This window comes from Tachypleus tridentatus, chromosome 11 (genome assembly GCF_004210375.1).
Source record: "Tachypleus tridentatus isolate NWPU-2018 chromosome 11, ASM421037v1, whole genome shotgun sequence".
NCBI lineage: Eukaryota > Metazoa > Arthropoda > Merostomata > Xiphosura > Limulidae > Tachypleus > Tachypleus tridentatus.
In genome coordinates, this window is record NC_134835.1 from 73,718,974 (window position 1) to 73,963,994 (window position 245,021).

A 245,021-nucleotide genomic window follows, 5' to 3' on the forward strand; every position below is an offset into this window, starting at 1 on the left:
GGGTTATTCCTAAATTTACATATTAAGTTAGAAATGCAAAATAATCTTAATAATATTAAAAATAACGTAATAACTAAAAATGTTATATATATATTAAACATTTTAACCAATTCTGTTAATAAAACATAAAAGAAGAAAAGAATGTAAAACACAAAATAAATATTAAAAAAACAATTTGCTTCATGTTTTGAATGTGATATACTTCTTTACCACACAAAGTTCTCTTAACAGTTAGTTCCACCCTGTTTACTAATGAGCTATCCATAAAGAGATTACTTCAAAATTTCCATACAGGTTCCACCATACACTATAATGTGCATCCTCGTAATCTTTATGTTATGATTTGGTTGCCTCAGAACATTTCAGAATATTTGCACCACAAGTAAGTCTAGGTGCACCTAACAGTAGCTTTACTTGTAAATGTCGTAACAAGTAACAAAAAACACGTTATTTTTACATTATTGTTTAGATTATTTTACCTTGTTGGTTATCATGTATTCCACATGGATTTATATATTTATGTATTTATAGTGGCTGTTTGCTGTTAAAAGGAAGAAACGTAGCAGTTATTTTACACTGAAACATGTAATCAACTATTATTATCCCAAAAAATTTAAAAAGTTCTTTTATCAGTTGGTATGTCTAAATGGAAAAGCTTTTGTAAGTACATTAGATCTAATGCGTTACAGAACGTGTCAAGATTTGAATATTAAAGTGACGACTACCATTAACATCTGTCAAGATTCTGCAATATCCTGTTTAAAGTCCTCTCAGTTTCCACCAAAAGAACAAGTCCTTAGCTTGTTTGGTCCGGCAAGGTCAGGTGGTTAGAACGCTTGACTCACAATCTGAAAGCTGCGAGTTCGAATCCCTGTCTCATAAAACATGCTCGCCCTTTCAGTCACAGGGGCATTATAAAGTAACGATCAATTTCACTAGTTATTAGTAAAAGAATACCCCAACAGTTGGCGGTGGATGGTGATGATTAGTTGCCTTCCCTCTGTCTTTCACAACTAAATTAGGGACGGCTAGCCCAGATAGCTTCGTATAGCTTTTGCACGAAACTAAAAAAACAAACAAACAAACAAAAAACTAAACCTTTCTATAGATTTGCAAATCTGAATAATAATAGTTAGATTCAAAATTAAATTTGAAATACTAATAAAGTTGTTGAAAATTAGCTACTCAAATTAAATACCTTATCTTCCAATTAAAAAAATGCAAGTTACTTGACTGAGGAGGAGTATAGTGTTCTGTAGACAAGTAGATAGAGCTAACAAGCGCTAAACCCCCTTTTCATGTATTATCACACGAAAATCTCCTTATCTTTACTATTAGTAACTTGATTTTCAATGCCAACTGATACACACACACACACACACACACAAAAAATCTTAATTTGTAAAGTAATGACACTATGTATTTTTTCTGTATCTTTGTAGTAATGCTCCAACACTTGCACGCTTTCTAATGTGGTGAAAATGGCGAAAAACCCAATATGGTTGATGTGGTTGAATCCACAAACCTTTTCGGAATATGTGCGTATAAACGCACCACTTTTTCACACCAACCACGCCACCGGTTTATTTACGTAGTACAATTATTGAAATACCATATAAAATTAAGCAACATAAACAAGAAGGAAAACAAAATAGATTTTCTGCGAAATAGATCCTTTCTGAATATAAATATAAATGCTTAGTAGTTAATACATGGATTTTTCGAGAGAAACGGAGCCAGATTTTTACGAAGAAAAACATACGTTGAATCAAACAAAAATTGTGCAAAAAATGGATAAAAACTAAAACGAAATAAATTTCTTATTGTAGATTTATAAATTTTTTATTTCATGGTATATCAGAAAATAAGAGCTTATTTCCAAGGGTGTGTGTCTATGTTTTATAAAAGCAAAGCCCCATTGGGCTATCTGTTGTATCTACCAAGGGGAATCGAACCCCTGATTTTAGCGTTGTAAATCCGAAGACTAACCGCCGTCCCAGCGAGGGACATTCTCAAGGACATCACTATTTAAATGAAATCGAACTCTACCTTATAGTGATTAAATGTACATTGTTCTTGGCACTGTTCGTATGTGTATATATAACCTGTTAATTTTTATCGGAATATTTTCTGAACTAATATTTAATAAAAGTTTGTTTTTTATCTGATGTATTATCATATCTTTTGTAATCTAAAAATGTTTATCAAATTTGCCGAAAATACTATTAAAGTGAAGTATTGGCGGTGTGTGGTGAAGGGGGGGGGCAAATGAAAAATTGTGAAAATTTTCTGAGAGAGTCAAATACGATACCTGTTACCCCAGTAAACATCTTAATTATATTCTCTGATGGCCATCGCACGATCGCCCGCACCTTGAGTCACAAAATGTACGACATTATACCATCAACTTTTAATAAAACGTGTATGATGTATCCACACTAATATTCTCCAAAACAAAATATATATATGAAATGTTAAGATTTTAAATTTCCTTTTAATATAAGTTTCAATAATATTTGTTTCGAACGAAATAAAGAAACTTCGACTCTAACTGTCGATTTTAGCTTACTGTTAGAATTTTTATTCAGATTGTGGAAATAAATTTCACGTCCACGCAAAGACAACTTATCATTAGACAATACAAAGACGGAAAATAAGTAGGGTTTCAACAATTTCCAAATTCAAGCATATATTATCAAACGTTTCGTTAAGTTATTCCTCTTGCTTTAAGAATGGACGGGCAATGACCCCAGTTTTCGACGCCTACGTATAGAAATACATGATTGTATGGCTCTTTAATACGAAAAAAGACTTTTACAAAAAATATAAATAGCATAAAATAAATCACAAAACACCCTTAAAATTCACTAGACTGCAGGATTTTGGGTTGAGATTTTAATTTCATCGTGAGGGTAATACGCTCCCACACTTCCCTCACCTTAACAAAAACTCCATACCTTTTGCGCGTCCAATGTGTAAGAGCGACCACTTTTTATTTTCTTCTTCTTTCAACTCTGTTAAACCCTTGTTAAATTAGTTTAGTCCTGAAAATTATCTTGGTAACATTTTATATATGTGTGAGCTATACTAAAAATCGTAGTGTTATCAAAATCACATGGTTTGTTTGTTTGTTTGTTTGTTTGTTTTGAATTTCGCACAAAGCTACTCCAGGGCTATCTGTGCTAGCCGTCCCTATTTTAGCAGTGTACGACTAGAGGGGAGGCAGCTAGTCATCATCACTCACTGCCAACTCTTGGGCTACTCTTTTATCAATTAATAGTGGGATTAACCGTCACTATATAACGCCCCTACGACTGAAAGAGCGAGCATGTTTGGTGTGACGGGGATACAAACCCCTGATCCTCGGATTACGAGCCGAGTGCCTTAACCACCTGGCTATGTCGGGCCAACTGTTATTTGAAAGTAAAACATAACAATTAAGTCAGACTTCAACGGAATTACGCTATATAGGTACATTCAACGAGAAATATTCTGTCGTTTTTAATAACTTTATAAGTGGCTGAGCGTAACCCAGTGATTAGTGTACTGGACTGTGATTCCGAGGTTCTATGAAATGCACCATGTTTGTTACTACTTGGGAAAAAAAAAGTGTTCCGTAGTTTGTGGCATTTTGCGTTATAAATGAGACTGTCAAGTGCCACAGTTTGATTGGAGCAGCCATGAGTTGCGATTGATGATGTTGACTAACTGCTTTCCCTTCTCGTCTCAACCATTTCAAAATTAGCAACTTTGCATTAGATTTCACAAACAACTTGTTAAGTTCAGGGTTCTACAAATTGTAACTGTGAAAAGATACTTCGGGTTGTTATTTTACAGCTGAAAGCCAATAGCTAATACACAAAAAGTTCTCTCCCTACCTCAGCGGTATACAAATAATGACAGAATTCAGAGCTCGATTTCCGCGTTGATGACATCAAAGAGAGCCCGGCATGGCCAGGTGAGTTAAAGCGTTCGACTCGTAATCTGAGGGTCGCGGGTTCGAATCCCCGTCGCACCAAACATGCTCGCCTTTTCAGTCATGGGGGCGTTATAAGGTTTCGGTCAATCCCACTATTCGTTGGTAAAAGAGTAGCCTAAGCGTTGGCGGTGATAACTAGCTGCCTTACCTCTAGTCTTAAACTGCAAAATTAGTGACGGCTACCAGATAACCCTTGTGTAGCTTTGCACGAAATTCAAAAAAAGAAAAAAAAAACACTGAAGAGAGCTGCGAGTGTGCAGCTTTGCGAAAACAAATAATAAAACAACAAAAGCTAAAAGTTCTAGAGTGTCTTGGATTTACAAATAAACAGTCGTTTCTGAATGCATAACCTCATCTTTTGAACAAGCTATAGCGATATAAAACTCCCAAGGAAGAGAAAAATTAGGTCAATGTTTCGACCTTCACCAAAACATTCCTCTTGAACCTCTGCCATCCATAATTATTCTCAGCTATATCATTTAGAGGACAAACAAATGACCTTCTATACTTTATCAATGCTGAAAATCTGCTCATTTTTTACTGCTTTTTTTTCTGATATTGGGGCCTTAAAAAGCTATAATTCACCAAATGTGGCAGGATGAGTGCAGTTTACATTCCTATATTCAAGAACTGCTGTGATATTTATTACGAAGCACAAGGCTACTCAATAAACTAGGGGTGCTGTGCACACCGCGGGTATCGAAACCCAATTTTTAGCGTTGTAAATCTTCATATCTGGTGGCGAGGAATGCTGTAACAAACAAGTAAGTTATTTCGTTTCAGGACTGAAGTCTACTAGTGAAAGAATGAGTAGGGCATCCAACCACATGATTTGTGCCTTTATATGTTACACTAAATACCACAGGCATGCGCACTAAAAACTTGAAAAAGTTAATCACACCCTTATTCTTTAAAACCTAGCGCTGTTATTATATATATATACACAGGATCTAAGTATCAAAATGAATTTTCTCAACCAGTCATAGGCGATAAAATCGGGGGCCACGTGACTCCCAATTTCAACCCGTTAGTAAACTGCCCCTTTGAATGTGGAAGAAAGAATTGTATATAACTATCATGGAAAGTCATCGTTTCTATAAAAACTTAATTGTCACGGTTAACAATACAAATAAAGTTCTCCCTAAATTCAACTATGTACCGCTGTCTATGAAGTAGGTTAATTTAGCCCCTTCCGTGTCAGTTTTTTTTCATAGCCTACATGCTGTTTGTTTGTTAGTTAAGCGAAAAACTACACAAAGGGCTGTCTTTTGCACACCACAGATATCGAAACCCGATTTCTAGCGGTTTAAGTCCACAGGCATGCCGCTGTGTCACTGAGGGAATTTATATACTAATAAAACAAAAATGCTTTTATGATATTATTATATTCCCATGCAAAATATACTCGATAAGTAAATGTTACATACCTGAATTTATAAGCAATATATATTATTTATTAAATCACTACATTTTTTACTTCTAATTTTGTCCGAATGAAAACTGAAAATTTTCCCAAATGGCCATACGTATTGAAAGCTAGAGGGGCTGTCCTCCGCTTCATACACCTATGACTTTTGTAAAGAATATGAATATTTTCCTCATGTGTTTACGATACATAATTCATAATAAATCCGATAGAGATCTACATAAAGGTATTTCTAGTGTTATCTAGCGATCACTGATTGTAATGCATCATAACATGCGAATTTATGCGAATAAATAATTAAAAATTATGCGAGAAATAGTTTACCCGTATTAAGTTAGGCAAATATTTTAAGAACATGGAAGGAACACGCGTTATCTCAGACAAATCGCAGAAAAGGTTAAAAGCATTATATGTCGCAAAAATAAATTATTCTTTTTTGATGCAACAACCTAGCGAAAAGTCTTAATAAATATCAACAAGTTTAGTTGTTTAGTACCCAGCAGACCAACTGACGTAGTTCTTTAGCGCGTGTTTCCTCAGTGGTCTGTTGGCATAATGAACCAGATATCCAAGTAAATATATATTTGAATAAAAACAAATATTCAACACAGATTCTGATAAATAAAGGAAAATGTATGAAAAATAAATCATATTCGGAACATCGAAAAAATGTAAGTAAAAGAACAAAGAAGTGAGCTTTCTTATAATATGGTTAAAACCGAAAAGTTCTTGTAACGTGTATGGTAAATAAGAAACTGAGAATTAGAACCGACCAGTTTACATCTAGAAACATATTTATAAGGTACATTTTAAACGTGTAGCAGCTTTCCAGGCATGGTAGCAACCAAGGCCAGACATTTTGTGGTTTGATATTAATTAGGAAAAGAAACGTATGGCCTGGTATGATAAACAGAAATAATACGTTTTATGACCTGGTCAAAACTAGTTCACAGGCATTTAGATGAGCAGATTTTTTATTACAAGTTTGGCAACATGTTCATACGTATTGATGTTGCGCAAATAAAGCTGTGGAAAGATGCGTCATTCAATATTTATCTAACTAAAGCTCTTTATAATATATATATGATCTTGGTGTTTATAACCTATCTGTCTATAGATAAAAACGAACTGTGGGCATTTTTCGGAATAGTAAGCATGGTGCCTCAGACAAGTGAGACTATGTGGTACCATTTGACGAGATACAAGGTCTGGAAAGGAGCTGGTTCTTTAAGGTTAATGCCTTTTGAGGCTGCGACGTGTTTATAAAAACCAAACACACTGGTATAATCATGCATTGAAAACTCTCTTTTTTATCTTGTTTTTTTTATCTTTTCAGATGTTATCAGGATTGAAAGTGCTTTCAATCACCTTAATTTTGATTATATTTCAAATATGTTCAGAATTGTTTTTACGTTTTTAAGAATCTAAATGACCCACAGATTGAAGGGATTGAAAAATATCCTGATCTGAAAACAAAGCACTGCCACACTATAATGATGTGTGATACATTTCTGAGTTGCTCCCCCAAAGCACAGTGGATGTCTGTGGACTCATACTGCTAGAAATCGGGTTTCGATATCCGTAGTGGGCAGAGCGCAAAGAGCCCTTTATGTATCTTTGTGGTTAATAAACTTTTGAGTCACTAGCCACAATTACGGTGACACTAGGAATGACTTTTGAGTTATTTCCCTTATAAAAATGTCAGTGTTCTGATATTTTTTTCCAGGTGTAACTTTGGGAACTTTTTATACATTTTTTTTCCAAATGTTATAAAACACAACAGTATTTATATTAAACAATAAATGTATTGGATATTATACTTTTATTTTTATGCTAAAGGTTTGTGTTAAAAATTGCCATTTGATATTTCCGTAGAAAACAATAAAGTTCGAACTTTAAATTTAAATTGCACCACACACACACACAGCTATGTAATGAAACAACGACCCTCTTAGTGTTAAAATTATTATTTTTCTATACTCATCTTTACATAATATGTAATTTATCATACTCTTCTGTCACCCTTTCATTTTGGTATTATGTGTAACAAAGATGAAAATCGTGTTGAAGAAACCAAGGTGGTATTTTAACAAAATCACGTAACATTACACACATTATCTGCACCTTAGAACAGTAATAACACTGTCACTTGGTGTTTTTATTGTCTGAGCAGCAGCCAAGGTCAATCACACACACCAGGGCGGCGGGAAAGCGTTTTTGAAAGCTTCCTCAGGCATGCCACTTTCCTTCATACATAATAGATATGTAATTAACACAACTCATACATGGGTTTCACGTGCACATCCTGATCCTTCCTCACTATGTAGAATAGTACGTATGCAGTTAAGTTATTAAAAAAAGGGTGGTCATACAGCCATCGTTTATTAAAAAAAAAGTTAGAGTAGGTTTAGCGCAGTCTCTTGGTTTTATCCATTAGGTGCTGTATTAGCGACTGATGTACCAATGTAAACTCGCATATTGAAATATAACATTTATAGAAACACCTACATATTCACCGTACGATGTCCCAGAAAATCCGTTTCATTTTGTTGCAAACAACAAAGTACCTTGTGAGTTTAGCATAACTGTCTTTTCTATGTAGTGTTTTACGGATGATAAACTTAACATTTCTGTTGGACAACAAGAGGTATGTAGATCGAAAACCAACGTTATGTCAAACAGATTAAACTCAAATGTAAACATTTCTCCTCCTACTAAGATTATAAGTCGTTTCAGTTTTCAGTCCTTTTGTATACGTCCCGAGAAGAAACAGTGAAAACATTAAACACACTCAGTTTTTATGCATCACAGTGTAAATTTGATATGTGAGGTTGTCATTATATATGGCTTTTAAATATTACTTAAGAGACTCGTCTAAGAATAACAAATCACGCGTTTTCTTAACCGAACCAGTCACCGGATAGACACAGGAATCGAGATTTTGAAGACCTGCTTTGCGAAAGAATATATATATATAGAGAGAGGGTATATAGGAAAACACTGAAATATCATACCTCTCTTTCTTTTAATAATTTCCTTTACCAGATTTGTGTCCCCAGGTAGCATAGCGATATGTCTGTAGATTCAGACCACTAAAAGCCGAGTTTCGATACCCGTGGCGGGCATAACACAGATAGCCTATTATGTAGCTTTGTGCTTAATTCTAAACAAGCACAATTTACCGAATTTGTGACTTTTGAGAGCGCTCAAGACAACTAAGTACGTTTTTATTTAACTTTTAACCAATTTTGTTTGTCTATAATTTTGACAAATCTTGCAATAAATAGACTTTAGATGCTTTACGTTAAAAAGTGTTATTGTTTTCTAAGCTTTTTTCTAAGCAGCTACAATTATTACGGTCGAAAATGTCCCTATCTCCATACAGTTACAGATATATTGTTTTAAAAATATCTTAATCTTTACCTAAGTTGAAAAATAAATATTTGTTTCAACAAATCATTATGTATATTTTGTTTATTTTATTAATTTCTCTCAAAGTTAATCGAGGACGACCTGCTCCAGGTGTTTCTAATTTAGATGTGACAAACCAGAGGGAAGGCAGCTAATTAACATCATTCACTCCCAAATATTAGGCTATTCTAAACGAATAATGGGATTGACCATCGCATTATAAACCCCTTCATGTCTGAAATGATGAACATATTCGGGAACGGGTTTCGAATCAGTGACTTGCAGCTAATTACCATGCCATGCCAGAACTCCAGCACACATGTTATGAAATATGCATCGAAATACATTCCACACGTTGGTTTCACGACATGCAAGAACTTTCAAGATATGTTTCAAGTAGGTTGACTTCATGAATAGTTTACGTAAAAATACTAATATAATAAGGTGATATGGTATAAAAATATTAAGTTCGTAATGCAGAAACATTGATATATCTTTAGGTATTAGCAGTTAACCACGTTTTTTGTTTGTTCAAAGCTACAAAACAGGTTGTCTGTGTTAGAGGAGGGATAACAATATTCAATTAACACAACAGATGGCGTTGGATACTGTTAATTAACCGCTTTCCTCTGGTTTATCAGTTCAAAAATGCGTAGATAGATCTTTGTGTAACTTTACGCAAAGATTTTGAAATAATCAAACATAACTTCAAACATGTCTAAAGCGCCATCTCGTAGCACTTTAGTAAAACAAGTTTTTAAATGTTTTTTGTGCTACGTCCATTTCGCCAGTATGCACTTTTATTCTTTAATTTTCAGTAACGTTTTAGTGTTAATCTACAGGATAATTCAATAGAGGAGAAGATATAGATGAGGGAAAATCAGTGGTAATTATGAACATTTTGCACACAGGGATTGTAAAACATGGTAATGGGCATGGTTTAGTTATTAGTGTGCACAGACTGCGAATCCGAGGGTTCATGGTTAGCGTTCCATTGTGGTAAAAACGCGCTCTGTGCTATGTGGTCGTGAGTGTGCTATAACTCTGAAGTGCTCATTCGACTGGTACTTAACTCCGGTTTATGCGAATTACAATGGTGACACATTTCTCCTGGAGGTAATGTCAGTCCAGAGTTACTGTTGACTGATGTCCAGTTTACACCTGGATAGGCTGAAGTAAATATGGAGTAAGATCCCTTGCTTAATTTAGTACATAAGTAAGAGCACGCTTCGAACACCTAATCTCTTGATTACAAATCCAAAGCACTAACTACTAGATCACACTGTCCGCGGGAAGATGCACTAAAGAAGTAGCAGTCAATTACGAATAATTCACGAGATGATAGTGAGTTCTGTTAATTCATGTCCTCTTTCTGCCCTATCAATTCAGAATTACGGACGGCTGTGCATAGAGAACCCCTGAAACAAGGTTTTGCAAAATTTCTGACACAAATATAGTCTTGTATCAAAGTGAGTTATAGCTATTTATTTTCTGACTACCATTTCTCTGGTACGATTATAGAAACGCCAGTTTAGTATCGCACCACAGATAACACGCTATTTTGTCAAAAACTATGAACTGGATGTTAATAATTTCTATGTCGGGATCTCATCTGCTCTATGGACTGGAAAGGTTTTCAAATATCTAAACGTAGTTCTTGCGGAAGAACACTTCGAAATATAGTTTATTGTGAAATAACCCACTATACTTTGTTAAAATAAGTACTCATTACATCATTTATTTTCGTACCTTTTTATTTTAATATGGTAGATTACCTTATTCAAGAATCATAAATATTAGGTAATTCAGCTGTATAACATGTAGACCATAGTTAAATATGCTAAGTATCACGTAATAAATTAATAATGTGACAGTAACACACATCTAATTAAAAATTAAGATGAAATATAACTCACTACACACAGAAAGAGTGTCATAAAAAAGCTAAAATCAATTTTGATTCAACTGTGTATGTTCACATTAGCTCAACTTATTCTGCTACAATGAACAGCCTCACCAATCCTAAGAAATAATACTTCAACTAAAAACGTTGCACGAGAGCAGCCCACACTTTTATTCAGGGTAGCCAATAATTCAATTTTCTTTGTTTTAACGGTTTGAGTATGAATATGAATATTCATAATATATATATATAGCATCAAAATGTGTCTGTCTGTTTGTTCGTGATCTAACTACTCCGAGGTCACTAAACTAATTTTAACCAAACTTTGTGGGATGACAGTTTGGAATAAGAGACATGTTAATGGAAGCTAACAACCCTTTCTACCCTCTTATTCATGTTAACGAGTAGTTATTATTTTTAACGAACGTTAACTACATTCATAGAGGGCGCCACGCCCTTATACATAAATGTTATAAAATTTTCTTTTACACAGCATATACAGTGCGTGTAGTGAGGGAGGACAGCACACAAACGTCTGCTGTATTTTGGAGAGTGCACTAGCCGTCTTTATGGAAAAATGCAATGAAGAAAAATAGCCGCCACTATTGCAATAACACATAAACTCAACTGAAGTTTCTACTTCAAAAATAAACAATAAGACAGATATAAAGAGCCGTTTCTCGAGCAACACTTCCTTCTGACTTTGACCCATAAAACATTCCTGCAGCCTATGACCGTCAATTAACTAATCGCGTGAAACACTGTGGAAGGACATTAAAAAGCTGGATGTTGAAAGGCGATACACTTTTGGTGAGATAATAATGAATATTTTAACGAGAACTTCCAAATGCATTGTGTAAAAGTTAGGTTTTTGTGATATTTATCATAAGATCCACCTAAACACTTTTAAAGTTCATAACCTGGACAGAGGACGGGTGCATCATCTTGTTATATATATATATACATTTAATTAAATCAGCGCCTCACAACAAGCGTGCCTTAACTTTATTACATAATGACGTTTAAATGCCGCAGAGACTATGAAAATAAAACAAAAATGCATCAATAAGTTCACAAGTATTTTAGTGTACTAAACCTTTAGCAGTCATAAATAATGATAATCGACAAATCACAAAGACAATTTATTTCTTTGATCCTGTGTTTTCAACGTATTCATCATGCTGAAAGTCAGTCTTCATCGTCTGCGTAGTTTGCAAAACTTGTAAACATTATTAATCTTGACAAGTCACGAGCTTATCTTCTTCTGAAAACTACAACTTATTTAAAGAAATGGACTGAGGTTTCCAGAATGAGCATAATGGTTCTACTCGTTTTTTTTTTGTTGTTGTTTTTTTAGCTATAAAGATGGGTTTAGTTTAACACTCCTACGAAAAGACGTTTCTAGTCCTGATTTCTCCAAGCCCGTTCCCCTGGCTGTGGTTTCGCTAAATAGTAGATAGGGACAGTGGGAATCTCGTTAATCCATTCATTAATGGATTTAAATGGCAATTTCATTTAAATACAAAATTATTAGCCTAATATTAATAACTTTTCAAGTTGCTCTGGGGCCTATTAGGCCCCACGTTTCGTAGGAGTGTTAAACAAAGTCAAAGCCGAAACGACCATTTTTTTATTATTATGTTTTATTAGTCTGTAATAATTGGTAGGAACAATGAACCTTAAGAAACAGCATCTGCTTCCATCTTTATTGTTTAAGTTTAGATTACAATTGCAAATTGTTAGACGTTTTCGTTTCATTTATCCTAAAACCTTAGTACAGATTTTATGTTAAGTTTAATATGTAAGTGTTATATATAGATAAAAAACTTTCGTCCGTCAAACAGGAAATACCCAGTTATATTACAGGTTGTTTAAAAAAACATATTCGTCACAACTTTTTATGTAGAATACTGAGATTTCTTGTACACGACAAATATAATTTAAAAATGGGATTCCAATATATATATATTCCCCAGATTGACAAGTTCTTTCTGTAATTTATTTTCATCATCATACTTTTCCAGTTGTTTAAACACCCAATCAAACATTTACTGCTCATTCGTCATTCCACCTTTTCTACGATAAAAAATGTCACTTGAAAAACCGATAACACTTTTATTTCATAAATTCATAAAATCAAACAAGTAAGCCGAAGTACGCCACTCAACAAGACGTACTACCTGGTCCAAATTATTTTTTTTTTCTATTTATAATATTCAATGTAATGTATTTTTGTTAGGATTTAGATTCGTTTCTAAACAATCATCACGTTGTTTTGTATTTTTTAAAAACTGCGGTGGACAAAGCGCAGATTGCCTATTGTGTAGTTTTGCGCTAAACTAATCATTTTACAAACAGATTTGCTTGTGCTACATACGTACACAAACTTCAGATACGCCTTTTGATAAACTTCTCATAAATTTATACACTGTGTTTATTTTAATGAAAGGGACAGAAAACTTAATTTTAATCATTTGTTAATCGGTCTGTTGTTTCAATTTCATGAATACTGAAAATATATTTTTAACGAAATGTCATTACGAGAAGCATCAGAGGAACTGTAGTTAATTTATAAAGTTAGGCCTATTGTTATTCCATTAAACAATGTAAGTATCGAACTTGTAGTTAAAAAGAAATAATAAAACACTATCATTTTCATTAAGTAGATTGAACATTACATTGATTTCCACCGAAAATTCCAAATAAACTTGATTAAACACCAAGATGAAGACACATGGTCAAGATGGTATAAAATATTTTCTGGAAATGATGAAACAGTGGAAAGGTAGTAAAAAAGTCCAAGAGAAAAGAAAAAGGTCAAAAAAGTAACAAATTCACAAAAAATATACATAAAATCGAAATAAGGTTGTTGTTGTTTTTTTTTAACATGAGACACTGAGAGCGCCCCGGAAATTACAAGAACCAAACATGTTATTTACAAAAATTATGAGAGAAAGAATGTCATCAAAGACCAGATAGAGGAAGCTACAGGAAATATAGAGAAAGAAGAGCGTAAATGACAAGGGGTGGAACCTTCTAAAAACTCAATTTGCAAATCAAACCAGACATATCACTCAGAAATTTCAACCTCAAACATCTTTAACTGTGTCATATGGAATACAAAAACCCATCTAGTATACACCTGTTACCACTACTGTTTTGGTAACTCTGGACTGCAGCACCTTCCTGGGTTACCTCAACTAAACTACTACTTCGTCAAGTCACGGAAATTAGTACGTCAGTTGAACAACATCGCTGGATTGAGGAGCCAAAGTATTGTGATGGAAAATAGCATTGAAGGTACAATTGGCACAGTCTAAATTAATTTACAAGGTAAATGGATAGATTATTAAAAATAAGATGCTAATATGGATGTACCTTTAAAATGCCCATTTTTAATCATATTAAGCAGCCTATTATCAGGCGAAGTTGATACTTCAAAGTCATTTGATCTGATAATCTCGTAACTCCTACTTTTAGTTGTTTATGTGCAACATTAATTGCACATTATGTGAGATTCAGAAAGTGAGCCAATTTTAACTTTTCGTCAGATGTGATAGCTAGTGGAAAGGTTAAAACATATTTTGTGATAAATTCAGCCTCATCAAGACCTACCGATAATTACGTAAGCCTTTCCACATTTTCAACAAATTCTTCTAAGTCTAGACATTCCTCCTTACTCTGCTCACAAACTTCACTTTTAGAAATTTCTTTTCGGCGTGTCATTTCAAATTTATTTGATAAAATGGATAATAATGCCCAGTAGTTGTTACAGTACTCTGCTGAAAGACTGCTTAAAATTGTCCAAGCAGGTTCCTTAATTATTTGTCCTCCGCTGTGAAAGAAGTCTTTGGATTTACAACGCTAAAGTCAGGGGTTCGATTCCCGTAGGTGGACACAGCAGTTAGCCTGATGTGGCTTTGCTATAAGAAAAAACACACACCCTTAATTATTTTTTAAAATTCAAATAGCTTAACAATTTTTTTTTTTTTGCTTTCACATTCTAAAGGCCTTTCAAAATATCAACAAATACTTCAAATATAAACTGGGCCATGCTAATTCCTCAATGTCCACTGGTATCTTGGTCTATTAAAACTGCCAAGTATATCTCATTTTTAATGTTTAAAGCTTCTGATGTCATCACTATTTTAGCAAATACTCCATCTGTTGCAACTGAAATGAGGAATACACTACGTAAAGAGGAAGCCTTGCAAGATGTTGATCAACACTGGTTCTACAATTACAATTATTCGACCCAATTTAGTAATGAGAAGTGTAAACTTGTCTCCAAAATAGATTGCAAATCATTGCAAATTATCACAAAAATCCAGCAAGAGCAAACTAAAAATTTACCATAACTGTTGCAATATTTTCTATACAAACAAATGGTCAAGAAGACTGTTGAAACAGCTTCTTTCTAGTCGACTCTATGTCCTCAATGTTTCGTTGTAGATAGCATTTACTTTACCCACAGGGATAATGTTGTAGTTTCATACTTTGTGTAAAAATAGGCAATTGACAACAAAGCATTTCACTGGCCAAGTGGACAGTATTTAAACGTTACTGTCTTTATATGTTGTTCGAGAATGACCAGTCACGTGGTAAGTCCTATAACTTGTTAAAACCAAGGATACTTTATCATGAAGTGCCAGTTTCAGTCAGAATGGAGCTACATCTAGTCCTATTTGATCCGAAAGTGAAATTGATCAACACAAAAACATCTGTTAATGTTACAACTGCCTTTAAAGAATTGGGATATCTACTGAATCAAATTTACGGCTCAGAAAATGATCAGAACTGAGAGTTCGGCCACATAAACAGAAGATCTACAATGACTGCATGGTGAGGCCTACTCTGCAATGACAACAAATTATCAACAAGATAGAATCGTAGGTAAATAAGCTCGCCAAGAAACATCCTCACCTAGGTAGAAGCAGTTTCTATCGTAACCCAATATGAAGTAATAACTTCAAGCTGGTTATTAAACATGTAAAAACCCACAATGAAATCTGTAGTGGCTATACCACAAATTGCTTGACCTATTCAAATACCTCCAGCATGTCAAGTTAGACCTGTCTTAAGGGTTAATATGGTACACATAACACCCTGACATTGCTATGCAACCACAGTTTTCTTATCAACTAGCAGGGCTATCAAATTTTGCTCTTGGTACATGCCACACTAATGTCAATGTCATTGCCTGAACTGGTGTGGGTGGCACTGGTCGATATTCTACCTATTCTTCGCTGAGCAGCAATGATTTAGTGCCAAATTTTGCAGTGCTAGAGTTCTACCAAATTTGTAAGATGTCTAACATAACAATCAGATTAAAGATCTCATATTCAAAACCTAATTTGCATTCCTGCGGATCCATATTTTATATGTAACACCAAGTATTTGATACTACTTCAATTAATACATTGTGTATGCATATATTACCTATAAAAACATTAAACCACAATTCTTTTAAATTAAACAGTAAGACAAAAATAACTTAATGTTTTGCTATTAAGCTTTGTGACAATTTACTAAATGATCACACAAAGATGACATCGTCACATGCCTACGTTCTTCTAGTTATAGTTTTTAGGATGTGTTTAAAAGAGAAATCTGAACAGCATTCTCAAACGTACAAAAGATGGCACAGTCATGAATGTGCTATTTTCAAATTACAAGAAAAACATAGGTAGTTTTTTTATGCAGGGTGTTAGTGAAGACAAAAATCAACAACAAAGTAATTTTAAGATACGTGTTATTTATTTACTATATTTTTAGCTGTAATAAAATACTAACAGCTTTAACTTTTATAATGCTTTGATCCTGTCCTGCCAAAACAACTGGCATAAAAAATAAATCTTCATTGTATAATATGTAAATAATAAAACTTTTAAAACGTGTATTTATGTGTCTTAATAACCTACAATGTACAACAAAAACTTTTCATCATCTTGACACTAACACTTGTCCTCGCGCTATATATAGTAGCTGCACAGCAGCTCTTGAGGTAAAGTAGCAATGTGTGTGAGAGGCGGTTTCAGGTATCTATCAGTGGATTCAAGAGATCACTAACAACCAGAGTGGTTTCTGGTACTGAAATTTTGGAGTGAACTGAATAATCTTTTGTACACAGCTCGGTCCATTTTTAAAAGCTCCACAACGTTGACGCCACACATACTATAACTTTAAATGCACTTTTAGCATTTAGTTAACAAAATAAGTATGATATACAAAAAAAAACACATACTTTTTAACAAAATATTTGCACTTCAGATTTGTCTGTCAGTTGAAAATTTCCAAAGCCTTTATTCTGTAAAATTGAGTGGATTTTCATGCTAAGTATGAAAATACTTTTTAATCTTACGATTTTCGTATTTAACTTGCATAACCACAATACTCTCCTAAATAAACAACAAAAGACTTTTGACAAAACTATATATTTTATCTACCTTAGCACTAACTGTAGCTAAGTATACAAATGTTGAAAATTACAAAAACAACAATGCATTTTTTTTCTTATCTGAATGCATCATTTGTTGTCACATCTTCAATTACTGGTATTTTCACTTTCAATCGTTAACCTTTTCACATACATCTTCTTTTAACTTTATGGTTTTATTATCTGGCTTACACCACCTAAACAGTTTACTAATCTGTGAGAGGCAATACATAACTATGCAAGCACACTAGCAGATTCTTGTATGCTAGCCCTCGCGGTGAATTCTTGTACTTGGTGAGAGGACCTACTAAAGATGGTTCTGTACCTCTGGGATTTGAACATCTACCCACGTGGCGACATGTGAAGAGGAGGAGAGGATCTTGGTAGCTAAGTGGTGTCTGGGGCACTGAATCCCACCTCTTAGGCCTTGTATTCCTGTAGACGGGTGTACCCTCCAGGGTTAAACAGCTTGTCCTGTTGGGCGTTCTCAATAGGTGTTGTATCAGATGTTGGTGTTTGGACATAGCGCTCACAAAGCCGTGGCATTGCTACAGTTTCCATGTATGCCCCCTCATAGGACTTATGGTGAGTAAGGTCAGTAGGCGCTGAATATTTCTCCTTATAATAAGAATTCCTGAAATCCTAATAAAATAAAAACAGCTCAAACTTAAGCGACCATGTATAGAATACTCTGAACAGCAATCCCCACCATATTTTGCACCTGTACCTCGCATTCTCATAATGCCTTCTCAATCAAACAAACCTTTCTAGCAAACGACTTCCCCTTTATTCAGAAGGGATTAGAGGGGCTTTCTGGTTCTCCAATGTCGGCTAAGAAGCTACGCTCTGAGGAAATGCTGGTGGAAACACCTACACCAACACACAACCATAGAGGATATACTTATTGAAGTTACTCCCCATGCTACTTTGGATTCCTCACATAGAGTGACTGTTGAGAGGGAGATCCTTGCTAGTTTATCCAACTACAGTGTTTCTGCTGTGTGCCGTATCTCCACTTGTAAGGATGGAATTATGATGCCTAACAATGCTCTTATTATGACGTTTCCATAATCACGTCCTCCTATTTTGGCAAAGTAGGTCATCTGAGCTTTAGGGTACAGCCTTGTATTCCTAACCCTCTTTGTTGTTTCCAGTAGCAGTGTTTTGGACATTCAACGAAATTTTGTCGTGGTTATTAGATATGTACTTGTTGTAGTGGCAAAGACCATGACGCCTGTGAGTGTCAACTGGACCCACAGTGCGTCAACTCTAGTGACTCCCACCCATTTGACTTTCGTTCTTATTTGAAGTGTGTTAAGAGAAAGGTACAGCATTTAAAAACCGTCAATAACATTTCTTATCAAAAGTTCAAAAATTGTTGTTCCCAACACCATCTAGGACACTTGCTGCTGCACTACATTCCCCAACTACAGTGGGTGTGCAGACAACGTTTTCTGTACCTCCATCAGTCTTTCGACCTCATTGGATAACTGAGTTGACAAGTCAACGTTTACACCACTCCTTTCTCTGTACCCACCATAACTTCAAGTAACTGCCTTTCAGCAGTTCACTTTATATTGGAATGGCATGTGTTATGGAGAACTATATGAAGTGGTACAGCAAGTTGACCAGTACACGCCCAACCTGTCTATGCCTCTCAACACACTTTGAGACTGTAGCCATTTGTGCTTCCTTAGATTGTGCCATCACTGTTTTTTCTCTCTACCTACCTCCTGGAGAGACAATCAATCAGACCTTGATGCTCTCATAGAACAGTTGCTGCCTCTCTTTGTAATACTAGGATACATTAATGGACACAATCCACTTGGAATGACGCTGATATTAATGGGGTAATTTCATGGAGCATATGCTCTCAGATTACGACCTTAATACTTTCAGTACTGGTCTCCTTTACTTATTTTTATGCATCTAAACAGTCTTTTACTGTTATTGATCGATCATTTTACCTATTCCCCTTCAGTTTCTCATTTTTCTTGAAGATTTTACAATGATCCACGAGGCAGTGATTATTTTCCTATAGGTTCAAAGGAGACTGGCTGTGGTCAATGCCACTCGACTCAAGTAGACCAGGCACTCTTACTGTCTTTCACTTCTGTCTTGGAAATCGATTCTGCTGTCGTTATTCTATTACCTATTAATGATTGCGTGAATGTAGTAACTGAATGAATTGTTCAAGCAGCTGCTCATTCTATATTTAAAACCTCGACATGTTTCCCATGGTATCTTCGTCCATGATGGTCTCTAGCCTGCCATAAAGCATGGAAGGCTCAAGAACGGGTCTGTGATACTTTTTGCAGGTATTTTACTATTCCAAATGCATTGCTTTCCAACGGGTATGTGCCCATGCTCAGCAAATCAGACATCAAAGCCATAATGAATCTTGAATTAAGTTCACAATAAGCATTCCTTCTATCTCCAGTTCCAACATCATATCAGGCAAGATTCGAAAGGTCAATAGAAGGCATGCTGTCCATCTCATATATTGTTCTTCAATGGCCTGGAAGCTTCTGATGACAGGGCCTTGCCAATACTCTCGACGAAAACTTGTCTTTTGTTTCTTCCTCTGTTTTATTGGCCATCAAGTCTCATGGAGAGCAACTGCCTCTTTCTTTTTGGGGCAGATCGTCTCTATGACTATAATAGCCCCTTTACACAGGTAGAACTCTAGCTTGCTCTTCATTGGTCTGGAAGCATACTGGTCAAACACAACAATATTCACTATGAGATGTTCTATGACTACAAGCACCTCTTTAGAAAATTACTTTAATTATTGTCCAACTGCTTTGACTAACTATCTCTGTAAGCTCTTGAAGAGGATGGTTAAGGTTCATCTTGTTGCATTCCTTGAATCAAACAACCTCCTCTTGTCTACTCATAGTAGGTTCTATCAACAGAATTCCACCGTGAATCACCTGATTCGACTTGAAACGTCAATCAGGGAACCCTTCCGCAAGACTAAACATCTTGTTTCTGTCTTCGTCAATCTTGAGAAAGTTTATGACACTACACAGATGTAAGGCATTTTGTGAACCTCCATTCATATGGGTTGCAAAGTCATTTACCCATTTTTACTCGTATTTTTTTCAATCAACAACGATTTCAAGTCCCCATGAATTCGACTCTTAACCGTTCTTTCACACAGGAACTTGGATCACCTCAGAACTGTATCTTGAGTGTCACATGTCACACTTTTCAGTATCAAAATCAATGCTATCGCAACTTCCTCCAACTGCTGCAAACTAAATTTATGTTCACCACTCCACATCTCTTGTCGGTCGTCGAGTATGAAGTTTATGGAGGAGCAGATTCAGACTGCCCTCAATAACTTGTTGAAGTGGACCACAGCAAAGAGTTTTAACTTTTCTACACAATGGTCACAGTTTTAACTCATCATTCTATTTTATTAGGGTCTGAATTACCAATTTATGGCCTTTTTGACATTTAAGTCACAATAGTCTATGTTTTGCTACCGTACCGTCATTATGACAGTCAGAAGTGACATCATTTTAGACATGTTTTTCTATGGGTTTATCCCTGACATTGGACAATGTCATTGGTGATAGTAACACTGTCCAACTTAACTGTGTTTTAAATTTTTATGGGTCACTGGCCTTTTAAATTTTATTTAGGTTTTTACCTGCTTTGGAGCTTTATTTGCTTTTTAACTTTTACCTTTTATAATATTTTGCTTTTTTTATTTTTACCACTTATTTGACACAACAGCCAACCTCGTTGCTTTAACTAAAACGCCAAACAACCAGCCAATCTTGTAAATCAATATACTGCATGGCGCGAAATATGTACACTCAAATGTATAGCTAAATAGGCATACTTTTTGTTTTTCTAATTGAATTTCCCAAGCAAAAATTGGTGTGCTTTTGAAATAAGTATTTTAGTACATGAAACATGTAATAGTCATTAGAATAGAATGTCCCAAATTACTATCATTTAACTGGCAATCTAGGCTATAAATAGGGTAAAATATTGTTATTATTAATACTATGAACAAATTTCCTTACACAGATGTCAATCAATTCCTCTCGATTAACATCAATTGTAGTCAGAAATTCAAAGAATGATCGCAAATGCAAAATAAAAAGTCAATTGCCTATATTTATGTATATCAAATAATAACACGTAATTTTGAAAAGTGTAGGAAGATAAAAATAAATAGACAAAACTTCTGTCATGGGTTGAGTAAAATTGATGTCTCAGCAAATGGAGAAGTTACAACACTCACTGTATTTTCGACTTTGTTTGTATTTATTATTGTTGGACAGTGTGGAAGCTGTACCACTGAAATTATACAAACTAAAACAGAGAGAATGGAGAGTCAATTCGTATCACATTATTGGTGAATATTAATAATATCCTTTTCAAATTATAACCTAAACAATACAAAAATCTCACTTGTAACCTGATGCCAAGTTTATTGGCATACACTGAAAATAAAGCTTTTAAGTAAATTTTGAAAGTAATTGCAAAATGTCATTATGTGTAGTCCACTACGACTTAGCTCTAATTTTAGATGCTGGAATGGTGCTCCAATAGCTAAGCAGCAAAGATGGCAGGGTTGTCAGTTCTGGTTGATAGCTCAGCAGATTCCAAACAATCGACAGTACCCTTAGTTTGACAAGCAGCAGGTTATTGGTACCATCAACTTGTTCAGCAGGTCCAGGACAACCAGCAACAAGTGATAGATGTTGTACACAAAAGTTCCAGAAAAATAATGAAGTATAATTAAGACTTAGTCATTGGCTTGAGAAAGCACAGTGAACTACTTGCACCACAGAGTTGAGCAGTCAGCTTAGCTCTTTCAAGACAGTGGACCTTGATGCATGCTTGCAAGAATCCAAGAGCAAGAAACTGAGTTCCTGATAAGGAATCTGTCCATTACAAATGTGATCTTTACTGACTATATGTTAAGGCCTACCCTGAAATAACAACAGGTGAATAAGAAAGCATAGTATTGAACACATTCGCTGAGAAGCATCCCAGTAAACCAAGAAACAACACTTGGGTTTGAGAGGCATCCTCAACTTTATAAAGACAGTTTGCATCATAAACCAGCATAAAGTAGTAACAAGCCCTTCCAAGTCAGATTACTACACTGATGAGTGGATACTGACCTCATTTTGGCATGTAGTGATATACTACACATTAGAAGAAATGTAGTTCTATGTTTAGGAAATATCAGTTTGGAAAGTAGTAAATTTTCAAAGAGAGAAAAATAACATAGAAACTCCCACAATACCTCAGAAAAAGAAATACATTTTACCTTAGATTTTATGAAAAACAGTTCTACTTCTCGTTTCATACCAAAAGTATTGCAGAATTTATTTCAATTGGATTAAATTCAAATATTCTTGAATAGATGAAATTATAGGTGGTAAATGCACTTCACAGACAGTACCGTAGATATCATTAGAAAAATACGCTTCGAGTACTGAGTGGTTTATTTGGTTATGGTAGAATATTTTCAGTCATCTAGACTGAAATATTTTTAATAAGCTCTCATTTTTACTGAGCTTTTTAACATTGTTTTCTTACAACATACAATATTAAAATATGAAACTACAGACTATAAATGTACTAGAAAAAGGTGGAAAGTAGTAATACAAGTAGGGCAAAAGCATTATAATAATGACAAACGAGTACACAATGTGTAAATAAATGAAGGTTCCTAAGAAAAAACAATGGAAACACTGATGAAAGCTAATTATCAAAAACAAGAACCTATCACCTGAACCTAGTCGCTAAATAACTAATGACGAGTTGTAACATCGACCCAATTCCTTCCTAGTAGCACCAGGTGCTGTCTATGTGACGAGATGAAAGAAAAAAAAAACGAAGATGGGTTGGATAATTTAACATGTGTTCTATATGTGAAACAGAGCCATTGGTCGTAAATGAATGGAGACCTTTGAAAACACAGAACTAAACAGTCAGAATACATATTCTTCGGGGAAGTGCATTATTATACGCAAATTCCATACAAATTACATTAAACTATGTACTAAACTGAGCTTTTGACCAATTAAAATTGAATTACCTTGCATTAAAATTTAGATCAAGTATTTAAGGTCAAGTAGCAAGCCCAATACTGGACATCAGTAGGGTGGAATAAAAATGAAAAAGGCAAGAGGGCTACCAAAAATTGTCATTGGCACTAGGAGATGGAGTAAAAATGAAGAGTCAGCAAAACGTGAAAGGAAAGGTAATGAAAAAAGATATATTGGCAATTTATACAGTTTGAGTTTTGGCCTGGGAGAACAGCAATAAATGCAAACTTCATTTTTCAACAGCAGTAGCAAAAGTACCTAGAAAGAAACAAGAATTTACATCATGTGTTTAGAAATTTGGAAAAAGCATATGACAGTGTGACACGATAATTAATAAAGTGGTGACTATGAAAGAATGGGAGTATCAAAATAGCTAAACATACAAGCATACAAATTTGAAGTAAGCATTGGGATGTCCCATCAGTCAGCTACAGAGGAGGAAATGAGAGAGCTGTAAAGGACAGAATCCAAGCAAATTGAAAGAAATGAAAGGAAGTAGCCAAAGTTATCTGAAATAAAAGGTTTCAAAGTGTACTGAAAACAAAAGGGTATAATAAAACCTGTGATTAAGCCACTGCTCCTCTAAGTATCCAGTACCTAGGTCCTGAAAAATGGAGATGAAGAGTTTTCGATTAGAACAGAAATGTGATTGCTGAAATGGCTGTCGTGAATGTTACGAAATGAGAAGGGAAACTAAGGAAATGGAAGGAATATAAGGTATAAAATAAAACAAGATAAGCAAGGCTGAGGGGCTTCAGTTACGTGAAGAGAAGAAAAACAAGCAATGAGGAGAGCATTAAAGGTACAACTAGCCAGCAAGAGAGGAGAGGGGATGTTACTAGCGTATGAAGGATTGGATTAAAAAAAAAAAGATGAATAATAAAAAAATGCAGGAGATCTGGCAACAAAAATACATATACATTAAAGGGTAACACATATGAAGGATATCAACCACTGTTAAAAAGTTAAAGAAAAAGAAGCTTTTAAAGTTATGTTTTAGCCACAATCAGTCTCTCTTCTCTCTCTGACAAACCAGTGGTGATCCCACATTCTTGACAAAGCCATGAAGGTAGCTTGTACTTACAGAATGTCTACGGCTTTCACAACAGCAAGAGATCTGATAATGTCGACAGACCTATGAATCCTGGGATTGGACTGACATTCTCCAAGCCCATGCATGAAGATGTCTTGCTTGTTATTGCACTCAAACCTGGGCAGCTCATCATGCCTGTTATCAGATTAGCACTATGATAGCTTTGGATTGGAGAGCTCTAATTAGCAGAGGAGGATCCATTTGTTGATAAATCTAATGATGTCCCAGTTTCAAAGAGTATTGCATCAGCAGAAATCACCTCATCAATATCAGATAAGCCCAATAAATATTCTGATGCCACCAAAAATGCCAGTTATGGACAAGAAAAAAAGAGGGATTACCAATCAAATCTTCCATTGGAAAATGTGCTATTGCCAGTACTACATAGTGATAATTCCAGATGTACTCTCACCATTGACTAAAAAACTATATTCCTAAGCTCAAAAAAACCTTTTTGGGGCTTGAATTCTATCAAGAGACAATCATGTCTCAGAAAGACAGGAACAGGAATAAGACAAGTACTTATGCAATACTTATCATAATAAAGTATCACCTACAACAGAGGTTTCTTCTACAATTGTTATTGCCACTATCATGATGGCAGTGCAGAAAAGCCATGGTTCTTCATTACCAGCACAATCAACTTGCCAAGTATCTAAGGTCAACAAAGTAGCCTCCACATTGTCAACAGCAAGGAGTTTGAAGGAAAATCCAAGAAATGATTCTATGCAACAGCAATTTCCAAAATACACTAAACTAGCAGTCCCATAATCTGCGAAAAGTGAACTGTCTAAGCTGCCAAAGGTAAATTAGAAACCAGTCAATGCAACAGCAATTTACAGTGATCAGTGTGTGATTATGTATGTAAAATAAGAGACTTAACATTCATTTTCAGTTTAACATGCTTTGTTTAGCTTTATTTTGTTGATATGCCTTTGCTCTGCCATGGACATAATTTGGTGTGAAAGCGAAGAGTTTAGTTTTAGTTTATTTAACCCAGCATCTCCAATTTTGAAATTGGTTGGTTTGGTGTTTTATGGTGCAAAGCAACCAGGATATTGTGCAAAACATCTGGTAAAAAGTTAAAATGAAAGTAAAATTAGTAACATTCATAAAAAGAAATTAAGGTAAAACAAAACAAGGTTCAATTTTTGAATTAAAACCATAAATAGCATTAAACCCAATTTTTACATCTAGTTTACAGTGGTAAGAGAAAAACTACAGTAATGCAAGTTGTAAAGGACTTTCTTTTACATAATGGTAATTATCATAACTAGCCAGGAAGACTAACAGGTAAGTTCAAAAACCACCGTTAGTCACCTGAAGTTGGCCTTTCCAGTCCTGGTTTCAAGTTATTTAAAGTTACGGTCATTTTCTAATTTCAAATAGAACTAGATGTACTTTGATTCTTAAAAGGGAATCACATTAAAAAAGTCTAATATATAAATTAAAACTTCAAAAGCATTAAAAAGATTAATGGCCTTTATAAAACTAAAAAAAATTCTAAGGTTGACAGTGTCACCATCACCAATAACGCTGTCTAACGTTACGGAAAACCTTGGGACCGAATATGGTGAAAATAGCACCGTTGTTGAGTCATAACGATGGTAAGACAGTAAAATGTGGCTGACTGTGACCTGAGTTTTATGCAAAAACACATTAGTGCATCAGTCCCAAATAAAAGAAAACAATGAGTTAAAAAACTGTGACCAATGCATAGTCTAGTTAGAACAACTTCATCTTTCCAATCCTTATGAAAGCAAGACGGCCAAAGTCCAATATAGGGTTTTATTTGGAAAAGCTTATTTTCATGTTGCTCACTCGACTGTCAACTTGCACGAAGCTCAGCCTTTAATACAGAACCATAAACCATGTATGGAACAAGCACAGCAGTGATAGTGCCAGAGCAGATAGATTTAGCTGCGGTGTCGGCGAGCTCATTCCCATGAATACTAACGAGGCCTGGTATCCAGAAAAACTAGATAGAAGTAGATGTTAAAGAGAAATGGGCCACTAGATTTTGAATATCAGCGAGAACAGGAAGTGAATTAACGTGAAGTGACTCCAGGGCCAGTATAAAACTAAGCGAGTCAGTATAAATAGTGCAATTTGTGGACTGCTTAGCTTCTATGTGATTCAGAGCAAGAAAAATGGGGTATAGCTCAGCAGTGAACACAGAAGATGCAGAGGGGATTCTTCACACAACTATCGAACCATAACAAGCCATGGCAGAACCCACACAGTCACCCGATTTTGAACCATCTGTATAAATAGGAATGGAAGGATGATTCGATAGATGTTCAGCAAATAACAGACAGCAATTCCAATCGAAAATGTCTACTTTTCTCAGATGATTTAAAGAGGGGTCACATTTAGGGACTGTAAGAAGCCATGGTGGGATGGGCTGACCAGTTGATACAGCAATGTTATCTAAGGATAGACCCAATTTATCCAACTGCACCTAAATACGAAGGCCAAAAGGAGCAATGGCAGATCGTCTGTTCTGAAAAAGTATGGCCCACCGAGAAAGGAAAACACAACCCAGGTAGGATGCTTTGGTAAGGAATAAAGTTTTGAAGCATATAGTAAAGACAGATGCAAACAACGGAGGTGCAAAGGCAGTTCGTGACACTGTGTATTAGCTCTGAACTGGGGTCCAGCATTTTTAAGGCCGAGATCCTGCAAGAGCCATAGACCAGCAATCGATAGTCTCATTTCGATTGAACAAGAGCACCATATATCTTTAGCACAGAACATCGATCTGATCCCCAAGTAATGGAAGAGAGGACACAAAGGATGTGCAGTACTCTTGTACATTTGACCTGTAGCTGCTTGATGTGTGGTATAAAGATCAGCTTATGATCAAAGATAAGCCCCAAGAACTTTGTCTCAGGGACCACAGGCAGCACAACTTCACCAATACGGAGTTCAGGATCAGGGTGAATACCCTGTTGGTGGCAAAAGTGAATGCAAATGGTTTTAAAGAGAGATAAGTTAAAGCTGTTTGCTGTGGTCCACTTCAGTAAATGATTAAGGGCAGTCTACAGCTGCTGCTCAATATACCTCATGTTCGATGACTGACATGAGATGTAAACGTCATCGACATAGAGCTCGTTTGCAACAGAAAGAGGGAGTTGTTCAGTGATGGCATTAGTCTTTATAGTGAAAAATGTGACACTCAAAATAGAGCCCTGAGAGACTCCAAATTCCTGTAGAAAAGAAAGGGAAAGTGTCGAACCCACACGAACTTGGAATCACATGTCCTTTAAAAAAATGAATAAAAATCGGCAAATGGCCACGTAACCCATATATATGGAGGTCTCACAAAATGCCATACCACCATGTCGTATCATAAGCCTTCTCAATGTCAAATAATACAATATATTGTCATTTGAGAAAGGCTTCTCTGATTGACGTTTCAAGTTGAATCGGGTGGTCCATGGTGGAGCGCTGTCATCAGAACCCACACTGGGTGGGCAAGAGGACATTGTTTGATTCGATGAACCAAATAAGACGAGCATTAACCGCCCCTCTCTAAAGTCTTACAGAGACAGCTCGTCAAATCAATTGGACGGTAGTTTGAAAAAATCTTGGGATCTTCCTAGGCTTAGATAAAAGTAGGACAAGACTCTGGTGCCAGATATCAGGTAAAACATTCTCCTGTCAGATCTGGTTAAAAACAAGAAGAATAGCAAGATGAACAAGAGATAGACAGAGCAGCATTTAATCGTGTACATGATCAGATCCAACCAATGTACTGCCAGACCAATGAAGGGCCATTTTGATTTCCACCACTGTAAAGGAACGATTATAGTCATAGAGAAAATCAGTTCTAAAGGAAAGGTGATCACTCTGCCCGAGTCTTGATGGTTAAGAAGGTGGAGGAAGAAGTAGAAGTGCTAGATACCTGAAAAAACTTTCAACTAGAGTATCGGCGATGCTCTGGGTACCAGTTACTTCCTGGCCATCAGATAGCAAGATCAAATGGGGACAGAATTATATTGCCCACTGACCTTTCGAATCTTGTCCCATATGACTTTGGAACTGGTGGTAAAAGATATGCTGGTTGTGAACTTAATCCAAGAGTCCTTCAGGCTTTGACGTCTTACCGACTGAGCATATGCAGAGGCCTGCTGAAAAGCGATGCAGTGTAAGAATGTGGGATACCTACAAAAAGTATCCCAAGCCCGTTTCTGAACCTTCCGTACCATGTGGCAGGCACAATTCCACTACAGACGAGGAGGTTTTAGGAATACATTGAGCAGATGTCTGTATAATACAGTAAGTTACTGCTGCCACACAGTCGTCTATTAATGACTTAGAGATGATGGCAAAATCAAGTTCTGCAAGAGCAGTGAAAGAGGGCCAGTTTGTTTGATCCAGCTTCCACAGGAGCACACTGGTCGTGTGGCATCAACCACGGCCAGTCTCTCTCAAAATTATAGGGAAATCACTGCCTCTTCGATTATTGTCAGCCCTCCATGAAAAGTGGGAGAACAGTAAAGAGGAGCAAACTGAGAGATCAATAGCAGTAAAGGACAGACTAGGTGCATGAAAATAAGTACAAGAACCACTATTGAAAAGAGAAAAGCTGTGATCAGAGAGCATACACTCTACAAATCACCAAGGATTAAAAAGTGAGATGGCAACTGTTCGATGAAAGCATCAAAGTCTGACTGACAATAGGTCTATTCAGGAGACTGAGAGAGAGAATAAACAGTGATGGTACAACCCTAGGAAACACGGATGGCTACGTCCTCCAAGGGTGTTTCGAGTGGCAAAGACAGGGTGGGCACATACAGATCAATCAACAGTGCCACCCCTCCATGCACTCGTCCATCACACAGCCTGTCATTTCTGTACAAAGAAAACCGCGGTAAGATGACTGTATCGGCAGATTTTAGAAATGTTTCCTGTAAGGAATGACATACAGGATGGTAGAAAGCAATCACATTAGAACGTAAACATCGACAGTTCCATTGTATCAAGGTGTCCATTTTTATTTATGAGTAGAAATACTGGGTGAAGAGCCATTCTGTTTTTGACCACCTCTTTGTTCTTTATTTTTTTATTCAAGGAAGGTCTGTCGACCTACATGGATCCTGCTCTGATTTGATTGGACAGGTCTCAAGACTTTTCATTTGGTCTGAGAACAATTCTTTAGGAGACAGAGAGATCCATCTACAATCCCACTATAGTAGTGGAACGAAGTGCAGCAGCAACTTTCGAGCTTCACGGTAAGTAATGCTTTGAATCATTTACAAATCCTGCACCTCTTTTTCTTCCAACCATTTAGGGCAAGAACGAAAGTGTGACGAGTGAGAGCCATTGCAATTGATGCAATGAGGGTCCATTTCACACTCGTAGGCATCATGGTCCTTGCCACCACAACGAGCACACGTCAAGACGTTTTCGAGTGACCGAACCGCTGACACTGGAAACATCGGAGGGTTTGGAATGTATGGCTGAACCTTGCAATCAAGATACCCTGCTTTAATGGTAACAGATGGACTTGGTGACGTGAATGTTAAAATGAGGACATTGGTTGGCATCATAATTCCAACTTTGCGACTGGAGATAAACCTCACTGTAGAAACTCCTTGGGTGGAGAAACCAGCAAAAATCTCTTACTCGGGGATGTTCTTCAAATGCCTCTCAACAATGACTCCTTGTGATGAATTAAACATAGCATGAGGTGTAACATCAATAGGTATATCCCCAACCGCCTTTGAACGCAAGAGGGGTTCTCTGTGTTGAGATGTGGATGTTTCCACCAATATGTCACGAGATCAAAGCTTCTTTACTGATTTTTTGGAGAGCCAGCAAGTCCCTTTAGTCTCTTCTGAATAAAAAATGGGAGACATCAGCCCTAAAGGTTTGTTTGAAATAGAATGTAATATAAGAAGATGAGGTACAGGTGTTACAGATGTTGAAGATTGCTGCTCAGGATCTTCAAGACGTGGTCGTTTCCCTATGGACTGTTTTCTCACTAGTTAAGTTTTATTTGGAGGATCCATAATAAAAAAGGTAATATTTCGGTGCCCACTGACCCACCCACCATGGTACCCAACGAGGGGACGCATTACAATGCCAAACAAGAACACTACAGCAACACCAGGGTTTCGTGAACACCATACCCAAACACCAGCATCCAATACAATGTTTACAACACCTTTTGAGAACATCCAACACTGGTACTTGGTTGAACCTAGCCCAAGTGGACCAGCCGACTGAACCAACGGGGCCACCCCAAGGCCGCCCGTCTACAGGAATTCAAGGCCAAAGTGGTGTGTTAGGGTTGTACCCCTCAACTATCAGGATCCTCTCCTCCCTTTCACGGATCACCACGTACGACAAACACGTGGGTGGGTGAGTGGGTGGATGTTTTGATCCCAGAGGAGGTAACCTGAAAGAACAGAACCTTTTTAGAAGGTCCCCTCACCAAGTACAGGAATCCACACAGAGGGGATTTCTAATACTACAATTTTTATTCAGGCACGTTGTTAATAATTTTTCTTCTTATTGGCCTTTCTGTCAAAATTAGCAGCAAAATATTTGAGAAGCTTTATTTGGCAACAAAATCGATTAAAATTTATTAACTAAAATACAAAACAATGGGTGACATCACTTGCTATCAGTACCATATACCATGAAGACATGGGTGGATTTTAAATGAATTGCTATTTCGTGTTTTATTAATTGTGCAACTGATTATAATTCACAGGAAGTAAGGTTACAATCATGTCACAAGCGGCAGTACCTTCCAATTTGTGGTTTGTTCAAATGTAAATACGTGTATACGTGTGGATCCAGATAAGACATAAGAGAAGTGGAAATAGCTCGTCTCGGAGTTGTCATCATATACGCAACCTAATAGTTTTGTAGCAAGCCCTTCTGTTCCACACGTAAACTTAATAAACAGAAATTCTAAGGCAAAGTCAACGAACTTCAGTAACAATAAAAGCATCATATTGTAAATAAACGTATTACCCTCCCAAAATATTCATACTTATTTGATTACGGAAATTTGGAAATATTTTAAGTTTGAGAATTATGATAGTGTCCAGCACCCGCTTTCTCAAATATTTACACAAGATTATAACGGCGCAAAGAAATATTAAAACGTTAAATTTTATGTATTTCAATAAATGCAAACAAACAATAAAAAATGTACGTGGAATAATACGTCACGATTCATTTGAACCTAAGGCACAGGAGTTTTGGAAGTAGCCATTATTAATCACTACGGACCTTAAAAAAGAAATCGATCCATAATGCTCAGTTTCACCTGTCATAAAAATAACCTATGAGGTATAAACAAACACTAGCGTAAGAACATATTTTGATCTGAATGAGGCAGTGAGACTAAGAGGCCGAGTGTTAAATAAGCAAGCGTGATTGTGCAGACAAGTATATTTTAGGAGGGACATCATCTCCCCACTAAGAGCGAGACCGGGGGTTTACTCTTTCTAAACAAAACTTAAAATCGATAACTAGCTACTACCGCAATTATTAAAAAGTAGAATCAAGTGCTAACGCAAATAATTCACGCTTTCAACCTTTTGCTATATTAACTTCTAGCCCGGAATAAGTTTACGCGTTTGTGAAGTCAGGTAGAAACGCTTTGCTATAGTTTTAGTCATCAGGTTCGCTGTAGGGATTCATACCGAATCAAATGTTAAAAACTGCACAGAGATCTAATCAAAATGAAATACAGGTGCGCATATTATACGATCATCTGTTTCGGGTCCGTACTGCTTTCTCAAAAACAAACTTAAAGAACGACGTATAAGAACGGAGAGGATCAGTCTTCCCCGGAAGGGAAACACTAGATTTCCGAAAGAAGTGGAGGAAATCAAATTCTTGGCCCAGAATACAAGTTTAATGACATATAGGACTAGTTGTTGCCATTATATATGTATATATGAGCTGTTCGTTTTAATGTGTATATACAATGTACGTTTACGCAATGAAAAAAAAATCTATACAATATAAATAATTTAAACTATTTTGTGCTCCACAACACAGATTGATACTGTGACACTACTTTCAATGTGTTTTTGTTGATATAGTAACATTTTAATTAATCTTACCTTTTCCACCTTCTGTTTTTAACCATTAGTAGGAAATGTTATATTAGCTATTATTTATATTGTCCTGTCATTAAAGCTCTGTTGATTCTCCTGTAATTTAATAATACTGTGTGTTAATACCAGAATAAAATGAAATCAGTATTTTGATAAGGTAATGACATTTAAATACTCTGATATTTATTAAAACTGTTAACGCACTTAAAAATCAACTTTTTTTTGTTTTGTCTTAAGCTTACGACGCTAAAACTATGGTTTCGATAATTAGGTTGGACAGAGCATGAATAGTCCATTGTTTAGCTTCGCGTTTAACAACAAACAACATTTGTTATTTTTAAAAGTACGTTTTATATGCTAAGTACTTTTTCGTTAACTGATAAAAGTCGAACATAACCTTACAGTAACGCGAACAGTAAAACTGGGCAACTCTAAAGGTTACGATTAAGGAAACGAAACGACACTACAGAATGACAAAACAGACAGAATGTATACGCTTGAACAAAGTGCCATTTTCAGAATGAAGTATACACTATCCAGAAAAATTTCCAACCTCCATCGAAAACTTGAGATCAGCCCAACTCTTTTGAAGTTATTTTGATCAAGCTCAGTTATGCAAGTTCTTCAGCGTCAATAACTGAACAACGTTACATTACATACAAATCATGCGTACACCAGATACCCGAAAAGTAATTTTAAAACAAGTTTTAAGATTACTTAAATTAATAAGGCACAAATGAAAATAAAAAGAGAATATATGTTTAATACAGTGGTATCAGGACCAGTGCTACATTATCGAAAGAAAATGTATTCTCCCTCTTAAAAAAATTCCAAGAGGAGCCTTAACGCTAATATCAAAGAACTCCCACCGGGAAGGTTGTTCATTTTTTAAAAGTGACATTCAAGAGGCCCCACATTCACCACTTGACTTCTCTTTCGAAACTTAAGATCCTAAAACTGGCCCTGAATGGTATAAAAGAACCAGCTAAAGAAACTGCTTCTGTGCCTGTGACAAACCATCGAAGCCATAGCGTGTTTAATTAATTCGTGTTACTAGAGCAATGGAGAAAGATAAAAATGCATATACTAACTAGACGACAGTTGTTCGCTACCAAATATCCAAACATAAACGTTATCGGTTCGGCAAGGGAAATGGCGAAAGCGCGTGCATCACATTGTTTGGTTGATAGGTTGACTTTTTGTTTTTTTTCCTGTTTAATTATATTACTGAAAATACTCACAGCAATTCCTTGATTTTTAATACTGTATCAACTAATATGTTACAAAAGACAGAAAAGCTGTGCAATTGATGTATTACGAGACAAAAACACGACATAATTTTGGAATATTGAACCTTCTGACTTGTGAGCTTCCAACAAATCGAACTGACTCTAACTTCCACAACGTTAAATCAATACGTTATAGCCTTGATTAATACTGGTTAATAAGTCTATATGCACTGATTCAATTAACAGTTCAAATTTAAACAAGAATTATAACCGACTTGTTTGGCTGTGCTGCCCCTAATGGGAGTAGCTTAATAAAATCTCAAAAACGCCACAAAACAAAGCACCGGAAGGAAAATTTTTGTTATCAAACAGATTACGGTACCACAGGAAATAATTTAATCCACCCCTCCCTGGAATCTTTCTTTTCTATCTTATTTGCTCCTACAAATGCTACTTTAACTTTATGCACTCTTACAAAAATAAAGCATACATTTATATACAACACATAATTGGCGATAAAAAAATTCTTAAAGTGTATTAAAATTCCTATTTTATTTGTGTAAAATAGAATCACAAAAATAAACACACGCACACGTTTAGTATATATATACAATAAACTTTATGAATGTATACATATTTTAGTTTTGGACCTGAAGCCAAATGTGGCTCACATAAGACATTCAGTTGTATTTTATTAACAAACTGTCAGCATGATAAATAACGGTTATATTCCAGGTTACTAAACTTTGTAAATAACTGTTTTGCATACTTACTTCTTACACAGTGAATATTCTTTAAGTTAAAGGCGTCAAGATACGAGTTACTAACCCTTAATAAAACTACACTGACGAATGTGTCCACCAAACCTAACACAGTCCGTGTATCACACACACCCCGACAAAGATGTTTGATACAGGCGTTTCTGCAATACCAGCAAGTTATGCAAGATCTATATCAATAGAGGTATAAAGAGAATCAAAAATTATAAAATACGAAAATTATTCTCCTAACATTGAAACTGGTTCTCAGCTTATGCAACTACATACTTTTTGATAATATTAAAAATTTATAAATTATGATGTTCTAAAAACACGCAAGTCCTAGAAGTCTTGATAAAAATGAAATAGAAACCCTATAATCCGGGTACTTTCGAAAAGTGCTTTTTCTTCTGAAGAAGGAAGGTCCACCTTTATAAAGCGCTTGAGTTATGAATTTCTATTTAATTTTTATCAAAATTTTATAACTAAAACTTAATTCATCCTAACATATCCTAATAATTTTCTTATTATTGTAATATATCAAATACTAGAGAAAGTACTAGAAAATGACACGTTTCCAAGGTATTAAGTATTGCTATAAATTGGAGCGTTGATCATTCCCTTCCACTATTTTGAACCACAGCATACAGCCCAGCATTATCCGCGTATTACTCATTAGTATCGATTAACAAACTATTAGTCTCAACTCGATCTTTAGGGATCCACCTGGGATTCTCCACCAAATTTCATCGTAATATGGTTTAACCAATTCCTCACAAATTACGGCACAGAAAGAGGTGGTCAATTTCATTTATATTTACTGTAACTTTTAAATTTGTAGTCCTGCGTTGCTATTTGTATTTTTACACCACTTATTTGTTTTCATTATTTTTCTTTTTTAGAATCTCAACGGTCAGATGAACACTGTATTTATAGGTCAACAATTCGTTGTGACCCGCGAATGTGAGGTAAGCTTTAGTCTTCAGGGTTCTTTTACTCGTAATTTATGCTTCAGTGAGCTCTGGCCTTGGCGATTCTCTAAACCTTGTCATGATATATGTATGATTTATTAATCTAGTTTGCGGCATCATAAAATATAAAAATAATAAGGTTAAACTGGTCGTGAGTTGTACAAATAAAAATACTAACTGTGAATATTAATTCACCGAAATTGTGATCGAGATAAGTAACAATGAGATTTAAAAAAAAATAAAAGTGGCAGTTAAAAAAAAAACTGATTTAACCTTTAAACATCAAAGCAGAATTTTCGGTCTATCCCACTTTATTAAGACAGATTACAAATTACTGGCAGCACTAAGAGAACACGGGAATCAAAATAAACGATACACGAATACGAAATATGGACAACCTAGTATCTAACCCATGGAGATCTGCTATACACGGGAAGACTTCAAATGAATAATGTGATTAAAAAAAAGTTATAATAAATATGGAGAAATACAAATCGGAGAGGAGGCAGGTTAATACTTTAGAGAGAAACCAAACGAAATAAGTAGCACTTCAAAGTAAGTAATAGGAACAACAACTTTGGAATGATATTCATTTGACCAAAATACTTTTAGGCACTATGTAATTATTATTAAACGCTAATAAATTTTTGTGTGAATAACTTGTTTCTCATTCTCGACTTTTCTTAACGAGGAACTAACCACATTTCCATTGGTTTGAACAGTTTCGTGCACCATATTCTATAACCAACAAGTCATCACAATTACTTTTTTATATAAAAATGCAAGATGACTTAGTTCAATATTCACTTTAAAACTTTTTGTGCCGTTACCGATACAAATTAATTAAAAATTGGTTTTCATTCTACGCTTTAAAATATATTAACATCTTTCATTTTTATTTACAAATTATCTAGCCTCAGCCATTCTTGTTTAACACAACAGCTTGGACTGTTTTACTATTCATCACCCACAAAAAACATGCAACTTGCTTATATTTGTAAGAACATATTTAATTCATACACGGAATACGTGTCGTTAAAATCTCCGTGAGATGACGTACGTGCATACGTAACAGCGAATATAACGTCACAACATTTCTGCAAGCCAAAAATAAAACTTCTAATGCACGAGTACAAAAATTATGAACACGATATTCATTACTGCGGATTTTTCTCGCTATCTAGCAGATACAGAAGGTGAATAGTTATACTACGTTAGTTTTACCGTTAAGGGGCTTTCTTCCCTCTACAAGAAAATAATCTTCCTCACTTTATATAAAACACAGATTATGAATAAAAGTGGTTGGAAGAAAGGTTTTGAAACAACAGCAAGAAAGGTTTACAATTTAAGTTTTACAGTGCTGCATCTTTTCCCACAGCATTCCTCTACAGATGGTTTCTCGCTCGCATTTCAACAATAGACCCGTCGAGGTAAAAAACAGCAAAAAACATGTTTTTTTTAATTCTTCAGAAACGATCAGCGAACAGTAGTTAAAACTAATGACGTCAAAAACGTCTACATTTGAGATAATTAAGTATAATAGGAATATTGTGTTGAAATCCAGCCTAGTATATTAAAAAAAGGTGTGAATAAAATGTTGAGATGTTAAACTTAACATAAAACTTAAAGCAGTTTTTTGTTATCGGTTTAACTGCATGCTTCTAGCTTTCGAATGCTACTACAAAAGTATGTTATAATGATTTCTGGAACCTCACCAGCTTCAGCCGTATTCTATCTGAAGGTTTCGAACCCTGACAAATGGCTTTGCAGGATAATCTCCATTGCAAAAGAATCAATGGTAAGGATCTCATTTCAAAATATTACTACTCTTTCCAGGTCCAATTTCAAGAGTCAGAAAGTAAAGAAATCCAAATACGCTGCGTTTGGCGACTTGACCGTATTTGCGTATGAAAGTGTCAATACCCATTCCATTATTCAGCTGCTTGATGTATGTGACGGCCGAACCAATATAGATCAAAAAAGTATTTGTGTCATTTTACCAGCCAAACATCATTTTTGATTATGTTGCATACTGATGCCTGAAGAATACGGGCCGTTATTGACACTGGTCTTTGTTTCAATGAAGTGTCACTTGTTAAAAAACGCCGCACTTTGTTTACGGCGGAGATACGACTTTTGCATCTCTTTGTGAATTGTCCAGGTACCCAAGTTGATCCACAATGCTTACCTTTCCGATGCCATTAAGTTTTAAATACACCCATCTTGGGAATTATAAATCCACAATCTAGACACATACTTTTCACCAGTTGTAAGAATATTTTAATAAGACTTGCTATACGCCTTTCCCAAAAACGATCACTTTTCGATTGTACACCACCACCACCGTAACACCATACAATGTTCAAATTTAGTTTTTATACACCCCTTTTCACCGTGATCATATATTGGTTGTGACTGCTACAGGACTTGCTAACTTCCACATTAAAATCGTTTTATATAAAGTACTTAAATCTCTATGCTACCGTAATTACATCAAGAAGTGTAACACGCTGCAATTCTGAACACTATCAAGAAAAGATGCTCAACTTTTATACACGTCTTCCAAGTAATTGTATAACTTTTCTCTCAGATAAACATGAAATATTTGCAAAGGCATCCTTTTTGTTTTTTGGTTCAAACCCCAATAACGAATTTTTGGTTTTAGTCAAGACTCGTATTTAAATGGATTTTAACTTCCAAACACTGATAAATTAAACGTTTAATGTTCTCCGACAGCCAGTACATTAATAATAAGTGGTATTCTATTGAAATAGTAACTCCCAGAATCCGCGGCTAACATTTTTTTTCTCGCACCTATCATGTTAATTTGACCGGTTGAATATCTAATTTAGTCTTTTACTTTTAAATGGTTTGTTTTGAATTTCGCGCAAAGATATATGAGAGCTATCTGCAACAGCCCTCACTAATTTAGCAGTGTAAGACAAAAGGAAAGGCAACTACTGATCACCATCCACCGCCAACTCTCAGGCTACTCTTTTTTGGTTTGGTTTTGAATTTCGCGTAAAGCTACACGTGGGCTATCTGCACTAACTCTCCCTAATTTACTTGTAGCAAGACTACAGAGAAGGCAGCTAGTCATCACCACCCACCGCAAACTCTTTGACTACTATTTTACCAATAAGTGCATTGAACATCACATAAACACACACTCACGTCTGAAAGGGCGAGCAGGTTTTGTGGATCGGGGATTCGAACCCGCGACTTTCAGATCGCAAGTCGAGTGTAACCACTTTAAGCGATCTGTTGTTTGAATTTCGCACAAAGCTACTCGAGGGCTATCTGTGCCAGCCGTCCCTAATTTAGCAGTGTAAGACTAGAGGGAAGGCAGCTAGTCATCACCACCCACCGCCAACTCTTGGGCTACTCTTTTACCAACGAATAGTGGAATTGACCATCACATTATAACGCCCCCACGGCTGAAAGGGCGAGCATGTTTGGCGCGACGGGGATGCGAACCCGCGACCCTCAGATTACGAGTCGCATACCTTAACCCACTTGGCCATGCCGGGCCTTAAGCGATCTGATTGGCAATCTTATCAACTAAAGGTAAAGCTGGTATAATTACCGTTTCACCGTATTTTGTAAGTAGTTTATATATATATATAAAATACTTGTAGCAAGAATTAAATGTTTACATTCAAAAAATAGTTAGAAGTAAAAATCAGTGAAGGAATAACTTTACATATTTTTTAAACTCTTGAAATAACAAATACCACCCGTCAGTGTTACAAAAATTCAATCCGGTATGTTCAGAAGTGAACCAAATTTTATTTGGTTTTGATTTTATTATCTAACAAAACAACAAAGAAAGAAGTACTGAGACTGGTTACATATATTCTCAAAACGTACTTAACAAATTAATGTTTAGTAGAAACCAGGAAAGTTATCATACTATTATTATGTGCGCACATATATATTAACCGCATGGAAAATATTCTTTACCCATTAATTTTTTTCAGTAATCGTTTGCTTAAAACTTTCTAGACATTGTATACTTTTATCGATTAACATTTCAAATCAGTTTGACCCGATCTTTCACATGAAACATTTTACAAATATTTCTTGTTAAAACTGTAGTCTGTTTTCTAGTTATTTAACATTTAATTGCATATTAAATCTTAAGACGAAGTGCGCTTTATGTAAACTTTAATTTAGTATTAGCAAAATGTGTTCATGCACGCGCGTTGTACGTAATTGTGCCAATATTTTAACCCTTAAATAAACATTCTTTTTTCTTTTTGTAATCAAACACAAAGCTACACAATGGACTATCTGTGCTCTGCTCACTACGAGTATCGAAACCTGGATTATAGCAGCTGTGCCACTGGGAAGCGTAAACATTCGTAGCTATAACAGTCTTATTCAATGTATAGACACGTCGGTAACAAATGTTTAGCACTAGTGATGCATTTAAATGTTTTTTATCGTGTGCAATATTTATGTGGCATCTGGTTCTTTCAAGATTTGAACCCAAACACACCTCAAAAGTGTAAGACCTACTTACTACTAAAATAAACTATTTCTGATATTGGGATGAAAGGAGTGAATAAATAAAAGTTTGATCTGTAACGTACGAGTTCAGGATAACAATTATTAAAATTTGACATGAATTATCGTCGCTCTTAAAAACAAACAGCGGATCGGTTAAGATACGAGTTTCTGGTCACAAATGCAGATCCATAACGTGCCCAAAGGCGTTTTAATATACACAGTCATCATAACAGTATAATAATAATTTCCAAACTTTCAATAGTACCACATTAGTTGCCGGTAGCGTGACGTTGCGAACGTAAATTGCAGCTTTTATTCTCTTTCGTTGTGTGATTGCGTAACCTGTTAGTTTGTCGAGAGATAACAGGGGTGGGGGGGAACAAAAAACTTGATTACTAGGGGCACAAAAAATGGCAGTTCACTCCCACCATAGTCATCCTGCCAAATGTTCAACACAATAATTTTCCCACGCAGTTTGCTGCTAATAATGACTTACAATGTGTAAAAACTGCATCGCCAAGGGGCACTATCTTGTTAATTTTTGTAGACCATGTATCTTTGTAGCAAAGAAATATGTCACAATTACCCTTTGAAGCTGTTCTTGTGTGAATAAAAACACGGGCTGTGTTTAGGTTTAAAAGTTCATATGATCTTGATCACTAAATTATACACGACACACATTTGATTTTACTATAATTTCATAACTGCTACATCTGGAAATGTCGGGTATATTTACCACATACTTTTGTTTTCAATGTAATTTCATCAGTTAATATAAAATTGTTCTGGTTTTGATAATTCACTGATTAACGTATCATTGAACAATAAATCTACAAACAAGAGTAAACAATACCGATAACACAATCTCAGTAACATGTGCCGTGTAACACACAAAATATCCACTAATGCATAACAGATTACTTGATAGTAATTTCAAAATATCACTGTTTATACTGATAACGTTCCTATCAGCATGTAAAAAAATCAAAAAATCAGAATGAACCAGTCTTTAATACTCTCAACACACACAACATTTTACAAAAGAAGGCGTGGAAACCAAACCATACAAAAACTAGCAAACAAATATACTGCGTGAACCAAAACGTTTCTCTGCCAAAGAGCACGGTTCTACAACCTATAGCAGTTCTCCCTTTGGTGTTATTCATATGACGTCATGACAGATTTCAAATTCAAGTCAGGATTTCACGTGACAACCTTTGCCTACACTGAATACACACACACACACACACAGATAAATATATATATAATACACACATTCTGTTCCACACAGTCGTCTATTTGTATAGTATGGTTCATATAATTTAAGCGATGACATCAAATTGCTGTTAAAACATTGCCGTTTAGTAAACCCCTTTACTCAAGTACATCACTTGCCAATCGCTGCACAAAATCATACAAAATAGCTGCGGTCCAATAGCAATATATTTAAATTATGTAAGCGACAATAATACTCGAAACAAACTATAGACGTTAGTGTCAATGACACATGTCGTTTATACAGGCCTGGAATATCCACCACAGCACTAAATATGTAATACTTTTAAGATGCAGCAACAGAATGTCGAAGCAGAGTTCATGGACACGTACAGCTGTGCGCAGGTGTTAACACGAAAATAAAAGGGACAAATGCACTGTTACCGCATAAACTCACAAGGAAATAAATTACTAATAATGAAATTTAATTTCAAACAATTTTAATAACACGAAAATATTCAGATATTTGTCAGTTTTTTATTGTATGTACCATGTTTTATTAGGCATCTAACTTTTCTACTGTCATAGTACTTTACAATTCACATAGCCCCCCAGTGGCTCAGCGGTATGTCTGCGGACTTACAACGCTAAAAACCGGGTTTCGATACCCGTGGTGGGCAAAGCACAGATAGCTCAAAAACAACTACAATTCACATCAGTGAATGAAACATGCATGTATAGTCATTTTCACAAGATTCACTTTGCAGTAATACTGCACTTTCTAACGTATGTGATAGATTAGACACCAATGTAAGTCATTAATTCTTTTTTTTTAAAATGTCAAATAAAACTATGTAAAAAATATAACCCCACCAAATACTTTTCGAATACACCTTAAATATTTTTCATTTAATTTGAAAAATATTTAGTGGGATTATATTTTTTACATAGTTTTATTTGACTTTTTAAATTAATTAATACTATTTTATAAAAGAAGATACAAGTGTTCGTTGTTTAAAACGTATAAATCAACATAGCGAATTTCTCTAAAATGCTTCATGTAAAGACAATTTAAACCAGATTGTTTTACTCTTTTTTTTTTTTTTACAAACTGAATTCACTATGTTGATTTATACGTTTTAAACAGTGAACATATGTATCTTCTTTTATCAAACAGTATTGCTGTTTGCACATAACCCTACTTTGGCTTTTATCTTGTCTATATAAAAGGAATTAGCCTAAATATACCATTACTTGCATATATCAATATACAAAATAATTAAGTTACGAAAAATTCATAAACTTTGAAGCAAATTTGAGTTTACTGGATTTAAGGTTTCATACGATATACAATTAAAATATAATTGTTTTCAGAATTTATTGGCATCATTTTACTATACATCACCATGCCTCTGTAGCAGAAATATGAATATAAACATTGATGCTAGATATAACCACATCAGCTACACCAATATGTTCATATTTCTGTAAAGGTTGATAAAGGAGTATTATTCAAATATTTATTACTAACAATGTTCACGTTATTGTACTTTTAACATTATGGACGATTATTACGTTTTGATATCCCTTATTAAACAAGATAATAAATTTTCCGTTTCAGCACAGTGTAGAATTTTTACTGAAAAATTGTTCTTACCTGAATTTCAAATATTTCCAAAAGTACCTTACAGTAACATCTTCCAATTACGCAAGTATCTTGCCAATTATTCCAAAATTAAAGGTTTTATATTAATGTTTAAATTAAAATTAGGGTTGCATACACTGCCTTTTTTAGCGTAAGCTCGTTTATATTGACAATATTCGGTGGGAGTGGTTTTAAGCACTAGGCCTACCTATCTGAAGTGCAATGTTATAATAAATACTGACTTACAAAAAACTAGAACAATACTAACCACTATAATTTGTTATAAAGTAATTTAAAAGAACAAAAGAAGAACATAAAACTAAAATAAAATCACCTTTCATGTCACTCACACACACAACCTCCCAGCTGACCGGATCCTGGATTGCAAGCTCAAGAATGGCGCATGCTCAGTAAGCTGTTTGATCGTATTAAAATATTAAGATTTTTGACTAAAGTTTAAGTATTCATGAATAATTTCAAACAAGTTACGAGTGTAAAAAGCTGACATTCTTTTTCAGAATGTCTAACTAAAATAGAAAGAAACAGGTTGGTACACTGGAAAAGTTAATATCTATATCAAAAAAATAGCTGGCTTTTGCCGCCATCTCGTGACTAGCAATGTTATTAATAATTATCCCACACACTTAATGCAGTTACAATCCAGACAAAAATAAAATGAGCTTTCATTAAAAATTCATCTGATAATATTTATTTTTTCATCCTCTAGAATCGTGCTGTCTACACACAAGTTGTTCATAGCAAGTTATGGAAAAAATATTTTAAGAATAATTGCTCACAAACAACGAATACATATTAAAGCGTTAGTTAAATATGAATATGCCAATAAATTAAGTTCAACAAACGTTATTTTACAAACTTCAAATTGTAGATGACGCACCAGAGACATAAATGTATGATGGTTCATGTTAACAGTTTTCTGTATTAATACCACATAAAACTTTCTGTTGAACAGAAACACAAATTAAGGATTAACTTACCTAAATTACAAAAATAATTTTTGTTATCACATCTGTCCCACACATGAATTTATTCACTTCTTATAGAATTATACAGGTTTAACTAAAGATACTTCAATTTTTTTTAAAACAAATAACAAAATTCACGAAACTGTTTTTCAGCTTCAAACTTCAGCAATCTAATAAAAGAACATTAATTTTGTTTCTTTACATTAATCACAGAATGGCAAAGTAAAAGACTAATCTAAATTTTTCATTAGAACAATTTAACATTTAATCTTAACACTTCATTTTGCTTGTTTCAGATTATTAACACAAAGCTCTATAATGGCTATCTTCTCTAGCCATTGCTAATGTTGAACTGGTGCACTACAGAAATGAAGTTAGTCAACAGCACCCACCACAAACTCTTAGTCTAATTCAATATTGGAATTTTAATTGTTACACTTACAAAATACCCTCAGCTCCAAAGTGTGCAATGCATTTTGAAGGAATAGGACTTAACCCTTTATATAAATTACACTTGCATTACTAGTTATTCAGCCTGTTTCACACAGTAGTGTTACAATAACAACATATATCATTAAAGGTATAAAAAAGTAAAAAAAATATAAATACCTGGTAAAAAATTTGCATAAAGAAATGTAGTGAAAACACTCAGTGCTGAAAATTCAATATTAAGCAATTCAATCTAGTTTCTTATTACAAAGGCATGAATGTTTTCTAAAGAAAAAAATAACTAATGCCTGTTTCACAGTTTATTGTCTAGTAAGTCAGAAAAGGACTTTTCCTTTGTTTTCAGTATTAAACAATTTTTACTAACTTATCATGAAGAAGCACACTGTAAGTATCCTAATAAAAATGTTATTGTCCTTTCTTCTAAAGCAATCAAAAGTACTTCTGAAATAAAAAAACATCAGTCAGAAGCTAAAATGGTAAATACATGTTCAGTTACCAGGACTTGTAAGTCTCTGATTGTATGATTCTGAAAATTAAATAATTGATTAATTAGAAAAATAAAAACTTACTAATATCTTAATTTCTCTTTTTACTTACAAGTTAGAACAATTTTGTATGAGGCACTTTTGACAAAGGAGTTTACAGCCACAATTTCTGCAAAGCAACTACAGTTTTACTTTCACGAACTTAATAACACAGTCCAGTTTATTTTTTTAATATTATCACATGAATCAGATCTTAGATAGTCAATTCACTTCTCTTTCACAAGCAAATTACCAAGCATGAGATTCATTAAGAATCACCCCGTTGGATAATATTTCACTCAAGTTTGAAACTCCCCTAGAATCTGGTAATTGCAACTAATTATTCACCAGATGACTCTGAAATTAAAATTAAATCCTATTAGAAATAATTATGTTAATAAGACCTTAAAGATCATAATAAATTATTTTTTCTAATAATATAAATTTCTTTTACAGTTATTAAAATTGAAGCTAATAAATGAGACATTTACAAATTACATAATCACAAGCAAAAAATAAAAATTATGATCACAGTGTTACATTTTAATTTTGCATTTTATTTCAATAACACTTTCAAGAATATTTTAAATTTTCTTGAAAAGAGGTAATAGAAGTCCTATGATAAACTGGTAAACATTTTTGGTCCTAGTTGTGCATAAAAGTAGGCTTTAAGTATGGATCATTCAAAAGTTCTTTAAAAAATGATTAATTATGTACATTGTCCTTATAACTTGTAGTTGTATGCCCATATTTCTTACAGAGTTAAAAATTTAACTACCCTAATAAAAATATGTTTTTTCACTATGATTAAACATGTAAAAACTAAATGTAAAAAATGCTATGTACTTGTTAATGTTTGCCTTTACAGCTGAAAGAGAATATTTTAAAACTTGTTTGTAAAAACAAAAAAGCTATAAAGAAATTAAATTGATTTTTATAAATAACATTTAACTATAAATGTCAAAGATAAAGGTGCGTACTAGTAGTCTTGTCATACTTTTTCCATAAATACGTATTACTCTTGTTTGTTTGTAAACACAAGGCTGCACAGTGGGCTGGGCTATCTGCACCTTTGTCAACCATGAGGAATTAAACCCTATATTTTACCATTGCAAATCTGAATCTTATCACTGAACCCATCAGTGAATGTATTAAGTACTAAACCTATATGCTTGAAAATGTACTGTTTTATTTAAAACAGGACTGCTAAAATTCATTATGTATAAATTACAGTCATACACATCATGTTCTTAGGTATTTTGGAAACTAGCCATATGAATTACCATCAAGGTTTAATTTACTAAATCAACTCAAATGTTTCAACCAGTAAAATACAAATAAATTAATAATTATTGGTATAGTATTATCTGTTGTAAAATTATATCACTAGAAATAAAACCAATATCAGCAATAGTAAATCACTAAAATCACAAAATTAAACAGTTAAATTACTGATTACTGAAAATAACACATTTACCATCACAACAGGATATTAGAAAACAGAAGGGTAACAAAAATTGGGCCTTTAACACATCACAGCAAAGATATTTATCACGAGAGCATGGTGCCAGAAACTGGAGATTTACCAACAAGGAGTCAGAAATAGGATATTCACTCTTACAAGCAACTACCATAATGCTAAAAAGAGAATATTTACAATCAGTCACTGAGCACCAGAAACAGGACACTAGAAGTGGGAAGAAAGGAGGGGATTTACCACAATGAAAGTTGGACATATGAAAGAAAAACAGCAGTCAAACTATCACAAGTTTTTTATTGGGAACAAAATTTTCATCTGTAACAAAGTACAATGAAACATTATTACAGTATATTTAGAATAACATTTTACTAACGTATCAGTTAGTAAATTATAGAAATGTAACAAAAGTAGATATTCTACTTAAGAGTGCATCTAAATCATGAGATTTTGAATTTCAATTGCATGTATGATAAACATATGGTTGTACATATATAAAATACTAAAGTTGTATATTGACCTTTGCAACTAATTTCATGTTATATATCTGTTGAGACTATATTCATAACTGCCATGGCTTCATAGCTCCAAAGAAGCATATAATTTTTTATAATCCTGCAAGACCTAGAAATGTGAAAGTTATTATAAAAATACAGAAATGCTTTGTAAAGTATCATAAATTCAAAACTATTTAAATGAAGATTTGGTATAAAAAAGAAATAAATTATATAAAACTGTATAGCATTACTCAAAGCAACTAGACATTTTTATCATTATCATAATACTTAAAACCAACCAAAATACCCTTAGTGAATAAAAATTTAAAGGAATATATAATTCAATAATGTTCATTACATTTAAAGGTGTTTGAAATAACTAATTCTATAACTGTCATCAGAAGATTTACACTAAAAGTTATTACATTACACAAAAAAATTAAAACCATATGATTCATTTCTAAAGCTAGCAACCAATTTTTAAAATCTAACAAAAACTAAGAATCAATTACTTTATTGCAACAAGAAAAAAAGTGATATACTAGAAACTATTTGGTGGTATCTTAGACAGCTCAGATAATTAAAAAAAATTAAATTCCCATTAAACAAAGGACAGAAGACAAAATACATAGTGGAAAATTAATATGAACAGAGCTTTATGTCTGTCAATACTTCTACTATTAATGAACTAAAAGAATAGTTCAAAACAGGCAGCCCTATACACATAAAAAAAAAATTGCTGTTCACGAGTAGTTAACTAGAATTTGTACTCAAAGGGTAAATAAAAATCTCCATGATGGCCCAGTTTTTAAAAGTGGTCATGCAAACTTTTTGGTCACTGCCTTAAAGAGCAGAGCACATTGTTACATCAAGTATGGAAATAAATGAAACAGCAAGAAACACCACAAACAAAAAGCAGTCAATCAGTAATCAAACAATTTAATAAAAATATATTCATGTATTCTGAATTTACATTTAAATAACAACTGAAACACATCAAAATCAGCATACTACCAGCTACCTCACACTAGATAAGTATAATAGCTTAAAATAAACCCTAAACTAAATCAACTCCACATTAAATCAAGAGAAGATACTTGCACAAAGCAAAAACTTGGAAAACTACAACAAAGCACTACCTAATCCTTTTAATCAACAGATCAGGTCAACCATTGAACTACACTAAACTACAACTTATGAGAAAAGGCCTCAACACTCCCATCATCTGCAAAAGTACCCTGCCTAGAATTAAAGGCCAGTCTAGAAGATTTGTCCAGAGGACAAGTGATTCACTAGACAAAAGAACAGCAACCAACAACAAGAAATCCAAACCTTCAATTGCCAGGCTTTTGTGATAAGTGATTATAACAAAATGAGATTTCCCAATGTTCCCAAAAACTATCTTAAACAACCTTTTCAAAGATATCTCTAACAAGACCATTAAAATGGTCAACCAAACATGCAAACTGAAGACTAATCTCTAAGCAATGAAATAAAATGCATCTACAATTAGGAAAAGACATTAAGATTACAATTTTAAAAGCTTACAAAGGCAACACACTACCATACTCATGGACAGGACAGAATACATCAACAAAATGGATAACATCCTTTCAGACAATAAGAAATTTAAACCCATCCCAAACAACCCAACAAAAACACATTAAAACAAATAAACAAAACCCTGTCATAAATTACTGTCATTTAATTACTGGAGATTTACATTTTTACCTAAAGAAAACTGATTCACACACACCACAATTTCATGGAATTTCCAACCCACATAAATAGCACTGCCCTATATGAACTATACTCTCCACTTATTACTAACTCAACAACAATCTTGGTAAACACACAGCCTTTGCCATTACACCTTACATAGCTCCTGCAGGTTCCTTTTTGTAAATAAGTCTAAACCCTAAAATTCTAATGGTTAGATTTGATGTGTCATTTTTCACTGAGCTTCCCATCAAAGAAGCTTGTAATACTAAACCTTACCTCTACCTTAACCCCAATCATCTAATTCACATCTCTATTACTCTTTTTGTTTTTCTTAGAATTCACAACAACAAAAGCCAATGGCATTTTCAATGACAAAAACATTATTCAAATAGATGGTTTAAACATGGGCAATCCTGTTTCACCTCTTCTTATCAAAACATAAGTCATATAATCCACACTATATCCTCCCTTACACTGGTAGAGATATTTCAATGATGCAGTTGCTGGTTTCACTTTTACCAAACACATTTTTTAAAACACACTCCATTTAACCTAAAAAGCCCTATAGACACAGCTTCAAGACTTTGCTCAACTGACTACACAGATGAAAAAAATCAACTCCTTAAAGCTTTCTTTCATTAACACTAACAAATTTCCACTAAACTACCAGAATAAAAACCTCAAACTCAACTCACAAAATTGACACCAATACATCAAACAACAGCACAATATTAAGCTGCAGTTTACCATTTATTCACAAGTTCAACAATTATCAATACTTGAAAAAAAAAACTAAAATAGTTATTGAATAAAAATTGCACTGCATCACACAATACCAACATCATTTATAAAATACTGTGCAATAACTGTCCAGAATTTTACATCAGAGAAACCAGAAGAAAACTGAAAATTAGATTCACTGAACATAATAAAAAAAACTATTTTCACTGCCATTACAACTCAAATAACTAAAGTATCTCTATACAAAACAATATAATTTTAAACAAAGAACCAACATCAATAAGTGCAGAATATAGGAAACTATCTTAATTTAATAAAACAGTCCAACCTGAAACAAACACTACAAGATACAAAGATACCTATACTAGGCTGTGAAGCATATCCAATCATGTGATCTCTGTTCCATATTGTGTGTGTGTTTATATACATATATATTCATTTATCTCAGTAAACTACTTATAACCTGAGGAAGACAATCTTGTAATTTATAATGTTTTCTTCATTATCCAATCACACCATCTTCAAACTTATAAGAGCAGCAAGTATTTACCACTAACATACAGGTAAAAATTGTATATTCTTATCCTTGGGAGCCTTGCTTATAAACATGTGACACACAAGAGTCATATACCTTAAATACAGCCATTGCTAAGACTTAAAAATGATCATTTTAAAGCATTTTTGTTACTATCAAATTTAATTATTTAGGGAGTGAAACTTGGGACAGCTAATTTTGGAAGGAACCTGTTAATATAAACTTTGAAAAGAGAACTTAGTAACATTAGTCCAAGTTTTCTATTTAACTTGTCCACAAACAATTTTTATTTTTGATTGAATAATAAAATTAATAAATTAAAAAAAAACACTAAAAACATTAAGAAAAATGTATTAAAAAATGGTTTTGTAAAAATGCATAATTAATAATTCAATAATTATTAACAAAAAAGCTTTTAGCTCATCTAGTTAACTAACATCAGTTAATAAGTATATTTCTCTCTATCTATCTGGACAGTTAATATGTTAAATTGTGATTTATTTTGTTCCAAAATTAACTCCAAAGATAAATAATTTAATTACCTCAAATAAACCTATACTTTCATGGTTAAATAACAATTTCCTGTCTAGTACCTTAAATTTAATTATTTTCGTTTCTTAAAATTAACAGCATTAAATATCTTTGGTTGTATATAACAAATATTTTTGTGCATTGATTCCTTCTTAATAACAATGTAGAACTTGGTGATTAACTTAACTAAATCAATATAATAAAGAATTTATAAGCATAGATTACATCAATTTGTCATGTATATTTTTAAATTAATCTGTATTGTGATATAGTCAATTAATGTTATAAAAGTAATCAACTAAAATCAGTTTCTATTTATTACTGTTTTCAATTTTTCCAACAACCAAATAATCAAAATATTGCCATTTTGATTTGTGGTTTCTATTTTCAATCAATTCAAGTTGTTCAGTATACTTGGTATTAGTCCTCATGAAAATAATTAACTGATCAGAAGTAGTGTTTCTGATTATTCCAACTATCCAAGTCTCCTCAAAATAATCAATTAGTTGAATGTAAGTGACTAATGAAACAGATAATTAATTTTAAAATTCCACTAACTATCCAGCTTCACTACTGCAATTATATATTCTAGATCCTTTAATCAACTGGGATAAACAATTGTTTAAAATTGTACATAACATTTGTTCTTTAAAAGTTTGCTTTTGTTATTGAGCACAAAGCTACACAATAGGATATCTGTGCTATGCCCACCTCAGTTATTAATTTTAGTATTATAAGACCTCAGACTACCTATTGAGCCACTTGATGGATCTTTAGAAATAATACTAATCTAAATATATTAATGAACATTTCACAGGAAGATTATACAATAAAATATTTCCTCAAAAAGTTAATTTCTATCCTTATATTTTTTATAAAGGTATTCTATACTGAAAAATTAAACACAGTTTTGATTTTCCCTAAATCAAAATTCTATAAGGAATAATTCATTGCACACATAAAAAATGAAGAATTCTTAACATTTGAAAACTTAATTTTTTTCAAATAATCAATTTTGATAAATATAAATTTTAATGTGTTCACCAAATTTTTAACATGCCCCAATGAGTGCATTAATGAAGATGATATTATGAAAAATGCCATAATTTATTCTCAAGAGGTTTTTCCACTTAAAGATGCATTTGATACTCAAGCAAAGTAAAGAAACTGTCCCCACTAATGTAAAGAAAACAAAACATTGCATTTTTATAATAATTAAATATATTTGGTAAAACCACAAAATTAAAGAAACTTTTTAGCTTTATCCTGAGTGGTTGTTTTTATAATAAGGATTGTTTGATGCTAGCAAAATAAGTATATGGCTCCTATCAACTTTGCTTTCAAAAATTGTTAGTTTTTATTTCTCAAATAACATAAAACTGCCTGTAAACTCTGCTTGGTGTAAAAGATGCATCTAAAACTGTCAGATGTAAAAATAAATAAAACTGTGTCCTCTGATACTCAAATGTGCAATAATCCAAAACAAAATTACAGTTTAACAGCATGTTTTAGTTCTGATTTTGAATCACATTTTAATGAAAACATTTTATTAATCAAATTGATGCAATGTAAAAGGTACTAAACAGGGAAGTTAGCCTGAATGTAGAATGTTTAGTGGGGGGAGATTCTAACTTGAGATCTAAAACCAACACATAATATGCAAAGCATGCTAATTCTATGAATGTGTGGAACATGTGACTATTTCAAGCCAAACAATGATAATGTTTCATGAGAATAATGCTGACTGTGTAACAAATGTTAAATATTACATACAGCTGCACTGTAAGTACATGAGCATAATTATTTTACATCACAAAAATAGGGGTTTAACCAAACTCTCCCTGCATAAGTGCATGGAAATAAGTATTTACACAGCCCACACCAAATATAAGAATACATATTAGAACCTAAACTTAGATCTTTTTTAATATTATCAACCTACTTTTCCCTTGACCTTTCCTCAAGCAACATACATTTATGAAGTAAAAATCATGCAAACAGTCTGCAATGAGCATTCAAAATAAAATGTTAAGAGGTAGTTTGTATGGTATATAATAAAGGGAAAAAAACTGCTTAAAGTTTTTCATCATATTGTAGCTTCAAGAAGTATAAATCTAAATAACTTATACCACTCACTATTTAAATATATGAATATTTGCAACAGATATATTTTACACTCATTACTTTGAATAGACAATAAAAAATTATTTTCACTTCTATACTCCACATTCATTTTATTTTAAAAAACACATGCATACATTCTAAGATAAATTACTGTTTAGCATTGTACTTCTAATATTAAAAGAGCTGAAACTTAATGTTACATCATGAACAAACACTTGTACATATAAATAGTATTGGTCCAATTACAGAATGTTGTGGAACACCATACTTTAACATTATCTCATCATTAAAATTATTTATTTTTAACATTTGTATTATTTTTAGTAAGTGGGTTTTAAACCATTTTAATATAATAATTCTTATGGCTTAAGTTTTTATCTATAGTCCTGAATGTGATACTTTATCAAAAGTCTTCTTTAAATTCAAGAAAACAATACTTTTTGATAATTATCTAAAACAACATTTAACAAGGTGTCACAAAAAGAAGCTTGTTAATAACAATTACCCCTATAGGTATGGGAATAAGTTAGCTAACTGGATAGAAGAGTGGAAGAAAAAACAGCAGAGGGTTGTTACAAATGGAGTTCAGTCAAACTGGATTAATGTCACATCACAGCTCAGTTTCAGGATCATTGCTCTTTTTGATTTAGAACAATAACAATTAGGAAGAAATATTCAATCAGTTACTTCCATTTGCAATTGATATTAAGGTCTTCTAGCTGTGAAGAGAATGCTGCTGCTTTATAAAAGGCTTTAAATCATTTAGTGAGTTGGGAAAATAAATGGCAACTGGGTTTTAGCTATAACACAATTGAGTCTTTGTTTCAGTTTGATAACTCTTTTCAAAGTCATTCTCCATTAAGTTCTATCACTATTTAAATTCTCATATTATAAGCCTCTGACTTTATCATAAAGAATTTTCTTTATTTACTCACAAAATCTGAAATTTGTCTTTTTAAAATTTTTGCTTTGTATAATAACTATTTTCGCATAAATATTAAATGTTGACGTAAATAAATTTTACCTTTAAATTTTGAACCAATGTCAGTACTATTTATGATTTTTTATTATATGCTTCCCAACAGTTTTCTTTCCACTTTATATTTAAATCTGCTATTATGGATTTTATTATATATATGTTACTTTTACTGTTCTTTATAAAAATTTTATTAACTATTTTACACCCTCATGTACATTTTATGGTGTTCCAGTTATTTTCAAGTTTTGACTCTTCAAATACTAACTTCACTCAGAAACCTTCTATTTAATTTGTTTCAACCTTTTATCAATTCTAAAGTTTTGTATCACAATTACCTTTTAACTTCTTTACTTTACGAATAAGCACATGTATACAGTATTTAAAACATATCTGTCCTGTTTGATACATACTTAGCTGTTCTTTTAATAAATGTCACTACAGTTTTGCATGTAACCAAACTCTCTTTTCAAGATATGTTGCTACTTCAGAAGGTTTTACAATTCTATTGAGGTCTCTTCTTCTTGAAACAGAAAAGCCAACTGTCTTTTTCTAGTATTAATCAGCCACTCCTCTTAAAACCTGCTCTTCAAAAATTATCATATTTAAGGTATAACTTGCCCAACATACCTTCAAGATGTACCTTAAAAATCATAACTCAGTTCCCTTTTCTATACTTAGTGATATTGTCCAACATTCTGATGCATACATAAGATTTAGTAAAACATAATCCAACACTCTGAACTTCATCCCCATAGAAATTTTACTATTTGTCAGTATATTTTTATCATCAGGTAGAATCTTCTTTAACTGCATATCTGTTTTCATCCCCTTTAGCATTTATTTGCAACTGTCATCCTACTATCACCACCACCTCCTAGCTTACACTTCTATTTTGCTTTCCCACATTATATCATATATATACATACAGATCAATTTTTACCAAATTCAACATAATAGAAATGTATGTTTCACATTTATCATCAGAACATACAATGCAATCTAAATTCAGAAGCTTTCATCATTTAACAATTACCTTATGGACTAAAAAAAAACAAATCTATAAGATACTGTTGTAGGATTTTCTTTTGTTGTTGTTGAACATTATCTGTTCAACTAATTCAGGTTCAGTCCATATGACAAAAACATAATTTTCTCCTTGCATGTTTCTACAAGCTTGAATGCTTGTACACTGCTGTAAATTATTGTAGGCCTATGTTACAAAAGAAATTAACTAATATAAAGCAAATCAATTTATTTTTAAACTGTAACTTGACAAGTGTGACAGAAAATACATTTAATTACTTCATAAAAACACAATAATTGATTCAGCTCTATTTTAAAAAATAACTTTAACTACACCTCTGAAAATTTGTTTAATTACTTTCTAACTAATCTAACAATGCCGCATTGAACATCATATTTGTAATCAACCGACTTTCCAGATATTTCAAGAATTCACTTGATCCTCACAATATGGATCCTGTGTCTAACATCTAAATTAAAACAAATTACATTATAAATGAAGCAGGTCCAAAATTCACTAGGTAAATGCTTCATTTTTGCACTAAGATTACAATATATGTAAATTCTGCAAAAGAACAACAGCCCCTTCAATCTCTAACTTCAATTTCACTGATATTCACTTTGTTTTTTTTAATTTGTATCTAATATATTTCCTTTTTACACTTTATTTTATATGTATTTGACAAGCCTCACTTGGATTATTTCATCTCTATATGCAAATACTCTTTACATAAGCTAATAATTAGCTAGAAATAACAGCATGCCTAACAGTGTTTACAATAGTTTTAACTTTTGTCTAAACAGTTTAAATAATTCTTGGCAAAATATACTTGGAACTGACCTATCAACACCAATAATAAAGTATGATTTCACTTTTGGTTTAATGATAAAAGCAGTACATCCTATTATTATTTCAAAGCAATTATTTACCTATATGAGGCAGAAGATTAAGGAAATTACTGAACTAACATACTAGCCAAAACATTCCAATCTCATCAATTACACAATCTTTTCTTATGCAAGAGATAAATATTTCAACCTTATTTTAATTTTTCATGCTCTCCTAATCCACCCAGATAGAAAACAGGTGTTTTGTTGGTTGCAATCAGTGTCACTAGATATCCCTGGCATTAATCCAAATGAAGCATTCAAACTAGCTATGTTATATATGTGATTGTCTCAACCATTAGGTCCAAATATATCCTTTGGTGATCAACAAAACAAAACTGCCAGAAAAGATACACAATATTTTGAAGCTTCCACAGTTCATCATATAACTAGAAAAATTATACCCTGGAACAAGACAGCTTCAAATTTTTTTCTACACAGCTATCACTGACTACCAGATTGGTCTCAGAAAAATATAAAAAGATGCACAGATCCAAGGACTACATACACATGCTCAAAAGTAGATCTTGAGCAATCTTCAATGTAAAACCCAAAGGTTCTAAATAACAATGATGAAAGCTGCAAAAATGTATTTGATGTCAATGTCTTCCACAGAAATGAGAAGCCTCACTTCTGACGTTTCAAAAGGTAACATATCTCTAAGGGGTAATGCAAGTCAACTGGACATCTATGATTGTTATTGAAATGGTACAATTAGGAGTACATTTCTTGGCAGATAGTGCAGTATGTTCTTGTATAACTACCATAAATGATCTTGTATACTTTATTCTTTTTTTCTCAAAATCACATCTTTCTCAATTGCTGTGCATAATCAATGATGTTTGTATGCATAATTATGGTTCTCGCACTTTGAAAGTCATCTCTCAAATTATTAATTTATAATATGCACTATCATAGAGTTCATAGTAGCTTTGATTTACTAACATATAAATGATATAATAAATTGGTTTTTGTCTATTGTAAAGTTACACATTTTGAATCACATTGTAAGATACACCCTCCATGAGAATTCCTGTCACTATGTTGAAGGTCCATGTACACCAAGTCCATATCCTTTCCATCTTTCACAGAAGTGGCATTCTCCAAAAACAACAATAAAAATGTAACAGAACAGATTAGTAAGGAAAGACTTTCTATGGATGACAGAAAAGTTGTGAACATGGTGCAGTTACATTTCAAAAGTATTGATATAATGTCATGCACAAAATTAACTAAAACAATTGTGGGGGTTGGGAAAAAACTAAAATTGGACTGTTATTAATGGAGTTCAACCAAATTGAACCTCAGAGGTCAGGCATGGCTCTCTGCTTCTTCTTTTTTACATTAATGACACTGATTGGGGCATAATTAGTTAAGTGTCAAAGAATATATAAAAACACAACTGAATGTTTCCCACTTTGTAAAAATGTCAGCTAACAAAACAAAATTAAAACTTTGTTAAAAGACATTGCAAAGCACCTTTATCAAACTTCCAAACTTTTCTTACCACTGATGTAGGGCTAATTGGCCTATAATTTTATATATAATTTTTATCATTATTCTTAAAAAAGAGGAGGGGCATAAAGCAATTTTCAACCTCTAATTCCTGTCCACTACTCAAGAGCTTACAAAACATATTAGCAAACAGCTCACATATCCATTTCTCAGTCTACGTGTGACAAAACTCTTGGGGGAATATTTTCTGTAATTTTGTTAATTATGAGTATCAAAACAAAGAAAAAAAATGACATCTGTTTTTTTTTTTTATCTTTGATTCCACTACAAAGAGTATGCTATCTCACCAGAATATTTCACCATACCAACAAGCTTGTGACAGGACACAAGACATTATACCTGAAGCCAGGACAGTCCTAATCAAATTAAGATAGGTGGCAACTGCAATTAATATTTAATGTGTGAAGATAACATGAAACAATGTAATAGTTGTAGCTTCAGTTGTATTCTAGAAAAACATCTTCACAAAACCTGCATTTCAAAAATGGCTTAATAAGGTAAAGTATTAATTTAAAAGCATTTGCATGCAAGTTTGGCTAATGTTACATTGGAAAGACAAAAAACTATGAAATTTCATTTCCTAAAAAGAAAATGATGAAATTGTTTTATAACTTCAACTTTCAGCCTTCAGATCCAGTGTTAATACAGATAACCAATGTAAAGGTAAAATGCACTGAATGAGATTTTTGTTGTGTAACAGATTATGTTTTTATGCCTACCTCTTAACAGATTCAAAAATACCATAATAACTTCCACAGAATGAAGATTTTAATTTCAATTAGTGCATCATTTCAACCTATAAAATCAGGTCATCATTTGGTCAAAGTTTCATTCAATAAAGTAGTTTGAACAGCCATAAACATTACAGGTTTGTAGGTAATATTAAATTGGAATTTTAATAAAGTGAGATGGTTAGAATATTAATAAATTAGAATTCTTGGCTAATGATTTAGCACTGGCTTTGATAATCATCAACAGTGCTTTGGTTATTTTGTTTCTGTTGATATCTGATTCTCTCTGCATGTTTAACTATTTTCAGCAATACATTTGGTTTGTTTGCAATGTTAAAAAAGCATGTGATGTCCTTCAACTTATTTCTTAAGTCCTGATATTCATCTCTCTCCTAGTTTCTCCAATATACAAATGTTTACAAGAATTGTATATGATTTTTGAAATGACTTCAATATTTTCATTCTCAGTGAGGTAACAACTGGTAATAAATTTTGCTTCTGATTCCTGGCCTTTGTGTTATTAAGGTATTTATGTTAATGTCATGTCTTTAGAAGTAATTTCTATAATCCAATTAGGTTTTCAATGATGTATTTGTTATGAGAAACTACAATAGTGATATATTGAAGATTTCATCATTTCTATTTTTTGGATATGTTGATTCTTATTTTAACCTCTTCCAGACAGATGGGTTTTTCTAATGAATATTTCAGAAATTCATTATAGTTAATTTAAATTATTTGAACAGCACATATTGAAAAATTATACTGGTATGATATACTTCAACGTTCTTATGGGGTATGTAGATTTTCAAACAAGTTATAGTTCGGAGTTTGTTGCCTTTCTATTGGTTTTAGTTTCAAATCCTGATTGCTTTCTCATGATGTATATATTTAAAAGGTTTATGGAGAAGGTTTTATTTTCATTTGTAAAATTAACATTAGGATGTATGCCATTAATGACGTTTGAGAGGCTCTTTCTTTCTCAATCAGAGTTGAAACTGTAAAAAAAAAATCAACAAATCTCAACCAACAAAAGGGTTTGAAGATCCCTATGTTTAAAACCTGTTGATCCATTTGAATTATAAAAAAAAGTGTTTGCTAAGATACTTGGTATTAAGGAGTTTACCACTGGTGTACTATATTCAGTTTCTGAGCTCAGGGGTTATGGTGCCTTCTTTTTAAACTGTTTCCAGAAGTTTATTCATGTTTTTCATATAAACAATTGAATTTTTCATCCATTTTAAAGTATTTGTTGGGATCAATTTTTATAACATAAATGAAGCCAAACACTGCTGAAAACATTGTCAAAATCATATGAAAAGAACAAAAATTAACAGAAGAAAATAAGCTAAACCACTGCTGATAGTCAAAATCAACTCTAAATAAATATCCAGGAGTCCTTCTTTCATCTACACTGATATTTTACCCACTTCGTTTAACTAAAAATCCAATTTAACACTACATGCCAACCTTGATTTCACCTTCATAAATTTAATATTTACCAAAACTCACACTACTTTACTGATTAAAACTTTCACATGATAGTGACTTGATATTATGGGTTAAAATATTGTAATAAGATCAGAATTAAAATTTCCTACTGTTATTGAATTTTTAAATTAATTGATTAATAGGTTCCTCACTAAATATCACTTGATAAAACTGAAACAGCAAAATATTGTGAATTAAAACTTTATTATTATTAGTTATACTTATTATAACTTTAAAAGCACATTACATTAATTAAAAAATATTACAAAAAGTACCCTCTGACAATTTTAATAGCCTTAATCATGTCCTTCCAAGTCCTTCTCCTTTTGAAATTTCATGCAAGAGATTTTTTACCTATCACCAAATAATAATTGTTAATTTTGAAGAAAGTTTCCCTATGCATGTTTAACTGTATTGTACAAGGACATTGGATCATAAAATTCTGGAAGTCAATTTCAGAACAGATTCCTGAATTTGGAAAAAAATTTACAATGTAATATAAAAATACTTAAATTTAAAAGCCATAGTAAAAAGTAAATAAACTTTATTATATTTATTTTCCCAATACTGGATTATCCAGGAAGTAAAATAAATATAATTCACAACCATGAGAAACATTGTTGTTCACTAAGTATCAATAGCATTAGAATGTTATAAAATACTTCCTTGCACTTCATTTCATTACTTTTAAGTTGTGGTTATGATATAGGTCAAATTTTGGGTGGGTGTAGTTCCTCCCCTTTCTCATACCTTGAAATTGGATTACCTTAGTTTTTGTTAATATAAAATAAAACTTTAAAGCGTTATAGAGCCTAAATTTTGATTGTCTTCTGCTCTTTGAATCCCAACCCTATTTTTTAGTGACACTAGAACTACTAGTAGTGTTCACAGAACTTCAATTAGAAAACAAATACCAGTGCCCCTATATCAGTAAAAATAGTATTAGTACTAGTAATAGTAAAACTAGTTCAGTAGTTAACACTCAGAATCAGATACCGATGTTTACCATTATCACACAGACAATAGGACATTCCCCTATCTCCGAATCCGATTTAAATTTTAATTTCAAGTTTTATCGTTAACATTCTCAAAACTTCTAGTCTTATACCTTTTATCCTAAAATTTCAATATAAATTATATTCGAAAATTATAATACTAGTAATACTAATACTAATATAGTATTTATTATATATTATTTTTATTGTATTTAATATAATATTTTATATTATATTATATATATTTTTATTATATATAATACATCGTTTTAACTTTTTTTTAAATTTAATTCGTGCCTGTGTTTTTAGTATTACTTTATTTGTTGAAATTAAGTGTTATAACTTCGTATGCTGTTAATAGTAATAGTACATCAGACCTACCTAATTCAAAATAAAACAAACATTAGAAATAGTAAGAGCGACCTTTCGTAATCTTTTTAATGTTACCTTAAATCTTGAACTATGTTGGACGTAAATCTATTGAACTAAAAATTAATATCTAATCTCCCCGACTCGTAACTTCTTTACGAAACTAAACCAGTACCATACGTCTAAATTATGGCAACAGTAAACAATATTTTTGAGTGCGGGGTTAAAACTTTCTCCTTCGCTTTTTAAGATAAAGCTTTCAATTAAATTTTAATGCTTGATTTTTATACGTTTTATCACAATAATTTATAGCGAAATATATTGTTACTTTTTTGCGTGAAATTTAAAAAAGACAGCAAAAACTTTGTTCGAACTTTAATATAAAGTAAATCCACCATAATTCAATGACGTCATAGTGCGAATAACGAAAATTATTCCACGGAATCTACTTTCTCGTACCAGCAGTAAGCGCCCAACATGCTCGCCCTCCCAGCCGTGGGGGCGTTATAAATTACAGTCAATTCCACTATTTCTTGGTAAAAGAGTAGCCCAAGAGTTAGCGGTGGGTGGTGATGACTAGCTGCCTTCCCGCTAAATTAGGGACGGCTAGCGCATACAGCCCTCGTGTAGCTTTACATGAAATTGAAAACAAATAAGATGTCCTCTGTTTCATTTTCTTTATTTTAAGCTAATTCATTTCATTTCATTTTACATATGTCCAGTTTTAATTTTATTTCATCTTATTTAGTTACTCCCTGTTTCATAAAAATTCTTTTGTCTCTAAGCAAGAGAACGCAAATGCTGAGGAAATAATTCATTGAAACTAAAGTTGCTTTATATATTCTAATTGGGTAGTTAAGCTCATACATTGAGACTTAAGCTTATGAAGATGTGAGAATGACAGTTGAAAACAATCAGATTTTACCTTAACTTGCTTTACTAATTGCCTCAAACTTGCGTTATATGCCACAGTGATCTTGTACTTGCTTAGCCAAGCAGTGGCGTAGCTAGGGGAGAGGGGCAATGGTGTACATCTGTCCCTGGCGCAGCATCGGGGGTTGGGGCGCAAATTGATGTTACATAATTAGCAATTATGGCTTACATTTTTTCACGAGGGGCGCGAAAACTGACTTTGTCCCCGGGCGCTGAAAACCCCAGCTACGAAACTGCAGCCAAGTTTCTGTACTCTCTTCTCTGAGATTGGAATTTTACCTAATTGAAAAGGTGGTGAAGAGGTTTATACAAGTTTGTGAGAACTAGAAGCTAATCGCCTCTGGGAAATACAAACAGGAATTGTCTTTGACATATGTAATTTTGAGGAACCACACTAGGTTTTCATTTGACTTGGCCTAGTCCTTTTTCATAATTTTGAGCTTCAACCTTTTGATTAATCTAGGCTATTCTATTCACTGAATTAAACTAAGCCTTAAAAAAAGTGTTGAATACAATTTTTCTGGTTTTCTCGCTTGAGGAAAACAAGATGGAATCCTCAGGAGCTGAGATACATGAAATTCGTTTGGAGCAAGATTACAGTAAATTTATCTAGGAGACCTTTTTCTTTGTATATGCTATATTTTTGTGTGCTAGAAATATCACACGTGAGGCAAGTATATAACCAATTCGGTTTTATTACACGTCAGGATCTCTATCAGTCTACTCTCAAACTGAAATTATATTAGGTATGATTAGAGTAAATTAATCTATGAAGACTTAGGTGTAGTTAAATGCGTCAAAAGAAACAGTTTGACCTTCTGAGTCCCCAACTTTAATTAGATCTCAAATTGCTCAAAAGACGATAAAGCTATATGCTAAAAGATTGTACTTGAAATCCCTGAGTCATCCTATGAGCCACTATGCCGCGGCTAAAATGACGTGCTTTACTTTCTCGTACAAACACCCACCAATCAACTGATTCCTAACTATATAGATGATACCAGTTTCGGCAAAGATTAACAATTGTTTACTCATCTATAATAAATATTTTATTTCTGCTTAATCCAGGTGTTTGTGTATTGGCTTTCCTGTCCATGTTCGATTCTTTTATGCAGATTTCGTGATTTTTTTTTTTAATTCGTGGAATGTATTTACTTTTGTTAGTAATCAACTGACCAACCATATACTGCTGCATACCATATATTCCCGACATCAGCAGAAAAATAACCAACATTTGGCAAAAACTAGTAACAAAATATGACATTCCAGTTAATACCAAATTTATTCAAAAACCAGGCACAAAACTAAGGTTTATACTGTATAAAAACTACACTGACAAACACCACACCAACATTATTTCTAAAATACAGGGCCTGGCATGGCCAAGCGCGTAAGGCGTGCGACTCGTAATCCAAGGGTCGCGGATTCGCGCCCGCGTCGCGCTAAACATGCTCGCCCTCCCAGCCGTGGGGGCGTATAATGTTACGGTCAATCCCACTATTCGTTGGTAAAAGAGTAGCCCAAGAGTTGGCGGTGGGTGGTGATGACTAGCTGCCTTCCCTCTAGTCTTACACTGCTAAATTAGGGACGGCTAGCACAGATAGCCCTCGAGTAGCTTTGTGCGAAATTCCAAAAACAAACAAACAAACATTCTAAAATACAATGTGATAACTGCCACGACTTCTATATTGGAGAAACAAGTGGAAAAATGGAAACTGGATTCAAAGAACGCAAAAAGTCACTTTCACACGTTTTCGAACACTGCAAATCAAACAAACACAATATAACCATATAAAACACCCAAATATTACATAAAGAAATAAGCATTAACAAACGCAAAATTAAAAAAGCCTTACTTATACAACAACTCAAGCCCAAAATAAACCAATACAAAAGAACACCTTTATACTTATATTAATAAATATAATCAAACATCTAAGCACGCCCTCTACATTCCTACACTCAGTTACACAAAACCCTTCGAACATGTGGTCAGCTATTGGTCAATTATCTCTTTCTTTCTTTGTGAACCTGACGATGACTGAAGAAGTCGAAACGTTGTTCGCTCTTTTTTAGAGTTTTCTCTATCTATACCAGCCGTTTTTACATATATATATTTTCCCTACAAGTGAGTTTTCTCGTAATCACGGAAAAGTAATCATCAAATATTCAGCAGTCTCTAATAACTGTTTGAAATATAGTGTTACTTCGGTTCTCGAACTTAATCCGTTCCAGAAGGTTGTTCAAAAACCGAATCAATTTTTCCCATAAGAAATACTGTAAATTAAATTAATGTGTTACAAACCTCCAAAAATTATGCATTATGAAGCATTTTAAGTAAAAATACTGCTTATTTATACCTGTATAATAATACTTACATACATAAAGTCAACCACAAAGACTATAAACACAATAAAAAAACAATAAATGAAAATTTAACTGCACTTTACCTGTGCTGTGGAGAGCTGATGGCGTAAGTAAAAGGTAGTGAGGAACGAGGAGAGTAGGAGGGTTATTATTGTTTGGAAGGGGAGTCACCTTCCATAAAAACGTCAGGTAACTCTCCTTTTGGGGTTCTTTCTTTTTCTGTATCTACAACCTACTTAAGAGTCACTGGACCTCTATCTCACTAAAAACTTGTCTAATGAGGTTTGTTTCTGCCTGATACCCTCCCCATGTCTCACCACATTATGTATGCCATTTCTCTTCCTAAATTTTTCAAACCACCCCCTACTTGCCTTAAAGGCATCACTTGTATCAGAACTCATTCCAGGCGTGTTTTCCAGGAGGTCAGCATGCAACTGCTTTGATTTCTCACAAGTGGTGATCTTAGAAATACTATCACCAGCTAACTGTTTTTCATTTACCCAAATCAACAACAGTTTTTCTGCCTCTTCCATTCTATTGTTTGTGATCTTTGTTTCGTAAGCACTGTCACTCCTTTTGCAACATCAGCTCCTTTGATGTCCTCTTTATTTTTCAGTATGGTGCAGACTGTAGATTTCGCCATACCAAACTGTGTAGCAAGGTCAGACACGCGAACACCACTCTCATAATTCGATATGAAATCTTTTTTCACCTCTATTGTGGCTCGAACAACTTTTCTTTTTGGGTTGCTGCTTTCATTATCTTTCTTTGACCCCATGGTGGCCTATTTAATTAGAATATTTATAAAAACAACAACCAAAAAAGAAAAACGAGAACGTTCTCAGCAGATTTTAGCGGGGGTATGGACTGAGCAGCAGGAGCGGGTAAAATGTTTTGAGCAAGTTTGGCGTGGCCCGAAAATGGTCGAAGGGTCGTTCGGGTCATCAGTCGGGTTATTTCGGAGGTTCGAGTCACGACAGCTTGGTTCGGGAACCGAGTTTATGTTCGACAACAGAGACATTTTTTTCTCCAACAATATGTTCGAAAACCGAATCTAGAAGGGAGTCGTTCGAGAACCGAGGTACCACTGTATAGACAATTTGAGAATTTTTGTATTTTGCACAATTTTTCTCCAAGGACAAAAAAAAAGGCACAATTTGGGTTTTCGTGAACTATTTATACGTATGCCAACTAACTTACATAAAATTAGTATAAAGATATTTTTTTGCAGGTCCTAAACAGTGATATAGATAATTTTATATTTTTCATTGTTTTTCACGATTTCTTTAGTTTTAAAATTGGCCATGTTGGGATTATTGGCCGAGACATGTTGTTAAAGTCAAGATTAACTCAAGGTATTCGGGATCTAATTGATACAATATTAAAGGGCAGCAAGGGACCTTTTGATTCACCAAGACTATCCTATCCACTAAATTAAATTAGGTCTGAAAAAAACAAAAACTGAAAGCCAGCTCTTATAATTCAAATATTTATTGAGCTTACCCTTAAAGTACTACTTCCGCATATCCGAAAGCGTCCAGTTTCAGAAGCCAGTTACCCACTTAGAAAAAATTAAGCAGTCATAAATGAAGATTCTTCTCTTCCAAAATCGATGTTTGTAGCCTAATCATACTGTTCTCACCATTAAATATGAAAAATAAATTAAAGATGATGCATCAACACTACCAATCTCATAATAATCATAAACATCTTTAAAAAATTATAAAAACCCTATATTCCCAGCGATTTAGAAATGTGGACCATTCTTTTTCATGAGCAAACTAAAAAAGAAAGAGCTATCTTTCGAAAGCTCTCAGGTTAAGGGGTTCTAGTCATCTTGTATAAAGACTCGAACCTATGTGTTTTTCTGATATCACGAAAACATCTTAATAAGGTCCCCTCGTAATAAGGCTAAAATTCATCGTGCCTAGGAACTTATCTTTAAAGAATATTCCCAAGTTTTCACAAAACATTTTTTTCCAGAAAATTAAATTAAATTTGCCTTTTCACATAAAAGCAATTTGAGAAGATTTGTTATATCTTCATTCCAAAATAAAATATGTGACAAATGGATTTCTGCTCTTTATACATGTTCTTAGCGTCAATGATAATGTTTCCTATTATAAATACCTTGTTATTAATTATTATTTTTCTTTACAAAAAACAAACAAACCTGAACAACAACTTTATGGAAAAGTTTATTATTTAAAGCGAAATTTTACGGTGTTTTTTAAACATTTACTTTGGCATTCAGCTGTTACTTAAGTGATAATGATACGTAAGGGCGTTTTGATAAAGTTTAATGACAAAATACTTATATTTCACTGTATTATGAAAGAGTAACATTTGATAAGTATATTAAACAGACATACTCGAGCTTTCACAAAAGGCTGCATAGTGTTTCGTTTATTAGTTTGCATATTTATATACGCATCACATATGTTTAGGACTGACAGTTTTAACTTATAAACGGTAGTCTTTACGTCACCGTGAGGTCATATGACTGTTAATTTATAAGTTACAGTTGTTGAGAAGTTTTAACTTTCAAGTGATAAGTGATTTGTTTCAGTAGTAACAAAGAAAGTAAGTGAAGATGAATAATTTTCAGGTTTGAGTTTAAAAGTACAGGGTTTTTAAAGTATTTTGTAATTAAAATCTTATCACGATGCTATGATTAAAATTTAAAGTAGTAGTGTATAGTATGACAGTTGCGTTTGTTGCTGACAGAGCTATATTCTACTTCTACTAATCTAGTACTAATAAAATATTAGTTTTAGTAGTAGATAGGATAGTTGGAAAGACTAGATAATAAGTTATGTTTAGTATCTGTAAACTTCACATCATAAGAAGTATTAATATTATTATTATTATTAATATTTTTTAGGTTATGTGTGTGTGTATATATATATATATATATATATATATATATATATAATAGTATTAAATTGTGATAACTAACTTCTCACCATCTTCCTGTTAAACTGAAAACTTTGTTATTTCTATTAAGCTTAGTATTTGTTCATATTTTGTAAACTGTTGATAAAGAAATATTAAATTGTTACTGAAGTAACAAAATGTACAGTTTGTATACTTTAGTTGCATCATTATAGGATAGGAATAAGATACATTTTCAAATGATAAAGATTCAGTCTTGAAATTGAAAACGTTGTAATAATTTGTAAGTAATGTGGTTCGTAGGTTTGCCTCATTGAGAGATTTATAGCAAATTCGTTTTCTGAAAGTGAATTTATAGCTTGTACAACTACAAGTAAAGATAATGGCAGCAGAAATTAAACCTGTTGGAGGAGCTGTAAATGTGACAACTTCTCACAAACCTGAACTTCTGAACAAGCTAGAGGGGCATCAAGATACTGTGAACATGGCAGCAATTATCCCAGGTGAAGATGGAGTTATCAGTATCAGTGATGACAGGTAAGAAATTTTATTTCAGACCTATTTTAGTTTTTAAATCAAGGAATAAGTTTGGTTAATGATTTTTTTTTTTTTTGAAGATGTATAAAATTATGTGGTTGTTAAATGATTGAGCAAAGAAATATTTAACAAAAAAAAGGAAAACAATATTTAGTGAAACATAGTTTCTAAATATACCTATTCCATCATTTTTTTAATCTGTGGATCAAATTATTCTAATGAATCTAGCCATGAAAAACTGTTTTAAAAGCAGTCTAAGGTCTACTGTAGGCTATTGATTAGAGTACAGTAGGATCATTCCATGTCAAATCATCCAGGGGGCTATAGGTATCCCCCACAGAATACTTTGAAAAAATTCACGTGCTCATCTACCTATATAATGAAACATTGCCAAAGATTAGATCACTATCTCTAATAGTTTCTGATTTACAGCCCTGCAAAATTTAATTAATTTTTTGATATTTTTGGCAAATTCATTTTTGGGCAATTTTGGCTGCTTAAAGTTGCAAGAGTAATGGTGGTAGAAGGCTGAAATTTGCTACACTGACTGAATTAATCTTGCAGAATTCAAAAATGGTCTCAAACAGAAGTTTCTCTCTCTTAGGATTTTCAGTGAGGCTATAAAATAACCTGAAAACTCAAAATTGTAAAAAAACATTGGTTTATTTAGTAAGCCATGGCTCTAAGAATTAATATGATACAAAGCTGAATTTTGTTTTCTAATTTTCTATAACATATCAGTTGATAAATCAGCAATTGTTGTAATTAAAAGTCTATTAGATCTCCTGTAAAAAAAATGTAGTTGCATGCAGTGTTTTATGACTTAGCTAAAAATAGCCCAACTTCAGGCCACAGTTTGACCATGTCGCCAATTGTTCAGCCTTTTCAGATTTTTACCATATATTCTTACATCTCTGAATATGATCTACAAAAAAATCAGGATGGTGTGCAACCTACTTTTTGAGTTATAATATTTTAAAGTATCCTCGGACCATACGTTTTTTACTGGAAAAAAAAACTTCAATTCAGGTGTGTTACTGTGTGCAAATATATCCATACAATTTTGAAAAATACCTGTCAGAATTTTATGAATCCCACTGAAATATTCTAACCTGCCTTTCACAATGTTAAATAATGAAGTTGTAAGAAACAAGAAAGAATTAATTCATTTCCGAACAAGTTTATTGGCATAACTAGTCAGATCACATGGCAATGCAAATATATTGTGTATGCATTACAGTTATGCAGGTATGGCTGAGTTTAAGATTCATAATATAATAAATACAAAGGTAAATCACACACAAAAAGCACAGTGCTACAACAGGGGATAACTGAGAAAGATTATAGTCACACCAAACTGCAATAATCGTGACAATGAAATGTTTCAAAAACTGCTTTGGCAATAAACTAGCCTTAACAACATCAAATAAACATTGCTTTGTTCAGACAGCTTGAATAAATTTCTGAAATTCGAGTTTGATTATGTTGAGATCACTTTGACTTAGAACATAGTGGCGAGCACTACTGCCTTGCATGGTAGGTGCACTTATCAGACAAAGAATACGTTGAAAAGGAATCCAGCTTTCATTTTTACGTGACCTTGCAGGCCATGAGAACAGTTCGTTTCTTGACTTCTTCATAAATGACACCAACACATCAGAATGTTCATCTGATCTATCTTTTGTTTTCCACACACCATTCATGATTGTATATGCATGCCACATATTTCCCTGGCTGATAATTGTCATTGCTATCATTAGACCCTATTTAAGCTTCTGCAGCATTACTTTCACTGCTACTACCAACAGTTACAACTGTGTACATATCATCATCTGATAGCCTTCTCATATACAATTTGTTGGTAGAGTTGGGAATAAAGCTATAATGGCCTAATACCTGTCACAGTTTTGCATTTTTCATGGTGCTCAAGTAGATCAAACTTAACACAATTCTGCAGGACTGATTCCTGATTGACAAGAAAGAACTGAATGTCCTGAATGTGGTCCTTTGCCCAATGGTACATATCAGAGACACTTAAAATTTGATAATTTATTATTTTACACAACCTTGAATTTTTTGAAGATAATGTTCAGAGATCTAAGAATATATGGTAAAGGCTGATTAGAATATTTCAATGGGATTCATAAATTATTTCGCAATTGTATGGATATATTTGCACACAGTGACACACCTGAATTGAAGTTGTTTTTTTTTCAAGTAAACAACGTATGGTCTGAGGACACTTTAAGTATGATCTACAAAAGAAATTGGGATGGTGTACAACCTACTTTTGTGTTCTAATACTTAAGAGATGTAAGAATATATGGTAAAAGTCTGGAAAGGTTGAATAACTGGTGACACTGTCAAACTGTGGCCTGAAGTAGGGCTATTTTTAGCCAAATCATAAGTTGCATGTAACTACATTTTTTTTACAGGAGATCTAATAGACTTTTAATTACAACAATTGCTGACTTATCAACTGATATGTTAGGAAATTAGAAAACAAAATTCAGCTTTGTATCATATTAAGTCTTAGAGCTATGGCTTATTAAATAAAGCCATGTTTTTTTACAATTTTGGGTTTTCAGGTGATTTTACAGCCTCACTATGAAAATCCTAAGAGAGATAAATTTTGTTTAAGACCATTTTTGAATTCTGTGAGATTAATTCAGTCAGTGTAGCAAATTTCATATTTCTACCACCATTACTCTTGCAGTTTAAAGCAGCCAAAGTTGCCCAAAAATGCATTTGCCACAAATAATAAAAAAAAACAAACCTAAATTTTACAGGGCTGTAAATCAGAAGCTATTAGAGATATTGATCTAACCTTTGGCAGTTTTTCATTATATGGGTAGATGAGCACATGAATTTTGCAAGTTATTCTGATGGGGTCACCTGGAAAATATTCCAAAATCTGAGTGATTTGACATGGAATGACCCTGTAATGTGTAGTTTTTGGTTTTTTACTAGACAATTCTTGCATATGAGATGTTTTACAGCAAGATAGTGTGAATGGAATGCTTATAACAGAGGAAATAAGTTAATGTGATATTTGTAGTAAAATATAAAAAAAATATTCTGTCTGGGGGTGTGACATTGTGCAAAGAAGCAATAAGGTAGATGTTTGAACTTAGAAGGGTCAAAAATATATCTGCCAAGGTATACATTATTACAGTTATCACTTGTCTTTGTGGTCTTAATTTCTACATTGAGGTATGCATTTTTACTACATTGTATAATGAATAATGCGAGATTTACTATTCAGACATTTTTGCCATAGTGGGAGAATGTGTGAGATATGCCATTTCGAGGTATTGATAAATTAAATTTGTGATAATTTTTATTATTTTAACAATTTTAAGTATAAATGCTCATTTCATTCTTTTAGTTTGAGTCTATGCTATAGTAAGATATTTCAAAGTTATAAACTATATTTTCTGTTACAGTTATTACATATTTCTATTTATAAATACCAGTATTTTTTTGCAATGATTTGTTTACTTTTTAAGATAAACAATTTTTGGACTGACTGTTGATTGCCATATGATAGTTTTATGGTATGTCCTTTGGATAGTACATTTGAAGAATTTTTGAATTTGTGATCCCTTTTGAAGGAATTGGTTAACACTCCTACGAAAAGACGTTTCTTGTCCTGATTTCTCCAAGCCCGTTCCCCTGGCTGTGGTTTCGCTAGATAGTAGATAGGGACAGTGGGAATCTCGTTAATCCATTCATTAATGGATTTAAATGGCAATTTCATTTAAATACAAAATTATTAGCCTAATATTAATAACCTTTCAAGTTGCTCTGGGGCCTATTAGGCCCCACTTTTCATAGGAGTGTTAAATCTTTTGTGGTTTTATGTTGTTTATTGCACTCCACAGCCTTATCTTATTGTATTTTTTCATAAATATTTCATGAGCAGTTAGCAGTCCCAATTTTACGTAGTGCATTATGTATTCCCTTTCAATTGCTATTGTTTGCAGACAAATGGCAAATGTTTTTGGACAAATAGTCAAATAAATTATCTTTCATAACAACATTCCTACTGGATGCTAACTACTGTAATGACCTTACCAGTTTTCTTACAAACAAATATCATATGGCTACATCTTTACATTCATAGGGCTCAAGCATATTTCATATGATTGGTTCATTTTGGATATTCAAATAAATGGAGGCTCTACAAATACATTTGGGATGAGGGTTCTAATGGAATGACCATTCAGTGTGTATATTTTTATAATAGTATGTGTATTGAATATTTGTGACTTCATGATATTTCTGTATTTCCTGTGCTGTATGTGTGTATGTATGTATACATGTACATACATACGGTATTGGAAATAATTACAAAAATGGCAAATAACATGTAAATATTAAGAAACTGTACCTCATGTGTGTAGTTTATGAAACATAATTGTTCCAAAGTACAGTCAGTATTAGCATATATCATGTTTGGTTGTTATCCAACCAAGTAGGACGGTACAACACCAGCATAATGCTTAAAAAAAAAAGTACAGGCAGCTCTATTGTTGGTAATAGTGTGATGAATACATCATGGTTTCTGGGACAGAAATGTCACATTCTCAAGATTTAAAATTCAAATTTGTGGCTAGTGAAAATTTAAGGCAAAATTTCACGATTTTTTTTACAAGTTGTACACAAACTCTGAAGAGGTTTGTGAAACTTTCTATAAGTGGTACAGGTTGTATGAGGTAGGTAGATCAAACTCTCCAAGTGGTATTGAATAACTCTGGATATACTCTTTATTTCTTGTGTGACAATCTTTTAGAGATCTTATAGGTGATTTACATATAAATACATTATCTTCAGAGCAACAAAACACAGGTTAGCACAAAGCAACTTCACTGGTTGTATAAATGCTCAGAAATCTTTGCTCAGGAGAGAGAATCAAACCAAAAAGTTGAAATAGACATCAGTTTTCAAACAGCTGGAGGTGAGTACTATATACAAACGAACCTGTATTCAAATTCTTTCTCAACAATAAATGATAGTTTAAGTGGCATGAAACGGAACGATATCATTCAATTTTCAACATCTACAGTAAAGTATGCTAAGGGGGCCAGTATAAATGTTGGTTTTTCTCAAACAAAAAATTAAATTGTGTTTTGGTTAATTTGAGACAAGTACATGTTTGTTCAGTCTTTTGCAGAAATAATGTACAAACATAATTTTCATATTCCTGGAATATTGCTTAATAGTATTACATTTGGCATTAATGAATAAAACTTTTGGATACTGAGATATTGTCCAAATAACAAAATTATTCTTCAGCCAAATGTAAAGTAACATTGAAATTGAATCCATTTCTGTTATTGATGCATATAGTAACATATGATGAAAACAAGACACCAGTAGATTTATTAGTATAATTTGTGAAAGTATATTTGAGTGAAAATCTTTTAAGAGTGTAGTATCGAAAATAGCAACTGTAGAGAAATTAAGATATATTTTTCTGATTTATCATTCCTGCTTGTTCAAACATGTATACTATAAGTTTGCAAACTACATTAAACACAATGCAAGCAAATTGTATTTATTTTTTTTGTACAAGCTATTTTAAATCTTTTTGCTTAATTTTTTTTGAATATGTAAAATATGCTTTTTATGTATGTTAATAAATGTCTTGGTCTCTGGGTCTTTTGGCTTATGGGTTTTTCCTTCCAAAAGATATCCAGTATTGGTTGTTACGATATAATAGTGCCACTGTTTCATGCTTTCCATATGAAATGTATGTATGCCAGTGTGTCAATGTGTTGTTATATGCACAGTATGTATTGTGTGCTTGAGATAATTATATGTACATTATATATGTTGTGTGTCTGATATTGTTATTTATACATTTGTTTGGACTGAAAACTGTTTATAAAAGTAATTTTGATGTTTTTTTAGGACTGTGAGGATTTGGTTGAAAAGAGATACAGGACAATATTGGCCAAGCATATGTCATGGTATGCCATGTGAGTACTCTTGTTTCAGTTGTCAAATGGGCCACCTAATCAGTTTTTTTCAAACAAATTTAGAGAGAAAACTGTTTGGAGGTGGGGTGGGTATTGATGCAAGAGAAGACATTAGTATTGGAGGTAATGTAGAGTCAAAAACAGTCTCATCTGCTTTCAGGTGTAAACAGAAATTGTTATTAAGGTTCCTTTTAACTGTCCATTTGGCAACCAGCCAATTGATTCAAAATGTCTTTTGAAACTGGAGCTGTCCAACCCACTTAGAAATGTACAAACTTTTTAAAATGCAGTGGTGGATGATTGAAAAAGATCTTTGTGGAAGTGGATTTTAAATCTTTCACCATCCACTTTAATGATCTAATTTTCACTTATGTTTAAAATTACACAGATTATACTTTTTTTCTTTTATTTGACATTTTTGTGTAAAATCATTTAATTAGGGCTGAAGAAATTGGATGTACGAACACGATACAATGAAAGGGGAAATTATTTTTAATAATTAAGGACCATTTTCTGTAAATGGAAACATTAAATGTGATGTATTACTAAACGTATTTTTAATCTTATATTGTACACATCTTGTAAGCTATTTTGCATTGACTAAAAAATGAATAAAAATCTGGTTTTATATATATATTACAATACAGAATTTATAAATATCGTAAAATATTAACGTGTACAATATAATAAGTCAAAAAGTTTGTTATTAATAACTCCTAAATAGAATAACTTGTTTCAGTTAAAATTTAGGAAATGGTATGACATCTTTCCATTTAAATGCAAGACAAATTTTGTGAAGCAAGTTTTATTTAAAAAAAGGTTGTTACAATGCATATAAATTCTCATAGTAGGATAAGCATAGGTTCCTACATAAACATGCATACATTCATATCTGTCTTTTAAAAGACTCACCCCATAAATGATTTGTCAGTAATTTTCTATAATGGAAACTTGATTTCTACAAGTATTACCTCAACATTTCATGAAATGACTAATTTGTATATTAACTTGGCTGTAATTTTGATAAGGATAACACAAGTTAGAAGGTAAAAAGTTCATTTTTACTGATAATCTTGTCAGCAAATAATGTAATTAATTAGTGCTCTAAAATGGCCCAGAAAGCACTTAAACTTTTTATTTTCAAGGAGCTGCTCCTACTTATTTGCTAGAACCCAGGACCAGCCAAAAGTTTTCTGTTCTCATCCCCAAAACATTGCATTTGAAGAGTTAAACATGGCCATTTAGATTGAATAGTTAGTAAATAAACTATTTTTTCGTATACTGAGCAGGTTAACTGGTATAAGTTTTTAGCTTTACATTGTCACATGTTGATCTCTTGCATTAATTTTGGTTTTTTATTTAAATTGAACTATGAAATTTTGAAATGTGTATGTTATATGGATATTTTAATAGAAATGTTTCTCACGTTCATTAATCCAGTGTGTTTGATAATTAATTTCAAGATCATTAGAATGTGAATGACCAAAGTCTGAATACCACAGACATAACAGACCTACTAAAAATAAATTGTAAAAAGTTATGATAATGTTACTATTTGCAAGTAAATACTTAGAGCTTTGATACAGAAAATGACTCTTAAGGTCTGTTTATTCACCATTGTATGAATATTTGGCACCTTGCATTCCTGTGCTGGAAGTCAACATCTGCTGTGGTTTTCCTTCTCATTTGAGTAACTAATCAGGCTGTATAGTCATTATTGACTCAATATCTAGTTCATGTGGGATCCTTTATCTTGTGAGACAATACCTCGTCACATTACAGACTAACTATGTCAATTTAGTTTCAATTTTCTGCCAACAGCTGGGATCTTCATGTTCTCTCTTTTTTTCCTCCCTCTCTCCTCTTCCTATTTTTTTTTTATCCTTAATTGAATTTATATTTGACTTTTAGGGTGTGTCCTTGGATCTTTTGGCTAAAATTTTAGTCAAGACGGTGCACACCCCTTTTCTAAGTTTTTACTGTTATCTCTTTGTGGTCCCCAAGAAGAGTGAAAATTGACATCCAGTTATAGGCCTGTCATCTCTCAACAAATTTCTGGTTGTTGTTTTAGATGGTCTTTTTCACCTGTTTTGAGAATGACAGTCTGGTATGTTAGATGCTTTTCTAAATATTGCAGTTGCCATGTTCACACATTTTTTACATTCTGTTTATTGGAATCAAATCTTTTCCATACATCTTCAGTTGAATTATGAAAGCCTTCAATCACCACCTTCATGAACAGGAGCTAAGATTTCATTTTTATATATATAATTATCTTCTACTTGCCCTTTCTGAAGAAGCATTTTTCTTTTACACCTCCCTTCTTAAAGAGGAGACAGCTGGGTTGGGATGGTTTTTCAAGCTTTCCAAATTTTTTCTCATGCCTATTTTGTACTTAGTATGCCTGAGTATCTTTTTCAACTCTCATCTTGGTAAAGCTCAGCCTTCACTTCTATATATGAGCTATAAAATGCATTATGTAGTGTTTTTGCTGGAAACCCATGTTACCTATCATCATGGCAGTTTCCCAGTTCTAAATCTACTACCTAGTTCTTAAAAAAGTTGTGCAAAATTAAAGTCAAAGTAATGGAAACAGTGATGCTGACAAGCTATTATTTGTAAGAAAAAAAAAAGACATAATACACAGAGTGAAGATAAAAGTGGAAGCAATCATTGTGATAGACTCGATTAAATTCTCGTGGTGGACCAGTGACATTAATTTATAAGTCATTAATCTTTAAGTCTGACAGTGTATTTAAGAAAAACAACAACAAATTGTACCTTGTAAATCAAGTTATTCAACCTCAACAAATAGAAAAGATAGGAGGACTTTATTTTATATTCCAGCTTTTCAATACTGGTAATTTGAGTTATTAATTTGTATAAAACTGTCAACTTTGTATTTTGACATCATAAACATCTAATTTGAATCAGTGCTGCATTCAATATACCATGTGATACACAAAAATCAATGTTTAGGTGTGTTTGTTTCTAATATTTACTTTTAAGTTAAGAAATAACATATGATCTGAACATTTAAATTGTAACCTACAGTTTGATATCAAACTTGATTAAATGAATTTGTAAAATAACAGTTCAGTAAAAGCTTAAATGCAAATCAACAAAGGTAATGACATGGTCTTTGACCTGTATGGAAAGGGATAACTTGTTTCAATTCATTCTCCTTATTGCTGCTCATCATAATTTGAGGTGTTAAGATGCAGAGATCATTGCTATAGAGTTACCATTTCACTTCACTGCAATTTAAGTAATAAACTTCCATATTAACCTTAATGGAAAAACTATTAAAGTTTTTTTTTTTATTGAAATATTTGAGGTAAGTTCCACCCATCAATTGTGCTAACTTTTCTGATAGTGATATGTTTTATACTGACAGGCAGCTGTAGGTGCCATGATGTGTGTACATACTTGTAACCTAAATGTCTTCAACATACACATATTGTGGGTATAGTGTGATGATAGTTAGCAAGGGTGAACTGTTAAAGGTTATTTTGTTTCATTATCATTTATCATAATTAATAGGTTGATTGTATCCAATCAGCAAAACAGCTGGAAGCTTTATATTTTGATATTAATTTCATGACTATTAAACTGGTACTCATTTTGCAAGTTAAAAAATGGAGAGATGTTTGTTTGACTATTTCAGGACCTCAGTGATGTTGAGAAAACCCACTTGTAGAGAAATATATATGTAAAAACGGCTTGTTTGGGTTGATAAATCAGAATAGTGAGAATAGATACAGTAACCTATACTTTGCAGGCTCGTGCCATAATATACATAATGGCTGCAGAAAGTTTTGAGGTTAACATTGTTTTCATGTTTTATTCATAATTATATCTTGTATGGTTTTATTTTACTTTACCATGAAAAAACAAACAAGCAAACAAAATACTTATATTTTAATTAGTTTATAAATAATTTGGTTTTTTCCACCCCCAAGTATATCATATTTACTTAAGTAAACAGTTCCCATCTTCCATTTATTAGGATAATGCTGAAGTACTTCAGTAATTCGTAACACAATTACATGCAATTTTTCTTAAGTCAACAAAGTCATTTGCACAAGTAGAAATGTCTGAACGTGGATAACACGATATGCCAAAATACCTTTTCTGTCCAGCTTGTAATTGGAAGAAAAACAGAAAGTACATTACTTTATGCAAAGATGTAAAAAAAACCTGAGCATTCCAACACGATTTACTACTTACTCTGAAGTACATAATCAGGATAATTTGAACAGGTATCCAGGTACCTGAAAACTTCCAACCAACCAGTACAACAGTTTCAAGCTTAGAGAAGACAAGATAAGCCATAATACCACGTGGTTTATTTTGTGTGCAATGTTGTGTTTATTTTGCTAGCAAAAGCATGTCTAAGACAACCAACGCTAAAAAGTTAAGTATAAATGTATCATGCAAGACAGAATTAATCTCTATTTACATCTAAAGTAAAATGGATTATGCAGATGACTACAGTCATGTTATTTTTAGTACAGGCATTTTTCAAGATCTTGAATTTATTATCTTAAGATAGATGATCAACCACAATTTGACATCATAAAGTGTAATAGTTCAATATTAAAAGTACTAATGTTTCAAAATAAATACTGTTGGTATATGGTATCAAAATAAACTAAATTATGTATTGTGGTAATACATTGTTTTCCTTTTTTTCCAAGCTATTGAAACAAGTGTGTAACCCAAACTTGATAAATGAAAACAAATAATTGTTATAAATTCATAACTAAAAATTAGATACCTGTTTTTTGTATAAGTTTTAAAATTGTATGGTGTCATTGTACCAATATTCTTGTAGCTGGAGCAACTTGTATGGATTATAATCCTGAAACCAAAAGACTTTTTGTTGGAATGGAAAATGGCTCAATATCTGTAAGTACTATACTGTTGTTTTAATTTTGAGTTATAAAAATTATAATTATTACTGACACTTGTTCAAAAAATTATGTGCATGTTTCTAATTTTTATAGGAGTAATTGAGAATTTTGTTTACCCTGTAATATATGAAATTATAAATGAACAGTTGTTTGTATGAATTTGCATTATTTGACAAATATTGATAGTTTTACTAGAATTTTTTTACAGTTGTAATTTATTATAATTCCGTTGTTGTAGTTTTTATAGGCTTACTACAGAGTCACTGATGTATAATTTCTCTAAATATGCAAATAAAGGTTTCTAGTTATACATAAAGATTGTAGAATCAGATAACTTCTAAAACTTGTCATATTTCTACCCATAATAAGTTTTAAATTATGTTTTATAAATTAATTGTTTTTCCTTTAAGAATTAAAAAAAAACTATTCATGAACTAATAATTAATGTATTGGAAAATATGGCAATTAGATTTTAAATCAGCATATTCCAACTTTAGTAAGGAACTTTTCAGTTTGAAAGGAATAGAGTTAGTAAAACTGTTTTGTGCAGTGTTAAGTTATATATTCAAGAGAATACAGGTAAAACCTAAGGGTAACGTTTGTTTTAAAAATAACCAAAATTACTTATTAACAAAATTGTCTGAAATAAAATATTAGCATTTTCTGGTTTATTTATTATTGTTGTTACCAAACCACATATCTGCTGCTAAAGAATGTTATACTTCATTATTTTTCAGTGTGTACTTATGTTTAAGGCATCATATTTTTTCCATGTTTAAGATTTTTAAAATTCCAGTCATTTCAACATATAAAGAAGTGCATGCTTTTGGAGGGGGGGAAAAAGCAATTTTAAAAACTGTCTAGAGAAAGAAATTTGTATATGTAGTTATTGTGGATAAGATAATAACTAGAGTATTCCACTGATAAGGCAATTACTTTTAATCATTATAGTTTATCTTTCTTGTGAATGGGTTTGATACTAAATACCTGGCATTTAATTTTGATTAGGTAAGGTTAACCTTACTACTGTTTAGATATACTTTTGTTTGACTTATTTAGTTCCTTCTCCATAAATTAGTATCATTACCAGTAGATCCATTTCAGTTTGAAACACAGTTAAACTGCTACAACAGCAGAATTGTTTTATATTTTACATCTTGCTATATCTATATTTTCTTAATTCACTTGTCAGAAATTACTCCAGTATGATAAACTTCTTTAAAATTGAGTCTTTTTTTTTTTTTTTAAACCACTGTTATTCGGTTCGATTAAGTAACTAACGAAGCATACGTGTTCAAATTCGTGTAAAAACAACATGATGAACACTGAATGTATTGTCCAGTTTTTATTGAAATTTTAATTATAACGTGTATTAAAATATTTTTTGTTGTAAGCACTGGAAAGATAGCATGAAAATGTCTTGTTATAAATTGTCATTATGTTGAAAAATAAGAGACTAGTTTTGGACATTCCAAAATTACTTAGAACTGTACATATTTAACTGTAACTGCCTTTTTCCTGTCATGTTCTAGCAAAAACAACTGTCAATTTCTGTAATACAGTGTATTTTAAAGATAATGTTTAGCTGATATATGAAATATAATTTTATGAGGATGCTATTTAATTCAGAGTACACAGTTTTGTATACCAACATATTCAAGATGCACATTTATTTAATTGTTAAGCTAATAACATTATGTTTGTACAAGATTAATACTGGTGTTTTATCATTTTCATATTGAACATGATCAGATATTAAATCTGAAAGCAGATTCTATCATAGTATTAACTTTAAATCAGTGAACAATGCTTAGTAACATATAACTATGACTGATATTTAGCAATGAAATTGATATTTACTGTAGTAGCACTTTAAACTTAAACTAATGGCATTGAGAAGTTGACAGACCATTACAGATCAAGTACTATTGTGTAATAAATTCTTATACTCAACTAGTATCTAAGGATGGACACTGAGAAAACTTACTTTAGTTGCAACTGTAACTGAAGCTACAATATTGGTTAAAACATTAATTGAAGCTGATAATTACAATTCAAAAATGTTAGTTTTAGAAATAGTAAGAGAAGACCCATTTTATAACAGTTTAAGTAAAATGTAACATTCACTTTGATTAAATTAAAATCAATGAATTTGGTTTATATGCAATCAAATCTCTTTTTAGATTCATTGATTCATCTTTTGTTGTAAGTGTAGTAGTTCTTCCAAACAGAATATAGAGATTACACCTTTTATGAAAAAATAATCTTTCAGTTACACAAGTGCTTAGTGCAAAGATCATTAAATATCTCTTATGGCAAATAAGCAAATCTCTCAATGTGTGTTCTTTCATACTGTGTGGTTGTAATATAATTTGAGGTTTGAAATAACAGTTTGGAGCTTTAGTTTTGAAAGGCTTTACACTGAAGTTTTGTGATTTACAAGAAAAATGAATAATAATAGAAAAAAAAAAGGACTTTGTTAATTGTTGGGCTGAGCTGTTGTTGTCAGATATGCTTTCAATATGTAGCTGTGGAGAAAAGTATAATGTGAGAGTGTTTTATAAAAACTAAAAGTAGATGCATATAAATGTAAATTATGTTTAATGCTAAACTTCTTACATATTTGTGCAGGCCCAAGTTTTATAATACGTCAATTGATATTAACTTTATTTCAAAATAATAAAATACAGACATTCCTGTGAAACATGTTGGGCAACATACATTGTTTGAACTATACACCCTCTATATATGTGGGCTTTAATGGACACATCTGTACCCTAGGTTTCCATATTCTGTAGTACTGCGTGCATGCACTGATGTAATGTCGAGATACATATCTGTTCCCAGGAAACAGAACACACATGACAACACGGGTTTCCAGGGTACACCGTACATATTGGTACACTTTGTGAATCTGAAGTTTTATAATTTACACCTTGTTAATGAAAAAACAAAATTGTGGTATACACTTTGAAGTTGTGGGTGTCATAAAATGTATGTTCAACTCCCACTGTTTGATTAGAGTAGCTCGCAAGTTAGTGGGTGACGTTGACTAGCTGTTTTCTTCTTTGTAGTTTTTTTACTTCAAAATTAGACTGCTAAAGCAGTTAGTCCTCAAATAATTTTATATAAAATTCAACTTGGAACAGTAACCTCGCTAAGAATTTGTAGACAGTGTATGAGACAAACAGTCTTGTATGCTGAAAATGTATAGACAAATAATAACATCCAGACTGATATGTATGTAAAGTATGTATATACAAATTAGTGAGAATTTGTAGGTAAAGTGTTTGTTATGAATGAATTTTTGGGAACTGAGACAGAATCATGTGATAGACAATTAGTTCATATGCACGATATTTGTTATAAGAAATAGCATTCAATAGGTACACATTGTTTATTTTTTATTTTGTCTTGTAGAAGGTTTCTATATTTATTGCAAAAATTAAAATATAAAGAAACAGTGTAGTTTTTTTATCCTTATGTTGTAGGAAGTTTTTCTGGATGATGATAACATATTTGTTACTTTCTTGTACTGCTAGTTAAAGTGAGCTTGTCAAAGATGTTTAAAACTTTTTTTATTTTATTATATGCATGTTGTTATATTTTCATTGTAAACTAAGTTGCACCTATTACTGCTAGATAAACATAAATCATCTTTTGTTTAGGAGTTTCAAGTTGCTGAGGACTTCAACAGAATGGCTCATCAGCGTAATTATCTTGGTAATATTTTAAGTTTCCTTAGTTTAGTAATAAAACATTTGTTTCATCATAGCTCTTGTTTGCATGTAAAATTTCATGTTAACAATTCTAAATCTCTGGCTACCTAATTTTGTTCCAGAGTTAAAGAAAAACACTTCATCCATTTTAAAATATGCAGGGATTGTTGAATATTAAAGTTCTATATTGCAGTGGCTTGATACAGTGTGTACTCTGCAGTGTACAAAAGTATTTGTTACATATTGAACTATAAATAATTTGTAAAGCTTATTATTATTGTCACTTGTGTACATTAGTTTAATTACATAATTATGTTTTTCATGTGATTTTGATGTGGTTTGTCACTTCTGCATCATTATAATTTTCTTTTTGCTGTTAGGAAAGTATCTTCTATAATCTTGCACAAATTGAAAGAGGAATTGTTTGTTCCTTCTTGGTTATGATAACATTATACTTCTTGGTAAGAGCTGGATCTCTTTCATTTACCACATTTAATTTTTGAATTGTTTGTAGTCTTCTTTGAGCTCCCATTACTTTGGGTCATAATCCAGAATCCAAATAGAATTTTTTTTAGGCACCTGAAGAAGTCTGTGTTTTTTGTGATGAAATGAAATCTTTAATTGGCATGTCCTTGGACTTTCTAATATTCAATTGGATGTGCTTTGAAGATTCATTTATCACTTCCATTTTATTTAATGCTTTAACTATTGTCCGTTTTATATCTGTGGATGAAGTTGAGTCAGAAAATGACAAACCAATGAGTTTCTCATTGAGATATCATAAATGTTCTGTAAAGTTTTCAGACAGACTTTTTCATCTTCTTATATTCAAGAATACTTTGTAGGAAGTTGAGATCATTGCAACAAACAGAAATAACATCAGGACTCAAACAACAAAAATACAGTTTTCATGGAGTTCTTTTTTTGTAGCCATTGAGTGTAAAATATTCCATAAATATTCAAATCTTGAGAGTATATAATGCTTGGGCCATTTGTTGTGTCTCCATGAGGATGGATGCCACCAACAGAGTTGTAGTTAATTCAAGAAGTTCTCAATAATCATCTCCAGGGTCACTGACTTAGTTATCTTGTAGCAAACTCAGTGAAATCACACTTAACTTCTATGGCTTCTAATACTTTGTTATGATCAGCTGCAGGTTCAAAACCAAACTGGTCCATGTATTTCTAAGATTGCTGGAATAAATTTAAAATTGTAATATTTGGATTAGGGAAAAGGCATATACAGTCTTTAAAAACGTATGCTGGGATGTATTTTAAGATATAAGGCTGCCATGCCAAATACAGAAGATTCTTGTTTTAATTTTTTTTCTAAAAGCCCACATTCTTCATTTCTATGGCCAGTGTAACTTTGCTTTTGTGTCAAAGTATACTGTCTTTACTTGATCAATGACTACCCATTGTTTCAGTAAATATGCCACAGTGGATGGTTAGTTGCTTCACATCATGAGAGCAGGGACATCATCTGAAGGTTTTATTCAGTGCATGTTGTCTTAGTTTTAAGTACCTTTAACCAACCCCCAAATGTTATTCAGTATGGATAAAATTTGGTGTGAATTTCTTATTTGTATATATTGGAACAACATGAGAGGATGAGAGTGTTATAAATCTAACTTCAAAAATGATGACCATTCAATTGCAATGGCATTAAATATTTTGTTGTTGTTGTTGTTAAACCTATGAAAAGCTACTGAATTAAATCATGTACATGGATTTTTAAAACTGTTTAGTAATTCATATTTTTTTTAATGTGCTATCACTTCTTGAAACCTTAAACACATACACTACACATAATTTATTAGTAAGATTAACTACTTGTAGTTTTTGAAGATAAAGTTTATTAAAAACTTCAATTTACATTACATCTTTTTAGGTTCAAATCAAACTCCTCCAATTTTGTATTTCAACTCATAACTGAGAATCTTTACTCATTCATCCTGCTTATCCTTGAACAATCTGGGCCCTTGTAGTAGCACAAGTTTGTGTTCTATGTCTTATGTCTATCTCAAAACCTTCTCTTGCAGATCACTCATATCATCCTAGGAATTAATTACCTTTGATACATAGATTCATTCTCTTTTTTAGTTTTTATCCTCCATAGTTTTTGTTGTTGTTGTTAAAATATCTGTAGAGAAAGTTTCTTAAACAGGATACTTAAGATGATAAATTTATGTAAGTTTGTTTGATTTCATTAAATTTTAGATTGATTACAGTTCTATATAGAACTTTTCACTTTAACTTTTGAAAAACATTTCAAAAAAATAAGTTTTTATGCCCGCCTTATATTTTCATGATTTTGTTCTGTATCTCTGGATGAATTTAAGTCATTCTTGTTTGAGCAACAATGCTTCTTGCTCTGTGTCTAAACTTGTGTAACTGAATTTTCTGCTTTTTTGTTTATCTTTTTAATGTGTAAGAAAATTTTTTTCTGCAAAATTGCACATTTCTTTTTTTTCTTTCAATTTAGTGAATTCTACTATAATTACTTAAAGTTAATCATAGTTTGTTGCTGAAGCCATGAAAAAATCAGCATAAAGATTTATTTCTCATTTCAGAAAACAGTACTGAGCAGTTAACACAACTGTAATCATCTTTGACATCTCCATAAGAATGAGAATATATATTACAAAAATGCAGTAGTGTACCGTTACTGCCATGATTCAGTGTGATTGTTTTGGTTTGAATTGCCAAAGGTCTTCATGTCACAATTATAATGTTATGGCATAGGTTATAAAGAAGGAAATTGTGATAAAAGAAAAATTTACAAAGACTGTAAAAGTGGTCTCATCTAGAACTTTGTGGGGAAAAGTTTTATAAATTATTTTGTAAAAGAAAAGAAAGTGGGTGGGACATGTTTTTCAGCTCAGATGTTTTGTTTTTTTTATCTAGTACATTATCTTACCTCTTTCTCCCCAAATAGGTTTTCTTGACTCTCACTGACCTTTATCAGCACAGATTTTCAATGCACACCACAATCCTTCTACCTCCCATTTCTGCATATTCCCATGTAATTGATCATGAAGTATCTCTCCATTTGGAGTGATAATATTTATTCTTGCCCTCTTTTTAGGTTTAGAAAAAGACTCTCCAATTGCTCCTCTTTCTTTGTCATTGTTGTTGCTCATCACCATTGTTGTGGAATTATTTCTATCATCTGACAGTTTTATTCAAAACCTACTGTTTCTTACTGTGCTTGTTTCCAGTTCGTATTATCCAAGTTTCAGCTATATTTGGTAACCCCTGAATGTCAATCAATATGGATAAAATTTGGTGTGATACCACTCCTCTTGTAACCACTGCTCTCTTCACATCTGCACTTGTTATTCATGGGCATGTTGGTTTTTCCTCGTGTATTTGTCAGTAATTTCTGTTGTGCTACTGATTTCCTTCTTTTTTACTTTTCATTTAAATGTTCATGCTTTTGTATTGTGAAAAGTTGCTTTTTAAAAATGTTTTCTTACTTTTGAGGTATGTTTGCTATTATATTGTGGATCCTGCTGTGGTAAGTGACACCTGACCAGGTATACTTTTTTTTTTGATAATCTAACCTGTCCATCCTGCAGCTATGCTTGATATCAGCTGCATTGTAGCCCTTCCCACTGTGGACCTGATATATAATTACAGATACCATCAAGTAGTGGCTGTTTACATTTCATACAATCACATTGCAGGTTTGTGTTATGCACACTGTAGAGATGGGATTATTCCATAGGTGTGCCACTAGTTCTCTTTAATGGTTATTTGCTTCACAAACATGTTCATCCTAGACCATACACTCATTGGCTAACATGAGTAAAGTAAAGCAGACAGAGATTGCTACCCATCTCTTTTGTTCCATGATATTGAGTCTCTTTCTGTTAGGACTTAATGTACATTTCCTAATGCCATCCAGTTTTGATTTATTGACTCCTTTAGTGTGGTAGCTCTGCTTTTCAAAATGGGGGTGTTGTAGTCGTTTGTTTCACTTTCTCTGGTGATGCTGTCCACTATGTTCTCCAAAATGCTTTTATCATCTTTTTTCTAGTGGAATATGGGAGTCCTTACTAGTTTCTAACCACTAGAGTGGTGGACAATGAATCATACAACTCATTTGAGAGTAGAGCATGTGTTGCTGGCATATACCACTTCCTACTATGGACCTGAGGTACAATACCAGTGTTTAGTTGTGTAACTACACCATATTCTTGTTGATATGTCTGACCAGTTATTTTTTCTTACTGTGGCATTTCTCCTTCTCATCATCATCTGGATGTACGTTCCTGGTGGGTCTGACTTTGGTTTTAATGGCCTGGTCATGATTAGTATTATGTATGGATGGTGTGACCCCCTTCCTACTATGACCCTTGATGTATGATTCCAGGTTTTAGTTGAAGCTTTCTGTAAAATTATGAATAAATATATATTTGCAGTTTACCCTTCAGCCTGAGTCATTCCTCCTCCCTGTCATCCTCTGCATGTACGTTCTTAGGGGATCTGGTATTGGTTGAAGATAGCTAAGCTAGGTAAATCCTCACATGTGTGCTGGCTGGTATTCTTCCTCCTACTGTGGACTGGATGACAAATGGTCACTGTTGATTTGTTTTGGAATGGAGATACCTCCCAGGTTTACAGTACATCTTCCTATTGTCTGCTGGCTGTTTGTTCTAGGCAAACCTGTTGTTGGTTGTAGCTGGATGCAGCAAAGTTTCGTGCTTGTGTATGACAGTTATATCCTCCTACTGCAGATGGAAGTACTGTAACTATTTCCATCAGACTTTGTAACTGAGACATCATCTTGCTGGGGCTTTCCATCTTCCTACTGTTTGCTGGATGTCAATTCTTGGCAGATCTGGTGTTGATTGTGTTTGAAATGCATGCAAGTGGGGGTGGGGTTTGGTATGAAAGCTTATCTTCCCTACCAGTTCCAAGTTTGAGGTGAAGTAGGTGATCCTTTATCTATTGAGAATATTGCATACTATTCAAGATATCACCACAAGATTGAACTACCATTATGGTCTATTTCACCATAGCCATCTGACACCCTGGAAACCCATTTGGTGGTCATTCAAATTCTGGGATTCCTTTATTTTTCTCTACCTTTTATGTTCATGACATTGTCATCAAAGAGTGAAGAGTATGGCTGGATCAGATGTGGTTTCCCACCAAGGTGTGTTTTCTCTTATGGTTCCTCACATTCTGGTCTCTCTTTGGGTGATTCCTAGAAGGTGATTCTGTTTTTCTATTGACCTTGCACTAGTTAAATGTGAGATTCCATTTTCTGAGTAAGGTAAGGTCAATACTCTATCAAAGTTAGCATTTTTGTTTATTGAAAATTTATTTCAAATGGGTACTTGCCTCCTCTCATATTTCCCTCCCAGACTCCCCACTTGAGTGGTGTAGGGCTTCTGACCAATCTCAAAGTAATTAGAGAGTGCAAATGTGAAGAGGGCACTGCATATTGCAGAAGCGAAAGCTGGCAGCATGCATAGAAAATTTGCATTGATAGAGGGCAGTGCTTATCAAGAAAACATATTTCGTGATAAGAGGTAAGTATGTATTGGAAATACATTTTCATTGTGTAAGTAACATTTTGAATCAGTTTGTATAAATTCCTGCAGTTATTAAAGTTACAAATATTTACATGATTATTTCCTAAACTTAAAAATCTCGGGAAATTCTGGACCACAGTTTCTTAATTTCATGCACCTGAAGTAACTATTTGCATCATTTAGTTATTTCTTCTTATCCACTTTTGTCATTGTTATGTTAAAATTCTTAAAATGAAAGAACACTTCCAGATATATAAAGTATGTATGGTGTATGTGAATAGCCAAAGTGTATCAAATCAACTTATTCTATGTTGTTACTGTTAAACATTTGTTTAAAAAGATTAAATGATGGACAGATGCCTAGGCTTAAATTAATAAAACTACATTTGCAACTTTCTCCCCATCTTCTATTTTCCATTTGTTTTAAGATTAAAGGTTTCGGTTTTTTTGGGTGGGGTTTGTCTTCATATTCCTATTTTTTGTGGAGTGGTTTTCACGCTGTCTTGTGAGAACCAAACTGTGGGCCAAAGTGAATTTTTGAAACCTGTATATCACTGCAGATGTAATTAATCTGTAGATGTTATGCATTAATTGTTTTTTTGTTTCTTCAGGGTGGCCACAAAATTGGAAGAGTTGTGTAATTTAAAAAAAAAAAGGATACAATAGGAGGGAAATCTAACCTTAAAATGTAAAAAAAAAAAAAAATCAAGCAAAACTGTGACACTGTTATAAAATTTACATACACGTATAAATTTACCTGCTTAGCTATACTAATTATTGGTATATCTTATATAGAGCAAGTAATCTAGATTATACTTATTTTGTCAGGTAATAACTATCCAGTTCATTATATTTAATGTCAGATCTATAAAACATCCTCTACTAATAAAAATTCAGCATTTTCATGCTTACAGTTTAGTTGCACTGTCTATGTTTGAAGATATTTCTGTAGTACTACAGCATGTGTTAAGTGTATCCAGGAGTTTTTATTATCTTTCATAACCAGATCAGAAGATTTTGTTAATTGTGGAAAATAATGGGAGAGAGTTGAAATATCAATTTTCTTCATGCAAGTATGTAGATTTGGAAAATCTGGAAGTTTTGTGGAAAAAATTTGGCAGAAAAAGTGTTTGGAGTTTTATATTTTGTCTTTTCTCCTTTTAAGAAAGTATTTAAAAATTACGTGTTTTTATACAAAACTTAACGGGTACACTACTGTCTGGATCTCTTGGCCCTCTTCACTCAACCTAGCCTGTCTCTTCTACAACACAGATTTTATTGATATTTTTAATATTATTTTCCATTCTAAAGACCCATTACACTTCCTGTACAGTGTCATTTTACCATTAATTTGATGTATTGACCTGTTCTACTTAACAACTTAAGCTTACTTTCTTAATTGGGGTGGAAGGGAAATGAACATCTCTGAGTGCACCCTGGTTGTCTTGCAAGCCCCTTCATTTCTTGTAAGATATTAAACCAAAACTACTGCTAAGATAAACTGAACTAATAACAAAACTTAACGAATTGTTTACCTCTGTATCTTTCCCTTTGCCCAGAGTTAATCATGTGCTTAATAGATTCAAGGTGGTGGTTGGTTTTTCTGAGACTTGGTTAGTTAATATGTGATGCAAGGGGTACTTATTCAAAATACATTTTTATGTAAAAATGTAATTTTCTAACACAATATGAAATTAACAAAATAATCTTGAAGGTATATTTCTGGAATTTAAACCAAAATTTATAATAAATATTATAGATGCATAAATAATAGCATTCTGCCTCTAGCACATCAAGCTCGTGTGACTGGAGTTGTATTTTCACTAATCACTGAATGGGTACTAAGTGTGGGGCGTGACAAATATTTTCAGTGGCACTGTTCTGAATCTGGCCGAAGATTTGATGGTTTTCAGTGTAATGCTTGGTGTACAGCTCTTCAGTATCCTTTGTAACTGTTTTTATGAAAACTTAGAGATATTAAAATGAGATATTGGAATTTTTCTTTGTTTCCCAATGTGTTGGAAAGGTATGGTGGTGAAATGAATCTTCAGTAGTTTGGTTTACTGTAAAGTAATGTATGCTCATGATTCTTTTCTATTATAATTTGTGTATGAGTACATTGGAGCACAGTCTTTAAGTGAAATGTATAGAAAGTAGATAAACAAATAGTTCTAAAACTATCAAATACATTAATTGTAAATAGGTGATTTTATACATATATAATCAACAATATAGAACAACAATGCTGATTTTAATATAAATAAAAACAAAACATAAAAAAAGACTCAAATATGAAAACCAATTTCTCTCACCTGTCTTTGTCATCATTGAAACTCGTAATAGGTAATGTCTGTGGCTAAAGCACCCAAATGCATTGGGAATATTCCATCTGTCACACAAGAACCAAATACCATTACCAAACAACCTAGCAGTTGAGAAGAACTGGTTAAGAGTTAGAGTTTCTGTTTGTACCCACAGTGTCTCAGTTCCTACCATCTGCAACCAGTTGTAAGAAGGCATTTACTCTTAATATTTAGATATAACCTTGAAGTACAATTAAACTACCCTAAATTTCTACAATGTAAGTCTCCCAACATCCACTCTTTTGTACAGGGTGTTTGGAAAGTCACTGTACAGTTTTGTATGTTAATAAATATACAAGTGCAGTGATTTTCTGAACACCCTGTAGTTACAAAAATTAAAGCCCTTAAATAAAATGATGGAGGTTTGGAATTGTGTAGAAATGTAGGGTGGTTTATTTCTAGTATAAGAATGTTTTTGCCTTTTTGTACATCTTGTAAAAGAATGAATGTTAAGAGTTTTACATTGTGGAAATTTTGGATTTTATTTCTACTTTAAGGTTGTATTAAAATATTTATGGTAATAGAAATTCCCATACCTGGCTGCAGACAATGAAAGACTGTAAGAAATGTTGTTGGTTGAGATGTTCAGCTTCTAACCTTTTAACTGATTCTATTTAGTTCCTGGGTAGTTTGACATTACATTTATCACACAAACTAAAAATGACAATATTTCCAATACACTTGGATGCTACAGAAATTATCTGTTAGGAGTTTTAGTGATAAAAACAAGGAATGATAATGGAACATGTTTGAGTTTTTGATGTTTTCATTTTATAGTAATGTACAGAAAATAGTATATTAAACTGAAAACCCCACATAAGATATGGCTAGTCTCTGTCTTATTGTAAGTATTTGTAAATTTTATGTATGTGTATTTATTTTCGCATGTTAAAGCAATAGTTTAATCTTTTATGTAAAATAATAGTATTACCTATTACTTTTTAAATATTTTAACAATAAGTTCAGTATTTAACTTGTATAGAGCCAAGAAACTTTTGTTACTAGTCTGTAGATAGTTTTCAAAAAGCAAGTCCATAATAAACTCTTATTACAATTATGAAACACAGTATTGTGCAGACTTTAAGTTCAACGAAGAAATGATCTAGTAATGGACTATGTGCAGCTGAAATTGCAGAAATATTATACATGTTTCACAGGAGTTGAGAAGCTGCTTTTTGGAAAAAGTTATTTAAAAATTAAAATGAGATAAGAGCTTATATTTATTGCTTGATTATATTATTTGTAATCTAGTGTGTGTGTGTGTATTCACACAAAGAGAGAGAGGTTTTATATTATCTCATTTATGTTTGTGGCTAATTCTTGTGTTTATTTAAAAAGAAAACCCCTCACAAAACATGAATTACAACTACCTTTTTTGTGTATCTTGAACTTTGTCAAATTACATAACATAGACTTTAACTATGTAATAGATTTGACACGCAGTCCAAATATGTTTTTATTGGAGACTACTCGGGACAGATAACTATGTTGAAAATAGAAGCTTGTGGTTATAGACCAGTAACAACACTTAAAGGGCATTCAGGTTAGTTTGTTTAGATTAATTACACTTTTTGAAATTATTTGGACTGTTTTGTCTTTTGAGAGAATAAATATACATTTACTCTTGACAAATATATATTTGTTATTGAAAATTCATTATTTTTCTTTTGTATGTATAACTGCTGTGTGTTTGTGTATGCACATCTGTACCAATAACACTGTCACTGTGAAAAAAACACCCAAAAATTGAGCCTTATAAAGGGGATATAATAGACACAAGTTCAGCAAGAAAGAAACAGTTGAGGCATCTTTGTAATCTCTTACTTGATTGTTAATACTAATACTGTAGTTTTTATGCAAAATTAGGGTTTCAAGACATTCCTGGGACATGCTTTATGGAATTGAGTAATCAACTTGGATGTCACAATTGTTGAATTTTGACTATGGGGCCAACTCAAGGTTTTGATTTACTATGAAGTCCCCACTATCTTGACTGAACTGAAAATACCACATCAAATAAATTGTTGTAACAATACTACTTTAATATTTTTTCTACTGCAATGCTTTTTAAAACTACCCACAGATATGAAATATATTTATATATTAAAGTTTAAAAACTTTGTTGTACCCAGGAAGTATTCGTTGCTTATCATGGGATGCAGAGCGACAGATGTTATTCTCAGGAAGTTTTGATCAGTCCATTGTAATTTGGGACATAGGTGGTAAACAGGGAACTGCTTATGATCTACAAGGACATCAGTAAGTATTGTAATTCTACTGTTTTTTCCTATTAACTCTGAAAATTTGTATCAGTTGTTATTGTAAAGTTAAGCATAACTACATGTACTTATGGGCCCATTTTTCTATCTGGTAAACAAGTCATTAAAACCCTTACTGTCAGTTTTGTGGTTTACTCTGTAATTTGTTTAATTCAGTTAACACCCTTTTGGAATGGGTTTTTTATAATGTACACGAGTTTGTCTATACATCTGAACACATTAATTATTTGCATTATAACTTTTGATACAGCGTGTGCATCTTCACAAACTTTGGTAGACTTTTAGTAAAGATTACAAGTTTTTTGGGTTTTTTTTATAACAAAAAAAATATTTTTAATGAAATATATTTACTAAAGATTTGTTTAAAAGTATAGAGTCTGTTCTGTTACTAGTCTGACTGCAAAGTGATTTTATGTTATAATTAAAAAAAACTTAATCTCTGAAATCTAAAATACTATTTGTGTAATTTCTAAAACCTCTGGATAAAATTTCAAATGTTTCTTTTCAGTATGACTGTATTTTATTATTTTCTGTATTTTAACTATATAGGGTCTGCCACTTGACCATCCTCGTAAAGTTCATATTAAAAAAGAAAAGGAAATAAATATAAATTATCCTTTTTTCCTGCTACAATGACTACATATAACACAAAAATACAAATGTTAAGTGTAAGGAGCTTAAGTATTGTAACATATATTTTATCATGTTAATCTTCCAGTCATGCTAACGTTACATAACTTTCATTGATGCAGTGCATGTGCACTCATGTTGCATATCCAATAATACATAACTGACCATTAATCTTACCTGTCTTTGCTGGATGTTAGTGGACTAGTATTTTGTAATGTAGTCACTTTTTGGTTATATAAAATGTATATATATATTTATGTATATAGATTCTTACTATTTAGAAATAAATTTATTAAACTTATTTTACTTAAAAAAATATAGAACAATAAATAGAAGTAAAGCAAACAATTTTCTTCCAGCTATGACCTTTGGACATAGGTTGCTAAGTCTTTTAAAATTTCGTATGTAGAGGATATCAAACAACAAAAATTTTTTTTTTCAGGTTTTTGAATAAAAAATAAAAAATGTGATGACAAGGCCTTTGACCCATGATCTGTAGCAAAAGGGTTAAATAAATTTAGGAATTACTTTTCCATACAGAAAATTCATGTGTGTACTCTGAATGTATAAAATTGAAGGTAAAATTTAAAATTAATAGAAAGAGCACATGCCAAACCATTTAAATTTGATGGTCAATAATTCACTCAAGAGGGAAACTTGTAATTTGAGTGGAAATGTTGAAGTCTATTGAGTAAGTAATTGCTCTGAACACAACTCAGATTTTTTTAAACTCGTGTATATCTTAATTAGAAAGGCATTGGTTTTATGCATACCAGAATAGTACCAAAATCTTAAAATTGCAGGAAAATACATAAACATGTTAAATGTTATAGTATGTATGAATACTCTGGTCACTGTGGTGTTGTATGGTTGGTATAATTCACTGAGTCAGAAGCAAAAGTGTTTAAAAACTGATAGTTAAGGTGGTAATTTTTTTTAATGTTCAACAGTTTTGAATTTTGCAATTGTTAACTGAATGGGTGGGGTCAAAGTGCATATGCAGTAACATTTTACAGAGTGACATTTGACATATGTATTTGTCAGAGTTATGAACTGTTCATTTTATTCTGCATTATTAATTTACTAGTAGAAGAGAGCAAATACCAAATGCAATATACAGATACTGAAACAAATTAATATATATTATGAAGGTTTAGAGGTTATGCAAGCATAATGCACAGACTGTATGATGGACATAAGTATTTTCATTCTTCTTATGGACGTCACCTTGCACTTCAACTTGACAGTGTTAGGGTCAGACTCTCGTCATCAATTCACAGATGAGTCTTCAGTAAAAGTATGTTTGTTTGTTACACATCTAATTTCTTGCATACAACAGACTTTTACATTTTGTTAAAATCTCATTACCCTTTCTGTAGATACACACAATAAATTTAAAATCATAGGCAAAATTTCTTAAGTATGGGATTGATCCAGTGTATGAAGCCTTGTGCCCATTTGGTTAACATAGGGATAGTTAAGGTGGTAAAGTTCATTATGTTCAATAGAAATTTATCATTCCTTTGATTAACTGTTGAAGTGACCATTGATTAATGTATAATGTTCATAATGCCTAATAGTCATAATTACTGCTCTGTTTAAATAGTTAAAAGTCTAATAATTAATGTGAAAAATATTCATAGCATCGAAGGTTTTTCAAGTATTTCAAGATTTTTCATGGACTTCAATTTTAAAGCTTTTTTAGAAATGTCAGAATAGCAAGCAATTATGAAAATAGAAACTTAAAAATTGTTTATTTCATTGAATAATAATGATTTTAGAATCAGTAAACCAGTATAATAGGAATTGATTGTAAAACTTGAAGTGTTTTACGGTTTGAGTAATACAAATTCTATTTTATTTATTTAAGTTAACATTTAAAAGTAAATGGTTCTGAGGAATTTATTTTGCAAACTATGATGTTTTGATCTCTGTATTGAAGTATTATTATGCATTAAATATGCAAAACAATAAAAACAATTCTTGCATTAGATTTAGTTCAAAACAATTGTTCAAGTGTTAATCTCAAACATGCGAATGTGTAAAAAAATTAACTGAATATTTGTCTGTTTTCAGCAATAAAGTCACTGCTTTATGTTATGCTGGAGCTTCAAAGAAACTAATTTCTGGGAGTGAAGACTGTACTCTAGTCTTTTGGAACATGGAAGTTGTACGGCAAGAAGTAAAGTTGCTTTACTTAAACCTTTTAAATTGTATAGATAACATATTTCTTTGTTTATTTCATGAATTTTAAATAGTATTGTGATTGCCAATCTTGATTTGTCTATTTCAAGTGTAAGGTACATGCCACCAAAATTTGTTGTTGTTATTATACCTTATGTTTAAAGTGAATTCTATGTATCAATAAATATGTTTAAAATATTTAAGTTTTAATGTAGAAGAACAGAGAAAAGTCAGAGCTTCCTTCACAACTCTGTATGAATAAGAATCCTATGTTAAAGGAAAAAAGCATAGATTCCTAAAGCATTATTCTATAAACGTTGGATTGAACAAATAATGTCTACTTTTAACATTAAGATTCTAGATTGACAATATGCAATTATTTTGATTGATTATCTCTGTTCCAGACTCCAGACTGGGCAGAAAGTGACTGCTGCCAGCGTTGTACTCGTCCTTTTTTCTGGAACGTTAAAGCAATGGTGGACCAAAAAACAATTGGTATTAGACAGGTGGTTATTCTTTGCTTCATTACATGAATCAGTGAATATTATTTTAATATGTATTATTTATTATTCACAACCTTAGATATATTTATCTTCATGTATTTTGGGTATTTAAGATAAGGATATTGTCTTCACTACTACATTATAAATATTTCATTAACAACTATGATGGCAGCAATGAGTAAACATCAGTGTTTAACTGTATGAAAAGTGTGTTTTGTAAATACAAACAATTATAATAACTGACATTTGGGTATTTGTGTAAATTAAGCCTCTTAGAAAGTTATTGTTTGTAGAAATCAATTCTCAGAAATGAATGTAATAAAAGTACATATAGAAACGTTTGTTGATTTTTTTTAATTTAGTTAAACTTTTGTCTATCCAAAAAACATACATATTTTCTGTGCTTTGAGTTATTTTATTTGCTTGATTTACATATATTTAGTCAACTTTCACAGCACCACTGTAGGAGATGTGGGAAAGCTGTGTGTGATGCCTGCAGTACTAATCGAAGTGCTATTCCTATAATGGGTTTTGAATTTGATGTCAGAGTTTGTGATGAATGCCATAGTATGATTTCTGATGATGAGTAAGTTGATAATTCTTAAATGATTGTGAAATTGTTGATACAGGCTATACTCAATGGTTACTTTCCTTTAAGGGAAGTTTTTCTAGTTTTTTTATTTTCTAACAAAATACAAAGATATTAAGGGGATATTTGTGTAACCTATGACTATTTAATTTTGATCCAACTTGAATATAGCTTAAGTTATTAGCTAGGCAAACAAAAAATATGTAAAGAATAAGGAGTTTTGTGGGTGGTGGAACGTGCATGTTTTGACAGAACATTGATCTGTCTTCTTCAGGTGTGATCAGTATTAAGCAATACAAGGTTTATATATCATTACAAAATCAAAAGACACCGGGATTAAATGTGGTGGAAGTGCCATCAGTAGGTGATAAGATAAAGGTCAAATATGAATACAGTGGAACCCCTCTAAAGCAGCCACCTTCTGGAATGAGACAAACTGGCCTGATTAGAGGGGTTCCACTGTACATAATTAGGGATTAGGTAAACAAAAAAAGGGACTGCGATTGAATGACTGCTTTCAAGGGGTGGCTGCTTAGAAGGGTTCCACTGTAGACATATGTTGGTCAAATACAGCTACTGTTGGTAGGGTCATTATTACAGCTAGTGAAAGATCATTTACTTTGATTTCTGTAGTTTCTAAACAGTCCTTTCTTTTTCAGTTTAGGGTTTATGTATGAGTTTTCATTCCAAAGTATTTTGTAACCTGTTTCATATTGATATGCTAAGGCAGAAATCATGAACTTGCTGTTTTTTTGCATTTTATTCCTAAGGAACATGACATTTTACTATGAATTTTTTCAGGTTAGGTGTTAGTGTCAATTTGACATAAAGGTTTCAATACAGTTTCTATATTAATGCTCAAATTATTAAAACATGTATTCATTTTATTAGCAAATTCGAGCACAAAAAGGAATGAAACGGTTTTGCTATGTCTTGTGTTATTAATAAGTGAAGAAGGGAATGACGTGTTGGGTTAAGGGGTTTGTTTGTTTTTCTTTAGCAGTGAGGATGTGGCACTTTTAACTTGTCTTCTAATGAAGAAAAGAACTTTGTTGGCAGGGTTACCTTTTAGTGTGATATGAAGTTGTCATTTAATATGTTGTTAACATTACAGTACATCTACCATTGTCAGATCTATGTATGTTTTATTGTTAGATTTTGATTCTATTTGGGCATTGGCTTCTCTTCTGTTAAGGCTACTTTTTTTTAAATTTTTCGTCCTTGCATGCTATAAGTTTAGAGTGTATGTTAATTTTTTTTCAGCTTCATTTAGATTCAGGTTTAACCCTATTGAAACAATATGCATATATTATTTAGGGTTATGTCAATCTCATCAAATTTATTTCCAAAACTAAAACTAGTGAATGAAATTGTTTTGAAGTTTGACAAGAACTTTCTTAAAAACGTTTAGTTCCAGTAAAATAAGATATATAAGTTTGGTTTTTATTTTACTGTTTCTAATGAAAATTCATTATTTCATGTAATTACCTGCACTCAAACTCTTCAAGGTGATTTTTCATGTTAAATATAAAAATAGTTTTTTTGTCTTGCATTTTTCACATTTCACTTGTATAATCTCTAGAACCTTCTAAATGAATATCAAAAAGTTCTTAAGGTAGATGTTGATATTTTCCATTTTTCTACCATACCACTAACTCCAACTATTCTTATCTATGTCTAGCAAAATACTTTAAATTAAGAAGTAGAAAATGTATATATCCCTTTTTAACTCTTCATTGAATGATCTGATAATATATTCTTTGGGTCACAAGCTTAAGTTCATATCTTTACCCATGCACTCAGGTTAATTTTAATGCTTTCTTTTCTTTTCTTATTATTTATGTCTATTCATATTAACATGTGCCAAGATATAATATTATCATCAGAGACAGTTTAGCCTCTGGCAAAAACTTTTTCTCACCTTAAGAAAAGTTTTCTTCAATGAGGCAAAGCTCATATTAATATTTTTAAAAAATCATTAAAACTTTCAGATGTGAATGTTAAAATATTTTTATATAATTAACTAAAATCTAGAAATAAGATCTAAATATAATTTAACACACTCTCTCTCTCTCTCTAACTAACAACAAGAAACAATTGTAAATGCTATTGTGGATCAAGCAGCTAGCAGTACCAAAGGTACATGTCACCAATTTCAAAATAACCATTGTTGGATTATAGGGTAAAATTAACTCTTTGTAATCAATATACACACATGTATCAAGTAACTACATGTGACATGTAAAGTTCAAATAGTATAGAATAATATTAATAGTACAGAAGGTGAAAGTCGCACTCATTAGGGATTGATAAAATTTATTACTTATTCCCACTGCATGTAGCCAAAGAATTTTTGAAACATGCAGATTAGAGAAAGTAAACATGTACCAACAGGACTGGGATTATCTGATTCAAGACTTAAAATTTGGATAATATAAAACTTTGACTTATAACATATAATGTTAATTTCATTCACTTGCATGGATAGTATAGTCGTTTAATTAAATTTTTAATGTAACTCAGTAACATGTTCAGGAAGTTTAAAAATTTATTGTGCTAATAGGTTTAAACTGTACTTTTAAACCTATAAATATATATCAAACAAATTGTTTCTACTATAGAATTCGTCATCTACTTTTAAACCGTAAGTTTAACATAGTAATCTGATTATCAAATAATGGTTCACATGAGACATTTAAAACTTATATAAGAATATTTACAGGTTTGACATTTTTCATTGTTCTTTTAAGCAACATCACCCATATTTGTAGTCATCTATTCACTGTTCACATATTTCACCTGTTACATATCACCTACTGATGCTATTTCTATCATATTTAACCCGTGTATGTTTTTATCTTTGTAACAATGTATATAACCTTGTATTACTTTGTTCTGATCATACGTGAAGAAGATGGACCAATGTTTTGTTGAACCATGGTAGGTTCTGCCATCAAAACCTTTTTCATTATCTTTATAAATTGTTGTTTGCATGCCTGTTATTATAATAGCATGATGTTCTTTCTTACTTAAGCAAGTTGTTTTAACCAAGAAACTTGCTGTTTAATAGATTGGTTTTAGTTTTAAGATGTGAACTAACGATTATCATCTTTCTTGTAAAAATAAATGATCTGTTGGGAAGGTAGGTTCATTATAAAAAGCAATCAATGGAAAATGTTCAAAATTTAAAGATTTTGTTATTTATTTGTAACTTCTAATAGTTCATAAATTGCTGTTTTATCTGTAAAAGTAAAATCGATTTCTTAATTTAAATGTTTTGTAGCCGAACACCATTGGCAACATTTCATGATGCCCGTCACTGTATTATAGACATGGATTTGGATGAAACAAGATTTCATCTTTTAACAGTTGGCTCAGATCGTGTCATCAAGGTAAGACAAAGCTTCCTCTCTTAACCTTTTCACTACAGGCTCATTGTAATGTACATGAGTTTATCTACATATTTCCACTATAACTTTTAATATAGCATGTGTATCTTCACAAAGTTTTGTAGATGTGTAGTAAAGATTACAAATATATTGTGTACAAAAAATTTTTTTTTGTTTTTTACTGAACATTTATTTGCAAAAATAGTCTGTTTCATTTCTAGTCTGATTTGTAAAGTGGTTTCATATTATTATTATTATTATTATTATTAAAAAAAAAACAAAACTATTCTTTGTCCCAAAAATTCAAATTACTTGCATAATCTCTAAGACCTCCTAAATACATTTTACACCTTTTGTTTTCAGTAGGCTTTATATTTTGTTGGTTACTATACTCCAACTATATGAGGCCTGTCACCATTATAACCATCTTGAAAATTAGGAAAATAAATATAAATTATGCTTTTTTTTGTGGTAGAATGACTGCATATGATAACACAAAAGTACAAATGTTTAATCAAGTAGCTTAAGTCTGATAATGCTGTATATTCACATGTATATTTATTTTTAGACCTTCTAGTCATGTGTAGCTAACATTGCATAACTTGCATTGACATTGTATATCCACCAATATAAAACTGACCTTTAAGTTGTTCCTGTCTTGAGTGTAAAATTTTGTATGTGGAGGATATCAAACAAAATTTAAGGTTTTATATATACATTTAAATAACTAAACATTCATAAATAAATATACTGATATGATACAATTCTACTCTAATTTATGAAGCCTAGTAACTAAGATTCATTTGGATTTAAAAAAATGTGAAGCTTCGAGCAGACTAAAGACAGCACTTACTTCATTGAAATCTTGGATCGAAAGAACATTGTAGTGTTTTCAAAGATTAAAATGGCAGTGAAAGCCACTCTGGGGACATTCTCAGCTGTTGGTTGATTAGTTGCATGTCCTATATTGCAGTAAGAGTATATGAGGGACCATTTCAAAAAATGGAAAGAGTTGACCAGAGCCATCATGTTTCATTTGGTATGCAAGCCATATCTCAGCAAAATAAAAAAGATATGAGGTTCTTATTATATATTCTAGTTTGTCACTATTATTAATTTGAGTTGCTAATTATAGACGTAGATATTTGTGATGTCAAAATACTACCTGTAAACAGTGCTGTATTCAACATACTACACGATTCGTCAAAATCTATATTTAGGTGTTTTTTTTAATATTTACTTTTAAATTAACTATTATATAATATTAAATTTTGAATTATAATTTACAATCTGATTTCAGACCTATTGACATATTCATAAAATAGTAGTTCAATAAAATTTTGAATGAAAGTCAACAACTATGATGACATGGCCTTTGACCTGTTACCTGTTGTAAAATGGTTAACAGTTGGTTCAGATCATATTACTGTGATAGCATCTCTTGCCTCTTCTAATGATCAGTTCAGATTATTTTATCATGGTAAAATATATCTATACCATTTTCTACATTTCCAATCCAGTTTCTCTAAGGACATCAACAAAATACATACCAACATTTATTTTACAATTGAATACAAAGAAAATAATTTAGAAAATGAATTGCAAAAAATTTCAGAAATCATTTAAAAAAAATAATTATCCAGAAGAAGTTAAGAACAATCAACACTTTCAAAAACAAAAAAATACAGATGTTAAAAATGAAATTAACTTCAATCTTATCACCACTACACCTTTTGTAGTGAACACATCAGTAAAATTCTAGTTAGAAGATGTAAATGATTCATTAAGAAACACAACATTGACATTAAATACCCTTATCATATAAAACCAATAATTAAAATTGATATTTTTTTTTATCAAAATCAGTGCTAAATAAATACCAGGGAACCCCCTCTGTCTAAATTAATATTTTATCCATCTAATTTAAGAAAAATGCTAAAATTTAAATATGGTCAACAAACCTTTTCACCATCATGCAACAATATACGTTGCAGAAATGTGAAGAAAACTTGCAACAAGAATAAAAGAACATAAAGATAGTACAAGTCTCATGAAAACACTAAATTCAGCCATTAGAAAGCATGCCACGTCAACTGGACACAGAATAAACTGGAAGAAAACTAGATTCAGTGACACAGACAAATTCTGAAAGACAAGAAATATCAAAGAATCATTTTATATTAACTCTTATTACACCTTCACTTAACAGTTTCCAGTGTAGAGGTGAGTAACCTTTGGCTACCATTGGTTGAATCTACAGGAAATTTCTCCTCCAATCAGAAACAGTGATAATCCAGCCAATTGTAACACACTCTCCACAATCCACCAGGACACTATAAAGACTGACACCACACACACATGTGCGTGCCACCTTTGTCTTGCTCCCCAGTCAGTTGCCATTCATTCTGCAAAGTTTCATTGTACAACAGTTTAGCCACATTTAAAACAAATGTGAAAATGTACTCACAAGAGGCAGTGTTCATTCTGCAAAGTTTCATACATAGTGCATTTGATTTTGACATGTAGCATCTGACATCATTTGTCTATTTATCAAATTTTTAATTTTAATTTCTCTGCACCATTATTTGCTTCAAATTCTCCAGTATAAATATATTTTCTACCCCTATTAAGTATTCCCAGTTTAATATAAGTTAGATTTTGCTAAAACAAGCTTAATTTATATCCACTAATCTTTGTGTTTTTGAGATACAAACCAAAAAGTAAAACCTATGTGCCACTTCCTGCTGTCATAGCCTTTCAAAAAAAAAAAAAAGTTAATTCTTTGATATTTGTTATTGAATTGTGTTCTAAATGGAATCAAATACCAACAGCAAACCTAACAAAAACTAGGGTTAACTTTCATTAAGACTTCAAATGCAGGAAAGTCAGGACTTGCACATAATTACTGTTTTGTTTATGTATATTTATCTATTCTAATAAAAAATATTTTTATTTTTAGCATGAAAATCAACCAAAATAAATTCTGTTTTTGTACATCATACTTGTAATATTTACTTAAAGCTTACCAAATTTCATGAGGATGCACTAATTAAATTAGAAAGCATGGTATTAATTAGTAATGTTGATTCACTAACATGAATGTAGTCTAGTGGACCTACAGTGCATGAGTAAAATTAAGTATGATATATTTTAGAAGAAAATCCACAACTTTGTTCTTAATATCCTTTGGATTTATTGACTAGATAATTTTTTTCCATCTAAATATGATTTTCCCATCTGATCTACCTGAGAAAAATTGTTCTGTTTGTAAATTTGATGATAAATTTTACCTAAACTTCATATTAATGTTTTTTGAACAAACATTTCTTTTCTTTTGTAGCTGTGGGATGTAAGTAGCCTTCTAAACTTACATTGATAATTTTTTTGTATGAAAATGAAGACATTATCTTTCCTGCAATTCTGTCAACTACATAGTCAATTTAGTTTCAAGGCAACCAGTTGTTCAAATGACCCAAGTCCATCAATTATGGGATTCCACAATCTTGTTCCTGAAATTTTCTTGGAAAGTAAACTTTAATGTATGTTGCATCATGTGTGAACAGATTAAAGACAAAAATTTTGTGCTAGATAAGCAAGTATATTCTCTTATAAATAATTTGTGAACAGAATGTGCCCTAAAAAATCAGATGAATGATGTGCAGAATAGAAAAGGAAAAGCTACTGTAAGTTGACAAACGTATGTATGTCTGTTCAGTTTGATCAATATAGGAAATGTTCATATCTTTTCTAAATTCTTTATTTTTGGTTTTTAATGAATCTGCTTCATATTGAGGAAATGCAAATGGTAATTGAAATTAAAGTTGAGCTACATTGTAGGACTGAGTAACAAAGTTTTTAATATTATAGTACTGGTTAGTATTTTACTGAAAGAGAAAAAATAGCATTGTGTATAAATAAAATGTTAGTGTTCTCTGATTTATCAGCTGTAAAGCAATCACTTAATCCAAAGTCAGTCGGTTATTACATCTGTGAATACCTTAAAAATCAGTTGGTGAGAAGCAGCAGCAGACTATATATTAGACTTGAATTCTGTTAAATTTAATAAATTTCAACTACTAACATTAGTGTTCACTGGAAAATTTTTTAAGGTTATGAAAAAGTAAGTAAGATCTCATGAAAAATGCAACTTTTAATTTCTGTAGAAAGAAATGATTTATTGGACTTGATGGCCCTAAGGCAATTGTAACATTCATTCAACTACTTTTGATACCAATCAACATGTAAAGTTTGCTTTATTCTGCTTAGCATATATAATACAACCACATCAGTGGCTCAGAGAGGATACAAACATTAAAATTTGTTTATTTACAAAAATGTTCGAATTTAATATTGAGTAAAATATGGTACTTTCCAACATTTACCTCCTTAATTACTTCAAACAAATATTGAAAGTCACATCCCAAACTTTATGGGCACATGTATTTTGAATTAAAAGAAATTTATTTTTGTTTAATGATTTTGTAATTGGTAAATATGATATCTTAAGTATTTGAAATGATAGAGGAGTTAGTCTTATTTGTTATTGTAAAGAAAGTATAACCATTTTTTTTTATGTAGTTAAAAGTGAGAGTCACAATTAAATATGTGATGATTCTGCTATATTGTATGTCTGACATGTACAAATTCAAACATTAGTGACCTGGCACAGTTGAATAGCTGCACATATTGAAAACACTAGTGAAAATTAGCATATTCTGTTATTATGCATTCCTTTTATCTTAAATTTGACATTTTCTAATTGAGTTTTCAAAAACAAACAGTTACAGCAAAGTTGCACTTCTCAACATGTACTGTTGGTAATATTTTTTAATGTAGGAAGTTAACTTCTGGTATTTTTAAAATTAAAGTAATATCACTAAATGGACCTATTCAGTATGTTTATGCTTGAGAAAACAATGTAGAGAAGTTTTGAACATCAAATTTTTTTAGATATTTTGAACTTAAAGATAGTTATCCATTAATTATTCACACTTAACGTCAGTGCTGTGCCTAGTTTTTGACAAACTGTATTTGGTGTGGAAAATGCAGCATGATAGTGCAAAATGATCAATAAGATGAATTACATGGTAGGTTTCATTACACCTGATTATAACATATATTCAGTTAAACTTTGGACATGTTAGTCATGTTCTGTAAATACCTAGTTTGAAAAAAAGACTGAAAAAGGGGCTTGTCTTCTAATATTAACTGATAAATATCGCTTGTATGCATGAAGTTGTCATAGTTACATTTTCAACAAAGTATAAAAATACTGGTATCTAGCTGGTTTGAAGAAATAATGAAAGTATGTAAAACTGCACTATAGTCATGAAATTTGTCTTGAAAGGGTGGGGTGATTAAAAAAAAAAAAATCTATAGAGAATTGTTATCCACAACTTTCCTGTACATGCATGGACAAACTTATTTGGAAATTGTCTTAATCATTTAGTATTTTATTCTTGTGTAAAATGACTAATATATGTTCTCAAATATGCCATCTTCTGGTTTTCTTTTAATGAAGTTAACTAAAAAATGATATAATTTGTGTTTGGAAAATATGCTGAATTTTTTGAAGTAGATTTTCAGCAAATCCTCCATTGAGAAATTTCTTAATTGACCTGTAACTATTTGTGCAGTTCCAGCTTATACTATTAAAGTGTAATTCCCAGCAGTTATTTGTATAGATTATATAAAACATATCAATATGACATTGAACTCTGGCATTATTAAGTATTCATTTGGGATGGGGGACATGTGATACTTTTGTGTAATCTTGTAAAAATGTAAGTGTGGCTGTCCCTGATTTTGAACTGCACTTCTCCAGGGATCAGGCAAAGTGGTTGTAAAGTGTAATGCATCACTCTAACTATGTAATAAAGATTTTGTTTTGAAATTTGACAACACTGTACATGGATGTTGTTCTCCAACTTGACTTTACAACATGGAAATATACTCAAAGGTTACTACTAATCCAACATGGGTTGACCTTGCTCTTATATTAATGAAATGTGCTATTTATTAGAAAGATTTGAAATTTATATTACACTTTTACTTTGTTCCATTTTGTAAAAAAAATTCCAAAACTATAAAATTTATATATTGTTAAAAAACCTGATACTACATTGTTCATTTATCAATATTAATAGTTTACAGAAAGCAGGTGGTTTTAGTTTTTAAACTTAAGTTTGTAATACTTTATTGATATAAACTTCATTTATGAAAAGATAACTTACAAATTCACATTACCTTCAGATATACTTTTTATAAAGAAATAAACCCCACGAATCAAAGGTGGGGTAGAATATAAAACACTTCTTGTAAGCAATTACAAATGCGAACTTTAAAAATTACATGAATATTAGTCAGAAAAAGTAAAGGCACACTGTCACATATTTGTTGATTTCATGTTGAAAACTTGGAAAATGTTATATAAAATTATGCAAGTTTCAGTCTATTTGACAATTACATTTCCATGTCAGACAGAGTGTTGTTATCCCCCATATTCATATTTAAAGTAAATCTACATTCCTTTCTAATGATGACCACTTTTAATATAACTTATATTTAGTGCATCTCTTCAAATAAACTAAAAATTTCAAATTGTGTTAATTCATATTCTTTGGCAAGATGTTATCCAGGAAAACTATTTACATGCTTAGGTAATAAAAGCAAAAGATAACAGAAATTTGACTGGTAGAATTGAAATTACTGTTTAGTGTTTAAAAAATGAAATTCTATTTCTCTATGGTTTGAATAACATTACATTTACAAAATAACTAAGAAAACATTTATCACACCAAGCTTATATACATACGTACTTAATAAAACTACATATAGCGTGAAACTGAGTCATTATCATTCCTATGGTAAATTATGGTCTAGAAATGCTCTACGAGGTTATAGCTACATAAACTCCCACAAACCCACTGATGGAAGTTAATATTACACATATGTTGTCCCAATACTTGAATGTAGTGCATTGTATTAATCATTAGTTGATGTTGTTACTTGTTATTTTTACTTTTTTTTCTTTATTTTACATATTGGATCAAAAACAGGTTCCAATTCAATCACAAAATGCACCTCTTAAAAGCTCAAGATTACAGTACTGAAAATTGATTTACAAAAACACTTCATTTAGCAAGAAATATCTCATCCAGAGTTTTGAGTAAGATATGTAACATTAAATGTATTTTGTAGCAGGGAGTGGTTATTTACATGTTATAACTACAAATAACGTAGTCATATGATTTATTTGTTCAGAAACTGATTATAAATGGGCTCATCTTTTAAATATACATTCACAAGCAGTCATCTCATTTTCTTTAAAAACAATTTGCAAATAAAATCATTTAAAGACTGACATGGTAACCAAACTTATTTAACAGGAAGTTTTTGTTAAAGTTTAGTATTTTGGTTCACTTTAATCACAGATATTTTACTGACCAATTTTTTACTTGAAAAAATTAAAATAGTGTTTAACCTTCTACCAATTAACTGTATTTCCATACTCAAAATATGTCAGCTTTAAGATTCAATTAAATACAAAACTAACAAGTAACAGAAAATAAAGATCTCAAATGTAATGTTGAATTAAAAGAACATGGATGTGATATCACTACAGAGATAAAGCTTTCTGTCTAACACTTAAATTTTTCAATCATTTCGTCCAAAGTATTCATTAACATATCTTCTTCTGCTGCAGAAGATTTTGTCCATGCAAGAGGAAGATGTGTTGACACTGGCTTGCGATCTAATGAAGAAATAAATTCATGAAGTGAAAAACAAAAATAATACTGCCTAATGTTCTCCAAATACATTATTTCAAAGTGTTCAGTGCAAGGACAAGACTTGCATATTTTTATCTTTTGTTGTTTTCATTATACAGCTATTTGATTATTTGTACACTTACAGTATATGTTCAACTTGGATTAAAAGTTATTTTACAGTACTAATCTAACACAATAGTACAAATGGAGGAACAGATATAGAAGTATTTTAACTACAAGAATACACGTACATAAAAAAGTATAAGAAACTAAAGAAATTATGTCTGACTTTTTTATACAATAAATATTTAAAACTGTGTATTGCAAAAATAAGTAGAAAGTATTGCATCTATACTTGGACAGAACAATGTTTCCTGTTCTTTATAAAAAATTTAGTAAAGTTTCTTTATGTATCAACAATTAAAAATTAATATAATAAAACATTTAATGGCACTGAAAATGATCACATTAAAAACAGTTTAACAGCAAACCTTGGTAGAACATTCCACTAGCATTTTTTAAGGCAGCATGAGAAACTGCAAGCCAGACAGCAGTATCAGCTCCTTCCTCTGCTGTACGTAGCCTGTTTTTCATTCTTTCATAAAAAGCGGGCATTGATGTTCTCACAGCTGAAAATACAATTTTTTGTATAAAAATCTTATAATTAAGATTTCTAATACTGGAAAACAAAGTCCATATTTTCAGCAAGAAATTATTCAACAAGCAGAGTTCTTAATTTTCACATGCTCAAAGTATTCCTACATTCACATTTTAAGTTGTTACTAAATCACTTCTCCAAATTCACACTTACCTTCTTTAAAAACTATTGACCACATAAAAGCAACTAGCAAGCATGTTAATATATCTGGTTAAACATGATTCACACATTGGTGTCATAAGGCTCAAGTCAGTTTATATAAAACCACTTGTCAGTTCATCACATGTTAATGCAAAAATGCTCTAACTTTCACTACCTCCTTATGCAATAAGAACTATATACCTTACTTTATCTAGTTTTTCTAATATTAAAAATTTACTTTAAATGTGGAGGACTTTACTTAAAATTGGTATTGCAATATTAAGTTTTCATAAACCCCATACTATAGTGGACATGACCTGTTATATGTAAGGATTCTAACAAGAAATACACAATGGTTTGTAATACAAGTGAGAATTTGTAATATAACAAATACTGTATTTTCCACCATCTTACTTTAATATTGCCACTTTTCTGTGTACTTATGATTTACATGTGGTTAAGTTGCTTTCATTCTAGCTACCTTTATCACACTTGAGATAGCACCTGGTCTGCCTGTGAGGGGATATGGTTGTAAAGTTGCATCTCATGCATCAATGTTAACATCAGGGGCCTTCAGTTGTATATCTCTAGGTTACAAGTTTGTTATGTTTTAAAATAACTATCCAACAGTAGCATAGGTGGTTCTAACATCACAAAAGGGAGATTATTATAGAATTTAGTATATAATACTACAATCTCTTAGTAGCTCTACCTCATGTTCAAGCCATTAATTTTGTAAGTGAAGTTTAGCTTTCAGCAAATAACAGTACTCTCCAAAGTTAAACCTATAAGTGTTGTCCTATACACACACATTTTTACTGTTTGTGACTATGCATGAAGACTATTTCACGTTACGTCCAGTCTCTTTCTTTCAAAAAGCCAAAGGATTCAGAATGTCTTTGTCAAGTTTTTACAGTAGATGTCCGATTTGTAGGCGATCAGTATCAACAATAAACAGATAGCATACAATCTACTTATTTTCAAATAATGTATTCAAAACAAGTGAAACATATGTACACAAATTCATTACATTATATAAATATCAGTAGATCTTTCAATCCTTCAAAAATATTTTCACACCTGACCATGTCAGTCTTGTGAGGTACTACTGTAGATGTGCCAAAAAACTAACACACAGCTTCTCTGGTATCAAATGCAACCCCTCTGAACTTCCAATGAAACCTTTCTTCAGTAAATTCATAGTGCTTCAGCAAGGCCACTTCTAACTTGTCATAGTCCATTGCATCTTCTGATGACATACCTGAATATACTTGTAGGCCCTATTTCTGGGAGAAGGAGGCTTAGACAGTCACTTTGTCTCAATTCTGATTTTGTGCAAATCTTTCTAGGTAAGCATCCATGTTGTCTTTCCATTCATCAGATTTGGGTGGGCTGGTCTTTGTCATCAATGGATCCTCCTTCTTCCTGTGGAGAAAGCTTGAAAATCTCAATTTGTGCTTTTATTCACTCTATTTCTCGTCCTTCCTCACCCTCCTTTTATTTTTTCTCAATTTGTATTATTTCTATTTGCAATCTCTTCACTTTCCTTTTAATTTTTCTTCCTCACTTCTCTGCCTACACTCTTTCCTCTCTAGGTCTTGTTGTTTAACACTCTTATAGTTCTCAATTTCTGAGTCCAAGACACAACTCTTTGTATCCATTTAACAAACTCTGTTGCTATGGTTAAATAGTGTGGTTGTAAACTTCAATATGTTTGCCACCACTACAGTTGTGCATATAAAAACCTACTTATTTCTGCTGTTGTTCATATTTTCCTTCTCTGCTGTTTACCACTATGAAATCCTGGCTGGCTTACTAAATAGCAGTTTTATGGGGACTGAATTCTTTACAGTAGGTGTCTGCAAATTGTTAACAATAAATGGATAGGACACAATCCACTTATTTTAAAATAATACATTCAAAACAAGTCAAACATATGTACAAAAATTTGTTACAATATTGTTTACCACAATTGAATCTACAGCTTTAAATAATTCTCTTATACATCAAAAGTCCACTCAGACTGGTTCAATTACTTTAGAACACAACTAACAAGACAAACTATTTTTCTCTATCTCTGTTTTTATAATATAAACTGTGAAACAATCACTTCATAAGTCAACTGTTACAACTAAACTGACAATCACTTAGTATAAATTTGTCTAAATGTCTCTCACTTAACTTGCTTTTTTACTTACATTCTGCATCTGCACTTATTTATGACACATGACAGAAAATCTAGAAATACCTAGCTTTCTAGTGACCATATTACAAAAGCTTAGTGCAACAATTAAACTGTGTATGATTTGTACAGTTACATATTGAAACATTACAACTATTACTTTTAAAATAATTAACTTATAAAACTCGTTATGAAAACTAAATACTCAGTTACTCTTTGAATATTTAATCAATAAATAATAACTTAATCTACACAGTTTTTGTGATGTACTTACTAGTCAAATCCTCCAATTAGTTTCTGAACCAATCTTCTTTATTCTTAAGAGAATTACTTTTAACTGAGAATACCACAAGTTTACACATGAAAAGATGTCAAAAACGTCTTGTTTCAATGTAAAGTAAGTTGTATTACATATAATGGGAATATAACAAACATTTCCATTACAGTATCTCAACATTGTTATAAAAAACCTTCAAGTGTTATAAGTAGTGTATTCCCATAGAATTTTAACAGAATTTATTAAAGCGTTTCTACTATATACGTCAACACCTCATCCATACCTGGTGTATCAGCCCACCCAGGATGCATACATGAAAAATGTACACCTGGATATTTCTCTGCATATTTTTCTGTCATGATCACCTGCTGACGTTTGTTCTGAGCATAGGCCATTGTGCCTTCAAAAGGATTCATTGATTGGAACTGTAGATCATTAACATTAAGTTTCTGTACTAACATTCCACCAGAAGATACTGTAACCTTTCAAACAAAAAGTGTCAGTAATTAGGAAAATTGGTCAACAATCAAATATATTTATTGCATGATGAAATACAGAGAAGCATTTACTCAAACACAAACAAGTCTTTTCAATAATCTATAAGTTTGTCATGTACCAATGGCACTTTTCATGCAATGCTGGTTAATGATGCCAAAACAACATCGATATGTATTACTTTCTTTTATCAGATCACGTAAATCAATAGCACTTATTATTTAATAAAGCCAAAGTACAAAATTGAAATTCAGTTTTCTGCAATTTGAAGTGTGCAAAACATTAATTATTTTTAAACTATCTATCAACTCTATAGTGTAAGTTGAAATGCTTTTTCACCCCAGTATTTTGATTGTTGCAAGGAAAAATGGCATCTAACTTCTAAATATTTGTCAGATCTCCCAACTGGCTACATAATAAAAATATCAATAAAATGTTTGGATGTCAATTTTATTTACATTTGTTTTAGATAAAATAAATAATAAACTGCTAATCTAGTTTTAATTTTTGCCATCCGACTGCAATGAAAATATTCAAACTTCTTGACTAGCTTCATGGATGTAACTTATATCATATGAAACATAGTTGCAAATCTGTGGTCTTTGTATATTTTTTGTTGTTTGTTTCTAGATCAAACACTATGGAAATGGAATGGTGAATTTTTTGAAGTTGATAGTTTCAAAAAATAAATTAAACCAACTTTAGTCTTCCATTTTGTTTACAATTTCCTAATTTGTAAAACTTAAAATGTCATAAGTAAATTGTCCAAAAACTGTGCTTAGTTTTTTCTTGCAAACTATTTATGATTGAAATCCTTTCTTCCATACATGAATTATAAATTTCTAAACTTTTAGTTATTATATCAAAAGCCTTTTTGATCACACCCTTCAAATAATTGAACAACATTGTAGTTATTTGGTTTTTTTTGTAATACTATGTAAACCTAATAATGCAATTTTACTGGCTTCCAAACTTGTTTATTTTGTTGAAGTCATCACCTTGGAAGTTGATTTTCATCCTCAAATCACTCCTGGTTATAATCTGAAGAAACTAGTCTTCCACTATACCTCACCCTATTAAGATCTTAGAGTTTAGCTCTGGGGCCAACTAAAATATCTTTACCAATTTCTAAGTTAAAAGAAACAAACAAACACTTACCAAGGTTTTACATACACTGATGGTCAAAATCTTAAGGCCAATGAACATAAAGAAAAAATATGCATTTTGCGTTGTTAGACTCAACCATTTATTTGAGTAGAGCTTCGAAAGATGAAAATAAGAAAAGGGAAAATAAAAACAAAACACTTTTTCATCATTTAATAGGGAAAATGTGAAACTTATGAAATTAGCCTAAATACTAGCTGGTCAAAAGTTTAAGACCATACCAAAAAGGAGTCCTAAACAGGGTAGGAAATGCCCAACAAGAGGTCTCAGTAGTGAGTTGCATGGCCATCACTTCAAACATTCGCTTTGGCATGGTCGATATAAGCTTTTGCAGAAGGCTGGCTGGAATGTTGTTTCAAGTGGTGAAGATGGCTTCATGAAGATCATGCACTGTTTGGAATTGACATCCATTTCTATAGACTTCCCTTGCCATCCCCCCCCCCAAACATTTTCAGTGGGGTTCAGTTCGAGCAAACAAGCTGGATGGTCCAAAAGAATCATGTTGTTCACCATGAAAAAGTCCTTTGTCCTGTGGGCATTGTGGATTGCAGTATTGTCCTGCTGAAACACCCAGTCATTTCCTCACAAGCAAGGGCCTTCAATCAATAAAAATGCTCTCTCCAACATGCCAATGTAGCCAGCCGCTGTTTGACGCCCCTGTATAACCTGAATCTCCATTGTTTCATGGAATGAGAAAGCACCCCAGATCATGATGGAACCTCCTCCACTGTGTTGTGTAGAAAATGTCTCTGGTGGGATATCCTTATTGTGCCAGTAAAGTTGGAAGCTATATGGACCATCCAGGTTAAATTTTTTCTCATCAGAGAACAAAACCTTCTTCCACTTTTCTATGTCCCATGTTTGGTGCTTCTCAGCAAAGTTTAACCGAGCTGTTTCGTGGTATGGAAGGAGGTGTGGACTTCAAAGACATTTACGGTTTTTAATGCCTTTCTCTCGTAGATGCTGTCTTATTGTTCTTGAGCTGCATTCTGCATCCATAAGGGCCTTAATCTGGTTCGACAATAAGCTGGTGTCTTGCTGAACAATCCATCGAATCATCCTGCTCAATGCCGGCGAAATTTTCTTGGGCCAACCACTTGTAACGTTGGAAGCTGTATGGACCATCCAGGTTAAATGTTTTCTTATCAGAGAACAAAACCTTCTTCCACTTTTCTATGTCCCATGTTTGGTGCTTCTCAGCAAAGTTTAACCGAGCTGTTTCGTGGTATGGAAGGAGGTGTGGCCTTCAAAGACATTTACAGTTTTTAACGCCTTTCTCTCGTAGATGCCATCTTATTGTTCTTGAGCTGCATTCTGCGTCCATAAGGGCCTTAATCTGGTTTGACAATCGGCTGGTGTCTTGCCGAACAATCCGTCGAATCATCCTGCTCAATGCTGGCGAAATATTCTTGGGCCAACCACTTGTAATTTTCGTTCCGTATCCCTCAGGGTCTTTTAAGAAATTTGCAACAGCAGTTTTACTACACCCAATCTCACCAGTGATGCACATTAAGAGAGACCTCACTTTTGTAGCTCAACAATTCTGCCATGTTCAAACTCTGTCAACTTTTCTAGCCTTTGCCATGTTTTTACCCAGTGTAACACAGGAGATGTCAGTGGGAGATGTTGACAATGCTAATGCTTGAACACAAAGGACTTAATTTCAGTATGGTCTTAAACTTTTGACCAGCTAGTACTTAGGCTAATTTCATAGTGTTCACATTTTCCCTATTAAGTGCTAAAAGTTTTTATTTTATTTTCCCTTTTCTTATTTTCATCTTTTGAAGCTCTACTCAAATAAGTGGTTAAGTCGAACAATGTGACATGCATATTTCTTCTTTATGTTCATTGGCCTTAATATTTTGGCCAGCAGTGTTTTTGTGTGGGCTGGGATTCTTTTACAGTAAGTATCTGTGACTTGTTGGCAATAAATTCAAACAATAAACAACAACACATCATCCATTTGTTTTAAAATAATATATATTCAAAAATAGCCATGCATATTTACAAAAATTCTTTACACTACAAGATATCACAGCTATCTGAAACTGAATAAAATCTTTATCTACTACATGATATCACAGCTATCTGAAACTAAACAATTCTTTACACTACAGGATATCACAGCTATCTGAAATTAAACAATTCTTTACACTACAGGATATCACAGCTATCTGAAACTAAACAATTCTTTACACTACAGGATATCACAGCTATCTGAAACTAAACAATTCTTTACACTACAGGATATCACAGCTATCTGAAACTAAACAATTCTTTACACTACAGGATATCACAGCTATCTGAAACTAAACAATTCTTTACACTACAGGATATCACAGCTATCTGAAACTAAACAATTCTTTACACAACAGGATATCACAGCTATCTGAAACTAAACAATTCTTTACACAACAGAATATCACAGCTATCTGAAACTAAACAATTCTTTACACTACAGGATATCACAGCTATCTGAAACTAAACAATTCTTTACACTTCATGATACCACAGCTATCTTAAACTGAATAATTCTTTACAGGATATCAGAGCTATCTGAAACTAAATGATCCTTTACACTACAGGATATCACAGCTATCTGAAACTAAATAATTCTTTACACTACAGAATATCATACAGAATATCACAGCTATCTGAAACTAAATAATTCTTTACACTACAGAATATCACAGCTATCTAAAACTAAATAATACTTTACCCTACATGATATCACAGCTATGTAAAACTAAATAATTATTTACACTACAGTTACTGTTAATTACTTACCACCCTTGGTTCCACACTTTTTGACAAAATAGGAACAAGCAATGTGGTTAAAATATGGACACCTAAAAATTACAATAAAAGTACCATGATTAAGTTGAAAACACAGTTCTTTTAAAGTATACAAGGATAACTTATTTTTACTAATCAGTTTTGTATCTTAGGATGTCAAAAGTACATGATGCTGGATATCTTAATTATCAGTAGCTACCAAAGTTAGCTTCATACATAAGAACTAAAAAAGAAACAACTGCATGAGTTATGGACAACATTACTAACAATCTAAACTACCTTAGAAAGTACAGGGACAATTACTGATCAATTGTCTTATGTATCATTTAAGTATTTTATGTAACTTTAAGGAAACCTCAATTATTTCTCAAATATTTTCTACTTGCAAAGAATATCAGAGGCACATATTTTATGCTAAACAATTTTTTTTTAAATTAAGTACATAAAATCTATTTGAAATACATAACAAAACAAAGTTTCAAGTGTATACACCATCCTTTAAACTGATTTACTGCAGCACAAAAAGAGCTAATAAGAATAAACTTGTACTGCTTAATTCTCATGATCATGGTTGAATACAGTATATTAAAATAATTAGGAATTAGCAAGTTATCAAGTCACAACTGATATGCTCTCCAATGGTACAGCATTATGTCTCTGGACTTGCACAGCTAGAAGCCAGGTTTCAACACCTGTGGTAAGCAGAACACAGATAGACCTTTGTGTAACTTTGTGCTTAACTACAAGCCAGTACAACTGATGTAAAGTCATGCACCAAAACTACATTTTGACATTATGTACCATTTTGTAAGTTGTATGATACTACAGGAAACTGATCATTCTGGAGAAGGGTATGCAAGTCGTTTTCCAACAAAAAATATTCATGATTACTCTGATCATAAAGACGTGAGGTTTTAGGATTTCTAATACGGTGATATCCCTCATATTCATTGACACTGAAAAATAAAAACAAAGGATATGGGTCAACTTAAAGACCTGGACCATTCAAAAAAAGAGCCTGCAGCAAGTCGTACCTTAGTTGTAATAAACAAAGTGTAGCAACTTCTAATGCGGGAATCCACAAACACATAAACCAGTGATGATAGCTATTCCAGGCAACAGTACATAACATAATAAAAAAAATGTCCATCTGGAAAAGTAACATAAGTCATGTGTACACAAGATAATTCCATGATATATTTATTCAACTGTCACATATATCAAGCAGCTGGAGAATGAAACATATTAATTTTATTCAATACAAAGGTATATGATCAAGTAATCAAATACAATGCCTGTAGATTTCTGTGTGATCAGACTGTTAAAACAGGCACTGGGAAACTATCTTCATACATTATATTGGTTAAAGAAAGCAGCAGGGAGCAAGAGTGTGCTTTAGACATGACAGTGTTACAAAGGACCTTTTTGTAACAAAACTAAACAGCAAGGCTGTTATCAAGATAAAAAAAAATCTTTATATAGAGCATGAAAAGATGTTGTATCATGGGCTGCACTGGTAAGATAAGGTTCTAAAATCATTGTAATATAATGCACTCAACCTCAAGTATGAAAATGACAGTCACATTGCTACACCTTAACAATACAGGCCATTTAAAGATTTTTTTAAAACTTTGCATATAAAGGTTTCAGACTGTTCAGCTAGTTAGAAACACATAATACAGATACTGAGAAACTACAATATACAATTTCAACCTTTACTTCCATTCTTGCTTTGTTGACATACCACTGTATTTGTTCAAACACTGTCACACTCCTTTATCATTTTCAAGAAATGTGTTTAATCCTCTTTTACACCAAGCATATTTACAACCAACAGGAAGAGGAAATTCTAAGTTATATAACAAAAAGACACTGTCACACTCCTTTATCATTTTCAAGAAATGTGTTTAATCCTCTTTTACACCAAGCATATTTACAACCAACAGGAAGAGGAAATTCTAAGTTATATAACAAAAAGACGAATGTTTGAGCTTTAGCAATAAAAGCCAAGATTTCATTGTGAAGTTTGACATTTGTTGATCAGACACTGTTACAAACAGCAATGAAACTTTTAAACTTATTTATCAGTTAGTTAGACATCCAAATAAATTAGTAGTTTTGGACATTCTTTTTTGTGTTTTATATATCTTTTATGTTGTAAAATGCATATTTTAAAACTACATGAATTATTTCTGAATAGTTGACACAATCAGGAAAACTGGTTTACTAATCACATTTTTATGTATGTTTTTAGTTATTGTTATGTATTTCTTAAAAAATAACTGATATATAAAAATTAGAAATGAACAGGATAGTTTTAAAAAATCAACTGAAAAGGAAAATTAAATTTATCCTTGAGAAATGCACAGGGTATGCTACTACATGATGTAACTCAATTTCTTACCCTAACTTACTTTGAGCTGTCACCAGATAAAACTGTTAGAAGCATGAAACTGTGTGTGTGTGTTTCATAGAAAAGCCACATCAAGCTATATGCTGTAACCAAAGAGGAGAATCAAACCCTTGACTTAAGTTTGTAAATCCAAATGGGGCAGCCTGAGGCTACTTAGGATAAATAATTATAATGAAACTGTTTTTCACAATATGCATTCTAGAAATTTAGTTTTAACTAACATTTTTGACTATCATTACAGCTTGTTTTTTCAATTTTGCGCAAAGCCATGAGAGGGCTTTCTGCACCAGCTGTCCCTAATTTAGCAGTGTAAGACCAGAGGGTAGACAGCTAGTCATAACCACCCACTACCAACGCTTGGGCTACTCTTTTACCAACAAATAGTGGGATTGACTGTTACATCATAATTCCCTCATGGCTGAAAAGGCAAGCGTGTTTGGTGTAATGGGATTTTGAACCTGCGACCCTCAGATTACGAGTCGAGCACCTTAACCACTTGGCCATACTGGGTCAACACTACAGTTTAATGCTAGTATAAAGAAAAGAAATAAACTACACAATTTTATAAAAAAAAACTTTCTAAAAGAAGGAGGTTCTAGAGGTTTACACAAATGAAATATAAAACTAAGATTAAAAGAAGCACTTTTTATTCTTAAGATGAAAATCATCTTTCCCTCAAACTGACTGAATAAATGCTTTGTAAATTCACAAATTTTGTTAATAAAATAATAATGTATTGAAAATATATGATTTTTTGTGTAAAGAGCATTGTAATGTTGACTAAAAGCTTGCCAAATTTCTCAAAGGTACACTTAATACATTCAGAGTTAAAGTACATGATTACATGCTGGTTAAAAGGTTAGCCCTATTGACACCATCCATATATACGTACACAATCATTGTGCACTTAAAAGTCATGAATGCGCTCTAGATGTCTATCTTTTCTGAAGTTAACTCTTAAGCTTCTAACACTTGAAGTCAAAATAAAAAGTTTTATGTAACCACTTTCTTTCTTTCTGTTTTTTCATTCTTGCTTTATAATCATATTTCTTCATGCAAATAATCAAACTCTGTACAGAGGCAATAATACCAGAAATTAATTGTTGTTAATGTTGAAGAGCTGATATTTCAACATTATAGTATAGTATTACTTCTGTGGAATTTATTTACATGAAGAATTTGAACTAATTATTGTGATAATTATAGTTTACTTATTGCAACACTTCAGTAAGTGTTTCAAATATTTTGCTAATTAATCAAACTTGGATATGTCTCTTACAACTGAGAAATTTCACATACACAACTTTTTTTTTCTTTACAAAACTGATTTTATCTTTTCTTATATTCAAATGTATAAATAAGTTGTAATTTCAATACCCAACGTAGATCTGTTTTCAGAAACCCCTATAAAGGCCAAGAACGTTTAATCACATACACAAATTTTAGTAGAATCTGTAGGAATTTTTTCCACCTAAAACACAATGTGCATACAAAAGTTAATTAGGTTTTATTTATGCAAATAATTTCACAATAGATATCGAGAAATGATCATATGTTGTTACTTAACTAGATACAAACTAAAAGAACAAACCAAAAAATAAAGTTATCATACTTAAAGTATTTACAGCAAAATTCTTTTCAATTCCATCCAAATTTAATTCTCTCTCATTGATCATACAACCTGCATTGTTGACCTGAAAAAAAATGAATACTTGGTTTTTAACAAGTTGTACAAAACAAATTAATAAATTGTCACAAATATTAGTTTTATTATTCATATTTAAATCGGACCTAATAAATATATCTTATTTCCTTTTGCACTAACTCATTTTAAAACTAGTATATGATTATTAACATGTATATTTTCATACTTATGAGTTAGCAAGTGCATAGGAACAAACTACAACATATGAGATGTTTCTTATATGACATAGAACAATTTTTTTTGCATGTCACTCCTACAAACTTACAGAGGCACTCAAAATAAAGCATATTAAAAGAGTATATACCACAAACCACAATATTAGAAACTGCTCATAAACTTAATCAAAAGGTATTAAAACTACCCTCCAATAAATACAACCTCCAGATTACATTTCATTAATGTGAATAAAATTTCACTTTCTGTCACAAGTATAAATAAGTGAAGAAATGTTTAAAGTATAATTTATTTATCATTTTAAATGTGGTGCATTTAATAAATTTACTCAGTGTAAGGAATGGTGATGAAGACTTAACATACTTACCAAAACATTAAGGACATCGTGTGACTCAGCAAACTCTTTGGCAAATCTGTACACTTGTTTAGGTTCTGACAGGTCCACAATATGGACTTCAACATTCTGCATAAGACATGTCAGCAGCATACAAATCAAAATGGAAAATATATAATGTAAAATATGAATAAATACTATCAAAATTTGATTTCACCATTTACAAAAGACATACAGATATTAAAACATTCAGTACCTCCTGATACTAATTGAAGCTTTGATCTCATCAGATACACTGAAGATGCATATTTCTTATTCTGATAAAACAACATAATTATACAAATCTATCACATCTAAAACTTCAGTATTTAACACACAACCAAAAGTTAATTTCAATAAAAGTATTCATAACTAGCTTTTAATTTACTTCCCTAAAAACATTACATATATGATCAAACTATGCAAAGAGTAAACAGCATTTTGAAACCAACCAATCCCAAATATCAGATTCACATACCAGAATATGCAATATACCTAACCAATGAGCCATGCTCAACCCACTAATGATTTAAGACACATATTTTCTCTCAGTTACAAAACATTCAATATGAAATTAGATTTTATAAAAAGCATTAGTGTTATAAGTGTTCAATAAAAAAGTCTTCATGTTCTAACAACAAAAATAACTATACTACTTTTGGTTGCTTAAATAACAAATATTATAAATTTCAACATAGTCACTGCATTATATACAATAATAAAAATCCAGAATATCATCTACCTCATTGTCAGTAATCTCAATTATCTCTTGTTTTGCTGCCAGAGCCCTCTCCTTATTCCTACACACCATGTGAACAGTACCACCTAGCAGGAACAATAATTATGTTTACTCAAACCATCAGCCATCAGTTAACAATGGTTTGAATTTTTAATATACAAGTAACAACATGAATGGTGCTCACTTTTTAATCATTAAATAATATTATGAATAAACATGAAACTTGATCTACCATTTGATTTACAACTTGTCATTGAGTTATACCAGTTAGGAGAAAGTTTACTCCTCATCAATTACCCTGAACAAGGACAAATCAAAAGAATGAGACTTAAAATCATACAGTGGTGGAGTGTGTATTATACTTAAAGTAATATGAGATTAATATAGGAATGGTAAGAACATGCAGCATTGAAGATAATTACTTATACATTGGTAACACCACTACTATATATTCTTGAAATTTCTATACTAATGTAAATTTATTGTCTGAATAAAAGGACATCTCAAGACAACATACATATAAAATAACATTAAAACAATAAACAGTTGGGCAAAGAGAAACCAACCACAACTCTGAAAATCCTTGGTTGGTTGATTCTGTGTTTTATGGCACAAAGCAGCTAGGCTATCTGTGCTAAACATCTGGTAAAAATGTAAAATTAAATTTAGTAAAATTCATAAAAGGAAATTAAGGTAAAACAAAACAAAGTTTAAAAATAAACAAATAGCATAAAACCAATATTTACATCTAGTCTACAGTGTTAAGAGAAAAACTACAGAAGTGCAAGTTCTGAAGGACTTTCTGTAGCATAATTGTAATTATCATAACTCACCAGGAAGACTAACAGATAAGTACAAAAACCACTGTCAGTCACCTGAAGTTGGCCTTTCCAGTCCTGGTTCTGAGTTATTTGAGGTTATGGCCATTTTCAAAAAGTAATAAAAGTTTTAAAGGACTTGTAGCAATATTTTAATAATAACTCGCAAGGATGACTAACAAGTAGTTCAAACAGCAGCATTAGTCACCTAAAGTTGGTCTTTCCAATCCTGCTTTCGAGTTATTTAACGTTACAGCCAGTTTCTAATTTCAAATCAAACTAGATGGACTGTGATTCTTAAAAGGGAATCACATTAAAAAAGGTCTAATGTATAAATTTAAAAAACTTAAATGGCATAAAAAAGATTAATGGCCTTTAAAAAACTAATAATATTTCCATGGTGGACAGTGTCACCATCACCAATAACACTGTCTAACATTATGGACAAACCTTGGTGCCGTCGTTGAGAGTCATAATGACAGCAAGAAAGTAAAATGTAGCTTACTGTGATCTGAGTGTTACATAGACTACACATTGGTGCATCAGTTCCAGATAAAAGAAAACGATGAGTCAAAAAACTGTGACCACTGCATAGTCTAGTTAGAACAACTTCCTCTTTCTGATCCTTAAAAAAGCAAGACAGCCAAAGTGAAATATAGGGTTTTATTTGGAAAAGCTTGTTTTTGCATTGCTCACTCCAAGCTAACTACCATCTGGCACAGAGCCAAGCCTTGAATACGGGACCATAGCCCATGTATGGAACAGGCATAGTGGTGATAGTGCCAGAGCAGATAGATTTAGCTGTGGTGTCAGAGAGCTCATTCCCATAAATACTAATGTGGCCTGGTATCTGTAAAAACTGGATAGATGTAGATGTTAAAGAGAAATGGGACACTCAGTTTTGAATATAAGCAAGAACAGGGCATGAACTAATTTGAAGCAATTCCAGGGCCAGTAGAGAACTAAGAAAGTCAATATAAAGAGAGCAGTTTGAGTACTGCTTAGCTTCTGTGTGATCCAGAGCAAAAGAAATGGCATATTGTTCAGCAGTGAATACAAAAGCTGTTGAGGAGATTCTGTGCTCAACCACCGAACCACAACAGACCATGGCAAAGCTTACACAGTCACCTGATTTTAAACTATCTGTATAAGTAGGAACAGAAGGATGGTTTAAAAGATGTTTAGCAAATAACAGACAGTATTTCCAATTGGGAGTGTCTGCTTTTCTCAGATGACTTAAAGATAGGTCACATTTGGGGACTGTAAGAAGCCATGGTGGGATGGGCTGACCAGTGGATACAGCAATGTTATCTAAGGATAGACCCAATTTATCCAACTGCACCTAAATAAGATGGCCAAAAGGAGCAATGGCAGATCGTCTATTCTGAAAAAGTATGGCCCACAAAGGAAGGAAAACACAACCCAAGGTGGGATGTTTTGATGAGGAAGAAAGTTTCAAAGCACATAGTAAAGACAGCTGCAAATGGCAGAAGTGCTAAGAAGATTCATGAGACTGTATGTATAAGCTCTGAACTGGGAAAGTGCAGAAAACCCCAGTGCAGAGCCAAACTCCTTGAATGATGAATGGGGTCCAGCATCTTTAAGGCCAAGGTTCTGGCAGAGCCATAGACCAGTGATCCATAGTGGAGTTTCGATTGAATAAGAGCATGATATATCTTTAGCATAGAACATCAATTGGCTCCCCAAGCGGTGGAAGAGGGGGCACGAAGGAGGTTTGGTGCTCTGATACATTAGACCCATAGCTGCTTCATGTGTGGTATAAAGGTCAGCTTACAGTCAAAGATAAGCCCCAAGAACTTTGTCTCAGGGACCACAGGCAGCACAACTTAACCAATACGGAGTTCAGGATCAGGGTGAATACCCTGTTGGTGGCAAAAGTGAATGCAAATGGTTTTAGAGAGAGAGAAGTTAAAGCCGTCTGCTGTGGTCCACTTCAGTATACGATAGAGGGCAGTTTGTAGCTACCGCTTAATATACCTCATGTTCAACAACTGACATGAGATGTGAAAGTCGTCGACATAGAGCCCGTTTGCAACAGTGAGAGGGATTTGTTCAGTGATGGCATTAATTTTTATTCTGAAAAGTGTGACACTCAGAACACAGCCTTGAAGGACTCCAAGTTCCTGTAGAAAAGAACGTGAAAGTGTCAAACCAACACAAACTTGGAATTTCCTGTCCATTAAAAAAATGTTAATAAAAATGAGCAAATGGCCATGCAACTCACATATATGGAAGTCCCACAAAATGCCATACATCCATGTTGTATCATAAGCCTTCTCAATGTCAAAGCATATGGATACAAGATGTTGTTTGAGAAAGGCTTCTCTGATTGATGCTTCAAGTCAAATCAGGTGTTCCATGGTGGAGAGCTGTCTTCAGAACCCACACTGGGTGGGCAAGAGAAGGTTGTTTGATTTGAGGAACCAAACAAGATGAGCATTAACCATCCCTCTCTAAAATCTTACAGACAGCTTGTCAAAGCAATTGGACAGTAGTTTGAAAAAATCTTGGGATCCTTCCCAGGCTTAGAGAAATGTAGGATAATAGCCTGGCACTATGCATCAGGAAAAACATTCTCCTGCCAGATCTTGTTAAAAACAGTCAGAGGAATAACAAGAGAAGCAGAAGATGGATGGTGCAGCATTCTATAGTGTACATCATCAGGTCCAACAGATGTACTGCCAGATGATGAAGGGCCAGTTTGAGTTCCACCAGTGTAAAGGAACGATTATAGTCATAGAGACAGTCAGCTCGAAAGGAGACAGGTGATCACTCTGCCCGAGTCTTGATGGCTAAGAAAGTGGAGGAAGAAGCAGAAGTGCTAAATACCCAGCAAAAGCTTTCACATAGAGTATCGGCAATTCTCTGGGTATCAGCTACTTCCTGGACAGTAGAGAGCAAGATCCAGAGTGAAACAGAATTATATTGCCTACTGACCTTTTGAATCTTGTCCCATATGACTTTGGAACTGGTGGTAGAAGGTATGCTGGTTGTGAACTTAATCCAAGATTCCTTCTGGCTTTGACATATTACTCAACGAGCATGTGCAGGGCCTGCTGGAAAGCGATGCAGTGCGAGAGTGAGACATACCTATGAAAAGTATTCCAGGCCCGTTTTTGAGCCTTCCATGCCATGTGGCAGGCAGGATTCCACCACGGACGAGAATATCATAAAAAACATGTCTAGGTTTTAGGAATACATGTAGCAGCTGTTTGTATAATACAGTCAATTACTGCTGCCACACAGTCATCTACTGATGACTTACAGATGATGGCAGGATCAAGCTCACTAAGAGCAGTGAAAGAGGGCCAGTTTGCTTGAACCAGTTTCCACTGGTTTACATGGGTTGGGTGGCATTGACCATGGTCAGTCTCTCTCAAAATTATAGGAAAATGATCACTGCCTCGTGGATTATTGACATCCCTCCATGAACAATGGGAGAATAGTAAAGGGGAGCAAATTGAGAGATCAACAGCAGTAAATGTCTGACTAGGTGCATGAAAATAAGTAGAAGAACCAGTAATGAAAAGTCAAAGTTTGTGATCAGAGAGCATATGCTCTACAGAGAAACCCCCTCCCATCAATATCATGACTTCCCCAGAGGGGATGATGTCCATTACAGTCCCCCAGGATTAAAATGAGAAACAGGAACTGTTCAATGACAGCATCAAGGTCAGGTGGATCATACGACTTTCCAGACAGGTAGAGAGAACAAACAGTGATGGTAGGACCCAAGGAAACACGAATGGCTACTACCTCTCAGGGTGTGTCGAGTGGCAAAGACAGGGTGGGCATGTGCTGATCAACCAACAGTGCCACCCCTCCATGCACTCATCCATCACACAGCCTGTCATTTCTGTACAAAGAAAACTGCCAAAAGGTGACTGTATCAGCAGGTTTCAGAAATGTTTCCTGTAAAAAAAGACATGCAGGATGGTAGGAAGCAATCAGTGTTTTGATGTCATCCAGATTAGAATGTAAACATCAACAGTTCCATTGTATCAAGGTGGTCATTTTCATTTATGTGTAGGTGAATTGGGTGGAGAACCCTTCTGTTTACGACCATGCCTTTTCCTTCACTGTTTATTTGAGGGAGGTCTATCAACCTCAATGGATCCTGCCCTGGGTCGATGGGGCAAGTCTTTGCTGTCAGAAGAGGATTCCAGTGAATGAGAACATGAACAAATGATCGTGTTGCATCTTGGGGTGGGAAAAGAAGATGTATCCGAGGAAATACCTGTACCTGGAACCAAAGAGTGTGGATCCTAGGATTTGTTGAAATGTAAGGGACATAGATAGGTGTTGAAGTTGATTCATCAATTTTTTTAACCATGGAGGTCAAAAGGCTTTTCATTTGTTTTGAGAATGATTCTTTTGGAGGCACAAAGAGATCTGTCTACACTCCCACTGTAGTAGTAAAACAAAGTGCAGCAGTATATGTCCAAGATGAAGTGGTGAACAGCAATTTCTGAGCCTCAGGATAAATGATATTATGAATCATTTTCAAACGCTGCACCTCTTTTTCTTCTTACCACTTAGAGCAAGAACAAAAGTGGGATGGGTGAGAGCTGTTGCAATTAACTCAATGAGGGTCTGTTTCGCACTCACAGGCATTGTGGTCCTTGCCACTGCTATGAGCACATGTCAAGGAACCACAACATGACATCTTTGAGTGACCGAACCACTGACACTAGAAACATCTGAGAGGGTTCAGAATATATGGCCATAACTTGAAATTAAGATAACCTGCCTTGATGGTGGAAGATGGGTGTGGTGACATAAATGTTAAAATTAAGACATTGGTCGGTATCATAATTCCCTCTTTGTGAGTGGAGATGTCTCACTGCAGAAACTCCTTGGGTGGAGAAACCAGCAGGAATCTCAGACTCAGGGATGTTCTTCAAATCCCTTTCAACAAGAACTCCTCATAATGAATTCAAAGTAGCATTGGGAATAACCTCAATGGGTACATCCCCAATTGCCTTTGAATGCAAAAGGAGTTCACTGTGTTGAGATATGAATGTTTCCACCAATATGTCACCAGATCGAAGGATCTTTACTGACTTTGGAGAGCCAGCAAGTTCCTCCAGTCCCTTATAAATGAAAAAGGTTTGTTTAAACAAGAATGTAGTATAAGAAAATGAGGTACAACAGATTGTACAGATGTTAAAGCTTGCTGCTCAGAATCCTCAAGATGTGGTTGTTTACCTATGGACTATTTTTTCATTATTTTATTTAATGTTTTATTTGGAGGATCCATAAAAAAAAAGGAATATTTTGGTGCCCACTGACCCCACTTACCATGGAGCCCTATGAAGGGATGCACTACAATGCCAAACAAGGATACTGCAGCAATGCCAGGGTGTCGTGAATACTATACCCAAACACCAGCATTAGATACAATGTCCATAACATCTGTTAAGAACATCCAACACTGGTACTTGACTGACCCTAGCTCAAGTGCACCAGCTGACTGACCCAATGGGGGCCACCCCAAGGCTGACCGTCTAAAGGAATTCAAAGCCAAAATGATGTGTTTGGGTTGGACCCCTCAACCACCAGGATCCTTTCCTCCTCTTCACAGGTCACCATGCATGACAAACATGTGGGTGAATGTTTAGATCCCAGAGGAGGTAAATTGAAAAACAGAACCTTCTCTGGGAGGTCCCCTCACCATGTACAGGAATCCACACTGAGGGGAGTTGCAGAAAAACTCCAGAGTCAACCTGTCTTGCAAATGGTATTAACAGTTTAGAGCTTGAAAGTGAAAAAGCCTCTCAAACTCCACTAGAAGACAAGGGGAAAAAAGCATAGTGGAAAGTCTGGAGAAATGTCAACACCTGAAACAGTGCAATGAGTGTCCATGAAATCTTATTTTGAAAAGCAGACCATACCAATTTATTCAATACAAACCTTGACAGGGATGGATAACTATTCCCTTCTACTATGTCATTGCAGTCCATGCATGAGTACAGTCTGGGAAGGTCAAACTAATGAAACAAACATTGTATGGATAAACCTAAAAGTGACCTTGTGGTACATTCCATCTTAGCAGTGGATGTTTTGTTTACCATGGAAATCATAATATGTAAATCAACATGGTCTTACAGTATGAATTTAACTAGTTAAAGTACACCTGAACAGACACCCCTTGCTACAGAGTGGGATTCAGAAAGAAAAAGAGGGACATGCCCCTGAAAACTAGGAGGTAAATATAAGAAAAGGTAATTTACCCAGTCACAGCCTCAGAAAAAAATGAAGGATGCCAACAGGTGGATGATGCATCCTGACATGCAAGAAAGAGCTACCCAAAGCACAGAATTGGAGATGATTGTATTAAGTGTAAATGACAGAGTAGGAAGAGAACAGATAGTCCCAAATGAGAGGATGTTTAAAAATACATATCCCCAAAGAGACTAGAATGTGAGGTAACAGGAAAAACGTATCCATATAGATAATCCAACAGCTCGAGTTGACTGTGGAAGGAGTAGATGAGTATGCAAGACTACACCAGTTTAATAGGAGTTAACCAAAGCTAGACATCCAATGAATGGTGCAGGTCAAATAGTCAAAAATATGGAAGTCAGCTGTAACACATTCCACCCCCACAAAACACACATGGAGCCTAAACAAGTCCAAAGGCCAAGAAAAAACCTGGTACTCAATCATGTGGTGAAAAACTGAAGGTTAGAAGGTACACCATGTGTATTCTCAGTCATGCAGAAATATCTTACTCAAATATTATCAAAGGCTTCATATTAAAACACAGAAAACTCAAGAAGTGATTGAGGTGAGGTAGGTCAATCCAGAATTGCAATCAGCATCAAGCATGCAAGACAAATGAAGAAATGCTGTAGGTATGATAAATAAAGGATGAAAAGATGCCAAACATGTAAAATGAATAAAGGTTATAATATCCAAGAAGCAAACAAAAGAGCAACCAAGAAAAAAAAAAAAGAATAATGTTAATATCCCAAGTAATGGTAAATGTGCAGGAGTAGTCCCCAAAACATACTGGTGGAGAAAAAAAACTGATCTAAAGTCCCCATTAGCAGTGGATGGTAAACAAACAGCAGTGTTCCATCATAACAGATGACAGAAGCAAAGAAGCCACATGTGGAAGAAAAGAACTGAAGAAGGCAAACAACCTAATATAGAGGGAAGAAGGAGAAAATATCCCACAAAAATCCCTAAATATAAGTGGAACACTAAAGAAAGAATGTGGAAGAAAGTAAAAATTACCTGTAGGAGAGTCTGTAGGGTAAAATGGAGCTAAAAAACTAGGTAGGAGATAAAATGGATAGTATTAACAGAGATGTGAATGACACAAAACTAGAAAGAAAAATCTGCTTAATGATAAGCTGATGCAAAAAAGAAGTAAAGCTTGTATAGGGCAAGGCTTGCAAGTACCAAGAAAACATTTCATGAGAAGGGGAACATACTGTGAAATGTGTCTTAAAAAATACTGAAATAAGCCTAGTAGATTCTACAGTAGAGGACTGGAAGACAATCCATGATAAGGTGGAGAAAACTAATAAAATCTAAATTATCTGAAAATGGGTTCAGCTATTATAGGAGAAAGGCAAGCAATACTGGGACTCACAAATGAAATAAAGTTAAAGGTAAGAATTATAAACTACAAAGAAAAACAAAAATGAAATAGTCAATTCAGTGAAAAATGTTAAAAACTGTAAAGAAATTAACATAAGTATTTGATGTTGTATTAAAGAAAATATATTTAACCTAATTATCTACTAACCTTTAAACAGAACCATGACCAAATTGAAAATAAGACCCTTGTTCAGCCTAATCAAACAAGATATTTAATCTAATTATTGATTAACCTGGAAGTAGAACTACACATTAATAAAAAATAAACATTTGACCTAATCGAACAGTGCAGAACAAAAGATATCACTAAGCACTAAAATAAAAACTTAACAGTAGCTTCTTAAAAATTGTATATGGGTAGATAATAATTACATTGTAAATAATAATGAAGTTTGATCAAAACAGAAGTCAACTATCGTTTTACATACACATACTATGAATGCACAATTGTTATCAAAACATACTTTTGTGTAGATGAACAACTCAAACATACACTGTAAATATAAATTATGGTTATTTCTTTCTCATTAACAGTGTGTTTCCCTATAAAGAAGCAGTGTTTTTAAAATAATGCAGTTCCGATAAGAATATTTTTCGATTCTTGGTGGTAGATTTAGGCTGTGTATTTATGATTAATGCAAGTTAAATAAGCAGTAAATATTCTATGTTAATTTTATAATTTTTATTCATAATCTGTAACTCTGTAAAGAATTACTGGGTTAAATATCAAACAAAAAGAGTACATGAAAGAAATACAATATCTGACAGTGTTTAATGTGATTTCTATTGTCCATCTGTAATATACAGGCATGTATTTTTTAATCTTCTGGTCACCACTAAAATGTGTCCTGCTTCATTATTTATACATTGTTACAGATTTATTCAAGTCTTCTATGGAAGTACTGTAAAATCTCCGTATTCATGACAGGTTTGTATCAAGAAAGTGACGACAGTAGCATGTGTGAGAGCAACCTGCAGATCTCTGTCATGAATCTGATTAATTAACCTTCAATTTTGAAGAGATTTTTAACATCCATAAGGCATACAAATTAATCTCACAACCCTGGTGCATGAAAATTATAATAGTATCAGATATTTCATAGGAATGGTTCCCAGCTATTTTTGATCCTCAAATTTCATAGGCTATTTCATATAATAAACTTATTTAAATTACACTGTAAACAATACTCTTCAGTAACTATATTTTAAAACATCCATCTTTCAAGTCAACTGAAATCTTAATGTGGACCAATTAAGGTGAATTACTTCTACACAACTTTCCAACCTTGAGTTCATTGAGAAAGTGATTTAAAATATCAACAACCACTACATTTCTTAATGTGCTCTAATGACTCAAGGTTTGACTAAAAAAAATAAGATTAGTTTAACACGAAATGTACATACCTAATGTTAACTTTTACTTTCCATCTATTACTACATTTAATAGTTTATAGATTTTAAATTATTACACACTCTATTCAAATATAAAACCTTTATAATTAAAGTAAATTTCAAACAGGCACTTACCAATACATATTTCTTATTTTCTCTGACAACTTAACTGTCATAATAAGACTAATTTCTGCCACTTCTTTTCATCATATGGTAATGCTATTTTCACAGTAAAACCGTCCTTTACTCAATAACTCTGCACATCATGTCGATACAAGTTCTAAAATAATACTAGCCAACACCCACTATCCATGATCATCATTCCACTGAACAACGAATCACATGTGAAGGAGGGAAAAGGAGTCCATAAATATGTACATGTCTGAAATTAATTTTAAAAATACTCAAGTGAAATAAGTTAACTTACATTTACTTAGAACAGTTACATATAGAACACAAACACACTGAAAATAGAAGTTGTTCATACATCATTGGAGGAAAGATTTTGTTCTGGAAAATATCCCCACACATATGGCAATGAAAAGGAGTAGCAAGCATTAGTCTTGAAAGTCAGATTATTTAGAAGAGTTATTAAATATAAAGTAAAATCTACTAAATTTCCTCAAAGACAATCTCAACATATACTAATCTTCACACACACACTATAATTCTTTTACTAGTGTCTGGTGTTCCAATAGCACACTTAAAAATACTTCTCCCAAGCTACATACTTTGTTTTATTTAAGAATACCACAAAGCCCTGGTTTCAACAACTTGTTTCAAATAACTAACTTACCTCTTTTAGCTACTTCTTGTGCAATTACTTTTCCAATACCACTATTTGCTCCTGTCACCATGTATACCTTCCCACTACAAGGCACCTCCAGATCAAGTGAATTAAAACTTTTGCTTGCTGATTGATAACCACTCCTGTAAAAATGAAGTATATGATTAGGTGATGATATGAGAGTATCTACATATACACCGCAATCTTGTGAAATAACAGAGAAAATCATGAGCTTTTGTTATTTAAAAGGAGTCAATCTGCTGTGAAAAAAAAATTAGTTAACCTTGATTCAAGTTATCTTGGGAGAAATAAACAATAACTTCATTATGTGAACATAATCAAGAAAGAAAAATGATCTTATGAAACGATCTTATGAAATACTCTTATATAATTTTGAGATTAAATTTAAATGGGCTATAATTACTGCTATATAATACTATGACTCATGCAGCCATTTTTCAGTATAATTTTTATCTTATGCCTTGTCATTACAATACAAAATATAAAAATAGTGAGAAAACTAATGCACTTCAAAAATATCTTTTTTTCTTTTAAACAAGCTTAAAAATCAACATGTGCAATAAGGGTCAAGCAAGATTCCTAACTTCTGGGGCTGTTCACACTAAAAGCTATATAACAAAAATTATATGTAGAATTGAATAAACAGAATAACAAAGATACTGAAGTTCCTGTTGATTTTTTTTGTTTGTTTTTACTGGGCTTCTACTTTTTAGTACTTCGTGTTGTACATCATGATTTCTGAAAGCCTTTAATACGGTTCAATTTAAAATGTTATTTACTTACTCATTATTAAATCATTATTATTATTACTCATTATTAAACTCTTATTAAACTGGTAGAAAAGTTAAGAATAGTTTAAACAACAGCTTTGTAGTACATGTAAAAAAGTACACATTTTACACTGGAAGAAGGTAGATAGGCATTAGTCTCTCTAATGGGTCTACTTTGGTCCTTTTTTTCAATAATTATCTTTGGAAATTTGAACACTTCTTGAAAAACATACTTCTTACACAAGAAACATATTTGTGTAGAAAAAGATTTGTCTTTACTCTCAAAACATGAAACCTTCAGCTAAGTATTTAGCCATAAAGTAATGGGGTAATAACCTTCTAGTACCTATTTACAGAAATTTTGGATTTATAAGTAAGAAAATTATTGCTTACATGTACAAGATTTTTATATTTTATTTATATTTATAGAAAATTTTAGTTTATGAGTAAAAACTTATTGTTTTCTTGTAAATTTTGTTTGTTTTTGAATTTTATGCAAAGCTACACAAGGGCAAATGCACTAGCCATCCCTAATTTAGCAGTGTAAGGTTGGAGGGAAGGCAGCTAGTCATCACCACCCACTGTCAACTCTTGGGCTGCTCTTTTACCAACAAATAGTGGGATTGACCATCACATTATAACACCCACATGGCTGAAAGGGTGAGCATGTTTGGTGTGACAAATATTTGAATCTGTGACCCTTGGATTACGAGTCAAGTGCCTTAACCACCTGACCATGCTGGGCCTTCCTTGTACAATACTTTGGTGAAATTTTAATTGAGTACTGTAAGCAGTTTTGGTTCCTTGCTTTTGTAAACATTTTTATAAACATGCTGAACTGAGCACACAAGTTAAAAAACAAAAAACATGTTTATGGTTTTTACAATGAATAATTTGTCTGAGTACTAGAATTAACTTTAAAAAAAGATAAATCCAAATATTAATAGGTTGCCTTAAAGACATGTTGATTGCTGTAATTATCTCTCTCTGATAAATATTTGTAAATGATATGCAAAAATTAAGAGACATGAAATGCTAGATTAAATTTTTGGATGATAGTAATGTATGTATATATATATACACACACACACACACACACACACACACAGAAGTGAAATGCTTATTTGAGTTTAACTGCTTTTTTTCAGTTACTTTATCTCATTAAAGAAAGTAAGTTACAGAACCTTATTCAGTCCAAAGGTAACATTTTATGAAAGTTTATTTTGTAAGAAATAGTAAGACATGATAAGTATTCCTTAAACAATTTTAATTTACACACATTAACTTTATTCCAATTAATGTAAACATTGTCATTTAATACAAAGAAAATCTGTTATGTGCTTATTTCCCGAGTCATAATGCACAATGTCATATCAAAACACTGAGTCAATAAGAGCTTCTATTACATATTTGACTGTTGCCTGTTTGTACTACTATTAGATGTTTTCTTTTTTCTGTTTATAATAAATTTGTGTAATAACATTTTAAAATGTTTGTATAGAAACTTGTAACATTATCAGAGTTGCTGTACAAAGTATGACAACTTACATGATTATTAAAATAATAAATTTATTACTGTAGCTTTTATTTTATTAAACTCGTGTAAAAATTATTTCTTATGTTCAAATATTACAATAATCTATAAAATAATTTAAGTCTGTAAATGTTTAAGTACTTCCTTCTTGCCTTATTTCACATAATCTACAGAATATCTAATAATTATGATAACAAAATTTCCAGATAATAATTTCTTTAACACATAATTTAAGCTTGTGGAATTATCCACAAACTACATTAAAATTTCAAGTTGCAATGTATCTTTAAAATCATAAGTTGTAAAAAACCTTTAATTTTGAAGCAAATATAATACTTTAAAAGTTGTTGAGAAAATGAGTAACTATGACCAAAATTCATGCTACGGATCTGTTTTTGCTTTTTTAATTCGTCAAGTTTTGTAATCATTATTAATAATATAATTTTAATCAGGTTAAAAGTGCCAAAATTTAAATACTGATCCAAAGCTAAATATTTACATATCCAAGTACTGAAGCAGACCTAAAACTTGAACGTTAACGATGAAAAACGATATTTTACAAATAATAACAATAAACTGAAAGGTGTTAACCTCTTATAAATATACTAAAAAAACTTTTACATTTACATAACTTACTTAGACCAAACTTACTTTGTATACTCCCGCATACCTTTAGCAAACCATACCACATTTCTGAAAACTGACATTCTGAATAGATACTGTGTTTAATAATTTTGGAAGTACGACTACTAATTTAACTGTGATTATGAAACATCTAACTTCGTATTAAGTAATCTACCGCATCAGAGAAGGAAAACCCTACCGTCTCTTTTCAGTAAAAAGCCATCCCACTACTCGCATGTGGTGGCATCTTGCAGTAACCAGTTTCCACAAGCTTCAAAAATATTTAGCTGATATTTTATATTCTTTCTTTTTTTTTTTAAGCTAGGATGAGTTGTTGCTCTATATTTGTCCTTTATCAAGTAACTGTATGGTAAAATATATATTATCAATACTACTGAGATGAAAACAAAAATATAACATTTGAACAGTGTTTGGCTAGAATCATTGATACCAATCAAAACAACCTATTTTAGTACAGTGAGTTTTTAGTTGTTTTTATTCAGTTGGATTTGTAACAATTATTTGTAATTTATAACAAGCTTTTATATTTATATGTACTTCGTTTGTGACTAAAACATGCGTTAAACAGATGATTAAAATTGAATGTATTTCAACAGGAAACCGAGTATTTCTTAAAACTTCTGGAAAAAAAATTCAACTTTTCTTGGACAATGTAAAAAGAAATCCTACACAAAGATATTTTACACCTCCTACAAAGACTTATAAATTGATGAAATAAAAATTATGTTGCTGTTACTGTCTTGGTACAAAGCTACACAATGTGCCTCTGCACTCTGTCCACCTAGAGGAATTGAATTTCAAATTTGAGCGTTATGATTTCATACACAGAGTAAAATGTTTTTCAGAATTTGTAGTGCATATTGGGGAGGTAGATATTTTGACAATAAAGTTAGAAAAAAAAACTTATTTTCTAGATAATAATAAAAAAACATTTATTTCAACTCTCATTTCGTCACTGTGATTCCCCCTAAATAATAAAAATTTAAACATGGTAGTGGGCATTCAGTAAAGATAAAGAAACATTCTTCGTAAATATTTAACTTGGGTTTGTGTAATTTTATCAGTTATGCTTCCTTGATGCTTCTTTTGTGTATGTCCTATTCTTGACCCAATATTATTATATTTTCGTAAATTAACAGATTTCATAACTATTAATGTAATTCTACTAAGAACTATACCATAGTTTAGTATACAATTACTAACACTACTATTTCAGAACAAAGCCACATTGAGCTATTGACTGTGTATACCGTAGAGAATCGAACCCCTAACAGCTTGGGGTTATATGTACATAAAACTTAGCTCTCTTCCACCAGAAAACACACTATTATGTTAAAACAATAACAAACTTGCACCTAGTCTTTGACTTCAGTATAATCATGCAAAGATTGGATTATTTGTATGTGTTTTTCTTTAAATACGAAGTGAATCTAGCTTCATGTGATAAGTGGAAAAACTTTATTCTCCACATCACTCTTACTTTCATTTATTTTTAAAGAAAATTATTAACACATGTATAAACATATAATAAAGACTGTGTTTAGTTTAATCTTTTAAATGGCAAAAACATTACTAAGCACGTAACTGAAAAGGCAGTAAATGTTTACGTTAAAAATCAGTATGTTTTTTGGATGTAAATACAATGGCCAGTATTTACATAATGATCAAATCTTGGCCCAACTGCCAATTGGATTGCGTCTCTGAATATATATGGGATTAATTATCCTTGTTGTGATATTTCTATAACACGTAGAAATTAACCAGAGATTTTATTTGTAACTAGTTCACCCTTATTTCTTTCAGCTGTCATCAAGTGTGCGTATAAGCATGTTTTAAATATTACAATTAAATACATTTTCAAGAGAACGAAAGCAAAACTTTTGTGAAGAGAGGAATCTAAAGTACTAAACATAAATATATCGTTTCGTGTTGACTGTCAGATGAGTCAGAGTCCCGGTATAGCCAAGTGGATTAAGGCGTTCGACTCGTAATCTGAGGGTCGCGGGTTCGCACCCGAGTCGCGCCAAACATGCTCGCCCTTTCAGCCGTGGGGGCGTTATAATGTGACGGTCAATCCCACTATTCGTTGGTAAAAGAGTAGCCCAAGAGTTGGCGGTGGGTGGTGATGGGCCTTCCCTCTAGTCTTACACTGCTAAATTAGGGACCGCTAGCACAGATAGCCCTCGAGTAGCTTTGTGCGAAATTCCAAAACAAACAAACGTAATCTGAGGATCGTGGATTCGAAACCCCGTCTCACCAAACATGCTCGCCCTTTCAGCCGTGGGGGCGTTATAATGTACGGTCAACCCCACTATTCGTTGATAAAAGAGTAGCCCAAGAGTTGACGGTGGGTGGTGATGACTAGTTGCCTTCCCTCTCGTCATACACTGCTAAATTAGGGACGGTTAGCCCAGGTAGCCCTCGAGTAGCTTTGTGCGAAATTCAAAAACAAACAAACAAACTCATATGTATGAATGTATACACATATTGTTTGATTTGTCTATCTTAAAAACATTTTCGAAAGTAAACAATCCAATAATCTCAATATTAAACTTTGTTCGAACGAAAGAAAGAAACTTATCAAATGATAAACAACAATAAACTATGCTTTATCTTGTACGGTCTGTTATAATGAAATATTTCTTTTAGTACAGACCATGAGTTGGAAAAGTGAACAACTTCAAAGACCATGTAGCTTAATGAACAGACCTAAGGCCTCTAGTGACTTGTTGGTAAATTAACACTTGCATAGTTTAAATAATTAAGTAGATATATATATAAGATAGAGTTCAAACTTCTTTTTACTACTGCCTATAAGTATTTGATGTTTGTTTATTTTTGTATCTACATGAAGTTTTATTTTTTGGTCAACATAAATTAGTGCTTTAAATCGTTATTTACGAGAACAGATTTCTTATGTGACAAATTTAATGTAGTGTTACGTATTAATATTTTTTTCATCTTATCAGAATATAATCAATCTGCCAAACTTAAGAAAATGCCATTGCCCTTCTAGTTTATTTTTTTTTTCAGTTTTAATGTATTATATACAATATTTACTGCAAAGTCTATTCCATTTGATAACTGAAATTAATACATTTCGAAAGTGACAGTTTCAATTTTCAGAAGCGTTAAATTTCTTGCTTCTAAATTTACCGAACGATCGATGAATTTCGGTTTAGTTTCAGAAATCAGCCTTATTATTAGTCCCCGGTGGGACAAAATAATTCTACGGGTTTACAACAATAAAATAATGGGTTTGATTCTCATCGGTGGACACAGTAGATAGTCTGATGTGACTTGGTTATAAAACATGCATGCATACACCTTACTATTATTATGCCTTTGTATTTTTTACTTCAATAAACTACAAGTTAGTTTTAACTTCAATATTATACAAAACAAAATAATTTATATAAAATAAGCATTTCCTCTGTAGTGAATGTCCTACACTTGCCTCCCATTGGCACAGCAGTAAGTCTGAAAACTTAAAAAGCTGAAAATCGGATTTAGATATCCGTGGTGGGTATAACACAGATAGACTATTGTGTAACTTTGTGTTTAACAATAACTAAATATTCCTGTACTTACATACTAAAGAAGATATGTTGTCATAATTTAATTTTTAATTAAGACGTAATTAATAATTTTCTCAATTTCTCATAACATTCAAATTCATTTCAAGTTATTTTGGGAATAAAGTAGTTAACTAATTATTAACTTAATCATTAACCATAATTAATTTGGATTAGATATGATGTATTGATCAGCTTTAAACAGGAAGTACTTTTAATTAATTAAAAACGTTACAACTTTGACTTCATAAACACACATTCCACTTCAAAGCTGATTTCGATATTAAAATTAATCATCCATTGAGATACTCGTCTCTTAATATTACCTTCAATTAATTTGCTTGATTTTGTAGTTGTTTTTTCAAAATTATACGTCAGATTATTAATGCTAAGATAGGTTTTATTTTGTTCTATTACTCTAGTGTCGAACAGGGAACTGCACTCTCGATTTCCACTTGTTTGTACTAAAACAACAGTCTCTTCTTATTTACATTGGGAACTTGGTGTTAAATAATAAATAATTGAATAAAGAAAAACAATTGATTAATCAACAATTAAATAATATATATATAGGTGGACATAAAAAATCGCCAAAGCTGATGACGACCAGCGGCCCGATATTATTGAGTACGTCATCGTACCTGAGCTCAGCACAGAAAACGTGTTATGAAGAACTAACTCCATAATTGTAGATAGAAGTGTCTATGCTTTGGCGGGTAAAAAAACTCTTCTAGCGTATAACCACAGTTTCTTATAGCTGTATATATTGTGTATTCCAAAACTCTTCTAGCGTATAACCACAGTTTCCGATAGCTGTACATATTGTGTACTCCAAAACTCTTCTAGTGTATAACCACAGTTTTTTATAGCTGTATGTATAGTGTACTCCAAAACTCTTCTAGTGTATAACCACAGTTTCTTATAGCTGTATGTTTTGTGTACTCCAAAACTCTCTAGCGTATAACCACAGTTTCTTATAGCTGTATATATAGTGTACTCCAAAACTCTTCTAGTGTATAACCACAGTTTCTTATAGCTGCATGTATACAATTATATTATTATAGTAGTGACTCATTTCCCCTTTTTTATTTTTAACAAGGTTTTTATAAAAGAGCGAAATTTCGCTTAAAACCGTTTATTTTTGTTCTTATCTTAATCCTTAAAATATCTTTTCAATAGTTTTCCAAAAACTCTTTCCCATTTAATCCTGATCAGTACGATCCTGCTTACTAACTCGGAAAGCTAGCGAAATTACCCAATAGGTAGGACCGGCATTGGCCAGGTGGTTGAGGCACTCGACTCCTAATCCGAGAGTCGCGGGTTCGAATCCCCGTCGCATCAAACATGCTCGCCCTTTCAACCGCGAGGATGTTAAAATGATGACGGTCAATCCCGCTATTCGTTGGTAAAAGAGTAGCCCAAGAGTTGGCGGTGAGTGATGATAACTAGCTGCCTTCCCTTTGGTCTTACACTACTAAATTAGGGACGCCTAGCGCAGATAGCCCTCGAGTAGCTTTGCGTGAAATTCAAAACAAATCAAACCAACCCAAATAGTTAGGGTAGTGTCTATCGTGACATTTATACGAGTAGAAAATAATAATCCACATATGTGGTATTATACCTTTAGAAAAAGGAAGAATTTCGTAAATAAATGTATTAACAATGAGTTAAAATATCTGTTTATAGTTGTCTCCAAATTTCTTATCGTTTAAGTCCACTAAGATTGCTATATCTTTTTTTCTTATTTATTTTTCCTTTGATTTGGTAGTTAGTACATGATGTAAAGAGCCCTCTAAACATGATTGAAAGACAAAGCCAACGACTTATCTCGATCTCGGGGGAATCGTTTCTTAAAAGATCTGCCGAAGGAGAAGCTAGAATGAACCAAAGGAGATCAAGTTTCTGTAACAGTCAACGATGCTGTATTTCGGGAGATCATTTCTTAAGTGCAGAAAACAAATACTTCTATCGGAGTTTGAGCGAACAAAGTCTCATTCATGTCGATGTAAGCTGACTTTACATGAGGTTCTATAATTCGCGCATATTGTTTGTTTCAGTTATAAGTAGAATTACAATTATATCAGTATCGTATTAAACATTCTAATATTACACACCTGATGCGTACTTTCCTAGACCATAAAATACTACTATGTAGAAAATAAATAGAGGATTAACTGAATATCTATCCAAGGTATCTCATGATCATATTCTGTTTTTCTTGGATGAACAAATCAAACTCTGAGATAAAGAATGGACATATCCGTGTGTGTATTTACTATACTTACACATTAAGACGAATATGATATATATTTAAATCATTACCAAGAAGTCTACAGTCAACAAGGTTTCAAACGGTAATCTGCTGAAGTTGAGATTGTTTTTGTTTTTTATTAAAAGTAAAAAAAAAACTTCTTAATATACACTTATTTGTTTTTGAATTTCGCGCAAAGTTACTCGAGGGCTATCTGCGCTAGCCGTCCCTAATTTAACAGCGTAAGACTACAGGGAAGGCAGCTAATTATTACCACCCACCGCCAACTCTTGGACTACTCTTTCACCAACGAATAGTGGGATTGATCGTCACATTATAACATCCCCACGGCTGAAAGGGCGAGCATGTTTGGTGCAACCCTCGGATTACGAGTCGAACGCCTCAACACGCTTGGCCATGCCGAGCCTACTTAATAGACACAACACTTACATATAGTTTATTCTTCCGAATGCCAACTTGTAATTGAAACATATACTTGAGGAACACGTGTTGTAGGCCATTAATTACAACATCTGATTCTTACACATCATAGACACGTGGTTGACACTGAAAACGTCAGGTTAATGTAATTTAACTTGTTAAATGAAACATGAACTAAAAAATACCGACTGTGTTTGTGTCAACTTTCTCACTGCTGCAGTATTTTCTATATGGAACCCTTTTTTGTATTTTGTTAAAATTGAATATTTGTTTGAATTTTATCAACATTTGCGTATACAAAAGACTTCATATGTTTAAAACTTTGAAATAGATGTTCATAACAGTTTTATAAAGTTTGATAGAATTAGAGAATAAACTGGGTGCGTTAGACTTAAATTATAGACTTTCTACAGAAATATTATTAATTTACCTATATACCTACTTTACATAAATATGGTTATAAAATATCTAAGTTAACAAAATCATTAAAAACTGGGCATATCTAAATAATCATAAAAGGACAATAAACGTTCAAGGAGTTTACTGTAGTGCTTGTAATCTATAGTGTTGACATTAAGTAAACAGTTGTATTACCAATGCATTGTTTTGTATATATGTTAATACTTCTTAGAACCACGATATCGAAGGGAGTGAATCAAGAATCGCCACAACACAAATTCTAAGGAAGTGCAAATACATGATACTGAAACCGTACAAATTACTTTTACTGTTTGTAAGTATTTATGAGTTTCATTATACTCCGTGTTTTATATGAACTGAAAAACATACTTATTTGTTGCAATTTTCATAACTCAAAGCTTCATGTTTCCTTTACATTTTGGAAGCAAAACATTCGATAACTTTTGTGTGTGTAATAATACATACTTTTTGATTTGTTTTTCGTGCTTCAGTAGATAAATGAATAATGCTTGATTTGTTTTATAATACTGTCCGAGAAATAATATTCTACGGATAGTAGAAAAGTCGGAAAAATGAAACAGATAACTGGTCAGGATGACCTCAACCCTGTTATACAAGAAGAGCCTAATTAAACATTGAAACATTCTTCATAAAAGAAGAAGTTAATTTCATAACTGGACGTAATTTTGGTTAGTTTCTTTTACGCATGATAAGAAACTTAATTACCTTTCTAGTGGCTCGGTAGTATTGTTTGTTTCTTTGAATTTCGCGCAAAACTATAGAAGGGCTATCTGCGCTAGCTGTCCCTAATTTAGCAGTGTAAAACTAGAGGGAAGGCAGCTAGTCATCACCACCCACTGCCAACTCTTTTACCAACGTTTAACAGTGGAATTGGCCGAACGTTATAATGTCCCTACGGCTGAAAGAGCGACCATGTTTGGTGTGAAGGGAATTTGAAACCGCGACCCTCAGATTACAAATTGAGCTTCTTAGCCAACTAGTCATGCTGCTCTGCCAGCTCGGTAATAAATCAGTCGGCTAAAAAGTGGATTTCGATACTTATGGTGGGCACAGGATAGGTAATCCATTGAGTAGCTTTGAGGTTAAAACAAACCAAAATTTGCTTTTAATATTAAGATCATTTTTCATCTATTGTGAATAGTATTTATTTATTTGATAATAATTCATTAGTATAACGAATGAAAAGGTAAACAATTTCTCGCTCTATTAAAAGCAGTGCAAGGTACACGGGGTAGTGCATATTTAGACTTAATAAAATTTGACAAAACAAAAAAGAAATGTGAAGAGACTATAAAACAAACTAGTTTTAGTAGAATAGATCAGAAATTTAATTTGCAATCAATCCGTTATTACGTCTTCCTTTTATTACTTTAATTTACTGTTAAAACCCTTATAAAGTTTTCACTATGCGGATCCCACACCTGAGTTTTTTTAGCTAAAAATCACTAACGAGATACCTAACAGAATCAATGAATAATTTCATTAATGATGAGTTTGGTTACAAATAAATTGATAACTAGATTTTTAGCTTAAAAATTGTGATGTAAAAAACAAAGAGTTCAAAAACCTTCTTCACCTGTTTTATACAATAAAGCAATGCTTTCGATGCAATAATTGTTTAAGAATTACAGACAAATTTGAATTCTCTACTTCATGGCATCAACTTCTCTAATGCATTTACGGCAACTAAAAGACTGCTACCAAAGTATCAAGAAAGTCCTCTTACTGGCTTAAACTCAATAAAGTATCTGATAGGAATGCATTATATCTCTCCACTATTTTAACCAGAATATTTTATGAGGGAATTTGCAGATGGTTCACAATGAGTGTTTCCGTTTCATCTGATCACACGATATTACTGGTCAATTCTGAAAATATTTTCAACATCATTAAATGTCGTAAAGGAAAGCAATTAGATATTAGGTTTGATCTTGAATACTAAAAAAGATCCGTTTTCTGGTAATTATAAGTCATGCTCTCATCAAAATGAGTTTGAACTGTGGAATCTTGGAGCAAGTTCATTCCAGAATATAAGTGTAGCGATAGATTAGATACAGAATTTTCATGACTAGTGTGAATTACAGAATCTCTATACCACAGTGAGAAAGATTAGCATCAAGCTTTTCAAGACTCTGAATAATGTATTGAAATACATGGAAGTGTGGATATTAAAAAAGATGGATTACTGGAGTTGATGAATTGAGGTATAGAGCCACAGATAGCTCTACAGAACATCCTGCTTGAAGTACAAGACCAATAAGTTTCTTACGATCTGTGGTTTAGTCAGTAAAGAGGTCAAGAAGAATGACTAAATGCATTAACCATGTCACTAGATAGAGAAGAAACACGATAGAAGTAATGGATCTTGAAGGACATAATTTCATGAAAGAACTTCTTTAGAATGCAAAAGACTGAATAGCGAGAGAACACAAAGAATTAATTGAATTATTGAGGAATGCAAATAAAAGGATCAAAATAGGAATCTGTAATATCACTCTGGTAGTGCTGCTGCTCTCCACCAGACATGGCACCATCGGAATTTTCTTCAGATGTACACGCTTCCAAATAGTTCGGGTTTAGTTCATATTTCCATGCAAAGTCAAAAGAAATTTCGGGTTTTATGCATTCGCATTCTTTTCCACCAAGTTCTTTATCTTCGCGCACTTTGTTGTTCGAAAGACGTGTTAGTGGTAAGTGTTGATTTCTTTTGGATAGTGTAACGAGCTTCAGTCACCTGTGGTAGTTTGAAGACAATATTTCTATATGCTTGTGCAGGTCTTCATTACGAGCTGTTACTTTCTTTATGTAGCCACATTCCGTTACATTTATTGCTGATGTCCTAACGCTGTCCATTGTTTACATTTATGTAATAAATAATTTTCATAGCTGTGGATTTTGAAGGTATTCGCGTATTACGTTTTTGTTTGTTTTTCTTTTTTTGCGGACAGGCAACACTAAATTTGGTGAAGATAAAACTGTGCTAGTAACAGGTTAATGTTCGTTTAGTAAAAAAAAAAATGTATTTATAACAAACTGAATATGCTATCTCTTACTATGTTATGTTTACAAAAGTTTTAAACTAAATCTATAAAAATTATGCAGTATTTAAAACAAACCTAATGCTGTACAAACACAATAAACTACGTCTGTTAAAGTGATATCTTTAAAAGTACTGTTTTAAATACTTTTGTTTTCATTTTTTTATTAACAGATTGGTTGGCGTTCTTTCGCTAAAGAGAGACCGACAACATATCCACTGTTCTGGAAATTCTTGAATATCTGCTACCCTGCCTTTGTCACTCTTCTAATTATTTATTTTGACGTGTTCCAGGCAATGACTTGTCATGGGAAATTGAATTTAGAAACGGATACCAAAGTAAAAACCTTGTTATCAATAAGTTTAGGTGACATATTAGTTCTTTATTTGAGTGTTTCTATTTATAATGAGCTATATTAAGGTAGTTCAAATGAGAGAAAATTAAAAAAAAACACGAAAGTGATTACAATATTTCATAAAATATGGGGTTTTATGACAAAAAGCAAGCTTTAAGATATTTAACTGCGACAGTGTTCATATAACATAGTTTTTTTACCTATGTTTTCAGGGTAGGGGAACTTACTTTTTTCATTGAAATATATATTAAAATACGTGTATCAGTTTTCTTTTAAGAGTTCAAACCGTAAAACTAATGTTAGAGCTATATATTTGACTATGGTTTGTTCAACAAAAACTGCTGCTCACATTCGGTTTCACCAACAGATGTCTTTAACATCCATCTATGGTTTACAACTGTACGAAGTCACAAAAGTCAAGGGCCATTCTCAGAAATAAGTTAGTTTTGGTATTACTTTACTGACAATTCAACGGTCCGGCTACCATACTCTTCTCAGACTTGGTCTCAAGCTAGACAACTTAAGAGTACTTGACATTACTGTTGTGTGCTAATGACTTGGTCTCAAGCCAGACACGTTAGAAGAGTTGACATTATAATTGTGTGCTATTGACTTGGTCTCAAGCCAGACAAGTTAGAAGAGTTGACATTATAATTGTGTGCCAATGAATTGGTCTCAAGCCAGACAATTAAGAGTAGTTGACATTAGAATTGTGAGCTAATGACATGGTCTCAAGCCAGTCAAGTAAGAGCGATTGACATTACTGTTGTGTGCTAATGACTTGGTCTCAAGCCAGACAAGTTAGAAGAGTTGACATTATAATTGTGTGCTATTGATTTGGTCTCAAGCCAGACAAGTTAGAAGAGTTGACATTAGAATTGTGAGCTAATGACATGGTCTCAAGCCAGTCAAGTAAGGGCGATTGACATTACTGTTGTGTGCTAATGACTTGGTCTCAAACCAGACAAGTAAGAGTGATTGACATTATAATTGTGAGCTAATGTCATGGTCTCAAGCCAGACATATAAGACTGATTGACATTACTGTTGTGTGCTAATGACTTGGTCTCAAACCAGACAAGTAAGAGTGATTGACATTATAATTGTGAGCTAATGTCATGGTCTCAAGCCAGACATATAAGACTGATTGACATTACTGTTGTGTGCTAATGACTTGGTCTCAAGCCAAACAAGTTAGAGTAATTGACATTACTCTTCTGTGCTAATGACTAGGTCTCAAGCCAGACAAGTTAGAGTAGTTGACATTGTAATTGCTAGCTAATGACTTGATCTCAAGCCAAACAAGTTAGAGTAGTTAATATTACAATTGTGAGTTAAAGACTTGGTTTCTAGCCAGACATTTAGAGTGGTTGATATTATTGTTGTGCGCTAATAATTCAATAAATTTCTGGAGGTATCACTACTCTACTTCCAGAAGATCGAAACCGGCTGTTAAATGAAATTATTAAGAAATTAACATTTGTTTCCCAAATGAGCAATACTAGGTTTAACTTCTAAATTAATGTAAAGAAAGCAGTGCTTTTTTGCTAATTAAACAACTTGGCCAATATATATCTGAAGTTAATAATTTGTAATCCTAAAACGATATTAAACTAGTTTAAGACCAACATATTATTTCTGTTTTTTCCTTTTATTACAGCCAATTGTCACCATTAGACCATCTTTAACGATTCCCTATAACAATAACTCTTCAGAAACTCTACCAGAACAACGCTCGTTAAATGGTTTTAGGATAAAAAACAAGACTGAATTAAATTTTACTTCTTCCCATCAATGCGATCACGTGATATCAACTTATGTCGTACCTAGTGTATTACATTTTCTAGCTTTTGTGTATGGATTTTATTTCTTTCGAATTCAAGAAAACGAACAACTCTACGCTTTGATGGAAAGGGTGAGTCGATAATTTGGAAAATAGATACTAAAAATAAATATAAAACCCAGAATAGATAGCTACAGAGAAATAATAGTTTTTTTTTTTCCCTTCTTGTAGCTCCCTGCTAGTACAGCGGTATGTCTCCGGATTTACAACGCTAAAATCAGCGGTTCGATTCCCCTCGGTGGTCTGAGCAGATAGCCCTTTATGGCTTTGATATATGAAAAAAAAACCACACACACCTTACTTGTACATCTTATCAAAGAAAAAAAAAAACTGTCGGTAACATTTTATCTCTTTTTATTTTTCCATCTGAAGATAGATGATACAGAACAAACTCTTGTAGTTATTATCAGTACATTGGTTTCACGGTTTGGCATATAAGTCAATTTGATGGAACTTGATTTATTTGCTTAGCTCATTTCATGAAATCGATTAAAAAGAAAAGGAAAATTTAAAAAGTTATATCTTAATATTAACGATTTATTTCACTTCTTTGCCACCAGTACCTGTCAGTATGTTCTTCTGGATAAAAACGCTGAACATCTGAATTACGCTTTACATTCTAACAGTTACCAATGTGTTTTTACCCAGAAAGTAAACATATAATGGATCATGTAAAGTAAACATTTTCTGTCATGCTCTCGCCACAGATTACATGATCTACACCAGTGAATCTCACAGACTTTTGTTTGTAGACCACCTGCGTTTTTTTATTTCGGTGAAATATAATGGGACCTATACTTCGTGTCATCGTCTTTTTTGTGTGAAATTGTGCAGAATTTTCACGGGCCACTTGAGGGGAGCTCGGAGACCACAATCCAAGAACCGTAATTTGCTCTGTTGCCTTTATTATTATATGATTTTCATAAACTTTGGAAGAAAAACTTTTGCATCCCAAAAGTGTCTTGACCAAAACGAAATTATCAACTAGACGCTTTTCCAAACATGGAGTAGTTTTTTGTTTTGACGAACGTAATTTCAAAAGAGGGTTTGTTTGTATTATAAACATAAACAAATCAATGTTATTTTTATACTATAATCAGAATCTTTCCCATGTCAAAATCTATACCAAAACTATACCATATGTCTGTATTTACTTATATGTGCCTGGCATGTTCGATAAATGTTATAACGACTTTCTGGCGTATTGAACGCAATTATAGTCAGAGGTTCTGAAAATCCTTGTTTCCGTTACTGTAAATGGGATAGTTGAATGATGCAAGTGATGTGGAGTTTTGTTGTACCTAAATAACCTCAGATTGAATATACTAATAATCAAAGTTAGTTTTCTCCCAGATTTATTCCATGAAGTTTACCTCACTATCCGGTAGCCACAGAGAACAAGCAGATTTGCTAGTAAAGAAAATCTGAGTTCAGTTGTTTTAAGTTTTTTGCTCGTGTGAACCTAAACAATGATTTATTTTGTGGCGTGTTGTTTCTTTTGTCAAGTCAGGTTTAATTAGACTTCACTTAAAAAATCCAGAACTATCTGTCACTATAGTTTTGCCAAGCTTACATGACAGCTATATGTACTTTATAATATGATATTTTATTACCTAATCCGAAAGAAGGATACAATAAAAAAAAAGTTCCTTATATTTCTTTCTTTTTTCCTATCATTGTAAAAATTTAATAAATCTGTGTAGGTTACTGAAAACATTAAACAATAATTGTATTCCTCACTAACACTAAGGCACCTTTAGCTGAAGTTCTTTCTTTTAATGGGCAATGCTGTCTTAGTGCGAGTTTAGGTACAACGTTTCAGTTGCTAATATCTAGACTGGGTTCAAGAATGAAAGGTACCCTAAACTAATCAAATGTTGTATTCAATCTTTCCCCTAAACAACAACATCTTTCAGAAATATCACTTCAAATGAACTTCTGTTTCTAATTTTTCCAGGTTTTTCTTCAAGCTCAATCAGCTACTGGATCCCCAAAGTATATAGTACGGAATTCAAGGTAAACGACTAAAACATCTTTCATACATAGTTGCTACGCATGTAGACATATTCTTTTTAAGAGTGTACAAGTAACATTATGTGGGTTTGTTTCGTTTGAATTTCATGCAAAGATACTTGAGGACTATCTACACTAGCTGTCCCTAATTTAGTAGTGTAAGGCTAGAGGGAAGGCAGCTAGTCATCACCACCCACTGTCAACTCTTGGCTACGCTTTTACCAACGAATAGTGGGACTGAGCGTTATATTATAATGTCCCCACGGCTGAAAGGGCGAGAATGTCTGATGTGACGGGGATTCGAACCCGCAACCCTCGGATTACGAGTCAAGTCCCTTAACCACCTGGCCATGTCGGGCCTGATATTATGTGGTGTTCCTTTTGTGGAGTTCTTATATAAAATTGAAACTAACAAGTACTTATAAAGATCTTAAAAAACCTGAGGTTTTGAAGAATTGTAGGAAGACTCTTTCTAAATCTCCCACAGCAGGTGATCCACTATTAGACAAAGATGATTCGGGTTTACAAAACAAAATATTGGCTTATAATTTTTAGTGCACATATTCATTTTATACTGGTCTCTCTATTTTCATTTTTAAAAAGAAACAGGGCAGTCAAGATGGGCGTGATATATTGGTTACCTTGCCAGGTATGGATTGCAACGCCCGGAGCCTGAGCTTTTATATACCATTTAACATAATTCATACTTTTATACTATGCCATCTAATTCCTTTACTCTGTTAAGAATATCCGTATATACTACTGATACTGAAAACTGGTTGCTCTTCCTCTAGCTATATTTGAGCTTTAATATCTCTCTTGACCTGGCTGTTTGTAGTGGCTAATGCTTTCTTCACCATATTGGACATGCTAACTTTCTGTTCTGGTTCGGGGAGATAGACGTGTCCCAGTGGTTGCTGTGATGTACTTTGAATGCACTCATTAGCTTAAAAAAAACCACAAATAAACAACAAAAAAACCTTCACACTTTGGAGCCTTAGGTGCGTTATAAGAGTGACAGCCAAGTTCCACTATTCGTTATAACAAAAGTAGCCCAACAGTTGGTGGTAAATGATCTTGATTAGTTGGCTTTTCTCTTTTTTATCACTTCAACATCAAATGCGATTAGCACATACAACAATCAAGTAGCCTTGCTCAAAATTAATCGAATAAACAAAACTGTGCCAATTCACGTGATTAATTTAGGGCGCGTTGTTTTAATCTTTATTTGCTCACTCGGTAACGCTTTGTAATTACTGAACTTCTGATAAAGTTAACAGGTAGTGCTCAATCAAATATTGTTTCATCGGTGATAAACGGCTATTGCCAAATAACAACTGTCTTATTACAACGGCATACAATTGCATATCGAAACACAAATGCACACAATGCAGAGATATCCAACGGTTAGAAATCAATGTAAGAAATTATCAACATTATCAAAGAACATTTGAAAAGTAGGGAAATATTCCGTAATAATAGAACCCCACACATTTAAAAATAAATCGTTTTAGAAACGCCTTCCTGAACGAAATTAAAAGGCTAACAATAAAAATGGCACAACTCTCGCTCTCATTTTGATACCAAAACTGACTAAAATATTTTTGAAACTCTGAAACGATACAAAATGAGTGGCCTGAACCAGCGTTCTTAAACATTTCATTGCCTCCCTAAACTATAACAGACTAAAATGTAAGTACAACGAAAAACCATTAAGATTTACATGTGAATATTTTGCCATATTTTATTCTTTTTGTGAATTTCCATGTATCAGCAAGATTATTGTGTCGAAATGGTAGTTCTCAAAGTGTGGTTCAAGAAGTTTCTTCAGGTCGTCCGCGGGCTGGTCCCAAATGCAAGCCATTCACGCGTAACGCCATAGCCAAGGCCACACAAGATAACAGAACGGGTGAAGTAGGACCGATAGGTGGTTCGTCGGGACTTTTGTCCTATCGAAATGTTTCACAAACGAGCAAGTTTGAGAACCACTGGTTTAGCTGAATAACAAAAACTACCCCACCCTCGCACATAAAAACAGCACACAGTTTCTTTGTGCGAGGTATTTAAGTTACATATAATTAGAGGTTCCGGACTTGTTGACATACGTTGTTGGAGATAGTTTATATCAATGTTTTCCGACGGGGAACAGTAGATAGCTACAATGTGAATGGTATTTATATTCTTTATGCAAATGTTATAAAATATAGATTTATTTATATCATATTTAAAACTTCCCTCTATTGCTATTTTATTAGATGTGTTATTTTTAAAGTATAAAACTATTCCAGTTTTTACTAGTGTGTATGACGTAAATAATATGATTTAAATATTAACATCTTGGTTTACTTTAAAGTTTCTGATACGATTAGGTTATCTGAATTAACTTATTTGTTTATTTCAAATTTTTAGAGACTAAGTTACATTTAAAATTAAAATGTAGTATTTTTATTTTCTCAGTGAATTTTGTGTTTGTTGTATTTGTTGATTTGATTTGTTTGTTTGTTTGTTTGTTTTGAATTTCGCGCAAAGTTACACGAGAGCTATCTGCGCTATATACGTTAGTGTATCCTAAGTGGTATGGCTTGAGATTGGGTAGATGAAAGTAGCATTTATCAATTACATAGAGGTCTTCTAGATACACAGCCCGTTTTGAGAAGGTTAACCGTGAAGTCGACACAGTCGTGTTGGTGTAGCTTTGGTTGTTTTGGTGTTGGGTTCCTGTGTTCGTATAGGTGTTTGTGTTTGGTAGAGCTGTGAGATGAGGTGTAGTAGTGTTAGTGTGTTGCATACTTATGTATTGTGGTGGTTTTTCAAGAAGTGGCAGGCGTTGTTCGTGGGATAGGGGTGGGAATTGTGTACACAAAACGATACAAAAATACATACTAAGCAACCAATCCACTCCACTCTTACACACAAAATAACTCCTATACATAAATCACTAAACAAAAAGTGGTCTAAAAAATACAAACTATTTACACATAACTATAGACCAAAGAGCATAAACAGCCTACTTTCTCATACAAAACAAAGTACAAACATAGATCAAACAGAAGAAACAATCCACCTTTTGACACAAAACATAATACAAGCATAGACCAAACAACATAAACTGCTCCATCTTGTCACACAAAACAACACACGAGCATAAACCAAACTACACCATCTTCAGGTTAACCTGAAGATCCCTAAGAAAGTCGAAACGTTGTTCTTTGCTTCATTGGTAAATGTGTTAATACCCATACCAGCCGTCCTGAGACACACTCCGAGTCTCGATCGATTCTCCGCGGTGAACACAGAACAGAACAAGTCATTCTATAGCTTTATGCCAACAACCAACCAACTAAAATTCAATTCATCTTTCAAAACTATCAGTATACCATACCTTAGTTTGTTCGTTAAACACAAAGCTACACAATGAACTATCGAATATCGAAACCGATTTTTATCCTTATCTGAGCCACCTTAGAAACATACTTTGGAATCAAACCAATGTTACTGTATTCCACAAAGAGGAAAATATAACCCCAAAACCTAACAGTTACAGCCCTGTAAGTTTTTTTTTTTTTTGCCGTCTTCTTGACAAATTTCTCGAAAACGTCATTACAAACCATTGTACTAACGTATTATTTATCATATAAGTTAAAAGTCTGCACTCCATAAATAAGTCCTCCACTGGAACAGCGGTAAGTCTTCGGATTTACAACGCTAAAATAAGAGGTTCGATTCCCCTCGGCCGACACAGCAGATAGCCCGATGTGGCTCTGCTATAAAAACATACACACACACAGACTTCATACATAAACATTAGGGTACTTGTTTTCAATTTGCATATGATATGACTTACTGAAAGCATTTCCCAAATAACTTCCCTTCCCCTTCTGCAATTACATGAACCAAACAGGAGAATGATATAAGAAATTGCGCAACAAGAACAATTTACAAAGTTTGTCTCACGCAATCAACAAGACACCGTAACAAATCTCCCCAGTTATAACGTAACCACATCCTAGTATTCAAGTCAGATAAACTTCTAGAAGTTATCTATGATATGAGATTAATTTAGACCAAACATAATGAGGAAATTAAAAATTAAATTTGGAAAGTATCGAATGTGTATGAAGCTGCCGGCCACAGTAGAGACACTTCAGACAAGAACATTCTGAACATTCAGATTAGATAAATCATTGAATATGCATATGCAGCTTAGTTAAATGTTGCAAAGCATGATATCTTTAAACTACAACCGATTAAAAATTCCATTATCTATGCAACTTTAAAACCACTTATATAAGTAAAGCTTATACATTACTGCTCCAACACTCAATTTTCCAGACAGACTTTACTATTGCTCTGTTAATTAGTTTAATACTGTAGAAAAACCAGTGATCTACATAAGTTCATCAAAAAATTCGACGTTAATATGGAGTGTGTTCCTTTTATTGATATTTGTTGATTCTATTTTCCCAAGGCCTCCAAGCGCTAGTTGTTCGAAAACTGGACTTCTAAGCATTAGTGACGTTTTAGTCAAATAAGCATCTAGATGGTGAAGAATCGTGGACAAGTTAGCAGAGGATTGAATGTGTGAAATTTATAATATTTCCTGGCTTTGGCCGTCAATTCAATTTAAACTTGTACCTGTTGTATTCGGAATTTTTCACGGCAAAGTTACGCAACAGGTTATTTGCTCTTTGTCTGCTGTGGGAATCTAACCTAGAATTTTAACGTTTTAAGTCTGTGAACAATAAGTTACGTGATTTAACTACAGAATCGTGAGCGAATAGCTGGTGCCTGGACTTTCTAGCTTACCGTAACCTAAATTACAAATCTAAACTGGCTAACTAAATGTTCTATTGAGAGCTCATAGGTAAGTGGTGAGAGACTGTAACGTTCCACTCTTTTTATCGAAGTAAAGCCATTTTTAGTATACAAGAAACAGTAAATGCTGTCTTGCTCAGATGGAAAAGGGTAAAATGGGTTATTTGGCGTATAGGCATTGAGCCCGAATGAAAAGTCCGATTTAGGAACAATTTCCTTGATTGGTTTCTTTGGTTTTAAATTTCGTGCAAAACTACTCAAGATATATCTGCAACAGCCGTCCCTAATTTTGCAGTGTAAGACTAGAGGGAAGACAGCTAGTCATCCCCACCCACCGCCAACTCTTGGGCTACTCTTTTACCAACAAGTAGTGGTATTTACCGTAAAATTATAACGCCCCCACGGCTGAAAGAATGAGCATATTTGTTGTGACGGGGATTCAAGTCCGCGACCCTCAGATTACGAGTCGAGTGACTTAACTACTTGGCCATGCCAGGTCCACTTTACTTGAACGCGCCTGGATAAAAGTATGTTCGTTTTGTAATTCACAAAATGGTTACAGTAGTAATTTTTGCATACTTATAATGCCAGTGAGCTGTAAGCCAGCTGGTCTGGAAAAATTTGTTTGTTTTGAATTTCGCACAAAGCTACTCGAGGGCTATCTGTGCTAGCTGTCCCTAATTTAGCAGTGTAAGACTAGAGGGAAGGCGACTAGTCATCAAAACCCACCGCCAACTCTTGGGCTACTCTTTTACCAACAAATAGTGGGATTGATCGTCACATTATAACGCCCCCACGGCTGAAAGGGCGAACATGTTTGGCGCGATGGGGATGCGAACCCGCGACCTTCAGATTACGAGTCGCACGCCTTAACACACTTGGCCATGCCGGGCCAGGTCTGGAAAAATACGAATTAAAATAATAAAATATTGTTCACACGAATGCGTGTCAATTATTATTTTTTCCAATACCTTTCATCGTACTGTGTTAGCTCTTACCTTATTCAGCATCTACACGAATTACCAGCACATACATTCCAACACACGCAGTTTCGACCACGCCAACGATCTTACAATTACTATGCAAGGCAACAATTTCGTCTCAATCGAAGATTCTCTGTGTGAAGCACTAGCTGGGCTAACCCAACAGCCATCAGGATCTTAGTGCTTGTCTTGTACTCTACTAAAAGTACTTAGTTTGAAAACATTCAACTCACGCCAGAAATCTCGACTCAAACTCAGAGACATTACAGACTGCCTCAAGCCAAGCAACATAAATAGCCTGTATGTGTTAGCTGCAATCGTATCACCAGACACAAGGAAAGTGATTGTCAGTTGAGCAGGGCTAACTAGAGAGGCACAAAACAGTACACACCCTGTATAGGATCAGGTGGAAGTGAAGAAGCGCCTGATGTCATTGAATATTTTCTGTACTTCAGCTGAATCACTAAACATTACGGCAGAGAATCTCTCCAGAAAAGCAGAAAAGGACCAAAACACCTGGAAAGTCCTCATTTACCTACGTTTCCACATTGGAAGATCTTGGGCCAACAAGGTAAAATGGACGTACTCCAGAAAAACCCTGAGACTGTGATGAGAGGCAAATAATGTAATATATACTGTCTGTCAACAACACCAGGTACCATGCACAGCAAAAACCGTTTGCCATGAGATGTAAACACAACAGCACGAATAAAACCGTATAATGTTGTAAATTCAGAAAGTCTTTTTTAGAAAATTTTTCTATACTCTACATTTACAATGCACTTTGACCGAAGAGCTAAGTGTTAACAATTTATACATGTAGCCTTGAAAACTCGCCTTAAGCAAAGTACTTAGCCTAGTAGTTTAGGTTGCAGTGTATTGTTAGGTCGGACATGACTCAATTCTTTGTGTAAACTAAGAAAACAAAGCTTTCCAGCATTTTCCTGGGCCAGATTGGCAACATATACAATATATACTTATGTCGAACTTATAAAAAACAACGTATTCTTCTTATTATTTTTCGGTCCCGTCGATGGGTCAATGGTAAGTTAATAAATTTACAATGCCAAACATCAAGGATTGGATTCCCCACACTGTACAAAGCCCAGATAGCCTATCGTATAATTTTGCACTAACAAAACGACAACTATATGTGTGTTGATGTCCCATAGTAATGGCACTCATAAAAATAGCAACTCGAATAATGCAAAATGGGTAAATATGACATCGATAATAGTGGTTTCAGTAATAATAACCCGAACAAAAATAACAATTCAAAGTAAAAATTTCTTATTAGTCCCAAGTAAAAGTCATGAATGTACGTTTTTTTCTTATTTTTCTTCCTTTTGGGAAGAACAAAATGCAATTTTTCACAATTTTATAGTATTATTGGCGCCATAATTTTTGGATTTTTATTTATGAGTTTGACGCGAAAGTCCTGAAAACATTTTGAATTGATTTTATTACAAAATCTTTTACCTTATTTGATTGACAAACGTCTTAAAATCACCTGGATATTCAATGATATTCGTTGTAATACATGACTTATTTGAACTGTCACTGTAGAGAAAACAGTCAGTGCGTAACGCGTTATATAAATACAAGTGTACTTCCTGCCACAAATAGGCAGGATTTTAGCTGACATTATTTTTACAATTAAAAGATCGAAATTTAGATAATAACAACTACAGCTTTATACTTACTATCTGTTTCATATTTCGAATACTTTTTCAAAAGATATTTAATAAATCCTTACATTTATATGAGAGTATCAAGCAATTTATCATCAGTCTTTCCCCAGTGGTTTAATCCTAAGCACGAGAGCTTATAAAGCTAATATTCCGTAGCTTGTATCTGCAATGAGCACAACACAGACTATATACGTTTAAAAATAAACAATAACAAAAGAAGAGCATTACGTTAAATCTCTTTACAATAAAACCCGGTATGGCCAGGTGGGTTAAGGCGTTGACAGCTTAAGGCTGTGAATATTAATAAAGAGAGTTTGCAAGCTCTCTTTGTTAACCTGAAGATGACCTAAGAAGGTCGAAATGTTGTTCTCTACATTATTTTAATAAAAGTTTTAATACCCATACCTGGTCCGGCATGGCCAGGTGGGTTAAGGCGCTTGACTCATAATCTGAGGGTCGCGGGTTCGAATTTCCGTTACACCAAACATGGTTGCCCTTTCAACCGTGGTGGCGTTATAATGTGACGGTCAATCCCACTATTCGTTGGTAAAAGAGTAGCCCAAGAGTTGGCGGTGGATGGTGATGACTAGCTTCCTTCCCTCTAGTCTTACACTGCTAAATTAGGGATCGCTAGCACAGATAGTCCTCGTGTAGCCTTGCGCGAAATTCAAAACAAACAAACAAATTCCTTTGAATAAAACAGTTATTATACGTTTGTAACTTATAACTTATTTATCGAAATGGAAGAAAATCTGCCTTGGTATAAAATCAAAGCTTTTGAAAAGAAAAAAGAGAGAGAAAAGAGCTTACATCGTAAAAATATTCGTTTTGATTCATGAATCTTTATCCTAGTCCTTTAAAAAACTAATATAAGTTGTTGTTTTTCAAAACTATGAACGTAAACTGTTTTATTTTTCTATGTTTTATGTTAAAATGTATTTTTAGCTTTAAAGAAATTACACATTGTTAAGATTTTTCTAAATACCCAGCTTTTAAACTTATTTAAACTTAAAGATCAATATTAAAATAATTTTAACTAATCGGAAACTTGTGTTGTATGTTTGTTTTTTTCTTATAGTAAAGCCACAACGGGCTATCTGGTGTATCCACCGAAGTGAATCAAACCGCTGATTTTGATGATGTAAATCCATAGATTTACCGCTGTCCTAGCGGGGGAGAAGCCTCATTATATTTTTACCACTACTTAAAGGATAACCTTCAGTGGTTATTATTTCTGTGTCAGAGTTGGAGAACCAAGCTTTCTAGTAACACAGCAATAAGTCTATGGACTTAAAACGCTAAAAACCTAGTTTAGAGACCCGTGGAGAGCACAACACAGATAGTTCGTTGTATATTTGTGTTTAATTACAAACGAATCAACCACTACCAGAGATTTAAGACCTTGATTCAGATCGAAAAAATAGGGCTACTCTAACACGTCTCTGAGCATTAGTAATTTTGCATGTATTTCTTTATATATCAAGCAGTAAAAAGAGGAAATGTTGCAAGCTGAAATAATTGTAAGATAATTTTATTTAAAATCGTAATTAGATACGTATTTCAAAAAACAATATTTACTGTAATAAAAGGGGTTCAGAGACACTCCTCACAAGGTGGGGATGTATATATACTTGTGTTACTCCTGGGGCCTGTCATGGCCTAGCGCGTAAGGCGTGCGACTCGTAATCCGAGGGTCGCGAGTTCGCGCCCGCATCGCGCCAAACATGCTCGCCCTCCCAGCCATGGGGGCGTTATAATGTGACGGTCAATCCCACTATTCGTTGGTAAAAGAGTAGCCCAAGAGTTGGCGGTGGGTGGTGATGACTAGCTGCCTTCCCTCTAGTCTTACACTGCTAAATTAGGGACGGCTAGCACAGATAGCCTTCGAGTAGCTTTGTGCGAAATTCCAAAACAAACAAACAAGCGTTACTCCCATTCCCAACAACAGCTCCAAGGCTATGGCGAGTCGTAAATAATGATCATTGTTATTTTTGTATGTTATCTTATACAGAAGTATAAGTCAAAGCAAAGTATATCTAACAACATCCTTATAAGTTATTCGCTAATTTATGCCATCAATCAACAAAGCCAAGTAATTTTTAAAATATATTTCATATTAAATGGACTAAAGTTTTACACTATTCTTAATCTGAGCAAACAGTAGGACAAAAATAAATAAAAATAAGAAAACGAAAACCATATATCGAATTTCCGATTTATTATTAAATGTGTAGTGTATGTTTAGACATATCGATTTTAAATATATCTTTGAATTTTGAGGGTTGGCGTATGATAGACGTAAGAACAATATTAGTTTGTTTGTTTTTTAAATTATTTTATAATTAATTAGGGAACTTATATTCTATAACTAATTTTTCTGAAAGTGATACATATATACTTTTCTTTTATAAGTTCTTTGTTGTCGGTTAGCACAATGATAAAACGTTTAATCAAAGTAACTTTTCAAATTTTTTCTGGACGTTTAGCTTTTCTTCACTGTTCATTCTTAAAGAAAGTAGTACAACTAACATAATAAATGTACCGTTTATTTCATACAGTTACAAACTTTACGTCAGTCGTATATAAAATATTTTTCTATGGGAATAATAAATAACGTTTCTCGTAGTTTAAAAAATCTTAATTTTCATCCTGATATGGCAAGGTGGTTAGGAACGCTCGACTCGCAATCTGAGGGTCGCGGGTTCGAATTTCCGTTACACCAAACATGGTTGCCCTTTCAACCGTAGGGGCTTTGTAATGTAAGGTCAATCCCACTGTTGTTAAACGTTGGTAAAAAAAGTATCCCAAGAGTTGGTAGTGGTTGGAGATGACTAATTGCCTTCCCTCTAGTCTTTCACTGCTAAATTAGGGACGGATAGGCCTCGTGTAGCTTTGCGCAAAATTCGAAACAAACACACTTAGTTTTTACATTTGCCATTTGAAAAATAAAGAATCACATATTTAATAAGGCTTTAGATTTAATCATCAGTCTTATATCAAGCACGTTATGATAAGTCTTTTTCTTGGTTAAATTTCAGAGTCTTTCTTTTTGGTTCGGGTGTATGGATATTACTTAGTATTGGAGAGGAAGTTCTTTATGTCATGACATTTGAAAGTGATTTTTCAGTTCTATCCAGAGTTCTAAATATCAAAAGGTAAGCTTACAAACTATTTATGCATATACTGTGATAATTTACGAGTACTTTATTTAAGGGTCGAGAATTTACATGTTTTTATATTATTTTCTAGCTCATGTCTTCACTACTTTCTGGTGATGATTAAGTTTATCGGCTTCATGTTGCAGCAGTGCGTTAATGTTGCTGTTTTCCTAAACTACAGCATCCAGTGCGAGATGTTAGTGATGTACATTAATGGACTGTGTCTTCAATTGAGGGAAAAGACTATTGGAATAAAAGAAGCCATGCATGTAAGTTTTATAATAATTCTATAAGAACCTCAACTAATGTCCTTTTTTATATTTGTTAGGATATTATTTATATTAAGGAACGGCTCTATTCATGTTATTAATAACATGAAATGAATCTTTTGTTTATCCAAGTTTCAGAATAGTAACCAAAAATATTGTTTATATCAACCAGAAAGTTACCTCTCATCTCCATTTCTTCTGTTCGTTATCAAGAAATAAGAGGGGTTTTATTCCATCTCTTCTGGTGTATACATAAAATATTTTTATTCGGTCACATTGCCTGGCTTTCTGCTTCTTCCATATCTTATCGTCCCCTCCAGTTATTGGAACGTCAGCTCTTCGCCTCACTTTGCATGTGAAACAACTTTGTTTTCCAGTTAACTTCAATAACAGTATCTCCTTCTTGCAGATTTTTCACTATTTCTGCAACTGTCGAAACCGATACGTTCACCACTATTTTCTTAATCAGAAAATAATGTCTCTTGATCTGTTTTTCATGCCAATGAGAATCTCTCATAAAGCCTTACCTCATGCTTATAATTTATTGAACCTCTCTCTATACCATATCCCTTCCGTCAAATACGTCCCAAACAAATCTACCAGGTCACATTTATCTCGTGGACTGATGTACTGGCCTCCTGAAAACTTCCATCGCCATGGGCCTACTCTTTACCAATACCATACAGTTTCTTCTGATATTTTTAATGTCCTTCTCTGTTACTTTATTTTCAATACGATTTCCTAACCATTACCTATAATATCGCCCCATACTATCGTTCATCTCTTGGCCGAAGAAAAGGCGTAACCCGCCGATGGCCCATCAGCCCCTCCTTCCGGCTTGAAATTAAATAACAATAATAATAATAAAAACATTCTTTGGTTTGCTGATCCTATGAATGCTGATGAGTCTCCAGTAGGCAAAACTGTAGCCCATAGAAAAGGGTGCAGCGAATCAAAGAAAGTATTAGGCATCTACGTTACAAATTATGTTGTTGTTGTTTTTTATTTTATCTTTGGTGAAATCAAGTATATAATATAATCGTTAAACAAGAGTTTCAAATTTGTACGTCACCACTTCCTTAGAGGTCCCAAGAAGGGAAGCCAATGTATATTTTAGACAGAAAAAAAAATGTATATGTAATTCCTTCATTAGTTATATTTAGGGGCCGCTGCCTTGAAAAATATAGACGAACAAAAAACCAACGGTTTAACATTGTAATGTTCCTGGTATTGTCCATTTGATTATGGTGTTTCCTTGGCAATTATACAAGAACAAAGAATATGGGAGAAAGAAACTGGAGCAAATGTAAGTATAAAGTATGGTGGTGGAATTTTATTTAACTGAAAATGTTTGATACACAATATTCAAACACAAGTATACCCTTACTCATCACAGCAAGGAAAAAAGACAACATCTGCTTCTTTTGCAGTAATAAAATTTCAAATCTTTCTTAATCCTAGTGCTTTTATTCGAAAATAACTAACTTAAAGATATATGTAATCTTGTGTCTAACTTATTTTTGCATTTAATCATAACTCGGGTGCTTTAGAAGTAATTGTTATCGGAGATTAGTATCATAGAACAGTTGTTAACGGAAGTTGATACTACAGACCGAACCGTTATCGGAGACAGGTACTATAGAACGATCCGTTATCGGAGGCAGGTACTATAAAACGATCCGTTATCGGAGACAGGTACTATAGAACGAACCGTTATCGGAGGTAAGTATTACGGGATGAATTGTTACAGGAAAGGGGTTCTATGAAATGCAGTGCAATTTAATGTAATTATAATAATATTATAGCGTTATTTACTGGGACTAAAAACTTCCATACACACAAAATACTCCCACACTCAGGTACACCAGTAAGTATGAAGGTTGAAAATGATTAAAATCGATTTTGGATACCCGTGGTGGGCACGGTAGAAATGACACGTTGTCTAGCGTTGTGTTTAACTACAAACAGATAAGTAAAAAACATTTTCAGTTAGGATTAGCAGGTGGAAATAGATTTGGATGTCTATGCTCACTACAGAAATTGAAGGAATAATCAAATTCTACTAACATCACGTGTATTTATTTTCGAGCTTTGCAAATAAAAACACGTACACTCGCAACCTTAAAATGCATGACTAGGTTTAACCTTTATGACCGTCACAAAAACAGTTAAAACATCTTCACTTCTAAACATTATCATGCACCCCCAACCCCCAGTGGCACGGCGGGATGTCTGCGGACTTATATCGCTAGCAACTGGACTTAGATACGGCAAAGCATAGATCGTCCTTTGTGCTTAATAATGAACAACAACATCATCATAGACACATCCATGATGGATACTTGTTATTAGGCCTAGCATAGCCAGGTGGTTAAAGCACTCTACTCGCAGGTTCGAATATCCGTCACTTCAAACATGCTTGCCCTTTCAGCTGTGGGGGTGTTATAATGTGACGGTCAATCCCATTATTCGTTGGTAAAAGAGTAACTCTAAAGTTGGTGGTGCGTGGTGATGACTAGCTGCCTTCCCTCTAGTCTTACACTGCTAAATTAGGGACGGCTAGCGCAGATAGCCCTTAAGTAGCTTTGCGCGAAACTCAAAAAACAAGCAATACTTGTTATTATGTATATCTTCTTTTAGGAAATTCTTGGACTGAGGGAAACCATAAGTGTCTTGAATGGAACGCAGGGTAAAATGATGGCATTATGCGTAGTTAACTTTACAGCTCTTACTATTATAGGTAAGTTACAGTTTGATTAAATCTATACAAATGTGAGATTCAAAAATGATCTAGATTTTAAAATATTTCATCTCAAATATAGCATATTCTAAGATTATTTTTGTTTTAGATTCAAGAGCTTAAATAAACCACAACTGAGAAAGATGTTCAAAGTATTCGTAAGTTTCTAACAAAATAAATGTATGCACTTTGTTTTCACAAATTATTTTTTACTTTAAAATTTACTACAAAACCGGTTCAAGTTTTTAAGAATCGATAAAATATAAATAATTTAGAAAACGAGTGTTCAGTTGATTTTGAATCGGTAAAAACGTATTGTCGAAGATAGAGGAAACAATTTTGGTTTGGTCAAGCAACTCATAATAGTATACAAAGAAAAAATGTTGAAAACAAGTGCTCCAAGATTGACTTGTGTGCTAATTTTACTGTAATTTATTAAAAGTAATAATAATTTGCAAGCGCTTCGTTATGGTTCACAAAAAATAAATGCTCACTAGCACTTGTACTCACCATAGCTATAAGCAAGCACAAGCATGTACGCTTGCAGATTGCACGTGTAATTTATTATGCGCATTGTTATAATGGGTCATACATCGTATCATAAGTCCACCTATTTACCAAAAGCAATTTTTTAGGTGCAGTGTAAAGATTAAAGATTACCGTGAGAAAAGGCTGATTCGGCTGACCTGTTACAGAGCACACGACTGTTTGCCACTGCTTTGCTTCATTGAAAAGTAAAATAGCGATAACTTGGATGGAAGAGAAAGATATGATAAAGTGTAACAAATCACAGGAGAAAATACAAGTCATTCATTTTTTTTTCTTTTCAGGAAAGTACTTTAATACATGTGCTCATATGAAATGAAGTCAAATATCAAATTTTCTAATTCTAATTCTTACGTAGAGCTGTACACCATGTAATTTTGAGCGAGTATGATTATTGTGTTTTAATAGATCAACCTATAATGGTTTCTTTGCTGCTTACAAAAAAAAAGATCTAATCTTTCAGTAAGTCTGCAAATCATCTGCTAATCGTAGCATAACATCAAGTCCAATATCTCCTACAGTGTTTAAACTTTTACAAGAATAAATAACACTATGTGTATTTTACTCCTTCGGTTTGTTTCTTTTTTCAGGAATATGTCTGTTTATCTGCAATAAAATTGAAGATTCGAAAGTTTGGGCATACAGAATCCTATTTCCCTGTTTGTGGGCGATTGCCCTATGTTTCCCTTTGATCCAGGTGAGTAAAATAAATCACTTAGACAAATCAATAGAAACATAGTAAAGAAATATGTAATGTTATATAATGAAGTAACATTGAAAGCAACTCTTCACACAAAAACGAAATATATTAAAAAAGAAACTATATGACTGAATTATGCTTTCCACCACACATAATGACATTTGACTAAACAGAGTCGTTTCCAACGTTTTCACACATTATGATGAAATAATGTCAACCTCTCAAAATGTAGGATTTTATTATATATAATACATGAGATTTCTTAAGTCGTTAATATCTCTATCAATCATTCTTTTGTAGTATGTTTATAAAGAAACCATAAAGGAGTTATAACTTTGTGATACTTTTGATCAATAATGAAAAGCTAATGATGTAGATGGAGTTGGTCACATGCAGTTTATTAACACGAACGATGAAAAATATAGGCTTACAGAAGTTTTGGGAAATAAAATAAGAAATATGCTATTTCAAAGTAAATATTTTTCTCTAAACGAATTGAAAACAATTGAAATTTAATCGTTATTTCCGAAATGCTGTGAATCTGAAATAGAGAACTAGTGTAAGAATGTAGATGTGAAATGGAGAAGAAAAGTATCGGAGAAGATAATTTTATAAATAATTAAAACAAATTTTGCTGATAAAAAAACGAAAATACGAAAGAATATGGAGCTTATATCTTAATTCTGTAAGCTTATTTATCATTCGAAAGCGTATGTTGTGTAACAGTTTACTTTGAACTTTGCTACAGGTAGTTTAGAGAAAATAAATACAATAAACCTAATTCATCCACAGAAGTCAAACAAATTTACTGAATCAGTTCTTAGTTGGACATTAAATAGTATTATTATTATACTGAAATGAAAGACTTAGATATCTTAATAGAAGATGCTGAGTCCGATATGAAGTTAAAGCTATTTTCTGTAACTCGAGGTGTCGGCATAATTTGCATGTTATGTAATACTTACGTAACACTCAGATAGCATTCTTTATCTGTTACTTAATAGTTGCCTAATTCCAGGCAGCAACATTCTTTGGGCGCACAGTATGTGCCTTAACCAATCACATCCTTGGCCCTAAAGTGCAAAACGTGTTTTTTGCGGTAATTGGCATCAACTCTTACATTTACAATTCGGATAAACTAACGATTAACTGCACAAAATGTAGGAAATATATTCATTCAAAAACGCTGTGTGATGTCAGCAATGCTTATATTCACAGCAAAGTCACTGTAAGCATGTTTAAGAGAAATATATATATATAGTAATATATACAATTATTTTAAGCTTTGGTAAAATGTTTAAAAAGAAGCAATAACTATTGCTGTCTGTTTCTACATTTGTATTTTAAAATTGTAATCTCTGACCAGGAGAGGACTGGGAGTTTGTTTGTTTGTTTGTTTTTGAATTTCGCACAAAGCTACTCGAGGGCTATCTGTGCTAGCCGTCCCTAATTTACCAGTGTGAGACTAGAGGGAAGGCAGCTAGTCATCACCACCCACCGCCAACTCTTGGGCTACTCTTTTTACCAACGAATAGTGGGATTGACCGTCACATTATAACGCCCCCACGGCTGAAATGGCGAGAATGTTTGGCGCGACGGGGATGCGAACCCGCGACCTTCAGATTACGAGTCCCACGCCTTAACGCGCTTGGCCATGCCGGGCCATCGACTGGGAGTTACAAGCTGTTAAGGAGAACCTTGGCTCCCGATTAATTAAGCTAACCAGAAACCTTTCCAGTGAACTATCTGCTCTCTCCTCTGACTAGTTTGGTTTGTTTGGAATTAACTGAAAAGCTACACAATATGTTATCTGTGCTTTGCCCACAACGGGTATCGAAACCCGGTTTCTAGTGGTGTGAGTCCGTAAATATACCGTTGTGCCACCGGGAGACCCTCTGAGTAGTTATCGTCACAACTTACTAAATCTGATTTGCTAGGAAACTGTATTCTATGTTTACAATTTATTAACTGTGGTATTTTAAAATAGTGTTATTGTTTCTATTTCTCATATATGAATTTGTTTCATGTAAATAGTTTACAACATCTTTAAAAATAAAAGTTCATGTTTATAATTGTTTTAAATGTCCTAAAATCTCTCTCTTTGAAGAAATACCCTCACCTCTGTAGTCCTTATGTGAATTTAGTTCTGGCGTTAATAGCTTATTGTAAATATCTCGTGTTAAAACTCGAGTATCAATTTTAAGGGTTAAAATTAAACTTACTCTAAAAGTTAAAGTAATAAGCTGAAACAGAACCAAGAGATAAAAACCAAGAAAGTGAATACTTATAGATTATTATTTTGTGTGGATATAATACTGTACTATACTGATCCATATAAACTGTAGCCACCTCTTCATCTCCCACCTGTTTCCTATTTGCTGAACAAACCCATGATCACTCGATTAAGTGTAGCCTTACTGCTGTTTTCTGTGAGTGGCTTTGTGTTTGAGAAACTAGAAAATAAATGATTTATTTTATTTTTGGTTTAATCGTAGGCCTCAAAGGTTACTAAAACAGGAAGGAAACTGCGTCAAATTTCCTTTGAAATGCGTGTATTCGGATATCAAACTGCTTCACAGCTAGAACTGGATTCTTTTATTCTCTTTATTAAAAATGCTACTTTGAGGGTAAGATTTTTTGAATGACAATTTTTATTTATAGAAAATGCATAATAATATTGTATAAAGTTTAAAGTTTGTTATTTTCGATCAAGGAAGAGAAAAGTATTTAATGGTTAATAAGAGTTTACATTTCAAAGTTTTATTGCTGCTCTTTTGAGAATGATCATAACAACAGATTACAAAAGAAATAAAAACAGCCCTAAGACTCACAGAAAACAACAACAGCAAAACACTAAAGTCTTTATTGTTGTTTTTTTCTATCACGAGGGATTTACACGTTAAACATAGACCAGACAAAATAAATCGACTAATGAATACCAGTAGTATATAAAATCTGGTGAAACTTAGTTGAATAGACGGAAACTGTCTGTTGTATAAACACAAGTGTAGAGGACGACGTTTCCAAAATCTTCCACCTTTCGTCTTTATCACTTTCGAAACGTCGTTCTTTGAGTTTATACAACAGATAGTTTCCGTCTATTCAACTACATTTCACCAATAACACTGCCTAAGCATGCTAACATATAATGCATAAAATCTGGTTGTACTCATAAGGATAATTTAGGTTGTTAGGAAAACAACATGTGATGTTAAACTTATCAGTTTGAGCAGTAAGTTTGTTAGAAATTATCTAAGGCAGATAAAGGTATAACAAGGTACTATTAAAATAGGATTATATTTTATATTTAACTAGCAAAGTGTACTCGACTTTGCTCGGGTGATTAGATTGATAATGTGTGTATTCTGAACCTATTTTAACATTAAAGTATCACCTATATATCTTTGTTGCGAAGTGACATGACATAAAAGTCATTATTTGAACACATTGTTACCAAAACGCAATGGCTTTTCTATATATTAGAAGTTATTATACAAGGAATCACTTATTTTCTCTGTGGGTTTTCTCCAGCTTACTTCATTAAAATGACGTGCACGCCTATGCATGAACGCATGTGGACAAGATAAGTAATAATACCCAGCTGCAAACCTTGAGGGTTCGTTGAGTGTGGGTGCAAAATGTCATATTTGTATTCTTTGATAGATTGTTTAGACAGAGTATTCATGATGAAACTTTGTAGAATGGACGGCAACTGCCTATTGTGGAGACACAAGTGTAGAGGACAACGTTTCGAAAGTCTTCCACCTTGATGACCTGAAAACAAAAGGCGGAAGACTTTCGAAACGTCGTCCTCTACACATATGTCTCCACAACAGGCAGTTGCCGTCCATTCTACAAAGTTTCGTCATATTTCTAGTTTATTTTCTTTTGGAGCTATGGCGCTCACAAGCATGCGCACACATTCGCGCGTGTCTATCAATCTGGCTTTCTGTTATTTCTATTCGTATATAAGGAATCACTTCTTTTCTATAAAGCTTTTCGTTAGCTTATCTTATTAAAAAGATGCACACAATAAATAATATAAGTAATAATTTGCAGGTACATACCTTCAGGATCCACTTCGTAAGCGTGCAATTTGTTTTCTACATTCGTTCCTCTTGGAGCTATGGCGGTCGCACACAGACTAACAAACACACCCTTTTATTATTATAGAATAATGTATTATAAAACAGACGAAAACACTTTAAGTTTTAAAAAAACCTATTTATAATATGAGTTACAGTACACGCATACGTTAAATATTACGACGAAATATCCACCCTCAAATACTCACAAATCAAAAATACTGTGAAATCCTGAATGCAATGTTAAAGCAAAAAACAAAAAACTATCTATCTATCTATGTACTTTTCATTCTTCAAAGTTGTTTTCATTACTGGTATTGATTATAATGTCTAACACAGCACACGTGCCCTGACAAAGATTATTTTGCATTATTAGCCAGTAAACCGAAATCTCCTAAGTTTATTGAACTTTGTAGGACATTAGTAGAATTACGGTAAGAAATATTGATAGTAATGAAACTGAATTAATGTTTCTAATAACTACAGGGTTTTTCCCTTATCATATATTTTATAGCATTGTTTAATTTGGTTTATAGATTTTAGTTAATTCATTTACAAATTTTATTTTGGTTCACCTCAATCTAGGCTGATTGCTTTTTAAGTTATTCTCTAATACCAATTAATAATATTTAAAGACAAGTTATAGCAGAAGAAAATTATAAGAGAAGGCTTCTGTTTCTATATAGAATTCCCCATGTTATTTCGTCTTAATATTGGAGCTTGTTGAAATTAATGGTTCATCGTGATCGATGGTGGCTTTTGTCATCTCCGATTTATAAACTGTAATGTTGCTCCCAGAGAAAGCTACAGTTTTAAGGTTTTCTGGCTAGATGGTGTTATGTGATACACCTGTCATAGGAAAAGCCAATTTCACCAATGCGGTGGACATTATAAAATGTATAAGAGTATAAACTATATTGATTTGCTGTATGCCGTTCTTGGAACTGTTTTTTCTGTCATCGACTATGATTACGCACTGTTGCCCAACATAATTTCTATTGCAAGAAGCTTCCACGAAAGACAGCAAAGTCACTGTTAAGTCAGACATTTTGATAAACTATATATAAACCCTCCACTGAATATGTAAATTTCTTTTAAATACTAGGTTTAGGTAAATGAAATACACAGAAATCCAAGGGTGTGCAGTAAAGTAGCTTTATAAGTATGTTGACAAAAGCATGTAATGAACATCGACTTTATGATGGTTCTCCAGGACTGTTATGAACTTAGCCATGTGACTTTTTGCTTCACCTTGATATGATCACACATTCTTTTTTACTTTATCCTAACGTGGCTACATTTTTGGGGGATTTTGACCATATAAAGCAGGAATTTTATCGTGCATACATATTTTAATAAAGTAACTGATAGTAACTAAATGTATCTATTGTGTTGCTCTGCACTTGATGTTTACAATACCTTATATATGAAAAACTTGATCTCTATTGGAAAATCTTTTTTATTATTTCGTAATCGATAAAAGAACATAGCTGTTCAGGAGTTTCGAAATACTATCCATTGTTGTAACAAATGTTTATCTCTCACTATAGTAACTTGGAATTGCCAGTGTACCGGTGGTTCCTAAACTTTCGCAATGATTGCAGCAGTCCTGCATCTAGTCAAATATTATTTAGGCCGTTTTACATCCTTATATAGGTATGCTGCTCTTTTCCTGCCGAGGAAATTTACTATATACATTACCCGGGCTTTACATGTCTTTGCTACTTTACTATAAGAATACCATTTATCATTAAATTGAGTAACAATACACATTTTTTCTTAGTTATCATTAGTAAGTTGTTTGAGATTAATATAATAAATATTTTTGGCCATTTGTGTTGTGTTATGTCTTTCACAAGAGAAACGTAAAATAGATTACCAGTTTTTGGAGTGAAGACCTTTGCAAGGCACTGTAAATATTACAGTTATAAAACCTTTACAGCTAAAAAACAGACTATATTCAGCAACATAGTGTTTCGAACATTGGATCTCGTAAATTGCAGTCCAACACCGTAATCACTGAGCATGTCCGGCATGAATAATAAATTTTCTGAGAATTCTTAAAAGGATGCCTTAAGCATTTATTTAATTTCGATAGCATTGTAAAGTTGCTCAGGATTTGGTAAATAGTGTGTTTAATACATTGTTTTCCGTTTCCTAGTTTATGCCTTAGACAAATGCAAGTTACTACAAGGAGCATTACATTACCTTACATATTTTTCCTACGATATACAAGTGAATATTATGACAAAACTGGAACACCTTTCCATAAAGATAACAGTTTATTCTGATAGAGCTTTGAATGTTAAAATATTTACTTTAACTAGTTTCTTCATTGATGACCGTGAATTACTGGTGTCTGCGTTATTTCCTTTGTTTATGATTTTGTATGGCAAAGAGATGTTAGTAGACAGTGAATTCATAGAATATGTCAGTAGACAGTGAATTCATTTCCATAGACGTGAAACGTTCTTCTGAATTAATTTTGCATCTTATTTGTGGTTTTAGTGTAAACTGATAACACATTAAATAAAATAATAGCCCCAAGAGTTAGCGATGGGTAGTGATGACTAACTGCCGTCCCTCTAGTCTTACACTTCTACATTAGGAACGGCTAACGCAAATAGCAAATTTAAAACAAACAAACATCTAGAAGATTTAGAAGATAGATTTATTTTAATGTTTTAACAGTAGAATTTCACAGAAAACGATGAGAGCTGCGGTGCTGAAGTAACTGGAATGTGCTCATATGAAATTGCATGAATATCAGTTTTCTTCTCCAGTTGCATAAGGTATGCGAAAGCTGAAAAGGAGTTGTGACTGAAAGACTTATATTGGTAAATCCATACCCTATTGATATTAATGTGTGGTATAAAGGGACGGTAAGCAGGGTACACCTTGGGTTTTGTTTCCGTTATCCTGATCCCTAACTGGGTCCTGTTACAATATCCGGTAATGATCATGAATTCCTTCAAAGAAGTTTGGTTACATGTTCTGTACCATTTTTGAAAATATTTTCATCCATTTAACTGCAGAAAATGACATGAACTTGTTACAATTATCAAAATACACAAGCGTTTCAAAGAATGTCATCACGTACTTCCATTCTTCCATGGCTACTGTTCTTAGAGTTTTCTACAGTTGCTCTTTCTTTCACTGATATGTAATGGAAGAAAATTTGTATGGACGTGACTTATCGCGTATTTTAAGGTTAAGGTTCTTTTTTAATTATGTTATGAACTGCTTCCTGAAACGTATAAATATTTTTTGCCACTAATCTTTGTTCTTGTGGATTTTCACCTTATAGGCACAATCATGCCTAAAATGTCAGGCGATAAACATTTTTATAACTTTCTATCTGCTGAAAATATCTGCAGATTTCGACATAGGTGCCTGAATTTTGTAGGAGACATAAAAGTACCTGGAAAAATAGAGAGGGCTTATTCCCCTCAGCTTCTTGGTTGTTTCAAGACTTTGAACTTTGCTTACTACGGCGGAGGTACGACTTGTTGAAGATCTATTTCTGGATGATCCTGATGTTCCGAAGTGATCCATGTTCTTTTGTTTCTCAGTGTAATTAAGCACAAGAGCGATCCTCGCCTTCGGAATTCTAAAACCCTGATCTGAACAGATCTTTATGAGCTAAGTATATTAATATTTTGCATTAAAATAGTTTCTATATAGCCTTTCCAAAACAGATAAATTTTTATTGGCATCACAATAAAAACGAAACATCAAAATGTATTTCTGATACACTCCATTCCACTGCAAGTATTTATTATCTGTCATTATTGAGTGACATGTTGATATGCATATTGAAACTTTTAATAGAACCTAGCTAACTCTCTGTATTACGAACTTAAATCTATCCTATTACGAACTTAAATCTATCCTATGGGTCATAAAATGTCACTGTTATTAAGAAAGACTCACTGACAGAAAACGTATATCAGACTCCAACATCTATGGTCTCATACAATTCCATGATCAAAAGCTATAAGCAGATTAAACTTTGCTCAAAGAACTATCTAGAAAGTCACCTAAGCGTTTTTAGTTGAACTTTGGACTGAATGTGAGAGATCTCAAGGACAGAGTTAGTTAGCTAAAGACTATGTGTATATATATGTTAAACGAAAACGTATTTCTAAGCATACTATACAAAAACATTAAAAATTTATACTAGACATACTCATATTTTATATTACAGATTTGTTTAACTTATTTCTAATAACAGCAATTATAAATAATAATTAATTAATAATTACCTTTATTAGACTGTATAAACTGCTAAGCATGACAACAGTATACATATTTATTAATAAATATAGTTACAGTTTGCACACTTAATATTATTCTCTTTTTTTTCTGGCAACGTAAATTATCCATTTCGTGCTTAAGTTCAGATATGAAATACAGTTAGCTTGCATTATTTTAAATACTGGAACTCCTGTCGCGTCTTACTTTAGAAGGTGCATTATTTCGTTCAATTTTCAATGTTAATCTTTTGAAATAATATAGACTTTGTGTCGAAACTAGTTGCGATGTTAGACTTTTTTGTAAGCCTTATTGTTTTTTTTTAAGTTCAATATATTGTATTAAATTTTTTTAGTTGTGTTTGATTATTGTCAAGTTGATGGTAGTGTTACTTAATACAGTTACTGGTAAGTATCAGTCATGTCTTGAAACGAAGTTCAAAGGTATACTCATTGTCCCAAAATGTAAAAAATCTACTCATTTGACACGTGATTCGCTACTTTTATGAATTGTTAACACACTTTCATATCAGTGAGTGCAACAATCGTGTTATTGTTTAAAGGTAATTTAGAAAATGAGTGTTTTTACGATAATCCATACGATAAACGTAAACAGGTACAAGCCAAGATTACTAAAGAGTTCTCTGTGATATTTGTAAGGGCAAAGACCAGTTATAAATATCTGTAACGATTTAATTTGTTTAATGTATATAAAGAAATGGTGGTATTACACAAAAAGATGTTTACCATCTGTTTCATCCACAAGGAACCTGCATAAGCTGGAAAGAAAAGTTAAATCGCGATTTAATAGTTGTGCATTAAATATCGTTTTTTATTAAAAGATTTTTATCATATGGAAACGCGACTCACATTCAGGCATTTACATAGAATATTTGAAGGGGGATCTAATTTGTGAGATCAAAAGTCAACACATATTGGGCGAAGCACAATTAGTATACAAAGCGTGTATAAAATGTGAGAAAAAATAGGTGTTGTGAGATTAAATCTGGAAGTAACGTTATATGAAATATAGTTTTATGAAATTGTTTTGCAATTCACATAAAGTCAACACACGTCCAATGAAAAGTTAAGTTACCATTTTCTTGTTACATTGCATCATGAACTACATTTAAATTAACGTATGTTTTATTGTAATGAAGTATTGTACTATCTACATGCTGAGTAGTTATTAATTGTTAAATTATATTACTAATTAAACAACTAGGTACAACACTAGTTTATTTTCTGTTTAAATTATTGGCTGTAATATACGTACATATATGCATTTCTGAAATAACATGTTAACGTGGCCCATTCATATGGGACGATTTTTATAAACAAGTTTCATACAGTTTCACAGTGGTACGTCTGCAAACTTATACCGCTAGAAACAAGGTTTCGATACCCGTGGTGGACAGAGCACAGATAGCTCATTGTGTACTTTTGTGCTTAACTTCAAAACAAACAAATAACCAATCAATTAATATCGATAGCAGGGTCATAATGATTATATATTAAAGTTAGAGCACTTAGTCTTTCTTCAGTTTGTGTACACCTCAGGTAATTATTCAACTGCTGGAGAAAGACACCGGACGTTCACATGATCATGAACTTAGTGTCCGTGTGTCAAAGTTTCACTAACATAAAGAAACTTGGTACACTGAAAAAACGCTTTTAAGCAGTCAATCAGCAATCTTGGCCTGTCCAGGAGAGGTATAGAAAGTCAGCTTGTCTTCCATCGATGAAGTTCTTCATCAGAAATAGCCAAGATCTGGCAAATCTTCCCTGTAGAAATATAAAACCTGTCTGATCTCAGAGACAGAAAACTCTTGTGTGAGTTTTGATGGCCTAAGTTTCGGAATTAATGCTGCTTACTTTACATCAAGTCTTGGGGGAAAGATTACCGACAAAGGAATGGTTACTGTTTTCTCAAAGTAATCTTCCAATGATCTGTATTTTGCATTTGCACATTGGGTTTGTCGTTGGCTAACTCATGGCATGCTGACATTAATATTAGATTTGTTTACGGTATTAATACAGTGATTGAAGATATGATATGAATTATCATCCATGCTCATTTTTTAGTGAAGTGAATTCTTTATGGTATTGTCTTATTAGGGAAACACCAGAAACAATGTCTTGATTTGAGCCTTGAAAATTTACATACACTACTTTCAAATAGTGAAGAGAACGTTTGTAAAGCCACTAAACAAAACTGAATTGATAGGATTTCAGTATTTTTAGATAAATCATAGCATTTTTTATCTTCAGCAGCTCAGCTGTCGTTAAACATTTCTAAACTAACATCTCCATACACAATAACCTCACACAAGTGAAGTAAGAACCATGACATGAACAGAACATTTCTCAAACTTCAATATTCTTAATCCAATATGTAAATGTACAAGCAGTAGAAAACGTGATAAAACTTCTGCATGCTGGATGATAGATTTCCTTTAATAGTTCCCCAGTTTAGGAGATTCAATATAAATAGTTATTCCTTTAAACTGATCAGTACAATATCGTACTGGTAGAACTAAATGTGATTTTATAATAACAAGATTAAGTGAGAGACCCGCGCAATGAGTTCACAAGGTCTTGCTTTGCATATCTCGAATTTGGTTTTAGAAACCAGATCTTTCGTCAGCTATGGTTGGTACTCTATTATACCCTTGAGTATCCAACTCATTTAGAGATAATCTAACATCGGTTAATATTTTTGTAATTGTACATACAATCTATGTTGCTGTAATTCTCTGTAGCTTAACAAAGCCAATAAATCCTTCCGTAATTTAGTAGTTGCCATCTACAAAACAGAAACATATTAGTAAATGTTCCACATTGTGAGAATATACCTCATAAGTAAGAACAGAGTATAATCCAGCATTTTTTACTTCATCAATAATTTTACTGGAATTACGTCATATCCTGTGAAAGTAATTATGTTATTTCATGAAAGTAAATATAAATATGTAGCATTTTCCCTTGGAATGATACAAATGATCTCTTAGTATTCCACCATTTTCGGTATAAGGTATAATTTTCCAGAAAATTGCCAGGATTGTTTCGGAAGAATTTACATCTTCATTATCGCCAGGAAATGCCAAGCCTTGCTTTTCCAAAACAAAATGGCACGAACAATTTGATGAGTAATATGCTTATTCTAAGTGAAACGTGATTGCAGGATGCCGTTGGCAATAATATCAATTATACTCGATAAGTGATATTCAATGGAAACCTTCAAAGCATCAGTAGTCTGTTTATAATTACAAAAATAGACAAGCTTAGAATAGTCGTTTAAAGTATCACTGATTTTTACCCAGTTGTTAAATGATTTGTTGATAAGTATTACTTTATTACGTCGACTATATACTGGAAGAAAAGTAGCACAAGGACCACAAAAACGCCATCCAAGTTTGGGCTCTACGATAATTATGGGTGTTTTTCGAGCCAACTTATTCTAAACTTGTGGTTACACCCATTAGAAAAGGTGGTAGGAAAAAACTTGTGATGGTACTTCTAAAGATAGCAGTATTTTATCATGTAATAGATTAGAAACGTCTTAGTATCTAAGTGATTTTGTTGATATCAATAAATTTCCAGTGTTAATGCATGAACCAGTGACTACAGAAGTACCGTGACAAGTCTCTGATGAATCTGTAACAGGCGTAATGCAGTGCGATGATGATATTCTAAGAAGAGCAAAGTTATCAATGTTTGAAGCAGTTTACATTCATCAACGACACCAGAGAAAGACTGAGATGATGACTAGGCTGTGCCATTAGAAGTATCTGAAAACAAAAATATGTAGCAATTCGTTATGACGAGAAACCTACTTAAAGTAAAATTGTATTCTCAAGATGGCTGGTACGGGTATTAAAACTTTAATTAAAATAAAGTGCAGAATAACGTATCGACCTTCTTCGGTCATCTTCAGGTTAACAAAGAGAGTTTGCCACTAACCGTTGCCGGGCACATGTCTTAGGGACGAAAATGTAAACGGGTATACGGGACTGTAGAAGCGTTGCAGTTAGATGTTAGGTTATTAATTACTATTGACATAAAGGTGTTTCTTTATATTGGTTTAATTTTAGTTTGAGTTGTATAAGTAGAGCTTCTTTAATTTTACGTTTATTTATATTTGTTTCCCTACTTTGTATCTGGGTGTTTTCTACGGTTGTGTTGTGTTTATTTGATTCACATAAATGCGTAAAATTTCTTCACTGATAGCTGAAAAAAAAAAGTCCAAACAGCATTCTGCACCTACCACCATGTTTGACAGATGGAACTGTATTTGCCAGGTCATGAACAGTGTTGGGTTTCTGCCATACATACAATTTATCATTTAACCTAAAATAGTTATATTTTTCTTCTCATCTGTCTATAACACTTTCTGCCATATTGTTGTATGGTTGTTGAAATGTTTACAGCCACAGCCCATTCTCGATGTAGAACGCATTTTCATCAGTACTGGTTTCTTTCTTCCCACCGTACGATACAAGTCTTTTTGTGTAAGGTACGTGATATTGTCGAGGTGTTTACAGTTGCTGTTATTAAAGTCTGCAGCTCCTTCAGTGTTACGATTGGCTTGACAGTCGTAACTCTGACGAAATTTCTGCTTGTTCGAGTGCAGACTTTCTTAGGATAACTTGTTGTTGGCAATGATGAGGTGTTGTGACACAATTTCTATTTTTTCACAAAATGTTTTACAGCACTTAATGAAAAACTAAGAACAATTAGTTATTTTCATTCTTCTCCGGAATTGTTCTTCTGAACAATCTTCTGTAGATAGTTTTTTTCACATTATTCTCAATATGTAACAGTAAACATAATTTTAACTTTAAAAATACTCTGCTTAAATCATTACTGATGACTTTATATGACCAAAATAGTTGTACAGAGCCAGTGGTATTTACTTTAGGAGTGTAGTGATGTAAAGACGGTAAAAGATGAGGAGATGAAGACTTTTGTGACATGTGTTTTCAATATTGTTTGTGTTATGTCATTAAATTGAGTAACACCTTTTTTCTTAGCTATCATTAGTAACTGGTTTAAGATTAATATAATAAATTTTTTGGCCATTTTTGTTGTGTTATGTATTTCACAAGAAAAACCTAAAATAATTTACCAGCATTTGGGGTAAAGACCTCTGCAAGGCAATGTAAGTATTACATTATAAAACCTTTACAGTTTTTTTCACAAGAAAATAGCAAAAATGAATTAACAGCACGGGGGTGAAGGCTTTTGCAAGGCGCTATAACACAGATGTCAATGTACTTATTTTTAAAAGCGAAAGTTCATGAGAAGTTTGTTTACGAATCATGTGTAGCAAGTGCATTCAACTACTTTAAGTTCAGGACTATTATATTGTGTGATGTTACTATGAAGTAGTTTTGAATTTATCTTTTTGTTTCAATTGATGTATTATTGCATCAGAATATCTGGTATGCATCAAATATTCTGGACTTCTGCCAAGGTATAAATAAACGGCGAAAGATTATTTAGATTTAGACTGCGTGATTGTGAATTTAATGATAAAGAGAGTAGAGTTACAATTTTAAAGTGAACTTATCACAGACTGTATTGTAATAAAATGACAGAGAGGAATAATTTGTTTTATCAATTGTGTTCTAAAGTAAATGAACCAGATTATAATGATTTTGACGAAAAAGAGAGTTATTTAAAGCTCTAAATACAACTGCGATAACCAACAATGTGATGAAAATTCGTACATACGTTTGATTTGTTTATAATATGTTATCTTTAAAATAAACGGGCTGTGTTGTCTTTTGCTTATGGTTGAAATTTATCAATAGCATATTACAGACACTTACTGTAAATAATTCAGTCTACGAAACTTAACAGTAACAATACAGCTGCGGACTTCCATTACAAAGTGTCAATATAACCAATTTCATGCGACTATTTAAAACTAAAAAAACGTTAATGCTTCATCAGAAGAATGTAGACAATGCACTAGCTAATTCTCTCTTTTGAATTTCATGCAAAGCTACACGAGGCATATCTGCGCTAGCAGTCCCTAAAATAGCAGTGTTAGATTACAAAGGAGGCAGGTAGTCATCACCACTCACTACCAGCTCTTGTAATACTCTTTTACCAACGAATGATGGAATTAACCGTCATTATAATGCCCTCATTGCATGTTTGGTATGACGAGGATCCGAAACAACGACCCTCAAATTTCGAATTGAGCGTCCCTAACCATCTGGCTATGCCGGTCAAGAAAATGCTATGATCACTTGAATTATAACGATATACGCATAATTTTTAACATCACAAAAATAGAGGTTTTTGAAAAATCAGCACGACATTATGTAAATAAACTCGTATTACAACAAACTGTCGTTTCATTTTGTAGTCTTTCAGTAACTCAAGATTAAGAATGTTTCCTGGAAACTCTGTTAGTGCATAAATATGCATGTGTATGCATTCTATATCAATTACAATTTTTCATATTTTGTGAAGCTTATATTTTTATTGTTTTAATAACAATACTAATATCATGTGTGTATATTTTCTTAGAGCAAAGCCGGCCCGGTGGGTTAAGGCGTTCGACTTGTAATCTGATGGTCACGGGTTCGATTCCCCATTGCGCCAAACATGCTCGCCCTTTCAGCCGTGGAGGCGTTATAATGTGACGGTCAATCCCACTATTCGTTGGCAAAAGAGTAGCCCAAAAGTTGGCGGTGCGTGGTGATAACTAGCTGCCTTCCCTCTAGTCTTACACTGCTAAATTAGAGACGGCTAGCGCAGATAGCTCTCGTGTAGCTTTGCGCGAAATTCAAAATAGCAATGTCACAATGCGCTATCTACCGAGTCCAAATAATATCATTACAGTGATGTTTCCACAGTGTGCCAAATGTAAGCTAATTTGCTTAACGAAGACTTTAAACAGGTAAGTTTAGACTTTCACACACGCACAAAAATAATATTTTTTATTAATTCTGATTTTGGCAATCAATTAAACCATGAGTAGTGTTTAGGCAATAAATATAGCATAATATGCATCTTTACCTTTACGAGAAAGGAATATTTCATAAATGCTAAATGGGCACTAACCACAATTTTTTATTTATGTCTTTACTTGTCTTATACTGTAATTTGATTACAATTGCACAATATTCCTATAAGTAAACATTTCCCCATAGTTAAATTTCAAACTAACCTAAAATTTAATTCATTTATTGTTCTTTTTTCCTAGGCTAAACTGTTTGGAGTGATTATTCGATCAGCAACATTGGTACTGACAATAGGTAGCGCTGCTTTCACTCTCCTTTTACTGATGATGGCTGATGTCGTAACTATTAGCAATAATGAACACCTCTTTTGACCTCTCAAATTACCAAAGCTATATAAAAAAATGACAGTATTTAGTTTCATACTGTCTTTGGCAATACCAAGATATCATAGTGTTAGTGCAAAGTTTGTTTTCTGAGAAACAAAATTCAATGTTATATATTAAACACTGTATTTACTGTGACGTTAGAAATCATTTCGCTACTTGGTGTATTTAATCAATATTCTGTATTTTAAAAAAGAGATTGAATAAAAAATAATCCTCAAGCGTTTTGTACATGGTTCGCCAAATCATTTTCATTAAAGAATGTTTATCAAACCCTTGCTTTTATACAGGATGCTTCATAAGTCCATCGACAGGCAATCAAAATAGAACTGTTTTAATGTTAAGCATAAAAATCTGCAATAAATTATGTGTATTCTGGCTACTGCGAGTATTGAAACTCGATTTTTTGTGTTATAAGCAGAAATAAAGAGGAAAAGGAAAATATTTATTATAGGTATGGAATGAAGTACCGCTAGTATGCACTGAGGTAATTCAAGGTCATGTCCTTCGAAAATTTCATTAAGGTGCATGATAGACCCAAAAATATCGAGTGTAGACAATACTAAATCAATCATTTAAACAAGAAACAAAAACTATTCTCAAGAACAAAAGTTGTAAACATAGTTATACCCTTCCATGCATCTGGCATTGTTCCCCTAGAATATGGATAATCGACTATAAGCTGACATGACAGCTAAAATACATTGCCATTTGTAATCTGAAAGAAAATATTTGTAGTTTGTTTTGTTGAGTACGGTCACAATTAGTTTAACTAAATAAGCTACAATGTACGCTCAGTGGCCAATTTATTAGATACAGCTGCCCTTTAACGCAACTAGCCAAAGAGCGAATCGCGTGGCTGCAACTCGTTATATAAAGCATGCAGACATGGTCAAGAAGTTTATTTGCTGTTCGACCAAACATTAGAATGGAGAAGACGAATGACCTAAGCGACTTTGACCGTAAAATGATTGTTGGTGTCAGACGTAGTGGTTGCAGCATCTCAAAAACGGCTGACCTCCTGGGATTTTCACGTAATACAGTTTCTAGTTTACAGAGAATGATTAAAAAAAATAAACTTTCAGTGAACGGCAGTTCTGTAAACTAAAACACCTTGTTAATGAGAGGTCAGGGGAGAATGACCAGACTTATTCAAGATAGCAGGAAGGCCACATATACTCAAATAACCTCTCTTTATAATATTGGCGTACAGAAGGGCACCTCTGAACGTACAACGCGTAGAACCTTAAAGCGAATGGGCTACAGCAGCAGAAAACCACGTCTGCTTTCAATCCTGCAGCTAAGGACAGGAAGATTAGGCTACAGTGGACACGGGATCACCAAAGCTGGACGATTGAAGATTGGAAAAACGTCGCCTGATCTGATGAATCTCAATTTCTGCTGCAACATGCAAATGATATGGTCAGAATTTGGCATAAACAGCATGAATCCAGGGATCCATTCTGCCTTGTGTCAACAGTATAGGGTGGTGATGGTGTAATGGTGTGGTGAATGTTTTTTTGGCACACATTAGGCCCCTTAATACCAACCGAGCATCATTGGAATGTCACAGCATACTCAAACATTGTTGCTGATGACCATGTGCATCATTTTATGGCCACCGTCTACCCTTTTTTCAATGGCTACCTCCAGCAAGATAATGCACAATGTTACAAAGCACGCATCATCTCAAATTGGTCTCACTAACAAGACAGTGATTTCATTGTACTTCAGTGGCCTGCACAGTCCCCAGATATCAATCCAATAGAACACCTTTGGGATGAGGTAGAATGGGAGGTTTGCAGCATGATTGTGTAGCTGACAAATCTGCAGGAACTACGTGATTCTATCGAGTCAGCATGAACCAAAATCAACACCTTGTTGGGCTCATGCCGTGAATAATTCAGGCTGTTCTGGAGGCAAAAGGGGTCCCACCTGGTACTAGAGATATGTACATAATAAAGTGGCCACTGAGTGTATATCCCTCGTATATTTAGATACACTGATTTCCTTTAGAGTAATCAGATAGTTTATGCAGAATAACAATTAGGTTGACAGAAAGTCTTAGGCAAAGTTAAACTGTAACCTTGAGAGACTGGACACAAAGAAAACGAAGTGAAATGATCTTCATTTAACACAAAATAATCAAAATTTATGTATGATACTTAAAATAGTTTTTCACTGTTTGGGAGTTCTAATTGTTCATCATTCCATGGAAATGTGATGGAGGTTGTGTATCCTCAAGTTATGATCTGTACCTTCAGTGGAAAAGACAAGTGCCTATGTTTAAATAGTATATTTAACCTTCCACAAATCTCTCCCACAAGCAATGCATGTATCACAGGTGAATGACCCAAAGCAATAGGTGTCTAGTGCAAAAGTAATTATAGTTGAAACAACATAAAGATGTATGCATGGATTTTTTCTTTGAAGAGTCCATATTAAGTAAGGAGTTGGAAGACACATAATTTTCTTACATACTAGATTTCATTATTACTCTAATATGAAATACCATGTACTTTAAACTGATGATTTCACTCAAGTAGTCCTGAATTCTTAATAGATTGTAGAATATAAAAGTATTAAATCTTTCATTCTCTACCTATAAAAAAAATGATATATATATATTTGTAGATTTATTTACAAATACAAATTACAGATAACCCAAAATCTTTTAGTTCATCCATTTAATATTTAAATTAATTTACAATTTTCATAGTCCATTTTCTTACCTTAAAATATGTATATTTGTATATTCAATCATTAACTTGCTTAGCTATTTAATTTACTTAGTTTCACTTTTTAATAGTATTTAATAATTATGATAATAAGTTACAAAAATATTTATGCATCATTTCCTTGTTAACTGTTGGAATTTTATATTTTAATTCCTGTATTACTTTAGGAGAAACATGATTTTTACTTGTAAGTAATAATTTCTATTCTTTATAAACAATTATACTCTCCATATTAACATACATCTCACAGGAAATATTTTAGTATAATATAAAGCTATCACAAATTGTTTCAGTTTTATCATTGTATGTTGATATATATTTTTAGACTACATTACTGATAAAAATTAAAGGATAATGATGTTTGGATATGTTTGTCTTTCCAAAACTTGAAGAAAAAACACATATTAATGAAATTTATTTGTTACAAAAATCATAAGTAAACAATACCAACCAATTTGAAAAATTTATGTACAAGTTAATAAAAAATACCAACATTTGGTAGTCCAAATATCAAAAAACGAGAAAACTTACTAAGTTTAACAAACTTGACAAGATGAGACTTTAGTGGCTGGTAGATTTTCCTTTATTGTTTTCAGCTTCTTTACACCTGCTTCCCACAGCTAATGACATTTTGGAGGACTTACTGCAGCAGTACAGTCCACTCCTGGATGATGGCAGCTCTTAGGTTCTGAACAATTATAGTAGTAATTATCTCTTTGTTTTCCCTATCAAGTCCCACACATGCTCAATTAAATTTAGGTTCAGTGATTTAGCAGGCAAGTCTAGTAACTATTCCTTCATACTAATAAACTATTGCATGATCCTGGCAGTGTGAAAATAGGTGTTGTGTTGCTGATAAAAAAATGCACCTCTGACAACACCAGAAATAGAATAAACAATAAGTAGCAGGATATCATCCATGTAGCATCTTGTTTTCAATGATCCTCCATCCACCACATAGAGTTCTGTACAACCCTGTATGCCAAATATCATTCTTTTTCAAGTCCAGGTGCTCACATCAGTCACTTGAAAGTACACAGAACCTGCTCTCATCTGTGAGGAGTAGGGGGGTTTATTGCTGAAGGAGCCAGGTAACATGCTCCGTGGTAAATGCTAGCTAGGTTGTTTGGTGCCAGGCTTCCTGGTGTCTTCTCCTGTGGCCTTGGATCTGTGCAACAGTCCAATGACCAAATGTTATAGCAATGTCATGATCTATGACATCTCAGTCTGAGTATGGCTGATCAAAGTGAATGTGACAGCTCTGCAAACCTCAGTTTCACTTAATTTGTTTTTAAAAATGTTCACACCCTTTACAGGTAAACATATCATAGTCTAGCATTATCTAAACAGTAAACACTTTTCCTAATCAATCAAACTAACCTTTTTCTTTGCAGAATTTGGGTTGATACTCATAAAGGTCTATTACATAACAAATTATTGATGTATAAACTTGTAAACCCTAGATGGAATTACTGTAATCATCTATGACATCCATGCTAAACTTGGTATAAAAAAATAACATAAAAAACAGAAATTTAAACAAACCTTATTATTCTTTAAGTTTTGCTAATAGTTTATTATTCTCTAATGAAACGATTAGCTTTAGTGTAAGTGGCTATGTTCCTTCCTATATCTAACTTCCATACTGAATTACTGACTGAATCAATGAAAAGTAAGAAATACGTAACCTTTGAATGCCTAATAACTTTACAGCCCTCAGTGGTCCTGCAGCAAATCTGAAGTATAATGCTAAAAATCAGGATTTGATAACTGTAATGTGCATAGTACATTACATAACTTTCTGTTTAATAACCAATAAACAGTTTTCTCACATGATAGAGTTAATTTAACACATATCTTAGCATTTTCTCCAAATCCTTAATATGTTGTTTTCAGCTTAAACTTTTTTTTATAAATTTGTAAGTCTAATTATTATAACAGCCACATTTTCAACAAGCAAACATTTTGAATTATTATTTATTATACCCATTATTAGGAATATACATTTTAAAAATTCAATTTTCTACTATTGGCAAGCCCTTGTCAATTTGAACTTTTAGTTCTTCTATATTAGCAAAGATAAATGTGAAATGTTGTACCATAAACAAATATAATAATTGTGCAATTCAAATTTAGATTACATATTTATATATATAAACCTGAGTCCAAATACAGAACCCCATGGAACACTGTACTTTCATATTGCATTCACATTACTGAAGATATTTTTATTTCTATAGCACACTAATAAATGCTCATGTTGGTGAGAACAGATCATCACCATCTTTTGAAGATACTGACATCCTCATCTCAAAGAGTCACTGAAGTACTTCAAAGTAAGCTATATCAAACAATTCATCTTCATTAGGTACAATAACAGTCAAAAGATACAAATATTAAACTGATTATTTAGTGGTTCAAGAGCTGTGAAGAATAACCCTCATGGAAAACAATGGTTCAATACGACTTAAAGACAAAAAATTCACTGGGCACAGTGGGATTCTTTATGCTTACTAGGACTGCTATGCAGAAAACTAGATGATGTGTACAGAAATTAAAATTTCAGTTGGTACTTCTATGGTTACTATAATCAGAAGTGCACTAATCACTTCTACAACCTTCAAACAAATAGGCACTTAGGTATTAATAAGATACAGGCAATGGTATAATTAGATAGGGGCTCCATGGTCTTAACGGGAGCCCATTGCTAATTTTTGGCCCACAGAACCTTAAATTTGCTGCTGGACACAAGATAAGAGATTTCTGCTTTTGTGTTAGATGCTGGAAATCTGTAGGAGGTCGGTGTAAATTATGTGATCTGTGTTGTAAATGAAAGGTCCACATTGGAAATAACATTGGCAAGTACAGCTGTCTTTGTGCTAGTCTTCTGCCACAGAGTAACAGTAGGAATAAACATATTTTAGTGGTGATGAACTATTTCACTAAATTACCAAAATCATAAGCTACTAATAACCATAATGCAAAATCTCTCACAAGAAAGTTTGTAAATAAACCTATTTCAAGGTTTAGGGTGCCAATGGAACTTTATTCAATCAGCAATGAAACTTTGAATCAGTCTCATTTGGAAGAGGTGTGTCCAATCTTAAAAAAACACCAAGTCAACAGCTCTTCTTCCCTCTTCTGATGGAATGGTGGAAAAAATAGAACAAACACTTGTAAATCAATAAACCATTTAAGTTGATAAATATGAGAGAATATGGGATAAAAATCTTCCACTTGAGCTGATGAGTTAAGAAAGAGTGCTACATAAAGAAGCAAGAGACAACACACTGGTATAAGTGATTTATGAAAATGCTGAAAAGACTGGATTTCACAACAACATACTATTGCTGCACAATCCATGCTAAAAGAGAGGACTATCTCCAAGTTTAAGTAAATTATGGAAATGGGCCCTATGTTGTAGTTCAAACAATCAGTGAGGCAATTTGCATCTCAAGATGACTGGTATGGGTATTGTTTGTTTGTTTTGTTTTTTTGAATTTCATGCAAAGCTACTTGAGGGCTATCTGCACTAGCTGTCCCTAATTTAGCAGTGCAAGACTAGAGGGAAGGCAACTAGTCATTACCACCCACCACCAACTCTTGGGGTACTCTTTTATCAATGAATAGTGAGATTGACTGTCACATTATAATTCCCCCATGGCTGAAAGGGTGAGCACATTTGGTGTGACCAGGATTCGAACCTGCAACCCTCAGATTATGAGTCGAATGCCTTAACCCACCTGGCCATGCCAGGCAAGATATGGGTATTCAAACTTTTATTAAAATAATGTAGAAAACAACATTTCAACCTTCTTAGGTCATCTTCAGGTTAACAAAGAGAGCTTGCAAACTCTCTTTGTTAATATTCAAAGCACTAAGCTGATTAACAGGCTGGTAGTAGCAAACAAACTTATTATTCATCAGTTAATTAACAAATAAATAAACCAATCTAGCCTAATGTGCTTTTTATATATAGTTCAAATTATTTCTTTAACTTTGGATACGAAGTTCAAAGTCATTAAAGCCATAATCATGACATTAGATCAATCTCCATTCTGGTTAAGCAATAACAAATTACTAGAAAGGTCTAGATTAAAAACGTACGTGTTGTAATAGTATGATCCTTTGAAAAAGTTTCCTTTCATAATTTATAAACAATCAGTGCTGGGACTCTGAATATTTTTAGCCACCATTATTACTTCAGTTGTATGATATTAATTTAATAGTTTAAAAACCTCACAACAATAAATCTTTATTGAGTTAATTTGAGTTTTCACTTGGTAATACTAAATTATGTTTGTATGTTGTTTTCCCTTGATCTTGAACACAGCCCTTTGTGCATCAAACTGGTTTTTCCATTAAATATCTTCCCCCTTTTACAATTAAGTAGAAACTTTGAAGTGCACTTGCTAATAAAAAGCTAATGAAGTGTTTCAACAATTTAAGAACATTCTGAATGCTTTTCTTCAGCACCTGCTAATTAGGGAGGAATCAGAAACCCCCCTAAAAAGACCTTGACAAATAATCTGAGGGTTGTGAATTTGAATCCCCATCATGCCAAACATGCTCGTCCTTTCAGCCATGAGGGAGTTATAAGTGATGGTCAATCCCACTATTCATTGGAAAAAAGAGTAGCCCAAGAGTTGACAGTGAGTGCTGATGACTAGTTGCCTTTCCTGTCTCTAGTTTTAAACTGCTAAATTAGGAACAACTAGCACAGATAGCCCTCATGGTTTTGTGCATAATTTAAAACAAAACAAACCAAGAAAAGACAGATGATTGCAAGAAAGTATCTCAGAACATTTTCTAAAACACTCAAACACCAGCATTTTCTTTAGCCTCATACCCATCCTTTCAGTTAGTAACAACAACCTACCAAAAACAATTAAACAATGGCATAATCACAACCAACAACATAGCTACAGCAATGATTATCTGTCAAAAACCTAAATACCTTTTATTCTCTAGTCTCCATTACATTATGTAGAAATACACCTAAATTAATAGCCTATTATGAGTACGGTTTTAGTTATAATAGAATATTGTATTTAACAAAATTTTGGGCAATTTTTATTTTAATAGAAAAAAAATTGTTTCCTGTGTAATGGGTGTGGCTTTAATGTGTAGAACTTTCTGTATATTTTATAAAACAATTTAAACCATATATAAATGCAAAAGAGAAATTAGACTAGATTAAAAAATATTTATGAATCAGTGACAGTACTTAGTCTAAAACATACTATATACCTGTAAACAAATAACTGTTTATAATCATTCTTAGTACGAAAACTCCCATCTTAAAAATTATAGAATTTCCATGTGCTTAATGTGTTTAAAAGGTGCCAGAGTTAGGATAATTTGAGGAAAAAGTAAAATAAAATCCATATTGAACTACAAGATGACATACTGAAGCATTATTGAAACTTTAATGGAAACTATGGAACAGCAGAAAGATCAAGAAAGACTACATAAATAAACAACAAATTCAATGAAAAGTTTAAAAAATAATAATTACTATCTGGTTATGAAAATCAAAATCTTTTATTTTCTACTTCAGTATAATTTACAACTTTTTTTTTAGTATCAATACTAGTGAACACAAAAAACAATATTATAAACAAATAGTTAACAAAAATAAATAAATATGTCCAAATATGTTTCTCCATTATAAATTATATACTTGCCATGTGTTTAATAAAAAGCTTTGACTAGTGGAAAGGTATTACCTTAAAGAATTTGGCAATAAAATGTTTTGTTATGCCAAACAACCAAAAACTTGTCTCTTCAGACTCTTTGATGGAAGAACATTATTTAAAACCCACCTACGTAAGAATAGCATCTTTAGAGACAATACAGCAAGTACACATAATTAATAAGTGTTTGGTCAGACATTACACGAAAAAAGTTAAGATGATGCAAAACAAAATCTATTTTTATATGACATATTTGGAATCAGACATTCATCCATTCTTAAGTAAAACTCAGTAATAATTTTTTTAAAGTTTTAGTCTCTAAACAATCTTATTATAATTATATATTAGTATCTAAGAATGTATGTAACATTTCATAAAACTGAAGAAGATTACATATAAACCCCAGAATTTATTTCATTTTAAATATCAACATTTCATACTTATTGTTAGTAAAGTCAAATGTCAAGTAAGCTGTTTTACGTGTGTCCTTCTGTGTAGTTTGAGCTCTTAATACCTTTGAAATTACACTTTTTTTTTAAATCTTGCAGTAAGCAGCAGGGTTAAGTAAAGTTATTCTAAAGTTAATTGTTTGTGCTTTACTTCCATCAATATTAGTACAAACTTTCTGAAATACAAACAGAGTAATTTGTTTCTAGTTCTTCATGACAAAGTTTATGATTTTGTGAGTGATATTGTCACGAATTTAGATTTCAAAAATGTTCCTCTAGTAAATTATATTTAGCTGGGCTAACAGTAAAAATCCAAAAAACAAAATTGACAGTCCTAGAATGAGAGAAGATCCATAAACAGGTGTTCTAAAAAGTTTTGCCTGTAAAATAAATAAATAAAATATTCTAAACATATACATAAATAACACTATATGTTAAGATTTGAAGGTCAAAACATAAATAACAAAAAGAAAAGTTTAGTTTGAATTTTATAAATTCTGTATTATTTACCTATTCTATAATAAACCTATCATTAACTATGTTATAAAGATAAATCAAAAAAGTAGCTTTCAAATCTCAATTTCCTCTCTTTCTGCACAAAAAATTCCCTTTTATATTTGTATTTTCCTCAATTACTTTCCAAATATTTACTTTAAACTCTCAAAATATTTGTCTGTTGTTTTCATTTTGCCAAAATGCAAAACTTTCTGCACATACTTGTGCATTCATTATCAAAAAATGTACCCTACAAGCCTGAATAAGATTTATTACGTTTTAATCAATTTCTTAGCCTTCCTATTTCTTTACTTCAATGTTTACAACTCAGTGAGGTATCAATTCAATTACCCATTCAAAAATATTTTATATATTGAAGCTAAAAAGATACTACAGTTAAAGCAAGTTCTAACAAGCATTATTTATATATTACATTTCTGGCCAATAATAAAATAAGCACCAATAACAATAAAGATATCATAATTTGGTAATACATAAAGACACTAAACTTAATAAATCAGACAAAATAAATTAATTTAGTAAATCCAAACAGCTTTTTCAGTAGCAAAGAAGCAGAAAAAGCATACTTTGTGTAAATAACCTATTTCATATCAGTATAGTGCATTATCATGAAACTTTTCTGTATCTATTTCCCTATTTCAGAAAAAATGTTTCTACAGGTTAAAAACTATGATCCTTGTTCAATACGTTTATTTTTAGTAAAAATATCTTTTTTTTCTTACAATTGTTTTTCTTTTTGTGGTTATTTCTAGCAACATACTTTTAATTAATTTATATCACCCAATTGTAAATTATTAGTTTCCTTAAACGTTTATTATGTTTTTAATTTTTCAATCTTTCACTTTATTGCTGGGAATTTTGTAAATATTTAAAAATGATTTTGTTTTTCCTTCTATATTTGTTTAGTTTGAAACATTAAAAAAGAACTCTTATAACATTATGTAATAGCTTCTACCATAAAGCTTCTTAAATAATATTTTCAAACTTAATATTCATACCCGCAATTTTAACGAAGTAGTAAACAGAAGAACTGAATCTAAATCACTCTGAATTGTGTCTTGGTATCCAAATGGACGAATCCATATCTCATGTCCAAGTTTTTTAAGTGCCCAACAAGAACTCGTTAAACGGGCTGCCTGTAATACATGACAAAAATTAACTAAACTTGCCAAAATAATCTAAATTTTTTCTATTTATATAACATGAGGTTATACACAGCAAAGATATCTATAAATATTATGTTAATGCATAAAATTTATTCACTTTTCTTGGAGAAGAATAAAAGCTAGTCTTAATTTTCCTTTTTTTTTAATCCATTCTTTGACAGTTATCTTAGTATTTATTTGATATATTAGCATGAACAAAATATACAGAGAGAAATTTGTTGAAGAGAATAAACAAACTATTTTTCAGGTTTTTAGCAAATATCCATTAGCTGCTCAAACAAAGATGATGCTTTTAAATAGAGTGATATCAAATGTGACAAACAGTGCTATTATTCAAAGAAAGTAATAAAAATATAACCTAATTTAGTGAATTTACTAATAAATGTTGTCACCAGATTTCTATTTTAAATATTTAAGGGACATAGTAAAGCAGACTAATATATCTTGTAATATCTTCATTTGATTACTCAGAGAATAAAGTCTGTAAGACATGGTTATAGTCCGATTATTTAATAGTAAATAGAACATATATTATCAGTTATTTTGTTATTAATCAACCATCAACACTTAAGATAAACCAACTTACCTGTATAATTGGAAAGGTCACTAGAATGATCCACAAAAACACAGAAACAAAAACCGATGCAAAAATGAAAACATCATTAGTGGAACTGCTGGTACCCCTCAGAAACCCATAAATTGCTGAAAAAAGTATCGTATTTCATATTTACTTTTATCTTATCAATAATCAATAGTGCATCTTCTTAACACTATTTTAAGTAATATTTTTTCCACAAACTACATTTAACAATCACAAAGATTTACTCATACATGTTACAATACATATTACTAATAGCAGTTAACAATATTTCACACACATTTCAGTATTTAAACAAAAAAATTAAGCCAGGTGAAAACATTGTGTGTCAAGTTTTCTGATGATGGTGGGTAATTTTACTTCTGTCAATTTAGTTTTCACACACATACACAGGTGTGATATTGATGTCAGCTGCAGTAGTTTCACAACTGCTGTTTTCTCACATTACTTCTAATACATATATAATGAAATGTGATAAAGTTGCCTGTAATGGTTTGAAAGTTATAATTTTCCTTCACTGAAAATATATTTTTAACACTACTTACCTCTCTCACAAACATAGCTATTCTTGTTCAGTGCTGCCCTCTATTTGCAAAGTATTTTTCACATTCCACAAGCCTTTCACTCCCATATACTCTTCACTTCACATGGTTTAACTGAAACTCATGTGCCAATTATTATGTGGCAAACCTACACCCATAATAGACACGTCCCATACAAACACACACAACTCATGAATTCCTCTATTCTACCTATCACTTTGAGCTTATGCAGAAACTGAAACAAGAGTAGACAGTGGGGTGGAAAATGTTAGCATGAGTACCTACCTGTCAGAAATATATTTTCAGCACAGAGAAACTATATCTTCTGCCAAAATACATGACTTCCACCGATATATATATATATATATCTAGAATCCCACACTGAATGGGTGGAGGGACTAGTGCAAGCGAAAAAGTAGAAGCATCCTTTAAAGGTGTCCAAAGGACACCCTCATGAGTGAGCCCTGTAATAAGAAGATTATATATGGGAGAGAGCACTATTTCTGCACCAGGTATGCTCTTCACCCAGATGTAGAAAAGGTGCAACAAATCTAGGCAGAAAATTTTGAGGACTACATCCAGTAGAAAATAAAATGGTAAAACAGTTATCCTAACCAAATTTATAATTTTAATCTTCCTGATGAACAAAATGTGGGTAAGAACAAAATGTCCCCCAACGTAAGATTGGTTGTGATGCAACAGACCACACACAGCAAGTCAACTACAACCAAAACTCCTCTAATGGAACCAACATCCATGCTGGGTCAGGAAAGAAGACTGAGAATTATATCATCTTTACCTCAAGTTCAGCTGACTAGAGGGGAAAATCCCACCATAAACCAGGGAACAGAGCACATGTGAGCACAGCATAATATAAATAAATTCCACTCAAATCAAACACACCAGACCACCTCCAACATAATAACACCTATTGTATAAAAAGACATCAAAGACTAGTATAAAAAGAAAAAGTGGAGCAACCAATAAGTTCCCCATCAAGGCACCTCTCGAACCCATATGTGTAAACTTACAATGATTGGTTCAGCTCTAAATTTCAAACTCAACTGCTGGGAACTATCTTCCATGCACAAGTACAGTGAGAGACCACAATCAAATGGGTAAACTGTACATGTGCCAATACACCACATATGTGGTTAGTTGGTTGGCATTTATTGGTACAAAACAAATAGGATGTCTGCACTAGACAACTGGTAAAAAAAACAACATAAAAGTAAAATTGTTATAAAATGTAAAATAAATTGAGGTAAAACTAAAAAAAGGTTAAAAAAGCAGATAAAAACTTCAAAAGAATTTAAAAGGCCAACGGCTACTAAAAAATGTAAAAACACAAGAAAGGTGAATAGTGTCACCATTACCAATAACACTGTTTAGCATCAGGGACAAACCCATGGAAAAATGTCTAAAATGTTGCCATTGTTCAAAGTCATAATGACAGCACAACAGTAAAATGTGGGCTATTGTGACTTGAGCGTCACAAAGGCCACATAGTGATGCATCAGTCTTAGATAAAAGAAGAGTTTAAAAACTGTGGCCAATGCGTAGCGAAACCTTAACAGAAGGCTTTCTCCAGAAAAGCTTGTTATCACTTTGTTCACTTTAAGTTGATTGCCAACTGGTATAGAGTTGAGCCTTGAATACAGGCCACAGTCTACGTAAGGAATAGACATGGAACTAGAGCAGACAGACTTAGCTGTGATGTCAGCAAGCTCTTTCCTACAAATTCTGGCATGGCCTGGCTTCCAAAAAACTGGAAGGAATGGAATATAAAGAAAAATGGGAGAGTAAGTTTTAAGTATCGATAAGTTTGTTTGTTTTTTTAATTTTGTGCAAAGCTACTCTTGAGCAACTCTTTTACCAAAGCATAGTGGGATTGACCATCACATTATAATGCCCCCACAAATGAAAGGGCGAGCATGTTTGATGTGACAGGGATTCAAACCTGTGACCCTCTGATCATGAGTTGAGTGCCTTATCTACCTAGCAAAACACTGATAAAAACAGGATGAGAACTAACAAAGTAATTCCAGGAGCATTAGAAAGCTAAAAAGAGTCAGTAAAATAGTACAGTTGGTGTACTGCATAGCACCTACATGATCAATGGTAAAAAAATGGCATAAAACTTGGCAGTGAAAACAGAAAATGTAGAGTGGATCCTGGGAGCAATCACTGAACCAAGAAACCATGTCAGAGCCCACAAAGTCACCTGATTTCAAACCATCCATATAAATGGGAATAGATAAATGGTTTGAAAGATGTTCAGCAACTAGAAAACTACTTCCAATCAAGAGTATCCACTTTCCACAGATGGCCCAAAGAAAGTTCACAAGTGCAGTTGATAAGCCATGGTGGGATGGCCTGACCAGTAGGGACAGCAACATTATCCAAGGACAGGACAGATCAAATTCAGCCAGATGTACCTGAAAGACCAAAAGAAAAAATGACAGGCCAAATATTCCAAAAGCACATAGTCCAATGAGGAAGAAAGACACAATCCTGGGCAGGATGCTGTGGTAAGGATCACAGTTTTGAAGCATACTGAAAAGAAAGTTGCAAGCAGCAGAAATGAAGTGGAGGTTCATGGTACTCAGCGTACAAACTCTGAACTGAAAAAGTATGGAAAGCTGGTGAACAGGGTTCAAATTTTTGTTCTAGTAGAACCATAGATTAGAGACCCATACTTCAGTTTGGATTGATTGAGGACACAATAAATCTTGAGCATAGAACATCAACCTGCCCCTCAAGAGATAAAAGAGAGGACTTGGAGGATGTTCAGTGCCCTTGTGGACTTGACACACAGCTGCTTGATGTGAGGAATGAAGGTCAGCTTATGGTCAGAGATAAACCCAAAGAGATTTGCCTCAGGGACCCTGGGAAGACAAACATTACCAAAACAGAGATCAGAATTGGGGTGAATACCCCACTGGCAGAAAAAATGCATGCAAACAGTTTTGGAGAAATAAAAGGTAAAACTGTTTGCAGCATTTCTCTTCAACAAGTTACTGAGGGGCAGTCTGAAACTGCAACTCAATAAATCTCATGACAACCAATACAGATGTGATGAGTCATTGACACAGAGCCTGTTTGCAACAGTAGGAGGAAGTAAGTTATGGAGTAATAGCATTAATCTTTACCACAAAAAAATGATACTCAAAACAAAGCCCTGAGGGACTTCAAATTCTCGTGGAAAAGAACAGGGAATTGTCAAATCCACACAGACTTGGAATCTCTAATACATTAAAAAGTCCTGGATAAAATTGGGTAAATGGTGATGCAACCCATATGAGGTCAGGTCTCAAAATGCCATACCTCCAAATAATGTTGCAAGCCTTCTCAAGATCAAACTATATGGAATCAAAATGTTGTCACTTGAAAGAGGCTTCCCTGATGGAAGTTTCAAGTTGAATCAGTTGGTCCATGGTAGAGTGATGTCATTGGAACTCATACAAAGTAGGGGAGAGGAGGTTGTTTGATTTGAGCAACCAAATAAGACAAGCATTAAACATCCTTTCCAAGACCCTACAGAGACAGTTAGTAAAAAAAATTGGATGATAGTTAAAAGGAGTATCAGGATTCTTTTGAGGCTCAGATAAAGTAAAATAGCCTGACACAAAGCATTAGAATAAATGTTCTCCTGTCAAATCTGGTTAAAAATAGTCAGAAGAATAAAGGAGAGATGGCACAGCATCTCATAGTAAGCATCATCAGGTCTGACTGATGTACTACCAGACCTATGAAGAGGAGGTTTGAATCAGCAACAACAAAAGGGTAACAAAAACAGTAAGATGGGTAAGAACCACTACAATTAACACAGCAAGGTTCTAGTTTGCACTCGTAGGCATCATGATCTTTGACACCTTAACAAGCACAAGAATTGCAACATGATGCCTTTAAATGACTGAACCACTGACACTGGAAACAAGGAGAATTGTGAATATATGGTCATACCTTAGAGTTCATGTAACCTACCTTGATAGTAACAGGTGGATAAAGCAATGTAAATGTCAGAATAAGAATATCTGTAGTCAGCAAAATTCTGTCCTCATGCATGGAGATATAGCACATTGCAGAAACACCCTGGCTAGAGAAACCAGCAAGGACCTCTTGCTCGAGAATGTCCTTTAAATCCCTCTCAACAATAGCTCTTCTTGAGGAATTCAAAGTAGCAAGGAGAATAGCCTCGATGGGTATATGACCAATGGCCTTTGAATTCAGTAGGAGTTTGGCGTGTTGTGATGTAGATGAATCCACCAAAATGACACAACTGCACACCTTCCTGACTGACTTAGGCAAGCCAGCAAGCCCCTCTTGTCCCTTTCAAATGAAAAAGAGGGATATCTACCCTAAGGATTTCTTAGATAACAAATGAAGGATAAGAAATTGATGTATGGAATCAGAATGTGATAGAGACAGTGCAACAGAGTAGTCCATGCATGGTCGTTTTCCAGTTATTTTTTCACAATTGCTTTTTTCAATGAATGGAGAATCCATAAGGAATAAAGATGCAGTGCCCATTGACCACCACCCACAGTGTAGTCCTACAATGCACCCACTACAATTCCAAACAAGGACACTGCAGCATTACCAGGGTTTTGTTAGCACTATACCCAAATACCAGCATCATACACAATGTCCACAACACCCACTGAGAATGTTCAATGCTTATAGTCTGTTGACCCTAACACAAGACCCTGGGTATTCATTCCGAGTCCACTTGTTTACAGAAATATAAGCCAAAGTAGTGTGTTGTAATGCTCCAGACACACCTCAACCACCAGGATCCACTATTCCCCTTCATGATTCAACATAAAATGGCAAACACCTGGGTGGATGTCCAGATTCCCAAGGAGATAAGCTGAAAGTACACAACCTTATCTGGGAGGTCTCCTCACCATGTACAGAAATCTACTTTGAGAGGCCACATATGAGTACATTATGTTGAGTAGTTTAGCTCTAAATCCTGAACTCAAATGCTGGGAATGGACATCATTGTAGGGGTGATATAAGGGATCCCATTTGCACTACATGTACGAGAACATGATGTTGTTGGTTCAGCTCTAAATCCAACTCTCAACTGCCAAGAACTCAGAACCATACAAGGGTAGGAAAAGGGATTGCAAACTTTACAACATGAGCATTGGCAGTAGTGTGATTCATTCTGCTCTAAATCCAGAACTCAACAGCCAGGAACCAACATCGACGCGCAGAGAGAGTATGATGTGTCCCACCCATTGTGGTGGTTCACTTTAAAATTACATCATCCCTTAAGATAACCCCACACAGAGATGGAGCATCTTTTTGAAGGATATCTGTCAACTACAATAGCATAACACCATCTCCTCACTCTCAACTTGAAACTTTATAGTGATAATGACTCTCTTACTTCACCAGAAAAAGAATTGGGGAGGGATGGGGGGGTGGGGGTCAGGAGATGAGGTAGAATCTCGAGAAACATTCACACCAGACAGAGAGGAAGCAATCCCCTTCTGCTGCTTTGCCCTTGAAGTCCATGGGCTAGTAAAGTCCAAGACACTGACAAGAAGCAAATATATCACAATGAATAACTTAAATGTGATCTTGTGAAACACCCCACCTCTATCACATGTGATAATAAAGAACAGTGTGTATTTAGTGGCTATAGAAAGTGAAGTCAACATGGTCTCAGAGTGCAGGTTTGTGTACAATTCTAAGATACTCAAGTACAACAGGTGAAGCAACACTCACTACAGAGAAGGGTCCAAACTGAAAGATAGGTCAGATCCCTGAAAAATAATGAAAGAAAAACCTTCCCAATTATAGTTGCACCAAAGTCTGAAGAATGGCTACAAGTTGACGATGATAACTCAACAAGGAAGAAACAGTAGCAAGTAACAAATAGTGAGAGATAAGAATACGCAAAATGGTCCAAATGCCCAGTTGAAAAATTTCCTCCAAAGGATGATGCAGATGAGATGTCAGACAAAAAGAAGTGTCTAATCTGATTGGTATACACCTGGAATAACTGACAAGAAAAAGAAGATAAGGAAGAATAAGTCAAAATAAACTAAAAGTGAGACCCAACTGGTATGGGTGGAAGGAAAGAGATCATAAACAGAGAAGAGTTGCCAAAAGATGAAAAGGCAGGAAAGGTCATGACAGAAGGAAGTCATGCAGGTGATATAACACCAAAGAGCACATCAAAGTCTACCTGGATTTGATCTGGAAGAGAGGTGGGAAAAAATGGAACAAGGAAAAATCAACAAAAGAAAAAATTACTCTTCCAAGCCACTGGAAGTTTTGGGGAAAAGAGTAATCAGGGCAAAGAAAAGATAAGAGAAATGGTACAGAGTATGCAAAATACTGATGGTAAACAAATCTGGCAACAATGTCCACATGCCAAAAGAAGGAGGAAATATATTGTAAGAGATAACTGAAATACAAAACAAGAAGACACAAGTTCAAACTGTGGTACAGTGACACAGTTGGAGCACCACATTAATATCCCAATCTGGAAGGGTTACATGCTGCAGAGGTCAACTAATTCAGAAGGTACATGACAAGAGGGATAAAAACAAAAAAAGGGTGGGATAAGGCTTTCTTATAACCTGTGATACAAGAGATTTAAAACTCTCTGATAAAATAATCAAGTGAACAAATCTGTAACAAGAGGAACATTGGGATGAAAAAGGCAAGAACCCATGATCCAAAGACCAATGTTTCACTTGTACTGATAAATCCCCATGGTAGAAGGATTGAATGGAACATGCCAACAAAGAAGCTATTTGCTAGGATAAACCAGCCAGATCTCCTCACCAAAGACAGGATAAAAACAAGGTGCAATTAAAAAGGGTAAGAATGATGGGATAAACTACCTAGAATGGAGGTTGCTGTAGAAGGGAAAGTTATTTGAAAATACAATGGTGGATCAGACTGAATGTGGAGCAGCCATAGAGACCACAGCTATGCTGACCAGTAAGGAACAATCAGAAGGACTTAGTATGGAGTGGATGATAGAAATTACTCTGGGAAAGAGTAAGATAGTAGGATATACATGAAATAATTTGTCTGTCCAATTCTGACTGAATGCATCTACAGTCAAGGCAAATGGATGTTGTAGTGGTGACCAAAGAGGTAACTTTGTATTTAGAATAGCGGAAAATGCATTCATCTGTAGAGTACCCCCCTGAGTGCATAACCACTTGAAAACTTGAGCATTTAGAAACCACTCTCTCTGATAAATTTTGTCTAGGTATGAAAGATGATCTGTGACAAAGTTGAAAGCACCCAGAACATGACACATAATTAGGTGAATACTGTGTGAGGGGGGCCAAAAAGATGAGACCCAATGTTGAAGAACAAAGCAAACAAGCACAGGTGTCTCTCTGGTGGGTGATATACACCACCAGCATAGAATTATCTGCATAGACCTTAACCAGATGATTACAAGCAAGATCAGAAAATTATCCAAAGCCAAATGGATAGCAAGAAACTCCAGGATATTGATATTTGATATAGTTAGGCTGTTCCAGTTGTAGACCACTGACCTGAAGCTACTTGCTGCTCAACCACACACCCACAGCCATGAAATGAAGCACCCAAGAAAATATGTAAATGTGGACATTGAAGAGGAAGTGTAACACCTAAGAAAGTGAGCCTTCTCCAACCACCAATCCAGATCACCTACAAAGGAAGGAGAAAGGGTAATAAGAATATTCAAAGAATACCACTCTACATTCCACTGGTCATGAAAAGTCCACTAAAGAGATCTCATATAAGCATGACCCATGATGATAAGTGCCACTATAGAGAACCACACCTGCAAAAGAGATAGGATCTGAAAGAGATGTCAAATAAAATACATAAATTGACAAGATATTGGGAAGGAATAAAGAATGATTTCTCCAATTTGACCAATCAAGCAACCCAAGCTACCTTCAAAAGAAGCAGACAAGTGTGTGGGGTAGACTTCAGTTGAGAAAGAGTCAAGAGAAGCATAAGTCTGGCAAAAGCCTTGACCACCCAACAAAAAACAATGTTGTAGCAAACCCAAAGGTAGAGCACAAGATTTATAAACCACAACATGATGGACAAGCCAAAGGTAGCATTGATTGCTGTAACATAGGAATATGGTGATAAGCAACTGAAATGTCAAACTCGTTTGCCCATAAACCTAGAGAAAAAGCCCAAAAGAGTGAGAAATGACTCCATGGTAAAACAAGGTAGTACCGAGAAGTGCTCAAAATATGATAGATCAAACACAAGCTGTCAGTCTCCAGTTTTCTTGGGAACAACACATAGCCTGAAATAAAATCCAAGAGAAGAGTGAACTAAAGATTTGATGGCATTCTAAGAGAAGACCCTGTTATGCTTCAGACAGATACTGGCATGTAGTAGAATCCCAAGGCAAAGGAAAAGAAAAGGAGGTCAATGGATGAGGAGAGAGGAAATTGATGACGGATCATTTGGATAAAACCTAAAGGACACATAGATTCCTGGCAAAGCCTCATTATAGATGAACAAACTGGGATACATAAACTCTCCCCAGACAGGAACCCACAGATTAGTTACTGATACTGTTAGCAGCATGACTCTCAGAGTCAAATGAAATGATAAAAAGATTATTGCTTAGTTGAAGGAATAAGTAAGAATGTGTGTTTTTTGTGTTTTTCTTATAGCAAAGCCACAAAGGGCTATCTGCTGAGCCCACCGAGGGGAATCGAACCCCTGATTTTAGCGTTGTAAATCCGGAGACATACCATTGTACTAGCGGGGGGCGAATAGGTAAGAGATGGGAGGATTTAGGATGGAGAACAGAAATATGGAATGGTCAAGACTCCATGCAGAATAAATGATCTATCAGTGAGGAAAAAGTCAAATACTGTCTCAAAGTTGATAGAAGATTTCTAAACATTGACCAATGAAGAAAGGAGGTCAGGTATAAATCCCTAAGATAAGGAGATGGCAAAAGAACATGGGGTAAAACTATATATCTCCCTAAAAATTCCCAACAACAGAGGAACCACATGTAAACAAAGAGTTGAAGTCAACAAATGTACCAATGAAAATGTAATTAAGTCAAACATATCCTCTAAAAAACACTCAAGAACTCAGAGGAATGCCTCAGAGAGGCAGTACATGATATAGATGTGATGATAAGACAAAAGTGATAAAACTGGGCTTGGGACTAAAAAAATAGGATAATCATGATCTGCTCTCTGAACAGATAAAATGGATTCCAGTTGCTGCAAATCAAGGAATGGAAAATAAGCTTGATAGTAGGCTAAAGTAAATTGATCCAAAGCTCACAGTAGGCAAGGTGTACAAGTGCCTTCACATAACTAATACAAAATCCTAAGCATGAATTTCAATATTAGGAGATGGTGGAAACACAAAATACTGAGAGATAGAAGTATCATATAACAAGGAAGGTAAAGGATTATAGGGAATCATGAAAAGGGATAAAACAGAACATACCTGAGAAATCATTGCTTAAAAAGCAATATTAGGCCTACCAGAACCTATAAAGAACTTGTGAAGACATGGAACTTCAGGTGAAGGAAAAATGCTGTCAAATTTTTTTTTGTCAAAAACAGATTCCACTTGTTCAGGGTAAAGTCTGGCAATATCAGGAAGAAGGTTTGCTAAAATGACAATCATCTCTCATCGAATAATTGCAGATACTTCCAAAGTCAAGTTCCCCACACCTGAAGCCTGAATAAATGTGCTGGTAGAAAGTACAAACTCAAACATGGTAACTTGCACTTTTGAATTTATAATAGAAATAAAACTCAACTATGTTGCTAATAAAAGAAAGGAAAAGAAAAAAAGTGACTAATTTCTGTAACTGGGTAGAAAATTAAATAATACCAAGACTTAATAAATGATTTTCAATTTAAAACTAGGTAAAATACATAGAAACCATGAAAAAAAATTGATAAAAATCTAAAAATTTGAAGAGAGCACTAAATAAAACGTTCAAACACAAGTACTACTAAATGAGAAGTGATATTTAGATAGAATGGCATAGAAGAAATTGTAAGAGTGGGGCACGTCTCTTAGAAGACGTTTGTGTGATAATAATTTGCATACTATGTTCAGTTAATCAACATGAACCTAGGGGTATGTAGAATTGAAAGGTTTGTACAACAATAACAAAAAAAATATTGCAAATAAAGGACAGCACTAAACAAGAATAACTACATATGTGAGCAGAAATAAAGTACCTTGTCAGAAATTATTGTTTTCATACAAAGATGTAAGAATACACAATATACGACACAACAATTGTTTATGATGTTTTGAAAACTACTCTGTTCTCTAATTAATCCTAATCCAGAAACGTGTCAATAAAGTGTGATAATAACATTATCTGTGATGTTTTGATAACTACTCTTCTCACATATTAATCCTAACACAAAGATGTGTGCACACTCAGCAATATGAACATTACATGTAGTGGTTTGATTACTCTCATATTAATTTTAACCCAAAGATGTGTCAGTAAAGTGTGATAATAACATTACCTGTAATGTTTTGATAACTCACATATTAATTCTAAAGCAAATGTATGAATAAACAGCAATATAAAAGTTACCTGTAGTGGTTTTACAACCATAATTTAGTATTACAAGGGACACCCCAAAAGCTTGATCTTCATTCAAATAACTGATAAATTTTCTTGCTTCCATTACTTCCTATTTAAAAATATTATTAGATTTGCAATACATATGAGTAGCTGATGCAGTTCAATATAAAACAATGATATAACAATGCTTAAAGAAATGCCCTTAAGTATGAAACAGTTATAATAATAGAACAAAAAAGTAAAAATCTGAACCTGTTAATCATAGATATCTAACTGTTTTGACCTAATTATTTATAAACAAAACAAAGAGTACAAGTTATTTTTCTCTGTTGCCCAAAACCACTCACCTTGTAAAATTCTAGAAAACTGATTCTCTTTTCTCGAACGGCATGTCCAATATTTTCTAAGTAAGAAATTATCAACTGACAATGGACTGAATAGGTTGTTGCAATAGCAACACAAATAATATCATTCCACATCAAGGTGAAAAACAGCAAGATAATTAATATATTCCGAAGAGTATGAGAACTGTAGAAGAAAATTACTGTATACTTAAGTTACGTGCAAAAAATTTCTATACCTTTTTTACATAAACAGTAAACAATAAACTGTGTAAATTATATTACATATACATGTCAAACAGAAACTGATAAGCATACCGATATCTATTTATGTAACCACCACAGAAGTTAGTGAAAAAACACTTGAAATATTCAAGACAATCTTAAATGAGACAGAACTCTAAGATGTACTTTTAATGTGTTTTTATATACTTCTTATGTCTTTACAAACATTTTCTGATACACTAATTCAATGTTCCTTACTTATACACACTAACCACACAATTTTTCTGATAAAATACATACAAATGACTGCCTGAATTTATTCTGTAATAACTTTTTTATAAAAGAAACTGAGTTTCATAATCAAGTGCTTCTAAACATAAGAGTTCCAGCATCTTACTGAGGATCCATCCATGTGAAACTAATCTTTACACCAGCTATTCGATGAAGAATCTGAGGAGAAACTGACACTAAAGCCCACAAGACACCCATTCCTAGAAAAGTTCTTGAATGGAATGCAGAAAAGAAAGTATTATAGTTTGTGACATTTTCTCAAAGCATGTAAAGAATCTACTGTATCTTGAATTGTACAAAAACATAATATTGGATCTTAGATTAATATCTTAATCATATATTTACTTAATATGCTACTTATAATACAGCAAACTTGAAATGCTTTATGGAGAACACTATATACTTGAAAATACACTTCACAGTTTAATATTATTTATTTATTTGTGTGTGTGCATGCACATGTTTTGTACCTTTAATAATATTACCAGCCTTTCCTAAAGTTCAATTATGCATTTTCTTACCAAAAAATAACAGCCCTTTAAATTAGAAAATAAATTTTCAATTTCACAAATACATAGTCATTCTAAGAAGTGAGACATCCTACAATCCACTGCAATTCAGTTTTATATAAATAAACTGAAAGATGTAGAAGATAACATACTTTCAGTTCTAGCTATAAACCTGTAATTCTAAAATGACTGGCATTCTTGAAACCAATACAATAATAATTACTTATAAATGTTTGTTCTTAATGGACTAAAGCTTAAATTCCAATCAATTTCCAATATTCTCAGAGAAATTAATAAAATAGCATACAATAGAACTTATTTATTATGAAAAAATGTTAAAAATATGACTAAGTTCACACTTTGAAATAAATTTAAAAAAACAAAAGTACCAAGATTTCTTAAGTTGCAAAGCAAAAAATAATAATATACTGTCTATCAGTTCTTGTATATTCTAAGATAAAGGACAAATACCTCAGCCTTCGAATTAGTTTTCCCTGTGCTGTGTGCCAAGTACGGGTAACTGTGGCTTGTAAAAATACCTGTGAATAAATATATCCATTAACCTTAGTACTATCCTTTTTCAAAATTTGTAAAAGCACACACCTTATACTCTCTTCTCTTATTTTGTTTTGCCCCAAACTGACAGTCTTCATTCATTTCTTTACTAAAAATACACAAATTTTCCATTATGAATACATTTACTCATGTGGAAGCAGAAATATATTTAATAAAGAAACATGATGGGTGCATTAAGTTTATTTTACTATGTTCTGACAAAGTAAAAAATAATTTCAATATACTGTAAACGAAAAAAATTGTAATTTCACTTTTTTTAAGAATATTTTACCATCCAACACATAGAACATTTTAGGCAATAAGATTTCATATACACATTAATATGGTAATTTGAAATTAATGCTTAATTAGGAGAAATCATCACTAACTCTTTCCAAAAGGTGTTCCAGCTGTTCTCTCTCTGGTATTCTCATCTGATAAAGGACATATATGTATGAGAAGAAATGTAAAAAGGCTGGTAAAAGGTAAACACTGACAATATCATTATTACAATACTCTTGTATCTCTGATTTTATTGACTGAAGATTCAAACGATTGTAGAAACTCAAGTTTGGCTCCAAGCTATATTCATCATGAAACAATGAAGATGGTGATACATGTGTCAGTGTGAACCTTCGTTTCACCTGTAAAGGTATACAAATAAGAATTTAGATATCTAGCTCCAAGGCAAATAATAAACTGAGAACTTCATTTTAATTATGTTTATATACTACATTAAATACTTATGAACTGAAACTACACATTACATACACATGGTAAATCATTTTCTGTTGTGTTAAAAGGTAAAACTTTAAAACTAACCTATTTTATTTAAATTAATGCATCTAGTTCCCAGGATTAATTAAACACTGAATAATAATGTGCAGATAAATGCTTCCAAAATCTCTACATGCAACTTACCTTTGAATAAGAACCAAAACCATCTCTTCTAAAACATGCAGCATACTGTAGGACATGACCAATTAATATCAATGAAACTACTGTGATTGTATATCCAGTGTTGAGGACTTTTACACACATGCTTAAATCTTGTGGAGTTGCTGGATAATAAAGTGGTCGCCATCCAAGCTGAAACATTTATATTTAAGTTTCAAAAACACAAGATAATCATTCTTCCCAATCTTATCTTTAACATCAAAAAAGAGAAACAACTTGTGATCTGATTTACCAAATAATTTGAACAAGTTTACAGTGTATTAAACAAATGGTTACAAGACTATTTTTACAATAAATGCACAGAAAACCATCTTTTTACCATATAAAGAAATTTTTAACATTCAAAATATAGTTTCCAAATAGTTTTGAACATAAGTTTAATTATAGTATATAGGTAATTCCTATGCATTTGCACTTATAACTATTAATAACACACAAAATCACTATATGAAACATAAAACATATTTATTAAATGTTTTTAAACAAATTTTCTGACATACTTACTACACTCCTTTTAGAAATTTGTACAGTGGTTTCTAAATCACCCCTACCACTAATTTCATGCTTAGAGAAAGTCCACTGTAAGCAGTAGTTTTGGTAACAGATTAAGGCTGCTGCCAAAACTACGTATTTTAACAAAATAAACAAACACGCAGAGAAACCAATAAAACTGATTCATAATTTTTAAGTAACATAATTATATCACTCTTTTGTATTTCTTTTAAGATAATCTGAAGGTTGGCCATCAAGAAAGACCTGTGATATAATAACCATAAATTTAGAAAATAATAATCTGAATCAGGAGATTAAAAAGACTCCCTAGCAAACAAATTATAAAAGAAAATATCCCATTTTCAGATGATATAGTCATCACCTTATCTGCTTCCAAAGCATGGAAGTTGTAAAACAAAAAAGAATTCAGTTGAATTTTAATTTTTGACACTACCAACTTCACAAATTAACTGTTTTCAAATTATCTAAGCTGGAAGTAAACAACAATTATGTACAGCTTTTTATGACATGTTTTTAACTATGTACGTAAGAAGCTTAACTATTTTTACTCCCCCTAAAGAATAACAATGAGGGTAGACAAGAACTAAAATTATGGAGTAGTAGTTTGGACAGTTCTTTTTTATCGTGTTTTCCATCATAAATGTTAAAAACAGATGCATCAAAATAAATGCTTCAGTACCAGTATTTTTAGCTGATTTAAGATGATTGAACAGAATTTTTTAAAACATAGTATCCTCATTTTCCTCATTAAAAATCTGAAATACCAGGCTGAAAAAGGTTAATAAATAATACATTTGCATAGCTTAATCAAACACACATAGGCTCAGTCTATTGTGCCAACCCTGTATTGTAAAAGTCTTACAATAATATAACTTTGGAAAATGGATGCATGTCAGCTGAGGTTGCAATCAGCTGAGCCAGTTTTTTCTCACAGGCATTTCAACATAGTTCTATCCTGGGTACAGTTGTTCAATAGTTAAAAATTTTATATTCCTGGAGGTGCATATATTGAAAATGTTTGAGGAAGTTGTGTAAAGATTGTTTCCAATATGAATTGTATAGACCTTAAATTTAGACCAGCACTTGAAATACAACGTTATGTATTTTCTTGAATTTAAACACATCCTACTAGCAAAATACATCATTTGGAAAAATGGAGTTTTGTCTGTTTATTACGTATGAATGTAAAAAAGAAGAAAAAAGAAATACCCAAAGAACAATTACATGTATAGGTGTAAGGCCTACTAATAGTGAATCTTATATAAAGCACATTAATTTCTGTACATTTGTTGTTAAAATTTAACAAAACATTTTTCAACTGCAAAATTCTAAAAGTCATAATTTTAAAGTAATGTTGTAATCAAAATGATTTTTTAAAAACTAATTTTTAGAGCATTTCCTACATTGTTTTATATTAATAAAAAATGATACATCTCTATATTTTAAATAAAATGTATGTGCAATGGGAATGTGGCTATATTTTGTTTTGTTTTTAGTTTTGAATAGATTTGATATGTAATTTTCTAAATTTGTTTAAAAATTCAAAGTTTTGTTGAGTTGAGAGATTCTGTTAACAACTGCAGAAATGTGTATCTAATTCAAACCTGTGAAAGAGGACTGTTATAGAGTTCTGATGTTAATAAGAGCATAAACAGGGATGACTAACTAAAACCTTTGAAAATGAGGCAAGTTCATACATTATCAACATGGTTTTTAAAACAGCTTTTACAAAGAGCTTATCTTAGTTACAAAATGTATGATTTTGTGCAGTTAGATAAGAATGTATATTGCATGAAATACTACAACTAAATATATATTCTGTCAAATTTCAACACATTCAGTTAGTATTGACAATAATTCTGAAGTTATTATACGTATCTATATGAAATGTGGCAACCTTTCAATACAATTTATAAGTTTGTTGTATAAAAAATTAGTAGAGTTGCAAACGTATTTGTATTCATGTCTGTGCATTAATGACACCAACCTGATTCAGACTTTCATAGATCAGAATGCAAGTTGGTGTTCATGAAGAGAATAAAAACACTTATGTCCATCAAACAGTTTGCATATTGCATAACTTCTTGAACTTATGAACTGCATAATTACATTTTTTTGTCCAATATTTCTGTATCCTGAATTTGGTATTTACCTTCCTTTACCACAAACTGTCACTGAACCAGTTATTTAGGGTAAAAATAAATAGCTGACACCTCTTACATCAAATATATAATACCATATTGAATGGCATTTTGTAAAGCTCCAAGCTTTGCACACTTTGAGCCCCACTAGTGTGCATATGATTAATGTGCTTTGTGCATTAATGTTTTTCTAAATACTTGTAAAAGTAATTCATGTAGAAAAAGAGGTATTCTGTTAACAGATGTCACATGTTATATAATGTTACAACAGGAATGTCTGTGTTAGTAATTAACATTTTTGTCTTCAAATAACACATACACATAAACTTACCAAGGCCAAAAGTTTGAAGTATGGAATTAAGATTTTCCTCTTACAATAATGAAGAATAGCTGACGTTGAAATCTCAGCTGGCTGTAAATCAATGATGTGACTGATCTAAAATTAAATCAATTAGATAATTTTGATAGCTTTAAATTTTAGACTATTTACACCAAATTTTTCTGTTACTTGTTTATCAAATAAAAACCTGTATTTGCAAAAGCTTTATAGAATTCCAGAAATTTTTTGAAAATATACAGTTAGCCCTTTTACAACAGTAGGTTAATAAAATTAGGGCTTCCTTCTCCAGAAATTACACCTAAAGATCAAATGTTCTTGAAAAACTATCATTTTTGATCACAATCTATTCTGAAACATGATAGCTTCAAATCACACCAAATAAAAGCAAAGCAAAAATTTTTTATTGTAAGACTAAGAACAAAATTATTAGAAAGCTTAAAAATTAACAGCTCTCTAGAGTAATTTTATAACTCCATTATTTTTGAGAAATTTAATAATTAAAGTATAAACAGCTGTGTACTTATTTTTCCAAGATATTGTGTCATTACCTGCAATTCTTAATCTTTTAACTGATTATGATTGACTTACATCAAGATTAACAAAAGACTCCTCATTAACATCTATTAGACTGGATTCTCTCACACATGATTCACTGGAAGTAGAAGTTGTTGACATGATTATAGTTGATCCTAAAAAACGAAATAAGAGCAATGTTATAATGCTATGCATATTTAGAAGTATTAAGTTCTTTGAATAAGTTTTATAAAGAAAAATAATTGTCAAAATAAGCATTCATCACAAAACTGTGCAATACTGACAGTAATTAGATCCACTATCCCTCACTATTTCTTGTCTTATACTGGCAATGACAACTTTAATATGAGTAGCTTTCAGCACTATTTGACCCATAAAAGAAAAGTTCACAAACTTCCACCCACACCTCCAAATTTCCGTTTTCAAAAGAAAGATAGCAAAAACAAACAACTGGAAACTGCTAGCAATTCCATCAATCTCTGAAGCAATTCTTTAAGTCCAGTGGACTTTTATTAACTTATTTATGATAATTGCTACAATGGAAGCCAACAGCTGCATGGAGTGAAGCTTGAATTCAAGTGCCTGTAGACCTGCTGTCAAATTTTGTGGTCTTAGACCTAAAAGAGTAATTTATTACAAATGATCATGGCATCCGGCATAGAATTCATAGTTTGTTACAAAAGAAATTGTAATACTGGACAGTAGTAGCATGTACTATTAGTCATGGCTAGTTTTAATCACACTGGGCAAAATCAGCAAAAGAATAATCGATTTCAATAGCGGCATGATTAAATTTACCAGATGTTCCATTAAAACTGGAATCAACACAGTTTTTAGCCTTATTATTGCCCTACCAAAAACTGTAAAATACTAAACTGTCCAAATTGCTTTGTACCTCAATGTTTGTTTGAAATGCACTGCTGGTCTTTAAAAAGAGTTTTACTTGACTAAATTAAAAAATTACCGGTCAAAGCTAGGTCACATGATACAATGTTCTTTCCCTCTACGCTGCGATTTTATAACCTAACCTGTCATTTAGTAGCTGCAAGAATTGAGATCTAAACGCCTCTCCAGCCATACAAACCCAAACAAACAACAAAAATTAAAACAAAAACTCGAAATAGCAACATTTTTCCTTCATTATGTTCAAAACAACTTTGGCGCATTTTGTAATTTATTAATGTTTAACAAGCTAGATTCATGGTTTTAAAATAAAATGCAATACACAACAAATTATTTGATAAAATGGCAAAAAAGATACGTTTTTCTAATTTAGGTTAAACTGTGTCAGAGCTGTTATGGTGTCGCCTCGTATTGAAAAATGTTCCAGATTTTCATTCGGGAAATTTGATAACAGTATGTATCACACGTGGGCCATTATATTCTTATAACTTAAATATAGTGCAATCAGTCTCTATAAAATCTTGGACTTTAGCTTTGGTCTAAATCAAACGTTAAACTACAGTATCATGAAGAGTTATAACTTGTATTTCATACGTATGTACATCTGAATTTTTAATATTAGCGATTATTTTTGATTTACGATCAAAGCTCAATGCACAACTTCCAGTTTTTGATTTGGAAACAAGAGTTTCCAGCATCATTTGGCAGTTGCATTGCTTCCAAGGTTAAGTTATATACAGCCCCTCACCTCCAACACACATAGACGTCTTTAGTCTTATTAACTGAAATTATAATACTATAGTAGATCCTAGTAAGGTAATTGAACATTGATTCTAAACCCTCACCCCTGTGGCTCAATAGTTAGTTAAAACCTCACACTGCTTAATTAAAAACTGGTTTCGATGCTTACGATTGGCACAAAGCTGATTACCCATTGTGTAAGTTTATGCTCAAACAAACAATCAAGCATAACAATAAGTATAAATTTAACACAGATTCACAGATTAACCTATACGGTTATTTACACTGGACAACAAAAACATTATAGTGGAAAAAACTCAAGTGGTTCGAATAAATTTGATGTTACTGATTTTTAAAAAATCTAGTCAGGATTTATCCATTGCTTATACATTTTATTACCACTACGTGAAATACCATAAAACCAACTAGTAAATAGATTCATATTGTGAAATTAAGTTTACTTCAACAGTTTAATAAGTAAAGGCATACATTTTTAATAACTTCAAACACTGACCATACTGTATTGGCGTAAAATCCCAAATATGTTGTTAACAGGTGCTATTTGTTTTCGATAATATTGTAGCGAATCGCACAATTTTTACTTCATTCCTACGCTCATCTGCTCTTCCTGGGAATTACGAAACCCTTGCGTGCTTAGTTTGCTAGAACATTCAAGAAGACTAAAGACTAAACATATAAGGGATGGAGTCAGGCCCCTCTCAGTTGCCTCTCACTCACTCAATTAGTCATTTTGCCTCACTCTGCACATAGTCAAAACGAAGTCCGATCTTCTTCATGAATTATACCTAAGAGTAACTAAATTTTTCAAAACTTTGTGTTTAAAATCTCTTAAATTCTACTTCTGTAAACATAAATTAGTTTACAAATTTGTAGAAAATCTTTCGATATGCTGACTGCATCAGTTCAAATAAAGTCTGAAAGTGTATAAATAACCCAAATATTTTCTGCTGCATTTGTTAAAATATATTACAGTTTCACAAAGAAAAAACGTCACACACAAAGTAAAGGTAACTTACTACTACTATTTTTGATTTAAATTGGTGACAAAGAAAAACATAGAGCTCCATATGTGTGATGTACAATTTTTACAAGTGGCTTGACATAGTGGCTGAATAAAAAAAGAGGAAGCATGACATTTGCAGTTCCCATGATATGGCATGAACCCGTTGATCATACAAGTAGCTCTTTTAAGCTTGATTGATACTTCTGGATATTCTGGTAAAAGTAAGTATCTCGTTAAGTAACCAGATATTGCATCTACAATGAAGTCAATACCTCATAGTGACGATTTTCCAGTGCAATATCCACTAGCTAGCGAACTGAGAAGCAGAAGAGTTACTCTCTTCATCTAATAATTATGTATTGTGACACCTCAACATAAAGTGCTTCATCTGGTCACATAAAAAGTGCTAAATGATTTGATTCGTAACTTGTTCCTATCAAAGTAGCTTTGGAAACTTCCTGACCCTCGTAAACTGAATGGAATATACTAGCTTCAGAAACAAAATTTTCATTTGACCGAAGTCGCCGTCAAAGTCTTACTTCTTACTGCAGCATGCAAGATACTTTGTGTTTCTGTACAAATGCCGATAACTAATGGAATAATTAGGTGTTGAACGTCATCCTCAAGAATAGAAACTTTTGTAGAGTCATCTGAAGTTAGTATGGAAGCTATACTTTTGTATAATGAGAACATTCACCCATCGATTCCTGTTGCTCATGCTGTGAACATGAAAGAAACTCACCAAAAAATTCATATTAAACTTGAGTTCATCAAATATGATCAGCTTATGTGGTTATCTAAGCGCAGCTGCCCTCGTGCTAAGCTTGCGGAGTGGTTATACCCAATACGGTTGCTTTTGTTTTTCTGAGATAACCGAGATGATAAAAAATCATTTCAGAAAGAGGAAATGACTAATAAAAGAGAATTACATACCAAGGAAACGTAATATAGAGGAAATCCTCAAAATTTGTTTCTGCCTCCGCTTCATATTAAACTGAGACTCATGAAGAATTTTGTAAAAAGGAATTAACAAAAATGGTAAATGGTTTCAGATATTTCTCTAACAGGTTTCCAAAATTCAGTAAAGCAATAATGAAAGGAAATATTTTTGTTTGGCCATAGATTTGGGAAGTGCTGATGGATGATGATTTTGAAACAATGTTCAATTAAAAAGAAATTGCAATATGGAAATAATTTGAACTGGTTGTCAAAAATTTCTTATTAAAGCATAGAGATGAAAATTATGCCGTGACCATTGATGACATGCTCAAGAACTACAGAAAAATGGAATCTTGGATGTCACAAAAGATACACTTCTTACACTTAGATTTATTCTCACATTATCTAAATGCAGTAAGTGATGAGCGTTTCTGCCAAAACGTTTATACTATGAAACAGTTCTATCAAAGACGATGGAATCCTTAAATGATGGGAGACTACTGTTGGTTTTGTTTGTTTTGTTTTGAAATTTGTGCAAAGCTACTCAAGGTCTATCTGAGCTAGCTATTCTTATTTTAGCAGTGTAAGACTAGAGGGAAGGCATCTAATCAACACCACCCATCGCCAACTCTTGGGCTACTCTTTTACCAACGAATAGTGGGATTGACCGTAACATTATAACGCACCCACGGCTAAAAGGGCGAGCATGTTTTGTGTGACGGGGATTCGAGCCCGCGACCCTCAGATTACGAGTTGAACGCCTTAACCCATCTGACCATGCCGGGGCTATCATCTGAGATGAATCATATGTAACAAATGATAGTTGTGAAGTCTCATTTTCTTTTTACCTCTTATTGCTGCTGATCATGTTACTGATAGGCAAACTAAGTATTATCTTTTTAATTATTTTTATTTGTTTTAATCTTTATATGCAGCAGTTTAATGAATTAACAGCAGGCTTGTCACTTTTATTAATCTGTAGTAAAGAAATAATTGTATTTTAAATTTATCTTAACTTTATTCAGCATCGTGTTTTTCTTATTTAATATTACTTCTAGCAAATCACTACATTTGTTCTTCCACATTCTAGTACTAGGTTTTTTTACCTTGTTCTCCTGATTGTCGAGATTACAACCGCTAAAAATTATTATTCGTCCCAACAGCCATTTGCAATCTACTAGTTAATTAAGTGCGTATGAATAGAGATTGTGTTCGTTTATGTATTTATTTCAGTTTTCTTTTCACTATCCGTGCTCATATCCAGATAACTGATACCTTTCTGGTGAATATCTGATCAGTTTACATACATGTCACGCAATACAAGAGTACGTCTTATTTGCAACCGTTTTTCATTTTTACGTGCCCTCCGCTAGTACAGCGGTAAATCTACGAAATTACAACGCTAAAATCCAGGGTTCGATTCCCCTCGGTGGACTCAGTTGACCGCCCCATGTGGCTTGGTTATAAGAAAAAGAACGTTTTTGTGTATCATATTGCACTTTTATTATTATCAGAATGACAAAGAGTAAAAGGTTTTTTTAAAATATAAATAAAATTAATATATATATATTTCTAAAAGTTTAAATCTTTATAATTTAAATGGAAAACTTGCAAATAATTCTTCAGAACATATACACCAGTTTTCATTTAATGAATTAAAAGTAAAAACTTGTGATAATTAACTGTTTGTACAAATTAGACTTCTTTATTTGTTTGAGTGTGTGTGTTTGTGTTTTTCGTATAGCAAAGCCACAAATGGTCATCTGCTCAGACCACCGAGGGGAATCGAACCCCTAATTTTAGCGTTGTAAATCCGGAGATATACCGCTGTATTAGCGGGGGACATTTGTTTGAGACATTCCACGGTGGGTTAATGGTAATATTATGGACTCGCAATGCTAAAATCTAAGGGTCGATTTCCCATGATAGACAAAATGCAGATAATCTATTGTGTACATTTTCTGTGAAACACAACAAGTTGTTTAAAATTATCACGCAAAGCTATATAAAAGGTCATATGCGTACTGTCGATAATTTTGAAATTATAAAGCAGAGGGAACCAATCACTCACGAACACTTACCACCAATCCTTATGACACTCTTTTCATGACCAAACAATTCGCTTTAACTGTCACCCTTATAATGCATCTGCAATATCAAAGTGTGGATCGCATTTTTTGCGGCAACAGGACACGAATTATGAATAATCGAATTCACTGTCCGAGCGCATCCAACGCAGCACAGCTACGGATATTTGTTTTTTTTTAAATACAAAAGATAAAGGTAAAAAATATATAGAAAGTATGAAAATTCGATTCGAATCAAATATTGCATGTTTCGTGATGACGGCTGGTATGAGTATTAACACTTTAATTACCTTTAAGGTTAAGTACCTGGGTTCAATCGAACCCCAGGGGTTTGGTGAGTCAGTCTCAGAGGTTTGGCGGAGGTCAAGACGCACACACTGTGTGTGTGTCCGTTCCGTTCATCCCACTCGTATGATTCGTGACATCATGCTCCACTTGGCCATCATTGGCTGCGGCTGATCACGTCACATCACTTGGCCTTGATATCTGTGCTGCAGGGAACTTCGTGCGCTTCGCAGTCGACTTGTTACTGTAGTAATCGTGCGTCATTTGTGATTTTTCTCCTAATCTTTCAATCCCTTCATACTAACTATGTCGAACAAAAATAGAAAGTGGTCGGACGAATACGTACAATGTGGATTCACGTGTATAACGGAACATGATGGGAGTCAGCGTCCTCAATGCATGATTTGCAATGCCAAGTTGAGCAATTCTTGTCTAGCACCGGCTAAACAAAGAGAACACTCCCTAAAGCTGCATGGAGGTGGGAAATACAAGAACACAACGCTTGCTGAATTCAAGGTAAAGAGAACCAGGTTCGATGAAAAGGCTACTTTGTCTGTTCTCGGCTTTGTACCCATCGAAAAACCGATCCTCACAGCATCGTACAAAGTTGCGTACTTGATCACAAAGCAAAGCAAACCACACACCATTGGTGAAGCACTCGTAAAACCAGCTGCGTTGAAGATGACGAATATCATGCTGGGAAAAGCTGCTGAAAATAAGTTATCCCAAATTCCTCTTTCAAATGACACCATCAGCAGCAGAATAGATGACATGAGCGATGACATTTTGGCTCAAGTATATGCAGATCTGATTTCAAGCCCAGCAAAATTTAGCCTTCAACTCGACGAGACCACCGACGTTTCCAATCTAAGCCAGCTTGTTGTATTCGTGCACTATGTTATGGAAACGACGAACAGAGAATGATCACTTCGCAAACTTTCCCCTGAGTAAGATCGAAGATATGTCTGAAATCGGAGACATTTCTGCACCCGGGGAACTGACGCAAGCAATGCACTTAGATGAGCTCGTAAAGTCTCTTGACGGATACTTCTCCACCAGAGAGCCATATCCAGCATGGGTGAGACAACCGTTCACGTTTAGTGTTGCGACAGCAGATGTCAATGATGAATACCTCGACGAAATCATTGAACTTCAGCAAAGCCAGGTTCAATAGCAACTTTTCAGAACAACAACGCTCTCAACGTTTTGGTGTCACCAAATCGTAGCGTACCCTCTTATTGCTAAGAAAGCCCTTGAGATACTCATACTGTTTGTTACAACGTATCTTTGCGAGCAATCCTTTTCGAGGATGGTAAACATAAAAACGAAGAAAAGGAACATACTTTGTTGCGAAAATGATATCAGAGTGGCGCTTGCCAAGGTGAAGCCGCGCATTTCTGAACTTGTCTCTGAAAGGCAACAGCAAAAGTCACATTGATTTGCAATAAATATTCATTGAGTTATGTTTTTATTTTTGTGTGAAATTCATGTTTCGTTGGTTTTGTTCTTTGAACACAGTGATATTGTGTGCAACTGATACATGGTTCATTTTGTGCACTAATAAAATATCTACTTATGTTTTGAATTTGAAAAAAATCATATTTTATTTTTCCAATTACGAAGGGTTCAGTGAATGCAACTACGAAACTTCCGAGGTTCAGTACCTTCAACAGAACCACTGATTTAAGTGCTAATACCCATATCAACCGTCTTGAGAATGTTTTGTTTTTGAATTGTGCGCATAGCTACATGAGGGTTACCTGCACTAGCCGACCCTAATTTAGCAGTATAAGACAAGAGGGAAGACAGCTAGTTATCACCACCTACCCAATTCTTGGGATACTTTTTTAACAACGATATTAGGATTGATCGTACATTATAACGCCACCACGACTAAAGGGGGGAGCATGTTTGGGATGAGATGGGGATTCGAACTCGTGACCCTCAAATTATTAGTCGAGTGCCTTAACCACCTGGCCATGACGGGCGTCTTGAGAATACATTGAATGTTTCTTCCTGTTATAAAAATCATGATCTACTTTAAATATTTAATAATTTTCTTCTCTGATTTTTCAATTTTTTTTGCTTCGACGGGAAAGTTACATCATATTTTGTAAATAATATTGAGTATATACCATTTTATGTTTCATAATACACCATTCCACCATTATTACTCGAAATCGCATCTTTGTCAAAATCAACATGGGTGCGAACTGGCCGAAGGTCTTAGTTACTGTCGGATTGTTATCTTTGATTCATGCAGCATTTTCAGCGGCTCAACGTTAGTAATTTTAATTCCAATTGATATTTAATTTCCGAAGCAAATGAAAATCTGAACTTGCTTATGGCTCAGAGTGTTGTACAATTAATTGTGTAAAATTCAGAAATCAACTAATAATAGTATTGCTCACTGATAGTAATGGTGATACTATTGAGTATTACTAATAGTAATACTATTACTCACACTAAAATAAGTAATAATAACATAATTATTACTAATAATATTATTAGCATTAGTAGTTATGCTTTAGTGATGTGAATAAATTTAGTCATTTACATGTTAATGGGATTGTTTTTCACAGTAGCCTTTGAGATCAAATGATAACCATTTTTAAAATAGACGTGAGTAGGCCTTGCACGTCATGAGCCACACAAAATAGTTTAATAACGTGCGTGTAAAACTAATACAAGTAATTTAACTATAAAAAAATAAGTTGAGTTTGGTATGATGGACTAGTTTGTAAACTACTCTATACTAATTACACATTAACAGCATGTAGTCTGTATACTAATGTTAACACAAAGCTTGTGCTAGAATTAGAAATTTCATTTATAGTTAGCTTGCCAAATAATAAATGTGTTCGTCTTGTAGTTAATTAAATTTTAAAAAATCAGGAGGCTTTACGTTTTTCATAGGGACCATACAAATTGAAGAGGGAGGGTACGTTTTTGCATGAAGCTGTGGGCTGAAAGTTTACTAAGTAATTTAGGTGTTTTAAAAATTGCAGAGAATGGGTGGGTTAGGGTCTTTCAAAACAGAAAAAAGCCTTTCAATTTCTTGACATTTTATTCAGATCTAATAGTAACATCAGTGATAGGAATATGTACTGTTGCATAAATATTACTGTAAGTAAAGGTAGACTTGCTATTATAGAATACTAATCCTCTCTAAATGGACTTAGTTAAGTTACTTTCACATGATACTAAATAATTTCTTGATGTTGTAAGTACTCCTTTAATTACTCAAAATATGAAATATTTTGTGAAGGAGGATGTTAATTGAAATCATGTGTTTACCATAAGGACAACAAGAGACTGTCTAATCCTTAAAAGCTGTCCTTACTTTTCACTCGTGAGAAAAGTAAAGAATTACATATACCATTTATTTTTCACAAAATCATAAATTCCCATCATAAACTTTTATTACACTACTGCTGATGTCTACTCATTCTGTAGTATAAGTCATTCACCATGGAAAAATAAAGCTGTTTTAACTTGCACTTAGCTTGTCTTTTCTAAGCCTTAAACTTCTGTCCTCTCAATCTTTTATCTTCAGAATGTAGTATAAGGAAATCAGAAGCATTTATCCTGCAAGTATCTCTGTATAATCTCAAATATTTTAGTAAGACTTACTTATACCTACCTTTTTTTTTTTCAAGTGGAAATATAAGTTCAGATTTTAACCTGTCTCATTAAGATATTCTTTATATGGTTAATCATATAAATAAATATATATGTGGTTATTTTCATGAGTAGGTTACAGTGAATTTACTCATTTTTTGCAATTCCTAAACTTTTATTTCATATCCTCATTGATCTGCAGTCTTTGTATGTGCTTAATAGTCAATCTAAGAAAAAAACTTATTAAGACAGAAATGTTTCTTTTTTGTGGGGAAATTTCATGACAAAAATGGAATTTCATTCATCGATTGATTGAATGAGATATTTTGAAGATGAGCATGAATAGGAATAATTCAAAAACAGAGGAATGTGTTTGTGTGTGTGTCTGTGTCTTTGTTTTTCCATGTCAGGATGATATAAATAGATGATTTTATTGTATCATGTCATATGGATTAGTTTGGATTGAATATATTCCTTTTGACACTTATAGAAACTGTTAAAAAGCAGTCACTTTGGAAGCAGTTACTTCTTGTGCTCAGTAAAATTACAAGGAATAGTGGAATCCAGCAGAAAAAATCCTAGCAGCTTCTTAGCAAAGCTAAATACTCTAATGTGCTAGATGTACTCATTGTACAAAAAATTTAAGATTTCTGCCGACAGTGCATCATTGTATTCAGTCCCCTTTGGTTAAAACCAAATGCAATACAGTTTTCCTTATTCAAATAAAACATGGAAAGACAGTGATATTACATGTTCACTTTGATCCAGGCGATTGGGTTGACAGCAAATATTTATTTATTCATTACTATTTTTAGGAAATTTACCATTAAATTTCAATAGGCATTTATTAGTTTAAATGTAAAATAATGTTATGACATATTAGCAGATATTTCATATTTTGGTGGATCTTTTGATATATTAACTTCTTATAGAAATATAGCATTTTCTCTTTGTTGTAGAAATTAGTACATGAATATTATAAGTATTGAATAGTTTATGAATTATAAAAAAAACAAACTAATCTTTCTCAAACAATGTTTTTTTTCCTTTTGTCAAGAAAAAGCCATATCGGCAGGTTTCTTATAACAAAACTGGGATAAATTTAAACATAGGATTATCCTACAGGGTGTTTTCATGTTGGTTATCTCTGTACTGAATTAGTATATAGTTTCTCAAATTCTGATATAGTGATTATTTGAGTACTTGCTACTAGTTTAATTTCCTCCTGTTCTCCTTTTTTTTGCATATTAAAAGTTTATTTGTGAGGCTTCTTGGACAGATAATATGTTTGAATTTGTTGCTGATACTAACATTTTCATAGGCCCAGTGAATAAGAGCTATTGACTAGGCAAGAATATGGAATTATACAGGGTGGCCCGTAAGTCCCTACCCATCCATATGTTATTATGTTATATTCAATTACGTATGTATTATAAATTTGTTTCTTTTTTTTTTTTCAGAGAAATATGACTGTAAGTCCATTTACACTTGAAGAGTGTTTTGTGACAAGTATTATGCAGCGAGAATGAGGGACAGCACACAGATACACTGGATACATAAAATATATGGATGGGTAGGGACTTACAGGCCACCCTGTATATTGAGTAGCCTAAGGTACTGCACTATGGCAATGGTTATCAACCTGAGGATATTCATATACTTTTCTGGGGTTACACAAGAGCCTTTGAAAAACATGCAAAAGAAAATAAACTCTACGTCTCAAGTTGGAGGGCCATTTTGATAAGTTACCAACGTAACCTGCTAGTTAGCACATAATATTTTCGTGTTAGTGACTTACCCTTGAATTATACCTTTTTATCTACCTTTTTAACATGAACCACTCTTGAGGTTTTTAATACCTTATATATTTGTCAGGGTTTCACTGTTGGCTCAAAGGTCTGAATTCTGGTATGCTGCTTAAAAAGATTGGTAACTATTGTGGTAGGGTATAGATATTTGGTAACGACTTTTCTTGTATGAAAGAAACTTTGATTTTGTTACCAAAAGACATGGCTATAGGTCTGGTTGTTTGTGAAACTCTAAAGCATTCTGCTAAGTATTTAATATTGGGTAAAGAAGTTCATGGATCCATTTATAGAAATTTTGAAATTAAATAAAGGATATTTAAATTTTATACAATAATAATTAGGCCTTACTTGAAATGCTTACATCATGTATATATTTTTCTCTCTTATTCTAACTCATATGAAGTTCCTTTTCTTTTTTTTCTTGAATATTTACTTTAAACAGTCATACATTTTTAGAAGAAATTTTTGTGGTGATTTTCAGATCGTTCATATATAAGGCTGACAGAGCAGGAATTTACTCAACTTCCTCTTGACGTAAGTATTGTTAAGTACTTGCAACACATTAGTTGACACTTTATAGCTTATCCTTTAATTTATTTTATTAAAAAAAGAACTGTACATCTGTTTTGTGTATGGGTCATATATCCATATAAATTTTCAAACAGTACAAACTAAAATAAAATTATTAGACTTACATCCTCTTGTTGGAGTCATGCGAATGTACAATGTTAAGAAAAATAAAACACTTCAGTGATGAATATAGTGATTTTAGTAAACTCTTTCCAGTGAGCAGTTTAAAAAACTTAATGTTTGATTTCAATCTGTGTGCTTAGTTTTACATTGTAAGAGGAATGATAAATGTATAAGCAATAAGTGTTTGCATTTTAGATCTTTTATACAAGACATACTGCCTCTGTACTCTTATTGTCTTATTAAATACCACTGGCACAAGCTGTTATGTTTTTACATTATATGAAAAATCATGCTGTGTTTTTATGTTCAAGCTAGGTTGAAGTAAGTTAAGGTATAGTCTCTTTGATCGAAGTTGTTTCCTCATTTGAACTGCATCCTTTTATTTTAAAGTGTTAGTTGCCTACAGATGCTCCACATGCCCAAGCATGTAGTTGGACAGAAGATTGTATCTTTTCTTTATTGTAATTTTATGTTTTTGTAACATGTTTCAGAAGCTCTAAGTGTTGAATTTATGTAATCTCATTCACATCAAAGATAGCTATACATATCATTTTAGAGTAGGAATTCTGTCTTTAAATTCTCAGTTGTAGTTTCGAAATAATTCCAACATTAACCTGTGGATGATGTTTTCTTGTATCCTCTTTAGACTCTTAAGTGTCTGGTTAAATATAGTAGAATGAGGGTCAGTAAACAGTATGGCACATAAATATAAGTATTAATGGTTTTGTTTTTTCATACATTTTTCTTATTGCACTGTTTACAACTTTCAAGAGAAAGCCATCCTTCAGTTACACTTTGATTTTTCATTAGTTGATTTTGGTTATACAAACTACACAACTGAAAAGCCCTATAACAGACACGAAGTTATTTTTAAAGCTGCTTGGAATAAATATATCAAATTAAAATATAAATCAGTAAAAGTATCTTTGTTATACCAGTGTCAATTTTAAATTGGTTATATTTGTTTCTAATCATAGTGCCTAAAAAACAGGAGTTCTGAAACCACTTGCCCTTTTATTACGAGTTTAATAAACTCATGTTGTTGGTTAAAATAATCCAAAATGGATTTAACATTCAACTGCTCCTCAAAGACCATGAAAGTACCATCAGCATATAGTTTTACTTTAAATTTAAATCCCACCTTTTCTCGCATTTTTCTGAACTGCAAATTAGGGTCATCTTAAATTTGAGGTATTTTTTGCTCTTTGAAAGTTTTGAAAACATCATTTTCCTTGAACAACAAAGATTTTTGGAAAAATCCTGCATTAACAAATAGATTGGAGTACATTTTAAAAAACTCAGCTTAGAAAGACTAACAAAACATGTACAAAACATTGAATTTGCTGGTGTCAGTGCCTCTAACTGCGTACTTGGTTATCACCATCCTCAGTGTTTGTTTGATTTTTCTGTTGTTCAGATGCTATTTAATTGTGTTTTTATTTTTATTGAATTTTCACCCATATAAAAGTGTTTTACATACAATGCTGAATCTAAAGGAAATTATTTTGTGCGCCTAACAGGTTGAGAATCATGCAGCTGATTAAAAATATACAATGAGTGAGGCAAATGTACATCATTGGTGTAGTATGAAAACCAAGTTGTTTTCTTGCAAGAGAAGTGTAAAGTCATTTTCAGGTCCAAGAAAAAGAAGATATCCTGATATTGATGCTGCAATTTCAACATATCTCAGAGAGTTACAAAGTAAAGGACTACCTGTAACAAGAGAAGGCTTAATGTTAAAAGCAAAATAATTTGCAGAAAATAGTGGTATTTTGTTCAAGGTTAGTTATGGCTGGTGTGAGAAACTTATGAAAAGAGAAGGTTTATCATTACAGCAAAGGGCAACAATTAGTCAATTTGTCAGATTTTGAAGATTCGAAAGATTGAATGCAAAATGATATTCTTTGGGACAATAGTGAATCAAGTGATGAAGGTGCTTCAACTTTAGAATATAATAGTGAGTCAGAATAAACATCAGAGTAACATTTTGATTAAATAAATAAAGCAGGAAGAAACATTATTGTAATGAAAATTTAAAATTTTCTGTATAATTTTCATTAATTTCATTTTAAATACATTATTAACAGTTTTGATTCATTAATAAACTCTTAAAACATATTTACTCCTTTCTAATTATCATCATCCAATTTTTTTTCCTGCAAATCTGTTTTTAAAAGTGGGGTGTGTTTTAAATTAGAGGGCATCTTAAATTTTAAGTAATGCACATGTTATGCAAATCAGAGGTTCTGACAGTTCTCTAACTAAATGTTTTCTTTTCACATAGAAATGACTTGGCTAAAGTGGGAGCAAATCTGGACCCATTGTCAGTGACATTAATCTGATAATAAAATTCAGCTTTGAATATGAAACTTGATTGTTTGTTAGCAACTTCAAGATGACTGAAGCATAGTGCAACATCAAAAATTTTTTTAAAAACAAGGAAACAGATTAATGAAAATATCACTTTATGAAATCTGTATAATTGTCAACCTTCTAACTTTCATCTGTTTGCCATGGATTATGTTCCTCATTTTTACCTATTTTTTACTCAGTTTGACAGTGGCTTATCTACTTCATCCATGTCTAGCTATCAGGCAACTTTGTAGATCTCCATATATTTGCCAAGTTTTCATCTAGTTTTGTCTTGACCTGTTCTTTTGTTCCTTTTCTATTTCTTGAACTGCCTATTGAGTTCTCAGTGTTCTTCATTATGACCTTTCTTGTTCGATGTTTTATACCTTTGTCTTCCTGTTCCATCTCTTTCCCTCCCTCATGACCTATTTCTTTCTCTTCCTTTCTTGCAGTCATCTACATTCAAATATTTATACCTTTTATGTTACCTGCATCCTTTATCACTCCTCCTATGTCATCCTCTATCCCAGCTGGTCCTTTCTTGCTACAACCTATGCTGTCATGTTAGGTGGTTTGGCTTTCCCACCCATTTTCTCACCTTTCATTTCCTACTTGTCCTCCCATTTTGATCCTGATTAGTTCCTGCTCTGGTTTACTCCTTTAGGAGATATTAGATATGTACTGTTTTCATTCATGGTTCAGGTTCCCAACCCTATATTCCATGGAACCTGTCCATTTCCTATACTCTTTCACAGTTACTGGTTGGGTTTATTTACTCATTAGGTTGGCATATTTTAATTTATTCATGGATGGTCACCATCTCCACTCTGTTTTTTCCATCAGACTGGTCACATCACTGTGTCTTTGGCTGAACCAAGTTGACTTTCTTTAGAAGAATCATTTAAGCTTGAGTGTGGATTACTCTCAATACATTAATCATTAATTGTCTGCATAACCTGGCTGTATCTTTTCTTATAGATATTGCTGACTTCATCTGTCAGTTATACATACATCAGTTTGCTTTTGACTGAGGTAAGTCTGATCACTTCACTTCCTTTGTTTTCTTTTTAGCTTCCATAATCACAACTTCTGTTTTAAGGATCCCACCTTGTAGCTGGGATGTTGCCTGGTCAGTTATGCACTAGCTTAGAGTAATTGTATAACACTGTTGATGGAGTTTCTGTAAGACCAGTGGCTGCATACCTAGTGATATGTGTATGCACATGTTCTCTGTGTCGATCCATTTCAATCTACATTGGACCATCATTTATGGACATCATAATTAAAGCAGAATGGGGATTTGGCCCATCCCTGATAGGTCTTTAATTGCATAAATTTGGGTTTGTCTGTTTTTCGAAATTGGGAATCATAAACACCCATTGTACAATCCCCTTTGTGATATTTCACTGGATTTTCTACTGCTCCCCTTTTCCTTCTAGTGGAGCATGGTAGTCCTTACCATTCCCAGTTGCTGTAGTGGAAGATAATGGAGCATTCTTCCCAAATTAATTTTGGTATTTACTTAATAGCACTTATGATAATCTACTGAGTGGGAAAATGACGAAGCTTTTTAGACTGCATCTAGATAGCAACTTGTTCATTTGATCATTTGTTTGCCCTAGATGTTTTTGATTAGGTGGGCCACACTAGACAAGGTAACTTACTAATTTTATAAAAGGCATTTCCCCTGGATGGATCACACTTGATGAAATAACTTCATGGGGTGCTTTTCCTGGATTTTTTTTTTTTTGCCTGAGCACATTGCACCTGAAAAAATAACATTCAATTTATAATATGCTTCCTCTGGATGTTTTTGACCAAATGGATCTCACTAGACTATATCACTTCATTAGTTAGTAGAAGTAAAGAACTCTGCTTGAATTCCTTTGGATGTTTTGTCCTGGTAGATCTTGCTCAACAGAGTATCAATTGAAAACAAAAACAAATAATCCTTCTGGATGTTCTCACCCAGGTGGACCTTAATCAAATATTATCATCAAACAAGCTACTTTTGCTTTTCCTAAATGTGTTTTGCTTTGGTGGACTACTTTAGACAATGTCCTTAATTACTTGACATCTTCAAGTATAGACCACATGATCCTCATGCTCCAGCCACATGTTCTTCTGTTTCACACAAGTGCAATATCAGGCACAATCTTGTGAAAAACAGGACACCCACCCAACCACAACTTGTCCAATGCTGTAAGCACTATTGCTACATTCAGTTGTCTTATTTTCCATTCTGCTCATTTTGTGTTACTTTCTTGTTTTGTGGGCAAAGCATGCATGTTTAAGAATTAGTATGGTAACCAACTGGTGTGCTTAAATTTCATCTCATAGCACACCCATTCATTCTAAATAATTCTTTAAACTTGATATTTGTATGCCTAAATTAGCCCACCATCTTTGTATTGTGTGATTCTAGCTTTATATGAAAGGGGGTTAAGGGTGTTTTGGAAGTAAATGTTTTCCTGTGCTTAAATTAGTATTTCTGGTAGGTACTTACCTTGTGTTAATTTCTGCCAGTTCTCAAAAGTGAGGATTGAGCAGGAACAGCAGAGAGAGCTAGCAGCACCATTACAGATGGAGAAGAATGGTCACATGATACTTGCATATTCAGAAATGGCACAAAACTATTGCATAGCAAAATTTTTAAAAAAGTGATTAGGTGTTTCCAGTACAGTACATCTACTATCCTCACATGTATAGCTATTCTCATTCACTGCTGTCTTATATATACAAAAATATTTTTTTTGCAACCACAAGTTTTGAACTCCCATGTACCCCACGATCAATGTGTATCTACTGCATCTCACATGTAAATCATCGTATGACAACCCTCCACCAATAGGATTGAGACACACCCTCCTGATGGGTGATCCCTATTCTATTCTGTTGAACTTTCACTTCTCTTTAGGCAGTGATCAAGTGCAGATGTTTTTCAGTTGTGCTTTTTTCACACATTAATTTTATTTTATTTTTATAAGTTTTGATTTACTTGATTTACTCATTTGCTACAGTTAGTTGGAACCCTAGATAATGTACCATATTGGAAGTTATTTTTCAATACTGAAAATATATTTCTGAAAGGTACTTACCTCCTATCACTTTTTCCACCCTTCTTCCCCAATGAAAACAAATGGTTTTCTTTTTTGCCTAATCTCAAAGTGATAGTTTGGTAGAGTCAAATGGAGAAGTTACATGCATCAGGAGGGTATGTCGTACTCCTGTCAGTGGAGGATTGTCGCCTGATGATTTACATGTGAGATATAGTTGAGTCATGCTAATCATGGGGTACTTGATAGTTCAAGTAAGTACCTATCAGGAATATATTTTCATTAAAGAAAATAACATTTTGTAGTTTGTATTTACACTTTCCATTATATTTACATTTGTAACTTACCATATAGAAGGTTTATTCTTGTGCAATATATGTTTCAAATTCAACACTGCTTTTTTAGCCTTATAATAATGATTACACTGTGTTAATGACACATTGATTTCCAAAGTGTATTAAATAATAATTCAGTAAAAAAAATACATGTCTGCCTAGCAACAAAAAAGTAAACTTGTTATTCTTGAGACATCCTGTTATCTCAAACAGAGAATGATACAAAATGACTACCTCTTTACAGTTTTCTAAATGAGTATTTAGTATATTGTTACTATGTGGTCATTATAAAAGAGGGTTTGTTTCACTTTCTATATTATCCTTTGTGTGTGTGTACATGTACAGTATTTGGTGTTAAAAGCTGCATATTTCCTAATTATTAATGTAATTATTAAGTAGAAAGTTATTAACTTTTTCAGATTGTGTTGCAAAGTCTTATAAGCCTGTTCCTAACAATGTGTGGAGTTTTGTATGTGGCTGGAGAATTTAAAGAGATTCGAGCAACAGTAGAACTGGAAAACAAGTATGTAATTCATTTTCACTTCAACATGTAAGAACTCCATTAGTTAATATTGTATTTGATTTAAGCATGCTAAAACTTAATTTATATATATATGTATGTATATACTACCTTTTAAGAAAGTATGGTAGCATTATTACAGTACCTTTTTACTAACTAAGCATTTTGCAATTAACCATGTCAAAAGCCATAATAATCAAAATAGTTTAACTATGTTTTGTGTAGTTATAAAAATTTCTGAAGCATAATTAATCTATCATTAAAATTAATAGTCACTGCTAGAAAAATATGTATATTATGATACTGTTATCGTAATAGAATAATAGATATGAGGTAATATAAAAAAAATTCTAAGCTGAAATATCACAAGGTAAAAGGAATAACTTTAATTGTAGTGTAATAGAATGTTTTATGTTGTAGACCTAACTGAAGCATGCACTTCAAAGTCTTAAGTGTGTCTGTGTATCTATCTCTTTATCTGTCTGTAGTATATATACATGAAAACATATGACTATGATAATCAGTGATGTTGAGAAAACCAACTTGTAGAGAAAAATATATATAAAAAAATGGCTCATTTGGGTTGAGAAAATATTTTACGTAGAGGAGTAAACAACATTTCGACCTTCTTCGGTCATTGTCAGGTTCACAAAGAAAGAAAGAGGTAACTGACTGGAAGCTGACCACATGTTTGAAAGGGGTTGTGTAACTGAGTGTCAGAATGTAGAGGGTTACAATTATATATTCCAACATATAAAATACCTTTTTTCTTTCTAAAATAAATTCATATTGTAATTTAAAACTACATTAGTTTATTCCAAGTAGCTTTAAGCTCGTGATGGTATACACCTGTTGATAAAAGTCAGCATCATAAAAGTGACTCCCTACTTATTTGGTTCTTGCTTCTTGCATTTTAAAAATTTGGGATTTGCAGTCACTCATTCAACTGTCTGCAGTAAAAGACTTTTGTAATTGACAGTCCAGTGTGAATCCAAACTCTTATCTTGGTTGCTCAGTTTGTGCCACCATCCTACAAGTAGGTGGTTTTGTCAAGCACCATTTCAGTTCATGCTAAACACACTAATTTAGGAAGAAACTACCTTGAGGCTAGTGGCATGTTAATATCATAGGCAGATGTGCAAGGAGGATAGCATTTCTGTGTATAGAGATGAGTATCTATCAGAAATATGTTTTCAAATTAGGAAAATGGGGTGACTTTAGTGGAATCTTTTGTCACCTTGATTTTTCATATTTCTTAATTTTATATATATTCAGAAACTACCATTCACATTTGTAGAATTTATGAATGGCTAGACTGATATCTGTTTTCTTACAGGTCATATGAAAGCTTTGGAAATAGACCAAGTTTTTACACATTCAATCATAGAGGAAAAGCTTTAGCACGTAACAAGAGCTGATTGATGCTTCATCCAAATAAAATTTGCATGTAATTACGAGCCTGAAGGACTTCATAAGGATAATAGCAAGAATTTGCTGTGTTGTACTACTGAGGATAAATCTAGACTGGAAAGTTAACTGAAGAAATTTTTAGTAAACTTATTTTATCCCTGTCATTCCAATAACTTTTATATTAATGCTGTAAAAGGCTTTACAAATAAATATATGAAAACCCTGAAATTACAACAATATTTCATGTGTATTACTATAAGGAAAGTCAAACATAGTATTTAAGAATTTTTGAAAGATTTTTATGGATTTTAAAAAGAAATATAATGAGTTGTTCTTGCTTTAATAAAATAATAAATCATAGTATTTAAACATGTTAGATATGTACAGGATGTCTCGACTTTATTCAAGTTTCAGTTTGAATATCTATATATTTCTATTCCAGGGTTTCACTTTGTTTCATACAGTACATTGTTGCTCTGAAATGTATATATGTATACACCCTCATTTATTGATGACACAAAATGCACTTGTATATGAAAGGCAATAAAAGCATTGTAGGAAGAATGTTTCTTTTAATGATTAGATTATATTTGTTTGGTGAATACTTTATTAAAAGTGGAAGGAAAGGACAAATTAAAAAATTTAAGAAGTAGTGAAATTAAAGGTTCTTAAAGTTGCCTCAGTCCCACTCAAGAAATTCAGAATTCATCAACCCCCACATTATGTTCTGTTTTGCTCTCCTCACCTTGGACAGATATTGAACTTTGAAAATGGAGGGAAGTTAAGTTTACAGTTAGCTTCACTGTGAGAAATTCCAAAATCAAACTGTACTGAACTAATACACAGGATATACAATGTTTTGCCCCATTTTAATTATAATAAATTTCTTATTTAGTTCTTGCTAGTAGCAGTAGTTTACACCTCCAAGATATTTGATGAAAACTCTCAAGCACATGAATTCTGAAGGTTGGCAATGCAGAAGCCTCAACTAATTATTGAACATTTATACAATCATACAGTTTCTCAGGTGCTGATGTTTGAGATTATGCTTGAAACTAGTTGTTTACATCAGAAAATGTACTTGTAAATATACAAACTGGTGTTATTCCTCATGAGTTGGGGCTAATTTAATTTATAAATGACATCTTTTTTGTTTGATGTTACAGAAATGTGATGTCAATCTCTGTACTCTGTTATGCCAAAATCTTAACTTTGACTGTTTGGTTTCCATAAGTTTAAATTGTAAATAGAGAAGAAATTAGAGGTGTGATATTTTTAAATATATCTCCAGTATAGTTTGTATTCTTCTACTTCGTTTTGTGTTAATATATTTCCACTTTTTTAAATGTACCATAAGACATAAAGAAAGTTCTTATTGTATGTTAGTGTTTCCAGTTGATATGAAAATCATTCTGGGTAATTTTAGTTGGATTCAGTAAAATGAAAATATTTCTCCTAAATCCCAATTTATTTAAATTTCAAAAGTACAAAATTGATCCATTTTTTTCTTTAAATTAATTAAGAGTGTGTAACAACACCATATTTTAGTTTCTTACATATTTCATGTTCATTTATCATTTTTTCTAAAATTGGTCTAGTGTTTTTTCTTAATGTTACTTAATTAATTAAAACAGGGATAAGCACCATATTTTTGGATTACCTTTGTTAGTTGGTGTAGTATTAACAATTTTTATCCTGCTGTTGTGAAATTTTGGTTGTTGTAGTTTGTTATGAAGTTAGATGTAAAGAATATCAGGTGAAGTTGAGAGAAGTGAGAAAATGGCTGGTCTTTAGTCAGTCTGTAAAGAACTGGGGTTACAGTACTCTGGATCATTAGAAAGTAACTGGAGAGAGTGAGTATAGTAGCTGCCTTTTTATATTCAGCCAGTATGGAGACAACAAGGCTCCTATGGTTATGAAACATTATAGCTTGGTGTACAAGAAACAGATGCATGTTCAACATGGGTGTTAGAAAGGAATATGAGAGACAGGAATGCAACAAAGAAAGTAATATTCTGCCTGTAAGAAACAAAGCCTGTTCCTAAATCTGTGTGTTATTGATTACCAGTGATAAATAGCAATTTATTGTTGATATTGGTACAAGTCAGATTCTGATATAAATAAATACATCTTAAATAAGTTGATGGCAAAGTACAAGAAAAAGTGATCTGTGATGCAGTTGTATAATGGTATATTTGAAAAAGTACATTCAGGTTTATTCTGCTATGCATACAATAATTATCATAAATTCAAGGTCAGTGGGTCAATTCTATTAGCTATGGCAATATACTTCCAAAGAAAAAAAAGTTAGTTCATGTGACCTTTATTCTGACGTTGTAAACACAAGGTAATAATGATAACAATACATATACCTTTAATTTCATGCTTATGAATTGGTTAAAAAATTACTAATATTCTTTACTTCTGTTTAAGAATAAAAACTTTCTAATCAAAGGAAAGATTTGCCACAAGACAAAACAGTACGAAGCACACAATTGCTTTCAAGTTAAAAGTTGTATATTGATTAATAAAAAATTAATTTTGAAACTGCTTTATTATTTAAAAGTTGATCAAAAATTAAACATTTACATACTGTAATATATGTAATAATAAAAGCCCAAACACTAGTTTACAACCATAAAAAGAAATTATCCAAAGTAAAACACATTTACAACAACAGATAAATAATAACCTTCAAAAAATGTGATAATAAATGACACTTATTCATATTTATAACTAACAACTCCATATCTGTTTTTCAAAAACGTTACTGTCATGTGGAATCAAGAGAAATGGTGTTTGAACAAAAATATTTTTCCTAACCTCAAAAACGTGCATAAATTTATTAAAACAATCTATGCTGTTTGTCTATTCCTTTGGGTCTCTTTTCTTATGTGAACTACATGTCTTATTTTCATCTAGTAATCTGTTGTATGGTTCCCAGTCATTATGTCTTCAGCAAGCGATGTAACGACTAATACTTTTAGGATTATTTTCTCACTCAATATACAATGACACTTATCAAATGGTAGATCACATTAGAAATAGGAATATTGTTTGATTTTATCATATCCTCGGTTTTCAGTGATTTTAAATAATTTACTAATTTAATAAAAGTATGAATCAATGGTATTTAAATTATTATATTAGTGCAGGATTCTTTTTTCTTGATACGGGTAATGGAATCACTTATGTATAATTTATTATACAGTAAAACCTATCTAAGGAGGAATAGCACGGGACAGAGTGGAATTTCCGGCTAAGACAGTGAGCATGTATTACATTAATTACATATTATTTCAGCGGAACGCTATACTTGCTTAACACAAGTGAAGTAAGACGTTTTTGAATAAGTTATTATACTGTTTATGCAATATTTATTAGAATATGAACAAATATAGGCATTCAGTATATACATAAGTATACAAAATAATCAAATTTATTTGAAGAAAGTGTACAGTTTCAACGGTTTTGTTTTTTTTTAATGGGCTTTCTAATGTGGTTAAAAGAGAACGTCAATTCTACGGTCTTCTCATGAAGTTCAGTTTCCCCCTTCATTTTTGCATACAATTTGATAGCGTTAATATAACTTAACACTTGCGATGAAGTAGGAATTTCTATTTTCTAACAATCTTTTCCATTTTGTTCATCTTCTGAATCTCTCACAGTGTTACCATCTTGCGATTCTATTATAGATTTTAAATCAGTATCACCAGTTTCTGTTAAAACATTCTTGTCAACGTTTACAAAACTTTCCGCGTTCACAGAATCATCTGCATCAATCTTCTCAATCAGAGTTTGGATTTCACTAGAATCATCATAACAAATAACTTCTCCACAGTCTCCGCCATTATGAAGAATAAGTCCACAGTTTCGAAAGCACTTTATTACGCATTTGATTGAATGACTTAAAAATGCAATTGCATTTAACATGTCAGTTTTCGTGGTCATTTCAGATGCTCTCTTACAGTCGTCCATGTTTGCAATAATATGCTGAAGCATTAGTTTTCTGTATTTCAATTTTATACACTGTATAATTCCATTATCTATTGGCTGAAGAACTGATGTTGTACATAGAGGTAAAAAGACTAAACGAACATTTGAATTATTTGTTTGTTTGTTTTGAATTTCGCACAAAGCTACTCGAGGGCTATATGTGCTAGCCGTCCCTAATTTAGCAGTGTAAGACTAGAGGGAAGGCAGCTAGTCATCACCACCCACCGCCAACTTATGGGCTCCTCTTTTACCAACGAATAGTGGGATTGACCGTGACTTAATAACGCCCCCACGGCTGAAAGGACGAGCATGTTTGGCGCGACGGGGATGCGAACCCGGAACATTTGAAAGTTGAATGTTTTGGTGACAAGTTGCATTATCTAGGAAAAATAAAATATTCATATTTTTTTTTTTCGTTCTTTTGTTTAATTTGTTTAAAAATTCCTCGAATATAGCACTTGTCATCCACGCTTTACTATTCGCTTTCCATTTCACAGAAAACTGATTCTTCCTTAAGTTTTTGAAACAGCGCGGATTTTCACTTTTACCTATTGCCCATGGTATCTCTAGTTTTCCATCAGCAAATGCGACCAAAAGTACAATCAATCGTTCTTTCGATTTACAAATATATATTTGTCTATATTATGAGATGAGACAACATCCAGTAAGTTCTAGTAGAGGGTCAAATAGAAGGGAAAAGATATAGGGGAAGACCAAGTTATTTCGTTTTTTAATTTAATGCAAAGCTACACAAGGGCTATCTGTGCTAGCCATCCCTAATTTAGCAGTGTAAGATTAGAGGGAAGGAAGCTAGTCATCACCACCCACCGCCAACTATTGGGCTACTCTTTTTACCAACGAATACAGTGGGATTGATCGTCACATTGTCACGTTCCTCACAACTGAAAGGGCAAGCATATTTGGTGTGATGGAGATTTGAGCCCGTGACTCTCAGAGTAAGAGTCGAGCACCCTGACCACTTGGCCAAGGAAGACCAAGAACACAGTGGATAATGAACATTAAAGAAAGGACTGAGGTAGCAAAATATGAACTGTGATGGTTGACCTTCCAGAGGAAGATGGAACACAATGATGATAATGTGAAATAAGTTTCACGTATAGTGCAGTACTATTTTTGGTCTTTACATATTTTATACAATACTTTGATTTGAGTCTACAGGAAGAATGACTATTCATTAGACTTTCTGTGGAGACCTGCAACATAAATTAGTTGCATCCCAAGCTAAATGAGATTATGATAATATAATTCTTTACACCACGTCAAATGAAGTATAGCTGAAGGTACCATGTGCTCCTTTGCATATTAAAAACATATTAGTAAAAGCACTTTAAATCCAGACATATTTCATAGCATGTTTTATTTATAGTATGTTAAAATAGAAACATTAGTTCATATCTAAATAAACAAAGTATAATGATGGTGACTATGATAACTGTCTGTTTCATGTTTGATAATTGGATTGTGTAATATGTTCAAGACCTTTACCAGATTCACAATATGAGGTACTGTGTATGTTGTACCAAAAATGTCAAGATAAATATAGCATACATTGTTATCATGTCTTTGAAACAACAAGCAAAAAGCACGTGGCCACAGCTGTGGCACTGAACTCTTTGACAAATGAGGGAAGCTTTGACCAAAAGCAACAAAATCTTATCAGTTTAAGGATGAAACTAAAGAACTCAATGATTAGTCTACCACTTCATGTACACTATTTCAAGAGTCACCAGCTGAGCCCTCAGTCTAACTGCTTAAGCATCTCAGTCTGGCAACATGAACAAATTGGTCTTTATTATATTTTTAATCTCCAATCATCATACCTGTCTCCAAATCTTGATTTGTTAAATTTTGTTTTATATAAAGAAAAACCAGTTGTTCTTATTGGTTTATTTAAAAGTGACAAAGAAAATACCATTAAGCTCGTTAAAATTAAGGACTCTAAAGAGTTGTTCTTTTAATCAACTACATGCATGTTTGACAAAACAGTCCAATTGTTATGTGGTCCGGCATGGTCAAGCGCGTTAAGGCGTGCGACTCGTAATCTGAGGGTCGCGGTTCGCTTCCGAGTCGCGCCAAACATGCTCGCCCTCCCAGCCGTGGGGGTGTTATAATGTGACGGTCAATCCCACTATTCGTTGGTAAAAGAGTAGCCCAAGAGTTGGCGGTGGGTGGTGATGACTAGCTGCCTTCTCTCTAGTCTTACACTGCTAAATTAGGGATGGCTAGCACAGATAGCCCTTGTGTAGCTTTGCATTAAATAAAAAACGAAATAACTTGGTCTTCCCCAATATCTTTTCCTTTCTATTTGACCCTCTAGTAGAACTCACTGGATGTTGTCTCATCTCATAATACGAGGGCTGTTAAAAAAATACGCGGACTGTTTGAATTGCGCGGCTCCAGTTGGTTCCCGGGGAATCCGCTTGGTGTCGCTAGGTTCGCACAGATCAGCTGATTACGACGCCATTTCCCGATTGCAGATATCTTCATTTGTGTATTAGATACGCGGTTTTAAGTGAAGTGCAATTTTTTCGTTTGGCGGATTTCAGAATGAATGACCTGAAGGAACAACGACTTACTGTGAAATTTTGTGTTAAACTTGGAAAATCTGCGACTGAAACTTTTGCTATGCTTAACACGGCTTACGGTGATGTTGCTATGAATCATACGGCATGTTTCAAGTGGCATGAACGTTTTAAGGATGGTCGACAGTCCATTGAAGATGATGAGCGTCCTGGACGTCCTTCCACGTCAATTCTTTTCACCATTTCAGCTTCACATTTTCTATGGCCCAAATATGTGAATTTTTTACTTGCATGTCTTTTCCTTCAATTTTTATCTGAGTTTCTAGCTTATTATAATGTCTACTTATCAATACTATTGGTATTTTTATCATTCACTTTCATTTCATACCTCTTTCCTGTGTTATTTACATCATTCAAAATATCTTGTAAGTCTTTTTCTATTTCAGCCATTAGTACAATGTCATCAGCATATTTTAAAGTGCTCATCACCACGCCACCAATCTTAATACCTTTATTACTCCCAATACTGCAAAAAATGTTTTCTGCATACAGATTAAATAGACGTGAGGAGAGGATATATCCCTGGTGGCATTCTCCTCTTTTAATTTGTATTTCCGGTTATAATCCCTTTTTGGTCCTTATGAACACTTTTTGGTTTCAATACAGATTTCATATCAAGTTTTCATGGTTAACCCTGTTGGAAGCTTTTTCATAATCAATGAAGCACACATATGCTTCTTTCTCACTATCCAAGTATCATTCTGCCATTGTTCTTAAATTGAAGATTCCTTCACTTATTTCTTTTTCTGTCATAAATCCAAATTGTGCTTCATTTATATCTTTTTTTAACTGTTTGTTAATTTGTCTGTAGTGTGATATTCTATGTGACCTTGAATATGTGACTCATCAGACTTAGTGTTCTGTAATCTGAACAGTTTGTGACCTTTGATTTCTTTGGTATTATGACAAATATTGAATCGTCCAGAATCACAAACAAGGTTACACAACTCTAATTTTTCCCTCAGTCCTGCATCATCTAATACTTCCATCATTTCTCTGGCGATGTCATCATTTCTATTTTATTTACTTTGCCACTTTTCATATCCTCAGTAACCTTTTGTACTTCAAGCTTCGTAATGACCCTTCCTTCTTGGTTGTCAATTTCAGGTGGATCATTTCTCATTGTAATAGAGTTCATTCACATATTCAACCCATCTTTTAATAATTTCTTCTGGATCAAACAAGATTTTTCCATTTTATTTTGCATACAAACTTGTTTCCACATTCAGATCTTTTGTTGGTCCCTCTTTTACCTTTTCATGCAGTTCTTTATTTTATGTTCTCTGTTCAAAACTTCTACATCTTCATATTTCTTATTCCACCATGCTTTCTCAGCCTCTTTACACTTATTTATAATTTCTTTGTATCATTCTGTCCTTTTGTGTCTTTTCCCGAGTTCCATCATCTGCAGAGATTGATTATCTTGAGCGTTACTTGAATGCTAGTTTGCAGTTAAACACTCTACATGACTAAATAGGTTTTGATATTATATTTGTCTTTGTTAGTTTTATATTACATTTCTTTTATATGTATATATATACATATCCAATGAATATTGACACTGAAAAGTAGAATAAAACAAAATCAAAAGGAAGGATTGCGTTAAAAATAGCAAATCCAAACCTCTGACTAATATTATATTTATCCATATGTATTTAATTCACCAGTTCTTCAAGAATTAGGATAGGAAAAATTAGTAGATATAATAACTATAGCATCAATAGTTTACATGACTAGAAATGATTGCTAGGAATTTGGAAATATTTGTAAGGTGATAGGAGTCATTCGTCTTACTTTCCGAGTTATTAGGCGAGATTACACGATTGTAGTAGAAATAACCTTCCCGTTTTAAAAACGATTTTAGAGCCTCGCCATGTCCGGTGACGCTTTATTTGAAGAAGATGCATCTTGACAGTAGCCATGCATCGTAGTTTACACTGTGAAAGAGGAATGAATATTTCTGTTTTAGAAATGTTTAACTTGCAATCTGAACACATCTTTCCGATATGAGTGTATGAATATTTTGTGTGTGAGGGAGCTAATATATATTTTTCCCTCAAACAGATTAATGTTTGGTTGCATCACACTGCCTACGTACGCAACGCCAAAAATGTCAACGTCATGGTAACATAAGAAGTTCCAAAGAAATTTTATATCGGCTGTAGTTTTCGTGTGACTTGGTAAGTGCATATTCAAAACGATTTTAAAATAATGTACCAAATCCTATGTAAAATAGAAAGCACACAACTCAAGGAAAGAGGGGAAAAATTGAAATCACGTATATCCCATAATAGTGAGCAAAATACAGTTCCAAAACTTAAGTACTTTAAAGTACAAATCAGGGTTCAAATTCTGTTATTCAATTTTCATCGTACAACATATCAATTGAGAAGTTTATTTTAATTGACAAGGTGTAAGAAAAATGTTTGTATAGTAACTATATTCAAGAAAGTTTATTCACCTGAAGAAACCTTGTGAATTCAACGGCTAGGCCACCAACCTCAACAGTCACGCACATCTATTCCTAATCAGAAGGAAGTATATCAGTTAGTAACACACATCACCTGAAGCAATTACTAATAATTCTTACAGCACATCCACACCTGAAAGTGTGAAGCGTATTTGGTATAATCCCATCTCACAACCGAGACACTTGGACCCATGTAGGAAAGAAATCAGTTTAAAATGTTATATGACGCATTTCAGACTGGTTCTTGTTTTAAGTGACACGTGGAAATCAAACCTAGATCCGTGCTCGAGAAGCTCAGCGGTAAGCCTGAGGGTTTATAATGGTAAAATATGAGGTTCAACCTTTACAGTGAACACAAAAAAAAACGGACACTTCGTTATGTAGTTTCGCATTTTACAATAAACGAACACTTACGATGAATGGAATAATAAATTATTTCTGTTAAATACAGGAGCATTTTTGAAACAGTTTTGTAAGATTATTGGGTATGCACACAGACCAAAAGTTGAATGTCTTGCTACTGTTATAATTGACAGCCATTCCAATAACAATACAGGGATTAGTTTCCACTCGGTGGGCACAGCAGATAGCCCGATGTAGCTTCTCTATAAGAAGGCCTGGCATGGCCAAACGCGTAAGTAGTGCGACTCTTAATCCGCGGGTTCGCGCCCGCGTCGCGCCAAACATGCTCGCCCTCCCAGCCGTGGGGGCGTTATAATGTTACGGTCAATCCTACTATTCGTTGGTAAAAGAGGAGCCCATAAGTTGGCGGTGGGTGGTGATGACTAGCTGCCTTCCCTCTAGTCTTACACTGCTAAATTAGGGACGGCTAGCACAGATAGCCCTCGAGTAGCTTTGTGCGAAAATCAAAACAAACAAACAATTCAAATGTTTGTTTAGTCTTTTTACCTCTATGTACAACATCAGTTCTTCAGCCAATAGATAATGGAATTATACAGTGTATAAAATTGAAATACAGAAAGCTAATGCTTCAGCATATTATTGCAAACATGGACGACTGTAAGAGAGCATCTGAAATGACCACGAAAACTGACATGTTAAATGCAATTGCATTTGTAAGTCATTCAATCAAATGTGTAATTAAGTGCTTTCGAAACTGTGGACTTATTCTTGACAATGTTATCATGATTCTAGTGAAATTCAAACTCTGATTGAGAAGATTGATGCAAATGATTCTGTGAACGCGGAAAGTTTTGTAAACGTTGACAAGAATGTTTTAACAGAAACTAGCACAGATAGCCCTCGAGTAGCTTTGAGCGAAATTCAAAAACAAAAAAACAACTCTATAATGAAAAAACACACACCAACAACAATAATTCAACTACGCAGATTTCGAAAATAATATTCCTTTATTATTATTATTATAACGTAAGAATTTTTCAGAAATCGGGAAGAAAACTCTTACTTAGATCAAATTGTTATTTCGTTTATCATAAACGTTTTTTTCATAATAATGCATAGATTCTAGAACGATCGATAAGACCGTCACGTTGCGATTTGTCTCGAGAAATCTTTAGCCATGGTTGTCAACAATTTAAGTACAATACAATGTGACCGAATTTCAATGGAAATGATTCACTTAAAACCATTGCAGGCCTGTGTAGTTGTGGTAGGAACTTGTATTCGTTGAACGTCCTCATTTAAAATGAGTGAAGGCAAGACGACTTTGAGAATTTGATATTAGGTTTAGTAAATTTATAAAGTTTTAAAATGAAGTGAGTTTAAAGTTTACGAAACATTAAACTGCCTATATAAGAGAAACACTTTTTGTTATGAATTTATTTTAAAATAAGATAAACGGTTTTAACTTGGCTATCTTGTAAATGTAAGTGCATGAGAAATTAGGTGATAAAGAAGTAAGGAGAAAATTGTTTATATAAAAGCAAAGTGATTTAGCAGTTTGGGTATATTCTCAAAGAAAACCAGTTTACTTTTAACACAAAATTACGACTCAACACTATATTATCAGAAGTGTATTCTACGGTGAAAAAAATGCGAGTAAAGATATCTCACAAAATATCAGAAGTAACATGCCTATATTTTCGGTACCCTCAAGAAACGTACAATATCGATTCTGCTTAAGTTTGACGAATAAATCTGGAATCTTGGCGTTGCAAATGTAATGTTTTATTCACTGCTGTCCAATATTGTGCTAGATTTTCTAACTTTAGCCTGAAAATATAAATGTGGAGATTATTATCATGGGTATTTAGATGGTTAAGACTAATCTATTGATGTTTTATATTTCAATGTTACTTAACAAAAACAGCAGAGATTGGTTGGTTGATTTAGTGTTTTATGGCACAAAGCAGCTAGGCTATCTGCGCCAAACGTCCAGTAAAAAGGTAAAAATAAAGTAAATGTGGTAAAATTCATTAAAGGAAATGAAAATAAAAACAAAACAGCAATTAAAAACATAAATGGCATGAAACCAATGTTGACATCCAGTCTACAATGTTAAAGAGAGAAACTACAGTAATAAAAGTTGTAAAGGACTTCCTGTAGCAGAATGGTAATGATCACAATCCGCCAAGAAGACTAACAGGTAAGTACAAGAACCATCAGTCACCTGAAGTTGGCCTTTCCAGTCCTGGTTCCGGTTTATGTGTCATTATAGCCAGCATCAAAAAGTAAAGTAATAAAAGTGTTAAAAGACATGTGGCAAAATTGTGATAATAACTCGCCAGGACGACTAACGGGTAGTTCAAACAGCAGCGTTAGTCACCTGAAGTTGGCCTTTCCAGTCCTGGTGTCAAGTTATTTAATGTCATGGCCATTTTTCAATTTCAAATTGAACTAGAGAGATTGAGTCTGATAAGGGAACCACAATTAAAAAGGAGTAATGAATAAATATCAAACACTTAAATGACATCAAAAATATTAATGGCCATTAAAAAACTAAAAACTTTATCAAAGTGGACAGTGTCACCGTTACCAATAACACTGTCTAATGTTATGGACGAACCTTGAGACAGATGTTTAAAATAGTGCCGTTGTTGACAGTCGTAACGATGGCAAGAAAGTAAAATGTGATCCGAGTGTTACACAAAATACACACTGGTGCATCAGTCCCAGATAAAAGAAAACGACGAGTTAAAAAACTGTGACCAATGCATAGTCTAATAAGAACAACTTCCTCCTTCCGAACCTTACGGAAAGCTAGACGGCCAAAGTTCAATACAGGGTTTTATTTGGAAAAGCTTGTTGTCGCATTGCTCACTCCAAGTTGACTGCCAGCTGGCACAGAGCTGAACCTTGAATACAAGACCGTAGTCCATGTATGGAATAGGCACAGTGGTGATAGTGCCAGAGCAGATAGATTTAGCTGCCGTGTCTGCAAACTCGTTCACGCGAATACTAACGTGGTCTGGTATCTAGAAAAACTGGACAGAAGTAGATGTTAATGAGAAATGGGCCAGTCGGTTTTGAATATCAGCGAGAACAGGGTGTGAGCCAACGTGAAGCGATTCCAGGGCCAGTAGAAAACTAAGCAAGTCAGTATAAATAGTGCAGTTGGAGTACTACTTAGCTTCAATATGATCCAGGGCAAGAGAAATGGCGTACAGTTCAGCAGTGAACACAGAAGCTGTAGAGGGGATTCTGCTCGCAACCACCATACCGCAACAAACCATGACATAGCCCACAGAATTACCTGATTTGGAACTATCCGTATGAATTGGAATGGAAAGATGTTCAGTAAATAAATGACGGTACTTCCAATCGGGAGAATCTGCCTTTCTCAGATGACTTAAAGAAAGGTCACATTTGGGATTGTAATAAGCCATGGTAGGATGAGCTGACCAGTGGATTCTGCAATGTTATCCAAGGACAGACCCAATTCATCCAATTGCGCCTGGACGTGAAGGCCAAAAGGAGCAACGTTTTGAAGAATATAGTAAAGACAGTTGCAAATGGCGAATGTGCAGAGAAGGTTCATGAGGTTCTACGTATAAGCTCTGAACTGGGGAGGTGCGGAAAGCCCCAGTCGTTCCACTAGTGTAAAGGAACGATTATAGTCAAAGAGATAGTCAGTTCGAAAGGAAAGAGGTGAATGCTCTGCCCGAGTCTTGATGGCTATGAAGGTGGAGGAACAAGCAGAAGTGTTAGATACCTGGCAAAAGCTTTCACCTAGAGTATTGGTGATGCTCTGGACATCAACTACTTCTTGGCCATCAGAGAGTAAGATTGAGAGGGGGGACAGAATTGTAGTGCCCACTGACCTTTCGAACCCTGTCCCATATGACCTTGGAACTGGTGGTAAAAGATATGCTAGTTGTGAGCTTAATCCAAGATTCCTTCTGACTTTGACATCTCACTCACCTAGCACGTGCATGGGCCCGCTGGAAAGTGATGTGGTTTGAAAGTGTGGGATATCTATGGAAAGTATCCCAGGCCCGTTTTTGAGCCTGCTGTGCCATGTGGCAGGCAGGATTCCACCACAGACAAGGATACAGTGGATAACGTGTCGAGGTTGTAGGAATACACTGAGCAGCTGCTTGTATAATACAGTCAGTTACTGCTGCTACAGTCTATTGATGGCTGACAGACGATGGCAGGATCAAGTTCTGGGAGAGCAGTGAAAGTGGACCAGTCTGTCTGATCCAGCTTCCACCGGGACACACGGGTAGGGTGGCATCGACCATGGCCAATCTCTCTCAAAAGTATAGGAAAATGATCACTACCTAAGGGATTATTGTTAACCTTCCATGAAAAATGAAAGAATAATGAAGGGGAACAAACCGAGAGATCAATAGCGGTAAAGAACTGACTAGGTGCGTGAAAATAAGTGGAAGAATCAGTATTGAAAAGAAAAAGGTTGTGATCAGAGAGCATACGCTCTACAGAGCAACCCCTCCCATCAATAACAGTACTTCCCCAGAGGGGATGATATCCATTAAAGTCCCCCAGGATTAGAAAGGGAGACAGCAACTGTTCAACAAGAGCATCAAGATCTGATTGATCATATGCCTTTCCAGGTGACAGGTAGAGAGAACAAACAGTGATGGTATGACCCAAGGAAACACGAATGGCTACGGCCTCCAAGGGTGTGTTGAGTGACAAAGACAGGGTGGGCACATGCTGATCAAACAACAGTGCCAACCCCTCCCCCCTTCATGTACTCGTCTATCACACAGCCTGTCATTTCTGTACAGAGAAAACTGCCCAAAGGTGACTGTATCGGTAGGTTTCAGAAATGTTTCTTGTAAGGAAAGACATACAGAATGGTAGGAAGCAATCAGTGTTTTGATATCATCCAGATTAGAACGTAAACCTCGACAGTTCCATTGTATCAAGGTGGCCATTTTTAATGACGGGTAGGTGAAGTGGCTGGAAAACCTTTCTGTTTACGACCACGTCTTTTTTCCTTACTGTTCTTATTCGGAGGTCTATCAACCTCCGTGAATCCTGTCCTGGATCGATTGGGTATGTTTTTGTTGTTGGAAGGGGATTCCAGTGACTGAGGATGCAAAAGAATGATTGTTTTGCATCTTGGGGTGGGAGAAAAAGATGTACCTGAAGAAATGCTTGTATTTAGAACCAAAGGATGTGGATCTTGGGGTTTGTTGGAATGTATTGGAGGAACAGAGATAGGTGTGGAAGTCGATTCATCAACCTTTTTAACCACGGAGGTCAAAAGGCTTTTCATTTGTTTTGAGAACGATTCTCTTGGAGACACAGAGAGATCTGTCTGCACTCCCACTGTAGTTGTGGAACAAAGTGCAACAGCATATGTCTGAGATGAAGTAGTGGACAGCAATTTCCGAGCCTCAGGATAACTAATATTATGAGTCAGTTTCAAACACTGCACCTCTTTTTCCTCCAACCATTTTGGGGAAGAACGAAAGTAGGAAGGGTGAGAACCATTGCAGTTGACACAATGAGGGTCTGTGTCACACTCATGGGCATCATGGTCCTTGCCACCACAACGAGCACATGTCAGGGAACCACGACATGACGTCTTTGAGTGGCCAAACCTCTGACATTGGAAACATCGGAGAGGGTTTGGTATGTACAGCTGTACCCCGCAATTCAGATAACCTACCTTGATGGTGGCAGGTGCATGTGCTGATGCAAATGTCAAAATGAGGATATATGTTGGCAGTGTAACTCCATCTTTGCGAGTGGAGATGCACCTCACTGCAGAATCTTCTTGAGTGGAGAAACGAGCGAGAATTTCCGACTCGGGGATGTTCTTCAAACTCCTCTCAAAAAGAACTCCTCGTGATGAATTCAAGGTCGCATGAGGAGTAACCTCAATAGATATATCCCCAATTGCCTTTGAATTCAAGAGCAGTTCATTGTGTTGGGATGTGGATGTTTCAACCAATATGGTTCCATCCAGACCAAAGCTTTTTTACAGACTTTGGAGAGCCAGCAAGTCCCTCCAGTCCCTTCTGAATAAGGGAGACATTTGCCCTAAAGGTTTTTCTGAAAGAGAATGTAGGATGAGAAAATGAGGTACAACTGGTGGTACAGATGCTGAAGATTGCTGATCAATCTTCAAAACGTGTTCATTTACCTGTTGACTGTTTCTTCATTATTTTATTTAAATTTTTATTAGGAGAATCCATAGGAAAAAAAAGAAAATTTTGATGCCAACTGACCTCACCCACTATGGAGCCCTACGAGAGGACACACTACAATGTCAAGCAAGGACACTGCAGCAACGTTAGGGTTTCGTGAGCACTGTACCCAAACACCAGCATCAGACACAATGTCCACAACACCCGTTGAAAACTTCCAACACTGGTACTTGGTTGACTCTAGTCCAAGTGGATCAGCCGACTGACCCAAGAGGGGCCACACAAAGGCCGCCCATCTACAGGAATTCAAAGCCAAAGTGGTGTGTTATGGTTGGACTCCTCAAGCACTAAGATTCTCTCCTCCTCTTCACGGGTAGCCACGCACGGCAAACACGTGGATGGATGTTTAGATCCTAGAGGAGGTAACCTGAAAGAACAGAACCTTCTCTGGAAGGTTCCCTCACCACGTACAGGAATCCACACCGAGGGAAACAGCAAAGATAAACACAAAGATCACGTAATAAATCTCCAAAAGATAGAAACATTATCAAACATTTCAACCTGAGTTTGTTTATCAGGGCACTAGAAAACGTGGTACAATTTTTGTTTTAGTGCAAAGATAACTTATGACCTACTTTCAGTCCATGGTAGGAATCGAATCCCATATTTTAGTATTGTGAACCTATAACCTTACTGCTGACTCATAGGAAACACTAGAAAAAAGAATGTGAAATGATCTGAAAAAAAAATTAAGCTGATAATACTGTTAAACAACAGCGAAAACAATCATACAGTGTCATCTCTAGAAAAAAATGACAGCAGATATCTGAAAACCACAAACATGGTTAGCAGTGATTGAAAACATTAGGTACTATAACAACAACGTGCCTTTATTTTAGTAATCTGTGATTTACATTCTGATATAATGTATTATATAAACAAACGACTTTCTGAAACAGTGGTAATTATAATAAAATATATGTATGTTTAGAAAAGATCGCATACTAAATTATTCTCTTCAAATTGTTTGTTTTCTTATAGCAAAGCCACATCGGGCTTTCTGCTGAGCCCACCGAGGGCAATCGAACTCCTGATTTTAGCGTTGTAAATCCGTAGACATACCGCTGTACTAGCGGGGGGCATTTTAAATTTTCGTTCGTGCAAAGCTACACGAAGGTTATTCGCGCTTGCCATCACCACCCACTGCCAACTCTTTGGATAATCTTTTACCAATAAACACTGAGATTGACAACACATTGTAATGCCCCCACTGCTAAACGAGCAAACACATTTGAGGAAGATATTCGAATCGGTGATCCTCAAATTACAAGTACCTAAACCTGGGTCATGCCAGACCTACTGAACGTCAAAAGTATTATATAAAAAAAATTAAAAAGCTTTCTGAAATAGTTATTTTATTTATTATTAAAATTTTATTATTTTATATATTCCAGTAATAGTAAAATAATTAACAAGTAAACACTGCATTTAAAGAGCATGACAGATGGAACATAATATGCATTCTGTAAATTTTATATATTTAATATTGAAATTTGTATATAATTTTGCGACTCCTTTATTTGTACTTTAATGCTAAATCCAAAGCACATTAGATTAGTATTTTGAGTCTGAAAGGTACCTTGTATGACAAAAATAGGCTAAGTGACCAGGTAAACATCCTACTAAGTTTCAGGTATAGTTTGTCTTAACCTAGAACTGTGAACAGGACCCAGTACCTACACGACTACTCTTAACAGAATGTCATGAACCTTGTATTTTGTGAACCACAGCCCTAAAAACTAACCATAAGGAATATCTGGCCTTGTTCTATCGGATGATCTATTACTTGGGGCTCTAGTATGTAATTCAAATAAATCTGACTAAAATTAACCAATAGATTTCAGTTATCGAAACAAGAGAATTTTTCTAAATCTGCAGAAAATGCATTACTTGTCAAAAATCACCTATATACAACTGTTTAGTAGAAATGTTAATCTTTGTTGAGCCTTTTGCAAATATTTTAATTTTGTTTATGAGAGGAACCATTAATATTCCCTTTTTGAAATTTATTTTTACATGATAACAAAAATTCCACAAACTTATAGCCATGTTGTGTATGTCATTTCATACCAAAACCATGGGCATTAATATAGAGTTAACCCCACTTTGTTTTTATAACAACCTTCACTTTTCTGGGAAGGCTTTTCACCAGATTTTGTAACATGGCTGTGGTGATTTGCTCCTATTCAGCCACAAGAGCATTAGTGAGGTCGGGCAAGAATGCTTGGCTCGCAGTCAGTGTTTCAATTCATCCCAAAGGTGTTTGATGGGGTTGAGGTCAGGACTCTGTGCAGGCTAGTCAAGTTCTTCCACACCAACCTTGGCAAACCATGTCTTTATGGCCCTCACCTTGTGCACGGGGGCATTGTCATGCTGAAGCAAAAAAAAGGCCTTCCCCAAACTGTTACCACAAAATTGAAAGCACACAATTCTCTAGAATGTCACTGTATGCTGTAGAATTAAGTTTTCCCTTCACTGGAACTAAAGAGCTTAGCCCAAACCATGAAAAATAGCCCCAGATCATTATTCCTTCAACACAAAACTTTAAAGTTGGCACTATGCATCCAGGCAGGTAGCATTCTCCTGGAATCTGCAAAACCCAGATTCGTCTGTCAGACTGCCAGATAGTAAAGCATGATTCATCACTCCAGAGAACGTGTTTCCACTGCTCCAGAG

The 245,021-nt window shown here is 33.2% G+C and overlaps 5 protein-coding genes and 1 long non-coding RNA gene across 29 annotated transcripts; 3 read left to right on the forward strand and 3 right to left on the reverse strand.

The window, feature by feature from the left end:
• Positions 1–12,412: 12,412 nt before the first annotated feature.
• LOC143232462 (uncharacterized) lies at positions 12,413–60,605 on the reverse strand. Of its 2 annotated transcripts, none has more exons than XR_013017538.1 (4): positions 60,405–60,605; positions 46,706–46,809; positions 43,083–45,065; positions 12,413–14,642 (listed from the first exon to the last, which is right to left on the reverse strand). It is a non-coding gene; the product is annotated as an uncharacterized LOC143232462 (long non-coding RNA). The 2 variants fall into 2 exon arrangements; XR_013017537.1 differs by lacking the exon at positions 12,413–14,642 and adding an exon at positions 15,145–34,596.
• A 5,271-nt stretch (positions 60,606–65,876) lies between these two features.
• On the forward strand, positions 65,877–105,061 carry LOC143232468 (WD repeat and FYVE domain-containing protein 2-like). Of its 3 annotated transcripts, none has more exons than XM_076467969.1 (13): positions 65,877–66,209; positions 66,869–67,058; positions 72,975–73,042; positions 77,880–77,953; positions 81,627–81,681; positions 89,012–89,162; positions 91,017–91,129; positions 91,719–91,845; positions 94,572–94,677; positions 95,084–95,185; positions 95,638–95,768; positions 99,055–99,163; positions 102,501–105,061. In XM_076467969.1, exons 2-13 carry the CDS (start codon positions 66,904–66,906, stop codon positions 102,534–102,536), a joined length of 1,227 nt encoding a protein of 408 aa, XP_076324084.1. In that variant the 5' UTR covers positions 65,877–66,209; positions 66,869–66,903; the 3' UTR covers positions 102,537–105,061. The 3 variants fall into 3 exon arrangements, 2 of the variants coding, with proteins under 2 accessions (XP_076324084.1, XP_076324085.1); XR_013017541.1 differs by having other exon boundaries at positions 65,925–66,209; positions 95,084–95,174; positions 95,625–95,768; XM_076467970.1 differs by having other exon boundaries at positions 65,925–66,209; positions 72,975–73,033.
• A 263-nt stretch (positions 105,062–105,324) lies between these two features.
• LOC143232469 (dehydrogenase/reductase SDR family member 12-like) lies at positions 105,325–133,887 on the reverse strand. Of its 2 annotated transcripts, none has more exons than XM_076467971.1 (9): positions 133,652–133,887; positions 130,685–130,818; positions 120,050–120,132; positions 119,302–119,397; positions 118,668–118,749; positions 114,634–114,695; positions 110,471–110,669; positions 107,421–107,558; positions 105,325–106,913 (listed from the first exon to the last, which is right to left on the reverse strand). In XM_076467971.1, the coding sequence occupies exons 1-9, from the start codon at positions 133,705–133,707 to the stop codon at positions 106,801–106,803; spliced, it is 963 nt and encodes a 320-aa protein (XP_076324086.1). In that variant the 5' UTR covers positions 133,708–133,887; the 3' UTR covers positions 105,325–106,800. The 2 variants fall into 2 exon arrangements, with proteins under 2 accessions (XP_076324086.1, XP_076324087.1); XM_076467972.1 differs by having other exon boundaries at positions 133,671–133,854.
• A 2,374-nt stretch (positions 133,888–136,261) lies between these two features.
• Positions 136,262–178,425, forward strand: LOC143232463 (uncharacterized). Of its 8 annotated transcripts, none has more exons than XR_013017539.1 (13): positions 136,262–136,377; positions 138,989–139,225; positions 140,544–140,645; positions 143,565–143,729; positions 145,406–145,660; positions 147,546–147,604; positions 158,129–158,245; positions 158,340–158,517; positions 161,158–161,257; positions 162,394–162,500; positions 164,999–165,130; positions 168,139–168,244; positions 178,064–178,198. XR_013017539.1 is itself a non-coding variant. In XM_076467947.1 (13 exons), exons 2-13 carry the CDS (start codon positions 137,925–137,927, stop codon positions 178,190–178,192), a joined length of 1,593 nt encoding a protein of 530 aa, XP_076324062.1. In that variant the 5' UTR covers positions 136,293–136,377; positions 137,794–137,924; the 3' UTR covers positions 178,193–178,425. The 8 variants fall into 8 exon arrangements, 7 of the variants coding, with proteins under 7 accessions (XP_076324061.1, XP_076324063.1, XP_076324064.1 ...); XM_076467947.1 differs by lacking the exon at positions 168,139–168,244 and adding an exon at positions 137,794–137,936 and having other exon boundaries at positions 136,293–136,377; positions 178,064–178,425; XM_076467946.1 differs by lacking the exon at positions 168,139–168,244 and having other exon boundaries at positions 178,064–178,425.
• An 8,042-nt stretch (positions 178,426–186,467) lies between these two features.
• LOC143232465 (uncharacterized) lies at positions 186,468–209,238 on the reverse strand. 12 transcript variants are annotated; one of them, XM_076467958.1, is made up of 12 exons: positions 209,056–209,238; positions 206,952–207,052; positions 206,355–206,459; positions 203,334–203,501; positions 202,802–203,056; positions 202,329–202,396; positions 201,455–201,559; positions 200,839–201,019; positions 200,501–200,600; positions 189,356–189,471; positions 188,602–188,739; positions 186,468–187,467 (listed from the first exon to the last, which is right to left on the reverse strand). In XM_076467958.1, the coding sequence occupies exons 2-12, from the start codon at positions 207,036–207,038 to the stop codon at positions 187,363–187,365; spliced, it is 1,428 nt and encodes a 475-aa protein (XP_076324073.1). In that variant the 5' UTR covers positions 207,039–207,052; positions 209,056–209,238; the 3' UTR covers positions 186,468–187,362. The 12 variants fall into 12 exon arrangements, with proteins under 12 accessions (XP_076324073.1, XP_076324074.1, XP_076324070.1 ...); XM_076467959.1 differs by lacking the exon at positions 209,056–209,238 and adding an exon at positions 208,159–208,270; XM_076467955.1 differs by lacking the exon at positions 209,056–209,238 and adding an exon at positions 207,862–207,998.
• A 5,765-nt stretch (positions 209,239–215,003) lies between these two features.
• EMC5 (ER membrane protein complex subunit 5) lies at positions 215,004–229,216 on the forward strand. 2 transcript variants are annotated; one of them, XM_076467966.1, is made up of 4 exons: positions 215,004–215,157; positions 218,787–218,839; positions 225,161–225,264; positions 226,598–229,216. In XM_076467966.1, the coding sequence occupies exons 1-4, from the start codon at positions 215,079–215,081 to the stop codon at positions 226,677–226,679; spliced, it is 318 nt and encodes a 105-aa protein (XP_076324081.1). In that variant the 5' UTR covers positions 215,004–215,078; the 3' UTR covers positions 226,680–229,216. The 2 variants fall into 2 exon arrangements, with proteins under 2 accessions (XP_076324081.1, XP_076324083.1); XM_076467968.1 differs by lacking the exon at positions 215,004–215,157 and adding an exon at positions 218,052–218,070.
• The last annotated feature ends 15,805 nt before the right edge of the window (positions 229,217–245,021 follow it).

Bases quoted from the DNA above. Each gene is read 5' to 3' on its own strand.
- LOC143232463 (XM_076467946.1), top strand. From the start codon at position 136,303: ATGAGTTGGAAAAGTGAACAACTTCAAAGACCATGTAGCTTAATGAAC. The intron at 143,730-145,405 runs GTAAAAACCTTG...CTTTTATTACAG, and splicing joins ATTTAGAAACGGATACCAAA to CCAATTGTCACCATTAGACC. The intron at 145,661-147,545 runs GTGAGTCGATAA...TAATTTTTCCAG, and splicing joins TCTACGCTTTGATGGAAAGG to GTTTTTCTTCAAGCTCAATC.
- LOC143232469 (XM_076467971.1), bottom strand. From the start codon at position 133,707: ATGTCAGTTTTCAGAAATGTGGTATGGTTTGCTAAAGGTATGCGGGAG. The intron at 130,819-133,651 runs GTAAGTTTGGTC...TCATTTTTACAG, and splicing joins GGTATGCGGGAGTATACAAA to GAGTGGTTATCAATCAGCAA. The intron at 114,696-118,667 runs GTATGATAACTT...TGTAATTTTTAG, and splicing joins TTTTGCTGTAAATACTTTAA to GTGTCCATATTTTAACCACA.
- LOC143232465 (XM_076467954.1), bottom strand. The intron at 206,460-206,951 runs GTAAGTCAATCA...ATTTAATTTTAG, and splicing joins AGTCTTTTGTTAATCTTGAT to ATCAGTCACATCATTGATTT. The intron at 188,740-189,355 runs GTAAGTTGGTTT...CATGTATTACAG, and splicing joins TGACCTTTCCAATTATACAG to GCAGCCCGTTTAACGAGTTC.
- EMC5 (XM_076467966.1), top strand. From the start codon at position 215,079: ATGGGTGCGAACTGGCCGAAGGTCTTAGTTACTGTCGGATTGTTATCT. The intron at 218,840-225,160 runs GTAAGTATTGTT...TAACTTTTTCAG, and splicing joins TTACTCAACTTCCTCTTGAC to ATTGTGTTGCAAAGTCTTAT. The intron at 225,265-226,597 runs GTATGTAATTCA...GTTTTCTTACAG, and splicing joins ACAGTAGAACTGGAAAACAA to GTCATATGAAAGCTTTGGAA.
- LOC143232468 (XM_076467969.1), top strand. From the start codon at position 66,904: ATGGCAGCAGAAATTAAACCTGTTGGAGGAGCTGTAAATGTGACAACT. The intron at 67,059-72,974 runs GTAAGAAATTTT...ATGTTTTTTTAG, and splicing joins ATCAGTATCAGTGATGACAG to GACTGTGAGGATTTGGTTGA. The intron at 89,163-91,016 runs GTATCCTTTGTA...ACTATGTAATAG, and splicing joins GCTTGGTGTACAGCTCTTCA to ATTTGACACGCAGTCCAAAT.